Raw genomic sequence first — 254,557 nt, forward strand, 5'->3', positions numbered from 1 at the left:
TGGTCCGTTATTAGGGCCTCTTTACAGATTATACGTGTCATACTTCGATAAGCGTGGGCGAAACATCGTTCTGGATGGAACTCTTTTAATGCGGATCAACGTATCGTGTGCAACGAGGAGAGATCCACCGATACCCATGAGATCCATTTTGACAGTTGGCCTTTTGTTTTACCCGATGGATGGATGGACGATGATGACGACCGAGAAGGTTTTTCAGTCCACCGTCTCACCATCCCTTGTTAGAATATAATATGAGAGAAGTTCGTCTAGATCTGGTGGGCGTCCAGAGTAGGTGGTGTTAGTGGCGCCAAAGATAATCCTCGCGATAGTTACCCCTCTTCTTTCCCTCACGTCAATCAGGATTGGACTCGGTTTAGAACTCTCTATAGCTGAACCCGTCGTATCAGAGGTGCTCAAATGGAATCCGATAACCGTACACGTCGTGAAATATCGTGAAGATTTTACTTGTATCGCGTTAAAAAATTCACCGCCGGCCCGTCGTTTATCATCGTTATCATCCCCCTTTTATTCGAAAAGAAAAAGAAAAGAAGGAATAAAAAATCTACACCACAAGCTTCCAAATTACGTATGCATACTTAATTTTCACCCCCCCCCCCCGAATTCACAAGTTGCATCGTTAAACAAACATTACCGATAACTCTGAGAAAATTGTAGCACGGCCCCAACTTCGCCCCCAGGTGCACATCGAACTCACTTCCGCTCATAAAACTCCTCTGTACGGTAACACGTTCCATCCGTGGAAGAAGCGTCTATGCGTCCGTAGCTAGGGGTACTTAATGGCTATTTAATTCCTAATCCAACCCGCGCACCAGCTTCGCCGACGGCGCTACTTTCGCAATAATCTGCGCCCGCCCGTCTTCCTTGAAAACAGAAATACGGCAAAGACGGTCTAATCCACCGCATCTGGGATTCATGAATCCCTCTGACTCTTCCACGCGTCGCACTTCTGCCGCCCTCCACCACCTTCGCCACCTCTTTCGCTGCCTCCTCATTCACGGGGCGACGCCGTGTGCCGCCACGGCTCCCTACCCGCTTACCCGCTCCACCCAATCGGCCGGCGGGGCTCCCACTCTTCCACTTTGTAGAGAGCTACTTCCATATTTACATGGGAGGTAGTCGCAAAAGCGAAGTTAGCGCGGCTAAGCTGATTTAAGCATTCGTTATTATAATTCTTGGAGAAGGAACGGCGCCGCTTTCCAGTTTCAGCCGCGCTCAACTTCCAGCCAACGCCAACCACCGGAGGCGGGATCCCCGCTAAAAGGATGCCGCGCTTCGGCCGCCCGCGCTCTTTGCCACCTCATCAGCCTAGAATTCTAATTTATCCTATGAATTATCCGCCAGAAATAAACTTCAACGTTCCCGTGATTACGTTCATTGTGACTGCTTGATTTCCCTTGTTTGCCCCCTCCCTCTGCGGTTTCTTGACGTCGCGTCCGATGATATTGCGGTGTGTCGTTAATTATCGCGCGATCATTTTTATTTTTTATTTTTATTTTTTTTCGCCCGTTCGAGTCTTCTTTCACGGTACGATTGAACAAATCGAAAAAGTTTCCCTTTTCTTTCAATTTCGAATTTTTACAAAAGTTTCGAATTCGCTTTCGAAAAGCTTTTTTAACGGAAGAAGAGAGTCAGGAGGAGGAACTCAGATTCACGAAGGTAGCCACGTCAAGTTTGTCTAGTGATGATTCCTTGATGAATTTCGTCATTAGACGCTTTCGTATTAATTAACAGCTGTGAAGCATTCTTCTTTTTTTTTCTCTCCTCTCTCTCTCTCTCTCTCTCTCTCCATCGCGAGGTCGCTTCTGAGGACCTCGACACCGCGCGTTCGACGGTAATTAAGTTCGGTGTTGCTAGCGCGCGTAGTAGTTGCTAGCCTAGAGGTATCCATATCTCGGCCGGGTCGGGTCTCCTAAGTTCAGAATCCATCGCGCACGATTAATTTCCCGGGATCCCCTGGGCAAATTTCAGGCTGTACGATCGCTTGGCCCGTTCGTCTGTCCGTATTCTTAATTAATAACCGAGGCAGCTGGCCTCAACGCTGACGTCATTACCAAAGGCCTTTTTGCCTTTCTTCCTCTTACTCGTACTCCTCGTTTTTTAATCCCCCCGTTCCCGCTTATGAGATATCGCTAATATACATCACTAGCGCCACCAACGGTGTACCGTGGAAAGCCTTAATGAAGCCGTACACCCGTGCGCCCGCCATATTAAACCTAACCTCCCTAAGCCGACAATGAAAACCGACCTGACGAGATGATCGTGCGGCGGGGCACGAGATGAATGCGACACGGCACCGTGAAATTTGCTAAACAAATGTCGCTCGTTTACGACAAGCCTCGAACGCTATCGACGTAGGCTGCTCTCATCATAAGAAAGAGCACCGAAAGAAACGCAAACTCTCTTTTCACCGGCTGCCTAGCGGTGCCAACGCGTGCCTCTCTCGAATCCGACCGACGACTGTTAGCGGATGCACGCCGGTAATGGCGATAATGATGATGGTGATAGAGGCTTTACGGGTGTTCAGAAAAACTGACTGCGTGTGGAACATGTGCGGAAACGGACGAGGCGGATATGGACGAGTACCTGTACCTTCGTTAAACCGTGCGTCTTGCTCGAATCGAACCAATCGATCGATTCCACTTTCGTCCATCGTTCGTAATCTATTCTCTAATTTATGTTATTCCCAACGAAAAATTCTCGGCGAAAGGACGATCCTTATCGAAGCCGCGTCGATCTCCAATGATTTCGTCTCCCAACGTCCAAAATTTCGAGCGCTAGTAGCTAAGAAGAAACGTCGGCAGGAATCCGGGGAGGGGGGAGGCATCAAAGAGGCTGCGAGATTGGTATCTACGACCCTTCCGTCGAGAATTCCTTTGGTGTCGCGGTGTTCCCCGCACAGAGGTTAGGGTTGGCCGGGCCGACTCGATAACGAATGGCCGGTCGTTACGGTAAATGTCTTACTCGAGGCCCCGAACGACCGATGGAGACCACTGGGATAATGATATTATTACGGCCATCTTGATTCTCCTGGGCCACACTATCATCATACGTCACCCGTTGCGTTGAATCCACGCCGTATTACGGGCATATATTTCCTGGCGTGTCCTGGCCCGAGCAGTTGCTTTTTGCCGCGCGGTTACAAAGTATGATGATCCCGCGGAGACGGGCCTGATGAAATCATCAGGACGCGCCAGATCGTCCGTGGCTCGAGTTAATATCGACTAGAGACGCCTGCCAGGACAAAACGTTCCGTTTCTTCGTGCGGAATGAGGCAATTTGCTCTGCCGGACGGGCGGAGGGGGGAGAGAGAGAGAGAGAGAGAGAGAGAGTCTCACGGTGAGAAGGACCTGCTGCAACTTCCGCAATCATGAATCCTTTCGCTCCTCGAGAATCGTTTGGATTCGTTTCACCGGTTCGGGAAGAGAGTTATAATTGATTACAGGATAACCAAGCCATCCTGTAGCACCAGTTTATCGGGAAAGTTTATTCCTCGAGTGGATTTGCGTGTATAGGAAATCGAGTGGTTGCCCGTTGGATCGCCGAAGATTTGAGATTTATTCGCTTCGACGGTGAAAAAAAAAAAAGAAAAAGTGAAAAAGAAAGGAAAGAAGGAGGGGGGGAAAAAGAAGAAGAAGGAAAATCAACGCCCCCCTCCCCATGGACCGTGGTGGTTCTCGGAATCCATTAGAGAAATCGTTCGCTGCTGGACCATTTTAAAAGCCGGGAGTATTGCTTTAGTTGGACTCGGTATCGATAAAGAGATATATATATATATACACTTTCTTTCGATAAGTGCGAGGATTGCGCGTTTAATCATCGTTTTAACAAGCATTCGTGGCTCGCCCGTTTCTGGTTCACGCGACCGAGTAATTTGAGCGGGGAAGGGCGGCCATTTTCCGAGAACAATTTCTTGCTTTTTGTCCAACCCCCTTGGAATTCACGAATTAAGCGGAGCACGTGCCGGCTACCGCTTCCTCGAACGCTCGCTATATAATTATCCGCACGAAATGTATCTTTTAAGGACTCGGTTATAAACGCGTTGCAGCTCGCGTTCGTTCGCAAATGTGGGTCAGCCTGTTTGTCAATCAATCCTTAATATAGCCTGCCTCCCCACTTTGTCGTTTAGGCCACAGTCGCGACTTGGTCGTGCCTCGCGTGCACGGTTACACGCTGATGAGCGCGAGCTTTATATTCTGTCTTCGTTCAATTCCTCTCTTAACTTGAACCGTCTCGTTGGAAGGAGAGGGGAAATAGGTTCCAAATATATCTGGTCGAATTTTCCACGAATTTTATTTCTCTCTCCACTCGGAGATGCGGATTCATTCATCTATTTATCGATCCAACTGTTCTTCGCGTTCGTCGGGGAACATCGATTTCGTTTTATAGAAACGATCGGTACGAGATGACCAACGACGACGACGACGACGACGACGACGTTTAGCGCCAGGACAAGAGCGAAAGAAGGGACAAATTAACCACAAGCTGCGGCTTGACCTCATTGGCCGCCGTGGAGTTAGAATAGAACGGGAGGAGGGGGGGCGAGGGGAGGAGGGATACACAAGGGGAGAAACAAGGAGAGAAAATGAGAAACGACAGAAAACTTGGAAGAAGAGAGAAGGGAGGTCCACCAGTCCCAGCATCCTCTCTGATGAATTACTCTCTGGTGATCAGTAGTTCCCAACTCCTGTACCTCCCCATCGATCGCGTAGGAAATCGCGCGGAGGAAATATTCGGCCCCACCTTATTTTGGGAACCACTGGCAAATACTGATCCGGATAATAGGAGTCCTGAATCCTTCGAGGCAATGTTCCGCAGAACTTTCTTCCGGGCGTCACAATGTACAGAGCTACAAAATGAAGAATGTATATTTTACTCTGGAAATATTTACTTCGAAACTTCTGGTTTTATTCTCTCTCTCTCTCTCTCTCTCTCTCTCTCTCTCTCTCTCTCTCTCTCTCTCGATGCATCAGTCGAAAAAATCAGAATCGTCTCTATCGAAATTTTATTAAATATTTTTAAATATAGCTTTTTAGAAAAATTAAAATTTTCTTAAATCTTCTTCTTTCTAAATCGTTCGATCGATATGCTTTTCAAGATACTCAAATCAATGATTAAGATATCGCTATTTTCTTAGGATCTCATCATCGAGTCCTTTTTTTCCCCCCGATTACGTACATCCTCTTGGATGCATCGTTTTTTCCAACGCTATATAGAGTTCGTCGTGTAAAAAAAAAAAACGACGAACATCGTCGACGGCGACATCGTCAACGGCCTCGACCAACGATGCCTCACAATGAAACATGAAACGTCGACTCCGACCCCTCTGCCCTACCGGGGAGGAACTTACCGATTAACTCATCTATCAGAGGCATTGTTGCCCTCAATGAGAGGATACCGGTCGCGTTTATTATGGATATCGCGTTATTATACTAACTATACTACTCGCTTTTGTGCGGCGATATAAGTTTTCCGCTCGGTCGTTCGTCGATTACCGTAGGGACAGCATCGATGAACGAGATCAGCGAGATCACGTTTTGTACAAATATTGTACACATCGATTTGACGACAAAATTTTCTTTCATTTGTTACATATTTAAAAAATTCACTAATTTCTTTAATTAAAATGTCTTGTTTAACATTTCAATCACATATTTTTACCTCTTTTATCTTTTTCCCAAAATTTGACTGTTTCCAGATATCTATAAAGTTCACATAAGATTTCTAATATTGATAAAATTTCAAATATTTCCATAAAAAAGTCTTTGGACAGAATTAAAAAGGACAGTATATGTATATATATATATATATATGATGAATTTATATTCTCACTAATGTGTAGAAATGGATATAATTGCCAGATCACGCATACCTTCTGACGAAAAATATTTTTAGCCCAACTAGCATTATTGAAACTGCGAATACTGTTTGAGTATCGCAAGCAATCGCGTGAGCCAATCTGCAATATAACACGATGAAAGTCTCGCTATTATTAAAAAGATTTTAATCGCCCGCCTATTAATGTCGCATTAAGAAATCAAGATTGATCATCTGCCTGTGCTCGTTTATCCTTCCGTATATAACTCTTTTTTCATACCACATGTATTAGTATTAATATCGTGGTCTGGATTCATCCGCAAGACGATACAACCGTCTTTCTTCCACGAGGATGAAGCGCGAGGAGTGTTTGCACCAGGGATAACAGTTCGAGGAGTAATCGTCATTAACCCACAAATGGTCTCGCTCAAGATTAATATAAACGACCGCGCGATACAATAGTAATCGTGTAATAAAAGAATACTCGATCACTTTCACGGCAACCTTTCAGCCTTATACCAATAGAAATTAATTTCGATAATTTATCGCGAATCCATCAACCACAGAGATACGTCTTCCTTCTGTTCTCTCGCGCGAGATTAAAGATTCGATCCTTCCCCTTCCTCCCCACCTCCTCCTGTTCGATCGTTCTCTCGAATTCGAGTGAAAAAAAAAAAAAAAGAAAAGAAAAGAAAAATAGAAGAGAGAAAAAAAAAATATGATTCGCGAACTGAACGATCAATGGACACAAAGGGGAAAGATTCGCGAATACTTTACCTTCTGCCATTGGGATCTTGTCGCGTCGTTCCCCGTGGTGGCTGGGGATACCAACACCTCCTCAACAACGGCGAGAGATCAGATGTACATACACGGTTGCCGGATAAGTATCAAGTATACAGGTCGAGCAGATATAGTCGGCCAGTATCGACCGGGTAGCCAAGTTCAACAGCCAATCCTCGGCTGCGCGTTAAAACCACGCCCTTTATTTCGCGGTTGCATTAACCACATCTCGCTGTCTGTATTTAAGTCAAGCCGGGGATACTTAAACTTTTTCTCCGCCTAGAGAGAGAGAGGGAGAGAGAGAGAGAGAGAGAGAGGGGAGGGGAAGGGAGGAATGGAGGGGTGGTAAAGGAAGAAAAAAAGGGTTAAAAAGCGGTCGACGCAGAAGCACAAGTCACGTACGTCGAATTAGGAATCCTTGGCTCGTCACGTTTCTTTCGCCTGCTGATTTCTGTGGATCGGAAAGAGGGTAGGGGAGGGGGGGGAGGGATAAGATCGTACCGGTATCTTCGAATCTCCTCCTCCTCCTCCTTCTCCTCCTCTTCCTCCTCCACTATCTCCATCATCGCGAGAATCCTCTTCGAAGAATCCTCTTCTCTCTTGAGAAGAGAAGAAAATTCTGATTCCGTGGAAGGAGAGTGGTGGTGTATTTTCGCTTCGAATCAGAGGGAGGAATTAATGGGGAGGGAACCGGGAGGGGGATTGTAATTGTTCGTGGAAACATACGTGTCGTTAACGAAGCACGTTGCACGAGTACTAATACAGGAGGGAGGGGGCGTATGTCGGGCAGAAAGAGAGAGAGAGAGAGACTTTACCGTTTAATTGAATTCATTCGATCGTAACGAGGAGGAATAATTACGTTTCGACGCGCCCGTATACTACTATTACAAATCACCGAAGAAAGTGTCATTAAAAGCGACAGTAATCACGGATACCCGGGATTCTGTTCCGTTCCTTTGTTGGGGATTGATTGCTTTTATTGCCGCGAGATCGGGAATTCGAAGAAATCGATGGAACCCGATCCGTACGACGGTTTGATACGCGAGACACGTTTGATCTTGTTAAACGGGAGAGCTGTAAATTATCAGAAAGAGAGAGAGAGAGAGAGTCGATATTTCTATCGTTGAGAGATGCATTGCTCTTCGAGACAAATGTAATTATAAAACGTTTCGAATATATATCCATAGGACTTACGTACGATCGAAAAGCAACTACGAAAGAGTCGAAGCTGAAGCACTGAGAGAAATTCGTTCACGGTTCTCGCGGCGAGGTAAATTTACCGCAATTCACGGCCATTAAAGTTCTCGTATTTATGTAAATAAGAAATTCGGCTCGTCTTAGAGAAAAGCAGGAGAAAGGGTAAGGGAGAAACTGGTCTCACTACTAGTACCCCCCCTTCCCCGTTAAGGATATCGGATGCTGGATGGAAGAAAGTGCGTGAAAGACTGAGAGAGAGAGAGAACAGAAGGAACAGAAAGCTCTCGTTAATGAGCTTCCTCACCCTCAAAGCTTTGAAAGCCGGTTACACTCGTCTCGCCCGGCCCCGCGAAGCGAGAGAGTTGTTCAATTCAAAGCTTCCAGGAAATTATACGTCTGTTACCGTTCTATCTTGAAGTAAAGGCTCAAACTCGCCTCTAATAGCGGCAATAGCGTATTTTAATCTCGGTACGAGGAAGTGCATTTGTCATTTTCCTGTCGTACAAAAGGCTTCTCGCCTTAGAAGCTGCAATTTGTAAGATTATTCGTTCAACGCGATTTAACGGTGACGCGTTGGGATACAGTGTTGGGTGAACTTTCTTCCGTCAGGAAGCGAATGTTTCGCCGTTTCCATGTTTGTACATTTCCGTAATTGAAAGCGTGAGATTATTATCATTTCACCTGGACGGTGAAAATCATCATGTCGTGTAGATGACCTCCTCTTGACAGGATGGGATGAGCATTGACAAGGCGAAGGGAGGGAAGAGAAAAGGAAGGGAGGAAAAGGGAGAGATGGTTTTGGCGTGCGATCGTTGACGGACGACTTTAAAAGTTTGCCCGATAGTTGGGACGTGTATCGTTGACGGGAACGTCTCGATATTCCCGTGGTCGGTTCCCTAAAAACGGGGGCATTAGAAGGAGCCATCTGGAGGCAAGGCACTTCGGTGTTAAAGTATTTCACGGAACGGGGAGTCTCGACTTGGCTGCGATGCCGTCACGGCAATTTCTCTTGGGGGATGGTTACTTACAGTGTTGGCTTAAACAACATACTTAACCGGGCTACTTAGTACTCACGGCCGCAGACGTACCCCTTGCAATAATAACATTTCACCCCCTTTAATCCGTAGCCTGCTGTTAGTCCTCGGCTAAGTATCTGCCCTCCTCTTACCCTCCATTCTCGTTCCATCGCTTTTCGAGCGAAATCAAAACACGGAAAAGCCGATACAGTTTTGCGTAATACCCTCGTCAGAAACTTCCTCGAAATGTTGTCGGTCCTGTTGCTTAAAGGGAGAGGATCGTGAAGGGAGAGAGAGCGAGAGAGAGAGAGAGAGAGAGAGAGAGAAAGAAAAAAAAGGAAAGCAGAGTGATGTAGAGGGATGTTGTTTCGTGTATAAATTGCAACGACAATGAAAGTCCAATTAATCGAGGTTACTCAGGATCGTTCATCGATATCGAACGAATGAAATTTTTTTCCAATTTTTATTCAATTTTGTCTCGGCTCGAGAAAACGAACAGGCTTGCTTTAAATACATTTAAAAAAAAAAAAAAAAAAAAAAAAAAGAAAGGAAAAATAATTGTTCATTATCGATCCACGTGGAATTCAATTGGATTTCGAAAAACATCAGATCGATACGATCTACGTTATGGTCGAAGGATAAGATAACGGTAAGCGGGGTACGGATTCCCATAATATAAGTTCTGCAGAGTTAGAAGATACCCCATCGAACATAATACAGCATAAACCCCATAGTGCTAAGCAGCTTAGTACCTCGCAAGGGCAGTGACGCCTGACATATCCACATATACCGGGTCCAGATACGTGACAGCTCGGACATAGATGTACGATGAATTTTCTCCTTCTAGAAAATGTGTTTATTTATGTGTTCGTCTATATTTTGCAAAAATTTTAACATTTTCGTATCTCGATTTTTATTTTTATTTTTATTTTTATTTTTCGCTTAAATTTCTTTTATCCGATCATTCCCTCGAATTCGTCGATTATAATTCATCATTGTCCGATCCGATAACGGAACAATCTATTGTCGATGTAATAATCTGTCGAGAAACGAAAATGTTTTTCACCCAGTTATTCCAGTTACTCAAATATTATGTTTTTCTCATGGAGTTGACGCAGCCCGTTCTCGAAGGGAGCAGGGGTGACGCGTGACACACCCCCATTGAAATCCTATGCACGGGATATACTTAAATTAAACGGACGCCGGTGTCGCATTATGGTCCAAAATGGCAAGTTATATCTAACCTCTCATTAACCCCCGTGTGAACTCGGATACGAGACCCCTCGATGAAAGCCGACACGCCGATTTTCGAATTCGTAATTTGCAATGGGGAGAGGGAGGGGGGGGGGGAGAATAGTTTATTACGGGTTGCAGCAGGTCATGCGAGACTTTTCAATGGATCGTGGATACATACTCGTCCGCCATCAGATGGTCTAAAAAATTCGTGAAGAAGAATTCGTAAAAAAAAAAAATTCTTAATTATAGACTTATCGTATATATATATGTATATATATATATAGGGTGGGAATAAAGTTCAGTCGGTTTCTAATTTTCACGCGTGAGAAATCGTTTATACATACATATATATATATATATATATATATTTTTTTTCAAATCAAAATGCGATTTATCGCACGTACGATCATAGGCCATTCTCAATCTGTCACGAATGCCGATTTCGTGGCTTTCTTTATCCCCCCTCCCCTCCTCTTCCTGAGGTCTGCTCGCACCCTTAAGCAGCCAAGAGCCCATGATCTGGTCGACAAGGAAGAGGCCGGAAGAGGAGATCGAAAATATAGAACGTGTGCACGAGCGAGCAGGGGGTTGTACGAACGGGAGAAGGGGGGGGGGGGAGGAGGATGGAGTGAGAAAGATCCGTAAAGCCTGAAAAACTTCTTACCGCAACAATGGCGAGTAGCGATTTTAAAAAGATCCTACGAAGATTTACCATCACTTTCACACCTCTCCATGGCACCCCAGCGCCTGTCTAAGACCTACAACAAATACCTGGTGGGCATCGTAATCTCGCTAAGGCCTCCCATAGTGGGGGTCCCTTGTGGGCCCCCATTATGATTTTCGCGGCATTGTCACGGTGTCGAATCTGTCTACAAATAACCACTAGAGAAATGGTTATTCACTGTCGATACTCTTCTACGATCCGCTCTCACCCTCCTTCTTCCACTCTCGCTCTTCCAACTCCGTTTCTCTTTTCCCTCTGTCGACAGCCCCGCTTTCCCTCTCGCCCGCGCTCATTCCGGATTCTCCCCCCATTCAGAGTGGACTACATTATTTTGTTGTAAAGCCTCGACCACACCGTATTATCCTAACATCTAAATCCGGACAGCTGGATGTCTATCAGAGTCTCTCAACCAGACCGCCTCGTATTTCTAATAGGAACGCCTAGCTTTTCGGTTTATTTATTACTCGACACTGTTCGTTGCTCGATCATTCGATAACAAGACTGTGAAATTTTTCCACGAAACTACAAGAATTTCTTTAAATCAACCGAACGATTTTTGTTCGAACGATTAACGATTCGAGTAGAAAAATCGAAATACGGAGCAACAGTATCGAGATAACAAGTTATTAAAATTTTTCTAACGTTAATGTAAATTTATTCGATAAATTTTAATATTGTAAAGATATTTCATCGAACAACTACGATGGAATATCCGTTGTATTGAAATCCAGTTTCATTTCTCACCTTCGGCTGAGAACCATTTTCTAATGAATGTGGCAGAGGTGTTAGAGCAGCAACTGTCAAAACACGAGCGGCAAGACGGCCGTGGCATCCAGTGTGCGATAAGGACACGAAACTGGGGTAGACGGAACGATCCTTTTTCACGCCATATTGGGTATATGTGCCTTGAAAACGGTACACGGAACCGATGCGTATCGATAATCGCGATATTCATCCTTTCATTTCCCCGCTACGAAATTCTTGCCGCGCGTGTACGATACGATACGATACGATACGATACGATACGATACGATACGCGACGTTGAAACGAGGCATTGTTCACGTTGGCCGTGTTTGTTGCACAACGGTTATCCGGCCTTCCGCTCATTGAATTGCAGACGATGGTTATCAAGAAGGCCAGGACGGATGTTTTTTTAAAGGAACGAGCAGAAACCAGAAATTAATAACTCGTTTAACGCTTGGCTCGTTCTATCATCCGACCAACAACTCGCTCATATTTACCAACGTGATATTTATTCACCTATGATACGGGTAATTTCATCTTCGGATCGAATCAATCCGATCTTTCCACAAACGATAAAACGAATTACTTCCACGTTATTCCATATATATATATATATAATACTTTGATTCAATTATGCAACGAGATTCAATCGTTATCTCGAAGGCCAAGCTTTCGAGCTCGTATCGATTATTGGCCGTTGATCAGGCGTTACGCGGCGATTAGCTCTCTCGAAGCTCGCCTCTAAACAACATTTCGCACAATGACCAGTTTCAATTACGCCAACTTCATCGAAGTAATTTAACAACTAGCCGGGGAAACGCGCCGAGGGATCCATTCCCTCTCTCCATTCCTCTCCAGTAGCCTCTAACGACTCCATCTTCCAGCGAAGAATCCACCCAGCTGTCGAGAACTTTCGCCAACCAACCGAGGAGGAGAGAGAGAGAGAGAGAGAGAGAGAGAGAGATGTTATACGCATTACCGTACGAGAGAGACCGGGTGAAAGAAGACGGGGTGAGCGAGAGAGAAAGGGTGATACGTGATATCGGTATAGGCGAAGGGAAGGCGACGGTAGACAGGCACAGAGAGTGGAAGGGTGAGAGGAAATGTATAGAGAGAGGAAAAGAGGAAGTGGTCGCATGTGGAGCAGGCAGGGTGGAGTCGACGACGAGGACGGTTAGGCGTGCGCTCTGGGCATATCGGCTTTTTGGAGAGTTCTTGGTCGATGTTCCTGGTTCCTGGTTAACCCGCGGGATCGGTTACAAGCCAACCCGGCCACCCGATTGGTCCATTTTGTCAGCGACACCCGCCCACGCCACGTTATCGCGCAACTACCTCTCGCTTCCTATATCCTTCTCCCTTTCTCTCCATCCTATCTCCATATTTCCCTCGCTCTCCTCCTCCGCGCCGTGCCCGTGTCGATAACCTCTCCTACGCTTGATCTCTCTCCTCTATCTCTCCCTCTTTTCGCACACGCTTTTAACCTTCCACTGTCTCCGCGACGAGTCTCTCTCTCTCTCTCTCTCTCTCTCTCTCTCTCTCTCTCTCTCTCTTTCCCTCACTCCATCTTTCTCACCCCTCGTGCCTCTCTCGCCTTCTCCACCTTGCCACGCTCCTTGTCCCTTCACGAATCGTCGACGCGCACCCATTGACCTTCGAGTGAAAAAGATTCGTGTGTTTCGAACGAACCGCGACCTCTTCTTCGTATTCCTCCTCCTCTTCCTTTTTTTTCTTTTTTTTTTTCTTTCAGCTTCGTCTTCGTCTCTTTTGGGTTCGTTAACAGAGAGTCGGGTGACTGTGCGAATTCGCTGGTTATACAGCGTATTCCGTGGGGAAGAAGGAGGAGGGGGAGGGGGAGGAGGAGGAGGAGGAGGCCCCTTGCCAGCAGCCAGTTTAAATTGTAGGAAGGACGCGGCCACCTGAATTGCCTCGGCTCTTTCTCGCCTCGGCGAGAAGTTATTTTAATTGTTTCCCCGCGCGGTAACGCGCTCGCGCAACACCTAAAAAACGCGTCTCTCGCTCTCTACGACGGAGAAGTGATCGAAGGTTGGGTGGGCCGCGAATTCACCTGGCCCGCAACGATATTAATAGACGAACGATACAATCGACGCGGCGATGAAACGGCGAACGGGGCTTCGATAATCGTCGTGGATAAATCGTATGCAACGGATTTTAACCGGTTAACCCGGTTAAATTTGACGAATATCGCTGTTATAATCTCGAATTTTGTGGATATTGTGGGACGGGTTGTTGAGTTGAGATCTATTCGGGGATAATTAACGATAATTGAAGACTCACTCGGTGATAGTTTTTGTTGTAATATCATAATAATAATCTGTTAATATATTTTCGCGTGAATGTATTTACAGGCGCAAATAATATTAATAATAATTATTAATAATATTAATAATAATAATGCTTCATCTTCCTCTCGTATATTTATATATGTATAATTCCGTGTTAATAGTCTTTACGTAAGGTAGCTATGTATACATGGGCTGTGGTAGTATGTTCATATTTATAAGGTGGTAAGGGCCGATTATACAAGAAATTCTGCTAACGTGTTGTGTATTCTCGTGTGTATCTACAAAGACAGAAGGGGGGAGGGGAAACCACCGTGTTCGCACGGTTTCTTCTTGCATCTTCTTCTTCTTCTTCTTCTTCTTCTTTTTCTTCTTCTCCTTCTCCTTCTTCTTCTTCTTCTTCTTCTTCCTCCTCCTCCTCCTCCTCTTCTTCCTCTTCTCTTCCAACCAGGCTCGAGTGGGTCGATCGATCGATCGTGTTCCTTGACAATCGAGTTCCCTCGAACCGCGTGCAACTCCACGGAGAATAAACGATTACTTCGTTCGTGGCGACCGTGTCGAGAGATTAAGGAAATTTACAAATTGCTAATCCCTATTTAAGCTAGAGGGGGGGGAAGGTTTCGCCAAGTATCTTAAATTAATACGACCGATGCTCCGTCTCTCGTTCCATCTCTCGTCGATTATTTTTAACTCGCGTTTCTACACGTTCGCGTCGACTCGACACCGTACAACGATTGTGCGATTTCAATTTGGGAAAAGATGTTTAGACGATATTCAATATTACAACAGATAGGTTCGTTTCGTTCGTTGGATCGAGTTACAAAGTGGTTGTCAGCCCGATTTGTTCGACGAGTATCCGCGCATCTCTCGGTGTATCCGTTGATATCTCTCGACGTTCTAACGAGATTAGAAGGCTCACTTATACGATACGATATTTTATCGGCTGAACAACGTTATAGTTTTTCTTTTTTTCTTCTTTTCTTTTTCGAAACTCGACCTCGATCTACGTTCAAGGCTTACGTTTCGAACTTGTACGTCCTCGAATCATTTTTTACCATTTTTTTCATTTTCATCCGAATCGATAGATTTTAAACAGATCACGTTGACCGACGATAGATCATGTAAGCACGTACGTTTGAAATGACGACGAACAACAGTTTCAGGCAACGATTACACCGAACAACATCTTTTTTTTTTTTTTTTATCGAAAGCATCGCTATGTACAGACTACAGAAAAAGAAGAGAGAGAAAGAGAGAGAGAGAGAGAGAGAGAGAGAGAGAGAGAGAAAGAGAGAAAGAGAAAAAACCGAAAAGAAAACACCACTACCACTGAGTTCGTTAGCCTCGAAGCGGATCGATCTCGTGTTCGGGTTTTTCGTTCAACGAAAAATGTACCCATCCTCGCGTGGCCGTCGTTTCCTCGATGATTTAAGGCTATTTACACGTGACGATCACTCACTCTCTCGCATCATATTCATCTAATTGCACACGTCCGCTCCCGCGATCCATCTACGCACAATCGGCTAGAAAAATTCTAGTCATTGTTTGTATCGCGTAACGATATTAATTATCGAATCCTTTCCTGTCCATTTTTTTTTTCCCCTCTCTCTATCACTTGAACAACGCGAATGAAATTGATTGTTAATCTTTCTTTTTTCCCCTCTCGAGGGAAAAAAAAATTTCTTTTATTATTTTATTACTATCATCCAAGAAATTCTTCTCCCCGCCGAATTTCATCCAAAGTTTCTTCTTCGAGAATCTTCGACGAATCTTTGAAATCGACGACTCGAATTCGAATCTTCTCGTTTCTTCTTTTTCCCTCTCTTTTTCTTTTTTCACAAAACCTCGAACCGTTTCTCGAAAAACTGATGCTCGTCACTGGTGGCCATCGTCGTCGGTTTCCCCGACGCACCGACGGCCCGTCGATGATCGTCCTCCCCCGTTTCCCTCGAAATCGCGTGTTCCTTAGGCTCGTCGTCCTTAGTGTCGTATCACGCGGGCGAGAACGGTCTGTGGATCTGGGGCGGTTTCGGGTTCGGCGGGGGAGGCGTTGCGACCCTTATCAATCCCTGGCCTTGAGACTGACCCTGGGGTGTCTGTTGACTGTTGGCCGGTGGCGGTGGGCTGCCTCGCGAGGAGGGCGTGTGAGGGCTGGGCACCGCAACCCTTAGAGGGCCCGTCACGGACAGGTTCGTGGCCATTAATGGCGGGCTGTGCGCTTCCGACAGGCTGTCCGACAGACGCGAGATTCCACCATCCGAGAGCCGCGAGCCATCCGATATTCGTTCAGGCAGCTGGTGCTGTACGTGGGGATGGTGGAGCAGGCCCTCGTGCGGATGCAACCTCGGGGGTGGTAGCCCCAGAGGATCGGGTAATCTGGAATTGGAAAGTATTTTGCAATTTTCAGATTGGTATTTCCTTCGGAACGATCGATTCTTCGACCTCGATTCTTCGCTTTGCTCGTTAACAAGGTTACGTAACACACGTTTCACGGTTGAAGTTAATGAATAAAGCTGCTTCGAATGTAATTTATCGTTCAGAAATATAAGTATAACGGATAATTGTTGGAACGCCAAGATTATGTGAAAAACGAATCAATTGTAATAGCCACGAATAAATGAATAATGTTTTTTTTTAATTATTTTAATCAGTAATTAGTTGAAGTAAATTTATTCGAGATTTTTAACTAGTTACTTTTTCAACGAGTTAATGTTCAACTCTTCAAAAAAGTATTTAATAAAAACAACACATGAATCAACACACCGTATCAAGCGGTACTAAATACCGTGACAAATATAACGATGCTTTTCATAACCAATGTATTCAGACTAGAATTAAGATGACGTAACAAAGATAAATGTAGAAATATCAAACTTTTATAATTGAAAACTTTCGTTCGATAAATTTCGTTAATTCTTATTTTTTAAATAGATGAAAAAGATATTCGATAATATATAAACGAAATACTCTTTGAATATCTATTTCGAGTTAACCCCGAATGATCTTACGCGATGAAGGATAAAGTTTTTTAAAACGTGAGGACTCACCTGGAACCGAGATCACCCCTAGGCCCCACAGCTTGGAACGGGCTCGTTTCCGTCAGCCTGAAGATTCCACCGCCCGAGATGTTGGGATGATTGTGTTGCGGGCTGTGCGGTCCAAACCGGAAGCCCGTCGGCGGGAATTTGAAGGCCGTCGCGTGGTTGAATCGAAACTGCGATTGCGAAGGATCGAAACGGAAATTTAAGGATGGCGGAGGCAGGGGACCAAGGGGCCCGAGAGGAACAGGAGATGGTTGATGAGTTGGCGGAGGTGAGGAACTCGGCGACGCGGGCGATGTGCCGCCGAGCGAGATATCCGAGTCCTCCGAATCGCTGCCACCCGGCCCTGGGCTCAACGCGCGTCGCGTATTCCCGTTTCCTGTCCCAGATTGCTGTTGCATTCTGAAACATAACGTCGAGGCATTTATTTTTACTTCTCCCAAACCTTTTCCTTATTTCTTTATCTTTCGAGATCTCCCGCGCAAATCTTTTCTTTATTCTCTTTCCTAACCCTTTGAGAATATCGAAATCGATATTCCAATTTTCCACCCAAATGTTTCTTTATTTCGTCGTTGACAAAGCCGAGAAAATTCGAATCTCCCGCGTAAATCTTTCTTGCTCTCGTATCGCTTTCGTTCCGAGATCAAGTTAATTCGAACTTTCCACCATTTCATAATCGACATCCGTTTTCGTTGCGAGAACGAAGTCAAGAAAATTCGAATCTTTCTTTCTTTATTTCTTTTGTTAACAATTTTAACTTTCACTTTCGATGTCTCGAGCAAAACTCAATTCGAATCATACTTAATTCATTTGTTAGAAAAATTCTCGAAACCTTCGAGGATTTATTTTGGCGGAAAAAAAAAAAAAAAAAGAAGAATTCGAATCGTTGGCCGCGCAATATTTTCCACCACGTCCGTCTTTCGTTACTCGTTCGAGGATCGCTTACTCGAGCATGCATCTCCCGTCGAAGGGTTAACAAGAGAGGTCACCGATTATTGGTAGCAAGTCGGTCAGCCCCATCTCTGGAGCAGCTAAGGCTCGCGTAGGCGCGTTGAAGACGAGAGCGATGAGAATTTCAATTCGTTGGCCGACCTAGGGTAAAGCTAATCCAGCCTGTTACCCGGCACTGGAAAAACACTTTGTTTCCAGTCATCGCCGCGGAGCGACTATAATTAATGAGCGGGCCCATCCTTCCCAGGTGAGCAGAAGGATTCACGGGAGAGTGAACGACGATTCTCGGGCGACGGGCACGTACAAAAGAAGGATTCACCTCATTACTCGAGAGATTACGGATAGATATAGAAACGGCTCGCACGAAAACTTCTCACACGACTCATCCTTCGTGGTCAGGGAGATAAATGGCGAACGTGGTCGTGGCACGATCGGAACGGATGTCCCGACTTGTCGACAGGAAAGTATTACTCACCCACGTCACCCACGAGCGAGTTTTAAACGCTTTAGGCCGCCATTATCGAGGAAATCCATATTATAATTCGTATTTACCGACTGACGTCAATTCTCTTTTCTTTCTCTTTTTCTTTTTTTGTTCTTACCCTCGAAGATGGATAGAAGAAGAAGAAGAAATTTTCAAGCGAGATGAAAACTGCAAACACCTCGAACTTACGTGAAAATAATTTTTCCTCTCGATCGTGTAATCGTGTAACGCGGAAAAGGAAAACACGGTGAAGGGAATTTACTTTGAGCGTGGAAAACGCCACCTCCCGATCCTGATATTAAGAGAAAGGAGAATCATTCGCAAGTCTGCCAGAGACAATGAGATGTTGTGGTCGCCTTAAAAGCCTCTTCGCTCCAGATCGATTCAACTCCTGGGCTCCTGAGATACTCCCGTATTTTCTTTGCTAATCGAGTTTCCAGCCCGCGCTGTTACCACGGTAACACCTCGAGTGATTTCGAACAGGTTCGCTGCTCGAAACGAGAATCGTCGGATCGTCCGGATGGAGGCTTCCTCACGCTCCGAAAAGAGGAGAAGCGCCAACTCTCGAGCTGATTCGCCTTTTTAACGTGGCACGCTTGTCTAAGTACGCCTAAACTAGCTAAGATCCTCTCCATTACGAGTCTATTTTTATATATAAATTTTTCATATTTTTGTCGATCAATGCAAAAAAACGCATGCACCATTTATCCAATTAGTTGAGCGATCTATCAATTTTCAAATTGAGAAGAAACGTTCGATAAATTCATTTTTCCGTTTTCTTCGTGTTTTACTTTCTTCGACAATTGATCTTTCGTGAACGTAGACTGGAATATTATGTATATATATATATATATTATTTCTCGAAAATTGTATTATTGAACATTGTTACTTAATTTTATTTAATCGTGGCACTCGTTCGTAAAAGATGGGGAAAAAAGTATCATTTGATATCTCGGATTAAAAAAAAAAGATGAAAAATTTTCACAGCTGCTATTGCAGTACTCATCACGAAGGGGTTGAATCAGTTTCCCTTGTAAATCTGACGTTTCCTTCGCACTTTCTCCATACAGAAATATATAACGAGACGTCAATTTCCCTGACGAAGGTATGAAAGCGATTTATTCGATTCCGGGGACACAGAGGAGGAGGGTATAAAGGCGGTAGAAACGCGATTCGTGTAGAGGCCACTCTCACGTGGACTTTTGAAACGCGTTGGACACGGTAATCGAACCCGTATCCCCTTCCTCTTCCCTCTCCCTCCCTCCTATTTCCCTCCCCCCTTTCTTCTTTTTCTTCAACGTGTCTCGCATCAACGGGACACTCGACGCGTTTTAATTATGCCCCCAAGACCGCTCCCCTTTGTCTTGGCCCTTTCACGAGACACCCGCACGAGCGGCCGCGACTTATTATGTGTGCCAGCCTCTTTCCGTTTTGTTCCGCGTAGTGCTTCGTCCACCGATCGTCGTGTCCCTATTCAACGCTTCTTAATGTCGTGGCATTAAAGTGCGGAGGCTCGAGCTTGCGGTGTCAATTTTTTTCCCTTCCCTCGAATGAATCTTGAATCACGAAGAACCGGTATCGATTCGTCCAACGATCAAAAATCTCTCTCTCTCTCTCTCTCTCTCTCTGCATTTTCTGTTGCACATCACTCCAGTAGTGAAAATTACGAATTCGCGACTGGTTTTCTTTCCCAAAGAGAAAAAACTCTCGACTCATCATCTTCCTCCCTTTCTAATAAATTGTTGTTATCGGCGTTCGCATCAATTTCAAAACGCGAATAATTAAAATTAAAATTATAATTAGAATTGAGCATCGCATCGTTCGTATCATCAAACCGTGTTGCCGCTACTATATTGTTTCCGCGGTTAACGAGGGATACAGAGGTTCACGGTTCGGTCGCTCGTTAAAACTCAACGAGCTCTCCACGAAAAAGGGCCACGGTTCGACGAATTTTGCAGCGAGCTTCCCTCTTCTCTTTTTCTTTTCTCTCTCTCTCTCTCTCTCTCTCTCTTTCTCTCCTCACGTCGTGTAAAACGTACGTATATAATGTATTCGCGGCCTCGGGTCCACCTCGGCCGCACGCGTTCGCCAAATTCGAGGCGTATTCGCGTGGCGAATCGAGGGCCCGCGTCGAACGAGGCGCGCACAGGTGACGAGGTAAGTTTTCGGCGGTGGCGAATGATTAAAAAAGAAATTGATCAAAACCAGCGCCCGCGGGGAAAGTATCAGGTGCAACGTGAGGAACGGCGGCGTGAGGAGGATGCCGCTCCGCCGTTAAGTATTTATGCCGCATGACGAGTCACTTTTGTAATCCCTCCTGTATGCGTTATACGTTGTAAAGTATTATGCACGGAGGACGGGGCGGCAGGGCGCTCGAACCGTGACGGAAGCTACTGTAATTACGCGCAAGATGGTCGTCCTTGTGGAACCCACCCGATTGATCCCCGATCGAAGAAACTTACGGTGAAAGGATCCCCCGCTTTTCGCCCCGCTCAGGCCCCTGACAGGCCTCTTTAAAGAGTGATTCGATCTTTTTCGAGTTTAAACGTGGTTAACATCGATACCGTGTCCGTAATTTATGCGTCATTTTTCCACGCCAATTCTCGAATATGAATTTCTTTATTTCGAAAAATGTTATATTCGAGTAGAAGAAAGAATTTTTGGAAGAATTAATAATATTAATATCTTATTAGTTTTAAGCTTTTTATTAGTTTTTTTCATTCAGATTTTCAGATAGCTATTTATAATAAATGGTAATCTCGTGATATTTAATATCGGGAATGCTTTATAATTTTAGCAAACTTTAATAAAAAATGCGAGGGCATTCCGTTCAATCGGATAAAAATTGCATTTTTCAAATGATTCCCAAGCTAATCGTTCTTTTCTCTCTCTCTCTCTCTCTTTCTCTCTTTCCTCTCTTTGTATTTTCGATAAAAGACGATTTCTTTGGTAAAAAAAAAAAAATAAATCTATAAAACGAATAAAATTAAAAATACAACGGAAAAATATGCAAAAAAAATTTCATTCGCTTTGATAAAATTACATCTTTAGAAAGATTTCCAAGCCAATAGTTTCTCTCTCTTCGATAAAAAAAAATGATTTCTTTCTTTATAAAAATAAAGGCTAACTGCAAAAACGAACAAAATGCAAAGAAATTTCGTTCAATAAAAATTGCACCTTTCAAAAGAATACCCGAGCCAATCGTCCTTCTCTCTCTCTCTCTCTCTCCTCTCGAAACTAGTTTCTACGACTCTTCCCAGGTAACAACAAAAAAAAAAAAAAAGAGAACACTTGGAGAACGATCAATTTCAACCTCGATATCAGAATCGGATCTATCCTCAACTCCAGTAGAGTGACGGGGGATATCATTTTAACAGAATCTACCCCCGTGTCGAACACAGAGAGAAAGAGAGAGAGAGAGAGAGAGCGTAAATTTTTCGTGTCGTCGTGGTACGAGCCGATCTCGGACTAGCCTCTTCCCCCCTCTCTCTATCCCTCCTCACCCTGGCGAACCCTCGATTTAGACCAACCCCGTGCCATGCTAAATACTCGGCGAGCACAATGGAGAACATATCATTCGAAAATCTGAGCTATACGAGGGCCTCCACAAAAGGTAACTGGATACCGGTACGAGGAGGAGACGGCATGTGAACAGAGGGCCCGCGATTTCAAGCGAACCTGGACCCCTCCCCACCCCCTCCTACCACCCCTTACCCTCGTTCCACAGCTTTTTTTCGTCTCTAGCTCATTTTTAATAGCCGCTAATAGAGACGTTAAAACGATACGGGCCCTCTCGGTCGACTCGGTTCCGATGCTCATATTCTTTCTTTGCTCCCTGTTTCTCTTTCTTCCTCCATTCCTTGTATATGATATATATATGTACATTCCTTAAAATATAGTTTTCTTGATATATATATATATATATATATATGTTTCGCTTCCTTCGTGTGTTAGAAATCGATCAGGGAACGAGATATTTCAAGGGAGCACAGAGTGGAAAGCGTGGCGTTGATTTCCTCGCGAAGTGAATCATCGAAGCGATTTGTTTGCTCGCACAATGTTACGCTGTTATATACGCGCGAAAGGAAATGAAGAACGCGAAGTTGTTCGAGGAAGAAGCGGCGAGACGAATCGTGGCATCCGCGCTTTCGCGAAAATTTCATCCTCCACGAGTTTCTTCTTTGCGGTATCGGCGTTTGGCGGGCTCGAAACGAGGCAATGAAAAGCGTGAGGCTCGTTCACAGGTAGCCCGTGATTTGCAGTATTTTTAATCCGGGCCAAGGATCGGGTGGAAGCATTCGTCGTTTTCGTCGTCGTCGTCGTCGTTGTTCCAACATGGCCGTCTAAAAGCGAACGAGAGAGTGGCCTCGTTTGCGGCCTCGATCGTTTTCGTCTTCCTGTCGTCGCCGGGAGACGACTCCTGAGAAACTGCTGGCAAATGTTTGTCCCCGAACAAAGAGAGTATCTCCACCGTCTCTGTCTCTCTCTTTCTCTCTCTCTCTCGTCCGTTCCGCCTGTTCCGCCCTTCGAAATCACGATCTGTTTAAAGAGATTTTTAAGCGAGCAGAAAAACGATCCTCTCCCTTTCTCATCTCCTCGATTCCCTCCCCTCCCGTTTTCCATGGAAAAAACGTTTCGCGTCCGTGTTTTTGTTATGGTTTGTTTACGAGAGTTTCTTTTTCGATGATAATTTTAGAATTTACCAAAGATAATCTGGAATACTCCTATTATATATTCGTACACGAGGAAACGAAAATTTTTAATGGGTCTATCGGATTATCGCCGACCGTTTCGTTTAGAATGTCGAAATATTAAAGAGAAATTAAGGACGAAAGCGCAGCGGTCTCTCGAAAAAATTTCTCGAACGACCTCGAGGAGGACATTGTTTCGTGCCGAGCGATTCTTCTTCTACCAGAAGAACGACAAATAATTTCCTACAGAGGCATAGACATTTCGAGTGTTTGCCGAGGTCCTCCGCCGAGGCATCCGCCAACCTGGACCGTTCCGTGGGAAAATCCTCGGAAATTAAATCCTTGCCTCGGCCTCCACCAAAGAGGATGCTCCGGTCCTAGACTAATCCCGTTGTTTTAGGCTTTCCCGGGCTTGCTCCCGGGGAAAAATTACTCCCGGTTGGTTAGTCATCGCGGAACAATCCCGAAAGCGGAACGCGGCTACGGAAAATTCTCGTCCAACGAGTCGTAGAAAAAATATTTGCACTCGACCGAGATAAACGAGAGAAAGAGGATAATTTTCCGTTCAGACGACGACGGCGGCGGCGCCTCCTCCTCCTCTTATATATCGCCAGTTTCGAAACGGTTCTCGTTCGAACACAATTTACTTGGATCGGTCTAACGATCCAAGAGGCTAATTAACGAGATCATCTTTTCACGGACCATTATCGAATCTTTTCATTTTTACACGGTGTCCAGACGTTTCCTCCTTCCACTCGGTTATTTTCCGCTTGGACGAGACGGATCGAGCGAGAATGCCTATTTACAGGTTATTACGATATTAGTCGACCGTAAGTCTCTATTTTCTAATATTTTTCTCTCTCTCTCTCTCTCTCTCTCCTCCGAGAGAGGTACATTCGCAGAGGTTTAGAGGCACGCTCTCGATGGGAATCCGGCGTCTCATTTAATTTAATGACCCGTTTTCGAGAAACTTGGGTCGGCCCGTACACGAGAAATCACTTGGTAAATAATTAATGTGTAATCAGACTCGGTTTGTGTGCATGAGTGAAAGGGTCGACGACGAATGCGTCGGGACCGGGCGGAATGGCGGTAGCAAGGGCGCCATCGAGGCAACGCGAGAACGAAGGGTGTTTGCCAGCAAACACCATGGAGGACCTCTTAACGCATTCTAAACCTATGCGTGGGGCTCTTTTCGTTGTTCGGGCAAAGTGACGTGGAACGACGGGTATCAGGGAAGTGGCGGGAGCCTCGTGCTCGTCTTTTAATTCCTGTTCTGCATCTTCTCGAGAAATCCGACGGGCAATATTTGCCCGAGGAATTCTGTTCGAGCGTATTAACTCGGAACCTCTTCTTCCTTTTCTTTTTTTCGTCGCGTCCACCAATTTTCCCTCGAAAACTTGAAAAACCTTTTCCATCTTCCGCGTCGGAAATATTTCTTTTTCCTTTCAAAGAAGCCTCGTTACTTAAACGATAAGCAAAAAAGAGAGAGAGAAGTTTCCCGCGGGAGACGAGTGCACCACAATCGACGTCTCTCAATTATCTCGTGACGAGGAAAGAGAGGAAACGTTGAACGGCGTCCGATCGAGGCACGCGCCGTCGCTCAGAGGAGCCTCTCTCCGAGATTCGAGAGCCCTCGAATTGATTCGAGTCCCGTGGCACACTTCGGGGCAAATTAAGTTTCGCTTCTGAAATATGCTCCTTCTCCCTCCCTCTCCCCTTCCCTTTTCTTTCACCCGCCCTCCTCGGACCTCCCCGCCTTTCCACCGCCATTCATCTTTACTTGTCTTTTATCCCGCGAGGATCGCTTCAGCGGGCCGTGCCGCTCGAATCCGTGCCGTTGCGAATCGCATCGGGAGTGATTGTTTTGCTGGCAAAAAAGTCGACCACGATATTAGGGACGGCGGCAGAGATCGCGACACGCCGTGAACGTCCCTCTGAAGAAAGAAAGGAAAAAAAAAAAAAGAAGACGAAGAGGAGGAGGAGGAGGAGGAGGAGGAGGAGGAGGAGGAAAAAAAATCTCCCCCGCTTCTCCCTCCCCCTCCCCCCGCTCCTCATCCATCTCGATTTCTTCGACGCGTTATTCTTGGACGCGTGTGTATCTCGTGTGTATGCGTGGCTTCTAAAAGGGAGCAAAATATTCGACAATACGAGGGGGTGTATCGAATTCCAGAATAAAAATCGGTCTCGCCGGCCGGATGAATGAAGGGGATAGATGGGTGGATTTAATTCCTAATACACGGGCGGACCCCGTAGGAGCGGTAACTTAAGGAGGTCCGGCGTTAAGCGTTAGCGAAGCGAGAAGGAGGACGAGCCGCGGCCGGCTCGCAAAAAGAGGAAATAGCCCCCGGTAACCTCTCGTTTGCACCGGCGCACGCTCAATTAACCATTTCCAGGGAAAAAATTCGCCGGCCAAATTCTGCGCGACAGCCCGTGAAGTCCGCGGCTCGTGTTCACCGCGAGGCAACCGAGCTCAGGAGGAGACGAGAGGAGGACGGACGGAACAAGTAACGTAGAAGAATCGAGGAGGAGGAGGAGGAGGAGAAGGAGATCGAAAAGGGGGGCACGCACACGTATATCGAGAGGAGGAAAAAAAAAAACAAAAGAAAAGAAGAAAGAAAAATATGGAAAGGAGGAGAGAAAGAGAGGAAAAAAAAAAAAGGGAAGGAAAGGACGACCATTGAGGTAACCCTGTATCGTTTTTCAAAGAGGTGAATCTTACCTACTACCCCCTTTCGTTCGCCTCTCGCTTCGTTTCTTAACCTCGTCCTCGACTTTGCTTCCATCTCGTCCACCTCTGTTTTCTCGTCCTCTCTTGTCTTTTTGTCCTTTCTCTCTCTCTCTCTCTCTCTCTCCCTCTCTCTCTCTTTCTCTCCGTACATCGAGGATCGTACCGCACCGTTGGGTATAAGATTTCACGTGTACGCGGGGGATAGATCAGATTGGCCTGGCCTTAAGCCGTCGCAAATTACCCCGTAAGCCTTTTAGTCGCCGTGTGTGCGTGCGTGTGTTTTGCTAGCTGCACCCTAAACCTCCTCCATCCACCTTTCCTATCCTGTGCCGCGCCAACCACGCCGTTGCCCTCCCTTCGCTCCGCTACGCGTTATTATTTTGTTGCCCGGTAATATCCCCCGAAACCCCCATGGGGCTTTGCCCAGGCCACTCTAAAGGGAATCTAACCGGAGCTCGCGGTCTAGGGGGGAGGGAGGGAGGGGGTGCACGTTACAGAAATAGTTCTAAACTCGTCGGCGAATTATCGAAATCGGGCACCGCCTTTTATCCCTTCGAAGTTCGCGACAAGCGAACATGGACAACTTTAAATTGGATACGAACGCTTTTCACGCTTAATGACGTTCGATGAGGGAAGAGGCTCTTCTTCTGTAAAAATATTCTACGCGGTAGAATATTTTCTAACGTTGTTCTTGTAAAATATATATCGAGATCGGCGGAAACAAAGTGATAAAGATTTGTTTTTAATTAAGAAGAATTTCGTAATTTTAAATTTTAATAATTTAAGAGATTATTTACGTTAAACGATGCTCGCGCAACGAATCAAAGTGTTGCGAGCTCGTTAAAATTATGTTGAACATTTATGTTGTTGGATCGAGAAAACGTGTAATAAACGTGTATTTCGTGACTACCTGTTCAGTTGCTAGACCGATAACGTGATATGATACACGCTAGAGGATTTATTATGTGCGTTAATAATTCTGTGGTAATTACGTTTATTCAGTGTCCAAACTGGTTTACTTTCTCGATTTGTTCGCATTTCTATATCTTCAGATCGTTTATCCGACAAAATTATCCCGTAATCAGATCATACACGTTATGCGTTTCTCTAATTTTAAAATATAGCCATTTTAACTTATAATTACTTTCCTCTAGAGTTCCTTCAGATCTCATAATTTAGCGAACAGTTAAACGATATTAAATATTTAACGTTCTTTAAAATACCATTCTGTTTTCTTTCTTTCTTAAACACTTATCTTTGCAAATTGATACATCAACTGTTAAAATACAAAAAGCATATATATACACCAATCTCAATTTTGTCGAAAAAATTGATCGAGATTGCTTAGCAGCCAGCAAAGAGAGTGGAAATTTCAATTTGTCGAGTAAATCCAGTCCAAAGAGTATCGAGAGAAAACAGCTCTAACAGGATACGGATAGCTGGCTAAATCTATCTTCTTTAGCTTTCAATGCCAGCATCAAAAGGCGAAGACGCGAGGCCCTCGGGGCGGTGGAGTAAAAATTTAACGCAATTCCAAGTGATTACCACGGCCCTGTGATACACCCCTTATGTATCCACCCCTTGATTGGCTTACATTGTCGATGCTTAACTGTTTCATGCACCAGTGACCGACTAGGGGGATATCATTGCGCGCGATAGGGGTAACGTTTTCATAGCCCCCGGCGGGGGTGGGGTGGGATGGTCCCCATCACCGTCGTCGTCGTCGTTGTCGTCGTCATCGTGTCATTGTCAAGATTCAAATGTAAAAGTCGTAACGGGACGATAATTTCGGTAATTCCATGACCGAAAAGATTGCCACGTTTGAGACACCCCTTTTCACACCCCCCGCTCATCATTTGTCCCCATTATAACCCGAAAATAATTCACGAATCGCGTGACGCAAAAGTTAAATTCTCTTATCGATGCGACACACATTTCCGTAATCCCTTATTTTCTTTACTTACTTACACACGGCACAGTGTGGAAAATCTCGTTCGATTTCTCTTACGGGCTGTCGCCCGTAATTTTTCTTCTATCGCTCGGTTAAATCGGTTAATACCTAATAACGGCCGATCCATCAAACGTTCAAACTTCCTGAAATGTCAAACCTTTTATTCCGCGTTATCCGTGCGGTGGTGGTGTTACGCGCGTGTTCACGATGATGGTTATCTCGAGGAGGATGAAAATCGATATATACGTAGCGTACTTAAGAAAAATATTCCATAAAAAAAAAAAAAAAGGAAATCGAAATGGAAAAAGAAGAAAAGGGAGAAAAAACGAAGCTGTTCAACTCTCTACGTATCTACTTTCTTCTTACGTACGAATCAGAAGGATCATCGAGGCTTGATGCCTACTCGGATAGGAAATAACTCTTTCGCTGGCTCGTTCGAGCGACAAAGAATTTATGTACCGTGGGGGTTACTCGATACCTTGCCCTGGCATAATACGCGTATACGTGCGTGGAACGCGTTTGCGGCCAGGTACGTACGCGTTAAATGTACGCGTCCAGGAGATACCATCTCATTTAAGGATCAGGATCAGGAGTACAGTGTTGCGTTACATCACCGGTCACGGTTATCCCTTAATATACCGGGTGTTCCCTTAACGAGCCCGAGTAAACGAGAGAGTCGTGTTACTCGTAAGAGGAACGGACGGAAGGGATCGGTTCAGGCGAGAAAAGGAAAGAAGAAAGAAAGCAAAGAAGGAGAGGAAGAAACGAAATTCGAAATTCGAAAACGGAAAAGGAAAAGGACGAATTCGTTATTTCAATCTTCGAATTCGCCACGTTTAACGTTTACGTACAATTATTAAAATTAAATAAAATATCACGGGGGGAGGGGGGATGGAAGCCCAAATTATAAACCGCGCCTTGTCAATCGTTTGACATCTAATCGAGCGCATTTACGGCCTGTTATTACCGATTATTTCTGTTAAATATCATCCCAGTTCGGAGTGATCGGCCCCTGACAGTCGCGTGCCGCGTCCAATCGCGGCCCAAACGCGTCGCATTTTCGACGCTGCTTTCTCGAACGCTTTATTCGTGACGAACGAATGGCGTGTCCGTCGCACGTTCGTATCGCAAGATTTACTACGATTAAAACGATTCTCAACGATTCTCTCCAAGTTACAAATTTGACCGATGTTCGTTACGTGGAAGGTTGCCAAATTTCGAGTCTGTCCTTCCCGTCGTCCTGCGTTACTTATGCCAGCCAACGTCGAGGGGAGAAGAGGGAGGGAAGAATAAAAACTCGTAAGAAATACTCGTCACGGTGTAGCTCGCTGCTAATTGTCGCTATAATCTACGCGGCGGGACCGAAATTCCAAGTTGTTAGACGCTAACGATTGCGGGGACGTGCGAAGTGGGAGGGGGGGGGGGGGAAGGGGAGACGTTAATTATCCTGGCTAATAACGGCGAAGGCTCGCGCGGGGCCGAAAGAGTTTCCAAAGGCTTATTCGCCCGGGAAGTGTGCGTATTACGGGTTATATTAATGGAACGGAATGGAACGTCTCCGGAAAACGTCTTCGTGAAAAACGGCGGACATATTAATTTTCGAGCCGTGTACGATTATACGATGCCGGTGTGGGTATCGATTTTGCGCAAACTCGGGCCGAGTTAATCAAGGATTGATTTATGCGCGCGTTATTACGAAAGGCAGGAAAAGGGAGAGTAGGCGAGGAGAGGCGTCGGGGATTCGCCGGGCAATTATTTAACGGTGATTAGAAGCGATTTCGAATTAACGAACGAACGTGGAGAGTGTCGAGAGAGCGGAGTCACGTCTGAGAAAGAAGAATCCGTTTAGCTAATTTCTTGCCCGGCAGACATCGGGGCGAGGAGGCGCGGGAGGAGGCCCCCCACGGCGTTCTCTCTCTCTCTCTTTCTTTCTCTCTCTCACTCTCTGTTGATTCATTTTATTAATTTTTCTCATTCCCCACGATAACTCGATCCGGAGACGAAAGCAGAGGCGTCTTCGACGACTGGTGAATTAAAGACATTACGACGAGTCACCCCCGAAATCGGTCCGTTCGAGCGAGATCTTCTTCTGTTCTTTCTCGGTTGTTGCGCAGGGGGAGGAAAGAGGGAGAGAGAGAGAGAGAGAGAGAGAATATAAGCGAGGAAATTGCAAGCTCTGTGAAAAAAATTCGACGACACGGTTAGCTCGTCGGATTTATTATTATGCCATCTTTTCTCGAGGTCATTATCATTTCTAAATTGTTCGTAATTCGTATCGTAGAAATACTTTTGATCAACGTCCTTTTAAGTCGAGCGTGTATTTCTTTTTCTTTTTCTTTCTTTTTTTTTTTTTCTTTTATATATTCTGTTCTCTCTGTCATCTGACGCGGAGAATGGAAAGGACGGTCTACAGGGAATAAACGTAGCCGAGCAGAAAAATTAAACGCATTCAGTATCTCGTAGGGTGGGCCCAGCCAGAGAAGGGGGAGAGAGTGCGAATCAATTTCTGACGTGCCGTGGCCGTGCCCGTGTAAACCAATTTCAGGCAATTTCGCGTCAAGAATAGCCTCTTCAACAATGAATTGACCCCACGCGAGGACCTTTCCAATTTTAACCGATCTCGAGGATACTTCTTCGGGAACGGGCCGGCCTCCACTCCCCTTCAACGAGATCATCGGATGTCTCCGAGAAAGAGAGCGTCTCTTTCTCTCTCTCTCTTTCTTCCCCTCCGTCCGAAAAATCTTAACTTTCGACTTCGAGACGAAGTATATAATTCCAATGAAAAATCTTACTTTTTTTTTCCTTTCCCCCTCCCTCCCTTATTTTTTCAATTGCAAAGATACTTTCGACAAAGGATCCGGTTTTATATTATCCCGTTATAAGGAAAATTGGAAGAAAAGGAGGAGACGTTACGATAACTCAATAACGATGATAATAATTTTGATCGATCAAATCGGGACGCGTTTCTTCCACGCATCAACACCGATAAAAATCTCGATATCCGCCTTCGACTCTTTTCTCGATTCTAAAGAAACAATGAGAAAAAGAGAGAGAGAAGATTCCCTGGAATCTCTTCTCCCAAGGGAATTGAATCTCCCGCGCGCTGTTTTATCGCCGCAGTAGTATTTTCACGCAGCCCCGTGTCCTGAGCGAAATTAACGAATCCCTGCTCCCCCGAGGACACGTCCACGGTTTGGTCGTCGCGTTGTTAGACAACAACGCACGCGTCGCTTCATATTCTCCTCCTGACTCCCTCTCCCCCTCTCCCCTTTTCAATGTTCCGGCCTCTTCGAGTGTCAAATTTAATAAGCTCGCTATCTCGATTTTCCTCCGTCCTCTCCGCGGAAGCCGCGCGCCATCCTTTCGCCGTATTAAGAACGAGGCAACCTCAGGAATTGCGTGGTAAAATTCGTTCGTTCGATATCTCCATTCCGAGACCGAATATATTCTTACGGATAGAGGATACGACAACTTTTTCCATTTCAGTCAGACGCGTCATTAACCCTCTCTTCTCCTCCCCGTACGAAGCGTTAAATAGTAATACATCCAAGCCGCGTAATTTGCCTAGACGTCGTCGAGGAATTTATTACGCACCCCACAAAGGAGTCAACCTTGCGTTTCAGGGAAACTCGATTATCGAGGGGGAGGGGGGCGTAAATTGCCGATAGCTCTCTCTCTTTCTCTCTTTCTCGCCCTTCCGCTTTTCCTTCTCCTCCGTGATTCCATTTTGTCTCTCTCCCCTTCCTTTGCTTCCTCAACTTCGCAAGCTTCCTCAACGGATTATATTGTCGAACGACAATATTTCGTTCGCGCAAATTTTGTTATTAATATCTCGGTATATCGGTGTATATAAAATCGTTGGAAGACGAATATCAGAGGGGGATATCAGAGGGACGATTCTTTCCCCTTCCCGGAAATATAGATGTAAGTGGAATGATCGAGCATGATCGATCGAGGCAAAAATCTAAAAAAAAATCATCGCTGCTTTTTAGAAATACAGGTAAGGAGGTAACTGGAAGAAACTGGTATCAAGATTCGTGCACATTTTGTTAATGTTCTGAAATATAAAAAAAAAAAAAAAAAAAGAAAAAGAGAAAAGGAAAAGAACAGTGGTAGCACAGTCACGAATGTCGCGAATTATCGTTAAAAAGAAAGAATTCGAACGAATTTTTTCGCGTGGAAATATATGTAAATACATACATATGAGCAAGTGGTGTGTATCGTGGGAATGTAATAAACGTATCGGACGGAAAGATCGGAACGTTTGTGCCGTTTAACGTGTTACTACTGCACACTTCGGCCGGATAATTACGTCTACGCGCAACACGGCCCACCCCTTGTTAAGACGTTTGAGATCGACGTTGACAACGTTGCATGCGGATACAGTGTCATTAACACCACCGTTGTTTCATACCACCTTGCACCTTGACAAAACATTAAGGTCGCGCATTTGCATCGAGAGAGAAAGAGAGACCTTATTTTTATCGCTCGAATGCATTCGTAAACTTTTCATTCCACTTTGCACTCGTGGAAACGACATTACGCTTTATGTAGAAGCGCAAAGAAGCTTGATGGAGGAGAAGAGGGTTTCGATCCAACGATAACAGGCCATCTAAAGTATTATCTACTCGTCCCATCGATCCTACTGCCATGCATTCCCCGAAATACAACTCGCAGAGGATTTTACAGCATTCTCATTTTTTGGGCTCGCACATTTTCGTCGATGACTTTTAGACGAGTCAGGCCGCGGTTTTTTTAAACCTGACTCGCACACGTGGGAAACGGTGTTGCGCAGGAACTCGTATCCGATCGATTGGAACAAAAGATTGTGAAGAGCGTAGTACGATCGCGGGTCGCGAGCCAAGAACCAATTAAATCCGTTATTATCTCCACCACGATTAATTTCTCGCCCCGAGAGGAGGAGCTCCGTCGATCGTGTTCATCGCGCGTGTTTCGAGGCGTTAATCATTTGTTGGGCCCAACGAATAAGCTTCCTAACGGGACGAAAAATCAACGATCCGTGACGAGATCCTCCTCTTTTTTTTTTTTTTTCTTTTCCTTTTCTTTTAATTCATGGTTACGTCATTCATGGCTCTGTCATCGATCCTTTCCGCGCCGGAAACTCGTAATTATTCGCGCGAATAAAACGCGCGATATCGATCCTCGAGCAATTCACGATACGCGCGAATTCTTCGGGAACGCGTTTACCGCGCTACCGGCCAGATTGATTTTTAGATATTTTGCAATATAACCGGTTTCTCGATTACCTAGAAAGTCACCCGTTTTTTTCCCATTGTATCGATCGCGACCAACCGGCGAGATAATAATAATAATAATAATAATAATAATAATAATAATAATACGACCAGCGTGCTATTTCCAACAGATTTCCAACGTTCAAATTTCCAAATTTCCATTTTTATTCGCAAGATATTCTCCTTCACGTATCCTCTCCCCTATTAAATTTCTCTCCTCTGTCTACACGTAGAATATCGATCTCTCTTTCTCTCTCTCTCTCTCTCTCTCTCTCCAAAAATATTTTCCAAAAATCACGTTCGTGTCGTGATACGTATCGACTCTTCTCTCGGGTTAATTCACAGCCACGGCATAAATCCATCTGGTAACGGCGGATCGCATACACGGCTACCGTATCTAAAAACACGGGTGTAATTATCGCTACTTTGTCCGCCGGTAATTACACCGTGCTATTACACGAAAAATGCCCCCCGCGCGCTCCGCGGCAGGAAGTAGAGAAAGAGAGAGGCGAGCGGAGAGGAAATGGCGCTTTAAACGATACCCACGCGTTCGAGCGACCTGTTCGCTCGCGCTCGTACGTTTACTCTACGCAGCCCGCCCGTTTGATCGTTGCAATTATTACGCAACCTACATTTCGCGAAACTATTTTTTTCCATCCGAAAATATATCATATATATATATCGATATCGTGGTGGTGGTGAACGGTGAGAGCACACGTTGGTCGCTTTTCCATTTCCGGTGTAATTAGAACAGTCAGAGGTGAACCACGAGCTCGTATCTTGGCCGTCTCGTGGCGAAATTAGCGGTAGGCTTTTGCGTAACGCGAGAACGAAATTACTCCTCGGCCCCTATTGTTCGTGTATGCTTGTTTTTCTTCCTTGTTTTTTTTTTTTTTTTTTTTTTTTTTTCCCCCTCCACGTTGATGATTTTCCACTGTGGAACTGTACGAGCGATTTATCGCGATTTGCTATGGCGGTAGTACGGCTTGATGGTTAAGTTTGAGATGAGTGTCGCATTTGACACGTACCAGTCCTTCCATATAGAATATAGAATAAAGGGATTAACTTGATTTGAGAATCGAAATTAGCATTAGATTGTTTTCTTAAAGCGGTACGATTTGTTATATGTGTTTATTAACGTTACACGGGAGTCTAGTGACACGTGTTATCGATTAATAAATGGGATCGATCGATTATAAAAATGCGCGCTCGTGGTGTCGAGCAGGTTGGCGTGTCTGAAGATCGAATAAGATCGAATTTCTTCCATGTGCACATGTCTCTCTGACAAGTTATTAATGAGGTATAATTTAATACACCATATTGGTGGAGAATTTTTAAGAAGAGTTTAGAGTTCAAAAAGGGGAAAAGAAATAGAAATAAAAAAGAAAACAGTCGGTGTATGAAAATGTCGATTGAGCAATATTTGTTAAGTTATAGGCAATTTATGTTTACGTTAAACGAAGCGAGACGAGAGCGTTGAATATATTATATACTTAATTCTTGGAATTTCGTATCATTCTTGAGTCATCAAAATACGATATCTCGACGAACAAAAACTGGAAGGCTATTACCAGTTTATTCTCGAAAGTCATTCTCAAAAAACGAAACGTTTCCAAAATTATTCGATCAAAGGATGATCGAGACATATCCTATGATCCTGTATAACTTCATCGATATCCAATGAAAAGAAAAAAAAAAAAAAAAAAAAAAAACGTGATAAAAATACGTAATAATTTTCACGCTTGTTCCACATTCTTACAGAACAATCTCTCCTCTGCGCGAGGATACGTGTATGCTCCACAGAAATTTCGATTGGACAAAACGATAAAACCGGTTTTGAACGATCCCGATGGATTAATAACGCTTTTTAGTCGACTTTGAACGCGAGCGTGAGGATTTACATCGCCCCACTGTCTCTCCACCTTGCTCCCTTCGATCTCTACCTACTCGTATTACCGATCTCTAACCGATGGAAGAAACAAACCGTTCCCCCCGCGAGCGCGAGCGATTAAAAAATACTTGCCATGCCCGTACTACATACCCGTATTATTGCAGATACACAGTATAGATATTATAGAACGTGTAACGCAGGTATATATATATATATATAACGCGAGTCACGAAGCGTTCACGCATTCGTCGTATTCGGTGCAACAGGAGTGGTTTATCGCCGCGTGGAATCTTTTCCTCGGTCGAAAACCTCGCTTTTCTCCGTAAATTAGGGGCCCGTGGCTATTTTCGATGGCGGATGTGACGTTGCAGCCTTCGGAAGTGGCCCTTTTTGTTAGGAGCCGCGGACCATCCGCTTGCCTGCCCGCCGTTAATAGCGGTTTGCTGCCCTTTCTCCTCGTTTGCTGTTAACCATCGCGCTTTTTAGCGCTCTCTCTCTCTCTCTCTCCCCCTCCCTTTCTCTTTATCTCCGTTTTCGAGGGACCTCGTTCCCTCGATAAAAAATATTCACTTTGCCCCGGTCGAGAGAGGCTTGTTCCAGATAAAGAACTACACCGGTTACTTCGTTACACGTTACCCTCCGATAATCTATCTTCCATCTAAATGCGAATCTTTGGACACGAGTAGTAGTAACACGTGTAGCTCGAGATACGAGAGAGTATCTCGGGGTATCGGGGGCACGTTAAATTAATTACGCCAAGTTGCAAGTAAGTGGGTAAAAGTGTTCGAGAGTGTTGGCTAGCCTGGCTTGATCGATAGATAAGGGATTCGGATTCGATGGACGATGGAATGAAAGTATCCACCCTTCGTTATTCGCGTTATAAGCGAGAAAAACTGTCGAAACGATCCACGGATAATTTTGTGCGAGCGCAAGAAATGTCAGGAAGGTTGTAACGAAAGACGAGGCTTCCTTTATCCTCTTCGACGTCCTTTTTCCACGTCCCCTTTTTCATACATCTCGAACGAACGGGCCGCGATTTTCTTCCCGCCGTTCTTAACAGGCGTGCACGTCGTTCGCGTAAACGACGATGTTAGTAACGGGGGATTATCGAGATCTCGTTAAACGTTTTAGCGTCTGGATCGAAAGTGTCGAAGCGAACGAACGAACGATTCTTTTTCTTTTCTTTATTACGCTGCCCTCTTCTTTATTTTTTTAAAATTATTAAACGTGCTATTAGAATGTTAGAACAGATGAGAAAGAAATTTCTCTCTTTTGCGTTTTATCAAAATCTCGGTGATACCTTATCGTCGATAATCAATCGACAATCAATCGTCAAATTGAAATCGTTTCTTTTTTCTTTTCTTCTTTTTTCTTTCCATTATCGAGAATGCACATTCCGCTATACCGTAGTTAGGGAATAACGTTCCAAGTCTAATTGGCGGAGGAAAAAAACAGTTGGAATCTCGATGATTTCTTCCTTCTTCGATCGGTCGGCGTTTGATCGGCCAATGGATTTCACCGTGGTTGAAACGCGTGTTCGCAATTTCGCGGGATGAGAAGCAGGAAATTCACCGCGCGGAGCGGTACCACCTGTCGTTCCTTCCTAGTTACGCGGCTTTCCGCTTTGACGCCGCGTGTCATCCGCGATTTCGTGCGGACGCGCCGCTCCACCACCGCTCGCCCCCTCCGTTTGACAGATGGATCGCCAAGTATGCGAGAAATGCGAATCCATCCTCGACCCCGAGCTTGATCATCCAACGACGCAAGGTATTGAAGGGGAGACGAGGGGAAGAAAAAAAGAAGAAAGGAATATAGCGCTTCTTGGTTACGCTCGATCTACACAACTTCGTTCCGTGATGATGAGGCTAAGACGATATTTAGGATAAAACGTACAGTTCAATTTTGTCGTCAATCTTTTCTAATCTAATTAACGGCCAACGTCATACTTAATTCTTGTATAACTAGACAATTCTATTTTATATGTACTTCTTCTTCCTTCTTTTTGTACCTTTATAAAATATATATATATATATATATGTACTTTTCTTGCGAACGAGCAAAACAATTGCCAGTCAAATGACAACCGTGTCGCGTCTAATCGGTCGGGAATGGCGAGACATCCGGAAAAGTTGGAAGATTGGCTCGCGAGGCTGGGAGATATAGGGCACGCGAGTAATATCGCATGCCGTGTCTTCGTCACGAAACGAAAGGTGGATCGTGGTCGTGTCAGCTACGCGGTTAATTATCCCTTACTAATCAGCCAGAGGTGACTCGTCCATCTGGTCCTTCGGGGAAGGCCCAGAGGCAAGCGAGGCCGCGATGGCCACGACGATAATCGCAAATTGGATTATAATTTGCGAGAGATAAGTCACGCTCGTCACCTCGACTGCGAAATGGCCGAGGATCGGGCGCGAACGAGAGGGAATCAGGGCGGGGGAGGGGGAGAGGATGGAACGCGTGGTGGCGTTCCTCGAGAGCCCTTTCGACCCCCTCCCCGCCAATTATTCAGTAATTGAATGCGAGGAGGCCGGGAGTCATTATTCAAATTATCGTTTCTGGTAAGCCACCACCGACTTATTCGCGATACCGAAAAAAGAAAGGAAACGACGTGGCTAACAATGCACCCTTCTTCTCGCCCTATTCCTATCTCCCTTCTCCGTATTCCTGATATACTATTCTTCAAATTGCCTCTTCCAATTTTACGTAAAACGATAACTCGTTCGAATAATAATATTATACGTGTACAAAATTATACATGCGTATATAAATATCTAATACCTCTTCCTCTTGCCTGAGAAACTCCCTGAGACATTTTTCCAATATTTTTAACCTGCATCCTGGACAATGATAGGATAGACTCGTGGATCCGTACCCGTGGTTAAAAGGCTTCGTTTCCTGGACAGGATGTCGAACGTTTAATCGCAGAAAGGCGCGATGACCGAGGAGAGAAGCGAAAGAGAAGAATATAAGATCGCGGAAATGTTCGCTCTAAGTAAGAGCTGAATCCTGAAGAGATAACGAATCATCGACTTTCCATCCGGTTCCGTTTAGGATATCGAAGTTAGACGAGGGTTAGACAGGGAGGGAAGGGGAGGGAACGTTGGCGCGATCCCGAAGGGCTGGCGTGTTCGTCGCCAAGTCGAAAAGGCGGCTTTCCCTCTCTCGAGGCGGAATGGAGCGTTGGTTGGCGCGAACAACCTCGCCGGCCGATCCTTATCCGTCTAATAAATAGCCCGAGACGTGACTACAGCGTTTCGTGACAAGTTAATCACGCGGAGAAGGAGCGATCCCCGGGAGGAATCGGGGATTGCGCGCCGATGTGGTAGATGAATCCACAGAAACTGCACATATTTATGTAAATGGCCGGCCGCCGACCCCCTAGCCCCTCTTTGTTTTACAAATATGGCACTCGACGCCGCAGGAACCGGGCGGCCATCTTTGTTTCATGACTCGACAAGTAACGCGCGCCTGTGCGCGCTCCCGACTTCACCGATCATCGCCGACCGATTAATACGAATTCTTCGACTTTCTGTCCGTTTAATTAAATAAAGAGTTTTCTTCCCGTAAGAGAGAGAGAGAGAAAAATTGCGGATTTTCTAGATACGAGATCGTCGTGCGTCGGTGGCGAGAGGAGATATGAGAGAATGATCAACGTTTCAGGTAGGCAGGCGTAGGCAGTAGTCGCTTCGATTGTTGAGGAGGGTTGAGGAGAAAGAATGTGCTGATCCGTTGTATCCTTTCAGAAGTCGAGTCTGTTAGAAATCTTTTATAAGCAAATAGAAATCCGAACGATTGGATCGTTCGAATATGTACCTATTGGTTGTTAATTTTGATACGTGTATGTATATATATATATATTATCGACGAGCAGATGACGATTTCTCTTGGCCGAGGATTAAACCTATCCTCTTACTTCACCCTCCAACTTGGTCGTTTTCCATTTTACACGGTGTATGTTTGCGTTTCTTGACGCAAAGCGTAGAGTCGCGACGTGGAGGCGGGATTAGTCCAAATGGTAATCCCATAGGCAAAGCGTGGCATTACACACCGGGCCGGTAGCGGCGATGTTTTTCCAACGGGGACACACGTTAACGCCCCGTCACTTGTTTCGTGTTTGCCCGCTCGTTTGATCTTCAAGCACGCTTCATTTGACGCCTATTTGCCCTCCCCGTGTGCGCTTCGTCTCGCGAGGCTCGCAACATAAGGCTGAGATTTCACAGACAGCCTCGCGTTTTTTCCAATGGAAAAAGCAAATATCCTCCTTACTTACGCTTCACTCCACTTCCTCGCTCTCCTCTCGGTGGAGAAAAAGGAAAAAGAGGAACGTCTTCCACGACGCCTTAGACCGTTCTACCGCACTCGTCGAGCGCACGGTTGTTTCATCCCCGTACATCGCCGTGTTTCGACGTAGCTACGAATAAATTCCTCGACGCGCAATACTTGGATTGCAATGTAAACTGCGCGACTCACGCACCCGAGAGGTCGACGAGAGGCCACGTTTCACGGGGACGGAGTGGATCATAACGCGGTGAATTATCGGCGGGGAGGGATCGGTTTTAGGTATCGGGCACGAGCGAGCGAGCGACGATCAATTTTTCTTGAACGCGAGAGGGCGGGCGTGAGGAGCGCGGATATGAAAAATTTCGAGCAGCCGGTAATGAGGTGCGTTCACAAAAGGGCCGCGTTCACGTTTGGACAGCCACTGTCATTTGTTCTCGGATCCACGGTCATTTGTCTGCTCACGGGCCGGGCCTGTCTTTTGTTACACCGTCAAAACAGCATTGTGCCGCTCCTAACGACGTCCATCTCGCGCCACCCTCTTCCCACCGATACACAACCGGTCCATCGCCGTTTCATTCACGCGTCCCCCGTCTAATCGCGCGTTTATCAAACCCTCCACGATTCGCACCGATTCTTGAAAATCATCGGGACGAATTTCCAAAGTAGTTGCCGCGAACCAATTAACTTTGCTTTCGAAGAGAAAAGAAATAATCGTGACGAGTGGGGAAAAAATGTGTTGTTATTGGTTCACCAGGGAAGAAAATTCCTCGCGACGAGGTGTAATGATTTTCGATAATTGTTATTTTGAAAATAATAGAAAGAGCAATAAGTTGCAATGAGACAGCAATCGTAGAGATCATTTATAAAAATAACTGAAAGAAAAAGAAAAACAATTGAAACGAATGAAATTTTGATATTAATTGAAAGGAGATGTCAAAGTTCACGAGTAAATGGCTACGAAGCATAACAATTTCCAATAATTTCGAGTATCATGTAATCGAGTTAATAAAAATAAAAAAAGGAAGAAATACGAGTGTCGTTCGATAGAGAATTTTGATACGTGTTGAAGAGAGAGAGAGAGAGAGAGAGAGTTTTATACGGTAACAAGATACAATAATTTCCAATAATTACTTTTTAAAAAAAAATAGTATAATTGGGCTAGATTAGATCTACTCCAGTTGAAACTTTGGTAAATTTATTCCTAGGCCGAATCTTGTTCAATCCTCGGATCTAGGATTTCGCAATGTCCCGTGTATATTACGACAACTCACTTAACCGAGATACGCGAGATATTAAAAATGATTGGAAACCGCGCTGCAAAAGGTTCGGCGAGTCGGTTAATTAATGGCGCGTAATTCCTATCGGGTTTTAATAGATATCGCACGGTCGGGCACAACGTTTTAGACCTGTCGGCGATCGGCCAAACATTAATCAAACTAGTTCCATAGCGAAATTATAAGCCGCTCGTTTCTCAACCGTCCCTTCCTCTCGCGGTACTCCTTGCGGAATAGAAATTGCAGATATCATCTTGTGCGTAATTAGAGAAGCTCGACGATTTCCAGATATTCTCGTTCGCCTTCCCCTTCTTCCTTTTTTTTCCCAGGAAACTGGTTCATTGATCGGCTTATTTTTCTTTTTTCCACGTCGAAATTACTCGTTTATTTGATCGGATTGATGTCGAAAAATTTTCGACGATAATTGCTCGTTATCTACTATGATTTCGATATTCAAATATCCAACTATCGATTTTTTTTCTTTTTTCTTTTTCCGAATATTTCTTTATAGAATTATATATCGGGTACGTGTTAACACCTGGATAATGATACTAATTGTCATAACGAGGGGTATATATTCTAGTTTCCAATCAGATCAGATAATTTAATTCTTTCTGTTTTTTTTTTTTTTTCGAAATTCGTTATTGCGTCGTAGTTATAATGAACGAGTATTAAAATTTACCTCCATTTCTCCTCGCTTCCAAACATTTGGAATTAACGAGGTATTAAAAAATACGTTGAACGCGTTGAAAAAAAGAACTTTGCGCGATCTAAACGCGCGAGATTAAGTGATCAGAGTATAATCGAGAAAAAAATATATTTCCTATCATTGCGCCTTTAATATTAATAACAATCGTCTCTTTCGAAATATAACCGGAAAAATGATAACTTTTTGTCGGTATTTAATTCAAATATTCCACTTGTTGTTCTTCTATTACTAGGTCGGGCACAATACGGGATCCATTTCGTTGACAATCGGTGGCACCACCCACCGAGATGCTCGGCTATTAGCATTCGGGAAGAATCGAGCGCCGCGGGTCACGACGGGACGAGAAACCCTGTGAATTTATCGTAATTTTATGTATGGCACAATCAGCGGCCTCGGTGGCCGGTAAAAAGGAAGGCGAAACGCGTGATTTACTGCCTTTTAAGGAACGTGGCCGCGAGACAGTCAAACACAGTGGACCACAGTAGTAGATAGACGCGTGGAGAGATCGAGCAACGTTGAAAGTGATACTTTCCAAGTCTCTTTTCGAGTCATCATTTATAATTTCCGTCCAGATGCAAAGAGAAAGAATTACAGAGTTTGACGAGTATTTTCCTTGTATTTTATCTCAAACGAGACGTTAATTCGATTTCCACGCAAAATCTTTAAGACACTTTTTATTCTTATTCAAACAATCCTTTTCATTCCTTCTCTTTTTCTTTTCACCTTCCTTTCGTGACGCCTTCCAGGGAATAGCGAGCACCACGCTATTGAAATCTACTAGTCTGCCCCTGATCTGAAGTCATTAGTGTGCCACGGCATAATTATACAGCTAATGATATCCTGAGAATATTTCGAGACACCTCTGTGCGTTAAAATCATCAAGCGGATAGCACACGAAAAGATAGTGTTCCTCCTCCCTTCTCCCCGCATTAATCGTGTAAATAAACTCGCGATGATATCGTAAATTTTCATTGTGCCACTGGAAAAGGAATAAAATTACAAAAGTCCACGATCCGTGGCTATCTTTCATTATCATTTATCCCAACCAAACATTCCATTTGTTAATATGTAATATTAATATTCATTCCTTTTAATCAACTTATTTACTTCTTTTTCTTTTTTTCTACCTTTCTTCATCGAGTGATAAATTAAAACCCCTATTCTCTCGCCTTCTCGTTCATCAATCTTTTCGATTGATTCGATTCGATTCTTAACGATACGTCTCTCGACATCGAGAATTCTGGAAACGCGAGATCGATCGAGATCGAGGAGGAAGGCTAACAACTCGGTTAATCGGTTGTTGCGCACGAATAATTCGTGCAAGTGCATGGATCAGCGGGGACGAATCGAGCCGCGGCTCCGAAAAAAAGGAGCAGCTCGACCGAGATTTACCGCTCCGCACTGCTCGAAGCGTGGAAAGGGAGGAGGCTGAGTCGAAAATAAAGATGGAACCGGCTGAATTCGTCATTTGCATACCTCGATCCTTAACAAACAATGGCTCCCGGGCATCCCGTTCCCGAGGCGGACGACTCAATCTCGATTACGGGCCCATTGGAAACGCATGTAATAAACGCAACGGTACTATCGCGTTACCGTAACGACGCGCTTGTAACGATGAAATCCATCGGTTGGATCGATCCTCGAACGAGAGAGAGAGAGAGAGAGAGAGAGGGGAGGGGGAAATTTCGTGTTCGAATTTTCGTCTCGTCCCGATTTTTATCATGGAAATTCGAACCACGGTTGAAATTGTATATCCGTTTCCTTCCTCTTGGTGAACGGATCGTTAAGTGTAGCGAGTATAACGTAACGTTGTTGGTTATAACCGGAGCTCGGATCGGTTCTCCCGTCCGGTAAGACTTTTAACTAACGATCGGAAACGATGTCGTGGCTCGACGAGGCTGGTACGCGCGGTGCAAAGACCTGGCATACTTTGTAACCTCATATACCGTGTCTAATTGACACGCGAGGCGTAGGGTATCGCGTCGTGGCCGAGCGACGATAATCTGGGAAACATCGAGTCCGGTATTATACTTTATAATAGGGGTGGTGGACGACGACAGTCATGGAAAGAGGAGGGGGAGCCCATCCGCGAGCGGGAGGGAAAGAAACGAAGAAAACCATCGCCCCGAAAAAGACGATGTTTTATCTTTCTCGAGGTGGATCGATTAAATTATTATAAATCGTTATCGTTTCAAATTAACTTTTGAAAATATTTTTTAACGAGCGTCGAATTAAAAAAGAAAAGTTGGTTGGCAAGGAAAAAATTCTCTCGATGAGAACGCGACTTAATAATAATAGGAAAAAGTGTAAGCCTTGGTGGTTGATCGAAGGGGAAAAAAATCATCGTGGTGGGCTAGTAGCTCGAATGTTCGAAGGCTCTTTTATGCCACGCGACGACGTGCAACGAAGGCGTATCGTTTGATGCACGGGGGTCCCGCGATTCTGCGCGTCTCCCATTCCAGGTATCGTCGAGCCTGGTTTTTACGTCGTAATCGTCGAATTTATCAGCGTGGCCGTGTGAGTTTTCATCCAGAAAGAAAAAGAAAGAAAAAAAAAACACGCTCTCTCTAACGTTTCACGGCCGATTACCGTTCGATTTCGATGGGCGGTTCTTCGCCCATTGCGTGGCCGCGTTAAAGAGGATTAAAGATTCATCGACCCAAGCGACGTCCTATAATTCTACACGGTAACGTAATCGTTCCATGGCGGCTTATTTTATCGCGAGATTACGCTTCCTAAACGGCCTTTCCATTTTCGAATTAAAATGACGCACGATTATCGCAATAATGTATGCTCGATTATTTTATATATATATATATAAAATTCTCTCGTTTGCAAAATTGGCACGCAATATCTTTGTTCCCTCGTTTAAAATCTAAAAACGTATAGTATTTGGAAGAATTCTTAAGAGAGAGAGAGAGAGAGAGAGAGAGATATCGGTCGATCGGATACTATTTTTTTGCTCGAGATCGCATCGGTACACAACGAGGGTGGCGAGAAGCGGAGGAGCGGAACGGTTGAAGAGCGTGAAGAGAGACGAAACACACACCGGAGGACACACAGGGTCGAATCGAGTGTCACTTGTCTTCGAACATCCCCCCTGGGCACGCTCGTCGAGTGTGCGTTCGCCAAGGGGGAGAAGCGGTCAAATCGATACAATGTTTTTGTTTTAAGTGACGTTAAAAGGATCGGGCGAGACAAAACATCGGGGTGGGTGGGGAAGGGATGGAACGAACCATTTCACCCCGTTTCGCCCCGGAGTTGCGTTGCAATTTCTCCGATCTATGTTTCCCTCCTTTTCATCTAGGACCCATTGTCCTTCTTCGGTATCCTTAAAAATCTCCTCTCCTCCCTCTTCGTCGACCATTTCAACGTTCTCCACGACACGTTCCATCGATGAATGCGAGAGAAATTCGAACGAGAGAGCGCACGGGTCGGAGGAAAGGAAAATCCTGGACGTTTGCATCGCGGATGGAGGGGCTTTGTTTAATAAAACCGGGCAACGAAACATCGTTGATTCGATTCCCGGTCGGTGGTTGGGTTGGCTTTTTTCGCGCGCGTTTCGCCGCACAAACCGCGTTTCAACCGCGAATCGAATCGAATCGAATCGAAAAGAACCACGCAGGCATTAAGTACGAACGAGCTCGCCCGTATATAAAATATGCAGGCACGCGTGGAACGCGCAATTTCCCAACTCCCCTCCCCCTTCCCAAGCTTTTGTATCGGCATCGGCTCGTATAATACCGTTGATAATTTTTTCAATTTATGAAACGTTACGCAAAATAGCGGGTGGAGGGGCGTTCGGGCTCTCGTTTCTCGTTCGCGAGAATGGCGGAACGATGGTCGATCAAAGCGGGGAACGATGCGGTGTATGTACGATGGCATTGTGACGAGAAACACGAATTCCTGGTCTGGAAACGAGTGTTTTAACAACTCCCTCCCTCGCGGACCCCCCGCTGCCCGTGCTCTCTCAAAATTCTATTTTCATCGTCGGACAGATGTAACTTCGCTCTCTCGTGGCAGCGACGCGTGCATCGATCGTCAGATGTCTCTCCCGCGAGCCCTCTCTCCGAACCCCTCCTTCTCTCTCTTCAATCTGCAGTCAATTGTTTCCAGCTAAACTGTTTGCCTTTCAGTCGGCACCCTTTTGCCGCACGGCACCGTCTATTTGCTCCGTTTAATGTGGCGCGCTTTCGAGACTCGCCGAATTTTCCACCGGCGAGGAGAAAGAGAGCGAGAGCGCGAGAGGAAGGGAGAGGGGCCTTCGAGTCGTCTTCGTCCTCGTCGCGTTCCTCATCGAGGGGTGAACGCAGAAGAAAGTTTCCAACGAGGGGGAACGAGAGGAGAATTGCACGGCAAATTTCTCGCAGAATCGTGCGAAAGAATCTTCGCGAGAAACGAAAAGTATCCAATCAATCGTGCGGCGAATTCTGTAATAAAAAATATTCCGTTGAAATCGATCGATATCCATATACTATCCGAACATCCCAATATCTTCCGTGCGAATCGATCTCAACTCTGTCTTTCCAACTCTTCTTACCTTTTAAACGACTTAAAACCAATCGTTTAAAATGGAAAATGTAATTAAAAAAATCGAAAGATTATATTAACCCTCATTAAACGCTACAAACTCTGTGGAAGAACTCTCCATTATCGTGCAAAGTGATTCCATTGAAACGTACGCGTAAATTCGGCGTAAAATCATCCTTTTGTACGGAGGATCGGGCATAAAGAGTCGATAAGTTGAAAGTAACCGTGGTTTCCGTTTTTCTCTTTCTCTCTCTCTCTCTCCCCCCCTCCATCACCGTGTTTACGATGTATATAAAAGGATGCAGACTGGTTTCGCCGGTGTTTGTTATTCATTAGTTTTTTAACGTCGAAGAGGAGAGGGGAAGGGAGAGGAGAGAAGGGGAACCGGCCGAGTAATTACGCCTATATAAGTTCCACGTCTCGTACTCTAGGCCACGATGAAATTAAGACGGCACGGCGATAGGTTTTCAATTCGAAAACAATTAATCACGACCGCCTCCCGCGCGCGCTCGCGCTCGCCCGTGCCTTGTATCCAGTAACGGCTTAATTATAAAACAATCACGGTTTGGACGGGGCGCCGTTGGTGTACAGCGTAAAAGGCGATCGAGACGCGAACGAGCCTCTCTCGGCTCGGAATATGTGCTAAATCATCTGCTGGTCGTTTGTTGGCAGGTACACCGGGGCCGCCTCCTGGTGTAACTATCAGCCGTGGGGGCTGAAGAAACGAGAGACGACGCCTTCGATACTCCGAAAGATATAATCCGCTCTCGTTTCCTCCCTCTTCGATCCACCTCACCGTGAATCGGTGAATTCGCCCAGACCCGTTCGTCCTCTCTCCCTTCCCGTGAGGTAAGTGAATCTTCGGGACGAACAAGATTCTTTGTTTCTTCCCTCTCGAATACGCGTCGCGAATTCAACCATCACGTTTTCCTATCGTTTTCGCGATATTTCGAATTGTCATTATCTCGGGGATCTCTTTCCACCGTCGTTCAATTTCACGTGGAAATTTGACCAAAATGCTCTGGGAGAGGAAAAAAGAGAAATCGATCGTTCCCGATCATAGCCCGTTGCGCAGGGTTAAGTTTCAAATCCCCGAGTCAAGCGTCCGACACATTCGATCTATATATACTTGACAAAAGCGACCAACCATGGGGGCCACGCATCGATTCCCGTAAACCTACCTTCGCGTTTCGAAAAACCCTCGCCGAAACCTCGATTCCCTTCCATATATTCATCGATATATCCGATCTCTCTCTCTCCTCCTCCGGTAACCAAAGTCGCCGGCCCTTTATACGCGAGCGCAGCACCACCGATCCGGCAACGGGGAGAGGGACACACGACGAAACACTATTCGGTGGAAAGTTGTAAAAAAAAACGCTGCCGACGATCCCTACGTCGTGGATAGTTTCTCGATGGCGAGGTGGGCCCTCCTGGTAATCAGGATGATCGATATCTCGTGTGTTCGGTCCCTTGACCATCTCTCTCTCTCTCTCTCTCTCTCTCTCTCTCTTTCTATTCTCTCACTACCTTGCTTTTCCTTTTTTCTTCCTCTTCTCGTCTTCATTCATGCTCGAGGAATTCCTTCTGTTTACGAGTTCCTGAAGATCGCGGGCCCCCCTGGCCGCTAACCGTCTCGTGGTCAGATTGTCAGCCGCTTAATTAACCGTGAAACGAGCGAGGGGTAGTCGGACACCATAGACGAGACCGCACGATGGCAGGACATTCGATACACCCCCGAACTCTCTTTCTTTCTCTCTTACTCTCTTTTGCTAGAGCAACAACTCCTGCAAAGAGGAGAGAGAGAGAGAGAGAGGGAGATGAAGTAGACGAGATTCAACTCTCTATACAAGGTAGTCCTTGAAGAGCAACGTAGGTAGGTTGCTCCAACCAGGTAACCGGACACCCTGATCACGGACCGCTGGAACTCTATATCACAGGTGGTAGTGGCTGCGTACGAAGGTCCTCTGACTGTCAAAGATGCTCTTTTTTTCTCTCTTTTTTTTTTTCATTCCCTTCTAAGAAACGCTTCTCTCCTGGATCGTTACGGTAATAGAACGTATTAAGGCGGCTCGGAACAATTGTTGATGTTCTAGTAACTAGTGTCGCTTTATTGGGAGCAATCGTATTAGTCATTCGTTCCAATTTCAAGTGATCAGTAACCAGTTTATTTTCTTTCTTTCTTTCTTTCCTTCTTTCTTTCTTTCTTTCTCTTTTGCGTCGTGTATCACGAAATCATCGATCGTGTGTAACTTTCTCTAGAAATCGTAGCTATATAGTTTTTAGAAGATTTTAGAAAATTTGAGGAAAAAAGGGGAGAGAGAAACAAATCGATCCATTAGATTGACTAGATTGATTGGATTGAGCTCAACGTGTCTTTATATATATATATATATATATAAAACTTTTCAATCTTTCGATTTCAAGTTTCGCTTTCGATACCGTTAATTTTCTCGCGAGCTCGGTGAACGAGGTTTAAGGATCCTCGATGATCTCGAGTTCGGGCAACGACAACGGCAAGTTTCCCAGTTGTCGGCCGACTCCGTACCCTACTGGCGGTGACGTTAATTGATTCGTAGCTCTATCGATTAGCGTAATACCGACCTCGACTCGATTTGCCTCTCGTGGAACCGATCAACCAACCCCCCTCCCCTCCCAACGAAACACCGTCAGAGCAAACTCGGACGAAATCAAACAGAAACTCGAGACTGTAGAGAGAGAGTGTGAGAGAGAAATTTTCCAAACGACCTTGGCTCGTTTCTCGTCGTCTCGTGATATCGTTAATTACACGAGCAGGTTATGCACGGCGGCACGCTTGTAACGAGCAGTGTCAGGTGATCGAAGCTCGTTTCGATCGGATCGGTTGGCGTGGTTGAGGTCAGCCAACGACACGACGAGGTGGTATCTCCCCTCGTGCATCCCCTTTCCGAGTTACTTAATATCATGCGATACTACCGTGGCGGTGATTCATTGCTCGTTACGCGTTCTTCGACACCTGCCTAGAAGCAACCGGATTTCAAAAGGATCCGGGCGAAGCTGCATCTGAGAGGAGAGATTGTCTGAGAGGAGAGAAAGAAAGGGGGAGAGAGAGAGAGAGAGAGAGAGAGAAGTCGATGAACTGCGGCGCGGGGCCCTCGATGGGCGCAGAATACCCCGACGGCAGTGCCCTTCGTTCTGAATTCGATTCACGCGATAGAATTTTATATTTCATTTCCTCCGTCTGACGAGCGTCTTTCGAACGGATTACTATTTTACGATCCACCTTCTGTTATTTACGACGAGCGCGTTAAAGGGAGATGTTTAAGAAAGTTTGGGAATAATTTAATGGCGTCCATGTTGGTTTCGTCAATATGTGATATATAATTAATATCGATATTAATTCTTGAGATGATTTTATGAACGTTTTTTTTTCTCTCTCTCTCTCTCTCTTTTCGATGGTTGTTTTAGCCAAGAAATGAATACGTAAAGAGAGATTGAATCTACGTTTCTCCGTAGCTGCATTTATGATATTTCTTTTACCGATCCTACTCTTTATTAAAAATTCGATTAATTTAAATGTCAATTTCGATAGGATAGCAAAGAATACTTGCCTCTTTATCACCGATTATCTACGAAATCAATTTCCTCGTGGCGGAAACGACAACAACGGTATAATTAAAAATGTCCCGTTAAACGTTGCATCATGTTTTCGAGTAAACGTAAATCGAATTCCTCCTCGTAAATTCGAACGACAACAACGACTGTGGAAGCGGGGGCCGCGCGCCACTCCGAGGAGAGAGGATCCTCGGAAGGGAGGCTCTCCCGCGACTGCGTTTCATCGCTATATTTCATTTCCAGGTCCCGTGAACAAAGCGGTGTCGAGAGAAAGGGTATCGGTTACCTCATGAGCCCCCTTCGCGTACCTCGACCACTCTTTTCAACGCCTTCCACGGTTCCTCCCGCTCAAAATCTTTCTCTTTTCCTTTTTTTTTTTACATCTTTTTCCTCTACCTCTCTCTCTCTCTCTCTCTCTCCCCTTCTTTTCCTCTCGCTTATTATCGTGAACGCGATATCCCCTTTCTCCTTCTAAGGCTCCTTGCTCGACGGCTCGACGGTTCCTTCTTTTCAGCGCGCATAATACGCTCCTTTAGCCCCCTAATGAGCGGCAATTACGGTGTCTCTACGGCTAACGATCAGTGACGATCGATGATCCCTCTCGCGGAGGGAGAGCACGCCCTCCGCGTGAACCGGCGGTCATTTGTTCGCCAGGAACAAAACAAAGGAGGGAAGGAGCGTGTGCAACGCCGTTGTTGAATGAACCGATGAGGATAGCACGTGTGCGCCTGATCATCCTCGTTCGTCCGTGGAAAACGACGGAAAGAGACGGACGATCGAAGGCGTGACCGATGTGATGGGGGTACGACCGGTACAAATGGAAAACGGTGGAAAAGGAAAACGAAAGGAATCGCCACGATTCCTTTCCGTTTCAGCAATAATGATTTCGATGGAGAAAGGAACAAGGTTCGTTGCGTTGCGTTCTACCGTGCGAGGGGTAATCGAATTAGTTTCGCGGTTAGCGTACGAGGCATCCCTTATCTCCGTGTCGATCTCCGTGAATTAAAAGTCGGTCGGTTAGAAAAATACACACGTAGGGAAAGTTGGGGAAAAGGAAACGGGGGATTGATATTTATGGGAGTGTAATATTCGTGGAGGAAAGGCGGTCCTTGGAAAAATAATGCCTGAATGAGTAACCGAAGGTCGATCGACTCCATTAACGAAACATCGGTGGTTCAAGTAGAGTTAACCTTTGCATGAATGGCAATGCGCTCAATACGGCTTCGTTTGCGGTTTAATATTAGCCACGCGATTAAACGCTTCACGTGACCGAATTATTTATATCGTCTCGTTTCATCGATCGATAATTCCGAATTATTTCCGTCTCGATCGCACATGCGTGAGAATAGCAAATCCTTTTCTCTCGAATCCTTTCTCTCTCTCTCTCTTTTTTTCTCGCGCTCAACGATGTATAATATCACTATATACACCAGGCTGTATCGTAAAGTGGGACGAGGAGACGCAATAAAGATCGAATCGAACGATTTCCACTGTGGGGGTATAGGTATCCGTCACGAAACGGGATCTTCGATCAAATTCTCGCTTCGAATCTCGTGTCTAACGGGGACAAAGGTTCCGTCCAACCTTTGTCCGAGGCATTAACCGCAGGATACCTGGGGGTGGAAGAGGGAGGAGGGCGAATGCTACACGAAACGAGAGAAATTGCCGGATGCACGTCACCCGAACGATTCCGTGTCCGAATCGATATCATCCTACGAATTAGTAGGTTGCGGTCCAATATCTCACCCTAATATTTCGAGCCGAAATGCCGCCCTCCTGCGCGTTCACCCCTCTCCGTCTCACCTTCGCCTATATTTCTATATATCCGCACGGCGTGTGTGTGCGTTTATGTGTGTGTGTGTGTGTTCACGAAGGGGAACCCCCATGGCGATGGCGTGAAAACAGTCACCGGGGCTCGGGTGTTTCGCCTTGGTCCGCGGCGAAACAAAAAGCGATCGTCACGGAAACAAGTGACAGCGGAACACCACCTCGTCAATTACCACCACCTACTACGTTTCCTCCTCTCTCTGTCAGTGGTGTCATCTAATTACGCGTCAATTACGCGTCGTCGACCGGATTGCCGAACGAAGGGAAGAAAATGTTCCTTGGGTGAAGCGTGGAATAAGGAATAAGGCCTCTCGTGGTGTTTGAGTTTGAAGAATGTTCGAGAAGGTGCGATGCATCGACGATAAAGGTGGAAAGGAGTATCGGGATAACAACCTTCTACAACGTAATGCGAAACGGTAAAATAATTCTAACGTTAACGGTTAAATTAATTCTAATGTTTATTCGATATAGTGTTTCGAAGAAAGTGTTTTGATATTTCGAGTTACAAGAAGAAGTGGTGAAGTACCTCGGTTCAAGTAAATCTGAAATTTATTTGGAACAGTCTCAGAGAATTCGCGCAAATGAATCACGAAAAGCGGTTCAGCCAACTAAGTAAGATAGAATCGAGAAAACGTTAAGGATCGTTAATGCGAGGAAAGGGAAAGTGTGCGTTTAAGAGGGTGAAGGTGCATTGGAAGATGGAAAATGATTGGATAAGATAAGAAGGTTCGATCTTTCGAGCGAATCCTTTAACTAGCCGCTGTCGAAAGGGAACCGTGACAGTTAACATCGCCTCTAATGCGGTCGCGTTTTAACTGCCGTTTAATTACGACGGCCATCTCGCGCTTCTCTGCCTTATTAATTCACCGTTTTTCCCGGCGGTTTCGTTCACGTGGCGCGAGAACACGAATTTCTACGTGATTTCGACCGTGCCACCGTTGCACCATCAATCACGTTACATCGTGACAGGCTTTGACAAAAAGCTGCCACGCGAATTCCGTGGCCACCCCGAGAGGCCGCCTCGTAATACCCCGTTTTCTTCCCCGTGGCTTCCTGAATATCGCTCAGAATACGTCGAAATACGGAATCATTAGTAACCGGCGTGGACGATCCGGCCGCGAGATCATCTCTCCTTCTCTCCCCTCCTCCCTCCATCGCTGGCCATGGTAATCTATCACGAAGGGCTCGTGCGAGCAGGTGTCATGGCAGTCTGCCGCTAATGATCCTGGACATCCAACGTGGAATTAATCATTGCCTTTGTCTCTCCTCTGCTTTTTTTTCCTTTCCTTCTTCTTCCTTTTTTCTTTTCCCTTTTTTCGCCGCGTCGTACGCGATGCCTTTTCGGCTCTCTTGCCTTTCCAATTGCCCCTCTCTCCGCTTTATTATCGTTATTATCGTTAATTCGTCGACAGATTTCTGATGCTTCTTAAACGATCGACTCTCCCGTCTTTGGAGATTGCTCGTATTTTCGGAGACACGACAATCCTTCTTAGTTTATTTTTAAGGAATATTAGGAGGGGGGAATATTACGTGATTTGGCTAGAAACCCGATTAACCCGAGGAGTGAAGGAAGAAACGTCGGTGATACGACCGCGTGAGCAGTGGTCTGCGTGATTTTAAACCGGAATTCTGTCTGCTGTTTCGTCGAACAGCTGTCGTTCTATAGATCCAAAGACACATCGGCGACGTTTCTTCTCTCTTTCTCTTTTCATTTCTTCCCCCCCTCGTTCTTCTCTTCCTCGTATCGAGAGCCAAGATTGCGCAACGTACATACATATTCGCGATGACATTCGCGAGTCTCTTCTTGCAGTCTCCTTTCACGTTTAAGGTCATCAAGATAACGGAGGAGAAGATGCGTGTCTGACTGACGCGCACGGTCACGTGAGCGAACGAGCCAACAGGTATTCTCGCGATAATGATTGCCGCGGAGGCTCGGCTTCAGGAAGCGGTCATAAATCCTCCGCGGCCACTCTTTACGCTGCTTATTGAAAATTAAAGTGGAATTCTTTGGCGTTTAAGCGCCGCGGAATCGGCGACATTATCTCAATCGTCGGCTAATCGAAATCTCTGCCGGAACACGGCGACGACGACGACGACGACGACGACGAGAAAGGACCGATCAAAGGAGTTTTCATTAAGGAAAATAATCTCGGAGGTTGGAAATACACGCGTGCTTGTAACGACCAATTTCATTCGCACCCTCTTTCAGTCCAAGTAGAAGAGAAAAGAAATGGCATCTCGCGCCGCCGATGAATTGGTCGATCACAAAGAAAGAAAGGCAACAACAACCGGCACCCCGTGGATTCCTGATGGAACAGAAGCAGAAAGAAAGAAAGAAAGAAAGAAAGAAAGAAAGAGGGAGGGTGGAGCGAACGAGGTGGCAGCCAGACAGGATCCGCGTGGAAACGCAAACAGCGCCCCGGTCTCTAATACACCGGGGACTTTATCAAAATCTGATAACTTCAGAGGCGAAGGCAACAGCGAGAGAGGAGAGGTGAAACACGCTCGAGCTAAGCCACCCCCGAAAAGCCGCCAACGCGGAGGGTTGTTGAGGTGGTTATCCCCTCTACCCTTCACCGGCATCCCTATGAAAAGCCCTATGCCACTCCTGTAAGAGCTACATCTCTCCTTCGATCTAACGCGCGTGTATCGCGCCACCGAAATTTGCGTTCGAGGCAAGCTTTTTGTGCAGTTTGCGGGGAATGTCGAACTCGTCTATCCAGATATCTTAGAAAATTGAACGCCATTTTCTTTGACTCGGTATAACGTGAATTTTTTTTTTTTTTTTTTTTTGAAATAGATTTAAACTTCAACGATGATGTCTTTCTATAATATTCATTTTATAAATAGCTGATACTCCAAGTTCGATTGCTCTTAAACTCGATCGACGATATACTCTCCGAAATTTATCACATTTATGCATAGTTTATAACCTATTTTATAAATAACTGATATTTCAATTTCGATACGAATATCACTATTCTGTGTCCAGATTAAAATTAATCTCCAAACTTCTCTCTTATAAAATTCGCTACTCTGTTTCAAATCCCAGACAGAAAAAAGATGAGTGGAAACTAACGAACCCTCTTAGACTCGACCGACTCAATACCCTCCCCAAAATTTATCACATTTATCCCTATTCTGCATAGTTTATAACCTATTTTATAAATAGCTGATATTTCAATTTCGATACGAATATCTCTATTCCGTGATTAAAAGAAATTAATCTCCAAACTTCTCTCTTACAAAATCCCAGACATAAAAGAGATGAGTGGAAACTAACGAACCCCCTTAAACTCGGCCGACACAATATCCACCCCGAAATTTACCGCATTTATCCCCATTCTGCCCGGTTTATCAAAATTATTCGAGCGAAACACGCTTATGTACCCGATTCGAATGCGAACTTCTCCCGATCTGCAAGTTGCCGCAACGTAGCGCGGTTTAGAACGTGACCGATTGCGCGCTCATGTAGCGGGGAGTACCAGCAGACGGAGGAACGTACGTGTCCCAGCTTCGTCCCCGTAATGTATATAGCCCCTACATAGAGACGAGCATACGTCGTTGTCGTTTCTCGTCGTGTACACACACACACGCACAGAGGCAGGGTGAGACAAGATATATACATAGGTGTATATATATATATATATACATATATATATGCAAGTACGTGCGAGCACGGAGATTGCTCCGGGGCTTTCGGGGTTGAGCATATTGAATAACTCGCTCGCTGGACCGCGAAAATATACCGCGAGGCTGGTAGTATGCGGATCGACGTTCCTGAAAGGACCTTGCAGGATCCTCGGGGCGGGCACTGTATCCTGTCTACAGTGTCTACCACCTAACCCACCCCGAGCGAAATAACGACGACTATACACACGCGCACCAGCATTGAGGAAGAGAGAGAGAGAGAAAGAGAGAGAGAGACATTGCCGCGTGTATTACCTCTGTGCCGATGCTGAAAATGCATCGCTAAGGGAATTTCGCGTTGCGATAGCGTTCCACGGACTCGTGGAACGATCGTAACCTGTGTCCTCTACAATTTTATACATATACGTATACATATACGTATATATACACGTAATATAACGAGAGAGTGTATCGTCTTTTTCCTGTTTCCATCCTGTGCGTTACGGCAATACTGGTACTAGGTAATAACGTTTTAATCGTTTCTCCGATTCGAGGAACCAAAATCTAAAATCGATGATGGACACACTCTCTCTCTCTCTCTCTCTCTCTCGCGGTATTTCGCAAGAAAGGGATACAACGCGTTTCTCCTCTTCGGTTTATCGGTTTGTTCGAGGAGGGTTTATGGGTAATTCATGTGGTGGAAATGTGTTGCGTACGGGGAGTGGAGGGGAGGGAAGAAGAGGAATGTTTCCGCGCTCGCGTTCGATGACAAGTGGGAAGGCGAAAAAAAAAAAAAAAAGGGGAGCGAGAAAAGGGGGAGGGATAACGGCGATATAAATGTGTACGGGCGTCGAGTTCAATACCGGGGAATCGATGTTTTTTTAGAGAAGCCAGCCGATGCTTTTCCGCGTTCCGTTTTCCCGTTTTCCGTTTCCCCGTGTGCAGATACATGTATATATATATGTGTGTGTGTATATATATATATATATATATATATATAGGCAGGACGTACGTAAGGGAAGCGGAGGTGGATTCGTCCGGGGGGGATTCGCGGGATTACGTGCAGGAAAATGTGGCTCGGGGCCAGGAACGGAATGTCGTTACGCCGGGGGTAACGATAGGTACGGAGGGGGAGGGGGGAGGGCACGGCCATTGTCGGATAACCTGACTAGAATACACAGACGTCGTTCGTATCGGAGGAGGAGAGGTAAAGAGAATTGGTCATCCGAGCATCTAGAATTTCTTTGCAAATCCATAACGAATCGCGGAGAATCTCCCCCTCCGACATTTTTTTCCTTCCCCCTCCCTTATCCGTTAATTGGTCCGTTTTCTCTTCTTTGAACGAACTCTCCTTTTCAATTCAGGAACAGGGAGGAACCGAGTTGCGTGCTTTTGTCACGATCACTCGAAATATTCAAGTGTCCAATTGTGTTACTATGTGTACAACTGTGTTTTTTTATGTATATAGAGAGATACGTTGGGTAATTGCGGTCAATTTGCGGATTGAAAGTTCGAAAAAAAGGAACGTTGGAAAGTTGGAGGAGGGGAGGGGGAGATAAAAGGGGATAAGTTTGAAACGTTAATCGAAGAATTTGCAATCGGGCTCGTCTACTTTGAAATGCAGCGCGATAGCTCGATCACTAAGCAAAGCTAATTTCACTACCATCCACTAATTTGGCCTAAAATCATCGCTATTGAATACGGTGGGAGCAATTAGAAAACGGGTATCCGAATGCAAATTGCGAAATTACTAGAATTCCTAGGGTGTTTAAACCGTAAGAAAATGGATCTGGATGCGAGAGAGAGTAGAGACGGTGCAACGCTTGAAACGTGTAATCTTTTTCCCGTTGCGCGGCCTCATCAAGATCAATTAGACCAGTATAGTCGTACGATCCTTGACCGTTAACGATATATCAATTACAGCATAGACGTAGGTAATAACTATTAATGACTTCATTCAGGGCAGAGTAATTACAGATGTCCGCGCACGACCGAGAATCTGGGTCGGCACGATTTTAGAACCAGCGAATTTACTTTACAGCTTTCAAAATCGGCTTGAGAAGGAAAAGAAGAAATAAATCCGCCAATTCATTTGCAAATAAAATGATCCGTTATTTTAAAACGAATTTTCGTTCTCTAATAAAATAAAATTTCCAGGCACAAAAAAAATTGAACGCAGCAACAACCCTTGTTTCGTATCGACCTTTCGTATGAAAGTAAATTTGATTTACAAATTTTGGAAAAGGAAATCTTTTCTGCTTGAAGATATATCCATTAACAGAGAATGGACTTTCAATTTTGCAGATGACTTGTCAAGAAAATGGACAAAAAATATTTTCGTTTTTGAAAGAAATAAGAATGTAAAGATCTATTTAACGCATGTGCAAGTTATAAAGTTTGCTTACCATCGTTTCATATTCTAATTTCATTCGATTGGAATAATTTCATAAACGGATATATAGCAAACATGTTTTACGTGCATAATTTAGTGCATTAATTTGACGAATTAATAGAAAAATATTTGAAATGTCAATCAACGTTGTTATACGATCTCTTTATTTTGAAATTTAATTTCATTTACTCAATTCTAATCAAACGTAGAATGAAAGAGTCAGCCGATACAAAAGTCAACAGCGTATGAAAGAGAACGTAACATCATACGATGATGATGATGATGATACATAACGTATCAATGACACGAAACAAATCAGGATATCACCGTTATTTATAAACATCGATAGAAGCAGAAACAGAGAATTCACAAACTTATTTACGAGCTTAACAGTCAACACGTTTTGAAACGAAATCTTAAACGCGATGTTTCTCTCTTATTTTCGAACCGATCTTCGAAATCGAAACCTTTTCTTCGCGTCGCATAAAAATTTCCTCGCATAAAACGATCTCGTTACCGCGCAAACAAAAAAGATTCAATTGTCGAGGGTTCCAAACTCCCCTAACTTTAATACACGCATTCTCCAAACTCGCATATATGCCTTCGCAAAACGTTTTCGCACACGTGGAGCTGCGCAACATGCGCGTACACGAATGGAATATACAATCCTCGTAAAACTTACGGTCCTTCCCTCGTAAAGTCGTAAATCAAAGAAGAAATTCGGGACCGTACTTGGATATTTCACCAAGAAGAACGTAAGAGCAAGTGAAACTTGTCCGTTGGAGAAGGACAGAGTCATAAAGCTTGGGGAAAACCCAGTGTAAATTTCCTTATAAGGGAGACAATAGTGGCGCTATTCATTTACGGGGAACAATCCAACAGTACTGCCACCAGACGTTACCTGGAGGTGCTGTTTCGAGATGCTTCGAATCGAACCGACAGGTGGTGCAACCACTTCTTCTTCTTCTTCTTCTTCTTCTTCTTCTTCTTCTTCTTCTTCTACGATCCAGTCGCTCGAACGTCGACCTCTTAGCGACGATCAGTCGTGACTAATCGAGGTTGGGCCGGATTATTACTTTCCTTTCTTTTATTTTAATAGCGGTAGTCGAAAACACCTCGACAATTATGATAATCCTACACCCTAACTCTTTACATAATTTTTACGTATATTTGGGCTTGTCGTGTTTTCTTCTTCTTCTTCTTCTTCTTTTTCACGTAACACGTTAAATTAATTTTTATAATTTCTTCTAACAAAATTTTACCGCGTACAAAAATTAAATTAACGAACGAGTTTCAATTCGTTAAAAAATCTTGGATCGATTCGATTAAACGATAGATAGATAACGAAACGTAGTTAGAATTAATATTTGTCGAAGGTGGAAAAAGATAGAAACGGTTACATCATTCTGAGAACTCGTTTCGAATCCCGTTTTCAAACGTAAAGCGCTACGAAATTGACTGGGATGGTGTTCAGAGTCGATTTGGGAAGGACTCGCCTATGCAGAGGACGGTATCCACGGAACGAAAGGAGAGGAAAGCATCGACGAAATACAATTTGAAAGACGTAATTCGAAAATCGTTGTACGCCCGACGGCAGCGACCCTCCGTCGGACGTCAAAATGAAATTACGCGACCCTCCACGCGGGGACCTTGGGACACAAGGCACAAAGGCTCGTTTGCCGAGGATATGGCACAACAATCCGACTGAAGGGATCTAAACCACTAATCGTTTCGCGATTAACTTCCATTAAACGCTACTTAATGAACAAAACTTTCGTGTCCTCCCGCGATCAACCGCAATCGTTCGCGCTAAATCGAAACGTACAGGTAGAATTTCTCGTTAAATCACTTTTGATCTTTCGCAAAAATTGCGAAATCCCTTTTAAATTTCGAATTCTTCGAGTTTTATTTATATATATTTATATATATATATATATATAATACCATTTCACTTGTAATCGCATAATGTGACTAGTAATCTAAACGAATCATGGTCGTTTATTTCGTTATCTTTCTAAAAAATATAACTTTTATAAATTTCTAGAAAGTAATCTAGATTTCACTTTATTTTCAATTATTTTCAATTATGCTTTTCAATTATTTTTTTTTTTTTTTTTTTGCCGATAAACTTAATTAATCTCGCGATCACAGCGTTTCGATTCGATGCAATACAAGTGAAACGGCAAGTGAATGAAAATATCTTCGTAAGAGACGTACCTATTTTTTGCTGCAGCAGCGCGATCCCTTTGCCTCCTGTTCTTGAACCAATTACCAACCTGCGTCGGCGTGAGGCCCGTCGCCGCGGCGAGTTCCCTCTTCTTCCCGGGATTCGGATACGGATCCTGGAGGTACCACTCTCTCAACAACGATCTGGTTCTCTCCTTGAAGCAATGAGTCTTTTGTTCCCCATCCCAGATCGTCCTCGGTAATGGAAATTTCTTTCTAACCCTGTACTTATCCACTGGGCCTAGGGGCCTTCCTCGAAGCTTCTCTGCTTCCTGGTAATGCGCCTCCAGCCACATCGCTTGGAGTTTACCATGGGAGTCCTTGGTGAACTTGTGCCTCTCCAGTATGGCGTACAACTCTCTGTAATGTCCCGAGTGGAAAGCGACGATAGCTCTTGCCCTCAGCACAGCCTCGCTTTGATTCAATTCCTGGATGTTGGGATGCGCGACTGGAAGGCTCCAAAGGAACCTCGCCAGCCTCTCGATGTCCCCGCTCTCTTCCAGGGTTTCGCACACGGTGGCGACTTGGCCGACGGTGAACGATAACGTTGGCAGCGCAAAAACCGGAGCAGGTACGATTGGACCGTTGGCAGAGGGTGCCGTGGCACCGGTCCCCGCTGGTGCTACGGCTGACATCTCTTCCGTCTCGATTATCCAAGATCCTTCCCGCTCCAGGATCCACTTGTCCTCCGTGTCTGCGCCAACAGGATCCACTTCAAAGCATCGATGTCACCGTTCCCTCCTCCTCTCGATCGGGCTCAAGAAATTATCCGACTCGATTTGTGTTTGCTCTTCGCGCTTCTCATCGTGTCTTCCATCCGTCTCCGAGGATTGTCATTACTCCCCCGTGTTCCTCTTCTCGATCACTCGATCAATGTATCGACGTATGTCATCACTTCACGGCAATACCGAATACGACACTGAATACGATATATCGTTTCGAATATATCGGATCGGAGCACAGGATTCCAAGTTCCTCGAAGTCACTCGACCGAGTTTCCGTCGACGACGCGAGAAAGGAGCCCGTTTTTCCGGACGGGATCGCTTCGATCCTCGATCCTCGACGATCCCAATCGTCCCCCTAAGTTCGTTCCTAATCCCAATCTCGACGAAAATGTTGCCGCACTATCGATTATTCCAAGAGCTCGGATAAAACCTCGGAACGGGATTGACTTTTCGCAACGTGAGAGTGACCGATGGGCTGTTGTTCGCCGCTTCGCCTCTCGCCGACTGAATCTCACCCCCGAGCAGGTATCCGTCAGGTGAGCCCCGATGCCGAGTTCTCCAGCTAGATATCCTCCGGGGTCACATCGGGCGAAAAGCGCACGCTGACGTTCTCCTCGGCCGTGGGGATATCACGCGAGGCCGCTGTTGCCTGGATCGTATCGGATAGCAAACTGGTTTCGTTTACAAGCCGGCATCTCGGCACCGGCCCTACCCAGCATGATACGTTTGTACGCGCCCGTTGCAACCGGGTAGTCCCGCCGGCTCTTGCGACCTACCTCTACCTCGTCCTCTCTTTCACTCCCTCTCTCTCTCTCTCCCACTCCCTCGCCCGTGTCCTCGTCCTTTCTCCCTGCCCCCGGCACCGTCGCACCGCGGAGGGGTAGCTGGAGAAAAAGAGACGGGTGCACGGCACTCGGGGGGCCAATGTACAGGCCACGCCCACCAGCCATACCGGGATTGGCCGGATCCCATCCACGTCGCCATGGCAACCTTTCTTCGTCCTTCCGTACACCAGTGTCCGTGTTCACGTTCGTGTCCGTTTAATTATCCCTTCCACGTGCCACCACCGCGCCACCACCGTTCGCCACCACCACCCCACCACCAGCTCCGCCACCCTTCTCGCCCCCCCCCTCTCTCCCTCGCCCGTCCTACCCGTGCCACGGATCCGCGAATGCTCCCGCCAGAGACGTCTCTCACGCCCCCCCTCCCTCTCTCCTCCCTCCCTCTCGCTCGCGAACCGTGAACCGAGCGAGACGGGAACAAGGAGAGTGAGAACGATCGATGCCGGCGTGGAAGGGGAGTGGGGAGGAAGCGAGGAACGGGGAAACGCGAAGGCATGATCCCCACGTTCAACCGCTGCCGTTCCTGCTGCCGTTCCGTACCTTCTGTTGCTCCTGCTGCCGTGTGATCTCTCGACGAGCTGCTTTCGACCGAGGCTCACCGCTCTCGTTTTCGTGCACCACGGCCGTGCTAAGGTCCGCTTTCCGCCTCTCCGTTTGTCGCCACGTCGCCCCCGCGACGTGCCTTCCCTCCGTTTATTCCGGTTTCCACGATTCTCGCGATTCCATTTCCAAGGGATTCGATTTTTTGTTCTCTTTTTTCTTGATCTTCGAACGAATCGGGAACGCGAGACTCGTGGAAGAAGGAGATATCGCGTTTTCGAGTTGGAGTTCGTTTCTTTTTTTTTTTCAAATAAGAATTTTAACAGAGCCTTCCTTCAAAATGGAGCGCATCGAGGACGTTGAACCGCGAAGGGCGTCTCGCTCAATTTTCCATTCTTGGAACTTGGACGGAATTCTATCTCGATCGTATCGGGGCAATACGGATAGAAGCCCTTTATCGACACGCGACTAGATTTCATTTCTCGTCAAGACGACAGGTGCACGCGTATCGAGAAGCCGAGGACGCGCGACGGCGCCGAAGGCGTCTCCGTTTTATCGAGCGCACAGCCGCCGCAGGAGCTTCAGTCTCGTGATAAATATTCCGATTTGTAACTCTGACGTATCCAGGCCGACGTGTCTATTTCCCTACCTTCGCCAATATTGGTCGCCAGCCTTTTTCCCAACTTTTTCACCGCGCTTCCTCCTCGCTTATCCTCAAAGGAACTCGCGCGTTACGGTTCCAACAACCCTTAACACCGACTTACGTTAAAAGATTGATGAAACGATCCAAACGAAATCCTCAAACGTCTGCCTTCGACGAATTATCTCAAATATTAAGCAAATTCTCCTCGAGAATGGAGAAGCGAACAATCGCGAATATTCGTTCCTCGATAAGTTTCTTAGCATCCGAGGAAACGGAAGGAAGGAAATGTAATAATTCTCGATTCGTCGATTCGATCGTTCGCCGTTGTCGACGACGAGTGGTGGAGAAGGAACAGGACGACATTGGCCCTGGTTAAATCGGATTATAGCGAAAAGCTGGATAGTTTTTTATCGAAACGCACGAAACACACCGCCCTGTGCCTCCCTGGCTGCTACCTACGTTACGTTACGATCCGCCATCCATCCGTCTGCGCAACGTCGATTCGTATAACAGTCATTACTCGATAGCCTACCCCGGCGCGCATGACGAGGGGAGGGGGTTCGAAGAGGAGGGAGGAGGGGGAGGGTGGTTACCGGTGGTGCAAATTTTCAGAGTAACCGTGACACGAAATCGCCTCGTGTAATCTAGCTACGCGACAATACAGCTCTCATAGCATTAGAGCCGGATAATGACGCGACTTTGTTACCGGAGGAGTCTACGTAAATTTATGCCATTTTCCCCGGCCTATCACTTTGACCCCGATTCAAACCTGGCCGCGTTAAATCGCGTTTCCTCTTGTCGATCGTTTTTATCGCTCACAACCACTTTCACCAGCCAATTTACGTTTCTCGTTTGACGGAACGACGTAAGGATGTATCATCGGCCTCGTCGATAAATATGAAAAAATAATTATTCTTCGTCCTAGAGATCGATTGATAACCTCGGTCGGTGTGGGAACGCGTCAACTTCGTTAAATATTTAAATCTGTGCCTGTTACAAGTTATAATTGCAGTGTTCTGTAATTGAGAGCGAAGTTGAGGAAAATTTTCAATGACAATTAAAACGGTTAAAATAGGATAGGAGAGGATCTGCGCCTTTCTTCAGGTTCTTCATAGGTATGCGCGTAGGTATACGGGAGAGATATATTCGTATCTGATTCGAATATTTTTTTTTTTATATTTACGTATCTGTAACGGAAGAAGGATAATCAACGAAGGATATGAGATTTCGAAAAGAAAATTTACGACCGGGACGAATTCGAATTCTTCTCCGCTCATTCTGAAAGCGTTAAAAATCGGTCTGCAATGTTTCTAGAAAATGATTTATTCAAATCCAAAACACATGTTTCGCACCGGTGGCATCGTAGAATCCTTGAAAAGTGCGAACTCTGGGTTTTCCCCAAGAAAATTCTTAAGAATGTACAGTCAATTAAGTGGAGAGAAGACAATAAAGACCCCTGTCGAGGGTACTGACCGACCAGTAAATTCGAAAGTTGGTAAATACCTATAAGACTCGATTATCCTTCGACTGGTGGTTTTATTCTACTCCATTCGACCCACCATCCGTCCACGGGAATCAACGACGCGATCATATTATCTCATCTTTTTTGCTTTTCAAGATTTTTTTTTTTTTTTTTTTTTTTCTCTCCATTTGCGTTTCTTCCAATTCCAATTTATATCGTTTTATATCGTTCCTTACGAGTCACACCGTTCGAAGATACGAATTTCAAATTTCCATTCGTTTTAACCAGATTTGTAAATGGGAAATGGATGATTATCGAATTTTCGATACGACGATAGCCGCTTGTTTCGATTCTTTCTGATACCTGCCAATAAGCGATAATCGCTTTATTAACGGACAGACTATTGCAAATAGACTTGCGTTGCTATTAAATACTAATCATTGGTGTTTGTTTGAATCGAGTGGATTTCTATTTGATCGAACGTATATTGTTAGATATACTAATGATTAATAAATACGTTTGCGCTCGATGGTCCATGAATTAGCGTTTCGAATTGAGATAATATATATATATATATATATATATACATATATAAACAATATAATAAAATCGTAGTTAACATTCGATGATTTTTTATTCCAAATATAAAATATCGATTTTATTTCGAAAGGAAGGTACAAAAAGCACAAATAATAGGATTAATTAACGAGAGATACATCGCAGGTAATTTTGCAGATACATTTGCAGAAAATTTTTAATCTCGATTAATAGACGAGTGATTGTAAATATCTCTTTAAACGCGTTTAAAGAATCCTTCGTCGATCTCTGCAACCTTTGCCTTTAATTCTCGTGAATAGTAAACAATTAATCGTCCCGTCTAATGGATAAATTCCTCTGATTGCGTGCATTAGTAGGGAAAGCGACGAATGCGTATTCGTATAGTTGCATAGGCGACGGTAGACTACGCACATCGTATAATACGATAACGGATGCACGATTGTTTCGCAGGTAGCCCTTCCAAATCGTTTTCAATAAATACACGTAATCAACGAACGTGCGAACGCATTATTAAAATTAATTAATCCTATTAGTTAGCATCTCCTTTATAAACTCTTCAAAATTGGTTTTCTCGTTTCACAATATATTCCACACTCTGAAATAGAATATCGATCATTCGCCCGTACGTAATGTTACGAACAAATTCTGTCAATCCCGTTTCATTTATCAGTTAAAGCAATTACCGATTTCTCAATTCTCAGATTGAATTTGAAAAAAAAAAAAGAAAAGAAAAGAAAGAAAGAAAGAAAGAAAGAAAAAGTTAAAAAAATAATTACGTTCTCTTACGCGCAAGTAAAAATATCACCGCGATAAAAATTCAAAATTTGACGGACATTATTCACAATGTGTTTATACGCACACCCGATACACGTGAAATTTCATTCTTAATTGCCAAGGATAAACGCGTTTAACGATGCCAGTGCGCCATTGACGATGACGAATCACATTCACCGTCCGATATAATAGAATATCGGGCGAGGAATGTCTCGCAGATAAATGTCACGATAACGACAGGTTAGGCCTAGGTGGGCGCATTACATCGTTCCATCATCCAACCCCCGATTACGCGGATCGACCTATCTTGGAGGGAGGAGGGGGAAGGGCGGTTGGTGGTGTCCGTTTGTTTGCTGATCTTCCTGGACAAATGATTTCGTCGCACGACAACGCCATTTCGCCCTTTCTTCTTCTTTTCTTCACCTCTCCTTTCACCTCTCTTCTTCCACCACATGGATCGCGCACCGCATGGATCGTGTGTGACCACACACATACTCATATCTCTATCCCAATTCCAGTCCCAGTTTCCAGACCTCGTTCTCGCTCGTTCCTTTCCTTTCCTTTCCAACAACCTTTCTTTCATCCTTTCTTTCATCCTTTCTTTCATCCTTTCCTCAAATTCGACGTGGAAATCTCTCACGCGGCGGGCGAGAGACGAGAGAGAAAGAGAGAGAAAGAAAGAGATGTATCCTTTCTCCTTATCGCACACGTATTCCTCGTACGAGTAACGTAACAAGGCGCCATCTCTGTACGTACCGGTGCAAAGGTTCTTTCATTGAATTCCATCGGGCACAGCTATTACTTTCCGCGATGAGAAACTGTCAAGCTCGGACTCGTTACCGAGGGTAGATTAATCACGGTCTAGAAACCAAAGAAAGGAAAACGTCGGAGTGGCGTATCGCGCGGATATATATTGTATCCGTGCTAGCGACACGCATAATGAATTACGCATACGCGTGTCTCCACGGATTAGAATATCGAGCAAGCGAGCTCGTATATATATATCGATCAGGTGATCCGATAGTGGTTGGGTGAAAGAATAAATTTCTAGGATATAATTTCAACGTAGCGATGAATTTCGAGAATTTCGAAAACATTCGAGCGGAGAGAAAGATTTTTTCCACGTTATAATTAATAATATAAAAGATATCCCATCCCTCGTTCAAACTCTATAATCGAATACTGTGAAAGATTACACATTTGGCAACGTTTAAAAGCTAACAAGGCAACGCGTGAAAACGCACACGGATTATTCGGTATTACATCGTCGAATAAAACCTTCCTGTTTGTCGCCGGATTAAATCGTATAAATCACTCGTCGAAACGATTCCGTCGTGCTCTCGAACCCCGGCCCGGATCGAACGAGGAAGCCTTTCGTATCGAACTGGTGACGCCAACTTACGTTGGTGTTGCTGGTTGCTTGCACAGCGAAAGGGGGAGAGCGAGACATATCGTTGTGGGATAATCCTCTTCTGGTTGCACGGCCTACATGGGGTGCCCGTTTCTAATATGGAGGTTTTATTATTTAACGGTATCCTAATGGGGCGTTGCTTGCCCCGCTACGCGTATTATTGTGCAATCTCGCGTGCGAGTGCATTTCGGGATTGGGGTCGAATCAAGATTCGCCCCCTATTAAAATCTCCTTTACGGATTATCCAAACGTAACCTCGCTTCGTTTTCATATTTATTCTTCCATCGATTCTCTCCTTCGTTTTTTTCCCCCCCTTCTTTAAAATATCCCCTCTCCCTCTTCTCCCTTCATCACCATTTTTCCGACAAAGTATTCGGGAAGCTTAACTTCTTATCTACGGCGATCAGCTAACAGAAACGTTGCTAAGCATGGTAGAAGGTGGAGAGGTGGAGTAAGGAAAAAGTTGCCGGAGAAGTCGAGAAGTCGATTTTTGGAGGATAGGTCGTCGTTGTCGAGGGTCGCAAGTGGCGCCCGGGAATGTCCCTCCTCGTTGCACGGCATGTTTACAGAGGAACCTCGGAAACCGGGGATGAAATTTGAGGTTCGAAACGGGGCGAGGGGAGGAAAAGCTGACGCGGATCGGACCCACTCTGACAGGACTCATCTGCGCGATGGCGCCACGGCCATTTGTTTGTTTTACTTTTCTGGGCAGGCTACCTTCTAACCCGGCCCTCCATCGACTCTAAACCGGTGGGTTAATGAGGTCGTTAACGAGGCTCCCAACTAATTCCGCTATCTTGGCCGCTGAGGAGCTGTGCCGCGCCTTCTTTCCGTCCAGATAATATCGTATCCTCCGTTGGAACGATTGGTCCATGGTAGTTTTGTTTCATTTTCGTTCGAGCAGCAACGCCGTGCTAGACCTTGACTCGTCCGTTTCGTACCGTCCTTTTTTCTTTCGGCACTCCATCTCTCACGCGCCATTCTTTCTTTCTTTTTTTTTTTTTTTTTCTTTTCTTCTCTCTTCTTTTTTCTTTTTAAATCGTTAATTCGTTTAATAAAACAATCGAACGAACGCGGTATTTTTTTTCATTTCTCTTTTACGTCACCCGTAATAGACTTAAAATCGCGCATAATTGATCGCTTCCAAGGGTCCCCGCCTCCCGGATTAACAACGATTCATTTTTGAAATCGTTGCAACGTCCATCCTTGCTCGGTCGTCAAACTTTTAAACAGCGCACGTCGGAGAAAATGTATCCCGGTGCAAAGTGGATTTATTAAAAAATTGCTTTTCTGCGGAATCCTGTTTGCTGCGTTCATCTAGCCCGCGCTTTTTTAGCTTCGCGCCGGGGAAACCTCATCGTTCATATCCGTTCATATCCGAATCGCGAGAGACTGGCAGCGACAGGCTTTTTCAAGGCAAACCCTTTCCTCCTCGTTTTTTCCTCCTCAAACACACCTCGGCAGAGAAACGGAGGAAGAAGAGGAATAGAGGTTTGCCATGCGCCGATTAAACGTTCCACGCTTTTTTTCATTCCACATCTTCGACTCTTCCTCGCCCACCGATTCCCTCCTTTCGCCTTCGCGTTTCCCTTTTCTCTTTCTTTTTTCCCTTTTTTTAAACCCTCTCCCACTTCGCCAAAGATCGTCATTTTATATTCTTTACCAGTCTCTCTACTCTTCTCCCAACTCTTCTCCATCCCGCTCTTTTATTCTCTTTCTCGATTTTATCCCCTTATCGCGGTCCTCTCGATTCCTCTCCATCCCAGTCCCCTCCACTCCCGGCCCCTCTACCCTCGTGATTTTTATTCCCACACTCTTCCATTATCTTTTTGCCCCCCCCCGTCCACATCCCTATCCTTCTCTCCCTCTCTATTCCATTTCTCCACGTTTATCACCCTCCATCCCAACGTGCCCCTCTCTTTTCATCGTCCGCGCGCGTCCTCTCATTATCGCGCTTTTTCGTCCTCTCTCCGGCAACTCATTACTATTTTTCGCACGGTTCGCTACGCGTGCCGTTGCTCGAGCGACCGATAAATTTTGCCGCGATATTGCGTTTGGCATTATCGCAATCATGAGCGCCAAGTACCTTCCTTCCCGCCCTTCGCCGCTTCGCGCCTCTCCGTATCGTCCGTGTATCTCCGTGTACACACACATATATATATATATATATATATGTACATATACGTATACATATATATATATCGGCCACGTATATATGCGCGCTCCTCTACTCTGCTCGAGCTTCGTGTATATGGGAGGCGCGTGCATGCATCCACGTTGCCCCGAATTTACATCGCGCTTTTAACATCGGTCGCCTCCGCCATAATTTCCCCGCTGGTGGCCAAAGCTGGCCGACCGGAACGCGTGGCTCATTACGTTTTATCCCATGCACTGACACTCGAATTTCGGGCGAAATATGTACAAAGAACGCGGCCTGACGCGGCCATAATTCGCCGACGTGACGGTGATTTTACATTCGCCGGAAAATTGACGGCCCCGATGATTATCGCCGGCCAATCTCCCGTCCCTTCATTCCGCGAATGTGTTGTTGCTCCGCTGTTTTTTCCTCCCCCTTCCTCCTCCTCCTTCCCCTCCATCGTACGCCGTTCATCTTCTCTTTTTTTTTTTTTTTTTTTTCCCCACCTCTTTTTTCTTCCCTCTTTTTTTCTTTCTCTCTTTTTTTCGCTTTTTTTTCTTTCTTTCTTTTTTTTGCTTTTTCGTTTTCCGTTCTCCTGATTTTTCATTTCGACGAAAATCCTCCTCGTTTCCGCGAATATTAATGAGACTCGCGACCGAGGGATCCCCGCGTTTGGACGGAGGGGAGATTATCGTTTGTTACGCGTGCACGCGTTGTAATTAATGCAACTTGTCAGATCGATGGAGTGTAATTTTAATAATACGAATGTATCGGGCAAGGAAGGGTGGATAAAAACTTAAGAAACTTCGCAATATTGTTAAAAAAATGTATTCTCTCTCCTCGAGAGAATTCTCTCCCCCCTCAGAAAACCTTAAATCTCGCGCAACGAGATTTAAAAAATGTCGAAGAACCGACCGCTCTCGATTTCCCTCCTCCCCTATTCGCCCCCTCTCTATCTCACCCGCGATGCAGCTTTATTGCACTAACTTTGCGGGTTGCAAAAATTTCGTTGGCGTTAAGCGGGGTGGTTAGAAACGAAGGATAGGACGAGGACCGGGTGTAACGTTTAATTTCAGCTCCGCGTTTGTTATCCGTGGGATGATAATGGGAGGAGGGAAGAGGAGGAGAGAGGCGAACCGCGTGAAAGCTCGCGGATTTTTCGAGGATTAGACAGCGCCTTAGACCCCTTTGCCGCCCCTGTTTCCAAGGGAGACGAGCGGCACACCAAGTGACAACGAAGGCGTTTTAAAAGGCCACCCCGTTCGCCGAGCAAAGATGTAACATAACAAACAGCCCCAAACGTATTTGCCCGGCTCGAGATCGAGTTCCACTTCCTGCGCTTCTTCATCGTCTTCTCGCGCTCGTGGCGCCGTTGCACTCGCCGATCCCGTCCGGGACCCGTCTCTCGTCCCGGGTGACGAGTGCCACCCTTGCGCGCATCAGGAATAGACGGACCTTCTCACGAGTGCATTTAGTCGTAGAGTATATTTTTTTTTTCTCTTTCTTTCTCTCTCTGTTTCGTTTCGATCGAAAGAAAAAAAGGGAAAAAAAAGACGCAACGACGTACGAAAATATGCATTGGGTGGAAAATATTGGTGGAGGTGACAGGTTTCGCGCGGACAAATCTTTGGATTGGAATAACAAACGCTACGTTCTCGCGGACTGGTGATTTGTAACAGGGAAAAGATTCGTTTGGAGCTTTGCCGTCTGTTATAGAGAGAGAAAGAGAGAGAGTTTATAGTAAATTGCGAGTCATAAAAAGTATTTATGTTTTGAGGAAAATGAGGTCGTAAAAATTTGTATTTTACGATGCACACATTAAATACGCTCGAATAATCCTGTTCAAGTTATTTTCTAATTAAGAAGGTACAGACATTATCTATGGATATATTGAACGGTTATTGCACGATTAATAATTCCAATTGAGAAAGTTCTAAGTTATACGAATATATTATACATTATATATCATAGAATATGTATAATGAATAATACGAAAAGGTTATTATCAAAACATAGTGCACACTTCTCGTTCAACATTTGACGACAAAAAGAAGGTGGTAGTAAAGATGAAAAGATTGTTCGTCCCGTTAAAAATCGACTGTAACGAGTCGTTGGTGCTTAATAGCACGTATCCAAACTGTTGTTCAAACCTTTTTTACGAGTTTACAACTCGGGGATGATCAATAACGTTATCGATCTGAAGTGGGTCCCAAGGATTCTCGTGTATAAAGCGTGCACGCGACGAGGCCGATCCCGGACAGGTTCTTGGCGATATTGCCGAGTTTCGACAGGTCGTTCGAGGGAGGCGAAAACGGCATTGTATAGGAACGACAATAAAGCCGAAATCGACTTACACTCGCCGTTTCCCGAATATATTCCCTATAACCTGGCAAACGTCACATCTGGAAGTAATTACGAAGGATACAACAGGGGTCTCTTCTTTCTACGAAGGTTCAGGTGTAGAAGATCCTTCAAAAGTGGAAAACGAAAGGTGGAAAGGAGACGAGAGCAAGGTTCGTCGCGATGCCGAACGTGACGATTCCACGGGTATACGGATTAGTGACCGATGCTTTTCGCTTTTCCTCTCTCGCTTGCGGAAAAAGTCGCGATACGATCTCTCTTTATCTCTCTCCCTCTCTCTCTCTCTCTCTCTCTTTCTTTTTCTCTGCACGAGATTTCGAAACGGTGCACCGTTCGTGTAACTGTATACCGAGGTATATTACTCGTCTGGAAGAGATTATGTTGTTGTGTTTTACATCGACTTCGATCGTGGTGAACGAAATTCGAATAAAATTTCTCGAACTTCTTCGACAGCGTGTTTTTAATCTACCGATTACTCTCACGTACGCTCCTTAAACTAAATATTTCTAAATTCTAAAATACATCGAATTCGCGAAAGAGAATTTCAGAAACGGTTTGTTTAATAATATTACTTTTTGAATCTTTGAAAAATACGCACGAGTGGAAAATATATTCCGGATATATCCACGCGATGAAAAAAAACGAAGGATGGAGAGATGGAGGAGGAAGATTTGACGGATGCGGAAACGACGGGTCGCGTCTCGGCGAATTCGAATTCGATTCTCGTTGCGATATTATTTCGCGGGGCGGAACGTGCCTCGGCCTGAATTGCCGAAGCTTGAGGGAGCCTCTCATCCCCGAGAAGTGCCCGTTGGGTATTTAAGAAGCATATTCCGTCCATTTGGCATTGTGCGCCGTCGAATGGACACTTTCGGTCGTTGGGCGTTGAGAGAGGAGAGGCAGGCGAGGCGAGAGATCCAAGGATCGAGGTATTGATCGTAAGCGGCTTGCCCTGTGGGGACTTTACCTTTGTGCCACCACCATCGGCTATTCGCCTCGTAAGTTCACACCTTGGCATAATCGGAGTATCCGGGAAAGCAGGACGCGGCCGACCATTAGAGGCCGCGACATTTACACCGTAAACGGACACTCTCACAAAAGGGAACGTGTATTTAAATGCACCCCGATTCGTGTGAAAATAATTTTTCCTTTACACCGCGAACCGTTACTTTTAATCCAATGGAATTTCTACAGATTTAATTTCACTCGATCTTGAAGGGAACACAAGTTCTCCCAAATTCTATTCTAATTCAGAATTAGCAATCGTATGAATTTTCCATTTTCATTATCGGTGATCTCGAAGAAATTTCGCGTTAAACAAAGTTAAACAAAGTTAAACTTCGATAAAAGGATCGGCATATTTTTTTTCCTAAACGATGAAAACCTATTAGATATAATAATGCAATTTTCGTATTAATATCATTTCCTCCACTCGTGTCATTGTTCTAATATTGTAACGAAAAAGTGTAAGGATTTAAACTATGAATTAGTGCATAATTTCAAAAGCTGGTTAAAGCAACGCGTAACAATTATTATCGACAATACCACATACGTACATCTACTCTCCTCCATCTACGATTTCCCGAGTTAGAGAACTTGCACAAGGGAAAACTACCATTTGCAACAGCGCAAATAGGTAACCGCGGAATCCCTGATTTTTAAATCTCGGAGAAGGCAGGGGGGGGGGGGGAAATGTGTGTTTTCTTTGCCGGCGCGCGTAACGTACGCGCTTAAACGAGCGCGTGTGCACGCGTCTCTAAGTAGCCGCTGTACAGTACACCGAGAGTCTCGCTCTCTTCACGGGGGAGGGGAGGGGGCGGGGAGAGAGGGAGCTCCATAATGTGTAAGTAAGTTCATCGCGGGCGCGCTGATGCGTGTGTAATCCCGTGGTGCTTACCGATACCATCGTGGGTTTTATTTTCATTATTCATTTGTTCGCCCCGTTCCCCCATGGATGATGGCAAGGGAAGCTTACACGCGTAACCCCGTGTTTCTATGTTGGTTTAATCAGATAAAACCCCGGAACGCCAAAAATCGCCGCACGCTAAACCGAGCCGCGCCGTTCCGCTCTTTCTTCGTCAGAAAAAAAAAAAAAAAAAAAAAAAGAAAAGAAAAAAAAAAAAAGAGCGCGACCCCGATATTTTCGACACCCTTCGACACCATTCGAATTCTCGCTTTTGTCGATTCATGACAAAATTCGTCTCGTCCATAATGTTTCTTCTTCTTCTTCTTTTTTTTTTTTTTGAAGCGTAGGAAAATAGGTTGGAGGATAGAGCAGCGATAGGAGGAATGTGTTTGAAAAAAATTTCGAGTTCTGTGTGAATGTGTATGTTTGAATACTTATGCGGGTATTTTTGGAATATTTTGAAGAAATTTTTTGAAGAATATTTTGGAAGAAATTTTTCGTGGGTTTTATAGTAGCTCGGTTTCAATATTTCTTTTTTTATGCGTAAAATGCGAGTTAGTAGTGTGATTGGAGAATTGAAGAAAGTTTGAAGAATGTAGTTAGGAAGTTGTAACGTGTATAATGTGTATTATGGTATGTGTTGGTGTTATGCTGGTGTTTGTTTGGATTTTAATCAGATTGGTGAGGAGGATGTTAGAAAGGATGGGAAAATATTTAATTTCTTTAAAAACTGTACAAAGTGTGCTCCACAAACCGAAGATAATTAATCATCTCGCCCATAATTCTTCTTCTATTACCATAGATAAACGTATATCCTTTGGACTTACGAACAATCGCTTATCTTGTTTGTAATCCAATCAAATATGATTAATGAAAGAGAGGAAGGAGCGCGGATATGCGGAAAGAAAGAGAAAAAAGAAAGGGAGAAACGAACAATAATCATCATCGTATATCTGATGCGAAATCTTTTAAATCATCGCTATGGCTATTCGCTAAAAACGTGATCTTTCAAATCTTAGATTTAAAAAAATCTTCGAATAAACAAATCTCTTTTATCCTTTCGACGAAGTAGTACAACGGCACGAAGGAATGGAATGAAAAAAAAAAAAAAAAAAAAAGAAAAAGAAAAAAAANCGATCTCTCGTTGCGTCGAACCTCTTCTCTCTCTCTCTCTCTCTTTCTCTCTCTCTTTTTCTCTCGCTCTGCGCTCGGCTCGAAGCCGTCGCGGCAGTTCCTTTTTTTTTTTTTTCCGCGTTTCCGGCGGCCTCGGTCGTCGTTTCAAACAGTAGGCGGAATGTCGGAGGAAACGGGAGGGAAACGAGAGGAGAAAGGAAACGGGGCGAACTATCGGAGGTACGGTAATTAGCAGGTCAGCTTAGTTAATGCAAGAGCACCGGCTTAACGAATCGTAATGGAAAGTGTGATATTTCGAAAATACGTTTCACCGAGTGCTAAGTAAGCCGTGTACGCGTTTGATTAACCTTCTATACGTGTATATAGAACCGAGATTCGATGTCGAATAAAAAAGAAAAAAAAAAAGAACGAACGACACGGTTCCATCGAGCGAACCATCATCCCCCTTTTCCTTCGAATTTATCTTTCCTCTCGATTCCTCCAATCATTTCCGACCATCTTTGTACACCACTTTTCTCTCTCTCTCTCTCTCTCTCTCTCTCTCTCTCTCTTTTCTTTTTCTTCTTCTCTCCCCCCACCCTCCTCTTTCTTTTTCCTCGTCGAAAATATCGGCAGGGCTATCGAGGCGTCTTAAGGGAGGATCTCGTATTTACTTGGCCGGAAACACGATATCCCCGATATACTCAGGGCTGCCTGCCCACGTGTTTTACGTTGACCGTTAAAATTCGCCTCTCCGCGCACGGCCTCTTCCTCGCGACATCCCGTGCCTCGTCGACGCTGGTAGGCGGTGTATTATTTTTCCGTTGGCTCGCCAAATTGGCTCGCACGGATTCGATCTCGAATTACGGACACTCGATATCGCCGGAGTAAAACTTCCACCATCCTCTCCCGTTCCGTCCATGGACCGTGTCCGGAATATCGAAAAAAAGAGTTCCACAAATGTTCCATTGAGCGCGGATCGGTATAATCGGGACCAGGCCCCTGATTCTCGTCTTGTCTTTCGCGTGGAACCACCCGCAACTTGGTACCACGATTTTTCACGCGTCTGTTGTTGTTATTGTTGTTATGAACGGTGTACGTGTTCTGCGGGCAGATTAATACGGGATTCCAATTGTTCGAACAAATTTTAGTTAACGTTTTGATTATCATGGGATCGATTGATTTCTTCGAATTCGTGCTTTTTTTCTCTTTTAAACAGATATACACGCGTAGATAGATCTTCAATGGATTTCACAAGTGGAGTTCCAATTATAAGAAGGAGAGAGAAATGTGATCGAGTGTTACTTATCCACTACTCGTGGCAATTATTTTTACGAATAAACGTGTTTTAATATCGTCGTTAATTACCGATACCAATTATCATTTTTCCACTCGCAAAAATTGCAAATATAAATTACTATCTCTTGCGACTTCTTCGTATTTTATTCCTCGTATCTCTTCAAGATACTCAATTATATTCACGGTAAACACGAATATCAAATATATACATGTATACTTGATATTTTTAAATTTACTTACTTACTTACTTACTTACTTTCTTGCTTGTGAATGAAAATTATAATTTTGACAATGTTAACAATGTTGACAATGTTAAAATCGATGACACACGTCGATGGCGTGTAATGCGCTCCTTCCATATGGAAGGCTCTCGGTCCGAGGTCGTAACCCAATAGGCTTCCCGTAGGAAGATCATACTTCGGTACAAAAGCTGATCGCTACATCGCACGCGATCACGATGCACGTCATGGAAACTGACGATCTTCATAGCACCATTTGTTCGTTCGTCCTCTGCTTCGTCAATATTCGCACTCCCTTTAGGAACAAAGTGCACGTCTCGAACACAGGATTCGAGCCTCGTGTCGTCGAATCTTTATACGTAATTCGCGCAACAAACTGTATCGATCACAATCATTTTTTCTTCTCCTCAAAATTGATCTTCGAAAGATTTTCACATTGGATTTTGATGATTCGAATACAATATATCGTACAATCTCGATACATAGCGGAGATAATACATTAAATTATTAATTAAATGGAACGTTATAGTGGTAATAATTATCTGTAAATCAAAAGTTTCTTATACATTTCTTCGAAATTCTTTTTTCATCTTTGCTCCAATAATAATAATAATAATAATAATAATAATAATAACAACAAACAATTACTTTTCACCATTGACTCTTCTAACTTCGACCCACATCGATCTTTCCCAAAGCTATTCTCCGAGTGGTCGCAAAGAGCAGAGGTGGTCTCGTAACATTTCGATTAATTTCTTGATCGAATGAAGAAAAGAAGAAAAGGTGAAGAAAGAGGTCCACACCGCGAATTCGTCGGTGCGTGGAATCGGTGCTCCGCCATGCGGCGGATCTTTCAGAGGAAATGAGCCATCGACCGCTTTGTATCTATTCCCTTTTGTGGCGCGGACATTTCGTTTCGCAATCGATGAGAAGAGGTTAGTAAAGGGTTTCGAAAAATACACGTCGATACATGCCGACAAAAAGACGTTTTATTCGATTCAAAGAAAAGAGGCAGGCCCCCACATTGTGTTGGTTCGCGCACTCCAGGCGATGCCCGAGCACTCGAGAGGGTTGCTACGCTGTTTCGAGGTTCGAAGGGATGCACTAGAATCGGGTTGTAACGTTGCCTCCTCTATTTACGCCTCGTTTTTCCGCGTTTTCGACGCGTGGCGATTCGACACAAAGCCTATTGATGCTCACCCGCTGTACAATGTTACTCGTTAAATCTATTTATATATGAAGACATCGTTAATTCTCGTCATTTTGCTTGTTATACCGCGGTATAAAAAAAATAAGGTATTGAAAATTAACCGTACAGGATATTTCAAAATTTATTTCAAACATATGCAAATTTGTTTTAACGATCGATCGAAGTTTATTGGAGGGAGAGCGTTAATTGATAAAGGTTCGCGAACTTTCTTGCGAGATATCGATATCTGGAAAGTTCAAAATGTCAGTGACACGTGCGATTTCATACTTTGACGCCTCCCAATTAATATCTTCTCGTGGATTAGATTAACTTCTGAAAGAAATTCTTCTATGGTGGATTATGAATGTATTATTTTAATTTTTTTCAAAAAAATGTATCGTTCCTTGAAAGAATAATTTATACGTTTGATACTTTGCAATAATTCAATTGCAATATTCATTTGACTCGAAACAAGAGCTATGGCTTCTAATTTCGAAACACACTGTACGTTAATTTTTACGAAATTATAATTCGATGGAATATTTCGATTGATAATTATAAAATTAAATCTAATTCTTAAATATCAATTTGTTTCTCCATCGTGAAACTGTATCGCTTCTTTCTAACGTAATACATTTCTAATATTTCGCCTCTCTTATATTTGTTCACTCCTCATTTCGTTCGACCGTCTCACCGACCGCCAGAATTCTCACCAAATCGTTTGAGGATTCGTCGACATTCGTATAGGTGACAGTGTCCCGATTCTTCCTAATGCCCCAGTGCCCGAGCGGTCGTCTCAACACGAAGAAGCCGATCGCTAAGATAATTGCAACGATCAATATAAAAATACAAGCCCACAATACTGGATGAAATATCGATGACTCGTTCTCACATTCGAGTTCGTAACTTGGTATCGTGCTTAGTTGTTTGTTGGCGTGTTGAATAGGAGTAATGCACCTGATGAACGGAATTATTTAGAAATTTTTCAAACAACAAATTAAGTTCAAGCTCTTTGAATATTAAAAATTGCATAATAAATTGTTAAATATTATGTTAAAATTACTTAAAAAAAATTTTCAACTATATTAATATATTGAAACTTGATAATTGAAATAATTATTGTATTAGCAGTGACATCTGTGCTAAGTTCTTCGAAACATTTGGTTATTTAATATTATTGAATGAAAATTAATTCTCCATATTGAAGAAATTTTACTTACTTAATGTCACGACTTGTCGTGTTCAACATATTAAGCCACTGCATTTTACAATCGCAGTTCCAAAAATTATTCTCCAAATTCAAAATTGGTGTTCTCTTTATTATCGGCATGAGGTTATATTCCAACGTTTTCAAACTACAATCAGCCACCGAGAGGCGTTGCAGTCGCGGTAAAAGATGGTCGTTATATGGGAACATTTTTAAAAACATTAATTTTTTCGACCCATCTAAAGATAGTATTTCTAAACTCGTTAAGTTTTCAAAATCATTAAGAATTAATTCTTTTAGTTGTTTCATGTTATTCAATTTTAATTCTCGTAATCTCGGTAAATAAACACCTTGCAATCGTGATATTTGAGTGTTGGATAAATCGAGTTCTTCCAAATTGACTGGTAATAATGGGATTACACAGATAGGATTTTGCGATAAATCTAAACTGGATAAGTTATTTAGTGTTTTGAAAAAATCCCATGTAAAATGAAATGACGAGACATTTCTTAAATTCAAATATCGTAACGCTGTTAAATTCCAGAAAGCGTTTTCATGAATCCCATCATTGATTGGATTGTTCGCTAACGAAAGATATTCTAAAACCTGAAAAATATAAGTCGTTTGTAATATATTTTCTTTACTGATATATTATAGAAATACGAAATAGTTACTTTGAAATGTGCCAACATAGTTTCGTTAACGACTGACAATTTGTTCCATGAGAGATCGAGTATTTTGAGCTTCGGAATTCGGTCGTTCAAGGCGTTGTCGTCGATGTATTCGAGCCTGTTATGACTGACGTTTAACACTTGCAAATTATATTCATCTTTACAAAGAAAAAAGAATCGTTGAAGATGATTTTGAGACAAATCTAGTGTTCTTAAGTTCTCAAGATTAGTGGAACAATCAAGAAAACTGTCAAATTCATTATTTCGAAGAATAAGATCGGTGACATCTTGCAATCTGATCGTTGATTGAATGTTCATGAAAAACACTTCTTTCTTCAAGCCACGATTGGACAGATCCACCTAAAATAAGAAAAAAAAAAAGAAAAAATTAAAATTTGGAAAAGTGTTCTACATTTATTAAATCATTATGTGTTATTTCTTCCAACTATGAAAGGCGCGAAAAGACAAATCTCCGCCATGATATTATAGTAAGTGCCATTACAATTTAAAATTTCAAATCGCGATATATTACACGATGTATTATATTATGTATTATATGATAATATATTAAAAAAAAAATCATCCATTAATGATAAATTGTAATCTAAATTATTATAATTATTATCAAATAATTATTAAGTCGTTATTCGTGTCAGATACAAATATTATAAGTACAAAATTAAAAATATGCAAGACAATGCATACATAAATAAATGATAACGTGTCAAGGGATAATTTTTTTGTTACACGTTTAAAAAAAATTGTCACCAAACGATTATTAAACTGAAAATTAAAAAATTATATATATATATACCTACCGTTATCGCGTTTAAATAATTAATGAAGCAATTAAGAGTGAAAACAAATAAGAAAGTCGTAATAACTCCAAACCACATTGTGCAGGTAATTGATGATTATTTAATATACAAACAAGTGCGATGCGACTTCGATTTCGTTTGAATTGATCACGCTGAGGCCGGCTAGTTTCAACTATATCTCTCATACAATGATCCACTGGAATGGCAACGAATTCATTCGTGGCATACTCTGCTTACGATTACAATACCCAATTGAGGGGGGATCAGAAGGAGTTTCGCATTCTGATGCAGTTGCTTGACCGATTGCCTCTTTTCGCAATAGCCTGATTTTATAATTTTATGGAAATCTTCGCATTATTCACTTTTATATTTTCTTATACTTTGGAAAACATTAAATGTAAATTATTATACAATTTAAATGATTTAATGAAATTCGTATCTACCGTCTCTTCTTCTTCACACTATGCAGAAAGTAATCTTTGTTTGCGATAAATTTGATTGAAAATAAAAGAGTCACGTCATCGATATTTTTGAATTGTACAGTTTTTTAGATAGCCGATGATTTACTGATATTTTCTAAGTATATTATGAAAAATCCAATAGAAGTGGTTCATTAAATTCAATTTTTACAATATTATATATCCTTTGTTGAATGTCTTCCAATATTTTATAACGTTATTTCTTAATAAAAAATTCTTGACATCACACACCAATGATTCGCACAACACATTTGTTAATGAGAAAAATATTTTTTGTAGTTTAAATTGATTCGCGAGATGTGCACTGTATTAATCGGTTTTCGACCAATTTTTTAATAAAACGAGATTTTATTCTTGTTTGTCTTTTTTTCTCTTCTCTTAATCACTGTATATATTTTTTCAATTAATTTATATTCGCATTATGATATCGGCAGACATCCCGTCAGCGATACTCAGCGATGGAAGAATAGTAATGGATAAAAGAAAGACAAATATAGTTAGGATAATACAGTGATGCACCATTAATATCATTATACTCGAACGCGATGCACTAATTATTGGACAAGTCAACGGAAATGTCGAACCATATCTGACGAGTTTCCATATTCTACACGGTTATCTATATAACTACGATAATACATTGTGCTATATTTGTTTTATTGCAATTAATATAAAGTTCAATGTTTTTTCTTATTTTGTATTGATAATGTGAATTGTTTTTTTCATATTTTACCATTACTGATTTTTTTTCTTTATGAAATCGAAATCTTTTTATTTTCAAAGATCATGTCGGAATATTTTTTTTTTTTTCTAAAGCTATTACAAATTGTTATAATTATAGATGCATAAAAATGCCATTTAATAGATCTATCTTTTATCAGAAGTTTTATGCTTATATTACATTTCTTATATGATATTTTAAAAATGATATTTACGAGTAACAGATATTTACATATTATCCGTTTATCTTTGCATTTACATTTTATCTATTTAAAATATTAGTCAATGAAAAATTAATTTAATTTACTAAGAAGAATAGCATATTTGAACTTATTGTACAATAAATAGTATTGGTTTATCTGTTAATGAAAAATATCGCATGAATAATATGTATAATATAAATGAAACAATTCTTTAAAAGTCAGGCATTTATTCACGGGATCATATCTTGTTAGCGTTTGCGACGATTTATTGCCGCCATGATATGTGATATATAATAATAAATATTTCAATATTTTTGACGCGTGTACGATAACAATGACAAGAAGTTCATTCACTTTTTTGGAGTTTGAGGTGTGCTCGTTGCTTTAAACACCAATGGATTTGATACTCGGAATATGCTCGGTAACATTGTGGCTAGAGTACCGAATACTTCCTCTGACATACCCTAAAAAATATTAATATTTGTTTCAGGAAATCTTAATTAAACAGAGCGATAATTCTTTTTTTTTTTTTTTTTTTTTTAATATTTTTATAATTCATTTCACCTTAGGTACTAGAAATTGAAGATTCTTTAATTCAGCACCACCCCAAGATGCCATTTCTATCATAAATCCTTTCACACATTTAAATACAAGTTCTGCTCTTTTTGTACACCACGCAACAGTCATATCCTGAAATAATAAAATAAATCAATATATTTTTTAATAAAGAAAATATAAATAAAAAAATCTGATTCTTTATCAAAATATTAGACCTCCGACATTTCATGAACGAGGAGTATAGGGATAGTTAATGTAGTCACATCATTACAGCAAGCAGTTTTTAAAATATTTCGTAATCCTAAAATAGCCGGATGCCTCGAATTGATATCGCCTGTAAATTTACATAAATTAATAAGAATTATTATCAAATTAAAAAATCAATAACAGAAAAAATATACTTATTATTTACCAGATCGTAACGAATCGTTCACTACCATGTGAAAAATTACATGGACTTGTGCTAAATTTGAATGCCTTGTAATATAAACATCACCTGTTTGTAAACTCTTGCTACCTGTTGATCTTTTAGTCTATAAAAAATATATTGGTGGATTTAGTATAAAAAAAAAAAAAAAAAAAAAAAAATTGAAAAAAATATCGAATTATTTTAATTAATTTCTGTTTACTTGAGATTCGTTTGTTTCTTTATGATGAGCTTGTCTCCATGCAACTGCATCTTTCACATCCTCTCTTATTTTTTCCAGTTGTTCATCAATCGGTGGAAAATGAAATTCTGTCGTTAATTGACATATCGAACATAATTCTAGAAAAAAATTATTAATATTGTTAATTACATATAATCAAAAAATATTTTTAATAAGTATTTGTTATTTCAATACAAAGTAATTGCATTACCTTTCGTTATTCCCGAATAACTTCCTAAATGATTATCACTCAATAATACTAATCCACACAAATCATTAGAATATAATCCTAAAGCAGTCTGTAGCCTTTGAGGCGTTGGATCCATTCTATTTTAAAAAATTAAATTTAATTTAAATATAAAATAATCATAATATTTTTTATCATTTACTAACCCAGATTCACTCTTCTTTGTTCTACAAAAATCTAAAACATCACCAGTTAAAATTCTTATATTATGCATTTGTTTCATTTGAGAACCTAAATGTATGGTGAAACTTTCTTCCAATATAGGATATTCCGCCGTATTTTTTTCTTCGCTATGAACAAAATTGTCTAATGCCGGTCGTATTGGTGGCATCGATAGAATTGGAGAACCCCTAATAGTGACACGATCTATAATTATCAAATCCATGTCATCCGAGTATTTGTTCTATTTATATAAACGTACACTGGAGTCGGTAACATGTTAGTTTGCTGTTCTTCCAATAACCTCATGATCCAATTACGATATTGCCGTCTTTGTTCCAATTTCAATGCATCGACTCTTGATCCCCAATGACCTTGTAATAAACTTTGTTCTTCAAAATGTCGTCCTGCCATATCATTTATAGATTTTTCAGTAGAACCAGCCTCGAGAGCTTCAACAGCGACCCGCATTTCTTCGGTTTGTCTAAAATTCATTTTACTGATGTCTTTCTATTTCTTTGTATCATTTTTTCCTTACATATTTGTACAATAATGACAGGATGATTAATTGAGTTTCAAAAAAAATATTAAGACAATTATTTTTACAAAGTTGTAAATTAGATAATTTTTAATGCTTAAAAATATATTTGAGATTTTTCTATTATTTGCATCAGAGAAATATTATTTTTATGCAAATTTTTATATCTTTTAAATGATATTAAATAACATGCATGTTAATCATAGAATTGTGAAAAAAATTTGCAATAGTGATTAAATGATTGTATTATAAAAAAAAAAACAATTGCTTATATTAAGCTTGTCACTAATCTATATATAAATGTCATACATAATGCTAAAAATGATAAAATGATTTATATTACATATATGATTATATATATTACAAAACATTAATATCTGGATTTTAATATGATATATAAATAAAAAAAAAAAATAAGAAAAAAATATAAAAAGCATTTTTTATAATAAGATCAATATTAATACTGACTTTTGAGTGAGTTGTTCATAATGTGTATCTCTCATCTGAATAACTTCGGTTACATCTCTTCCAAATTTATGTTCTGCTTGAAGAATAGGTTCTAATGATGGAGAATGTACTAATCTGTGGTATGCAGCAGCAAATAATTCTTCATCTGTAGTTCCAATAGGATCAGCATATTCTACTGTCTTTTGTTTATAAGATTTTTCCCAATTTCTTATAATATCTTCAATATCTAATGTTCCTGATTTTGCATTTTCAAGATCTTTTTCTGCTTTTTCATCATAAAATTCTAATGTTAATGTTTTAATAGTGTTTTCCAATGATTTCAATAAATCTGATTCCACATAACATGGTAATTTAAAAGATGACATTATACGATGCATAAGTTCCTTGATAGAACCATGGTATGGTATTTTTAATGGTATTTCTAATACATATTCTTGATTTGTAGTACACGTTGGAAATTTATATATATATGTTTTCTCCACATATTCTTCCTCAGGCATATTCATATCTTTTGAAACAATTTTTCATTATATTATATAATTTATATATCTATTTTTTTAAATAAAATAAATTAGTGTTAAATTTATGTAACACTTAATAATAGGTATTTTTAAAATGTAAGTAATAATAATAAAGAAAAATAAATTAGACATATTTTATATGTGCTTGATTATTATGATAATAAGAAAGATCAATTTTATTTTTTTTTTTAGCCAATATTATTCAGAGGTCAATTTTCATAACATTCAGTTCATAAGATAAATGATAAACTGAGAAATATTTCTGATTGCACTTTTTATCTACATTCTATTAAAAACAATTATTTTCATATATTAATTGTAATAACTTTTGATTTGACTTTTAGATAAACTTTGCTATCAAACGCAAATTTAAAATTATTTTTATAAAAAGCCAATTAAAAACATGCAAAAAGATTTTGATATAATTAAAAAAATTTATATTCTACACTTATATATATTATTATATATATATATATATATATATATATTATTTACGCAAGAATAAGATATTCGTTTTATAATTTTTAATACGTATGAGAACGTACGAGAATACTGATAGAAAAATTATTGTTTTGTTTATATATATAAATAATTGTTTTAATATACGTTTTTTGTTGAATAAACGATTTAAGATTACAAGATAATAGTTTTAATAATTCTATTCAATATAAATATATTTGAAAATACACATATATAAATTAAATAAATATGAAAATAAATTAATATATCTTTTATATTTCTTTATTTATAACTTAACCTAAATTTTGAAAATTATACTTGCAAGATATCTTTATTTTCTTGTTTCTATTTGCCTTGTCGAATTATCTATTTTCATTTGGAAAACTCGCTTTTGCTTTGTTTTGAATAAAACATTTTAAAGAAACAGATGGAATTCGCACATAACACTTGCAGAAAATCTTTGACGCCCACATTTAATTAACAGTTTGTCCAACATGAATCTATATCATAGAATTTAAAAAATACATTTCTTGTTACATTATATTTCGAAAATATAAAATTAATAAAAAAAATCTTTGTAAAAAAATTCATTTTATAAAATACTATAATTTACTGTCTATTAAAAAATAATAAATATTGTGTAATAAACTTTCTACTATTTGAATTAATATATTATAATGTTGGCTATTATTTGCGAACTACACCGGTCGGCATAATTTTAGAACGTGATTTTGGCGGTAATAAAGTTTCAATATTAAATCGAATATTTTAACATGGTTGAAGATAAAAATCAAAGTGTAGAATTAACAGATCATGAAGCTGAGTTATATGATAGACAAATTCGATTGTGGGGTTTAGAATCACAAAAACGGCAAGTATAGTGTAATCTAACCTCTAAAAATTTTAAAGTCATAAAGTAATATATATTTCAATTTTATAAAATTAATTGAAAAAATATTAGTAATATTTCTTTATATGATTATTTTAGAGTAATCATTTAATCAGTTATATAAATATTTAACTTATATCTTTTGAAATTGATTTATAATATTAAATAATATTACAGATTACGAGCAGCAAAAATTTTATTAATAGGCTTAAATGGCTTTGGAGCAGAAATAGCAAAAAATATCATTTTAGCAGGTGTTAAATCAGTTACATTTTTAGATCATAGAAATGTCACAATTGAAGATCGATGTTCACAATTTTTAACACCCAAAGAATTAATAGAAAAGAATGTAAGTAAACAAAATTAAATATAGAAAGATATATTATTCACATTAAAGACATTATATTCTTAGAGAGCTGAGGCATCTATACAAAGGGCACAAAATTTAAATTCTATGGTTAACATCGAAGCAGACACATCTAATATTGATGATAAACCAGACACATATTTTAGTAACTTTGATGTTGTTTGTGCAACACAATGTACCATTACACAAATAAATAAAATTAATGAAGCATGTAGAAAGCATAATGTGAAGTTTTTTACTGGAGATGTATGGGGAACGTTAGGTTATACTTTTGCTGATTTAATGACTCATGAATATGTAGAGTAAGTAAATTTCTAAACATTGTCTAGAACATTATTTTATTAATTTAATTTATTAAATGAATTCATAATAAATTGAAACCATTTTATTTTCCAGAGATGTAGTACAAACTAAAAAAGTACAAATCTCAGAAAGTGGTGAACCTATGCAAAAGGAAAAATTTGAAAACATAACTGTAACCGAAAAACATGTAGATACCTTTGTACCTTTTAAATCAATTTTAAATGTTGCAAAATCTTCTCTTCCTAAAGACTCAGAAATATATTATATGTTACTAAGTAAGTGTTTCCTAATAATAAATTCTCTTCTAATAAGAAATTAAACTTCTTTTACATTATGTTTTTTTCTTTTTTTTTTTTTTTTTTTTTTTCATCTATAGTAATGCTCAATTATCGTGAAAAATATGGCAAAGATCCATCTCCTAGTGAAAGAGGTTCTGAAAAATTTAAAGTTGAAGCTTCTACAATTATTAAAAAATTTGATCTTGAGGATAAAATAAATCATTTAGTCGAGTACGTATTTATAAAAACGTTATATATAAAATATTAAATTTTCAATTTATTTAAAAATAAATTTAAAAATTTCAGAGGTGATATATATGCTCAAGTTAGTCCAGTTTGTGCTATTGTTGGAGGCATTATGGCTCAAGAGATAATTAAAACGGTTTCACAAAAAGGTGCTCCACATAATAATTTATTCCTTTTTAATCCAGATACTTTGTGTGGAAAAATTTTGAGATTGGGTCAATAATTTTTTTGCAGGATGGTATGTCGAAATACCTTTTTATATTAATTGTCAGGATTATTATTTTCATAATTATTCAGTCCATGTTTCTTACAAAAAAAAAAAAAAAAAAAAAAAAAAGAATAAATTAATTATCAAAAATAAAAAATACTACTGTGTTTACAACTATTTTCCTTTATGATTTATTCTTCAATGTAAAACCAATATTTATAAATAATTCCAAAAAGTATCTAAAATTTCTTTCATGTTTATCTCGGGAAAGAATATTTTCTGGGACTTTCCTGGCATTTAAATATCAATCTTTTGATTTACATTACATTTCAATATGTTCAGCTTCAAATCCGATAAAAATATATCGTCCGAGTTTTGAAGCTATAATTATTATTTGCATTGCCTATGTTCAATGTTCAACATATAACATATGTGTTATGTATTTTTCCTTTCAAAGCATACAAATGTTCTATTGGTAAATATACCGTTTTATCGCAATCTGCGCACACGTTCCAAGATATTTTCGTTTCCCGTGTACGGTCCTGGGATACGAAGAGGGTCCTCGCACACGTATGTGAAAATATGACTCACTTTCTCGGTTTCCGCCGGGGCAATTTGAGACCCGCTTTGCGGATTTTTTTCGTGTTCTCTCGCGCGGAAAACGCGAGTGGGAAACGTGAAATGGAAATTGAAAAATTGAAAAAAGGGGAGTCGAGTTGAAGCACGGCTCGTTATGCTTTATCGGCCCGTCGTATATTACCTTCGTACCACCGCGACAATCTCTTTTTTTATGCTTCGATATTATTTAAAACGTTGTACCCTTTCGTCCAATCTTCCTAATGAAATCCTCTCATTTTTCTTTCTTTCGTGTTTAATCGACTTTATCCTATGAAAATCCCAATGGCGCTTCAAATTTATACGTCGAATAAAAACAACGTCCGTTCCCGACACGAATATATATTTTTTCCTAACGAAACTTTCTCCTATCATCTTTTCACAAATTTATTCATCCGTCTCATAGACACTTTTTAACTCTTCATTAATTTTAACTTTCTCTCCTCTCCGTAATATAATCGTAATAACGAGTATTTTCATATATCCACGTTATTCCATACGTAAATCAACGAAACCATTACTTTCGTTCCTTTATCTTCGCGTGTAGGCGTTCGGAGAATTGATTCGATTTCCGCGAAGCAATCATGACTTATCGTCTTTCCCCGTGAAAACGATGTTACACATCCCAACCATCATCGTCGTGTAACGATCGTATGCAAATATCCTCCTCGGTTGCAGGTACTTAAACGTGTTCATGATCTCGTTCCTTAACGATGCGGCCACGTGCTTTCACGGGTGTCGAATTATATTTCACGACGGCGCTTTCACTCGTGTTCGAGGCTCGTTGAAAAACCATTAACAGAACGGAGACTCGTCGTATAGGAACGGTCACCCTTGCCCCTCTTAATTCGCGTTGGCACGCTCTTTCGCTTCCTCGCCGGGGTCCAGGGGAGGATGAACCTCTACGTGACTGATCTGCCGTCACGTATCCGCGAGCGCGACCAATTGTGTTGACTGGTGATTTATAAATTTAATAGTCCACCGTTATTCCGGCGGAAACGAGTATACGCCTCGGGAATTTTGCTTATGCGACAGATAAAAAGTTTCGTCGTTCCGAATGGAACGAGCAGGGAATTTGATTTATTAATTATAATACAATCTTCCTATCTATTGCATTCGAGTTCGATTAAACGAAATAATTATTGAATCCTTTTCTTGATAATTTTTAAACCTTCTAAATTATCGAATGAAAAGAATTTTATGTATCGTAGGATCTTGAGCGAAAAAATTATGGGATCGGTGCGTAATTGAAATAAATGAAATTGATAAGTTTGTTAAGACGGTAAAGAGGTTGTGGTTCGCGTTATCGATGCGGTGATACGGTTTTATCAGGAGAACGTTCGCTAAAGTTTCAAACAGTGGAAATGCACGCGGTCTCTCTAAAATATGATCGACCAGTGCAACAATTTATTCGCGATTATTATCTCACGGCAAATAGGCTAGAAGACGTATAGGTACTTCCCGTGACTCATTCAGGTAAGGAATTTACCCGAGACTACTGTCACGGTTCCCGCGCGTACATTCATTGAATCAATACGACACGTACTCCTCTAGGAATGTGAAATGACTGCGGAGGAGCAAACCGTGGAGGAAAACCGTGTTTCGATTCTAACTCGATATGCTCGTTTCCGCTGAATTGTTCGTCCCAGTGAAATTATCGTCACGCGAATGGCCCTCAATTTTTTCTTTTCTCGATCCATATGTAATTAATCTTGTGTGTATGTAGCAATTATTTTCTTAATTTTATTATTACTTTTCCATCGAAAAGATCTCACATTTCATACGTATCGCAATTGTTAGAAATATCATTAGAAAGGATCGAAATTTTCTTTGAAATAAATTCCAATTACGATCCAATTTGCCTTCAAATGCAAAGGTCGGGCTTTGAACTTGGTTCAGAGATTTGGTTCGAGAATGAACGAGAACTGGTTTGCGAACCCATTCTGGTTTCGAAAGTGCAGTTCGTAGGCGAAAGAGAAAAAATGGAGGGGGAAAGAAAAAAAAAAGAGAAAGAAAAGGGAGAAAAGAGAGGGTGCGCCCTTCACACATCACGGCTGCACACGGTGATTTATGGTGCGACGAAAATTATTGCCGCTGTTAAAATACCTCGAGGCGTATTTATTGACAGACACGCGTTGCCTCCGCGAGACTGTTCGTGAAACGAGGCGGCCCTCGAAACGACAAGACCGCGCTTAAGTCGGCTCTAAACGCCGGCTGTAAAGCCTCCCGGTAGAAACGACACGTAAGGGTGCCATTTTCGCCAGAAACGGGCCGCTCTCCTTCCAAATATGCAACTCCTTAATGGCTTTCGAATCAGGGCTTCCGGACGCTTCCTAGAAATAGAATTTTTAAATTCGGCAAAATATTTTTTCCGTACAGAAAAATTCGAGAGAGAGAGTTGAGTTCAATCGTTGTTGAATTCAATTTTTTTTCTATCGCGATAGAGATCGAACGAGAGTGAAAAGCAAAAATGGCACCTGGTATTTGCGTGTATCGTGAAGTTGGAAATAGATGTTCTCAGAAATGGACGAGTCAAAGAACGATTTTCGATTTTTTTGGAAGGCGAATGCTTGGCGCCTGGCGAATCGAAACGTCGCCGCCGGTGGTGGCCGACTAAAATTAACCTTTCCGGCAACAACCCTTGCGCGCAAACGTACACAGAGTATCGCCCGTGTTAAATCGCCCGTGCTTGTAATATTCGGAGAAGGATTCGGCACCGGCAAAAATTGCGTACGTGAGGCAACTGCTTACGACTTAGTTCGTTTCCTAGCCCCCTCTCCCTATTTATACCGGTCGCCGCGATTTCTCCTTCTTATCAGTGTCTTATTGTCGCTCCTTCGCTCCCTTTTATTAAGTTCCGCACCGCGGAATGAAACTGACCAGTTTTTCCGGTTTTCGTTTCACGATCGTAACCAGATTACCGATCTGTGTTGATGAACAATTTGAGGATGATACAATTTTACGATACGTACAATTCTTTTTTTTTTTTTTTAATTTTCAAAATACGATTTTTTACCGCTATATATTATCGTTGTTATATCGTTATTATTTGAAGATATCCCTGCACAATAAGCTCAAATTGTGAAAGGAAAAAAAAAAAAAAAAGTTGAAAATTTAAGGGTTAAGGGGTTAAAGGGCTTCGTTCGACGTTCGACTCGCAACGAAGAATGTATAGGTGAAATTCCGTGGAATGAAGATGGAAGGGCATAAAAGGGTTCTTTCATGGTCGGTTTTCTGACCGTAGGAACATAATATTTTTTCGTGGGACGTTAGAGGCGCGTGGATCACCGAGAACCGAGTGCATTAACAAAATAACGTAATAAAATCTGCCCTCGCGGTCGCTGCTCCCTGTCCCTTCCCCTCCCCCTCCCACCCCTTTTCAAGCCAACTCCTTCGCTCTCACTCTCCACCACTGTCACTCTGCTTCCTTTCGCTCATTTCTCTTTTTCTAGGTGGCCGCTCGTAAAATCTGATACATTGTGCGGCCAGTCGTGAAGTATTCATCATGCCCAGACACACCGAAGGCACGCAATCGAGGAAACGAAAGGATTGACCCCGTGGAACGTTCACCATTTAGCTTCTTCCTTTTCTTCCTTAACTCCGGAGCATCGATTTATGGGGTAAGTCATACCGATATTTCTCTCCATACCTTTTTTACGATGCGTGCACCGCCTTTCATACTTTATTCCATGATTTTCTTCGATCGCATCGAGATCTCACTCGCTCCTTGGAGACATTGCAATTTTTCGAGATTCGTTCGAGGAAATTTATTCGACTTTTCTTCGACTTTTTTCTGGTGTTGGTAAAATTTTATTTAATCGCGTGACTTAATTATACTTATACTTTATACAATCCGTACGTTCAATCAAAGTACGCTCAATCAAAGAGTTACAAAAGTTTACATTTTTCTCACCGAATCTCTCCATTTTCGAGGATATTTCTCCCGAGTCTTCCACTTATCATTAGCGAAAAGGTTTAAATCTTAAATCTCGGATCCTCCTCGGAGAGGAGGTGTTTCTCTCGAGGTAAAATCTTGCCTTCTAATCAGGGAATTCGGGACCCATCTCGATTCGAGTTTCAGATTTCCGAGCTACGATTCTCCGCGATATAGTCGGGAGGGGGGAGGTTTACGAGCAGCCAGTTCGGTGCAGTTCCGACAGTTTTTAGGGTCGAACAAATAGCTAATGCAAATACGGCTTCGTGGCCGGCATTATTTCACCTTCACGGCCGTTAGTCTGGGCCGAAGGAGGATCATCCTTCGCCTCGTTTGACCCATCGTCGTGCTTCCCATTGGCCCATTCCATCCCTCGTCTCGCTTTTGGGAGAGACATTAACAGAGCGAGAACTTAATGCTGTTCGTTATCAATTAAGACACGGTCGTTGCAATTAATTCCCGCGGCCGCTGTGGAGAGAACGAGAAACGGAAACGGCGTTGTCTTGAGAGGAGGGTACTTCCTTTGGATCCACTATCTTGGCACAATACTTGGGGACGAAGTTATTCTTGTAAGAGATTCCAATAATTCTTGTTGTAAATAACAGTGGGTTTTTGTCATTTGCACATAGTGGTCTCTATGGATGTGTTAATTTGGAGCTTAATTGTGGAACAATAAAATTATTTTTATGTAAACGAATTTATTGAGATTTGTGGTAAAATATGGTTATAAACTTTTAGAAAGTGATTCTTGTTGTAAACAACAATGATTTTTCTCATTATTTGTAGATAGTGATCTCTATGGGTCTATTAATTTGGAGAATTTGAATAGAATTATTTTTGTATAAAGTAATTGTCACAGTTGCGAATTTATTGAGATATGTGATAAAATGTGATTATAAACTTTTTAGAAGAGATTGAGGCAAGAAGAATTTATCCAATAATTTTTTATATTATAAAATTATTAAATATAACTTGTTCGCCTTGCCGCAGAGAGCGATAGATTTCACGTATCTATAATAGAATTCTAAAATTCAAAACACCGTATTACATATCAATTTTATCATCGATTATCGTGTTTCTTCGCTTTAAAAATCGAGAATAATTCCATACGTAGAAATTTTAAAATACAAGAAAATTCGAAACACGAATTGATGGAGAAATAAACGAACGAGGATGATACCCAAAGAAAAAGAAATAAAACGTCACGGTTTAGAGGATAGAGAAATGAATCGAGAGTTTGGGAAAATGACTCGGGGAGGGTTGAAATTGAATTAATATTCATAGCGGCGCGAGGTCCGGTTCGGAGAGCGACGGTGATGGAGCGACGAAATCTATCTTCGACGCGCGTCCCGTGGCCGGAGAACAAACCTGTAATTTGTCAGAGTGGCGATCTCTAAGCCCCGCCATTATAATTTACGCCTATGCACAGAGCAAACTAGAAAGGAGGAGGAGATAGATCGACTCGAGGTGTACTCTTGGCCCGATGTAACGCGAAATCGATCCCTCTCGATATGAAACAGAAGATACATCTCTAAGATACTCTGAAGAGAACGGGTAAAAAGTTAAGCGTCGCGTTCTTCGCGAGTTTCGTGAATTTAAATAGAAAATCTGTCAATTAGAAGATCTATTACCAGATGAAATCGGCGAAGAATGCTTGCTTTCCAATATCTGTCTCTTGAAATCTTCTCTTGAAATTTCATTACTTAACGATTTTATTTTAACTATGACATTGCTTTTGCAAAAAAAAAAATGGCCACTTTCCCTCGTAAATTTCTAAATATCGCAAATTATTCACCGAACCAATTCGCAACTTTCTCCATTCCCCCCAACATTCTTCCCGCGGTGACGATGATTTCCAATTTCATCGCTAAAACTCGACGAAAGAACCGTTCCCTTGTTAACCTCGTTACACCGCGCCGTTTCGTTTCTTGCCTTCCTCTCTAAAAATCGTTCGCAGAAAGCACTCGGATCCGCGACGAGTCGTTAAAATCTTTCCTTCCTCCGCTGGCCGGAGGATTTGTCATGTTTCTTCCCGTTGGTTGTCGGCGCTTTATGCCACTTCTTCTTAAACTCCGTTGAGAGGAGGAACTTCTCGACGAATCGGAGAGGAGGAGGAAGAAGAGGAGGGGGAGAAAAGAGGAAGCCTCGAGGGAAACAGGGAGAAAGAAAGGAAAAAAAAAAAAAAGGAAAAAAAGGATAAAAATCTGGCGAAAGGGGAACGCATCCGTTAAATTACAATGGGCAGATCGGTGGTCGCGTTACAATGTTTTCCTTCGAGCGTGCGTCGAAAGAGAGAGGAAGCGTATCATAAGTTACAGTGCGTGGCAGAGGGACTGGTGACGTCGGTTCAGTCCATATTTCATGCTTTTGTTCGATTCTGTCGGGCATTATTTTAGGTTACGTCGAGAAATGCTTTCTGGATCGCGGTTTACCCATTCTCCTTCCTCTCTCGCCGTTTCTTCCTCTTCCCCTCCTCCCCTGTGTGTCCTTTTCCTCTCCTTGTCCCCGTTCAACTATCCGCTTCCCTCTCCTCGCCTCTCATCCGCAACCGATAACCCGAAGAGGGAGAAATATGTCGAGTTTCCTGGCCGTATCTTGGCCAACCTCTCTAATGCAACCCCCGTGTTCGAGCCACGATTTCGATCCTCGTAACCATCGACACTCGACCCGTTGTTTGCCCTTTTCCTCTGCCTCTCTCTACTTCGACAAATAATATCCGAGAGAACTGCTTAATTCCAAAGTATACCCACCTTGTCGAGAAGATGGCTCGAACGAGGCAAGATCGATTCGTAATCCGATTTGAAAAATCACGATGGAATTTTCTTTTCTCTTGTTATTGATTCTTGTATATATATATATATATACATATAATATCCATCCATCCATATCTGTGAAAGACGCGCCATTGACTGTTTCGATCGAAAGAATTTTTATCTTCCTCTTCTTTTTTTTTTTTTTCTTCATTGACAATATACAATATTATACCCTTAATATCATTTAATCGAAACGACTCAATAGCTAACTCAATACCTAATACCAGGGCGGAGGGTAATTGACAACCGAGTTTAATCATCGCATACAACGCATACAATTTTCCCGCGTACGCGTAAGACCGCAGATTGGGCCGCGATTCGAGTGACACGATCCCCGCGGATCGTGGCATAAATCACGCAGGCCCGTTTATCCCGTTTGTCGACTGCGGTGATTCGGGGGAGGAGCAGTGGGGGGGGGGGTGGACAATAACGACCTAGTCCGTGGAATCGTGGCTAAGGTTCTTCTCGTCGGCCGTTTAACAGCCGCGATAAAACACGTCCTCCTCCATCCTTCTCCCACCCTTCCTCCCTCCTCTAGCGAACGGCTAAAACGGTTCTCTCGCCGTGGAGGAGGCTTATAAGAGCGCGCAACACCACTTTAAACCATTTTTCCCGATACAACAAGGGGTTGACTTATGGCTCGCGCGATCCTCCCCTCCCCTCCCCTCCCCTCCCTTCCTACGTTTCGAAAAAAAAAACGGGAAAGGAGACTCGCGGAGATTGCGGGGAGGACGAACGAGAAAGAGACGAGAGGAAGGCGAGAGGAGGGAGAGGGGAGAGACATACGCAGTGGCGTCTCGGCCGGGACGACCGAGGATATTGCATTGTGTTTTCTTTCGGGACAAATGATTTACCGTGTTTCCCCTTATATTGCCGCGAGCTACTACAACCCCGCAAAAACACGTAAGGGGTTGCGAGAGTCACCGTGAGTCGGCGACGGAGGGGAGGGGATGGCGTCGAGAAAGAGAAACGGGAGAGGGAGAGGGAGGGGGGGGGGTGAGAGTGGAGCGGAAAGGCGAGCCGTACGATATGGGAGGTATTACATATTTATGGGCTTCTGGTACGGGCACGGAAGCAAATTTCAGGCAAATCTTGGTAGGAAATAACGTTAGAGCCATTGGGACGTAAGGCCGTTTTCCTACACGACGAATATCGGGGAATTATTATTTTTTCCTCCCTGGGCGGTGGTTGGGGTGATTTGTACTTTCTTTTTTTTCTTTTCTTTTCTTTTTTCTTTTTTTTTTTTTTTTTTTTACGTACGTACGATCCTTCGACGGGTTGTTTATCGTTTATTAAAAACCGAATATTTGAATAATATTTCGCGAGGAAATTGGATATATTCTTCGCGTTCGTGTATTCTGGTCGCTTTAAAAAAGAGATTTTTTTTTAAGACGTGAGATTTAGGCTCGAGATATTTCGTCGTGTATATAATACAGAAACGTTGATACGTTTATTCTGTTCGCTGGGAAGGGAATTTTATATCAGGGTTTTGTAGTTTAATTCGCGAAAATAATATGTTATTTATTAGATTAGAATAGAAAAAGGTAAAGATCGATTCTTGATACCGGATATTATCGGTTATTAAGTTTCTACGAAAAGAACTACTAGAAGCAGTAAATTTCCAATATAAATACAATTCCAATATATAAAGAAGCATTAACCATTTATTTTGATCGCATTATACTCTATCCTCCCCCCCATGTAATTTATGTTCTCGGAAGCAAAGGAACGTATCGATATCTTTCATCACCGGTTTTCTTTCTCGACGAAACCATAACACGTCTCGTTTCTCACGCTTGGCGAGATTACAAATACGATAGAATTCCATAATCCAATGCAATGCATTATCCGAATGCAATCTTGCAATCATCGCCCCATTCCACATACGAGCATGCCATTATATTATTCATACGTTGCTACGATCGATATTTGCGATAATATTAATAATCACGATCAGCCAAACTCCTGCTATTTCCCGAATTGTCGGAATTCTACGCCATTATAAATATTCACGAAAACTGTTCGCCTAACCATCCAATGCGAGTTATTATCACTCGAGAAGGGGAGGGAAAACTCGTGGAAAAGAAGTTCGCGAATTAATCGCAAATTAACTCGTAGCAAATTCTACGGGGCGTTCCTGTCTGCCCTTAAAAAGAGAATTCTACGAGGGCAGGAAAATAACATTGGCAAGAACATCGGTAGCGATCATGCAAATTACCATCCGTCGATACGTTTATTCCCTTATTTCCCGCCATCCAAGTTTCCTCTCCAAAAGTTCGAGGAGGGATGAAAAAATTCTCATATTGCAATTATCAATTATTTTTTTGATAATTCCTCTCGGCCATTCGTCCCCCTTTCGTTGTCAAGATCGCGCCCCATTAACGTGAGATATCGGCGATGGGCGCACGAACGAAACCGGAAGGAATTAACCTCGATTCCGCGGCGGGCAGCGGAACGAGAGCCGACTTCCGATTTGTCTCGTCGATATTTTATACCGATGGCCGGGCGGGTCGGACGGGCGACCCTAGGGGAGCGGATGGGGCACGGATGACCGGCGAATTATTGAATATTGAGCAAGAGCCACTTCTTCGTGACCGTTTCGAGCTAGGAGGAGGGAAACAATGGTTGGCTCGTGATCGTAACTATCGTTTCGGGAAACAACCATCATCCCCTCGGACACGACGCGACTGTATATGTATATATATATATGTGTATGTCCATAGAAAACTCGTAAAACGATTCTACGCCACCCGCGGCGAGTCAAATTTTTATCGAGCGGATGCATGTTGGGCGTATTGTCGGTGATTAGAAGTTTCGACGAGGGGTTAGGTCGAGGGGAAGATGGAAGTTAATTAAGAATCTGTTGGAAAGGAGATTTGGATAGATGAATTTTAATTCGTAGTTGCAAATTGAAATTTCTACGAGATACGATACGAAAAGGGGGGGAACGAAGAAAAGGAATTGAATTATTTTCTATCGATCGATTGGAATCGATATAATTTGAAGAGATGCGAAATATTGAACCCTCTATATATCCTTAATACTAAAATCCTTATTATGACAAATCCTATTCGAATCTTCTTCTCCATCTAAACAACCTGTGACCTCTTTAATTCGTACGTAAACGTTTCGATCCTCGAAACATCCAAGCTAACCCACCCAATTCCTAAAGCGAATTGGATTCGCCTTTCTCGGGAAGCCAACCCCCGGAAACGGGTCCCGAGTTGTAAAAGCCTGTCAAGGATTTCGAGCCACGGCGACCGAGTAATTTTCGATTGCCAAGGCGAAACGACGGATGAATAAGTAAGAAGATATCGAGCCTGGAGCAGTTTGCGTTCACTTTGTAGTCTATGGACTCGACTGCCTATCCTCGTCTCGGACGCGTGTGGCTGCTGGCACACCGTCGAAAGGGGTTGTGCTCCGTCTCCGGATCCTTTCCACGGAATGCTCTGGCTCGTCGTGGATGGGGGTGGTTGGATACACCGAGACGGGATTTCGCGAGCAATTACGTGATTAAGACGCCTCCGGCTGCGCTTGGGGGTCCACTAAGTACGTACTTAGGTCTGATCCGTTACCGTGCTAACTGGCTGCCTCTTCTCCTCTAGCTCGGCTCGTGTTTCTCCACCGCCATCGGCTTCTATCTCCTTCCCCTTCCTATCCTTCCTTCCTCCCTTCGCGTGAACGGAGAACCACGGTTCGACTAAAACCAGCTTCTCCTCTATGGCGTTTCTCGAGTTTCGGTTTAACGGAAATTAAGCAAATAATTCAGACGACGTTTTCGTTGCGTTCTCGCGCTTTTCGATACGTACGACGAGTACCTGTTGTTGTCTTAGTTAACTTATTTAGCGGGGAGGATGAGCTTAAACTGAAATTGCATTCCAGAATCTTCTAGCTTCTTCGATTCTCCATTGTACATTCTCCGCGTGTATGTGTGCACTTTGTTTGGGGATGGGAAGAAACACACGGAGGAGAGGAATTAAAAAACGGGCGAATAGTCCATCCTGGCTTTTATCCCCGACATGTCGCGTGCGCTTTATGGCCTCGTGAAAGGAGTCCACGTCGCGTTAGATATTCATTAGGAACGACGGACAACGCACGCTCCCTCTCGTGTCGTTACGAAAAGACGAGAGAGAGAGAGAGAGAGAGAGAAAGAGAGAGTTGGTCGAGGGAGATGGTGGTGGGAAGGGGGGAAAAAGAGAAGAAGAAGAAGAAAAAGAAGAAGAAGAGAGAAAATAATTGGGCGGACGGAGTAACGTTGGTTGGTTTAAAAAACATTTTACGAGGGTCTTAATTAACCCGGAAATCAGAGCACGCGATGGTGCGGCGGTGTCATTGGTCGGTTGTTTGTCGGATACGAGAGGCCTCGATCACGACACGCGTTTTAATAAAATACCCTTCGTTAATTATTGCCGCGTCTCGTTTCGGTTGTTCCAGCCTCCAGCTTTTACGCCCGTTGTATACTTTGCTCTTGATGCACTTGTTACACAGCGGTGGATCCCTAAGCTTTCACGTTGATTCGCCTGTTTCCTCGGCAACGTCGTAAAGTAAGGATTAAAACTGCCCCTCTCTTTTTGTCTCTTTCTCTTCGTCTCGCGCGTATCGTTGAGCTTTGTAGAGTGACCGACACGATTATGGTAGCCGGATAAGTAAGGTGCAATTTCTTGAATTAAGTTGCAAAGGGGAAACGTTTATTTGGGGCATCTTGAATTCTTGAATTCGATGAATTTAGAAAAATATGTTTATAGAATATCTTTTTGATTAAATGATGATTATGTAATAATTGATTAATATCAAGAATTTATATTAATTATTAAATATTGAATACGAGTAATGACAAAATATGATACTAAAACTATGAATACTAAAACGTAGAATAAAATTTCATTTTCAAGATTACTGGGAAAATTAGTCTGAAAAGTTGAGACGTGATTATAAATTCTCGGAATAATAAAATAGAGATATTAGAATATTAAAAGCGAAACAGAGAGATTAAAGGATAAACTACTTGCTGGGAACGTTTAATAAAAAAATCCGAAGCGTGATCTCGATACGAAGGACAGATAGCTGTAAAGGATGGGATGTATCAAGGAAGGAATCGCCATTTCCATTCGCCTTTTCCACCGACCGATTTCGTCGCGTCGAACCACTCGAAGCGCCTAAGGGGTATACGACGCGTGGCATGGTGTGAACGAGGCCTCATTTGAATCCGAATGGAGACGATTTTCGCAGAAGAGGTTGTCGGTGAAATGGCAGGCCGCGAGGGGGAACAAAGAAGGCTAGCCGCGGCAGACAGAGAGGGGAACGGTTCACTCTATTTTCCGACGTAACAACGATGCCAGCAATATGTCACTGACAGATATTCCCGTTGGTATTTCCAAGAGAGCGCGAACTATCGACCGGAAGCTCATGTATTTCCGTTTCTATATTGCATCGGATTCACTCTTCCAATCTCACCCTCTGCTCTTTTTTTTCCCTCCCCCTCCTTTCTCTTTCGTCTTTGAACATATTCGATTTCAAGATACAATAGAGCGTCGATTATTCCAATTTCATCGATACATCATTACGAACCTATAATATAAATATTTATTATACAAAAGAATATATACTTGATAAGAAATAAATAAATTCAACAAAAAATAAATTAATCGTTATTAGATATATCCCCAATTTAATTTAAATAGAGGATCGATCGTTTGAATAACCGATTTCTATTGTATTACTTTTAAATAAAATTTCAATAATAGTTATTATTTCTAGAAAATTATTACAACCATTTTAATTAATCCTCAACCTATGAGACGACTCAATACAAACAATTCTCGTTCACTTAGCAAACAGTTCCAAAGTTCACAGTAGACCAAACGAGAGGGTACTTATATCCTCCCCCTTGAAACTTATCTCGGGAGGATCCGTTTCATTTCATCGGTCGCTTACATTATCGCCACTCGCGTTTTGGGGAGGTGCAAGGTGACGGATTAAGTCTCTCCAAGACTTTCTCGGAAAAGCAACAGCTCGAAGCTGTTGCCGAATGTCGCTCCGTTCGACTATTAGCACTTCCCTCCCTCCACCGTTCTCACCGTTTCGCCGCCAGGGTTATTATCCTCTCCTGCCGATTTCATAACATCCTTCGAAGTCGTCGCTTCCTTCGCCCCACCCCTCCCTCTCGTCGCTTCCATCCACCCTCCTCTTCCGGGACACCAACGCCGACACTCGCGCTCCATTAAAGTAATGAAGACACCGAGGACGTTCCAACCGAGTCGCGTGACGCTTCGGGCACCAAAGGGTTTTCCTTCCAAGGAATTTATTCCGCGTCGAGGGCTGTTAAACTCAAAACAAACCCAGGACCAACCCACCGACGACCACCCTCCCTACCCCCCTTTCTCGTTTTCCGTGGCCTCTCGCGTCTTATCCACCGTCGTATCGTCATCGTCTTCCTTGTAGTCGTCCTCGTAGTCGAGCAGAGAACGACTTTATCGTTTCGCCTGCTTTGCATCTCGGGCATTAAGCCGCGCTGACGACCGGGTATTATTCTTAAACTGCGACGCTCGCGGCTCTTCCACCGTCCCTCGATTACCCTCTAATTCTAATTTGACGTTTTCCAACCTACCAGCCATCCGCGTCCTTTCATAAAAACTTGAAACGCTCCTCGAGCTGCTCCTGCTTATTTCTTGCTTACCGTGGTAGAATAGGTAAGTGTCTTTCCACAATTGCTCGCCTGAAAATTCGCCGATTATATTTTTAAGAGAAATGTTGGAAATGTTGTACGGTGTTGCAAGGTGTTAGTTAATCAAGGATGTATCTTTATGTTTTGTCCAATATTCGAAGAGGTATTCATCGAAAGTTTTGTAAAAAAAAAATATACCTCACGGATTCTAGAGTTGGAAAAGAAAAATTAGAAAATTAATTAAAATAAAATCACTTTAGGTAATAATTTCATTTAGAATAATATATTCATTCATAGCAATTTTATAGGTTGTCATTTCTTCGTATATGATCTTCAATGCTACAATTATTTATTTCTTACTTAATGTTAATATTGAAATTATTAATCAAATACGAATTTCCAGACTTTAAATTAATCGAATAATTGACCCGGACGAAGGACAGCCCTGCACGATTTCGCGTCTCGAGATTCGGCATGTCAATAAAAAAAAAAAAAAAAAGCGTGGAGCAGATCGAAGGATCTCGCCGATGAATGTGGACTCCATCATATTAGTCGTTCGCCATATGTCGCGTGGGTCGCGTGCCTTCACGAGTGGCCATTCGGTGCCTCTGTAATTACGTGCTCGAGGAATAATGAACGACTAATATTGTCGTCCTACCACCATTCTCGTCTCCTTTCTTCGTCGGTCGCGACTTATCGACCTTTCGTTTTGTGTTGCCCTTTCAACCGGTTATGGCACACAGTCCTTTGATTCGCGCTACCTACGTACACTTTATACTATATATTTTTTTTCTCTCTCTCTCTATTACTCCCTTACTACTTCTTCCACCTTCTCTTCCACCTTCTCTCTCTCTCTCTCTCTCTCTCTCTTTTTTTTTTTTTGCTTTTCTTGTTTATTATTTCCTCTGCCCATTGTTGTCCCCGAAACAACATTTCGTCGTCGCGAGAGGGGAGGAACAATCGATCAATTCCTCTCCCCGCGTTGCATTTGCGCTGCACCCTGCACCCTCGCTTCCCTCTTCCCCTCCGAATGGAGATAAGGATCTCGATCGGACAGGTGAGGCGTGGGAAGCGGAGGCCAGCAGCCGAAGGGTTCGAATTCTCTCTCTCTCTCCACGTCCCTCAAACCTTCTGACAGCCTCCTACAAATAATTAAACTCTTTGTCGTTGCGGCGCAGCGCGCAACCCTGCGCGATCCACCCCCCTTTCCATTCGGCCGGCCGGGCCCTCTCGATTACTATGGATTCTTTCGACGACTCTGGATTGCGGAACAGCGAGTGAACCCCGAAACCGTCGAGCCTCGAATCGATAATATATATTTTTTCTGGCTGGGGTTAAATTCTCTCGCGTAGAATTTTTGAAGGTCTTTTTTCAAGAAAATTCTGAAAAGATAATTCCGTTAAATATTGAATCGTGAAAAGAAGAAGAAGAAGCAAAATTTGGAAACGATTCATCCGTTTCCACTTCTTTGTTAAATAAATCTTCTAAATCAAATCCAATCCCCTATTTTCGAGGCAAAACTTGCACCATCCCCTTCACGCGGAAGTAAGCCGCGTGATTAATTAAGCTCGCCGAAAGTTTGGAGTTGGCAAGTTACCTTGCCTTGGTGTCGTTTCACTCGAATACCTGATAGATTTTCAACCGCGATACATCTCGCGGGAAAGCCGCAGTTGCAGTCGTTCCTCTTCTTCGGGCTTCCGCCCGAATCCACGCGTCTCTCTTTCTTTCGCCGTTCAAGAGCCAGAGGATAAGAGTGCAGGGGAGGGTTCTAATTAATGGGCGGCACTGTGCTTGACATGTTTACTCTGGGCGCAACCCCTTTCTCTCTCTCTCTCTATTCTTTTCCAACGGGGAGGCAAGGGGAGGGGGCGATACAATCCTCGCCCCTCCGTCTTACCTACCTCCGCCTCTTTCACCTTCCAGTTTCTCTTCTCTTCTCTCCTCCCTTCTCACTCTCGCCTCCTGTTTCCTCTCTCTCTTCCTTTCTTTCTTTCTTTCTTTTTTTCCCTTATTTCCACGAGTTTAGTCAAAAGCGGCACGCAAATACTCGCGCGCTCGACGACCGACCAATTATGCTGACCGAAGAGGCGGCGGCGAGAAACTTTTAGAGTTCTGATTAAACACGGTGCCTCTAATGGATGGTGCTTCCAGTTGGAGGAGCTGGAAACACGTCATCCATCCGGCAGATCGATCAACGCGAGCTGCTACGAGTTAAGCACGAAATGTAGCACTTTCCTCGGCTTTTTATATTTACGAGCTCGAGGTGACTCGCGACGAGGTAAATCGTTGAAAAGGAGCTGCCTACTACGCTGTTGCTACCTTTTCACTTCGTTCCCGTCTCTTTCTCTCCCTTTTCGGCTCCCTTTGTGAATCCTGTGTGCGCGTTTCGCGATGAAATGCAATGTTCAGTGTATTCGTGATATCCGAACCGTTTTTCCTTTCTTTTTTCTTTTTTTTTATCTTTTAATCTTCTGTTGTAATCTTCTGCAATCGTAACGTTAAGTTCTTTGCTTCTTGGAAATTTTATAATTCGAAGAAATTATGTGCGCGATAAACGTGAAATGTAAATATTTTGGAAATGAATATTGCTTTCATAAATATTGTGTATCATAAAAATAAATGATAAATGCTTTATTGCATTCTTTTCGAATGAAATGATAAGTTAGATAAATAAAGTTTCGCTATATTCTATTTACAAAAAAAAAAAAAAGAAAAATTAATAAAAGGATAAATTAATATTCTTTCGATGAAAATTTTTATCTCTACTACTTTATCGTATCATCAGTGATATGATACACGTGAGAATAAAGTTATTATAAACGACAGATTTGTCGTTTCAAGATGTTACAATTTTGTGCACAGGTTCATACTCGTACGTATACGCAATATGATTAGATCATGGTGTAGGATGTTGAACATGGCCACTCGTGCAACCGGTTATCTCTGTACGCGGCGTGCATTTTAAGCGTTTCAATTACACGTGAATTAGTGGCGAGTAATACTTGCTGCCTTGTTGCTCGATCTCGAGATACGCGTGTACACGAAGGCAATACTCGATTGCGATCTTGTTGAAAATTTAATTACACACCGTGGTTTCTTTTCGTACGAGTATAATTAATTAACGGGGAAGGTTTCTTTCTACGTCCGTTGTTGGTATTTCTGTTTTAATTGTAGGTGATGGATCGAGAAAAGTTAGAGAAGAATTATCATAGATAGAAGGTAATAATTATCTTTCGATTATTCTTCAATCGTTTCACGAACAGTGATAGATTTACAATTAGCCGCATCTCGTTTTTTATTATTATTTTCTACTTCGATTAATTAGTGTAATTGAATTTTCATTGTTGATAAAATGTTGAACAAATTTCGCGATTGATTTTTAAATATGTCTTCCGTAAAACTGTTCTTCGACTGCGCACGCGTGATGTACGCAGTAAATGTGTTAAAAAGCCACCGCTCTAAGCGGTGTAAAACACGATAATGAAACATAAACGAAGGGAAACGCCGGTAAATCCTATTCCTATTTCACATACATATCTTAACGTTCACTGAAACGACGCTCAATTGCGTCGTAAAAGATTGGCGAGATTTTTCTTATAACTCTAAACTATTAAAATTGATTAAATCGTTGGGAATTAGAATTAAAATTAAACAAATTACTGAAATTTAAATAATTTCTCTCGAACGATCTTTTTTTCCCTTGCAATTATCGCGATTCTTCGAGCAGCTGACATAGAATCATTGGCTCGCGTCGTGCAATGATTGCACGCGGTGATTGCACGCGCGTGAACGCGTAATGAAGTGTCGATGAATATCACTCTTCGACGACGAATAAATAGAGGAAGGAAACGGGAATAAAGGAGGAAACGTGGAAACTCGAAACCTTGAGCAGCATCCGCGGAACGATTGCACGCAATTTTCTAGCTCAACGACGTTCGATCGATCCTTTCGATGATCATTATCGTTGTGGATGTTGCGCGTCGCATCCTTTTTACGCTAATGTATCGACGATAGATCTACATCTACCACGTGAAACGAATCTGTCGCTCTACATTATTTTATATTTTATATTATATTTAGACGCGCGTTTGTTTGAATTTCGCGCCTTTTACGTTTGGCGAATTGGAAACGAAGTTCAAATTTTCAATTTTCTTTGAATTATTGATTAGTTGGAAATTAAATTACTCTTTAACTTTTAACTTTGGCAAAAAATAATTTCACTTTGAGACACTTCCTTTGACTCACCTCAATCAGTGATTTTTTTTTTTTTTCTTTAAATAGATAGATAAATTTTCTACAATTTCTTCAAAGATGCGAGAATAAAAAAAAATACTTATAATCGAGGAGAATACAAAAAATCATTGATCATTTTCGAACGAACGATTCTGGGCGATCATCGTTGAAAGGAAATTCGAGATCGTCGATTAAGAAAAAAAATAAGGAAGAAATATGAGAGTTGTATCTTGGGAAGGAGGGGGGAGGGGGTTTGGACGCGATAGTGTCGCGGGTCACGCACGATCGATCGTGGTCACTTTGGACGATTATTCTCGTCTGTGGCGAGTAAATTGCTGCTTTGTGGTATCCTCTTACACCGTGTGCAACACGCGTGTTTCTGCGAATGTACACATTGTAGGGCGGCGAGCAGTCAACTATGGAGATTACACGCGCGATTCGATTCTGACATTATTGCGCTCGATCCAGTCACATGTGATTCCATGGTAATTGCGTCTGTGGTAATGCCACGCGTTTTAAGCGGATACGCACATCTCCGGGATCCGAACGGTTTCTGAACTCGTACTATGGGCACGACAGATTGGTTGTAACGATAAGGTCGAATAGCGCATACGAAATTTCATTGTTCCGATTGTTACACGGATTACGTAGATTCTTAATGGAAGTAGAATTTTAATTTTTTACATTTTTTTCTTTTGACAGAGTAGAAATATATATATATATAATTGTTGAATTGATTTTTAGTATAAATAACTAAAAATAAAATAAGTGATATATTGTAGAGATATATTGAAAGTATAGAATTGGCTACTTCTCTTGATTCATTTAGAATTATTTATCATTCCGCGTTTAATTCCAATTATTGAGCGATATCATAAGTTTCATTTAAGCTTTACGTGTACTTCGTTTTTCAACGCGATAAAATAATTTCCAGCCTTCATTGAACGTTGCTATCTATTTGCGGCTGTCCAAGACTTTGAAATTATCGTGTTCTCCTTTTTTTGCAATAATCGTATCTTCTTATAGCTGATTAGCACGCGTCAACATAACGTGAAATGTTGCAACTTTGTCGATATCTCGTGTTCTTGCTCCAAATCCATCTTAGAATCAGCGTTTAATAATTTCGTTGCAGATTATTTTTTAAAAAACCGTATTTTACTTCCCAACAAAAGCCTATTATTTTATTATACATTAATATATTCCCAATTCGTCTATTAGAAATTCTGCAAGATGTTATAGACTTACGTTATATACTCGTGTGCGATGCTGCGATTAGAGTTAATCTGATGTGATGCCATGAATTACGTTAATGCTAATCGCAACTGCCGATTGTATATTTGGTTATCGATCGCGAGATGAGGGTTGTTGTTGACATTGCATCGTATAAGACATTGTTCGTTAATCTCGAAGGTTCTTCGATATTCGAGGGTGAAATTGGAAGGGTGAAAAGGGAGTGAAATTTCGTGTCCACGGGTTTGAATGGGGATCGTTTTCGTTACGTTATGATGGGGTATAAATTTCCCGCTTGTGTTTAAGAAAATTATCGAAGCTATATTATTATTATTATTATTATTATTATTATTATTATTTCTCCATTTCACGAATTCAATCAATCCAAAGGAGGAAGCTTCATCAAGATTTCGAGCGAAAACGTTTTAAAACTTGTTTTCCGGTTGGAGTGAAACACGATACTTTGGTAAACACCCTCATTTGTCATTCCGTACCCGACTAAACGGTGATTTAAACCCTGTTACACGGTTAAAAGACACGAAGAAGGAGGGTGGAGGAAATAATCTCCGGCAAGATTCGGAGCAATCCTTCACGCGGTTCACGCCTTTAACCACCGTGTAATAGTTTTCATTACAGTCCATTCGACAGAGCGATTTTTAATTATCCCCGGGGAACGATTCATCATCCGTCGTTCTTAACCTGCCCGATTAATGATCCCGTTTCCCAACGTCTCCTGTTCCATATTTATCCCTTCGACCCCCTTCCTCCCGCTCCCCGGTAAAATAATAAATTTTTATACAACTTTCCTTTCGTTTCTTGGGACCAAGTTGCAGCCATTTCTCGGATCGACACCGACTCGGGCTCGCTGGCCCACCCTCCCTCGTGCATTATACAACTCCACACCCACGCACACCGGCAACTCGCGCACAGCGGAGCGTTCGACTGTAAATCAATTCCTCGAATCGGAGGTATTTCAGTTAAATGACACATGAGTGCCCCATGTATGGAAGAAGGGGCACTCTTGTTTTCCCTCCGCCATTCTCTTTTTTCGCCGATTCTCGCATGGGGTGGACGCGCAGATCCTCCATCCTCTTCCATTCTCACCCCGTTCCTCGCTCTCCTCGTTCTCCTCCCTTTCTCTCTTTTCCCGTGTCTTCCTGTCCCTTGTTCCTCCTCTCCTTCTCCACCAATCACCCTCCTTTTTTCACCCTCTTCCTCTCTCTGCACGTTGGTCATACAACCCCGGCAGCGTGTAGAATTCTATATATATATATATATATATATAAAGGTTCGGGTATAGAATTGAATGCGACGCATTGTCCGGCGTAGTCTGACCGTACGATATTGCGAGAGGGAGTGGAGAGAGAGAGAGAGAGGGAGAGGGAGAGGAAGATACTAGGGAGGGTCGAATAGGGTGAAGAGGAATAAGTGAGGAGGGCGCCAAGTCTCCCGAATGAAACGAGTGGAACGGTGTGGGTCGAGTTATGTACCGTCCACCCTTGGCCAATGGGCGCGTTAAATTATGCCTTGTCTCGACCGGGACGCTGCATCCAGACTCCCAAATACTCGTATCCTCGATGTACCAGAGGCGACTGCTCGTATCGCCTGGTATTTATATTTCTTTCCTCTCTCTATCTCTCTTTCTCTCTCTCTTTGCTTTACCTTCCTTTCTCCTCTCTTCTGCTCTTCTTTATTTTCCCCCTTTGTTGGCCGATTCCAAGCTTTTCGAATTGGCCTCACGTGACCCGAATCGTCCTCTCCCCCTCCCTGCCCGTGTAAATGCGTTTCTCGTACGCGCAAAACGAAAAAACGACCGCGAGGTTAAACAACGATTGCCGATTACAGAATCGGTAAAAAACGTGTGTGAAATCGTTGAACGCGCGCTTCGCTTCGAGCTCGCTAATTATTTTTCTACCTGCGCGGTAATTGCGGTCTGAGAAATGTACAATCGAGGGAGAATAAGTACGCGTACGGTGTGGAGAGAATGTTGGATTAACATAATTGGGATAAACCAGACGATTATTATAAATTATCCAATTTGGCATTTGTCCTCCGGACATGTGGCAACAGTTATATATACTGTAATTGCCACGTTCATACTATCCTGGGCATACGAATTAACAACCATTTCCTCTACGATTACCACGCGTGGCATTTATATAAAATGAAAGGGAGAAAAGGGAAGAGTAAGAAGAAGAAGAAGAAGAAGAAGAGGAGGAGGAGGAAGAGGGATATTCTTAAATCTTTTCCACTCTCTCCACGTTGTCGGAAGTGCAAACGACCGGACGATAGTCGATAAGGAATCTCGAGCGATTTGTCGAAAACGATCCGACCGCGCTTTTTTTTTTTTCTTTCTCTCTCCAGAGCGTCGCGTCTTCTGGCGTGGGCATTTTCGCGAGAATTCGTGTCCGTGTCCGGTAACGAGGCAAGGGGCAGGAAGAGGTCCGAGGTTTTATAGCCGGAGGACCGCGTTAAAAGCGAAAAGACAGTGGGCGAGGAGGAGGAGGAGGTTTGCGAAGGAGAGATGTCGGGCGAGAGGGGATTCGAGAAATAAGGGAACAGCTCGATTCAGGAATCGCGTAATGAGACTCTCGAAATATAGCTAACGACGATTGTCGAGGGTCAGTCTACCGTGCTTTAACCGTAACTGTCTATTTTTATTATTTTCCCCGGCTCACCGACCCTTCCACCCCCATCCGGGTGGATAGCTGAAGCTCCTTTATCCTCGACCGCCTCGACGCGTCGCGGCGTCGGAATAGTCGGGCGATAAATTTAAGACGCTTACCGCTTTTCGATGGCGGAGAAACTTTTCTTGCGCCTGAGAGATGAACTCTCTTGAAACGAGCAACTCGATTCCTCCAACTTTCCACGTTGGAAATTTCCTATCTTTTTTTTTTTTTTCTTTTTCTTTTTTTTTTTTTCTAGAAACAAACGGGATTCCATATATTTCATCTCTTTTTTAATTTCTTTTTTTTTTTTTTTGTTATCTTCCCGTAAAAATAGATAGAATAGAAGATTCGAAATAGAAAAATTAATCCGGAGTATATAGTAAGAGAATCGAGTCGAGTTGAATCAATACAGTTTTACGCGTTTATTATTTTCATCGGAAGGGAGGGGGGAAATATCTTTCGCGAAGCGTGCTACATTTTCGACATCGTTTCTCCCGGAATGGAATTTCGGACAGGCGTTAGCGAACGAGCCGCGAGAAATGAACGATTGAAAGAGAGAGAGAGAGAGAGAAAGAGAGACGAAACGGAGAAAGCGTTTTTAAAAAAATGGCCGCGTTTCGCAGCTCCGCAGTGAAAAACTGGGGCTGCCGGGGTTTCAAATAAAATTCGGGCCGACGCCCGTTCGCGCGTGATTGATATCGAAAATGTATCTCCCAGGGCAAACTCGTTGGCGTCGATTCGCCCGATAACTTTTCCCCCAACCCCCCTTTTTTGACATCTGTTTGTTATTGCCGCGTCACGAGACAGGATATCGACGCGCCGGGATACGCGCCTTTTATTAGACGGAATTTCTAACTGTAACGATTCATCCCCGACTGTCTGTTCCTCTTATTGTTTCCCCATCTCTGGGCCGAGACGAAATTGCGCTGATACGACGGGGAGAGGGAGAGGGAGGGGTCGACTGAAAGAAACACCCCTTCCACAGTGGAAGAGGAGAAGCATCGCGCCTCCTCATTGTCGTGATTGCTAACGTCGCCTGAATACTCTCTGGCAAGGGTGTTGTGGTACGATTCTTACGGGCGTAAAGGAAACATTTGCACTGTTGGGAAAGAAATCGGGATATTGCCATTACATCGGTCGAAATATTTGCCAACAATTTGTTCGATAATGTAAATTCGTAAAATGATGAAACATTACAAACAGTTCGTTAAAGTTTTGACAGAAAGAAAAAAAAAATGGATGATTTATCGATTGCTTTCGAGGCGTGGAACTTCCAACTCCAAGCATTTGTGAAGAATTGGTCACAATATTTTCGAATATTTGTTCGTTCGACGATGTAAATTCGATAGGAATCGAATGACGAAACGCTCGTCTAAGTTTCTTCAAATTTGACAATCCAAATTTTCGCTGAGAGTATCGAGTAAAAAGAATCTTTCGAATTGCTTCCCCTCCAATCATTTCTGAAGAAGATTGCCTAATAGATTGTTGCAATAAAATCATACGTCGATTCTAAAATCCTTTCGCTGTCGTCCCGTTTACCGAGGCCGTTGACCGATTCTTTCGAAAAAGGTGAAACGGAGCGCGAAATTCATCCATCCTCGAAACAAGAACAAGAGAAAAAAAGACACGAGGCAGTAGAACCTTTCGTGCAAAGCAAAGGGGACGAGGGGAGATAGAGAAAGAAGAATCCTCGATCGAGACGAGGAGAAGAGGGATGCGATCGGAGAGGGCACACACGGGGTGGCACTTTCGTACGCGTAAAACAAGCGAAATGGTTTTGACATGAAGTGGAGGAGGCCCACAACCGGAGGAGGGTAGGGCAGGCCACACCACCATTCCATAATCCATTGTGTCCAGTGCCAATTAAACGGTGCTGCCATGCGTATGGTCGGGAGCTAACCGGCCGTTCTCAACACGGTCACGGGCCTCCGGCTCGCGCTTACTCTCACGCATACGCGTGTCCAGCCGCGTAAGAGGAGCGCAGATAGGTGCAGGAGGAGGCGAAGCCTGGAGGTAGAGCGCGTGGTGGACCGCGTGGCTGATTGGGGAGCATCTGGACCTCTCCGGCAATTACCGGACCGGGTTACCTATAACCGTACACCCCCGCACACGTACACGTATACCACAACATTCGAGGAGACTGTTGCACAGGCTGTTTCATAAAATACCTTGCCTTGGTCAATGATAAGTTGATCTATGGGTGGATGGAGATAGAGATTTTTACGTTGACGAATTTTTCGAAAGTGAGGATTTTGAGGTATGGATGATAATGATTTTTTTGTCTCGATTCTCTTAACCAATTTTTAATTATAGTAGCTTATATAGCTTCGTCTACTTTGGCCAGTGAATTGATCGATCAATGGGTCCTTATGCTTTTATCGAAGGAGAAGATCTTGATCTTGATCTTGATCTTGAGACGTAGATGATAAAGTAAATCCGATCCGATCCGATGGATGACAGAAGTCGATAGGGATCTCGATGAATATTTCATCAACACTTCATTATCCAAATGTGATGATTTTGAAAGAAATTTATTTCAATTCTATTCTATATATCTACATAAGTGACTTTTCGAATCTATAGCTTGGCATTGAAAACGAAGTGCTGAAGCTCTGAAGCAAACTGTACACCTCGTCCAACACAGGTATCGGCTCACCGGCGTCCGTGAATATGGGTGCACGCGATGCGTTATAATCGCGATGGGTCGGCAGTCGTGCGCACCGGATCAGTAGAAATCCGTTGATTGGCCTCTCCGCCACTTGATCCGTGGCGGACCATCGTCTAGCCATGGTCGCTGGCTTTTCTTAGTCGCGACGCGACGTCTCGCTGCGGTTTCTCCTCGTGCACCTTCGTTCGGTTATCCGAGACTCTCCGATTTCCATGCTCGACGGGAACCGATTGTTTCTGCTACGTTTACCGCGCCACGTTCGAATCGAGATAGTGGGATAGTGGTATAACCCTCCCCCCCATATAACATCGCGGCTGTGAATTAAAATTCGTTTCCGTTTTTGCTCCCGTTCCGGGCATTAAATTCTCGTTTCAACGATCCCCCTGGTGGTTGGCGAGTAACTAAAACGAAGAAGTTCGAATGTTTGTTCCGGACCCGCTTTTGAACAAGTGGCTCGCTCGCTGTGTAGTTCGTTGTAAAATCGAGCGTTAAAAAAAGTGGTCCGGAGAGATTGTAGGGGAAATCGAAAGGTTATCGATCGGGAAGAAGGGGGATAGAATAGGATAGTTTGAACGAAAGGTTTTTTCCTTTCGAGGAGTTTGAAGAGAGCATGAATTTCAAGAAGGTTTTTTTATAATTTTAGAAAATATAATTTTTGCTCGATGAGGCGCATATTGATGGAATTATTGATATGTAGAAATTTCCATTTTGTATTTTATCTTCTTTCTTTCTTTTATATCGTCGATTTTATAGGGTAATATTGATAATATATAAAGAAGGGGTGAACGAACTCGTATACGATCCTCGTAAAAGGTGTCGAGACTTCTTCTACCAGTGAACACGAACGATCGTAAACAATTAGAACGATCGAGGAGGCGCTTTGGAAGACGAGTCGCGAATATAGAGTTGCTTTATAAATGCGACTAGGAACGCTTGGGATTTACACATAGCGAAAACACGCAGATGTCGAGATGACTATTATTTGCATATCGTGCGAACCTGTCGCAATATCTTCCGTATTGTTTCAAATATTTCAAATCTGGATATATTGTCTACAGGATTATAAATCCTAATGAAATAATATTAGAAAATGTATCGTAGGATCGATCTCGAGTAAAACCGAGAGTTACTTATATTCGAAAGAATATATCTCACCTCATCGCGGAACAGGTAACTTTATTTTATTTTCAATATTACGTTACCCTGAAAAGTATCTCGGACTCGCGTTTAACAGCTTATTTACTCCACGTAGGAAGGCGAGTATCGACACGCGATCGTGACAATTGAGCCAGATACCCGGCCACCAAATAGACAACCGTACGTACGACATCCGATCGTCGCTCACAAGACGATCGACCGCGCCGCTATTTACGAGCGTACGGGTGCCGCATAAATTCATTTATCCAGAAGTTATCGATAACGTTCGATAGCAATCGAAAGATTTACGACCACGAAACCCTCCTCCATTCGACTCGATCGTACATATATATATATATACGTGTACTATAACTCCCAACCCCTAATTCTTCGCCCCTTCCTGTTCCATTCCTCCGTACGTTTTCTTCGCGTTATTATCCCCGCCCCTAGGCCTCGAGATCGATGACGATAATTCGTGGCCAGAGAGAACAGGAACGATCAAAGCCTTCTCGTAATTATTTTCCAAGCATCGATCGAGCAAACGTTTGGCATTATAGCTCCAGATCCTGGTCTCAATCGAGGATTATACTTACTTTCCCGTTTCTTGCGCGAACATTAAATACACTTTAATGAGCCTAATGGCACTTTAGTCCCTTCCCTCCAAGGGAAAGCCTTTGAGGAGCGTCGTCGAAGAAAACTTTCGACGAGCTTCGAAACTGGGCCTCCTCCTTCGTCGATGAGGGGCGAAGTTTCGTAGAAAGTTTGCCGGTGTAACTAGGCGATTAACCGATGGATGTCTACTAGTTATATACTGGTATATGCAGCGAGGCGACCGGTTAAGACTGGACGAGCTTCGAGCGGAACTTAAATCGTTATATCGGATTACCGACTGTGGATTATGGAGAGTATGACGTGCACGGTTAAAGGATAATTTATCAGATGAGTTTTATCGTACTCGTTTTTAGAACAATTATTAATTTAAATGTAGTAAAGTCTTCTGCTTGTCGAGGAAGAAAAAGTGTAGAAGTGTTTTTGATGCTTGGATTATTTTTTCGTCGAGAGGGTAATAATTGAAATTGAACCGATGGCAATTAATTGGGAAATGGTCGTAATCGTTTTATCACGGGAAGTATAGGTTTAACCATTCGCTACCGTACTGCTTATTACAAAGCTTCATCGTGGTTATTATCCAATTAGTGTTGCGCGAGGTGTACAGCGCTTGGAAAACGGAAACGAAATATTAAAAACGTTCATAGAGAATACTGAACAATTAACTGCTGGTGATCGTAGTCTTTACATTATTTATAAACACTTGAAATTTTTTTTATTGTGTAGATGTTAAGAGTTTTCTTTTTTATAATTTTAATTTTATGATCTCTATGACAATACAAGAGGAAATAATCGCGCAGCGAATTTTAAGGATTTTGAAACGACGTAATTAAGAATTCAATCGTTGGTTCATCTTCAAAGAATACACGATCAACGGTGTATATCGCATAAATATAGATTCGATCATTATCGCAATAAAATCTGAAATCCTTTGAACTTTGCAGCGTTCTCCGGCCATCAACCGTGCCAATTATGGTAATTATTATTATCCAATTAGAAACAGTCACCGAGTGTATACCATTTGAAAAATCAAAGCGTCTCGAAGAACGAGCAGAGAAACGAAGAAAAACGATCATTGTGTATAAAATATAAAAAAGATGGGTGTATATAAAAACAAATAATAAAACGGAAGAAAAAGAAGGAAAATTATCAAACCGAGTGAAACAATAAGAAAGAGTAAAGGAACGTAGAGAAAGACAGAAGAGAGAGAGAGAGGCGGAAAAAGGTCACCAAGATGAAAAAAGAAGAGGAGAAAGAGAGACGGAACGGAGGAAAGGATTAAAAAAAACAAAAAGAAAGAGAAAGAGAGAGAAAGAGAGAAAGGTATGAAAGGAAAGCAGCGAGCGAGAAAGGAGAGAGCGGCGGGGGTAAGGTCAGTGCCGTGGACATAATATGGTTAGTGACCGCGTGACGTCACAACCGTACCACGTGACCGCGATAAAACAAGCTGCTCCCGAGCCGAGGAGTGGGGGTATCGTGCTGACCGATCCGCGGGGGCGATGGGAGGCGAGGGGGCATCGCGTAGTACTACGCCTCGTACTACACGTGCGTGCGTGTGTAAGACGATAACGAGGATACACGCATTTGCTCGTGGCGAACACGCAGTCCTCGCGTATACGCGACCTACCCACAGAGGGATAGAGCATCCGAGGGAAAGGGGGAGAGGGGAGATAGCTCGATGCACGAGGCGCAATAAGAGCGTACTACTCCAGCGATTAGAGACGACTTACGCGTCGCGACCGAGAACGCACGAGTCTCGTGTTTAGAGATTGGTTTAGCTGGCGGATTTGAGCGAATCGGTCCGATGCCAAGTTGTCTACGCGTGTATCTACGGAGGATATTGCTCGGCTCTAAGTCTCGCTTTCGGAGAGACTAGGAATAGGATTATATGCAATAAATGACATTCGGTTGGAGTTAATTTGTTATATAGAGTTTGTGAGAACGGGGGAATGATTTTTCTAGACTCGATTTTAGATCATGTTACTGTTTTCTGTAAGATTTCGGGATTCGGATTAAAATAGATTTTTCGTAATTCATTTTTCGTATTTCATTTTTTTTGTAATTTGAACCAGAGATAAATCTCATTGTTTAAATTTCATTCCCCATTTATTTAGGAAATTCAAGCATGATTCCGCTTTTAAACACGAACGTGCGTTTTTTTTTTTTTTTTTTTTCATTTTTTTTCTTTAATTCGCGGAATTTTCGCGGAGAGGACTCGGTTACAGATTAATCCCGCAAAAACGCGTTCTCGATTCCATTTCCATACATAGGTCTCTATGCCCGACATAAAATATTTCCAGCTGGTCGTTAACGTATAGAATAATTTACTCTTCCCTATACGCGCGTAATAATTGCGGCGTCGTGTGCACGTGTTACGGAAACACGGTATATTATTTTGTGTAATTTGACCGCCTATCCCCGCAAATAACACCGTGCACACCATCGAGACCACGGTTTCGATATTGACTCCCAAGTCCCTAATGAGTATCTGTCATATGATTTCACGCAATTTCAATCGACCTTTTAATCAAAATTCCCCCTATGCGTGTTACGTTTATCCGTTATTAAATCATTGCAAATTTTGCGGAAAAATAGGAAATCCAATATCCTCGTTATAATCCTCTTTCTTCTTTTTATGAAATCACGAATAAAATACGAATGTAATGTAATTTAATAATCGTGAAAGAGAGAGAGAGAGAGAGAGAGAGAGAGAGAGAGAGAGAGAGAGAGAGAGAGAGATGAAAAATGAGAGGAAAAATGGAGGAGGAAGGGACGACGAGTGAGGGCGGAAAAATATTGGATTGTGCAGGATGAGTGATAACTTCCGTATCGAGAGAGGATGTCGCGTGTATGCGTGGGTGGGCGCACCGAGGCCAGGGACACAGGGACTCTCTTTTATCTGCTCGATCCTGATGGAGAACGTGAACCAGGAAACGCGGTGATTTTCTTTTCCATCAAATTATCACGCTCGAAGAGGTTTCAACGTATAAAATAACGCTCGAATTTCGTCCCCGTGATAGCTCTCGTCGTTTGATTGCCAAACTTGACGCCGTTTTGGTAAGAAACTTATAGCGTTAAATTACCTTCTGAACGCTATATATATATATATATATATAGTGGCGCGATGAAGAGAGCCTCGCCCCGTTTTCCAGAGAAGTAGGTGCTTGAGAGTTTAATAGTACGCTTCGAGATTCCCCGTTTTAGTGTCGCAAGTTCGCGATAAGACGCGAATATGAATATATCGGAGCGGCGTTTCGGAAGCGAAATTTAAGGGTAATAATAATGCAATCGGGCCCGCTCGTACACGGCATAATGCATATATTTCCTGAATATTCCAACATCTCGCTCTAGCCTCTCGGTCGCCCACAATTTCCTCGATACACATCTGCAATTCAGATTCAGTCGTGTCGATCTGATCGCCGTGGATAGCAAGATATTCTCGTCTTTTCGAAAATGGGTTTCTTTTTAAAGCGATCTCTCTTTCTCTCTCTCTCTCTCAAAAGAGAGAGAGAAAGATTCAAACTCTCGAACAAACAGCGAGAAAGAAAGAAAGAAGATCGTCGATTTTAAAAATCATACGGAGATCGACGACGAGGATTTTTCGAGAAATTACATTTTTCAGAATTACACTCTTAAGAATCTTAAAACCTAGCATCGTCAAAAACTCTCCCGATTTATTTACACAGCCTAGTTTCCATCATTGTCTAATTAACGAAGAAACGATGCGTACAGACGGATCAATACCAACGTATTAATTAATGAAGCGACCTTAAGGAGGGAATAAAAGCATCTCGAGGCACGATAAAACGTCTTTGTCGACGAGTGTCGACGAGCGGCAAAGGGGAGGGAGCAGAGAAGGTGGATTGATAAAAGGGACGGGGGGGGGGGAGAGGCAACGGAGACAAAAAGGAGAGGGATGAGAGGGGGGGGAGGGGAGGGGAGAAAAAAAAAAGAACGGAGAAGAAGAACAGCTAATGGAAACGTCAAAATGTAACGGCGCTACGAGGCACGTATAAACGCTCGGTTGTTCTGTAATAATGCCGGTATTGTTGAGCTTATCAAGCGAGGCTAATTGGACGCGAACAGCTGGGCCGGCTAGTTGCTGTTCTACGACGCTCCCGAAGCGACCGCCGGCCTCTACTTTACACTGATAATGTAATGGGGACCTATCTGGAACACAAAAGCCGGCAATAGTTTAATGGATTTGTCTCAAATTGTCACCGAGCGTCAAAACAAATGGGCCGGGCGAAGAGAGGGTGAGCCCTAAATTGCTTCCCCGCCGCGACAATGCCTCCACGTATTTAAATGCATAATTATTGCGTGCTGGTACGGCGTTGCAGCTGCGTGCATCACGAGCGAGATTACTCGTGATTGGTAATCGAAGTTGCGTCGAAGGTTGCGATGTTGGATCGGCAATGGAATTGTATTTTTGTCGAAACAATTGAAAAACTTTGAAACAATTGAAAAACAATTGAATTTTTCTTTTTTTTCAGAAATATCCATTTTTTTCGTATCGGCAAATAATCATTTGTACATTCATATTAGAACAACGCGATCAATGAAAATAATTGGATGGATGAATATTTGCCAATATGTATGTATTCTTGTTGGAGTTTGATTTTTTTTTTTTTTTTTTTAAAAGAAATATCTCTTGGATGGAATGATTATTCCTCGTTTATATTCGTATTAAAACAGTGCGATGATACATAAATTTTTTTATCAAAGGAAATAATTGAATGGATGAATATTTGCCAATATGTATTCTTGTTGAAGTTTGAATTTTTTTTTCTCGAAAAGAAAGTACTCTTTGGAACGAATGATTATTCTTCGTATTAGAATAGAAAGTGTAAAGAAAATTTTTTTATCAGAGACAAAAGTAATTTTATCGTTATGTAAGGAGAATAATGGACACGGGGATATAACCAGTTTAAATGAATTATGATTTTACTCGTTTACTTCGAAACGACCGATCTCGCGTAAGCAAAACCATTTTGCATTCACGAGAAAAGTCATTTGCCCGTGCGGGAGAAACTTCGCTTCAGGAACTATCATTAAGGATCGTTCCCTATTAAGCTCACGAAGGGGACGCGAGTAACGTGGATATAGGATGCTATGTACTTCCTGTTAAAGAATATGTATGTTTATATACGGATATGGGCAATAAACGTTTGATAAAAATTGACGATAACGATACTCGTGTATTTTTTTTTTTTTTTTTTTTTTTTGTAAATCGGATCTTTATTCGCATCGTAACATCGTATTTCAACACTTTAAACTAACCACATGTTGCTCGTATTATAGAGTTTGCAAAAAGTTAAACTTTTTTTCCTTTTTATGAAAGCAATTAATTCCTACCAATAGCATCCAATGCCAATTCTTAATGATGCCTGGTTAACTTCCGTAAATCGGACGATATTCGATTCACGCATACGGTATACCAGTGATCGTGATCTTTCGATCGACGAGCCATTCGATTTTATATTCGTAGAAGCGAATAGAGATTATTACAAGATCGAATGACAAACCCAATAGAGATAAACTTTTAATACGATACATATTTGACGCGTAAGATAAATCTCAAAATTCAACTTCCGCTTTAGGATGCAAAAACTCGACTCGTTGTGTTTATCGTATCGAAGAATCGGGGTGAAATTAGATCATCGAATTGACGATCGAAGAAAGAAACTTACGCATCGATCGAAGAATTTAAATTGATTATTCTTAGAATCGAGAGAGAGAGAGAGAGAGAGAGAGAGAGAGAGAGAGAGAGAGAGAGAGAGAGAGCAATTTACCAATTTAGATTACTAGATTCCTCGATTTTAAGATAATTCGATCCAAGATATAGGATCCAATCAAGATCCTCCAATCGCGAAGTTAATAAGTTTAAGTGTTCCTCTTTGGAACACTGTAATTACGTAAAGACGTTTTAATCGAATTTGCTCGATTTCAAAGCGATCTGCGAAAAAATTTGAACGCCATTCAAGTGTTTTCTTCGAAACTCTCTCTGCCATTCATTTTTTCGCGATTCAAAAATTCGAAACTCCCGTTTCACTGTGTATTCATTCAACTTCTCCGACTTTCAGGCGATCCAACTCTGAATCTGGCAATCTAAACTCATTCGCTGTGCATTCACAACTGTCTGTAATGTGTCCAATGAATTCGGTGCCATTTATATCGTTGCCCATATCTTCATATCTCTATTAGTCCTCGTTCTTTTTCTTTTTCTTTTTTTCCTTTTCTTTTCTTTTCTTTTCTTTTCCTTTCTTCTCTTCTCTTTTTTTCCTCTTCTTGTTCGAGCGGCTTCAATATTGCTCGTTAAGCGGCGATACGTGTCAGAACGTTTGGTCACGTATCTTATTATAGTAGTGTCAGTGAATCTTAAGTAATGTATGTTGGACGTAGTAATAATAGACGGGACAATGCGATATAGACATCGCGCGTAAGCGGGACGTGGCGCGTGGAAGAAGTGGATGGGACGTTGATGTGTGCAACAAACGTGTTGGTGAAAGTTTTCGTGAAAAATAACACGCGTGTACACGCGCATGGCTTACACGTGGATACCCTTCCAACAACCATGTGCGACTTCTTGCAACTTCGTGACGCAATTTTAATGTTTTTCGTTCGTTGCGCCCATTCGAACTGTTCCCGTTTTGTTTGCGCGTTTCGCTTTTTGCGCGGCTTCTCCGTCCGAGACAATGCCTCGGTTGTCATTTCCCAGACTATGTAGAGATAAATGGAACATCTTCTTCTTCTTCTCCTTCTTCTCCTTCTTCTTCTTCTTCTTCTTCTTCTTCTTCTATATTTTATAATTCAAGTTAAAAGCGAAAAAAGGATTTTTATCTATTATTTTTCTTCTTTGTCGTTTTCGTACGGCGATATCAAGTGAATTTTTTCCCAACGATTGCGACGCGGAATGGAATTAGGTTTATTATTTACCAACAGCCTCGCAACGGAAGGAATGAAACGAGTTTTATCTCGCGCTTCCGAGATTTTTCTCGGGTGTATCGTAGGATGCGCAATTATACCCACTAGTGAGTCATTAACTCATGGGAAGCGGTTAAGAAATTTTGTGTAAAATAATTCCCTTTCCTGTTAATTTTACACAAACTTTTACGAATCGAAGAAACAAAATTACAAAAAAGGAAAAAAAAAATCGTTCGATCTTTATTGATCTTTCTCTTCGATTTCGCTTTCGTCAAAACTTTTCCCAGAAAATTCAAGTAAAATATATAATTCGATGCGGCTCTCCACTTTAATAGAATTAAACTCGGTCAGACTGTTGACTAAATCTGTCCACGCGGTTACGATCGGAATCGGAACGAAACTTCGCCACCGGTTCCCGAGTTTATCGAGTTCGAAACCAACCAACGGTCCAATCGGTCAATCGACAAAGTCTCCTGCCTCCAAGAGACAGACACTCTCTTTGCCACCGCTCAAATTGCTCGATAAACCCTCCCTCCCGAGTTAAAACTTCTTCTCCGAACTTCCGAACGATGATTCGATCGAGGCGAGGCGAGCGCGAATTCGCTCAATCCCCCCCAAACAGCGTGGGAGAAAAAGTAAAATAAAGGGCGAGGGGGAAAGGTTGGGGGAAGGGTTGATCGGCCACGATGGGAATTAAAGCGCGTGGAATGCTCGTGATTCGAATTAATCGGCCGTGCTGGACACCGGCTCGTTCGCAGCTCGATCAAAGTGGCTCGAGTAAGTGAATTGAAATTATTCGAATCGCTCCTTTCTTTCATCAACGCCACCACTTCAAACATATTTTTGTTGCTTCCTATTTCGTAATTCGGTCGGAAGCTTTCGTATATATATATTCATTAAAAAAAAAAAAAAAACTATTGTTCGAAGATCATATCGTATTCGTAACTTTTATCTGGATATAATTTCTAGAGATTAGCTTCTGAACTATGGGAAGGGGAGGAAAGAGGGAGGAGGAAAGATTAAAGTATAATCAAACACGGTAACCCCTTTCTTCCCTCCGTCCCTCGTACGAGATAGAATACGAGCGAGAATTCTCTCTTCTTCACCATTCATTGGTATCGCACCGATTCCGAGAAACGTTTGCCTCTTCCACATTACGAAACTCGTGCGAATCTCGTCGTTATCTCGTCAAAAAAAAAAAGTAATAATAATAATAATAATAATAATAATAATAATTCATTGGAACTCGCGTTGCATCCCGTTTCCCCTCGTTTCCTTGGAGAGATAAAACTGAGACGGGCAGCTGTGGAAGGATGCAACGGGGGACGCGTGATCGATCGATCGATCGACCGATCGACCGATCGATCGGATCGAACGAGGGCGATCGAATTTCATTAGCCGAGGCTATGTTTGGTCAACAACACGGTTACGTATTAATATAAAACAGCGTGCGTGTAAATATAAAATCCCGCGAACTGGTGGCTAGCGAAATGGTCGGAGCACGCGTAACTCCCTCTTAACCAGATAACCCTTATCGGCTCGAATTTTTTTCCTCGACTCGAATCGCCTTTTCCCTCGCCTCCCATTGGCCGCCACGGTGACTCATTTTGCCAGGGAGTAATAATAACTGCCTCTTCTCCTCGTACGCACCGTCGAGGCAAACGCCGCCTCCCCCTCCTTCCTTCTCTCCACTTTCTCCGATTCGTCCGTCTCTCCCTTTCGTTTCGCTCTCTCGCCTATTCGTATCTCTGCTCGCACCGCGTCTTTTGCGCTGCAGCAATCTGAGTGGGTCAGCCGGATAAAGAAACCTCGATGGTTTGTCGTCGTGAACGACGACGACGACTACGAAGACGACGACGACGACGACGACACGACACGACAACGACAACGACAACGACGACGGCGATGACACGAGGGAGGGGAGGGGAGGGACGGCGATGAACTTCCACGTTGGCAAATGGTCATTGAGTCAATTACGCGGATAAAGTGCACCATTGTGCGGCGTAGCGGCGATTTTTCTAACCCCGTTCGCCATCAAACGACGTTTACACGGTTAGCCGGATAACGCCGCGCGTGTTTAATCACGCGTGCCTCTTTTCGTTCTCGACGACTCGAGATATACGCAAGATATGTTCGATGCGCGAGATCGCTCCTAGCCGCATCACCAGGCTACCGTCGTCATTATTTATGCGCCGGAGAGGAATGCGGCGATGATGCTGCTCCAATTACGAATTCGTGTCGTGAGATTATTTCGCGAGACGCGTGTTCGAGTATCGAGAAGCACGCTTGCCGTTTCGAATATTTTAGGCTGGTTTATATATTTTTACGTATTTTTTTTTTTTTTCTTTTAAATTATCGATAGGTAAAATGATTAAATAGTCGGTTTGTAGTAATTCGATCGATTCAAAATATTTCTTTGCCGTTCGTTCTTGAAGTTGAATAAAGTTCGATTAAATTATCGAACAGGATTTAATGAAAGGATTTTTTGAACCGTGCAAATCAAATTTTCATTTGATTGATCTCTGAATCTCTGTATGTATTTTTGTTTGCGAAACAACGTGATTGACAAGAAAAATTTAATACTCGGAAAGAGACGAAACGTGTTTTAAATTAAACCAGCATTAAAATCCCATTTATTTTATTTTGAAAATTATCGCGTTGATTCGCTTTAATACCTAATAATTATCCCGTGTGGCGTGACAACGTGTTTCCAACCTAGCCATGCGTTTTACGAATTTATATCGAAACGTGAGAGAGGCACGGTCACGCCGCGTTTAATGACACATTATGCAAATTAAAAATCCGACGATTCGTGAAGCTCGGCTTTGCCCGCCGAGTTTCCTAATATTATTGGCCCCATTATCGTTTTTATATACCGTGGGACACTCTATCCGACATATTATCCGCGGAAAAGCAAATTACGATCACGCACTTCCCCATTGTATTCTCGCCTCTCTTTATTCCTCCGCGTGGAACCGCGTACGAACGTAATGGGTGGGTTAACATCGTGAGGCACGTGACCAGACAAAAGTTAACGATAGGCTTGAACCCGTTTTCACCCCCTCCCCACCCTCCCTTTCTTCTTCTTTCGCCGCTTGCGCCGCCCCGGATGTGCGTGCACGTCGATTTCATCGCGACCATTTTCCCTGCTTTCTTCGTTTAATGGGGCTAATAGGAGAGGCTCCTCGTGGAAAATCAATCAATGGAATAATGGTCGATCGAAAGTGAAATTGAATTAGTAATCTAATTAATAATCTAATATATATATATATAATTTGCAGAGAGATGACTTTCAGGTATTATTATTTGACGATATTTACTTATGTCTATGATGATTTCTTTACAATATCTATTATCGTGAATAGATCCCTAAGCTCTTCGCGTATTTAAGAATAACTACGTAAATCGATACGTAAAATATTATGAAATTGATCGGAAAATCATCTCGAGTTCGATCGACAATTTTGACCGATAATCGAATTTTTAACGCTTCTCCAAATTGGATCAAAAGTGTCACACTTTTTTTCCCTCGAATAATTCATCATTTCGCCACCTGAAAAACGAGAGAAACGATCAAGATAAGAGGAATCTCTCGCGTTTCACGCAAAATGGGTAGGAAATAAGGCGAGGCGTAAAAATAGCGATGGAACGCGTGTTTATTCGGGTTCGATTTGGCCCGCGTCAAAGTATAGTGTTCGTCGTAGATTACGCGAGAGGCATGCGAGTATCGCGTGCACGCGTAGCCTCTCATCAGCTAAGTGCACTTTCATCGCAGCCTCGCGGATAATCGGCGTACGATTTGTTTTAGCAAATGAAACGGAAACGCGCCTCGTCGAAGTCGTTTAATTTCGACCGTATTTATTCGCGCCGCGAGCCGATATTTCACCGCTGATACATCTCGCGATATGCGCTCTCCTCTCTATTCTTGCGTATGGTAAGCTCACGAATACGGGATAAAATAGATAAACGCGGAAAAAAGTGAATGCGAACGCGTTTGATTCGCTATCTCGATTTAATGATTAATCTTCTGGGATATAAGTCGTGGTTTACTGCGTCGTCGAATCGGCTTGCAAGAGAGAGATTTAATTAATTTATAATCCTCTCTCTTAATTCCACCATTAATCTTCTAATAATAATCGTTACTTATCGTGTTGTCGAGTAGGACTATTATCCAGTAAAAGATTCGATAGATTTGTAACGATCGTGGAAAGCCTCTTGAGAGAAAGAAAATTTTCATTCATATCAAAGTTTCATGTACGTGCATATATATATATATATATATTCAGAGAATGACTCGAGAAGTCAAGAATGAGATATCCAACTTCATCCAAGGTAAATTTGATCAGACTAAATATCCTTAAATAAAGATTCGCTTCATTCCTCAAATATCTAATGCTTACACCATATTTCGTATCTTTCTATCATGTACATTCCGTAAATTTAAATTTTGAATAAACATCCTATCCATAAATTAATCGCGAAATTTCCGGATTCATTATTGTTCAATAAAACAATCGATATTTCTTTATCATATCCCAAAATTCAAACACGAATATATCAACACCTGTACAACCACCACCCAAAGATCCATCGATCTCGAAGGACGATGCGGCGTTGGATTAACAACGAGGGTGGTCGACTAATGAATTCTTAGTGTCCGTGCCTCGCTTTCGAGCATTCCCGGACACGCGAACACGTACTCGTCCTGTGCGGGGTTAATTTAATACAGGTAGATTGCCCGCAGGTATCCACCCTAACTTTCTCCGCCCTCGTTCGACCGTATCGTCGTGTCACCCTCCACGTAATATACCACCCTTGGCTTTCCTCTCCTCGCGGTAACTAAAGAAGAGAGAGAGAGAGGGAGGGAGGGAGGAAGAGGGTTATCCCGCATTACTACAGTAATAGGAATGGAAGGACCGTTGAAATAATACGTCACGTTTAAGCGAGATACATCTTGGCGCGCGTATACTCGCCTCTTGCGTCGATCGAGAGAGGGAGGGTGAGCTGCGCCTCTTTCTTCGGAAAGGAACGAGAGGATTGCTCGAGGGTCGATGTTCTGTCAATGGGAGAGCGTGTCGTTTTCATTTCCTTTCTTTTCTCTTTCTCGCACGGATGATGGGGATGACTAGGTTTGATTGGAATAAGCGAAGTGATGTTTTAAAAAAAGTCAAACAAAAATACGGTGGTGAGTTTTTAGAGGAAACGAAAAGTTGCTTCAATTGGCCACAAAATTTTCCAGATTATTAGAATTCGTCAAATTTGCCGATCCATCGAATTTCAACCCGTTCAATTTGTCGGGTGTCGTCGTATTCATCCCTCAATTCTTCCTCACCTTCGAGCGGTTCGCAAAATCCTGGTTCAGAAATTTCTGGGAAAGAAATCGAGTTACGTGATCGAGGAGTCAAAAGAAATTGGTGATTCGACTTTAAACTCCTCCTCCTCCTTCTTCTCCACCTCGATATCTTCTCTCGTCGTCGAATGTTGACCGAGAGGGGAGGCGTTGAGAATCTCGTTAGATCGAGGGGCAGAGCGCCACGTCCAATTATCGTAACTCCCTTATCTTCGAGTTGCGGATAAAACGATGTTTGAATAAATCAGAGGCAAACTTCTCGATATCCCGGCTTCGTGATCGCGTGTACAACCGGGCTCCTTGCAGGGGCGGGGAGGACGCATAGGTCGAATTGGCATAAACTTCGGTCTGATTGTCTGTGACGAACTCATCGGGGCGACTTTATGGGATTGTAATGCGTATCTAGTTTTACTGCCGTAATTCTCCGTGTTCAACCGCCTCCCTACCCTCCTCCCCCCTGCCCTCCTCTTCGCCGATGGCGCGTCACGAAACTCGTTACCCGACGCGGTTCCCGGAAGATTTCTCCGTGCACCGATGTTTTTGGTACTTGGAATCGTGAATGAGCTTCTTCGGAATCGTATTTCCCACGGAGCGAATCGTTTTGGCCTGGTGATCGTGTCTGCGGTTTTGAAATTAGAAACCGCCATACGCCTTTTCTTCGTTTCTCTTTACTTGGAATCAAATTTTGTATACGAGAATTGGAATAATGTTTTTATTTAGCAATTTTGTTGGAAGTTAGAATATCGGAAGCGGAAAATCGATCGAGAAAAATCTGCAAATTTCGTTTCATTAATGACGAGTTTTCGTTCGCGAACATCTTGCCAATATTATCTTCGAATAAAGAGAAACGTGTATTCTGTTTTTTTTCTTCTCGAAACCTTTGAGTTAGGTAAAAAAACATCATAAAACAGGAGAGCGGAATATTCGACTGTTCGAATGTAAATATTTTTTTGCTTAATGAAAAATTCCACAGTTTTTGTTTTTACAATTAACAAAAAATGCAAAACGTCGACGAAATTAATATTAATTATAATACCATTGCTTACAGTATCGATATCAACTTCATTAATTCATATTTTATCGAGGAAAAAACTAGTCGCCACCGATCTTCAAACGATTAGAATCTCATCGAGCTCCGGTAGTTCAAAACAGAATCCCCTCGAAGAACGTTCTCAATCGTACGCACGTCTACTTAAGATAATTCCTCTGTCGCGTACATGTTTCGAATTCGAATGAAAGGGAGGCGAACGTGGAAACGGCGGGGGTGGCCGATATCGGGGGGAGGGAGAGGAAACGACAGATACAGAAGATGGGCGAAGGGTTGTAGGTACAGTAACCACCCTTGCATTCGTCCATCGTGTCCGTACTAATCTGTGGCCCAGTCGTAAACCGTTTAATTCCGTTTCGTGATAAACCGCGGCCGCCGTTTATTGCTCGACCGGTCGCCACCCCCCTCGACCGACCCTCGACCAACGCGTCGACGGCTCGTTACATCGATACGCGACAATTCCGCGTGGACAAACGTAATTAATAGATATTATTTATTCGCGCGATCCGGAAACGGAGGAATGCGTTCGACGTAGGATTGGAGGATTGGTAGTTGAATCAATGGAAGAAAAGAGTGAATACATAAATTTAAAAAAATGGATAAAAGTAGGTAAAAGTTGTGGACACGTTGAACTTGGAATAATGGAAATCTGTGAAATTTATAAAGGAATGAATTTTAGAAATGGAGGAAGTTTACATGGTATAAATTTAGAAATAATTTTTGGATAAATATAAGTAATAGATATTGGATAGATATTTAGAATTGGAGCTTATGGAAGTTTATGGAAATCCACGAAATTTAGAAATAATGCTTGGAATAATAGAAATCTATGAAATTTATAAGGACAGGAATGAATTTTAGAAATGGAGGAAGTTTACATGGTACAAATTTAGAAATAGTTTTTGGATAAATATAAGTAATAGATATTGGATAGATATTTAGAAGTGGAGCTTATGGAAGTTTATATAGTCCACGAAATGTAGAAATAATGCTTGGAATAATAAAAAAATCTATGAAATTTAAGGACAGGAATGAATTTTAGAAATGGAGGAAGTTTACATGGTCCAAACTATTTTAGAAATAGTTTTTGGACAAATATAAGTAATAGATATTGGATAGATATTTAGAAGTGGAGTTTATGGAAGTTTATATAGTCCACAAAATTTAGAACTAGTTCTTGGACAAACATAAGTAATAGATATTGGATAGATAATGGAGGAACGTTGGTAGGATTGGAAGATTGGTAGTTCTCGAAATCAATGTGCGAATAAATTTACAAATGATGGATGAGAATAGTGGAACTTGGAATAATGGAATCTATAAAATTTATAAAGGAATAGATTGAATTTTAGAAATGGAGAAAGTTTATATAGTCCACGAAATTTAGAACTAGTTCTTGGGCAAATATAAGTAATAGATATTGGATAGATAATGGAGGAACGTTGATAGGATTGGAGGATTGGTAGTTCTCGAAATCAATGTGTGAATAAATTTAAAAATGATGGACGAGAATGGTGGAACTTGGAATGGAAATCTATGAAATTTATAAAGGAATAGATTGAATTTTAGAAGTGGAGCTTATGGAAGTTTACATAGTCCACGAAATTTAGAACTAGTTCTTGGACAAATATAATATAATAGATAATGGAGGAACGTTGGTAGGATTGGAGGATTGGTAGTTCTCGAAATCAATGCGTGAATAAATTTAAAAATAATGGACGAGAATGGTGGAACTTGGAATAATGGAATCTATAAAATTTATAAAGGAATAAATTGAATTTTAGAAATGGAGAAAGTTTACATTAGAAATAGTTTTTGGAGTCCATGAAGAGAGCGAATGGATAAATTGAATATAGAATTAAAAAGCAAGGAAGAAATAATTCCTTGGTAAATGATAAATCCATGCAGAAAGATTGAAAGATAGAACTTGAATGATATAGTAATTTTGCGTGCAGAAATGCGGGGATGGAAAAGGAAAGGCCCGTCTCTTAATCCGCTTTGCGTTTCACGGTGACCGAAAGAGGTTTTTTTCCTCTCCCTCCCCCCTCCCTTTCCTCGATGAAAAGGGAGCATGAGAGCAGGTGAGGGGAGCGGTCGTGTTGTTGGATCGAAAGACGAGGGTCCGTGGACGCGCGAGATGTATTTAATTGCGCTTTATCAACGCCGCTGACCGCGGTGCGTTTATCGCGATCGGGCTGCCCTTTCATTTCGGAAGGGTGGCTCGTCGCTCTTCCATGCCTGCTACATTTTACGACGATCATCGAGGTGTACCTAATTCTGCGAATGTGTCGGCTGATTGCGAACGGGATAAGGGATTTCGTAACGATACGTAATTAATCGAAACTTTTTCTTTTTGTGTCTGCTCGAGGGCGGTGGTTTTTTGGTTATGGATCGTTAACATATTTCCCCAATAATTTCCCCTTTTATTATTATTTTATTTCCCCTCGATTTCGCAAAATCGTCCCTCGATCGAGCTGCAAAATATTTTGTAAATTGCATTCTAAAAAATCCGTTCGAAAGAATAAAACGTTTAGAAGAGTATACCACAAAAGTGACAAGTTCAGAAGATTTATTCGGATAAATTGAACCAGTCGACGAACGAATCTAAAATCTGAAAGGAAGAACCGGCTGCTATTAAAATCGAGCAACGCTTCTTTCCAGATTTTCTCCCAGCTCGAGATTTCGCCTTGCTCGAGAGAGGATCCATCAATTTAATTGGCCACTGTTACTCTTCCACCGACGATGGACCATAAACCGTGGGTGAATCGCTAACGAGGCAGCAGCTCTCGGGGTAATTCGGTTGCCTCCGCGATTGCATATATATATGTATATTGCATATCCCGTCTACCGTTAATCAGTTTAGAGTTTATATCCTCCCATAAACCTTGTCCCACCATCCCTCTGTCTCTGTCTAACTGTCATTAATAAAACTTTGATAACTCGAAAAGTCGCAAGATACAGCGGTGAATAGCCACGCCACGTTTCCCTCTTTTGTGTTGTTCCGCAGGAAGAAAGGAGAAGAAGAGGATTTCATTGGATTTAAGATTCGCATAGTTCTCGGCAGCATTTTTTTCGTCTCCACTCGTCGCCGCTCTTGATCCACCTTTGGACGATGGTGGATAATTAGCGGCCGCGTCGATGGCCTCCGCGACGTTTCTCCCCTCGAGCAAGGCAACTTCTCGGCCCCACCCGCTAATGAACCCCAAGCTTGTTTGCGCAAGGGCCGATATTATGCATTCGAAGGAAAGTTGTTTCGCAACAACCCATGGAACTCTCCTCGATTAAGGGGTTAAGGGGGTACCTCGATAAAGAGGGTTGTTATTACCTTTCCCATGATATTCTTAAGCTTATTCCATCGTTTGACGAATGAAATTTCTTCGAAAGGGGATAATGGCGATCGTTCAATAATAATACTTTGGCGCTCGTTGTTCGTTGAATAAAATTGATAAAAATATTCTTCCATTATCATTGTCCACCGTATAAAATTATTTCACTTCTCCCCTACGAGGAAAAGAAATATACACATATTTCAGACGGAATCGGATACAAAAGTGTTTCGAGTACAAAATATGTAGTTTCAGGCTCGTTGCTCGCGACGTCCATCACCTAGATTCAACGGATTGTAGGGACGAGGGTCGTAACGCACGAGCTATGACGCTCGTTAGGGGATTAAAATCGCGAATATACGCGGTTACCCCTGACTGATACGTTTCGAATTTTAACGATGATCCGGCCAATAACTTCGGATTTAACTCGTGGCGTGAGTTGTGGTCCATGCTCGATCACCAATCACGGGTTACGCCTCTGGTAATTAACTAATGTTCTTCTCTATGCAAATCATCCGGCTGTTTCGTGCCTCCGTTCGATTCATCATCCTTCGTTCGTGTTATTGTCCATTGTATTGTACACGATACTTGATGTTGGCGGGACAGAGGAACGATCGCGCGAAAGATATGAATCCATCGATTCGAAATACTGTAATAATAATGTAATTAATTCAAGTCGGTTCGCGTAATCGAGGGAAGGAAAATTGTTGATAAGAAAGGAAACGGTTTCTCGACAAGACGATTAATCATCGTGGAATTTAACCACGATTTACGATTTGCGTTCACTGGACGAAATCGTTCCTTTTTTTGAAACGAACGCGTCGTTTACTTTGGTTAATGCACGTATCTGAGATTTATACTCTTGGTCAAATTAGGATTATATGCAAGAATTTCATTACATCCTGGACTGGAATACTATATCATGCGCGAATTACGAGTCGCGCTTGGTTGCATAATAATTCGTTTCTTCGCTACGGTGTCTTCAAGCACCGAAGATGCTTGAGGACAAAATTTACTTCTTCGATTATGTAACAACTTGGTATATAATTTTTCAAATAGAAATTGTTAGAGAAGCGAAGGAAGGTATATAGGTTTGGTATAAAAATGAAAAGTTTACAATTTTTAGCTATAACATTAAATTTATGTGAGGTGAAGGGAGGATGGGGATGTTTTCTACGCTTCTCAGATCAGTTGTAATGGGTTGGATTTTCTGTCACCTGTGTATGCTCTGGATTGAGCGTAACGATATTTCCTACGACTGTTAAAGTGGGATATTTCAGGTGGTTCTAACAGCTGCAATAACGCGTCACCTTTCACACCTGTTGTAAATTATACCTGACATCTATATCTAGCATGTCACGTGGTTTTCGGTATTTACTCTGCCTGTTACAATGCGCCGCGTTCAGACTGATTAATCCATTGCGGTATTCTATCTGAATCAGTCTGTCTGTGTCTAATCTATCTTCTATGTGTCTTCTACGTATTACTCTATTGTCAATAAATCAGAGATTGTAGATAATCCATGATATTTCTGGATCGGCGACACGTTTAGATAGAATTTGTATTAGGTTATCGGTGCAGATGTTTTTTTTTATTCTTCCACTCTTAACTTTTCCAAGATTCAAGCTTAAATTTTTATCATCAATATTAAACGAATAATCCTATTAGATAGTAATATTTTGATTTAAAATAATTTTGATAATTTTTAATTTTCTTCAAATTTATCCATCAATCGCTTTTCTCTTTCACTTTTAGAAAATTTCCAACACGACCTATATTAAATTTTAAAATAATCTCTCATCTCTTTTCGGAAGATAAATTTTTCCAAAAATTTCCCGACATTATAGAATTCTTAATGTTTCAAAATTTCAATCCTTCATTTCAATAAGAAAACAATTTTCCTCGTTCACGAAGAACCACGTAAATAAATAAATCCATAAAATCGGATATCCTCTTGTCCTAATTTGCATCCAACTTTGCAGAGTCGTGGCGGTGCGTCAATATTTATCGCGTCCCAGCCTCGAAAGAGTATACTTGGGCCGTTGCGTATAAGCTGTGTAGATAAGATCGTTGGAGTGCGTGCGTTTGCCCCACGGGAACCCTGGGTTGCATCCCAGGCGTGCGTGACGCACGCGGAACCAGAGGCTGTCTCTGCTCTTGCACGCATACTGACCTTCGCCAATGACGCGTCACCGCTCTACTCATAGAAATTACAATATTTCAATTAAGTTCGAGGGCGAATCATCGCGATAAAGGGCCGTCATTCGCGTTGTCGGACGTCTCGGACACCGTCGATCGTACATCGTCTGATTTAATAACGAACGAAATTTTTAATTTTTGTAACGTTTTGATTTTATCTAGTTGTCGCTTTGCATCGAATTTTTTTTCAATTTGCGTGAAACTGCAGAAAGAAGTTTTTTAATTCTCGAAACTAAAATATGGTAAAAATTTCAATATTCACCAATTATCAAGCAACAAAATTACGAATATATCGAAAATTTTCCATATTATTTATCCAAAATTCTCAAAAAGCAAAGCTACAATATTTAATCAATCCTCGAAAAAAAGAAAGATCACAGAAACAACACTATTCCAAACGCTATTCTTCCAAAATCGAAACGTCGAAGATCACTGATCCATGAAATCGACTAAAAATTATTTATCCAAAATTCTCAAAAAGCAAAGCTACAATATTTAATCAACCCTCAAAAATAGAAAAAATCGCACAATTGGTGGAAACAACGCAATATTCTTTAAAATGTCTTGTTCTTAAACGCTATTCTTTAAAATGTCAAAGATCAATGATCCAAAATCGACTAAAAATTATTTATCCAAAATTCTCAAAAAGCAAAGCTACAATATTTAATCGACCCTCAAAAAAAAAAAAAAAAAATGATCGCAGAATTACTGGAAACAACACTATTCCAAATGCTATTCTTCGAAACGTCGAAGATCACTGATCCAAAATCGATTAAAAATTATTTATTTCCAAAATTCTCGAGAAGCAAAGCTACAATATTTAATCAATCCTCGAAAAAAAGAAAGATCACAAAAACAACACTATTCCAAACGCTATTCTTCCAAAATCGAAACGTCGAAGATCACTGATCCAAAATCGACTAAAAATTATTTATCCAAAATTCTCGAAAAGAAAAGCTACAATATTTAATCAACCCTCAAAAAAAAAAAAAAAAATGATCGCAGAATTGATGGAAACAACACTATTCCAAACGCTATTCTTTGAAACGTCGAAGATCACTGATCCAAAATCGATTAAAAATTATTTATTTCCAAAATTCTCGAGAATCAAAGCTACAATATTTAATCAACCCTCAAAAAAGAAAAAAAAGGATCGCAGAATTGATGGAAACAACACTATTCCAAACGCTATTCTTTGAAACGTCGAAGATCACTGATCCAAAATCTAAAAATTATTTATCCAAAATTCTCGAAAAGCAAAGCTACAATAATTAATCAACCCTCAAAAAAGAAAAAAAAGGATCGCAGAATTGATGGAAACAATACTATTCCAAACGCTATTCTTCGAAACGTTCAAGACCACTAATTGAACGAACGAAAATCGACCATCTTCTATTTCTATACGTTTCTATTTTTACTCTCGCCTACTGCCCATTTTTAATTGCGCGAGAGGGCTCGGTTAATCGCGCGCGTCAGCCATCGCGCACCGTTTTAATGAAAGCAAATAAAGTAGCTCGGGGATAAATTCGGGGTAGGGTCGATGCGAGGCGGGGCACGACGGAAGGGGAGAAAGAGGAGAGTATGGCGAAACGTTGATGTATATATTGACTCGTTGAACGGTTACATTGCGGAGGGGGACCTATATTGGACACTCTCGGGAATTAGGTTTCGCGGTTTCAATTAGGATCGCGGACGAGTTATCGCGATAACACGTGAAAAGCGAAACAGAGAGGGAGAGAGTTGAACGAGAAGAGAGAAGATTGGGATCGTTGGAACGAAATTGCACCAAGAGATCGACCCGATGCGATTTCATTTTGATCGAGCTGAATTCTGCTCGTCGATCCTCCACTTCTCGATTCATCTTTTTGCTGAGAATTTCTACTTATCTGATATTATTCGAGAGTGAACGCTTTGTCGCTTTTGAAACGGCACGGAAGGATTGTTCCCAAGAGAGATGGAAAGATTTTGGAAATCTTCTCGATATGTATTATCGATAGAAGTATGTATATTTGTTTATTGGATGTGATCGTTTTGTAACAAAAATTGGAACATTGAGGAATATTTTATTCTTGATATTTCGAATTCATCTTTATCAAGAATTATATAAATATTTGTTCCAAACAACGAATATACTAGGATATAATAGAAATCTTTTAGATTTTTTTCTTTTTAATTGCTTACGTGAAAAGGGTAGATAAGCACAGTTTAAATATCATTCGAAATAGATTTCGTTTAACTTTCTAAGCGCTTTCATCATGTTCGTCGAATACAGGTGCGAATTAAACGTATTTCACAAGTTTATTATCGCATTTTCGTGTCTTGAACGCGTATGACTACATAACGGAATGATCCATTAGTCGTGGAATACGGTAATGTGGCATTAACACGCGTGAAAGGGCGTGCTGACCTATCCCACTATCGTACGAAAGGGGAAAGGTAATGGGGAGGAGGCCATCCTTCCCGCCACGCTTAATTACTTTCAGATATGATTCTTTCCAACTAAAAAAAAAAAAAAAAGAAAAAAAAACCTCGAAGGGGACCTTTCGCGTAGACCTTTTTTCATGGTCGATCGATAAGTTTGCGTTGCTCGCGGGAACGAAGAAGCATCCATGTTGCGAAGAACGTCGAGAATTTTTTTTCCAACGTTTAAAGATTAAGAATAAGATAATAATAATATATATATTCCAAAGATTCTAATCTCGAAGAGTCGAAGAATCGAAGACGAAATTTTTCATATTTCGATATTCTCTATCGATCGGACAGCGATAATTAATCGATCAGAACTCGAGAGCAAAAGCGGCGGCTGGTGGGAGGGAGGGGGTGTTTTATTGTAACGGTAAGCGTTATTTCGAAACGGCGGATCTCATCTAGAAACGCCTACATAAGAGGCGAGGAAAAATGCAGACGGTCTGGCTGGCACCGTGGATGCAGTTTCGGTGCAGCAACCGCGAGAAATATAAAATCCTTACCCGCGACGACTTTGAATCGCGAAATTATTCAAAGTGTTTCACGCGGTTTCGGGCACTGGAGGCAGGGGGAGGAGGGGAGGAAGGGGGCCATTCCCAACCCCTTATTTCCCTCCGTTACTTATTCTCTTTCTTATTCCACCGTCACGCAGCGTGGCAGTTTCTGTTTCAACCCATTTGCAAATGAACTTTCCATAAAATTTTATCGCGCGACCGAGATAAAGGATGAGGAGAGAGGAAACGAGGAAACGTCGCGTTTCCTTAATTTATACGGTCGCCACTGTCTTACATCCTCGACTCTTCTCGTGATCGTGAATCCTGATAATATTGCAATTAAAAGCACAATCGAAGATTCTCTCGCTCTCGAGTTCGATTTGCATTCGTGAGGGCGAGCATTTAAAATCTCGACTCTCCCTCTTCGATCGAGATAAACATTCTTTCTCCTCCTCCTCCTCTTCTTCTTCTTCTTCTTCTTTTTCCTTTTCCTTTTTTCTTTGTCGTATCGTATCTTCGCTCTTAAGCTTGGAATTTTTTATAGCTATCCGGGATAATGATAAAGTCTGATCCATGGTTGAAAGGTGTTGCGCAAGAGGGCGAAGCTTGACGAATAAGGTCACGCGAAGAAGAAGTTTACGAGCTATCTTAAGGCGCGAACGATCATCGGAGCGAACATCTCTCTCTCTCCAAGTTGTCTCACAGACTGTTATTGCAATGTTATTGCAACGAAATCTGTAACTATTACAAATTGCTGTTCGCAATTCGTCTCCATGCACTTCGACACTACGATTTTCTCTTCGATGATTCTTAAATTCTTTCTTTGCTCGTTAGAAATGAAAATCTATTTCACTCTTCGAAATATCGTATAATAGACGTAATTAAATTTCCTCATAAATAAATTATATTCTTCTTCTTCTTAAAATTGTAAATAACGATCTTGTTCCGCGCAAGCGTCAATATTTTATTTACCTGCAAGTAACTTCGCAGAACCGCTAACTCCGCAAAACGAATCGTCTCTCGATCAGAATGCAGAATCGGGTCCGCGCGCCGCGAATCGAATACGAATAAAAAGGCGAGGTGCGAAACGTGGACGCGGAGAGGACGTATGGAAAATATTTTATACGGAGAGAGAGAGAGAGAGGGGGTTGGGTGTTCGGCTATTTTCCAAGAGAAGCCTCCGTTTTTCCCATGAAATCAACCTCGACCACCTCGGTATATGCCGATTTAATTTCCCAGAGGAGGGGGGAGGAGAGGCGGTTCGGTTATTTTTCGGAAGGATTCGCCGCGCGTTCGGGGTTATACCGAGCGTGTAAAAGAGGAAAAAGCTTGGTGGCCAAAAAGTTTTATGGGTTTTAATCAGCCGAACGAGCGGGCCGTGTGCCGTGACGCGGCTTCATTTGCGCTAATGAAATCACTGTTATCTCCTCGACTCCGTGTCTCATATTGCGCCAACTGGTGTTGTTCCGCGTTCGTTCTCCATCCGTGAACCGCTTGGCCCAGCCCGTAAGTCGACGACGGATATTTCCGCGATACGTGTGCTTCCTCCTCAATCCTTACTTCCTTTCGATTTTTCTCTTTTTGTCGGGGGAAATTTTCTCGAAGCGAAATGAATTTATTTATTGAATTTTTCAGAGAAGCAGAAGAATTCTTCGTGTCCAATGGAAACAATAAGATTCGATACGATCGATAACTTTCGAATAAATCTCACGATTTTTTTTCCTTCTTTAAAACTACTTACTTATCGAATCTTTCGAATCGATGGATCCTCGATTTATATAATTATTAGTAATGCCAAATTATCAATACTGGCTCCAAATATATTGGAAATAAATAACCGAATTCGAATTAGAAATTATCCAAAAACTTTCCACTTTCTCGAAAACCTCCGAAATCGGAGCTATCGTATCCTATCGTTCTCGAGATACTCATCTCGAAGACCTGGACAACCCTTTCGAGTCCTTTGCGTGGGTCGACGTCGAGTCTGCTCGCTCCGCCAATTCCGCGAATCTTGCCCCTTCCCCGTATTAATTCGCACTACGCACAAGTGCACGAATTAGCATTGGACCGTTCGGTTTCATTCCAACGTGCGCTGCACTCTCCGTAACGATCGAATCCTTGGAACCGTTTCCAAGTATTTGCCATTGCCGTCACATCGCCGAGCACCCGATTATCTAAATGCCGGACGAGCCGATTCTCGTTGCGCGCGGCTGTGCACAACAATAATGTTGTCGTTGGTCCAAGAAGAAGAAGAAGAAGAAGCCCATTTTCACGACGTACTTTACGACACAGGTTTAAGGCACTCACGCGTAGTACACGATCACTTTTCTTCACTGTTTAGTTTAGTTTCCGTGCTTCCTGTTGCCACGCCTCCGCAACAGAAACTTTATTGGTCCGTGGCTTAAGTTGAGGGAGATTGCGCTGTCTTTGCAAAGAATAGAATATTTTGAATATTTTTTTGATGAGATTTAAACGAAGTGCGAAGAGAGTGGTGCGACTTCAACAGAGTTCCAGTTATCTGAATGTTCCAGTTATAAATCGGAACCGATGCGATATCGAAAACGGTGAAAATGTGTTCCCGAAATGAAAAAATCTCGAAATGATTTTTCTGATCGAGATTATTAATTCGAAGTGTTATTTATCAGAGATAAATTTTCTTTCAATTCTTTTTCACTCGCTTTTGAATGCGTAAAAAGCGCAATTCTTCTCGAGAAACGACGTCGAATCCACGAATATTGCAAACAGATAATTAACGTATCCTCGATGAACAATTTCTCTTTTTTAAAGTTTCGATTTACTCACTTAGAAATAATTGGGATCTATTTCCATACTATCAATTCTTTACCAATTACAACCGAACTAACGATCGGTTTCGAGCGTGAGATAAGCTCATTATTGGAAACGAGTTATTATCGGCTCTAATAAAATCGTAATACATGCACACATATTAGAATAATTATAAACGTTATCATAAGTAGCGGAGGGAAGGATACACTCCTTGGTTCCTTGGAAGAAAATAATTTCTCGACTATCTAGAGATATCGCTCGCGTCCTCGTCGCGTGTTCCTCCGCTCTCGTTCGCGTCGATTTCGAGGGCCGGGGAGATAGAAGTCCGGCCGAAAAATATTTCTCGTGGCCCGTAAAAAGAAATTGGAGAAAGCATGGTGAATGGAGAGCCGGCGGATATTATTGTGCGTTGGTTTCTCGGTCGGTTCGCGAGCGTGGTCTAGATAAATCTTGCCGTCTCGCGGAGGCGTTTAGTCCGCTCCGAGGAAAAGAATTTCTGTCCGGGGAAGGGAGTTACGGTCGTAAAAGTGATTGCAGGAAGGAGAATTATGGCGCGTCTCGGTCGGTGCACGATGCTGGTCGATAATTAATTAGAGAGAGGAGAGCAATAAGTATCTCTCGTACGAAAGTGTATATATGTGGGTATACTGAATTATTGTTTCATTTTTTCCATCCACCCTCCCTCTCTCTCCGTTTCTTTCTTGTCTCGAAAATAACGGGGGAAAGGGGAGGGTTCATCGACTCGATTCGCGATTCTCTTCGAGAAACGGAGTGAGAGAGGAGGAGAGATTGGGAGGGGGAGGAGAGCGTGGAAAATTTGGAAAAGGGAGAAGAGGGTTCAGGTTCGAGGTATAATAAAGGTTGGATGTAAATCATTAGCGCTGTTTAATCGCGGAATCATCTGCTCTCGGTGGCCCGGGGGGAGGTTAATGATCAGTTTTCAGCCACCCATCGATTAGTCACCATCATAGCTGTAATCGCTTTTAATCCTGAGTTATTACGCACTCTAGATATATCGCTATTATCGCGTCGGGTAACATCGTGCTAACGAAACGAAAGCGAAATTACACGTATATATTCGAGCATCAAAATGTTGCTGAAAATCGATCTGTTTAACGTGCGTGTATATATATTACGTTAACGTTCGCAAACTTGCGCACTTAACATCTCCCAATTTGTCATTTCTAATTCGTATAATCTCTTTCAATTTTAATTCTCTTAATCAAACCATTTCGTCATTCGTTCTTCAAAACGATATCTCAATCCGATATTTCAATATTTCGGATAAACGAATTAGATGTCACTTTTTCGATCGAAATTTGTTCAACCAGTATACCAAAATAATATATATATATATATATATATTCGCGTTTCAAAACGTCAAAGTTTCAGAGGATAAACTTGTCCATCTCTGGTAAAAAAAAATCACAAAATCCTTTATCAACCGTGTTTAATCAAGGATCATTTACCTTTCGCATCGGGGAGGAATGGAACAGTATTTCGTATCGCGGTGTGTAAGCAGCGTGTATTATCGCGATGGCGGGCAGTGAATTAACGACGAGGCGATTTCGAGGCGCATTATATCGCGTCTGGGCTGACAAATAGAGACGCCGTTATATCTCGTGGCACGTGTTGCCTGGTAATCAACCGGAGTACCTGCCTCCACGGGGGAATATTTTAAGCTCAGATTTTACTATTTTCCCTTCGCGCTCGCCTACGTGCGCCAGGTATACAGTTGGCCCTGCCTGCAGAGGATGGCGTGCGACCCGGGTATTATCGTATCCGTTTTCGTCGTCGTTTACCTTTCGTGCACGCAGCAGAAAGACGACGACGATTCGGCCTTCCGCGCGGCGGCGGAATTCCCTTTCGTCGAATCGGTCGAGTTACTCGGAACCTGCTATCGCGACACAACGTTTTATTACCGCCGCGCTGATTATTGTTGTTGCGAACGGCAACTTTGTTTGCTTCGTTTGCAGTACTTCGCCTTTTTCCCCCCCTTCTCTCTTTCTTTCTTTTCTTTCCGACTTATATTTTTCAATGAGAGTGGATTTCTTTAAAACGGGTTGAAAAGATCAAACGTATTTTTGAAATATTACCGACTTGGAGACGGTCGTTTTTTTAATTATTTTTGGTAAACTCGAGATCTTTTAACTCTTTGTATTTTTTTTTTTTTTTCGATAATTCTAAGGGAAAATAGGAGGAAAAGTACGTCGCTTTTTCGCTTTTCTTTCCAAGGCGATTTGTATTTTGGATTTTTTTAAAACGAGTTGAAAAAATCAAAGGTATTTTTGAAATATTACTGACTTGGAGAGGGTCGTTTTTTAATTATTTTTGGTTAACTCGAGATCTTTTAACTTTTTGTATTTTTTTTTTTTCGATAATTCTAAGGAAAAGTAGGAGGAAAAGTACGTTGCTTTTTCTTTCCGAGGCGATTTGTATTTTTCAGCGAGAGTGGATTTCTTAAAAGGTTGAAAAGAATGTAAAAACGATGTTCATCTTATATCCTGAAACAGAAAAAGAAAATGTTGTATTTGTGTCCCTAATATGAAGGAAATAATATGACATTTACAATCGTTACGTTAGCACAATGAATACAATTTTTATCCTTTTAATTCTCGATGCATAGAATTAAATAGATTAAATCTATATTTTATTACGCTTCTCTCTCTTTGGTATTCAATCTCCAGTAGAATGGTTTATCAGCGTATAGTCAGTGCGCAATTATTAACAGGCATGCCGTTAATAAACGAGACGAAGGATTTTCCCCGACTGGCGTTCGGACTTTTAGCCGGTGATTAGCATTGAATTTCCACGGGAAAGCGTTTCAAATTAAGCGCCGCCGCACCTGAGCTTTCTCTTCTGTATTTCGAGAGCGTTGGGAGCCGTGTGTGAGCACGGAGAAAGAGGCGTCCTCATATTTCACTGTCGCTTCGGGGTGCGATGTTACGCTCGCAGGAACATTAGAGGATATTATGTATCGCGCGCATCACAAGTATCCTGGTTAAATGGCGCGGTAATTTATGCTGAACCTTCGTCTCTTGAAATAAAACGCTTAAAATTTCAACCGATCAACGCTTTTTTTTCCTTTTTTTTTTTTTTTAATTTTACGCATCGAAATGAATTTTTCCAAGTTTCGCTTCTTCCTTTGCATCCTTTGCACAAAATAAATAATATGATAATTATTTAATAATAACGATTTGAATAACGATCGAAAAAGATTATAATTTAAGAGGAGGGAAAATAATCCGACGAATTTTGACTTTTGTGAAAAAAAGTGTCTATTGAAAAAAAAGAGCAATTTAAAAGGGAAAGGAACGCGGGAAGAGAGAAGAATAAAAAAGGGAAGAAAATACAGGAAATTAGGTGGAGGAATTTACATTCACCTGCAACAAAACGGTCCAGTTTTCCGCCTGGTTGTTCCCTTTGTCCAACCACGGTAATTTCATTTCCCTCGAAAACGAGGTCGGAACACTCGAGTTCCCCGCCTTCCGTGTATTTAGGAAAATTTTTCCTACGTATTTTAAGAGAAAAAAAAAAAAGGAAAAAAAAAAAAAAAAAAAGAAAAATAAGGAAGACATTCCTCTCGTTTCGTTTTTCGATTCTTTTCCTTCCCTCCCTCCCTCCTCATTTTATTTCTCCTTTCTCTCGAACGAATTAAAGAACTCACCCCTCAGCCGTTTTCCCACAGAACCGATGTCGAATAAAGGAGAAAAAGATTCCGGTAATAATAGCGTCCTCGCGTCGAGGCAACGCTGCTCTAGCCGAGTCTATTCAACCTGTCATTCGCGTTTTGCGGTCACCATTGTGATTTGCAATGGTAACCCTTCGCACATCCTGCCTATTGTCGCGAAAACGCTCGTCCCTCTCTCTCTCTCTCTCTCTCCCTCCCTCCCTCTCTTGCATCCCTCTTGCAAAACCCACCTCGACCGTTTCTATTCCACTCTAGACCACCGTTCCTTCTTTTATCCCCATCCTTGTTCGCTTTCCTCGCGTGCGTGACCCACCCATGTTCCCGTTCCAATATGGGTTTTTTCTAGTTTTAACTCGTAGCCTCTCATAATTTATTCTGCCCCCCCGTTACGCACCTTTATTAAAACCCTTCCTTCCACCGATTTCCGGGATTCTTTCTAAATAATTTTTATTAATTTAACAATAAGTCTTTAGATTTCCATGCGATCATTGCTCCTGGGGATCTTAAACTCGTTCGTTCTTTCGATCCGATTTTGAGAGAGATTCAATTCTCCGTTTACTCTGTGCGTTACTTTAAGTTTTAAGAATCGAATTATTTTGTTTAGCGTTGAACGTTATTTAACGTTGTGTGTTATTTAACACGAATTCCGCTCTTTCTTTCCACGATTCCGCAATTCTTTCTTTTTCATTTTTCAAACTCGATTTCTCCTTTAATTTTAATCTCTCTTCTCCGTTTCTCCAATATTTTCATTCTCCACTCTCAATCATTTCACCCCTTTCTGTTTCTTTCTATTCTCGTTTCCCTCCCTCCGTCTCCGGGTCGCACTCGAAGCATATTGTAACGAGAAATTTAAATTTTCTCGCGTGCCCACGTACACGATATCGTAACGGCGCAAAAATCGACACCCTCCCGACACTTCGTCCTGCCACGGCATCGACGTAATTATCGAATCGAATTATATGTATATACATACACATATGTATATAATATATTGCATCAAAAAGCTGTTACTCCTGTCTGGTTTGTACTCATGCGATCAACCCTTCCATTTCCTTTTCCCCGTTTTCCTAACAGGGTATCACGGTTAGCGAAATTAAAGTGTTTGCAGGGGTGCGGTCATGCTGGTTATGCGAGCTCACGATACGTTGAAACGGTCGTTATTCACTTGATCGAGCTTAATTTGCTGCTCTGTGTGAAAATTTATATAAATTTCTTGGACTATATACATTTAAAAACGGTTTGAAAAAAAAAAAACGGTATCATCCGTTTATACAGGAATTTTTGTTACATTTTGCATATGAAAACAACGTACGTACTAGAGATCCAAGTAAAATTAATTAATAAAATCTTTGTTATATTCTAATTGGAATATTAAACTTGATACTTATGATTTATAATTTTTATCAGAAAAATGACGAACCAACTTTTATTCAAGGTGCAATCTTTATACTTTTTTTGCACGATCAATTTTATCTCCATTAATTTTCGACGTGGTAAAAATTTTTTAACATAAACGAAATCGATCGATAAAATATACAAAACGCGGGACAATGAAATGTGTTTTGAGAATGTTCGAAGCGCGAAGGGTTAAAGAAATAGCGGCTCGATCGATTGTCTCTGTTTGATAGGGTGCAGGGTTTGCGTAAGGCGGTGGAAAAGGGAACGAGGCGGCGGTTAGGCTAGGTCAGTTACCCAGTCGGAACGAATTGGGTCAAGACGGAGTAGCAGCTCTCTCTCTCTCTCTCTCTTTCTCTCTCTCGGGGACGGTTTTGTATTATGCGTGAGACGACATATGGTTGCCGTTCGGACCTACATTGTTATTCACGAGTGTTTGCTCCTTCTTGGAAGGAACGTTTGCGTTTCTTTGAAGAATGTATCTTTAGCTCCCGTTTTATCGAAACCTTTTATTTTTAAACCTTCGAGCTTGTTTAACAACAAGCTTGTTTTTATCTTTTTTTAAATTTCGATTATTTTCTTAAATAGATAGATAGATATTTACGATCTTTTAAAGAGTATAGTATAATTTATGATTGACGAATATTAGAAACTTCCAAATTATCAAATAAGAATTCTAAATAAAATTGGCATCAAATTGTTAAGGCCACGCAAGAATTTTTGAATATTTTGAATATCACGATTGGACAAAAATTTCCAATAATTGCAAAATAAAACGAAAGAAAAAACGCATAATCGAATACGTAAAAGATACGTATACGAAACGAAAAAAATCGTTTGAAAAAAAAAATAGGGTGCAACGTGGTCTGCCTTGCACAACCCCCCGTGCACGTCCCCTCCCGCTTCCTCTTCCCGTATTAATTTCTGATTACAGGTTTGCACCGGCGAAATTGTGTTTCGTGTTTCCCGCGTCGAATAAATTCCGGTTTCCGCTCCTCCCCCTCCCCCTGGAGTCAACCGATACGTTTGCGTCACCCGCCCCTCCCCCACTTCCGCGGTAATTACCATATTTCACCACCAGCTTCGAATTCGAACTTTCAATTTGTCCAATAAAATTCTCCGATCGAACCGAGGGGGCTATTATTCTCTCCTCGTCGGCGATATTTCTCCGCGAGGGATTTTCAAACCGGGGTACGGATGGCTCGTCCTGGCTGCTTCTTCCAACCCCGGCGCGTTAGGCGCTTCTAATTTTAAGCGAGGCGCACTCGTTTAAACGGGACGGGTTAAATTAAGCGGTGATGCATTACTCCATTCCAGTGCATTTCGATTAGATTATGCGTTCCCCAGAAACAACGGGGGCTCGGTTACAAACAATGCATCGGGGGCCAATTAATGACGCTCTCTAATGTTTTTCCGCGTTACGACATATGACACCGTGTCGGCTAACCGTGCGTGCGTTCTTATCGAGGAGTGATGATACACGCGAAGTTTGAAGTCGCCTTCCGTAGATTTTTGAATATTCACATTATTATCAATTTTCATTGGAGGAAATTTCGCGACACGATCGACAAAAATATATTATCAACAAATCTTTCCTTTGCTTCAAAGAAAATTAGGAGAGAAGCATCGATTGTATCGCGAGTCATTCACCATGGAAGAATTGCTCCAAACACTTTTGATACGCGATAGAGAAACTCTTTCCTCGTCGCGTTACGGTTTACAGTTCTCGATCAAAAGACGTATTTCGAAACAATTGCTCCTTGCCAAACAATCGACGACATCTTCGAGAACGGTTCTCCTGCATTCTACTTAGTCATCTCTGCCTGCATTGGCAAACTCAAAGACTGTGGGCCGCCATTAAGGGTCGAAATTCAGGATCCGGGAATTCAGGATGCGAAATTGGAACGGTGCAGGCGGTTCAGGCCTCCCAGTTCACGTCCAACGTCCGCCTCGAGGCAGCGAGAGGGTTCGAGATTCGAGCGGAGCCCGCCACGCAGGTTAGCCCCGCCGCGTTATACTCCGTCCCTAGAGTGCAACTATGCCTTTGGCTTTGATGTCGTAGCCCGCCGCGTGATGACCGCTCCACGTCGACTAATAGGTGAACGTACACATATACACACGCACACGCAGAAGGGATGGATGCATTATCCGAAAGGGGATGGTTGGAAGCTGGATGATGGCGCGAATCGAAGGCTGGCCGCCAGGAGGTGGCCGTGAGTGGAGGAGAGAGGATCGACAGCGTCCGGATGCTCCGTGGATGCCTTACGGCTAGCCGGACACGTATTCCACTGATTCGGCATATCGTGAAATGCAATTATCGTGGCGGATTGAGCGGACCTCGAATTACTGATCCGCCATGACGACGACCGGCCGCCATAGCAGATTGCTCGTGTTGTGTTTCGATAGCTGCTTTTTCGAAAGTGCGAGCACGAGAATTGAATTTCCTTCCTTCTTTTCATTATTTTGGAAGAGTAGGATTTCGGGGGTTGTTGATTCGAGAGAAACGTTTGATGATCGAAAATATAAATGATCGTTCGGAAATTTTAGAAATAGGCATTCTGTCCCATCATTTCCTTCTTTATAAAGAAAATTTCGATCAAGTTCTAGGTAAAGAATTATTTCTCGCAGAGAGTCAAATACGTAGAAATTATGGAGGGTATCGAGAGAGGCGTCAAAGATGTAAATCATTCGGTTCGAGCAACGTCTTTGGGCGATGTCGGTGGCGGGCGCGTACACGTACATAATTTTGGATTTACTGTCCGCCTTAAGGCTGTCGTCCGAGTTTGAGAATCGAGGCCGGATCCGGTGAGATACGGAGCGTGCATCGTGATTTGTAGACGTCAATACAGGGGTTACGCGTGACGTATCTCACCGATCATAATTACATCCTGTTACCGGAGATCCTGGCTCCTTCCTTCGTCCACCTATACGTCGTCTAATTCCACCCCCTCCTTCGTAGACGTCCTTCGAGGTCCTCCTGATTTACCGGCTTCTCGTCCAATGACTCCAACCCTCGTTTCCGGCCAGACGAATTAGAATTATCCCCCACTTTATCGTAATAACACCGACTTTCGTCCACGTAAAAATAAAAAATTTCAAATTATTTTAATGGAAAATAAAACGCAGGACCTTTTTTGAAAAAACGCGTCAATGAATTTTCATCATTCATTGTATTTAATTGTTGCAGATGAAACGACAATTGAAGTTTAATAAATAGATAAATAGATCTATTTTCTTTTTTTTTCTTTTTATGAGTTAACGCGATGATTGACGAGTTTTCAGATAGAAAATATTTTCAAGATGTATCTACGAGAATAAAATATCTCGTGTCACATTTGTTTCGTGTTCCACAATTGTACTATTGTGACAACGTACGCGACAATTGTCATTCCAAAGTATATTCACAAGGGGATTTTATTAAAGAGGGTAAATCTGGCTTGCCATCCGAAAGATCTGTTCGCTTCGTCTTGGTAGACGAAATTTTACGATCGACATTTTACGTCGTAAATTAAGGACACACCTCGAATTTTTTATATCCCTATTTTCTCTACCCCACTGCCTATCCACTAAATCATAATCGCCGGTAAAAACGTTGCTAAATATCAGGCGGTACTATTAGTATAAATACGGTTATAATGCAGACGTTGGGGTTAGAAAGGGTATAAACAGCCAGTAAATCAACAACCTTAACCCTTGCGCTGAAGGGACTCGATAAAAGGACACGAAACCAGAACGAACGTTTAGTACTCGATACATCCACTGATACCAAACATTAAATTTTTCCTTGCCAATTTTTCGAATTTCTAGTTCTAACAAAACTATGCATTAAATGTTGAGAAAAAGCAGAACCTTGTAATATTGTTATTATTAAAAATGCACGACTGTTTATTTTCATAATTTCATTTTAACTTCAGTCATCTGTATATAATGTATGAATATATCTGTGAATATATCCATAATTACTTCTAATGTTAAATATTATTCAAAAGCTTCACAATTTTGAGATTCGACCGAAAATTCGATCGAATCTCAAAAAAAAAAAAAAAAAAAAAAAAAGAAGCAAACCGTCCATACCTTTACAATTTTATTCATTCGAACAAATCCCCCTCCATATATACATATTCCCGATCAACAATCGTCTCGCCGTCATCCAACCCGATAAATCACAAAATTAACTTCGCTGAAAGAGATTCATTCGATCCCTTTGGATCCCTCCCTCCTCCAAGCTCCTCGACAACAGAAACGGGAATATATATATATATATATATATATATATAGGACGAAGTAAAAACGGGATTGCGAGGAACAAGTATCGAGAATGCGGGATCTCCTTCACAAGGAATCGTCGAATTAATCCGCCATTAATATCCACATCCTCATCCAGAGAGGAGAGAGCCGGTCGAGCGTGTAAACCTTCTCTAAACAAGCGGCCGCGTAACAAATGGCAGCCTCGGTTCTCATTCACGCTCCGTTTTAATGCCGCGGCCATGTATGCATACGCGGAGCGGAAGGTGATTAATGCCGGGGCAGGAGGGAGATCGAGATCCTCCACGATTAATCAAATTAAAGGGTGGAAGCGCGAGATAAAACTCGCGCCCGTGGAAAAGTCCGGTTCGACTGGCGGCGGTTGTCCTCGCATCATCCTCGAGATCGAGAGGCCGTTGAGAGGAGAGAGGGAGAGAGAGAGAGAGCATGAAAAATGACGAGCATGACTTATCTGTATCTCGGAGGAGCCACGAGTTGGACACCGCCTTTGGGGAGAGGCGTGACCGAAGCGGGGTTGCTCGGCAAGCTGACCGGCCGGAAAAGATACACGGGGTGCCTCTGTGAGTAATGACCGCTCGAATTTCGACGTTTAAACGGTGCTCGAGAGTTTCAAGGGGGAGGGAGAGGGTTGTTCGATTGACGACGATGAACGTTGAACTCGGAAATCGAACGAATTCGACGAATTTTCGATGGAGAGTTGGAATTAGAATTATTAAAATTGACGAGTCCTCAAATGGAGGAGGATATAATCGATGTATTTTTATCGATTCAAATGTCGATCTGTATATATGAATTGGATAGAATTTGTTCGATCGTATCGCACGGTATTACAGATTCAATTCAATTCTCGCACCATGTGTTTTGTTGTCGCGATAAAGTGGTCATGGGAAAATTTTACATTCACAGGGTCGGGGATAATATTTCTATCGAGCGGTTAACAACGATTCTATTCTAACGTCAAAAAATCGGTACGTGCCGAAGCTCCAAAGCCCGATCCCGTCATACACGAATCTCAAGCCGTGTGGCTGACATACCGGACAAGTCGTTGAATCGTGCGCACGGTGGAAACGTGGAAAAGAAGACCAACGCGGTGAGGACGGCATGTAAATGAGTAATTGTCCCGCGAGATTAGCGACACTGATGTCCGTTGAGAGGAGGGGGGCTTCGTCGTCTCCTTTCCGAAAGAATACGATAAAGGGAGAGAGAGAGAGGAGGCGAGCCATGACTTATCTGTATCGAGGACTCTGCAGCACGTTTCTCTCGAGAGGCGTGACAATCGTAATCCCGATTCGTTCGAGACGTTTGAATGGGAACGAAACTGGACACTGGTCAACGGGGAAGGTGCAGGGTGCGCGGATGAAGATCCTTCGTGGGTAGCCATTCAAGCCCTGGCCAACGGTGATCGAGGATTAATGATGGTGGTCCGCGACTCCCTACGGCCATTTGTTACGTCCAATATCTCGCTATTAAGGACACCGGTTCGGGGGGAGGGGGATATATATCTTCTCTTTCGCGAGGAGAAGTCGATTTGTTAAAAAAAAAAAGGAGAATCGTTTGCAAATTTTATTTGCTCACGTGTACGAGTTTGCAAATACGCGCATCTCTATAACGCATCTTAAATCAATTACGCCCCAATCGAGGAAACATTACACACGGCCAAAGATCTAATCTCCCCGTACGCGTCGTTTAATTCAATTCAATACGTTCCCTTCGCTTCTAAATATAAACCGCGCCAACGTTTTACCCCCGAGCGCATCGTGGTTCCGCGCGGAACCCACCCTTTTTCCGACCTCTCTCGACGTCGAGCTAGCTCAACCGAACTGAAAAGACGTGTCCAGCCACGGTGATCCCTCATCGCTCTGCGGGATCAGGTTCCTCTTCCACGAGGAGATCCGACCTCCTCCCCACATATCCGTATATATACATATATATATCGTGGGTTCATATATCGCGCATCGTTTGCCACGAACAACGACGAACCCTCGCCCTCGAAATACATGGATTCGTTTCGCGATTCAAAAACTGCACACCTGACGATTCGATCACCTTTGACGATTCGCACGTCACAAGGGGAAGAGGGGAAAGGCAGGAGGAGTAATCTCTTCGAAATAAACGAGAGACCACAAAAGACCTCGATGGCGAGCCTCGATAAGCGGGGAACAAAGTTAAGTGGGACGATGGAAAATTCGAGGAGGAGGAGGAGGAGGAGAGACGACGGGGATTTTTCGCGACGAGGGTGGCTAGACATAAGCGCGGAGGCTGAAATAAAGGGATACGGAGATACGCGGAGGGATGAGAGAGAGAGAGAGAGAGAGAGAAGGGGTGTGTGCGTGCGTGCGCGCGCGTGCGGAATATTCGCAAACACGCGAATTTCAAAAGGCACTCGACCACGCCGATGTGTCCCAACGCGTAAGCGACGCAGGGCCCTTTGACGACGTATGCAAATACAGATCGAGCATGATAAATTGCTCTTGTCAAGACACCCGGTATTTCGCACGAGCCTATAGAAACCCGGTTTCCACGGGGGAAACGGATTCCGCATATAATTTTCGTTCGTCGACGGTTGGAGAATTCTCTCCTCTTTCCTTCGCCCGCTCGTCCTTCGCGGTGGCCGCTGTCTCGATTCCCTGATGCGAAACTTTCGCGAGTTTCGGCTCTCTCTCCCCTTTATCACCACCCTTCCCTCTCCCCTCGTCCACGTTATCGCCGACGACGAATTTTGATGGAAACGTCGCGACACGTGCGGCTCCATTCTGCGAGCAATGATCGAAACGTCGCTGGAAACGTTTATTTCAATATTGAGGGAAAAAATATGGAAGGAAAAATTTTTTTTTTCTTTTTTCTTAAATTTCTTCTCTTTCGTAACTATCGAATCGAATCGAATACCGGTCAATACCGCTGGATACGTTGCTCGATATTAAAAAATAATGCGAATTTCGTTTGAAACGTGTATGCGATTCCTTCGAATTCGAGATCTCTATTCTCTTTTCTTTTCGATGGAGCGTTTTCGAGAGATCGAGAACGTCCCTCCAAGAATCGTTAAGATCTTACTTGATTCATCTTCGATAAATTACACGTATCGTGTAAGCTGGAAACTAGTTCGGCCGTGATCTCGTATGGAGGAGAGGCCATTGGACGGAAGATTTATGTAGCGTTTAACACGGCTGCGCCTTTTGTCGAGGCAGTGGCAACATCACGCCTTCACGACTCCGTCAGGAAGGGAGAAAGGGAGGGGGAGGGGGGAGGAGGGGGGGGGTTACATCTATCTCGCTGTCATATCGCGTTATAATGCAAGATCTCGACCGGTCGCGAGGCTGGTCCACGATTTCGTGGCTAAATCGTCTCATTAACGGGTCTCGTGGGGGGTCTCGGCCCATTTGCATCACACTCGTCCCCCCTCCCCCCTCCCCCCCTTGGAACCGGTCCAGCGACACCGTATTAACCCACTGAGACTGTTTTTACGAGGGACTATTTATTTGTCGTACGGTGAAAGATGCTCGCTGTCAGCCTGGGAATGATCTTTGTCTCTTGTTGCTTGGTTTAATATAATAATTCTTGGAACGATTTGCCTCATCTCGCCATCATTTCATTCGCGACGTGATAATCTTTCGTCTTGTTTTGATTATTTTTCAATGTTAATCGCGGAATTGTATATTGTAAAATTCAAGCTTACACATCGATTCTATGCGTACAATATTCGTTATCAAATTATATTAAAAGTTGAAATTCTATGTTAAAAATTTAAAACTTTTTTACTCGAGCTTGAGAATCATTCGAAAATTATATTTCTGTTCTTCGAAAACGTATATATAGATACGTGATCGATATCGTTATCTATATATACGTAGATTTTCTAGATTTTATATTTTTATAACGAGAAACGTTTCAGTAACGAATTTAAGAAAAAAAAAAAAAAAATATTCCAAAAGAATATTTTGAAACACTTTCGCATCCATTCCTTCAAAATAATCTCGAAATATCTCCACACGGATAAAATCTATATTGCGTTAGTAGTTTCACGTGTATGTAAATTTATTCATTTGATACATATCTTGGCGAATCTCCGCAGAGAACGATTCAATTACCATTTTCCACGAGCTTCTTCCTCCATTTAGAGACCCCCGTGCACTTAATCGTGGCGAAACGCGTTTCCGATACGGGGAGCGCTCGGCCCCCTTCCCCCTCCTTAATTTCGAGTCGGAGGCAGACGTGATGCGCTGATTTTCCCGACTCTCCAATTTAATCAGTGACCGTGGAAGGACCGATGCAACGAAACCGGATCTCGAACTCCTGATGGAAATGCAAATGTCATCAGTCCGTCTGTCCCATTTGAATTTAGGCTTCTCGGTCGTTGGAAAATTTTCGATACACTGATAAACGTATGCGAATCGTCAGAATTTGCTTAAACGAAATTTTGCATCCGATTCATTACTATCGATGTACGTTTGAAAACGATTTGTAAAAAAAAATAATAAATATTATCTCGATGAAATGGAATATCCAATTATAAAGGTTTAATTTATTTATAGAGGAAATTTATTTATAGAGAATAATGATTGAGTTGAATTTCTGAAAAATAACTGAAAAAGAAGTTAGTTTTTTTTAGAAGAATTGTTAACAGATATAAAGTAATAAAAATCTGAGAACTGGATCCACGAAGTTATTTGTGTCTATTTATTTTTCGAAAATAACAATTTGAGCATTTATTATACGAATACTAAGGACAAAATATTCAATGTATAATTTCGCGTTGGGAAAGGATTGAAATGATTATCATTTATTACAACACGAACGAAACATTGCAAACATTTGACTTGAGACTATTATAAATCAAATAATTAATATCCCTACGCAATACATTCGATCCTTTTTTTTTTGAAGTCAAGACCATCTTGATTCATCTCGAAAATCAAACCTCGATGATTTTAAAAAAAATCAGATCCAAATGCTTCTTGGAAGATCCTGAAGTACCAAAAGATTCTGAAAAAGAAACGAACAATTCGAAAATTAAATCTCTTCACAATTAAAATCAACAAAGTGAATCGTCCATCTTTACGAATCTCATTAATCTTTTCAACCACTCGTTAACCACGCATTAATCGGTCATTAATCGGATCGCAAATCGTTAATTTCGGTCGATTTGACGGTTTCAACAGTTGATCGACACGATCTCGATGATCGGTCTCGCGTCACCGAGGCGAGTCACGTCTCTCGTACTCGAGAGACGAGGTTCACCCATCCAGCAAAGGCGAGGCGATCGCTTGGAAATTGGAAGCCGCAGAAGGTGGTAGGCTCACTCGGAAACCGTGCACCACAGAGATTGGCTTCGCGGAAACGCGATCTCGCAGACGACCCCCTCCCCTCCCCCTTCCCCCCCGTTAACAGTCTAATTAAGATAGTAACTTGCTACTAGTGATAACGGCGCCCTGGCCAAACCTGGGATCGTGCACGTTGTGAAACAATTTCGACGGGTGAAACGGTAAACCGACGACGACGACGACGACGACGACGACGACCTCGCTCGCTTAAAACTCTAGAAACCCCGTCGTAGCACGGTCTACGATAGACCGTTTCCTTTTGGAAAACGATCCGAGCCGTTTCGCAGTGGTAGAGTTTCATTCGAGCTGGCTGAGAACGATTTTCGATCGTCTCCCGTTATTTTCTTGCTTAAAAACGTTTTTTAATTTTAACGACGAGAACGCGCGAACAAAGTCGAATTTTTCGATTTCGAACGAATTCCTTTCCACCACGAACTTTCACAAAATCTTCGATCTCCAGATTCAGAGGGGAGGGGGGAGAACTAATCACATTTCAATTTCTCTCAACTTCGTAACACTTGTCGCGTTTCGCAAAGAGGCACCAACTTCGAAAGGGGCACGAAATCATTAAATTCATTTTCGCAGCCTGTACCTTCTTCTTCTCACACGGGTGCACACATAACCACGGAATCTCACTTATACGCCGTAATTCTCCTCGGCATCGTTTTAAACGAATTTCCTAGAGCAACCTCCTCCATTCAGGCGAGCGAGGACGGGAGGGGGAGAGGTCGTGTTATTCGCGCGACGAAGGGATCCATGGAACGTCATTATCGGCTTCTCTAAACGACCCCTTCTCTCCCCCCTTTTCACCTGGAAAATCGGCTGAAGCGACGAGCTCGAGGAAACTCTCGAACGCGGAAACTTGCAGCGTGTAACGACGTTCTTCGGGGTGGAAAGGGGATAAAGAAAGGTTGAAAGGGTGAAATCCCTATTCAGAGACCGGATTCCGCAACACTTATATAAAAATTATAAGTAACGAGCGTCGAATAAATTGCGTATAACTCGCGTCGAACGATACGTCTTATCGCCACGACTTTCGAAAACAGAATGACGCCGTGTGTTGTCGTTTTTGCCTCGAGGCGACGAGCCCGATTCCAATTCCTGGAAATCCGAATTTCTACGAAATATTTTCGCAAATGTAAACACACACGCTCGAAACTATTTAAAGGAGAAATATGTAAACACGAAATGACTCAGTGTTATTAAATTTTAATGTTAACGCGACCGTATCCACGCGAACACGTGTTTTCGACTTACGGCACGTAAAATTTGTATAAAATATAATAAAATATTTCCATCAAATATTTATAAAATTAGTAGATAATTATATATTTATGTAATAAATATTATTTATATAATTATTTATATAATAAATATTTATAAAATTAATAGATACGAATAAAATTCAAAGCTCGAATCTTTTCTAATCGCTCGTGTTGCACTACCAATAGTGATTTGCATGTGAACGTGCTTGATATGTATATATATATCGAAAAAGCGGCTTTTATTCGCTTGATAAGCGAGATTAAGTGTCGGTGAAAAAGAAGAGAAGTGGAGAAAAAGTGAAAGTTAATTGGGTGTGCGCGAAGAATACGTGGTTTTAAGAGTGTTTGGAAGGATGTATAAAGCGAAGAAGTGTACTTGTAAAAGAACAATTGTAACAATTGTAAGAAAAAGAAGAATAATAAGAATTTTCGCGACGAAAATTTTATAAAAGATTACTCCATCCATATCGAATTCTATACACATTTTTATCATTTCATCTTTAAATCTTTCTAAAATAAAATAAATTATTAAAATATCATATATATATATATACTTATAATTTAAATTTAATTTTATATTAATAATTAAAAAATAAATTTATAAGTACAAACTTCCAAACCAAAAATCTTATTTATTTAATTAAAAAATAAATTTATTTAAATAAAACGCAAATTCCATAAAAATTCACGAATCTATCTTTTTCCCTCAAACGTGATCTTCAAATGTGATTAAAGAACAATTTCTTTTTTTTTTTTTATCTTTTCAGGAATAACAATTATCCAAATTCGACAACCAGACCCTGTCTCCCTGTCGATTGGCAATTTTTCACACGATTCCAATCCTCGGAGAGACGGGTGGGACAACGCGAGTCTGCACAAAGGCGCATCCTCGCGAGGAAATTTATCGCGACAGGACGACGACGACGGTGAAAAGCGGCGAAGAAAGAGGATAGAAAGGAGGGAGGGAGGGAAAAGTGCACGAAGGATCCGGCAATCTCGTGAATAGCCCGCGCCTTCCACAATCGTCGCGAATCAATTCCCAGATTGATCTTGCACCGGGTCACCGATTTCTCAGCTTTCTCCGGTCGCAAGACTCTCGCACCGAAGATTCTTCTATCCACGGAATATTTTCCCGTTTGTCGAATGAAAAATGGACCGACAGGAATGCAATATACGACGGATGGTAGGTAACAGTAGCGAAACTTGCTTGTGATCGCGATGTTGGTAATAAAAGTGATATTCCAAGAATTTTTTTACCTTTGAAGTTTCCCTTTGAAGTTGCGTTCGTACATACATATATATATATAGATCGTGAAAATTTATTTTCGAAAATTTTTTATTTTCGAAAATTCGATTATAGAAATGTTTTTATCTTTCGATTTTAATTTTGGATTGAAATTCAATTTAGCAAAATTCGAGTAAGAAAATCTTTTATACGTTCATCCATCCAATCCGCGTTCTTCGTTTCGGCTTCGGTTCAAAGGTATCCAAAGATCGAAGCTCGTGCAAAGGAAGAATTTAAGGACCGTTGTTTCGTGGGTCTCGTGGTTAATATAGGGTCAATGATCGAGCTGGTTTTTTTTTTTTTTTCGATGGACGAGCATTCGTATTAACGTCGAGACGAAGGCTCGTGCACGGATCGGGCGCGACAAATGAACGCGACAAAGGGAATCGTGCGGCGGGGATCGGGGCAAATTGGTTTGACAACAATGTGATTTATTGCCAGAGAGATGATTGATATTGTATCCGCTTTTTGACCGTTCATTACCGATCGGAGTACGTACGATGATTAAACCGATCGATGGGTGTACGGCACGCGAACGAGGAATGGGAACCAAGTATGGTGGCCGAATATTTTCGATGATTAGAAAATTAAGAAAAATTTTAATGATAATGAAATCTAATCAGAAGAAATTCTAATCCTTTAAAAATCCTTCTCTCCATTTATTCGTACAACGTAAAAGTAGTTTTCAATCAATTACGTTAAAATTAGGAAAATTTTGAACTGCTATAACTTCGAATATAATGAGTTTCGATCGAAACTTTACTCTTTAAAACGCTTTTTCGTTTATCCCGATACAATTTCCAGTTTCCAAGATATCGTGCTTCCCCCGTGACTGATCTATCCCAAAGATTTTAGACGATAGTCGTGATTCAGAATCTTCTTAAGTATGAGAACTTTGAATTCTTATATCTTTGCAATCTATCTATGATGAAACAAAAAAAAGCTTCAATAGCACGATTTCCATTATATTTTGTGTTGATTTTATCGATGAAATTCTCACTTTCTCACGTTTTTTTTTTTTTTTTTTTTTTTTGTAAGAAAAATCAAAGTTTTCCGTACGTTGATCAATAAAATTCGATATATCATTATTTCCACCTCTCTGAACGAAAAACTTCCGTATGAAAAAAATACCGAATACGAAACGTAGCAAAATTTTCTACCCTCGCCTTTCTACCAACCAGAGTGCGATTTAATATTCCCTGCTTATAAAACGTCCCCTTTGCGGCCAATGATCCAAAGATGGGAAGATGCACTCCCATTAGCGATGTCATTAAAAAAAAAAAAAAAAAAAAAAAAGAAAGAAAGAAAAAAAAGAAAAAAGATATAAAAGAGAGTTTGAACCGAAGCGCGATATATTTTTCAAACGGAAATGGGCACGCGCGAGCGCGGAAACTCGTCGCCGCGCGAATCGGGAAGCGAAAATTCCCGTGAAAGGGGTCTTTGACAGCGTCGCGAACGAGAAGGGAAGAGGAGATCTCTTGGTGGAATCAATTCGCGGATCGGCACTCGCTTTCATTCCCATCCGTGGCGTCAGCCTCATCCTGCTCGCGCGGCCTTTTGCCGTGTATGGGATTCCACGATTTCACGTCCCTCCTTTGAGGCTGAATGGTCGATCGAGCCGGGCAAATCGTTTTCATAAGCTGGATCGATTAAGCCCCGGGCGATTTCGATTGAACCGATCAACCTTTAAATCCTGTGTGCGCACGAGGATTTACCGTTCAGCGTTTGATTAATTGACCGTTAGGTAAGAGGAAATTGGTTTCGAGATTTCCCTCCTCCTCCTCCTCCTCCTCCCAGACTTTGATCCCTTCTCGCTGGTTAGATTTTTTTTTAATTAAATTACATTTCTACTACACTTTTCAAAATATGCAGATTATCATCAGTATTATTCATATGCATGTAATACAAGAACGACGGGGTTGTTGCATTATATTCCTTCATTTCTTCCTTCCCTTAATTTAATTAATCGATAACGCACGCAACTAACACTTCCTAAAAGTGATCTACTCGTCTTTCACATTCGCTCTGCGAACAGAATACAGCTGCAGAATGCACGCGTACGAAACGTTTTAACGAAGTGCGAAGAGCGACTTCGCACGTGGATTCGTAAAACGCGATCGCACCCCTTGCACGGATACAGTGCACGGATCTTCAAAGTTCACGAGTGCACCCTTTGCATCCGCCGGGGAAGAAATGCATTCATCCAGGGGGATGGTGGAGAGGGATAAAGGAAGGGGGGTGGAAGGGTATCAGAAGGATCGAGCCTCCTCCTCCTCCTCCTCCTCCTCTCTCTCTTCCACCCTTTCTTTCCTTCTCTCGGTCCCTTTTTACCGCCAGGGACAGGACGTTGACCTGACCTGGTGAAACACATACGGAGGTCCTTACACGGACTCTGAACCGCGTGGAACGCGGTGCACGCTCGAGAGAATGCACGATGCAATGCCCGAGGAGAGGGATTTTTACATCGAGTTCCGGTGTACAGAGAGAAAGAGAAAGAGAGGGGAGGGGGACAGTGGCAATGGTTGGCTGGTAATGGTGGTGTCGCGTTACGTTGGCATCGTCAAAGCTGATGAAACACCGCGGCTGGAAACCATGCAACAGAGATGAGAGGAAGGAGAGAGAGTCAAGATTCCCGTTGCGGGAGTTTTCTCTTCCTCTCTTCTTCCCTCTTCCTTCTTCCTTCCTTCCTTTCATTCTACCTACTTCTACCCTCCCCGTATAATCTCGCCTCTTGCCTCGCGCGATCGCGGCTTTCACGTCTTTCAAACAGCCGGTTTATTTGCAACGGGTGCAGGACGAGGCTATGCAAATTGTACGAGGCCCGTGCCCGACGAGAAACCTCCGTCCTTTGAACCTTATCGAACCGACTGGACCGAGTCGGGATCGTGAATTATTCACGGGGGTCGCTCGATGGAACGATTCGTCCTCAATCGGGGAGTGGGGGGAGGAGGGTCCCGGCTTGGACGTTTCTGAACAAATTATGAACGTTGTTTTCCATCTTTCCTGCTTTCGGTGCGTGCGATATTTATTTCGCATAATTATTTCTCCCTCTCCGTTATTCCTCCTTTTAAATTTATCCAGATATCTGCTTTCTTCTCGATCATTTAAACGTAAGTTAAAGAGGTTATCAGTAATTTTACTCGCACTTTCCACTCCTTAATTCGTCACTCTTCTACTATTCGTCGATATTGTCAATTATCTTGGTCGATATCTCATATACACGGCGTATTTTTGATCTGAGGGATGAGTGGCGACCGATCGACTCGGATGAAAGGGGATGGAAGTCGCGAGGGGTTGGAATTCCGGGTTATCGGGTTCGAATATAATCGGGGTATAGAGCGATCGAACGATAGAGAATTCGTAACGCGTCAACGATACTGCGCGCCGTGGTTATTCGGGTGCATTGATCCGGTCAAATGCAGGGCGGTGAATGCGTTAAGTGCAGTCTTATATGGGTGAAGTGGGGAAGGGTGCACCGTGTGGCCGGAATGGTGTGTAACGCGGCGAGGGAAAGGGGTTACACGGTCTTGGAGAGGGGCAGGGGTATCTTTGGATTGGATGGAGATGGAAGGAGAAAGTGAGGGAGAAAAGTATGCGGAGAGAGGGAGGGAATACCATACTTTATGAATACACCACCATTCACCCCGCTTATTACTTCCTATACAGGCTGATCCTCGGCTGTCGGTGTACAGGCTACAGCTGTTTTTTTGATGCGGATATCGTTATTTGGTGTTGGATGATTTTATTTGTTTGTTGGAAGGTGAAGTTTTTCTCGTTATTTTTCTCTAAGATTTATTTATTTTTTTTTTTTTTTAATTTAATCGAATTCAAATGAATCGATGAATAAAACTTAACCTCTCAACGAATGAATACATCTATTTGACAGATCGATATCGCATTAATGAAAAATCAAAACTGTTTACATTTAATTCAATAATTCAAAGAATAATATCAAAATATATTCTTAACATTTACAACAGACTTTTTCACAGAGTAAAAGAAATTACAATAATCTTCTTCTTTCATCTTTTCTCAAAGGTCTCCCCTGGCCAGACCTGTCCCAGTCACGGGAATCGGCCTGTACATCAACTTCTTTCTTTGGATTACGCATGTATATATATATATATATACGAACACGCTCGCGTGAAGATGAGAAAGAGATGGAAATACCATGCATGCATCGTCACCACTCGCGTATCGATAAACATTCTGCGTATGGAAATAACACACGTGCAACCCCCCTTTGATGCGTTGCGGTCGCGTACGCGTAAACACGTTCTTACTTCCCGGTTGCGGCCGTGCACCGTTTCGTTTCTTGATCAATGCCTACCCTCCTCGAGTGTTTTCGTTATTCAAAATCGTTGGCTGGAGGTTGTTAGCCTCTTGAGTAGTGAGTTGGCCTCTTTACCTGCGCCAATCTTTCGTTATTGTACGCGTTCGTGGTTTCGACGTTACTGTTCTTTAGTACCTTGGGACCAGGTGTTTAACGGAAGTTGGGAATAGTTGGGTTTTAGACATTCGAGAATTTCCGCGTATTTTATTGACAGTTTGGCCGAGCTTCTATCTGCGTTTAGGTTTCCTATCAATTTTCGCTCGCAGGTGGATCGACTCTTATTAAACATATTAAATTTATTTTTGAAAAGGAATAAGAAATATCCTTGAATCGAATTCCTCATCTCGATCCATTGAAAATCGAAGAATTGTAAAAGAGAGAGAGAGAGAGAGAGGGAGAAATAAAAATTGCGAAGGAACTTTTTATAAAAATCGGGATACGTCTGATAAAAGGATTGAAACGTATGAAATATTCGAGGCATTCTGGAATTTCTTATTCCACGAAAAGTAGGAAGGGCGGCTCGCGTGCGAAATCGTTGCTCCTTCGGTATTTCTTCGCTCGTCTAATCGTCTGACAGAACGATGAATATTTCAAGAAAATCCTCCCTTTCGACGAGACGTTGATCGCGGTCGATAAATAATGAAACATTTTCAGGACCCGGGTCAACCAACCCTGATCGCTTCGAAAACGTTTCTTTCTCATCCCCTCTCCCTCGATCCGATATTACTACTCTCCCTTATAAAATCAAGTCAACCGAAGGAAAAAATTACTTTAATCTCTCTTTCCGAACAAATAAAGTTTTTTGCAAGCTTCCATCGCTGTATGAATTCAATCATCAATCCGATCCCTGTAAATCCAAACCCTGCAATTCCTCCTCCAATTCCACTCTCTCTATCTCGCTTGCTCGCTCATTCACTCGTGCGCATAAACATTTTTTTCCATCTCTCGCTTACTCGGTCGCTCAATCACTCCCTTGTTTACCGATTCGCACAAAAGCGGTCTATTTTTTTTTCCTTCTATTTTTTTTTTTTTTTATCTCTCGCTCGCTCGTCATTCGTTCATTTGTCCACTCGCTCGCACTCCTCCCTTCTCCCCTTCCCCCTGTTTCTCCATCCGCCTCGAATATACCAACGCGATTTCCATCGATCCGTGGATCCAGCGTCCGCGCGAACCCGCGAAATTCGAGGCTGAATTTTATCGACGGCTCGCGGGGGCCGGTGGCGGAGGATCGCCCATGGCGTAGGATTAACAACCGGATAATGAAGTCAGTGTTTCATGCCCTGTGAAATTGCGCTCGGGCGCTCCGCCCGCCATTCGATTCTCGCTTTGATTGCGCCATGGGCGAGAGCGCAATGCCCATAAACCGGTCCACCGTTGAGCACCACGTCGCGAGAGAGAGAGAGAGAGAGAGAGAGAGTGGCCTTCCCCGTGAAAACCCACACTCTTCCCCCCTGGATTTTCCGAAATTTCCCAGCTTTTCCGCCCGAATCACGCGCTTCCAAACCGTGCGCGAGCTGCCATTTCGCTTTACGAACCTTTCACGCCGTATTACGCCCGGGCTTTCCGACGTGTTTTTTGAAAATTCCTAGCGCTAAAACCATTACCGCTGACGGATGTTTCGCGTTGGAACTGTGTTTTCTTTCTTTTTTTTTTTTTTTTTTTTTTTTTTTAGGGTCGTTGATCTCTTGGGATACTCGCCACGAGTATTTCTCCGTTCTTCGAATGTTTGTTCATTTGTTCGTTTCGCGTAGTGAATTGAAATTGGAATTTGTGGAGGATGATTAAAGATTCTTATTTGGTTAATTGATTTGTAATATTTTTTTAGAAGTATCGAGTAATTTGGTTGGTAAAGGTCTATCGATTCATCGATAATGAAATTTGATTCGTAATATTATTACTTCAATGGTCCATCCTATATTCGAACTACCCTCCCAATAATTCTCGATTACTGAACATTTGCATGGACGGTTCTCGTTCCTTTACCGCGAAAATCTAATAAATTGCCACGAATATTACCGCAACAACGCAAAAATTCCGCACAATGTAAGTTCAAAGCCGATACAAACGCGGCCCCGGTTAATTCAATATAACGGTGGCCATCGATCAACGTGTCCCGTTTCCCAATTAAAATAAGACCCGGTCGATTTTCATGTAAATTCGAGAAATCCATAATGGCGCGCCGCCGGTTTTACCCCGGCCGTTCAATAAATCGAGAGGAGTCGCAATCACCGTGGCTTTCAGTCCGCCCCCTCGTCAAGGGGTGCCCGTTGTCCATGGAGATGACGATGATGATGACGACGACCGATGATTATCATCATTGTGGCCCCCGAGTCCGATATCTCGCTGCAACCACGATCATATACCTCGATTTTGGGGCTGTACTCGACGCACCCCCCCTCTCTCTCTCTCTCTCTTTCTCTCTTTCTCTCTCTGCACTTTCTGTCTTTTCATTATATGAAGCATAATGAAGCAGCCCCGGGTAAAAGCAATTATCTGTACGAACCGACGTTTTCATTACGCGTTATTTGTCAGCCGTGCGGTCGCGCGATCGTTATTATTACAGAATTCATCGGAATTAGACGATTTCTGTGCTACGCCTAATGATGGATCGGGGGCCGAGGCGAGCCGAGAGGAAGTTGGCCAGCTGAAACAAATCCTTTCCAACGGTATGGTGAATCATCTCGATGATCTCTCGCGCGACAGAGGGTGTGATCCGAATGACAGTCTTCCACTTGCATTGCCCTATGTTTCATTTCTGCACATGCTTGAAAATTGTAAAGTACTTTTCTATCGTTCTCCATTCTGTAAACCGTATAGAAAGGAAAGGAGAGGAAAAATGAAAAAAAGAATCGCGAATATTTTCCGATAACAAGCTCTAAATTGCTCCAATTCGAAATATTCAAAAGATAGGAGGATAATTGCCCTATGTTTCTCAAAATTATAAAGTACTTTTTTACCATTTCTCTAAATCGTATAGAAAGGAAAGGAGAAGAAAAATAAAAAAGGAATATTTTCCGATAGCAAGCTCCAAATTGCTCCAATTCGAAACGTTCGAAAGATGGAAGAATGATTGCCCTTTGTTTCATTTCTGCCTGAAAATTATAAAGTATTTTTCTACCATTTTTGTTCATTCTTCAAATCGTATAGAAAGGAAAGGAAAAATAAAAAAAAATCGCGAATATTTCCCGATACTAGGTTTCAAATTGCTCCCGTTCGAAATATTCAAAAAATAGAAGGATAATTGCCCTATATTTCTCAAAATTATAAAATACTTTTTTACCATTTCTCCAAATCGTATAGAAAGGAAAGGAGAGGAAAAATAAAAAAAAAATCGCGAATATTTTCCGATAGCAAACTCCAAATTGTTCCAATTCGAAATATTCAAAAGATAGAAGGATAATTGCCCTATGTTTCATTTCTGTCTGAAAATTATAAAGTACCTTTCTACCATTTTTGTTCATTCTCCAAATCGTATAGAAAGGAAAGGAAAAATAAAAAAAGAATCGCGAATATTTCTCGATACCAGGCTCCAAATTGCTCCCATTCGAAATATTCAAAAAATAGAAGGATAATTGCCCTATGTTTCATTTCTCAAAATTATAAAATACTTTTTTACCATTTCTCCAAATCGTATAGAAAGGAAAGGAGAGGAAAAATAAAAAAAAAGNTAGAAGAATAATTGCTCTATGTTTCATTTCTGCCTGAAAATTATAAAATACTTTTTTACCATTTCTCCAAATCGTATAGAAAGGAAAGGAGAGGAAAAATAAAAAAAAATCGCGAATATTTTCCGATAGCAAGCTCCAAATTGTTCCAATTCGAAATATTCAAAAGATAGAAGGATAATTGCCCTATGTTTCATTTCTGTCTGAAAATTATAAAGTACCTTTCTACCATTTTTGTTCATTCTCCAAATCGTATAGAAAGGAAAGGAAAAATAAAAAAAGAATCGCGAATATTTCTCGATACCAGGCTCCAAATTGCTCCCATTCGAAATATTCAAAAAATAGAAGGATAATTGCCCTATGTTTCATTTCTCAAAATTATAAAATACTTTTTTACCATTTCTCCAAATCGTATAGAAAGGAAAGGAGAGGAAAAATAAAAAAAAAGAATCGCGAATATTTCCCGATACCAGGCTCCAAATTGCTCCCGTTCGAAAGAAGGATTACAGGCCCGCAATCCCCGGAAACGACCAAAACCCGATCCATCGAAATTAAAGCATCCGCGCGAAAATCCCAGATTTATACCCATCTGGGACCTCGCGCTCGATGATCTCGGTCACCGCGACTCCATGATTCCCGCTTTCGACTACGCCTTTCCTCTCTCTCTCTCTCTCTCTCTCTCTCTCTCTCTCTCTCTCTCTCTCTCTCTCTCTCTCGCTCTCTTCGGCTTTCGAACATTGGTTCCGGCCAATACGGGATGATGAACTACGTGGATTGAAAGCGATCACGGGTGTTAACAGCGTTATAACATCCTCTGGTGATATTGCAACGGTTACATGCGGTGTTTCGCGTGGCGGGAGGTCGCAGGGGGGTCACGAAAACCCGCGTGTTACGGAGAATCGATGGAAAATCGAGAGAGTGGCTCGAGAATCGAATTCGTCGTTGTCGAGAAAATTCAGTTATCACCGGTCAGAATTTTTTCGAATGGATCTCCTTCTCTCCGCGTTCCACGCCCCACTTTTTTCCACCTGTCCATCGGCAGGGCCGTGTTTCTTCGCGAGTTCAATCCTACCGCCCCTACCGACGTAGGGTAGTTTTCATCCCTCCATGAGACGCGTGCGATCGAGTTGATCTACGGGCTTGTTTACCAGGCCGATGGTATAAATCTCGGCCCTGAAATCTGCTGAAATTCGCGGGTTGGTGCTTTCACATTGCGCGAAATTGAGAAGAAATCAGTTTCATCCGCGATCCTTGCGTCTTTTGGGTAATCAATGGGATTAGAGATTGTTGAATGTTTCGTGGTTTAACAGTTTAACATTTGAAAAAAAGTAAATATTCTCCTTCTTTTTTGTAGTTTTATAAAAATCACTACGTCATAACTCCAAGAAGCTTTTAGAAATTAATTAAATTCTATATACGATGTTATTATATTACGAACTTTCAACTACTACAGAAACTCTCGAAGATTGGAAAGATCATAAAAATAATAAAAATATTCCTACATTACTACACTATTATATCACTGAAATCTAAGAATCAAAAAATCATGAAAAAAGCAGCGAAGAATTTATCATTAAAGCATATCGTCCAATTAACCATAATTCTATATTTAAATCCGAATAATTTCGCCGAGAATCAATCAGAGGATCATTGATCTCTCGTTAATTCATCTTCGACGCGATTTTCCTCGATGAAGAAACGGACAGAGGTTAACTAGATGATCGCCATGGAATCCAAAGAAATCCATTAGCGCGTTTGAAACGGAATACCGTTTGCCGCTCGACGTTTTCCGTTTCACCTGCCACGGGCAACAAGCGGCTGTGAAGCTGACAGCGGACGAAAGCAACGCTGATAGCTTTCTGGTTTTGAGTTTCCCCGTGGCGCGAAATGTGATCCCCGTGCGTCTCGTGATTCGCGCCGTTGTATACAAACATGTACACTCTCGCTCGAATTCACTCTCGGAATAATATTTCTCACGCGCGAAAAATTGAAAGAGAGCAGAAATATCGGTGGATTGATTGCGCGTCTTTCTAGAATAATTTTTTTATCCAAGGAACGTAAAAATAAGTTTCAGATTTTCAAATTTCCTAGAACGCTATTAACGCGTTCGTTCAATCGAAGCATTCGTCGACAATGGACGAAGTATCGTTACATTTGTAATTTAAAGAACTGATACTCTTCGATGTGTAGTTTGGTATCATTACGTATATTCTTTTCAAAAAAAGAGGATTCATGAAAGCAGGAATATATTAATAATTTATCATTACAAATCTAGAAATAGACAGCACCAGAACTAGCTACAAATCAGAGAAATATCCAATCACAAATTTATCAAATTATTCTCGTTAAAAATTATTCCTCGTCCTTATATTTTTTACTCTACAATAACAATTTAAGAATCCTGACGTACAAATAATTTGAACGATCGCACAATTGAAATTCGTGATTTATTAGAAATGAGTTCTAAGAAACTAGTATAGTATGTAGCTGTTCGTAGACAAAACGAAAGTCGCGTTCACGTGGAAAGCTCGATTCGAACTCGTCGGAGGAGAAGGCTAAAGAACGAGCGTTTCGCGCTGCTTTATTACGAATTAAGCGCAATCCCGCGGCTGGACCGGTGGAAAAGCGCGCGGTCGTAAACCGCGAATAATTTATGGTCACGGAGTGATGGCGTGCGCGGACGTAATTTTTCCGCGATGTCTGATGGCCGGACGGATAGTTTAAAGCCCGGTTGGATGATATCGAAAGAAGCGTTCATAATACGAACGGGAGGGGGGAAGGTTTGTAGAGCTAAACGATTTCGAAATTGGCTTCTGGGAGTAGTTCTCTTTTATGGGAGCTTTGGCTTTTAGAGATTCGTTTGGTGGAGTGGTTTCGAACACCATCTTCCTTCCATGGGATCCTCTTGCAGTAGTTGCTCATTTTTTGCTACGATATGATTTATTTATTGGCCACGATGAAATTTAATATCGAGAATGATGATGAAAATGACGATTTATAAATTCTAATAATTTTAAGAAAGTATTTAACTTTTTTAATTAAAATCGACGGTATACCGATTGAAAAGTAACAAATATTAATTCAATTTTCTAATTTATCTATAATTTATTTAGTACTATCACATAATATAATTGTTATATTTATTATAAATCTTTTAATTTCTCAACAATAGATCAGATCACTTTCGAAGACCAAAAAATCATTGTACATTGAATATCTGCATAATAGATTTTAACTTAATAAAGAATAATATATCTAGAAAAGTTAAAATAAACGAATTCACTCTTCGTGCTAATTACTAAAATTTCGCGAAAATCGATATCTATAATATCACTATAAATCAATAGATACACGAATATTAAACCATTAAAACCATTAAAAATATCTGCTTCCTTTAATCTTAACAATCTTAACAATTTCGCGATTCTCCAAAAGAAAACGAAAAAATACGCTCAATTTATCACTATCTATTATCAGTCTATTATTCTCCCAACGATGATCCCATCTTGCTCAACGATTCCTCCTCGTTTTTTCCGCCAAACAAAAGGCAGGGGTGGGCTTCACCCTCTTTGATCCTGTTCCTCCGCATTTGTGCGCGCGCTTGCACGAGTACACACGTACACACGTACGAGCAATAATGCGGCGATACAGTAGTCGGTGCTTAGTAGTCGTATTATCGTGATCCGTGTTTGACCACGGTTCGCAGCCGCGGCTGTTTGCGCGATACACATCCGCGCAGATTGCTACCAGTCGGATCACGGTATCGGGTCTGATGTATCGTTAAGATATCGAACGTGATATCAACCGTCGAATATGTCCGCAGCACGTGTACGTACCTGGTAACGATCATGGCCGGAACGTTTCACACAGGGAATCGCAGACATCGATTCCCAAGCGGTTGGAGGAACCGCTCTAAAGCTTCGCGGCGGGGCAACCGTTTCCACCTGATCATCTGAAATTATATCGACTTTCAATGCAGGCGTTCAACCATTCTTTAACGGATCGATTCTTCCTTTTTCTTCGAGGGTCCTCCTCGTCGCGTTCGAAACCATCGCTGTATAAAGTAAATTTTTAAACGATGAGATATAGCCTTTTGAAATATTGTTATTTCAATACAATTTCGATCTTTCTTTTTCTTCGAGAGTCCTCGTCATTGTTCGAAATCCTTTCTGTATACGTGAAAAGTAAATTTTTAAACGATGAGATATAGCCTTTTGAAATATTGTTATTTTAATACAATTTCGATCGATTCTTCCTTTTTCTTCGAGAGTCCTCGTCGTCGTTCGAAATCCTCTCTGTATACGTAAAAAGTAAATTTTTAAACGATGAGATATAGTTTTTTGAAATATTTTTATTTTAATACAATTTCGATCGATTCTTCCTTTTTCTTTGAGGGTCCTCCTCGTCGCGTTCGAAACCATCGCTGTATAAAGTAAATTTTTAAACGATGAGATATAGCCTTTTGAAATATTGTTATTTTAATACAATTTCGATCTTTCTTTTTCTTCGAGAGTCCTCGTCGTCGTTCGAAATCCTCTCTGTATATGTGAAAAGTAAATTTTTAAATGATGAGATATAGTTTTTTGAAATATTTTTATTTTAATACAATTTTGATCGATTCTTTCTTTTTCTTCGACAGTCCTCGCGTTCGAAATCGTCGCTGTATACGTGAAAAGTAAATTTTTAAACGATGAGATATAGATATAGGTATTTTTGAAATATTGTTGTTTTAATATAATTTCGATGAACTATACATCTGAAATTATATCGAACGATTTTCAATGCAGGCGTTCAACGATTCTTTAACGGATCGATTCTTTCTTTTTCAAAATCTTTGTAGTCTTCACTATATAAATGAAATTTTGAATGATGAAATATAGTTTTCTAATTTCAAAATATTTCTAATTTTATTATAAAATCTTCTCCAACTGTACGACGAAATATTTCTGAACGAAACACTCATTAAATTTCTCTTCGCGATCGATCGAAATTAAAGACAAAATTTTTTTAGAAAAAGAGTTAAATTTCGTACAAAAATTAAAGTACGCGATCTTCGTTTCAAAATATCGCAAAATTTAATTTGTCCTCCGATAAAACAAAAAATTCTCAACAAAAAAAAAAAAGTGTCTCTTCGAGAACAGTTCGACGATTTGCTTTTATACACCGCCTATCAAATCAGCCGGAAGGATAAAAACCGCGTTCAGAAGAGAGAGAGAGAGAGAAAAAGAGAGAAGAATCATTTCGCATCGGATAGCGAACGAGCTCTTCGTAGAAGAGTGTCCACGTATATAAATTGTCTGTCCAGAATCGTCGAGAATGGGAAAATTTTTACGTAGCTCGATCGTTCGTTTCGCGAAAACGCTTCAAAAGGGGGTGGCTCTCCCTCTCTCTGTCTCTCTCTCTCTCTCTCTCTCCCTCTTTCACGAAAAGAGAGGAGCTTCCGTTACGCGTACACGCGTGCATGCACGGCCGAGATACGAGGCCTCTTTACGAGCAATATCTAATGGATTGCATCGGCCGAGCGCAAACGTTAAATTTGACGTTCACGATTATTGCGGCCCTCCGGGGAGGCGCAGCGCGAATACGCGACACCGGAGGTTGGAGAAACACGAGGAGGAGGGAAAGAGGGTGGGACGACGTTAATTTTATAATCCTGGCGAAAAAGTTACGACCCTCCGAGTCGACCGAGTCCGGATCTCTCTTTCTCCTCGCTTCACCCTCCCCTCGCTTTTATACCCTTCAACCCCTTCTCCGCCATTCCGCCCGACGCTTTGTCACGTTCTATAGCTGGATCTCGTGGCAACGCCACGAATAATCTCGCGAATATATGCTTCTTCTGATAGGATTTTCCCCGATCTTTCCCTCGCCCCCTCCCTTCTTTTTTTCTTCTCGTCGGGAAATATTGGACGGTGATTGGGTTTCGTTGACGAGCGGCTTCGAAACGATGGCTTCGCAGTTGCCGAGTTTTTTTTTTTTTTTCAATCTCTGTCACCTCGAGAAATTTTGAATTAGTAGTAGCGTGAGATTTGTCAGATTATTGTCTAGAGAAAGTAATAAGTTCCTTCGATAACGTTTCCAGAATATTAAATTGACGCAATTATTATTACCCTTTGCCCACCAAAAAGACGCGGTTACGCGTAAAAATCTTTCCAAATTCAATCTCAATGAACGAAAGGTATAATGGCGAAAAGCCACCAAGCGTTTCTCTCAAAGACTTCCAAGTCCATTAAAATAACACGGGCGCGTCCCTTGAAACGAATCCCTTGCCACGAATCCTCCCTTCCAAAAAATATTTTCGCAATCACGCAAATTACCACATTGAGAACCTCTCAATTCCCTCGTCCTTCGTCCATCGCCTCACAGAGGTCGCGCACAGTTCTCACCCCTTGGCGGCGTAACCGGTAAGTCGAAAGGGTTATATGCAATATTTATAAGCAAGCCGCTTTACGCGCTCTCCGTCAAGTTTAACGGAATTACGCGTTAACGGCCGATGCTTAAGAAACTCGGCTTTGACGGTGGAAACACGGGCGAGGGGATGGTTTCTCCAGCATGGCGTGTCTCGTCGAGCCGCGGCTCTTTAACCTCTCCCCCCTCCCCTCCCCCTTCCGGTTTATTCCGCGACGTCGGGCCAGAGAGAGGAAATTCTCTCGCGAGCTATTCTTTCGTTTTATTGTTTATTCAGAAACTCGTTAGAATTTCATGGAGGCGGCCGTTTACGCCGCGCGCCATCTCTCTCTCTCTCTGTTTCTCTATGTCTCTCCCCACCGTTTACAAGGGGGTGTAAGCGGCTTTTTTTCGCGTCCACGGAGCACAAAGGGCTACACCGAAGCTGCTCGCTTTTTGACCGTGCTAGTCGTCGCCCGCTTAGCCTTCGCGGCGAATAATTAACGCGGTATCAAAAGGGATTATGAAAATTGCCGCGGAACGTTCAACGGGCCTCTTGAATCGTGCGAAATGAGGAAATCTTATTGCGCTAATGCGCGAGAGCTTCTCCGATGGATTTCTTGCGATGGATTTCCCCATTGCAATGTTATTATTTAGTTTAGTAACCGTGGAAGAAAAGGGTTTTTAGAAAAGGGATTGGAAAAGTTTGGGGATTTGAAATTTTTTTTTTTTTTTTGCGTTTCAAGCGTGTGTGAATGATCTGTGTCGAATATAAAAAGGATAGAAGAAGAATAAAGGAACCGGAATATATCTTCTTTAATCGGGTAATTAATTTGGAGTAATAAACATATCGTATACGGTTTTTGAATCATTCGAAATTTTCATTTGTTGAAAGAAATACGTAAAAACACGTATTCTTCTGCTATATATTAAATTTCATACATTTCCTTTAATAATCACAATCTTTCTAACTTCTAATCTTTATAAGCAAAACTATTAATATACATAAATTAATTGGGATGTACGATAATAATAAATTAAATAAATTTCATCTCCCCGAATCGCTCTTCCATATTTCTCGCAGCGAGCGCAGATCTTTTAATTGATTTCTCAACGCTTCTCTACTTAACCTCCATTTTCGCCCCTCCTCCTTCCTTAAAGGGAATACCGTAACCGCTTAGCAACCGAGTAAAAAGCCACCCTCCGAGCATTCCCCTTCGTTCCACTAAAGAAAGAAAGAAGGAAGGAAGGAAAGAAAGAAAGAAAGAAGGTATCCAAACTACACGCGAATCACGCGATAAACCAACCAGATATTCGTCAAAGAGGAGGAGGAGGAGCCCGTATTATTCCCAGACGAAAATTTCTGCCTCCTGCCTCCCTTACGACAAATGCTCTTCCTCTCGCATTCTCGATACGGAACACGGTTTCGAAAGCGGATCGTTGCCACGACGTCGCAGTAATGAGTGCATCATCCCCCATTATGCAGGGGAGGGGGGCGAGGGGAGGAGGATGGAAGGATGCTCCATCCACGAAATCGATGCGAGCTCATAATCACGGGGACAAAGCGGTGCGCGCTCCGGAAATGACGATCCTCGAGCAGCTTCCTTCTGCCTTCTGCGATGTCCTCGCGGAGGACGCACAATGGCGGCCGTAATACGGATCGGCAGGAAGCCGAGGACGGCGTTGTCGCGTCTCTCCGCGAGTCGCATCGGGCACAAAAGCTCGACAGCATCTAGGTAATAACTTGGGGTAATCATCGAACGACCAACCTCCCTCCCTCCCTCCCTCTCTCTCCTCCGTCTGGAAGGATGCGTGGCTGTTGTTCGTATATATGCGGGAATATATGTATGGGATGGTAATCACTCCTGAAATAATTCGTTTCCTTCTGGCTCTAAGGGGGAGAAAAGGGAGAAGATCGAGCGAACGAATCGAGGAGGAATGGACTTTTCTGGGGTGAGAAAAGCTTTCTCATCTCTCGATCTATTTATATGAATTTCGTACTGTTTATAAATTCAACGATTGGATGATTTGTTGTACGAAGAATGAAAACGTGATGCGCAGATAAATGTTTAATAATTGATACGGTTGTTTCGTATGAATATTCTCAATCTGTTGGGGAAATGGTAAATGAGAAGAATTAATATAAAAATTTCGAATGTTTATCTACAATAAATTATTCGTACTCGTTTCTTCGTCATCTGTATTAAATCCATTCACAATAAAAAGTCAATATCAGGTACATTTATCACGTCGATTTCCATAACCGTTATTATCTTTAGCAAGAAATGTTCTGACGTTAATACTTTCTTATAAAGAATATCAAGTAGTATCAATTGCTGCGTTTCCACTTAAAAAAAAAAAAATGGCTATTGACACATTTCACATTTTCTTTACGGATCTAAAGAAAACTAATAATATCGAAACATGCTCTCTCCTCTGAAACCATTCGACCTGCTATCAAAATTTTTTGCTATCAACGATAACAATGGCATGAAACGAGATGACATCTCATGAATCCATTTTGAAAATTATTTCCTTGTATTATACAAAGAATTCGAAAGAATAAGACGAGAAGAAAAGTTGAAGATGAAAAGTTTACAATAATTATTTTCACTTTGGACGCTGTGACAGCGTTGTCGAGGCCGATTTTACATGGTGAAGCGCGGAATAGGGGAAAAAACGCGATGTGAAACTCGCAAGCAGAAGGAGGAGAAGGAGGAGGAGGAGGAGGATCCTCTCTTGTGTGTCGTCGCGGCGTCATTACTCCTCCTCTCTGGTCGAAGGACGACGCCGTGATTTTAATTACGCGGATGAAAGTGCGTCCTTTCTCGCTCGCCTCTTTAAATGGAGCAGCGCGTGACACACATGTGCCCGAGATGCCTCTCCTCGTGGTGTGTGGAAAAAAACAGGCTGGTGGAAATGAAGATGAGCAAATAGCGGCGTTTATCGGACCCTGTCTTTCAACGGTGTTAAACAGGCTTTTTTATTCCGTTCGGTGAATAGAGTTGAAAGATGATAGGGCTGAATGCTTGGGATTTATTATTATTTTTCTTTTTTTTTTTTTTTTTTTGATTTTCTTTGATGCAGCGCGTAAAGTAAATTTTACGATCGAAAATTGGAATGGAAATGCGTAGAATTTTTATCTATAAGAAATGAGATTTTTTTTTTTAGAAGGGGACAAAATTCTAATTATCGTGGATATTGTTCTCACTTCGATATCGAAAATAAAACGAATTTGATTAATGGCTTCCACTTTTCGAATATTCGAGCACGATCATATTACCCGTAAACAAAATCCAATTATACGCAATTATAATTCGACGATGAATAATACGCGGCTCTATAATTCAAGACTACTTAATTCGAGACGGGATTTAATGGAATATTAATTAACAGAATTCAATCAACCTGAATATCCTCTCCCCCGGATCCGCACATCCCCTCCACACCCCATACGACGAAGCAAAGAGCATGATCGCAACGAGGTGAACGGGCTGACTTTTTCCCAACGCGATGTTCAACCCGACCAAGTTTAGATTGTAAAACTGCACAAGGATTATCGCCACTGGAACAACTCCCTTCGTTCCACAAAAACCGTTTTGCCCGCGATTAACCTATTAACCCCGTGCTCGCTTCTTACGGGATTCTTCCACGAACTACCCTTCTTTCCATAATAACACAATTCTCCAACAATCTCTTTAACTACCCTTAGAAGCAAGGAAGCACTTCCACTAATCAAACAACTCTCCCTCCCCCCTCTTCCCGTACCAAGCCCTAAAAGAAACGAAAGAATCTCGCAGTTTCTTTCGACCCAGTTCTACGCCCGGTCAACAATATATCGTACGGGGTGTTCCAAGTTTAAGACTAAGTCAAACTTTGTCAAGATTATTCCAATCTAAGAGTAAATCTAAAAGTAAACAAAAAAATGTTAGAAATAGAAATTCGAAGAGTTAAGCGATATTTACGTTTTATTTTACTAATTTTATTAATTTTTTTTTTTAATTATTAATTATTACATTCCAACGTCACGTAAATGCATCTTATTAATTTTTATTAGAGGAATATATTATAGCAACGACAAATTGTTATCACTGCCTTTATGCAATTGCAACATATTATTTTTACAATTACTTTAAAACCTTCTTCTCGATTAACAAAAGAGCGAATAGTTAAATATTGTTGATCTATATTTCACCCGTGTTATTTCCCGTAATAACCGTATCTCTCACTTTTTCCCTCGAATTTCATATTTCGTTCGCGAATAACATCGAACAAATAACGTAACGTTCTTTTGCTTATTTAAACTCACTGGAACGTATCGACGACAAAGTTTGATCCCATAAACATGAAACACTCTGTACACACCGGTATTCCCCCTACGAGCCACCCCCCTCCCTGTGTAAAACCATTCAACCCTCCCAACGAACGGTTCCTACCCCAAGTCGTTTACCAAAGAAGAAGCTTCCAGACTTCGCGAGAGAAGGAGAGAGAGAGAGAGAGAGAGAGAGAGTTTCGCGAAACTTTTCGATCCCTCGTCTTTAAAAGATAGGACATTGCCCCGGGGTGCTCGCGAAAGGGGTTTGGTACCACTGGCATAGATGCATAAACGAGCAGCAGGCACGCACACGGTTGCAGACAGCCGGTGAGGGACAGGCCGCGGGACACACGCGTGTTTACGTGCGTGTGGACGAAAGAGACGGGCACGTATCCACGTTACATGCAAATAAATATGCCATGCGGGGTGGTGGGAGGTGGCGAGGCAGGGCGCGTGCAACAATAGGTCCTCACCGGTTGCCATGGTGACACCATCAATCCCTTAGCAACAGCTTGAGATCTTAAAGCCGAGGATTCGCTGCGACTCGCGCGGATCATTTAATGACGCCACCACCATCAGGGACGAAAGGGTTAACCGATAGATTTTCGAATTACCTCCCTTGTTGCGATGCAACATTTTTGCATCGAGGGGATGGGAGGTCGGTTTGGGGAAGAAGGTCGATGAACTTGAGAAGGTGGCGAGTTCTTTTTTTGATTCTGTTAGCGGTGATATTTTTAATTATACTGTACGTGTCGGCTTCCCAAATTTTTAGAGATTTATTCCATCGCGGAAAAAGCGATGGAAAGTTTTTATCCGTCGGAAGACCAAATTCTTCGTATAAATCGGGACGCGGGCTTTAATCAGTGCGGCACGCATTATCAAATTTCCATGCTTCCGCTCTGCCTCTCCTCTTTTCGTTCTTTTTCCGCGGTTATCGCGTCGAGACGTGACGAAATAAAATCCCATTGCTTCCCAAGCTTGCATATACGTGACGAAGATAATTCATGAACGAGCAAAATAAAGAAAAAGAATAGAAAATATAAAAGGACGATCTCTTATTATAATGAATTTATAGAGTTTCATTTTACGTGCGTATTCATTTTCGCTGGAAACATCGATTCAATTATAATCTTGATGATATCTTGTCTTGGTGACAATTGAAAACAATTTTAAGAATCAACGAATATGATTTGATCACCTTTCTTCGCCATTTCCGCCCAATTTTACTTCCATCCGCGAGAAAACAATAAACGCGATTAAACTCGACTCGGAAGGAGAGAGAGGAAGTCGCCATTCCTCTCATCCCTCCTTTCTCCAAAAGCGTGCAGGTAATTCTCTCGATGAGCGACGTGACTCATCCACCGGCGTAATTACGTATTAATCGCGCGAAAATTTCGGCCAGCTTCCTCTCGCGCGAAAAGGAGAGTTGCCGACGGCTGACAACCGGATGCGCCGCTTTTATCAGATTCCAGGTTGACGGGTCGGCCTCCTCCTCGCCCCTTCTCCAAAGATTCCACGGTTAATTAGCCGTGACCGAGGAGGAGAAAGGGAAACGGAACCTGGGTCCGTCAACTTTTTTTCCTTCCGTCCCTTGGATTTATGTTAATTTAATTAACGCCGCCAGTTGAGTTTCGAGAGTGATGCCGGAACAGGCGCGTTATTATTATTTGCTCCTCTCGTTTTCTCAGAAGGAGTAGCTGTTCAAGAAAAAACGTCAATTTATTTATTTCAAAAAAATAATTTTCGTCCATTCTTGTATTTTATCCACGTTTAATATTCCTTCTTTGATAAAATCGCTTATTAGAGCATTCCCGTGTCGGAACACGGTGTTGAATATCCGTGACGCGAAGATAGGGAGCCGTAACCAGAAACCCGTAGCCTCTTAGTCAATGGGTCGATACTCCGAATGCGCCAGTGCACTCGGCGCCAGCCAATGCGCTACCGATAGCCCCCGAATTCAATTCAGCTAATACCGTCTTACTGTCCTCGTAACAGGTCCTCCACCAATCCACCGACCAACGTTCAATGAATCCGGATCAACCTCTTGCTCGCGGGAAAACGAGTGCTTTTGTTTCTCTGTTCACTCGAACATATCGGTTCTCGATCAATCGAAACGTTTTGAAACATTTCTACTCGCGTCCCTTCACACCGAAAAGTAAATATCACACCTTGAATTCCATCCAGTTTCATAACCTTTCGCAACGTCGCTCTTCATTTTCACCAGAAAACAGTAATACATTAAAAAAAGTATGTCACAAACTCTCCAACAACCTCCATCCCCAACCAAAAACCCCGCGACAATATACAACCCACTTAACCCCTACCCATAACCTCTCCTCTTAACCCGAGCTTTTGCCTCGGACTTGGAAATTGGCAGAACGTTTCGCGGCCCCGTGGATCGGGCATTGATTAATGGCGCGCCTGTTGCAGCCCCGGTTACAATGCAATTTGCTTTGCACCGGGACGCGGTATACGTATCCCGCGCTTGCATTTCGCGTGTTTGTATTTTGAGGGTGGCTGGGCAGAGAGAGAGAGAGGGAGGGAGAGGGAGAGAGCAGGGTTAAGGGAGAGGAGACGATGAAAACGGGAGGGTGGCGATCGGCGATCCGCCGGTATTTGCAGCCCAAGTGACAAAGCCGTGACAAGAGTGACACGGTGGCATGGAACGGACGACAACTAATTAATCATCCTGCGGAACTGGACATCGCGCACGTACGAGCCGATGCAATGAATGCACCGGCATGCACCTCGCGTCCTTTCCACTCATGGACATGTGTCCAACCGAAACGCGCACGCGCGCAATTCTGCCGATCATCTCCACTCCTCTCTTCCTTGCTTCTTGTTCGCCGTATTCTAGATCTATCCCTCGACGTCCATCCTCTCGTCCCTGTCTCGTCTCTTTCGTCGTCGATCGAATCCGTCCGTCTTTGTTTACCGGACACTCTCGATCCTCGCCCATTGGATTTGCCTATCGGCACAGTTGCAGCTACACCCTCCTCCCGTTCCACCCTCGAATGCACCCTCCATCCTCGGCTGATTGTGAGTCGACGTCACGCTATACGCGCGCGGTTCCGTCGATTGTTTCGATAGAAGGCGGACACGATGGGCATTAATTACAACGCGTAAATGGTGGAAATTAATGGAGGGGGATAAAATGGATGGACTCGGGTATGTTTCGAATTCTGTTCTGGCAACAGTCGGGGGAGATTTTTGTGGTTTTCGAGGTGAAATTTGAAAGGAAAAAAGAAACAAGGTAATCGTTTGTTAATTTTATTAATCTAAAATTTCGAATAAATTTTGATCCAACGTCAACTTCTTTCTCTTCACTACCCATTCCCTTAATGATTCTTGCCCTCGTCACTCTCGATTACCGAAAGATATCGGTTTATCCATAACTCGATTTCCTCGAATCGGGATAAAATAGAAAATACTCGTGAGAAGCTTGCAGCTCGAAATCAAGGAATCCAATTTCGTATAGGAGAAGATGTTCTTCGATCGGGCTCGATCGCTCGAGACGGCTCGAGCCGAATAAATATCGTAGCAGCAGCCCCTACGAATCAGAGGTCGACTCGAGAGAAATAGAAGCATCCATGTGTCTTCTGCAATTTCGTTAAACTATTGAAGCCAAGCACCCCCTCGAGTGCAACCCCTCTGATACGGTATTCCTCCACCACGTTCTATTCCCTCTTTCCAGAGACGTTTCAACGAGACGATAAGGTTTTCGAACGAACATGTGGGATAACAGTCAGTCAATCAGTCAGTCAATCAGTCAGTCAGTCAATCTTCGACAATTTACTCATACTCGTTATTATACTCTTCCTCTTCCGTAATCAGATAATCTCGTTTATTTCTTCTTTCCTCTTTTTCTTTTTTCCCTTTCTCTTCGTTCTTGTATCCTCGTTCATTTTCTCGGGCCATTAGTGACGAAGGAAGACATCAGCTTCCACTCAGTGATTACCAGTGGGGTGGTAGATTTGCATAACACACGAGTCGCGCTCGTACGAAGGCATTTACATTTTATTCGAATCGCGGTAATCGATCGGTTCGAGGCTCGAGCCGGGAATGAAATGAACGCGGCCGGAGGGTGATCCGGGGTGAGCATCGCCCTGTCGGGTTGCTGGGTTTGGCTGGTTTAAATAAAAATAAAGTGGCCGTGGATGCGGCTCGGATCGACGCATTACCGATTGGGGAAAGGCTACGAGTTAGTTTTAACGAGCTCGCTTTCGAAACTTCTCTATTATCCAAAACTTCTCTCCTTTCCTCCTCCTCCTCCTCCTTCTTCGCCGTTTCCATCCCCGAGTCGGCCCTGTTTTTCTACCTGCTCGCGACTGTCCCCTTTTTTTCTTCCCTTCTCGGCAGCCTTTTGAGAAGGGAAGGGAGGATTAATTAGAAATCGAGAAATGTTTGGGACTCGATACTGCGACACCTTTCGATCGTACTTTGTTCGATTAGCGTGATTTTAGAAAATTTTTCGCGATAAATTTTAAAAGAGGAAGGAGCGTTTCTTCAGTTTAGGAAATTTCAGTAAAACGTTATTTTTTCTCGTTCGAAAAATACATTTATTGTTAGAATTAGAGTTAAAAAATTAATTAGACTTCTATTTTTGTATTTTTCACTCTCAAATCGTTCAATTTTATTTTTAGATTTTTTTTTTTTGATCGCTCAACGTACGAGATATTTAATTATTACAATGATAATAGAATTAATAATAATGATGATCTTTATCAGTAAGAAAAATCCTTATATCGAAGCCTTATATGACAATAAAATTTTCATTATGTCATTGAAAGATTGAGAAAATTTTCTTACATATTTATCTAAAAATAAAATAAAATCCAAGAGAGAGAGAAACCAACAACACGATTGATTTCAAGCTCAAGCTTTCCAAATCTCCGACTCCAAATCAAAAACTTCCCCTGTCGCGTAAAATTTTGAAAACGGTGTTTCGAGCTGGGTCCGTGCATTTTCCGGATAATAATTTCGTCCGTCCAGTTTCTCCCTTCTTCTATTACCGACCACAAATTACCGCGGCCACGGTAGTTTTGATATACGGCCCGTACTCCTCCGCGATCAACCGCGATTTATACGGTGCAACAATAACGTTTACCCTCGATACTCGGTCCCCCGTGTATTTCAACCGGACGACAGTTTTACCATCGCAGAGGCGCAACCAGTGTGCGTATCCACAATCGCGTTTTATACACTTTATCTGCATTAGCAGTCGTGCCACCGTTCTCCGTTCCCATATATGTATGTATATATATATATATGTAATACGCGACACTTATTTCGTTCCGTGGACACTGTTTACGAGGGTTTAGATTCAGATTTGCTCACGATACGGGTAAGGGCTCATTCGAAGGCTCGTTTATGAGATTATGAGAAACAAGCGTGTAGGAAAGCGTTTTTTTTTTTTTTTTTTTTTTCTCGAATAATTTACAATCTCGGGACGATGTTTATGCTTCTATAAAAAGGTGGAATAAGAAGGGATACGAGCGTTATCGTTCGCGGCCAGAGTTGGAGATTATTGTTACTCTCGTTTGTAATTTCGTGGAAATGAATCGTAAAGCAGATACGAATGTAATTCCGTATTATTTTGTTTTGGGAAGTATTTAAAAGGGATTCTATTTTTTCCCTCATTTTCTTTTATTTTATTATTTGGTAGGATTAGAATTTTCCGAATTTCTTGTTATATTATACATATATATATTACTACATCGAACTTTCTAAATATATTTTCATGTATCTTTTTTTAGAAAAATATACGTATTTCCATGTATGTATATCTTTTGAACCATAAAGCTTGCAGAAGAATTTATATAAAATTTCCAACGATTAAGCGTTACTATTCAAAAAAATTTCTCGATCAATCCAAATCATCCACAAACAACCCTTGACATCCCAATTATCTCGAAACGAATAAAAAGAAAAAAAACAATCCTCCACTTAACTCTGGTGTACCAGAATTCCTTGCTACATTATTATCACTTAAAACTAAGCGTTACCGCTCAAAAAAATTCCTCGATCGATCCAAATCACCCACAACCCTCGACAATTACCTCGAAAAAAAAAAAAGAAAAAAAAAGGAACAACTCTCCACTCAACACTCGGTGATAAGAATCGCGTCGCACAGTATCTCGAGTAACGCGATACGAAGCAGCAATTCGTAATTCGTAATTCCGCGGCATTTCGATAATAATCGTAATTGAAGCATTTAATGCCCGGTGGCGTCGATATTCCAATAATTCACCGGCTCCCTGTCACGGCGCCCAACGGGGTGAGGTGTAAGGATCCCCTCCCCCGGCACGATTCCCGTGGGATCCGGTCCTTCTCGGGTCCACGGCAATGCATCACTCTGTCCGCAGCCCCGTAACTCACCGCTCCGCTCGCACACGCGTGCACGGCTCGCCCACACTCGGACACGTGTAAACGTGTCCACGCGTGGTGGTCAATAAACGCGCACGCAGACAGAGGGAGGGCGTGTGTGCACACACGGGATGGCGGCATAGCGATGGAAAGACGGGGTCGAACAGATATATGGCCCGAACTGAACGACGTATCTAATCTAACCCTTCTGGACAAGATACTCCGTGATGCTCGACGGGGGTTGCCCGGCCATGCGTTAACCGTGACCCCTCCCTCCCCTCTCTGGCCCAAGCGTAATCTAAAATTACAAGAATCCAACCGGACGGGACTGGCGGCCGGTCACAGGGGCCATTTGTCAACCTGGCCGACAATTGCTATCGACACTTTTCGAAATACGGAACGCGTGTACGGACTTTGGTGAAGTTGGAACCGGGATGTGTTTTTGGGTGGGAAGATTTAGGTAATCTCTTTGTCGTATGTTTCAGTACGGTGAATATTAATTTTTTGCTTGCAAAGGATACGACGAGTACTTTTTTTTTCTTTTTGGAAGCTTTTCTATGGGTTATTTAGTACGGTTGAAGATAAAGATAAAAGAAATTAGGTGATGAAAGATGGCTAATTTTGATTCCAAAGATTTGTGTGTTGTGATGATCTAGTTTTTTTTTTTCTTCTTGTACGAAGTGTAGTTAAAGAGAAAATAGTGGAAGATTTATTTAGCCGTGTACAGAGGTAATTGAAATGTTAATTTGGATAGCGGATTAATTCCTTCCTCCTAAATTATAGATACAATCGATACTGGCACAAGTATTACGCCCGTGTAATTTATCGATTATCGTTACACATGTCATTTCGTATCGATCCTTGATAATCCCATACGAAATAACTCATCCGAAAATCCAATTGTCAATCAGAATTCCCATTTAACCCCATCCATCCGGTCTATTATCTCGTATATATATATATATATATATACCACTTAACTTACTCATTATTATTTTTCCATCTCTCCTTCCGTATATTCTCCTTCTCTAATTCCATTACTCCGTAACTTTCAAACATGAACGGATCCGCGACAAAACCACCTATCCCGCCGAAACGTCACGAGCCACACCGCCGCTCCATTCATCAACCGGCGTAAACTTCGATCGGCTTGGGGCGCAAAAAGCGTCGCCTCGCTCGCGAAAGCTCCAAGCCCCTCTGATTGTCTGCCTCCCTCTGGCCAACGTTACATTCAATCCGAGATATTCATCTCCATCGGATGGAGGCTCGATGAACTTTGATAAAATAAGTTGATCGAGCGGAAAGAGGCCGACTTTCTCTCCGCCCTTTGAACCTCCTTTCCCGCCTCCACCCCCTTGTCACCCTCTCCTTCTTTTCCGCAACGCCACGTAGCCCTCCACCCAGGACCATTAAGGCCTGACCGACGCAATCGCACCACGGGTGGCCACCACTTCGAGGAACACCCGCGAAGAAGGGCCGCGCACTCGTCGTCGCGAAATTAGGGACGCAGGCCCTGTTTGGCCTCCGTTTAGAACTCGTGCAAGGATCACCGGTTAATCGGTGTAACGTGGACGAGGCGTGACGATCGAGATGGCATCGAGCGATAGAGCCCGCATCGCGGCATCTGCTTCTCGTCAACGCGTTGCTGATTTCTAATGATCGATAAAATTACGTACCATCGCCTCGCAAGGGGGGAACACGCTCGCACCGGTTGCGAAACGCGTGAAAACGGAGAATGCTTCGTTCTCTCGCAGCGAGTGGAAGGTAAGACGGGGATCTCCTGCCGTTTCGATTCTATTTTTGTAGATGGAACGATTTTGGAAGGATTTGGGGAGGATTCGTGTAAATAGGGCCGTTTTAAATTTCCAGTCGATCTTATCGTTATTCATTTTTGAATGATGAAACCTTTTGTCAAAGTTATTGATACAAGTTAGTAACTTTGAATGTTCAGATAATTGTTTACAAAAAAAGGTACCAGCTTGTGATTTTGATGATTTTATTTAAATACGTCATTATCGCTCTGAATTGCGAGCGTTACGAAGATTTTACTTGGTTATTAATTATTATGCTTGAAACTTAAACTTAAAGATATATATCAATTGAATTATTTCTTTAAATGATAGAGTTTCGTAATTTATTAATACCTGTTCTCAAGCTCTCCTCGATTTTTACGATCCCAACGATTATTCTATTTAAAATTCATCGATTCACGTAGATAAATCTCTCAACGTGGATCCTCGCTCGCAACGAATCCACGACGTCCCTTATTCTCGCTTTAATCCATCATCGGTCGAAATCGAAGCGATGCTCGGGCTCGGGGCGATAACGGGCCGGCAACGAATCCATCCATCGAGGGCATCGCGGATAGTTCATTAAAATATCCATGAATACGTAATCGAAATACGACAAATCGATGGGAATCTCGATCGCGAGATGGAACAGGATCCGCGCGATTAACCACCACCACCAGAAAATGGTGGTTGCAGAAAATATTCCGCTCCGCTCCCGGTCACCTCGCCGTTAAAATCCTCCTCGTGATGATCGCTTATCAATTTATTTTCCACGCGTTTCCCATTCTCCTCCTCCGCCCCCTTCTCGAATCGTTTTCAATTTTCACCAAATTGCGAATTGATCTTAACGATCCCTCCGGATTAATAAACCTCGATAGGCCAATATGGCGGACGATTTTCCATGTCCGTTCGTTGAAACGAAATCGAGTGACGGGCTCGAGGATAGGGGACGCGTTAGTCACGGGCCATTTTGCCACCAGCCGTGACCTCTACAACCGTGTCCGCCTTTCTTTTCCACCGTTAATTCAATCGTGCTGCAAAAGAGAGTAAGAGAGAAAAGAGAGAGAGAAAGAGAGAGAGAGAGAGAGAGAAAGCGGAAGTCGAATCCCCCCACGTGTCTTTTTTTTCTTCTTTTCCTTCTTCTTTTTCTTTCTTTTTCGCTCTCCCTCTCTCTGTCACTCTCGAGCGTTTTAAAATCCGGCCCGGTTCGCGGCGGCTCGGTCACGTGCCGTCACAGGGGGTGCATCATAATGCGAGCTCGCGCACCGTGCCGTTTCTCCGCTTGCTCGGTGGTTCCGTGCATCGAGATGCATACGTAATTAACGGGAAGCATTAACGGGAATTAACAGGCGGGTTAACGGCGCGGAAAAGTAACGTGGGAGCTGGGACTGTATGTTGTCGCAGGCAACATTTTGTTCCTTTTTTTCCCTTGTTTGCTCGCCTTGATTGCGGACCATTTTTTCGGGATTCGCTTTTGCGATACACGGTTTTGTGAAGAAGATTGTATTATTGGTACGATGAGTTTCAGAATTCACGATTCAAAAATATAGAGCCTATTTTATCTTCTATTTTACGATGATTCATGACGCACATGATAGCGCGATGAACTTGTTCGAACGTTAATCGAAAAGTCATCCTTTTTTTTAATTTCGTTGCGTTATTTCGCCATTTCGCGATTTTCTCGTGTTTATCGATAACCGCCACCAAGTATCCAAGCTTCTATTTTTAATGGTCTATTGATAATGTATATTTATCGAGGATGGCACGACAAGTTTCTGTATTTCATAAGAAACTTAATTTAATCTTTGGAAATAGAAGCAAAATATAAAATAATTAACCGATAATAATTTTTATATGTCTTTCTTTTTTTATTTTGTGAAGGATGATAATTATTAATTATTAACTTGCATCGTTTTTTATCAATCGTTTACCGTCGTAATTTATTGAAAATAAGTCTTTGTAGGAAGATCGTTTCGACGCAATTTCCTAGACGTTTAATAAAAATTTACACGGGTTACACGGGTATCGGTCACGGAATAGGCAATACACACATACGTACGCACAAATCGCTAATGCAAACTGCCGTCAGGCTGAAATTACCCAGGTAGAAATGATCGATCCAATTAAGCACACGATGTAACGGAAACGTATAATCGTATCTGGAGACGGTTAAAGACGATCGTGCGTATAATTGGTAACATATAGGCTGGTTCCCTGGCACGGTTAATACCGTGCAATGATAAAATCTTTAATAAACTGCCCGTTACACGGCAATGAATCCTTCAGGTAAGTAGCAATCAATTTAAGTTAGTAATATACATCTAGTGAAATATCGATGATAAATTTGTTTCCCTCTTCTCTGGATGAATTTGTTCCTGAGAGAGAGAGAGAGAGATAGAAAAAATTGAATTGTATTAATACGATAGAGATTTAGAGAAGATAAGGAATTACAGTTACAAGGCAAACGAAGGTCCTAAGATTATCTAGAGATCTCAATTAAATGAAAACAGTTATACGACGAAACTATTAATTACATTTCTCTTTTTAAAAAGATAATTTAGAAACTATTAATTTAATAATTAAAATGTTCTTTAGATTCTTCCAAGCTTCGTTTCAGTTTTTCCAAAATTCTTCCAAAAGTTACAACAAAGTTCAATTATTCTTCTTCCACTTCCTCCTCATCCTTTCCTCGTCATTACTACTTCGCTCATCCTTGACCAAGATTGTTTTAAACCTCTCTCTCCACTCCACAACGATAAACCATTCTAAAAACGAAAACCTAAATCCTTTGAAGAAAAAAAAAAATTCGTTTTAATTACGATCGTTCGCCCCTGAAAAGAGAGGAACGCGTTAGTTATCGTTAGTTCAAAGGCGTGAAACCAAAGCTATCGGCATGAAATGATCAAAATAATCGAACGTAGAGCCGAAGGAAGCATGGAGGACATACCGTAAAGTGAATCTCATTAGCGATGCCTTGATGCATAGCACGCCTGTGCGGGGGAAGGGGAGGGGGAGGAAGAGGGGCATCGCTTTGATGTCGAACGAGCCGTCTCCCTCGAGGGACGTAGCACGCGGCGTTATTGTTATCGCGAGACGAGGCTGTTTCTAATTATCGAGAAGGAACCGGAAGTCGCAGCCTGCGACGTCGTCCTCCTCCTCCTCCTCCTCCTCCTCCGACGACGACGACGACGACACGCGCTCAACGTCCCTCTCGCGTCCATGGAAACAAAGGGAAAGGACGAGGGCGTCGATGAGGTGACACGACGAGGTCCCCCTTTTGACCGAGGAAAGACAAAGCAGCGGGGGGGTCGATGGCCCACCTGTTCCTTCTTTCGGCTCCCTTTGATGAATCGCGGTACACGCATTCCCGCCCCACCTTCCTTTTCATTAATCGTATCTACGGTGGCTTGGATGATCGGTGTTAAGCGCGTTACTCGAGGCATCCCTCGATCGAAGATGTTCGCTTGGCTTTCCATTGATATTCGATTGCGATGGACGACGAATTCGTTCATTCATTGTCGATTGTGATTCCATCGATTCCAGAGAATGAAGTTTTATGATTTTTATGAATTTCCAGAAATTGGAGTATGATGGATAAACGTTTTCGTGGATTATTCATTTATTTATTTTTTTGCAATCTCTTTTCCACGTTCTTTTGCGCGTCCAAATGACGTCACCGAATTTTCTCGTTGAAAGGTAACCGAATAATGATAACGAAAACATGGCCGGCCGATCTCTGTTTAATCGCTCGTTCCGGGGGATCACTCCCTCCTCCCCTTCGTTCGAACGAAGCGACGCGAGGAAAATAAATTCGTGAAGGCCCGCCACGAGCACATGTCACACTGATTGCACATCCGCTTCCGCCGTCGCCGCCGCCGTTGCCGTTGCCGCTAGGCACCGAAACTTGTGCCTCGCCATTATAAAACCGGCCCCACGAAAGAAACATAATATTTATTGCCGGCTTCCGTTCAATTAGGGGTTGACACGCCGTCGCGACTACGGCGAGAGGGTTCGCGACACCGAACCCCCCTTTCATCCCCTTCCTCCAACCCCTCCCAACCCCCCTACCCTGTATGACCCGCCTTTCTCCGCCGCTTGTCGATGCTTTCGAAATCTATGTTCGCTCTCACCCCGTCCCACGTGGCCGGGTGTTCTGAATTTATATATTGTTCACCCTCTTCCGATTTGGGACGACACTCGCGAAATGGCTCAAGAGGCTTTCTTTTCTCCCCCTCTTTCACCCTCGAACGGGGTGGGACCTCGAGTGTCGTCGACAATGGGGGGATGGGGTTTGTAAATTACCGATATTCTCCTCCTCCTTTTTTTTTCCATCGTGTCTTCTTCTTCTTTTTTTTTTTTTTTTCTTATTGGAACGAATTTTCGAATGATCGGAGATTCGATCGAAGCGTAATTCGGTGAATTGAAACGGTGTAAATGGCGGAGGAGATCGTGCGTGTCTTCGTATCGATTAGATAAATGGTTGCGGTAGATTGTGCGTCTCTGATGTGCTCTCGAGATGTTGCGTGAACGAGATTGTAAATAGATGCGTGAAGAAGAAACAAAATTAGAATACAGTAGTGGTTGAATAGTATGAATAACATAGTATATTTAATTTATATATAATTATATATAATTATATATAATAATTGGATATGATAATTGAATTAATTAAAAATATAAATAAGAATTAATATAAAGTATATATTTACGCGTATACTTCGTATATTTCGTATACTTATCTTAATACGTAATTCCGTTTACGTAAACTATTCAGAATTGAACGAACCTGATTTTCTAATTCGATGTTTAACGATAAACGATAACAATGTATCAACGAACAATAAACAACGTTATTATTGATTTAATTTTATCGATCAGCCGCAAATGTTTGTCAATGAAGCAAAACGTAGCAAGAAGGTCCCATGGTGTAATGGTTAGCACTCTGGACTTTGAATCCAGCGATCCGAGTTCAAATCTCGGTGGGACCTGACCACTTTTTTTTTCCACCAACTTTTCATCAACCCTTCTCCACATCGATCCTCCATCGTTCCACGACCCCATCCCAATTTTTTTGTTCGAAATTCTCATTAAAAAAAAATCCCATTTTCGATCGTGAATCACCCTATCTCCCGTATAACCGCACGAAACGGGTCGGATAACGATCTATCCGCGCGCAATATCGTAATGCGTTTTCGTTGTCCGATCATTTTTAACCGAAACACCGACCGATCTCGCGTCTTCACGTGCCACCGCGCGATCGACACGTGACAACTCTCTACACCCGCGAAATCCTCGTGTCCGCCGCTTAATCAGTAATTATATAACGCGTATCCGGCGACAATTCATTTATTATACATGTAATTCGATAATCGTGGCTCAGGTTATCGGCATCGCGGCTTCCACGAAAGCGGAGCTCCTTTTTCACGACTCCTCCCTCCTCCCCGCTCTTATCTCGAATCACCGCGTTCCGGTCTTACCCGGCGCGCGAATCAAAAATGCATCGATCCTCCAATTAACCAGGGCTGAATTAAGCCTCGCCGAGGCGAGCGTTGTAAGTAATTCGCCTCCGATGACAGATTACCGCGCGGTCGGCAACGACGTGGCATTAAAGATTGATTAAAATTGTACTAATTATAGGCACGAGCACGACCCCTCGATGACGATCTATCCCCAGCACGATGCACGATTATTATTCTCGCTTACCAGCCGCCCGTTATCTTCGGCGTGCCTTTGAACGGAGTGAAAATGTCGCGATAAATTGACGTGGAAAATTGTTCGCTTTTATGGGTGTTATTAGACCGGCGGGTATATATGGGGAGTTTTTAACGGGCAGGTATGATGAAAGTAATTGTGCCGTAAGGTGGAAATTTAAATTTAGAATTTAATAAAGTGGCAATTTTTTGCGGGAAAAGTTTTTACCCAAGCTTCCATTTATAGCGAGATCTAATTTTAAAAAATTCCTTTCTTCTTTTTTCTTTCTTTTTTTTTTTCAAAAATTTTTCGAGATAAACGAATTTAGAATCGCGCGAGAAATCACAGAATCATTCCGATTAATCTAAAATTCGACAATTGAAAGGTGCGAATGAACGATTCACGATTCCAATTACGTTTGCTGTTCACGCGACACACGTAACGACAATAATACTATTCGTAGGACAAACATTTCTAACGTGGTGCTCATCAATCATAATTACAAAACGCCAACACGAATAGTAAAATCACACAAATTGCAGCCCGTCGCTTTCGTCGTTCGCTCGCACGCGAACGCATTATTATCGACCGTTCTCGGTATCAACATTAATCAACCGGCCTGTCAATTCCATATTTTCGTTCAGGTTGTCTGTCGTGCATTGATTTCGTTTCCTTTTTAAATTCAATCGTGGAAAAATGAATTTCTCGGTGCGAAGGTGAAAAGACGCGAAAATCTTTCAGATCTGTGCAATGAAAGTGGGATATTTCTAGAGAAAAATAACATTATTAGACTATCTGGTGAATGTCAAGGAACTTAAGATGGTGTCTTTTGTACTTGTTACTCTCGAAATTGGTTACAGCGTTTTATGGCTTCTGTATCTCAAGCCACAAGGATAATATCCTAGATCTTTTATACAATGTTGTAATTTTTAAACTTGAAGACGATTGAGAATACATCTCTGATCTCTGTGCTTTCATCAATCAAAAAAAAACTTCGATATTCGCTATAAATTAATTTAAAAAATTTCCCTCTAGCAATTTCCAGATAATTTTTGAAACAATAGTCGTAGGGATTGCATCTACGCGCGAAAGACAGAAATATATAAATTTTTCTTTGACTTTTTTATACTGTTTTTCTGGAAGATGATGGTATAGATGGATCGGATTAAGAAGCGGTTGATTGTTAAAATTGAATGGAAACAGGCAGCTTATCGTTTAAACAACTAAGTTTCTTTAAGAACGTCTAAGAACGTTCGAAAATTTCCTCTAAAGAAATAATCAGACTTTAACGGCACTCCTTTATTTCACGTCACGTTCTTGTTTATTGCACTTTTATTCCTCTAGATCCGATTCTAGATCCGACTCTTAAAACTACACGATATATCTATCTTTGAATTGAATCTCCTTTTTAATCTAATCTCGAAACCATTTCTCTCACTATCTATAGATTAAACTTGAAATCCAAGAGAGAATTTCTCAACAAAATACCAAACAAACCAACGACAGATCAAGTGAATCTCAAAAATAAAATCCAATAAAACAGGAAGAAAATCCACAGGTGTCGTCCACGAATTCATCTATTTTTTTTTTTCAAAAAACAACCGAAACTCTCTCTCTCCCTCTCTCTATCTGCCATAATAATCTCAATCGGCGATCGGCAATCGAGAATAAACGATCACCGTTCGTTAATCCCGACGAAATGGCCGATTTCTCGAACCCCCTCTTCTCCCTTCCTCGGAAACGAAACTCCACGGATAAGGAAAACGATAGACCGCTATCGTTCTCGGATACGAGATCGTTGCCGGAAGTTCATCAAGATGTGACAACGCCACCGTGAAACTGTCGCGCGGTCGTAAAATACTTTCCCAATTTAAATTTCACCGGGATCCCTTGCAAGTTTCCGGTTAACGAGCGGAACCCCGTAACTCAGCCGGCCGATAAAATACCCGTGCACCCGTAATCGACGAGAGGGCCCATCACTTTCCTGACACTTCACCCGCCATCGAATTCCCATAGAACATACGTGAGGGGGATCGAGAAACCACTTGGCGCACCTTCCATCCATCGATGGAAAGATCGTGGAGACTTTTATTTCCGCTTAAGTGCTTTCTTGTTCTTCCAATGTATAAGGTTTTCTTATTTCGCGCAATGATCTTTCGCTGTGATGAAACGTTTCGAGAATTTTATCGAAAGGAAGATTGTGGAAACAAGTGAGGTTATTCGATATGGATAACAATGGATAACAGTGGATCTTTTTTAAATATCGATATATATTAATAACAAAGTTGAAAAAGAAATTCAAATTCAATGATATCTATTTCACTCACTTTGGAATCTAAAGAAAAATCGTGAATATAATTCTATTCTCCATAGAAATATAAAGATCCATCGAGTGTATGTATACAACTCTCGATCATAACTGTAAACGATCATCAAGCTCGCATTGCCGAATACGCGGCGTCATTTACAATAAAAGAGGGGCGACTATGAATTAAGAAGGATTTAATAAACTTTATCAGGGGCCGAGTCAACCGATCGACATTTTCGACCGATCGTCCTTTCCCCGAAGGCCGACGCTGGAAGCGTCCTCCCGGCTGTAAAATACCGTCTTATCCGCCTTGAGAGATAGCGGAACAAGGGTGGAGACGTTGGAGGCGCGACACGATTGGAACAAGGAACGTTTTATCGCGTTTAATTTCGAGCAGGGGGCGTTAAACTTTAACAGCCTCGCCAATAAATAATATTATGCACGCGAGCCTCCCGCTTCTTGTGTTTCTTCACCGGGGTAAGAGCCGATGGGCAATTAAATAAAATGCGATATCGTTCGAGTTATGACTGGAATCTTTTACGGGGTTTATGGGCGAACCCCGTATTCCTTAAACCGGAATATAAAGTAACTTGAACCGATGGCGACTTGTGCCACCATCTTTTTCCCGCTTCGTTTGAAAATCGTTTTAAGGGAGAGATTGTTTATGCATTGACGTTCGATTGAAAAATGAAAGATTCATCCTAATCGATGATACATCGATAAAAAGAAAGCTAAACTGTTTTATCATCCATAATCTTAATCCATAAATTAATATTCTCACAAACGATATAATACAACCGCTCTCGAATAAGAAAGAAGAAGAAGAAAATCGCAAATAAAAATTCAACAAATAAAATTTTCATCCCCGTAAGCGAGACAGACATCGACGTCTCGGTTTAAGGAAACTTTGCATATTTTTAATAGGCATCCCCGGTCCAATTTTCCCGTTTCACCGTAAAACGGCCGAGATTTACGGTCGTCGCGTCAATTATAATCCGTTTCGTTCGAGAGTCTAACCCTTCGGCACACCCTCCAACTTACGTCGTAAAAAAAAAAAAAAAAAAAAAGAGGAAAAAAACGATATTAAACTCCCTTCTCTCTCCCCCCTCCCCCTCTAGTTCTTCACGGCTCTTAGGGTGAGAAGATACGGGAGGAAAGCGTTTAAATAAGACGCGAAATTTTTTATAACGACGACGAAAAGAGAACGCGCGCGCGTTCGTAAAATGTATCCCAACCCGGAAACTACCACGGTATCGAATGATTACCAAGGAGGATGGCACAATGTCGCGATTTAACTGCCCCTTAAAAATTGTTTGTCTACCAGCCGGTTTAACAACGCGGAGATCTAACCCCGTATACGATCTCTCGTTTCGTCGCTTCCCTTCGGCGTTGTACGTTGTAAAGGTGGATTTTAATGTATGCACGGGGAAACTGGATGGCGGATGCTCTTGATGAGCGAACGTTCGAAATGTGTATGTTTAGGAGATGGATGAGGGGAAATGGGGAAGTTGAGTTGTAAATGGTGCCTTTGGGGATGAGGGGAAGTGGATGAAGATAAAGATGGTTTGCTTTTTAATAGCAATTGTTGATAGTTGGTGAAAAAGAGTATAAAAGAAAGAAAAAGGGTGAGGAATGGATTAATTAATTTTTGGAGAGGGTTAAAGGGTTAATGAGGAAAATGTTTCTAAAAATGTTCTTTCTTTTATATCTTTTATTAATCTAGTAAAAATATCTCGTTCAAATATAACTTTTGAACTACTAGTTCCTCTAAAATTTTCCAGAATTTCATTCCAGTTTTATTTCTATATCCCTATATCTATTTGTTGCATTTTATTCAACACAAAACTCCATCTGACATCTCGATTCAAAAACTGGGTTAAGAGACTCTCTTTTTTAACAACGTAGGATCGTCGACGACGAAGAATGTAGAGTTGGAAATATCTGCAAATGCTGTCTGCGAGATAAGAGATTTTATTAAAGAGACATCGCTTTCGTTCGTTCCTCGATTGCGTGTCGTAAATTCGATAAACCCCGGGTCTCCTTCGCTCTCGTCAAAGCGAATAAAAATTCGCATACGTCCGCATTTTGTTTCGTTCCGAAATTTCCTCGATTCTGGGTCAACGTGGACATTCCTGGCCGGGAATCTAGAACGAGAAATCAACGAATCGGACGAAGGGACGAACGTCCGATACTTCGTAACTGACCATGACCTGGAAGAATCTACTTGGTTTCCGCTTGGCAGGGAAATGGGATTGCGGGGAAATTGGAAGCTTTAAAAGAAAAGAGGAATTTAAGATTTCTCGTATTTCGAAAACGTTGTGCTGATTCCAACTCGTTTTTCTTCTGTCGTTAACCTAAAAATTATTTCTCTTATTTCATATATGGAACTTTTATTATATTCGTTGTTGGAAATTCATTGTATTTTATCATTCTTATCTATTAGTATCTTTGAGTATTTATATTTATAAATAGAGAGCGATTATTAATTTTTAAAATTCTTAAATTCCAATTTTATCAATGTTCTTTATATTTTATTAGTACTTCTGAATATCTAATCCCTGCAAAGCAATCGCCAATTTCCAAATTTCCACTTATTTTACTCATTTTCATCGTATTTCGTTAATATCCTCGAATACTCAAATGTAATTGCTAAATTTCCAAAAATTCCAAATATATCTCTCATTTTCCTAATCAACCACAATCCCACAAATTGGGAAACAAATCAAATAAATTATCCAGATAAATAGATATAAAGAAAATAGAATTTCACGCAAGAACGAATCTAAACTTCTTCCCGCTCCTTCTTTTCCTCCTCTCAAACTGCCGGCTAATTGAATCCCAGCCACTCCACTCGCGAAAAGAAAATACGTTCCGCGTCCGATCTCCTTTTTACACCGTGAGAACTGTCCGAGAGGGATCGGCAAATACAGGGCCCTCAAGGGGATCGCTCATTAAACATTCGTCTCTCGTTAAAGCAGAGCGCGATCTAGGCTCCTTAATTCGACGATGAGGAGTAATTAAGCGACGCGACGAACATCGTCGCGGGGGAGTGGGAGGACGTGGAACACCGTCTAAGGCACTTTGTTTCGCAGTAAACCGGGTTTAATGACTTCATGTAAAAATATCCCATCTACTTTACGATACAGCCACACCTCTCCTCCATTCCTTCCCGTCTTCATCGTGTTCAACCGTTCCTGTTCCGCACGATCCTTCAACGATCCTCCTCCAACCAGGATTTTCGGCCGGGGCCATAATTTTATAGTTTTATGTAAAACTGTATCGGGCTATGAAACACGCGGCCGTGGTACGATGCTTTGATGGTGATTGGCGTGGTGTATGAGAGGGATAGAGAGAAAATTGCTATAAAATTTTCACGACACTCAGTCTCGGCCGGGTTTGACACGCAATTCTTTTTCGTCCGCCGCCTCGAGACGTCGTAAATAAATGATAACTGGATCGCTAGCGATCGTCAAGTGGCTTTCGAGTTTTTCGTTTTCTTGACGAGAGAAAGTTTCGTTTCGGTGATATTTAGGATCTAGATTCGTTGGATAATAATATCGATTGATCGATTATACTTATGCGAATTTTGTTCGATTCAATTTTATTTTTAAATGATGAATGATATCATAATATTATTAATAGGAAGAAAATTTTTCTTGGTAATTGATCGTTTATTTTTAAATATTATCGTTAATACGTAGTGGATGAATGTTTTACTGAAAATTATTTGAGAAAGGAGACTGTAGTATATATGGAGTAAGTAAGAAGCGAACTCTCAAGCCTTCGATAGCTCAGTTGGTAGAGCGGTGGACTGTAGTTGGAAAGTTAAAAATATACGGACATCCATAGGTCGCTGGTTCGAATCCGGCTCGAAGGAATTTTTTTTATTTTCTAATTCATGGTTTTTAATTAATTGTATTTAAATATAGATATTTATTTTCGTCCTTCCATACATATTTTTTTTTTAATGATTTGAGTAATTTATTATTCGATATTATATATATAACAATTCATTTAAATATCGTATAATATAAGTAATAATTAAATATAAAATCAATAGAAACATTGTATATGTATCTCATAATATGGAATCTTCATTATATAAATAAAAATAATAAATAAATTAAACAATAAATGGATTAAACAAAAATCTCTTTTAATAAATTGAATTAAATCTAAAGAAATGTATGTACGATGATTATACAACTTGCACGACTATTTTAAACAAAATTATTTTTAGTACTACGTGTTTATTTATTTTCACATTCTCGTTGCAAAATATCAAAAACTCAGCGTTTTAAATAACTACGATACGATATCTCTATATCTTTTCATAAAATTTATTTAAAAATTATGAAAAATATATATAAATAATTGTTTAATAATTGAACAAAGATTTTTTAATAAATGTTGAAAAAAAAATCAAAATAAAAAGAAACAAGGTCCCACCGAGATTTGAACTCGGATCGCTGGATTCAGAGTCCAGAGTGCTAACCATTACACCATGGGACCACTCGATAGGGGTAGTTTTTCTCACCCCTATTCACGAGCTTGCAATCTCTTATACGATTATAATAGATCGTTACAAGAAAAAAAGTTTCTCAGGTTCCACCGAGATTTGAACTCGGATCGCTGGATTCAAAGTCCAGAGTGCTAACCATTACACCATGGAACCTTTTGCTCGTTGATCGATTATACCAATTCTTCTTTTCTGAGGATAAGACACGAATTAATAATATTTCGATACGATTTAAAAAAAAAATCACCAGGTTCCACCGAGATTTGAACTCGGATCGCTGGATTCAAAGTCCAGAGTGCTTACCATTACACCATGGAACCTTACGTTCGATCGATTTTTTTATTATACATCATATTTATTTTTTTACTATTATATATATATGTATTTTTATAAATTTTAAATTGATATTTCTTATTAATATATATTTTCAAATATTTAATTTTAAAATGTAAAATAACGATTCGCGTAGTTTTCTAATTTAATATTAAAATAATTACGAAGGTTCAAGATGCAAATATATTTTTTTTCATTTTTAAATAAATTATTGCATTATAAATAATTTTACAGTTGCTATAATAGTTGAATAAAGTTATAATTTAATAAGAGAAACAAAAGTTATAATTTTATTACAGAAATTGTTACACGAACAAAATATAACTAATCGTTGGACTTTAAAATTAATAGTTTATCGTTTAAAATTTTTTTTATAAAAAAAGTAGTAGGTTCCACCGAGACTTGAACTCGGATCGCTGGATTCAGAGTCCAGAGTGCTGACCATTACACCATGGAACCTCTTTGTCCGATAATTATAAACCGATCCTTATATTTGTTCAAACATTTCTCAAACTTTAAAATGAAAATTTATATAAAATATAGGTTCCACCGAGATTTGAACTCGGATCGCTGGATTCAAAGTCCAGAGTGCTAACCATTACACCATGGAACCGCTTATTAAATTAATTTTTAATACTTAACAACATTATACAAACGTTTGAACGTTTTTTATAAGAAAATATTGGAATATTTAATTGCAAAAACGTAGGTTCCACCGAGACTTGAACTCGGATCGCTGGATTCAAAGTCCAGAGTGCTTACCATTACACCATGGAACCAACTCGTTTCATTATTAATTATCTTCGTTATTTAAATCTCGAATAATTTATCCGAGTTTAAAATATTTTTCAAACCAAAAATGTAGGTTCCACCGAGACTTGAACTCGGATCGCTGGATTCAAAGTCCAGAGTGCTTACCATTACACCATGGAACCATTTGTTTCCAATATTTTTATCGATCCTATACAATTATCGAGTCCGGATTCGATAACACGTAGAAGACCGCGCCTTAATCTTGCGCTTTATTCTTGCGATTAAACAGAAATCCGCGCGAGAATTATCTCAATCCCTCCTTTTAATTCTCCTTTCACTTATCTATCCGTGCAAAATAATCTTCTACTTTTTTTTTTCCCAATCGTTATCAATATACGTTTCTCCAACATCACGACAGAATTATAAATAAAAATTATAAATAACCACCAAGTGTATCTTCTCCTACGTAAACTTGCATAAACAATTCTATCCTACAATAATGTATCCTAAACAATTTAAATAATCCAAATCCTCCTCCAAATCACCCTTTAAATCGCATATTCCTCAACTTCCACCCGTCTTCCATCCCTCTCTCCGCCAATCAATTCCGCAGTGACATTTAACAATCCCGAACACCGAACGAACGATCCAACAATTCTCCCTACTTTCCGAGTCGTTCGCCTCGGCCCGGAAACCACTCGAATTAATTTCCAGTCAGAGCATATTCTCTCTTCTCGCGTCCTCCTGGCTGACGTCCAATCAGGCCACGTTTGACCCTCGATCGGGTCCCTCGATTCCATTTCTCTGTTATACTTTCTCTCACAATGGCCCTCCTTACGGTTCGCTGATCCTTGACTGACAGCATCCCAGACCCACCGGGCTGCACGCTCGCTAGGTGCGGCCCTGTCAACCGGGGATGACAGGGCCGACAGTGCAAGTGTTATTGTTCGCTCGGATTTTCGGGCCACGGGGATGATTCAGCCACCGTGCACGCGGACACGCTCGATGCATTTAATTAATTTGGTAATTGGGGGCCGCGTTTAAGCACGCGGCACCTGGGACGCGGGAGGGTTGGCTGGGATGCTGTGGGATTGTTTCCAAGGTTTGTGAGAATTTTTACGTCGATTACATCGATCTGTTTTTGGATAGTAACGTTGGAGGATGGAGTCAAAGGAAGGAGAAGAAATTTCTTGAATATTCGAATATTCTATTAGTTTCGATAGTGATTTTGTAGCTTGGTAGTTTCTTCGATAAATATTTTAATATTATTAATTTTGGTAACATGATGATAACTCGATTAAACTTTCCAATCGAAATTGAGAAAATATAAGTTGAAATTCTACATGACGAAGTTACCCTCGATACTTTTCTTTAATTAATTACCTTCACTTTAATATCTTGAATTATTATGTACGAGTTTCGAAATATTTCCTTGAATCTTGTTCCATCAAATGGCCAATCAATAATCGATTAACCGATATCGAGAACCAATTCTCTCTTCGATAAATCGTCTGCGAACGAGCATAAAAGATACGATTCAAATAACGTGCCGTTACTTATATATACGGAAATTCTGCCATTTTGTTTGCACTGTTGCGCAAAGTTGTAAATCCTGTTTGTGCACGGATCGCATATATTTCTTAATACCACTTCCTCTTTCTGCCACGGTCGCGATTACACCTTTATGGTTTTACAACGGGGGGACGGATTCTTTTTATCTGCGGATTCGATTCGTCGGGGTGGATCCCAGTTTCGAGAACGACCTGTGTCTTTTCCCTTCGAAATTCGCTTTATCGTCCCCTCCCTCCCCCGTGTGTACACTTATTTCATGCTCGGTGGAACATCGAGACTCGGAAGGAGAGCAGCTTGCTTGCTTGCTCGATAAGAGGAATTCTTGTAAAATCCCCCTCCTGTGGCCGAAGTCTCCTTACGTAATTTAGAGCTGGCATTGCACCGCAAACGTGGGATCTTCCGCGATAATCCTTTTTCCTAAAAAGAAAAAACGTTTATCGTCCTAAATTTCGATACCTAACCGGGATATTTCGATAAGGAAAAGGCTTTTATTAGATTACTTACGTGACCAGCTGCGAAATATCAAGGGTTGACACGGTTGTATCAGATACGGTTTACTTCCTTTTTGTATTTACGTTCCTGGAAAAATGCAGAGGAATTAGAGGAGAAAGGAGAAAATTTATTGAAAATTATTGAAGGTAAATATTGGATAATAATCGTCAAAGATTTTATTACCAGCTTACAGAATCGATCAATGGCAGTTTTTGTTTCTTCCATTCATTAACATTTTCTTTTAATGTTAAATAAAAAATAAAATAATTAAAAACTATCATTAATCGATACCGTAAAATACAGAATCTTTCAGAATTTTGCACGTTTCTTCCCTCGATTTCGTTGCAAATCGTGGCATCACTGGGTCATCAGACTCCGCAATAGCGAGAGCGCGTTTAACGAAATGCAGGATCAGAGATGGAAACACTTCCCCTCCAGCTTCTTTTCTAATTAACGCTCGACAAGCGTCAAGCATTGACCTCTCCATCCCCAACGCGAGGAATAAAATATTGGACCACGCGTCGTCTCACGATGCAGGAAGTGGTCGGGTACCGTGGCTTATATCCCGGTTGCACAAAAAGCCGGTGCGCGACCGGTGCAGTTGCTCTCTTCCCCCATTCCATCCCCTGCCGTTTCCCTCCTCGAGCGAAATAGAGAGAGATGCCGCGTTTCTCTCCGCTAATGAATTCCTCTTTATGCCACCGAGTAATTGGTACCTCGCATTATTCTCAATCAGCGACAGTCCTGTCCTTCGCGGCAGTGGAGGGAAGGATCGCGAGCGTGGGGGTCGCTAAAGAATCGGTCTAACGCGAGTAGGAGAGAGACAGAGAGAAAGAGAGAGAGAGAGAGAGAGAGAGAGGGTGAATGGACCGAGACACCGAGAGAACGACAAAGGGAATGACGCGCGTCAAAAAATGGGGTGGAAGGAAGAGAGAAAGGAAACGCGGAGGAACGAGGAGAAAAAGGTTGAAAAAGGGATGAACGCGAGGGAAAAAATGGAAGGATGCGGAGGAGTCAAGGAAAGGAGAAACGATGTGATGAGAATTAAGAGTGAAGGAAGAGACGGAGGAATGAGAAGTTGAGGGTAAAAGTGAAGAGAGAAGAAGCGAGTGAGAAGTAGAAGTGCCGAGGTGAAGAAAGGATAGGAGAAACGATGTAATAGGAATCGAGAGAGAGAGAGAGAGAGAGAGAGAGATATGCAAGACTTAAAAGAAAAAAAAGAAAAAAAAGAGAGGAAGGAGCGAAAAGCCAAGAGAGAAGGATGGAAGAGAAGGAACGCGCAGGAAAACCGCAGTGAAAAGTGCATCAGAGGAGGAAGAGGTTCTCGCTGATTTACGAGCGGCAGTTGCTGGGAGGGCATTAATATTCGTGACGGAATATTAAACCGCGAGCGTCAATGGGCAAAGGTTCAAAGAGATTTTCCAGCTGCGCAGGGAAAAGGGAGTTGGAGAGAGGGGGAGAGAAGGGGGAGGGAGGAGGTAGATCGACGTTCCTGCAAGATTATGAGATTCTCGTTAAGTGTCACGTGTAAAGAGTTCTTTCATAGAAGACCCTCGACCCTCCGCTCCGCTATTCGTCGCTTCTTCCTTCTCGTCGTCACGACACGACGATGACAACATTTTCGCTCTCGTAAAATGTAAATTGTCGCGTTAAAACGACGCGTGGAAAGATTTATCGGATGTTGTTGGATTTTTTTTTTTTTTTTTTTTTTTTTCTTCTTTTTCCTTCCCTTCCCGAGGTGAGTTTGAAATTTCGTTCGAGGGGTTGAGGAGGGAGGTAGGGGGATGGGTATGCGACCGACGAGGGTGGGTTTTTGCGCGATCCGTTTTGTATTTTCCAGAGAGACATATCGGGGACATTTATCCCGTAATTCGGTCGCTTCGACAGAAGGGAAATTAATTCGAGCATTTTTTCGATCCCGCTCACCTCTTGATAACGTTTTTTATTACGTGTCACGCGATATTGCGCTTTTTATTATTGTTTCCTTTCGCGGGTTTGAACGGAGATGGGGAAATAATTTCGCTCGGTGAAAATCCAATTCGAACGGCGAGATGATTGCGTACGAAATTAAAAAAAAAAAAAAAAAAAAAGAATGGATTTATTATAGATCATTGCCAAAATATATTTATCCCCCTATAAAAAAATAAAAACCGAAAAAAGGAAACAAGAAATAGAGAAAACTCCGGCTACAATTATTTATTAACTAATCTATTCTATTGACACATTATCCCACAACAGAACCGTTTTAAAATAGAGAGACGAAACCTTTTACCTTTAAACATCAATTTGTAGACAAACACGGGTCCCAATGTAAAACCGCCCGAAGCGTTGCAGCGTCCCGATTCGAGCAAAGAATTAACGAGATAAAGCCGTCAGAGAGGGGTAGTTCCGGTAATAATGAGGAGCATTTTTATAACGAGGATCACCGTCGCGAAATCATCTCCCAGGAGAGAGAGGGGAGAACACGGAAGAAGAGGTTGCAGCAAGACAATTTCACTAACCAGCTTCATCCTCCGCCATTCTCCCCATCCATCCATCCATCCATCGTCGTCGTAGTCGTTGTCCTCGTCGTCGTCGTCGTCGTCGTCGTCGTCGCGGGGAGACTTAATTATCTAATTAATTAACCTCAATCAGAACGATGAGTAATTTCTCGGTTCGATGGCGCCTTTGCCGGCGTCGAGACTTTCTTGTCACGCCGACTGTGGCCCCGAATTACGGATGAGTTCACGGCAAATCGATTATGTCCCGATGCTATTGCCCGCCTCTATTTAGGCGCACCATCCGCAGGATCCACACGATCCTCCGGCGTTATCCTGTTTTCCCTGGCCGACCAATTTGCTCCTGCCCTGGCCCAACCTTCCCCCTAATCCCGCCCCTCTATCCGTGCGCCTTTATCTTCGCCTCTTACGCGCCGATCGCGCGATAACTCGCTCGTGAAACGACCAGACGACGCGAGTTTGTTTTACCGGGGTTTGTTCCCTCGGCTGGAAATTGCGTTTCGTGCACCCCGTGCCTCGTGTCCGCCAAAGGAAACCGGAACCACTCTCTTTCGGGGAACGAAGTTTCGGGGAAAATTTAAAACGCGCTCTTCCCTTTCCACGGATTCTTCTTTGCCGCACAGAGAAAAACGTATTTTAGACTTTAATCATAAACATCTTCGTTCCGTATATGCTCAAGAGAGAAATATTATCAATTAAATATCACCATTGCGTGCATTTGCAGATGCTATTTCATTAAGCAAAAGCTTCGAGCTTCGATAATAGGAGCAACTCGATCCACCCCTATTTTCTAAATCGTTCATCCCAATCCGCCACCCTCCTCGAAACAACACCGCCATCACCCCACCCAAGAACCTCGAATTCCAACTGGCAAACGGAGTTCTCAGTCACGATCCCGCGCCGACAAAAGCGACCCACCCCCTCCATGTATCTCCACCCCCCTTGGTATCAATGTAACTGACGTTTTTGACGCGTCAAGTGGATCCAGAGTTTCGCGCGTGTGCACACGACGCACGCTCGAGTCGCAAAACTCGCCGTGATCCATATCGGCTACTGTTTTACATAAACATCTCGAGTCGTCAGCGGCAGGGGCGGAAATGGCGCGTGAGGGTTCGAAACGGTGATTCCTCTAAGTGATCTCAAGTGTTTTCGCAGTTGACTCGCGGCGTGTTTGCGCGGGGCTTTTTAAGCCTGGTTTAACCCTGGCCCCGGGCCCCATTTTCAGAGCTAACTTGGACTATTTAGTTAGTCAACCCCGCGAGGCGCGATGGGAAACGACAAGTGGCGTCCTCCCTCTCTACCTCCGACGACGACGACGATTCACGCCGCCTTTCATGTGCTAATTCCTGTTTATTTAATCGAATGCTGACGCTGATCGGCAGGATCGCCCGGGGATTAATTTCTAATATGCTTTAACCGTGGCCCGGGCTAGATTGTTTGGACATACGCGTTTGTACAGAGGTTGGAGAGATTCGAGCTTCGTCCTCTCGTGAGGATGAACGTTTAAACGTTAATGGATCGTTAGATACGTTAAATTATATACCCTCGTGTACTTTGTATTCACAACGGAATACCATTATATTCAGAATAATGTAAATCGATACTTGGAACTTTCGCATGGAAAATGCGAGAAGACATTAAAAAATTTAAATTATGTAAATTTGTATTAAAATATAGTAGGTCATCGTATTCGTGCAAAGTCACAAATGAAACTTTTATTTTCATATATACGTGAAAGAAAAATAGACGTTAAAAGAAATTAAAAAATTTGTCATCAAAATTTATTCAAAACGTAGAGGAAATTGCGCCATTGAAGCTCCTTTTTGTTTCATCCCGATATCTCAATTGGTTGCTGAGATATAAGGATTCAAAGTTTCCATATTTAAGATGGTGTGAAGATTATGAATGGATCCGCTACCTAGTAAGTTGTACTTTTCCTGGAAATGCGTAATATATTTTTCTAGGAATCGCGAGTTTGCGCGAGGTCAGTTGGAGAAGAGTGTGCAAGTAAGCGACAAGGATAGTTAATAGTAAACGATTAAAAATTACGCTCTTCTTTGTACGACGATATCTCGAGAACCGGAAGTCGTGTCGAGGTAAATAAAAAAGCGTTTTAAAGAGCAAAGTTTCGTGCTTCTAGTGATCCCTTACTCGTTGACCGGAAGTTATTATTTTCGGAGTTATAGCGATTCAAAGTTTTTCTAATTTTAATAGATTTCATTACAGTTTAGAATATATTAAAAATTACCTGTTCTTTTTACATTCATATCTCGCGAACCGGAAATCGTATCGGAATAAATGAAAAAATGTTCTAAAGGGCAAGGTTTCGCGTTTCTAACACTCGTACATTCATTGACCGAGGATCGTTATTTTTAAAGTTATTTTTAAAGTAGCGAATATAATTTTTTCCAATTTTAATAGAGTTTTAAAATAATAATAACTGAAGATTTGATTTATCTCATTACATTATTTCGTATTTTAAAATATACGTATATACTTCACGCAATAAATACTTTCTCTTCATCTTATAATTTCTTATCTCTCAAATTGATACGGGCCATTGGTAATGATATCAAATAAGAGAACATTTAACATGCTCGAAATTTCATTCAAAACAAAAATATATATTTTTCTCTTATTCTCATTTTTTTCTCTTCTTATTTCGTCTTTTATCTTCTCTTTCTCCATGATTGCGCAACATTTTTACTCGGGACGGATTTATCTGCGGAACGGAATCGATACTTGATGATCGATTCTTGTTTACGTTCGCGACATCGTCACCGAGACTGAATTTTTCACGACTCTCGTTCGACGACGACGACTGTCACACTCCCCTCCCCCGGTAAATTACGGTTTTGTTTGGCCCGCCTCGTTCGCCCGCGCGAAACTCCCCGTTGATTCCTGATCGAGCCGATTGTGAGACTTAATTGCGCGCGTTAATTCCGCGCACGCGGTATTTTCGCATTTCCGATTGACGGATCGCGAATTACGAGATCACGGTTTGGATTCCAGATTACAAAATTTCTCCGGGCAAAATATAAACGATATAATTACGAGCGAAAATTTACGAGGTTAAAATGAAATAATACCATACTCGAAGATTAAATTATAATTAATATTACAGACACTTTTCATCCCGTTCTTGGAATAAATCTAAAATATTTACGCGACGTCGTTTATTTAACGTGTGACGGGGCGATGAAAATTTCGCAGACAGAGTAACAGCGGCTGTTAAATAATTCAGAGAAGGAAAGGGTTAACCGGTCTCGTTCCATCAAATAAAGTACCATCGTGTTCCGGCATTGAACAAACCAATTAAACCAATTAAACCGCAAACTCGCGTATATTATAAATCAATGAACGTGTTTCGCAACTTTCGGCTCCCCGTCCAAAGTTACACGTTTCATTATCGATATTACGTACACGTTCTTTCTTCTTTCAACCATCGCGTACATTATAAAATTAACATTTCCCTCGTTTAAACGATCTGTTCCCGTTGATCACATCCTGTTCCTCCTCCATTTTCCATTAAATACCGCCTCGTATTTCGAGGATTCTTTCGTAGGGCGAAATTAAGATAAAAATTGGATGGGAAAGCAGTTGTAACGTTAACGCCTGGGATTCGACGATAATTTCGGTGGTTTCGAGATCGAATCCCCGTGAAATTACGAAGACTGACTCGCTAAAAGCACTTGGACGCCACCGGCCAATTAGCATCTCCGTAAATCAATGGCGAATTACTTTACGACCTGGCAGCGATAAAATCGCTCGACGCATCATCTCGTCCTATCGAATCCTGTCTATGCAATGCAATGATAATTCGCGAAATAATGTAATTAATTTAAAATAATAATTTTATCACACTTTTTTCATAATTATATCCATTCTGATAGATTTCGCGTCTCTTCTATTCACTTATTAAGTAAGTAATTATTGAAAGAGAGAAATGTTGAAAATTTTGATTAGAGAATTTCCTATTATAATTGAAGATATAAAAATAACTCGTTCTAAAAATTATTTAACGATATCCATATATTATATATTAACGAGATCCAGGTAGTTGAATGGAAGTCTAGAAGAAGAGTGTACGTTATAGAAATTTTTCGAAATGAACTTTTCCATGGAAGGTTTTTAGTGTTTTGAAGAAATATCAAAAGTTACGTAATTAACATCTTTTTTCTTCTAAATACTCGTTCAATCATATTTTTCTTTTCCATTTCTTCTCTTCCTTTTCAACTTTCTTCACCATCGTCCAAGCTTATCTATAACAATGCATCGCGAATCGATAACGCGTTGATCGCGAAATTAAGTCAGTCATCGTGGATGGGGTTTAATGATAAACGATTATCGATCACACCCCGTATATTATTACATAATTCTCATTTCTTTTCTTCGAAATCAATTTAAAAAGTAAGATCGAGTATTTGAGGATCGTCGTAACGTTTATAAAATTAAAGGATTAATTATTTAATACTTAATATTACGATCGATGAGAATTTTCTTTTCGAGTTCAACGTTGCGTCCTTGTTTCGATGGCGATAATTATAGCGGACGATCGATACCGTGCTATGTAGCTCTGAATTAATTGAATTCGAATCTTGATACTGGTATAAAAATTATAAAAAAAAAAGAAAAAAAAATAGCGTGACTCATCGATGGTACACGCTATCGCATATAATATAAAGCTATATCAACTACCGAGTGAGTCACGCTACACTTTTAAAGAGTTATTTTATACTTTCAAAATAGAGTTGTAATACTTGAAATATTTTATATCGAAATAGCACGTAGTGGAAAAATAATGGATATTAATATCATAACATATTCGTAAAGAATAATAAGCTAAACAATAATAGATAATAATTACACGTTTTAAGATAACACCACTCTTTATATTCTTCGTTACTTCATAATTTCAATTGTATCGTACTTTCAGTAAAATAATATTCTCGATATTATACGAATTACCAATATTAATAAATCTCTCTTAATAATCATTTTTTCAAATTATACGATTTTCTGAGATCAAAAGGAATTATCTCGCTAAACAATGAATGAATTTACAAAATTTCCACAACTTTCAAAAATTTCAATAACAAAATTCGATAGATCCCGCTTCCCCGAAGAAAGGGGGAAGAGGCAGATGAAATGAATATAGGAATGAATCGTGGAACGTTGCGAGTGAAACGATCATTCGACAGTCGATTATTCAACCGTAACCGAATTCAATATGACTGCGATGTAACATCTGACGGATTTTCGTCTCTCGTTTACAAGGGAGACGTGTCTCGCGTCCCGAGTTATTTACCTTATCGTCGATATTTTCCATCCTCCGCGAGGAGTTAACCAAATCTTGTACACACCGGCCAATGGATTACGTTGGCGAGGATGTTCTTGCAAAGGCAGACTTATTTTTCCCGGTTGGTCAAATCCTATCCGATTCTGAAGCTCGTCGATGTATACGACCGTCAGGTACCGTAAATAGGCGAATACGTGAGACATCACGAGACATCGCGTGATTACCATATGATTTCCATTTTTTTTCTTTCTTCTTTTTTTCTTTTTTTTTTTTTTTAACATCGATGCAGTCGTTCATACGGGCTTACGTGTTGGACAACGTGTATATCTGCGTGCTGATGCATATACTTTTCTACGTGGCTCTGTGGTACGCCACCACGGTGAGTACAAGTGATAAATTTTTTTGAGAAGAATTTATAACGATATTTCCTTTCCCGAGTATTTGTCGTTGAGAATAATTTTAATTTTTCTTTTTTTTTTTTTCTTTTCTATTTTGGAATTGAGTTTTGAAGTAACAAAAAATTTTATTTAAAAAAAGAAAAGAAAATATCACGTTTCAGGTGATTAAGAAAATGGAAAAGTCGAACAAGGAGATGTTAAAGATTATGGAGCAGAATAGAACGGTGCGTCTAGTTGATTGGATACCGATAGATATTCAATCATATCGATTTTTCGTTTAAACGATTGTTACAGAAATTGGACGACATAGGGGCGTTGAAGGATAAGAAAACAGAGTACGACAAGGTCGTGGTTAAAGTGGTACAGTACACGGAAAGAATATTTTTAATACTTCTTCAAACGCTATTACACTTGACACGCACACATTATTAAATTATCCTTTCAGAAAGAAACGCAAAAATTAACATCGAACGAGCTGGAAGACGAAGTAACTTAAAATCTTAACTCAATACCTCCTCGCGATATAATAATAATCGTGGCTATGGATTTACGATCCTTAAGGATAATTATTTCATATGAAAAGGAAAAGAAAAGAAAAGAAAAAAAAGACACAATATCCTTAACCATCCAAAATCCTTAGCCTCGTCAAAAAAAAAAACCAAAAAAAATCATCAATCCAATAATCGGAACGAAATGATAATTCAGATGCGAAAATTGAGCACGGAGTTGATCAACGCCGCGGACAAGCTGTCAGAGTTGGAGAAGATCGTTGAGAAAGTAGCGAAAATACACCTTCTATTTACGAATCCAAAAATACCTTCGTCCAACCACCGCTCAAATTCACCGATTTTCCGTTAATCCGTAGTTGATTTTCAGTACAAGTCCAGCGGGAAATCGTGCGAGAGTTCTGCGGGCGACGTCGCTGACCGAGAAAACGAGCACGCGGGCAAGAGTCTTACGGGCTCGCTCGAGAATCTCAAGGTGTGTGTTTCGATTAAACCGCCCGCAGAAAGGGCTACCCTCTCCCTACCCTACCCCTCCTCCTCTTCTCGCTCTGTAATTGTCACGAGAATCGAGAGCAGGCCGGTTTCGCTTGGTGAACGTCGTTGTAACAACTTGGGCAGAGGTCTCCCCGCAAAAGCGAGGAGGACAGGACGGATTGTCGGGGAAAATTGTGTTTCGGAGAGAGGCGCATCTCGCGGCAGGCGAGACGTGTAAAGTTATTTCGGTGTCTGGGAACGAAATTGGGGAAAACCATGGGACTCCCGTGGTTAGTTAAGACGCATTCAAACGGGATGAGATTTCGGGATGAGGGAAGGGTTTAATGCTGATGCTGATTATCGCTGTGTTATCGTTTGGGATTGTGCGCCGATGGATCTGGCCCATCGTGATTCTTAATTGATAATTGCAGCGATATTGTGGTACGTGTTGGTCAAAGATTTCACTTTTGGTATTTACAGCGTGCAATAAATATGAATAGGTAATTTCGAGAGAGATAATTTTATGGAATCTAATGATTATAAATTTTTGTATCTGTGTGTATATGTGTTAGTAAGTATCCATGGTGATTCTTAATCGATAATTGTGCCGATTATTGTATATTGTAGTATGCTGATCAAAGATTTCACTTTTGGTATTGGTAGTGTATAAATATGAATAGGTAATTTTATGGAATCTAATGATTATAAATTTTTGTATTTGTGTCTGTATATGTAAGTTGGTATCCATGGTGACTCTTAATTGTACCGATATTGTAGTATATTGATCAAAGATTTCACTTTTGGTATTTATAGTGTATAAATATGAATAAGTAATTTTATAGAATCTAATGATTATAAATTTGTGTGTGTGTGTGTGTGTGTGTGCGTATAAGTTTTGTAAATCATAATAAATACGTGGAAATGTTTGTGGTTTGCTTAGATACTCGAACCGTCATTTCCACCGCCCATGCCTCCGGAACCTCCGCCCAGGAAATATGGGATCTTTGTCACTCGACCTCCTGGCCAACGTCGTCCCGCAATTGCAGCTGCGTCTACACCACCAAAAATCGGATTCAAGTAACTATGCTTCTGTCGAGGCTTCCTCGGAATCAGCAATTTATCAACGTTGAGTATTTCTTTTTCATTTTTGGCTTCTCTCATCTTCCTTCTTTTCTTCGACTATATTTTTTGTTAAGAATTTTTCCAAATTTAATTACTAGAATTTTGGAATCCTTTTCACTCGTGGAAATCAATTTTTTTTTTTATGTATCTTATAAATTTTTATAAAAAGAATATAACGTAATGAAAATGTACAACAAGTTTTATTAAATAGAAATTATTTTTCGTAATTAGCGATGTTTTGTATTTATTGTTGAATTGAGAAGGATAAATGTCTGCGATAAATGCTAATTAGTTTATCTACTGGTTTTGCGGGGAGAGAGTAATGTGTTTCTAATTCGCTTTCTCTTTTCCCTGTCAGCAATACGAGTAATTGAAACATTAACTAGATATATAATTGAAGCTATTCATAACTTTCTGAAATACATGAATTAATAAGTGGAAGTTAGAGGTTATGCGCTTCAGAAAATCATCTCGCTCGAACTCCTTGGGATGCAACAACTTTCGAATTAATAAAAGTCGAGTTTGATTTTCAGAAACGGAAAAATTGATCTGGAGTGGTGGAGATCGCCGACACAATGAAAGAAGAAGGAAACGATACGATAAATTTTGGAACAATGCCACTTCGTCGCGATTGAATGTGAAGAAATTGAACAGTGAAACTCTGAAAAACGTGACGCCCCTTACTAAATCTTTGTTGGGTCTCGTCACTATTTTCACGAAGGAGAAATTTTAAATTTCTGTCGAAACGTCAAATTTGTGTCAAATTCGTATTTAAAACTGTGTGTCTATTTTTGTATTATTTTGTGCAATATAAACGAAAAAAAAAAAATAAATTTTTGCACTATTATTTTATACAAAAATTCATATTCGAATATATTTGGTATGTAAAACGATATAAAAATTATTACGTACAATACTTTTTTCAAGTTGTTGTCACATTTATGCTAAAATAAAAATAAAAATAAAAAAAATTTTATCAATTTCTCCATCTATAATATTATAAAACCATATAATATTCATATTAAAATTATATAATACTACGCATTATATGTAACATCAACCACGCAATAATATTATAAAAAAATTCAATCGATTCATCTTTTTATCCATTTACATATTTTATTTGAAATATTCGTTGAATATTTATCGCTATATATTATATATTTATTAAATATTTATATATTAATTTATTATATATCTATATATTAAAATCATTTGCATAAGCAATCTCCGTTTTTTTTTTTTTGCTGAAGATTACCAAACCAAAAAAACAATTAACAGATATCGTAAATTATAAATTATTCTCGTGTGAATTATCGGGAATCCCGGCAAATAGTGCGATACGAGAATACATGTTTGGGTAGATGAGGAAAATTAAAAAAAAAATAGAGCTTCATTTGGATGCACACCTCGTAGAAAAAAGAAAAAACTCTCAAGGTAAACGAGTAATTGCACTTGATTAACCGGACCTAAAAGATTTTATGAAAGTAAAACAGGAGTTATGTACGTATGTATGTGTGTGTATAGGAATACGTGATTCTGATCTGATCTGGAAATACTTGTGTCACTATCCTTGAAAAGACTGGTTATTATTGAAAAATCTGTTTTATCTTGGATAAAAATAAGGTGAAATTGGAAAATAATAATGAAATTTGATGAAGGAACATTTTTTATTATTATTAATTTATTATTATTAATTGTATAAAACAAAGAGTTTTTAGTCTATCTCGACCTCTTTAAAGATTGAATATTGTCATATTTAATCAATAATTTTCAACATTTATTTATTTTATTAGGTAACTTTATTACGTAAAGACAGTGTGGACATTTCACAATGATGAGATCATATTAATCTTTTTTAAAATTTTTCTCATCTTAGATGAGAAGAGGGATTTCAATTTTGCAAAAAGCAAAGTTGGAAGAAAAAAAAAAAAAAATTAAAAAACATCGATGTAGAGAATATTTTCAGAATATATTGAGAAATAAGATTTTTACGCGAAATTTTTGTAATTAATTTTGAAATTAACCTGGTGTTTTTTAATTCTTTACCTTAAAATTTATTGTTAATCATTTAACTCCGTAATCAGAGTTTGAAGAATCGAAAGTGAATATCTTGTTACAGATACAACATGCCTGTATCGAATTGAAATTATTAAACGGTGACACAATTGCGACGGGATGTTATAATTCGAGATGTTAATGAACAAAGCCTGTTTGACAAATCAATCCATGTTCAATATCTTCGCGGGAATTTACAATCTTTACTTTGGAAAATAAGAAATATGATAAATATTTACGTGTTGCTTGATACGCAGAAAAAAAAGAGAGAGAGAGAAAGAGAGAGACAGAAAAATAAAGTGAAATGAAAAAAAATGTATACCTCTTTAATTTCACAAATATATGTATAATATTTTACTTTCAAAAATTAATTATAGATATAGAATTGCAAATAAGTAAAAAATTGCAAATATTTCCTCGTGTACGAGAAATATAAAACTAACTAATATATAAATTACATATATACATATAATACATTAGAATTTTATATTAAGATAAAATAAGTACGTTGTTAAGTTCTTTATTCATTATTACATAAAATAAAATAAAATAATATTTGTTTAATTAATTATAAAAAACACTCACATTTGATGTATTCTAAAATATTATAAAAGTCTATATTAAACATATTCAATAAGGAAAAAAGAACGCAAGAGTGAATAATACTTTCACGAACTTTGTATAAAAATACATATTCTCGTACAAATTCATAATTCATATACAACAATGAATATATTTTATTTCTCGCCAATCCTCTTAACATTTCTAATATTTCTCTATATTACTTGACTTATTATATAATTAAAAATGGAATTTTTTTTAGCTTAAACTTTAAAAAAAAAATTGAAAAATCGAAGAATAAAATCGATAATTTCGTATATACCTGGTTCCATTCAACGAGGGGAAAAAACGACGCTCGCGCATCCGAAACAAAGGATACACTTCCTACGTGTTTGCCCCGATTGGCAAACAAACGAGCACAAGATCGGCCGATCCGATCGCTACGAGCTGCGGCCGGGTGTCCAACTTTCACTGACAACTCGTTAGGTCTGCCGCCATGGTTTCGAATCATTCACAGTCATTGCGCGACGTCGGTAGACTGCGGTAGCGACGCTCGAACACCTCCGTCGTTCGTCGTTAAACGCATTCTTTTCATTTCGCTGTACTTGACCCATTCGATCGTGTTACTTAACCGGAATAATTATTTTCACTCGTCGCGCGTCCGCGATCCGCGTTGTTTCTAATTAAAAAAATTAGAAAGCTTCATTATCGTTACAGTTTCAGAGTGTCGGTGGTTTCACTTCTGCACTAGAGTTGTATTTGTAATTTGCGTTTAAGGAAATTGGATTTTTTTACGTGTTAACAGAATTCGAAGAAATTTGGAGGAATTTTTTTTTTTTTCTTTTTTTTTTTCGTGCGATGGAAATATAGTTTTGCTTTGGAGTTGTCGAGTATTGCGACGATTTGAACGTATCGAAGAAAGTGGAAGTGAATAGAAAGCGAAAGTTCTGCTGTAACATCCTACAGTCTGAAAGTCGACGATCTCTGGACACGGGCGTGCGATGCGTCGTCCATGTTACTCACAGGTATGTATTTTTTTGTTAATTTGCATTTATACGCTGTAGAAAATCGGATTAAGGCGTTCCAATATGGCTGTTGCGTAACACGTACTTATGTTCTCCTTTCGAATTCTTAAGAAGTCGAGCGTATGTTTATCATTCTCTATAAGTTCTACGATTAATATTCTGCATTCGAATCTCAATTAATTATACAAGAAACTTAAAAAAAAAAAATTCAATTATATTTCTCTAATTTTACAATCGCAAAAGTTCATTATTTTTTCACCCTAAATAAAAATTTATATATCAAACGTAAATTAATTATCACATTTTTCGAAAGATCTTCAATTTCATAAAAAAAAAAATTACCCTTTCCAACCCAAATTAAAATTTACCTGTTCTCCACATACTATCAAATTCGAGCCATTCTCTATTTAATACAGTTTTTCTTTTTTTTTCACAAATACAATATCTTTTCTCATATGTTCAGCAAATCCAAATCTCAATTAATTTCACATACACACACACACAAAAAAAAAAAGAAAACAATATCTCTATTCTCACAATTCCAAAACTTCATTTATCTTTTCCAGACACCAATTAAACTCAAACTGATTGATCACGCCTTCTTTCGTTCCACAAAACGATATCTCCAGTTTCACAATTCCAAGGCTTCGTTATCCTTTCTCCTCGAATAATCGAATCCAATCGATTCCTTTTTCAAAACAATCTCTTCAACTCGCAACGAGAAACCGCATCATCGCATCATAAATTCCAATAACGCTCGATCGCTCTCTCGATCAGAATCAACATTCACGACGATCACGCGATCGAATCGAAATAATATATATATATATATATAAAAAAAAAAAAAAAAAAAGAACAAATGGTGGTGGCGCCTTTGAATCGCGCGGCGCCGTTTTAATCTATCGGACGCAGTAGGTGTAGCGGCACCGGGAATAAAGTTCAATCGGCAGATCCAGTCCCCTCGGCTCGGTTCTTCCTCGATCCGGTCCCTGAATCGGCGGAGGCCGCAGTGAATCGGGGATCGTCGATCGGTGCGGACGCGTCGTTTCACGGCGGCGATACAACGCCAAGGACGCGAGAGACTCGCCGGAGGCATGGTCATGGACACAAGCACCGTGCGGCTGGTCATATTCCTCGGCATGTTCCTCATGCTGGCGGGCGACTACACTTACCTGATCACCGCGATTTTCGGCCGGTCGGGCGGGCAAAACATCACGGAGCCGAGCAAAACTCCCGAGAGCCAAGGGAGGAGCAACGATCCCGAGGGCAGGATAGCCCTGTCCGTCACCAAGAAGATGGACGAGAAGGAGAACGGTAAGGGATAATAAATTGATCTCGTCGCAGGATGTTCGTAACGTGTTCCGTTCGTTCTAATTCGTGGGAATATTTATGACGAGGCGAGTCACGAAGCGGGCTCGCGTGCGTTTCGATGGTAGAATCGCATTCGCTTTGAAGATATTTTGAATTTGGTTTAGAAGGCTGGACGAGTGTCTGGAAAGGAAATTCTGACGTTTGTAATTTGATATATAACTTGAATTTTTGTTGAATTTTGTTTGCCACTTTTTCATGCTTGTAATTTCGAACGAAGCATAGTAATAATCTTTTTAATTAATAATGGTAATATTTTCTAGAGTAATGAATGTGAATAAGATTGGTGCACGTATGTATATTTTTCTCTCTGTCGAAATTTTTTATGATGTTTTTATATATCGTAATTTTGTTAAGTGCACGTGATATTTATCGTACCGTATGCGTGATTCATTCGAGACTTTCTTCTTTGATGTGATTAATGGTAATTGACAAGAGATAGTGTTTCTTCTCAATTACTCTTTTCTCCGTACAAGTCAATTGTTCGAGTTCGAGAAAAGATTTTTTAATCGTTTTCGCCACACTCTCTGCTTTTGTAAATTTAACGAAACACGCTCGAAGTGAAGTTTATAAGGAGGTCTTTTGCTGGTAAACATTCGTCCACTTAGCACATCCTTATTGGATATCTTATGTCATATTTAAGCGAATTATCGTGATCGTGACAATCGACTATTGAAAAATTTCATAGTCATTCGGCTTGATTAATTATATTTTTTTATCTCATTAACGGATTAATCGAGTTAATTAACGAGGATCAAGCAAGTTCCACTTCTATTTCAAGAGATCGAATTGTTTGATTATAAAATATACTTCGATACGTGTTATTCCCGCGATTTCTTTTTTCTTTTTTTTCTATTTATATTTCGATAATTTATTATCTTGCATCTTTCGAATATCTCTGTAATTGCCGACAAATTTCTCCACGTGTATTTAATCCTCGTTTTGCTACTTCGATGGTTTCTTTAATTAAATGAAACCGACGAGAAACTTGTAATTTGATTCAATTGGGGGCAAATTAAGGTGAATATTCACAGAACGAACGAAGATTGAGGAGAAAAGATCTGTTACTTTTAATTTAATTATTAAGTTAAATATCTTCGTGCGCAACTCGTGCGTTTTCTCTGAAAAGTAAAAGGATTATCCTTGATTCTTGACACGGTGCACGTTATAGGCGTACTATATGGATTCAGAGTCAGAATCAGATTCTGGAACGTGTGATATCGGATATTCATTGGATCAATAAGAGGTTTACACGTGTTCTAATAATATGGATTAATTTGCAGCAATTTCACGGCGTGCAAGAATGATGACGACGATCAAGACTGCTTGTTTGCCCAAGCTGATATGCGAACTGACCTCGTCCGTCAATCAGGATCAGCTAAGCGAAATGGAAAGGTCCCTGTTAAATTTAATCAGGTAAACGATAAATTGCGTTTATTTCTTTGTCCCTCGTGTTTGATAAGTTCAAGGCCTAAAAAAAAAAAAAAAAAAAGAACAAGTAGCTAACGAAACAGCGATACATTTGACAATTTTTTACTTTCCAAGTAAAACGATGATCCAAGCATTTCATTAGACTTGAGCGATTAATTTTGTTCGAAATTTTGATCGATGTTTACTTCCGTGGAATTTTTTTATCGAGTATTATGTATTCTTTCATTTTGAATACAGTGAAGTTACAAGTAGCATTCCACAGGAAGAAATATTCTAATTTTATTTTAATTTGTAAATACGATTGACACGATTTCTCAAATTCTTTTTTTAATTTACTTTCAAAATTTCATTCCATTTACAAAACTGTTCAACGTGAAAACTTTTTAGAAAACGATTTATTCATCAACGATTTATCCATCGGTGAATACTTAAAATTTTCTGGAATCCGTTTTCGAGCTTATTTTGCTTTAGTGAAAGAGGTGAAACAGAATATGAACAGAAAAATCAATAATTACACGTTGTTTAAAATTGTTTATTAATCGTTCGTAAAGAGTGATTTACGTTGAAATTTTATGGATGATCAAGCAATTCTGCGATGGAAACTCTTACAACGATTCATAGGGTGCTCGTATAACTTGTTTACTTTCCACTTTGCCACTTTCTCTTTCAACTTTCGATCGCCATTAACAGTAACATAACAACCGAACTAATCTCGCGCGAATCAACTCGCGGTTCATAAGATTCTCGAAATGTCAATAACGATAGCATAACAATTATCTCAGACTCGTGGTACGTGTATCCTATCGTGAGATGATATACAACTTATCAACTTTTTTTATTCCTCGATGATGCTCCTTATTTATGTGAAAAAAAATCGTATTTTATAATCTTCGTCCAACGAAAATAGAAATTTAGAGACGACATCGCATACTTTTTTTCTTTCGAACATCATTTTTTCCCCAATTGAATTTATCTCGATATCCTTCTAAAAATTTAAATCGATATCTTCGATTTAAAAAAAAGAAAAAAAAAAAAAGAAATTCCCATTCAATCCTTCTCATCCAAAAACCTCCGTTAAATCTGCAATATTTAACAAATTTCACAAAATTTCAGAAAAGACTCGCAACGTGAACATTAGATAGAAAAAAAGAAGAAAAAAAAAAAATAATCAGCCTAGTTTTCGAATCAGCCTATCCCACACCATCCAATCCGAAAACCCTCATTAAACCCTTCCCACGCTCAAAATCTCTCGCAACGTTCATAAACAACGATTCACACGCTCTCTCTCTCTCTCTCTGCCTCCCTCCCTCCGTAGAATTAAACGTCAGCTCGTCGGATTACCTTCCAATCTCCAGATTACACCGATGGAGCGACGCGCGCGCCGGATAGCTCGCTTCGATCCTCGCGAATATCGATCAACCGGCCGCGCTCCAACGCGGAACAACAACAACAACAACAACAACAACAACAACAACTCGCTGTTTGCAGCGAGGGGGGACAAGCACAAAACAAACGTCAGTTCGATATCTCGCTAAACATATGCACGGGTCGAGCAGTCAGCCTCGATATCGCGCAACAAGCGCGAGAATCCGCGTGTCATCGAAAATTGGATGGCCTGGCTAACTACCGGACGGAGGAGGGCCGCCATTTTCCCAATTTTCCTCGTCGCTTGTCGGCGAATCGTCGCGCCGATTCTCCGAACGAACGGACGAAAATTGGATGATACGCGCCCGTATCTCCGCAATTTTCGTTTACGATCCGAAAGGCGAACACGCGACGCGTTATTTGGATAATGCGAGCCATTTTGCCCGCTGATTAAAAGCAAAGTTATGTCGAACCGGTCAAATATTGACTCCGACAATGGCCACGGTTTGCTTCGCCTCGACCCTGTGCATTGCTGGGAATTGGTGGAGAGTTTTTTATTTTTCTGCTACCGAAAAATGGTTCGTTTCGGTAGCATTCGTGATTTTGGCAACTCTTTTTTCCTTTGGTCAATGGATTTTTACGAATCTTTCTCTCTCTTTTAAATTTTGTGGATATTATATGATCGAGAGATCAAGTTACTTAAGGAGTGTAAAATATATTTTCGAAATATTTTCGATTAATATTCCTTTTTTGGTTCGAGGTTTGTTCGAATTCGAGGAAATTGGAAATGGACGTTTCTTGTTTCGCGATGGTCGAGGAATTTTCAATTAAAGGGAAAGTTTCTTCCTTCAAATTGACGCGATAAATTTTAAGAACAAATTGAATTAATTCCTTTCCGGAACGATTTGTTCGCTTCTCCCTTTTCGAGATTATTCCTCGATATGAATTCTTGACAAATTTTAAATTGGAAACTGAGATAAAAATCATCTCTTCTCTATCTAATTTTAAATAATAAAATTCTCTCGATTATTTACAAAGAAAGCGCGACAAACATTGGGAATAGGAAAGAAGTTGCTACTATTTCCGGCCATTAAAGAGCGGACGGTTCTCCAACGAGCGAAAGAGGTCGGGGTACAACAAGTGAAAGTTTCCATCACTCTTACGTAAGTTCCACTTCAAAAAGGGAACGACCTGTGTACGTACATACTTACAAACACGATCAAGATTATCTTCGTTATAACGATCCATCACTTTCCTTTTCACGGCTTATTCAATCTTTCGACTTTCTACGACGGCTCTTCGAGCATCTCTCGATCTGAATTTCTTCTCTTGAATTTTTTCCTTTTTTTTTCCCCCTCCCGGATGTGGATAATCATGCGGAGAATCGATGATCTCGTGTCGTAATTCTCGAGAAGGAGGTATTTTTCTATATTTTTCTTTCTTCTTTTCTTTTCTTTTTTTTTTTCTTTTTTCTTTTTTTTTTTTTTCTTTTTTTTTTTAGAGGAAAAAAGGGGATACAGAATGATAGCTCGGCTTTAACGATTAATTCACCGTGGTTACCTGACTGCGATGCTTTATCTCGCGAAATTACACGTGGCGTTTCCACTCTTCCGCTCGAAGAAGTAAATTTCGCGTAGCCCGAGTTTAATTGACAGCAATTAAGGCTTTGAATCCCGCGTTCCTTTTCCTTCCTTTGCGATTAATTAACTATTTGATCTTGTGGAAGAGCAATTTTTTGCAAAAGGGTTGATGAGAATAAGATTGATTGCGCCGGATTCGCCCTTTCACGCGCACTTTAAACAAATTAAAATTTCTTTCAATTCGATAAAATTCAAATTGACAAAAATATATATATATATATATATATCAGTTGTCAAGATTCAATTATTCTTTCAACATCGTCGAACGGAGTTTTCAAATATATTTTACGCGCGTATTCTTCGTAGATCTTCGCCGAATCTTCTCTCTTTACAAATCGAAATCAATGAGAAATAGCATTTTCCTCCTCCCCCTCCATTCTCTCCCATTTCCCGCCCAACGAAGCGTTAAATTAAAATGTCCTCAAACGCGGTATAAAGGAAGCGGAAGAGGAAAAAAAAAAAGAAAGAAGAAAAAAAAACAGAGAAAGTAAACGAGGAAACGGAGGAACGATGTCGCGATGGATCGTGGTTAACGTCCCGGAAGCGACTCGCTTTATATTTACTTTTATGCGTGCGTAAACGCCGTTTTCCGCAGCGAGGCCGATTTTTATTGGATCGCTCGAGGTTTGGAACCGATCAAGATGGAAAAGCTAAGAAGCCGTTTTGCCTGTATCCTCGTTATGCTCGCCTCGAGGGCCAGGGATCGTAAAAGGCCAAACAGGGAGATTTCCCTTTTGCGGACGCGAGACGTCTTCCTCGTGCGAGCGATGCGTGACGAAACTGCTTCTTGCAAAATGCTCTCTTCATCCAGCTAGCCTTCTTCTTCTTCTTCTTCTTCCTCCTCCTCCTCCTCTTACTCTTCGAGATCGAGAGAGCTTCCTTATTTCCGCCGAGGAGTATTTTTCTCTTTTCTTCAGCCGGGTTGCGGTCCATGGATACGATCGACGATCGTTGTTCCTCCTCGAGATCGTGACTATCCTTTTCGAGTCAATTTATCGGCGAATGATTCGTGATCGAGTGATTTTTAAAGCGAACAAGTGTATAATTGGATCTGCGATTTTAATTTTAAATTTTGTTAGAGGCGATGTAAATTCTTTTTTTTTTTTTTTTTTTTTTTATAGGTTTTTGTTTTAGGTGGATGTTTTCCTTTTTTTCGATGATTTTCTAATTGTGAATAATCGTCGATTATTGTTTCTTCTCTCGAAATTTTGAATATCCGAGTTTTCGAGCGATCTCGAAACAGATGTGATTGGATCGTGATTTTACATTTTATATTTTGTTTTTTTCTCTTTTTAGAGACGATGCAAATTTTTTTCGTTTTTATAAGCGAGGAAGTGATGGATCTTTTTCAATGATCGTAATCGTTGGTTGTTATTTCTTTCTGAGCATTCTTTAAATCGTCTGTTTGGGTCGATTGGAACAGTATATAATTGGATCGTGATTTTAATTTTAAATTTTGTCACGATGACAAGGATGTTTTTCATTGATTATAGTTTTGTTGATTGTTGTTTTTTTTTAAGGTCACTTTTGAATTAAATTAAAAAGAAAGCAAATGTTTCTGTTTCTATAACAAATAAATAGAATGGCGAGAAAAAGAGGTGAAGCGTTCTTTCATATAATTTATCTATATCCGCATATTTTCCTTCGCAAAAAATTAATTAATTAATTATAAGTCATCAAGATCAATTACATCTTGCACGCACGGAATTAAAGATTATTCGATAAAATTTCAATAAGTATCGACAATAAGTATATCCCGTTTTCATTACGAGTGAAAATATCGAATTTCTCGAAAGAATAAAAAATTCCATCGAAATGCCATAAATTCAGCTGAAACCGATCGAATTCCAAAGTGGGACGAAATAGAACAGTGAAATTGGGACGGATCGAAAGTTAAAATTATAGTGGCGGGTGGGCGAGCGTGTGATTAGCCGGAAGTGGCTATTTTTCTTCATCCAACCTCTTTCGCAGTCGAGAGCGGGGAAAGACGGCTGGCTGGCTGGCTGGCTGGGTTGGAGGGATTTTCAGTCGATTTCGATCCGAGCGTAAACCGGATTTACAGACAGTCGTCGATATCGAAAGTAAAAGGCGACTCGCCTTGTGCCTGTTCTTATGTGCTTCGTGCCTCGACCAGTTTATCATGGTCAACCGTTACGAAAGTGGAGTTCGATTTCGTGCATGCCATTGGTGTCGACGCCTGTCCATTATTCTTTATTCACCGTTTCGAAACGTGGTTTTCGCGACTGTGGCTCTGGTTCTTGCGAAACACCACTTCTCGAATATACGACACCTGTTTCGTATTCATTCGCGCTGAATTGTGCGCGCAAAAGCGTAGGAAAAATTGATGATTTATCCGAATTATCGAACGAATGAATGAGTAAGTTTCTTAAGTGTAACGATTTTTTTTTTTTTTTTTTTTTTTTGATCACGTTGCGCATCGCTGGATGCTCCGTTTTTAGAAAATTTATAATGGTTGGATTTCACTGTGTGCAGAATGAGAGATTTCCACAACAACAAGGTATTCATCGGAGCATTAATGAGAATATGCTAATGATTCTGTGATATGGGGGAAAAAAGAGAAACTGTAGAAAATTAGAAAACAAATTTTTTTTTATTAATGGTACTTCGCGTAATGATCTAATAATCAAAATGGACTTTATTCCACTACGATTACACCATTTGATCGATTAATATTTTTTTCAACCATACGAAGAAATTTGTGCTTATTATATTTGCGTTTCTAAATTTTTGTCCAGTATCTCAGTCAATTTTATCGCTATGATTGATAAATGTAAATGTAATCTGAGCACGTCTTTGATCATCGTTTAACCCGATCTAACCTCGTCATCTTGCAAAATGAAACGAACGATAACATCACGATTAACGATGATTATTAAGTCTATTGGATATCAACATTGTAAGATCATTTTAAAAGTTCTTTTAAGAACAAATTTATTCGGCTAAATTTATTAATTTATTAAGGGAAGTTATCGAAGTTTCAACTCGTTATCGGAGTTTTCTCTGAAAATTTGAGAAGACTTTAATTTGCAATAATTAAAAGTTTCACCTTTCAATTCGAAATGGAAATTCGATAATAAATGTTTAATTAATTTTTTGCGCCACGAAATAATATTTTGATTACGCGGATAGGAGAGAAGATGAATATTTCATGGAAACTTTTTCAGGGACACGAGCTTGAGCACGCTGGCGGAAGTGCCCTCGAGGTACCACTTCGCCGCGCATATGGGTCAACTGATATCCGGCGTGGAAGGTCAAGGATGCCATAATTTCTATCCCACCTGTCCGCTGCCTGGATCCAGCGTTCTCAACATGATGAAGAAGATTCGATTGCGCTGACGCGATGGAATCGCGTAGAAATGAAAGAGAGAGAAAGAGAGAGAGAGAGAGAGAGAGAAAGAGAAAAGGAAAAAAAAATACGACGACTCAACCTGTGATATCGCAGACGATTCCTCTTCTAAATTTTCTGTAACCAAAATCTCGAACGAGCGATCGGATGGATTGTTCTGAAGGGAAATTTTGAACGAAAAGAATATCCCTGATATTATATTAAGTTACAGTGATAATATTTTGAAATTATCTTCAGCACGATTAGAGAAACTCGCGCGTAGATTAAGTATATTTAAGGAATGATTTTTATCAAGTTATCCAATAGTATTTCAATGTATATTCCAATGATCATTGGATTATATGGCGTTTTATCGATGTAACATAGCTTTAGATTAAGAAAAGTATGTAAGAAGTGGTAATCTATATTAGTAATAATTAATCTTTGTGAATCTCGTGTATAATCGAGAAGAAAGAAAAAAAAAAAATCTGATAATAATTATTTATTTCTTTCGCCGTTAATATTCTCGATAACTTTCGATTATGTTTTAACGCAATGTATAAAAAGATTATGAATTATATGTATAATGAAATATCGTATGTCTTATCTATTGATGCAAATAAAAATTCTTTCACACGTGAACCCTAACGTTTCTTCGAAGATTCTTCGTCTCGTGCTTTTCCTTTTTACACATATACTCTTCGAATGTATGATTATTAAAAAGATATTTCAAAAGTTTGGAAAGATTCTTTTTTCAAAATTTTCAAAGATCGTCGAATCGTTATTGACACACTGTTCAAACATTTTTATTAAAGAATGCCGATATCCGAGCACATTTTCGAGCATATCTTTGCTCGATTACGAAATATTTTCCACGTTTTCGAGAATAAGAGAGAGCAATGGTCGGTTTCCATCGTGATTTTACATAATATTCAGAGTGTAAAAGCTGTCGTAATGGCTCTTCACCAGGGAAACTCGTTCCTTATAATTATTTCTCGCGCGCACCACCGAAAAGCCAAAGTTTCTAATTTGCACCACGCCAATTTATGTTCTTTCTCGTTGCTCGTTATCGTCTCCCTCTCGCTTTTTTCCGGGATTAAGAGAAATAAGTACTCAAATATCGTCATCGATCGTGAACTGTACAGCTTCTTTAGAATTACATGAAAATTTATCGAGAAATAAGTCGAAACCTTAAAAACTCTTCTCTTTTCCTTTTTATCATGCGATTGAAAATAATTGCATCTAAATCTATCACGTGATCGATATTCGTTTTGAGCGATATTCGATATATCGTGTCGTTCCTTTCTTTTTTTTATTTTTATTTATTTTATGCAAAGTAATTACCCACCAGTTTCAATCCATTTAAATTTATATTCAATTACTGTCCATTATTAAACGATTTAAACCAGCAATGATTTAACCTTTATTCAAAATGCAGGTACGATTGCGCGAACGATGGACGGATAGAATAAGAAAAAAATATTGGAAAATAATTCCTAAACGTAGGTATTTACCTTCAAAAATTTTCCAAGTCTCCACGAATTCTCCATTCTCGCCGCTATCCTTTTAAAAAATAAAAGTCTTCCGCTTGGTCCAAAGGGGAGAGGGAGGGAAAAAAGCAATTCTTACGGGGGTGATTCCGCGTAAGAAAACAATCCGAACAATTTACAGGGGCGTCGGAAGCGGCGAAAAGTTATTGTAATAATCTCCGGCGCCTTTTATCGGCTTAAGCGCAACGCCAGGCGGGCTTCCTCCCCGTAACGATCGCGATGAGGATCGTGCCAAAAACGACGGCGACCGGTTACGATCCCGTGGCATCTCGTTCAGCAAAAATGATCGGAGGCGTTTTCGTTTATCGCGCGCCAACTCGCAAGAAATCGTGGATCCCCCGCTGCGTTCCGCTCGAAACAACGTCGCGACGCCTCGTCACGATCCACCACCGCCTTTGGAACGAGTTCCATATCGCGGATTTATTTGTATTTTAAACTTTGGAAAAAAAATTTTTTTTCCAAATCGTAATCGATTGTGAAAGTAATTGGAGAAATTGCAAAAAATATCGGAAATTTTGAAAGCTTTGTCCAGTATGTAAAATTTCTTTGGAAAGAAGTGAGAAAGTGGCGAAGTTAAAAATATATATATCGAAAACAGTATATTTTTTTAGAAGAATTAATTTATAATTGTGTATAATAGAGATGTGTAACGATGAATCGATTATTGAAATTACTCGTAAAATTTCTTATCTCCAATTACATCTTACTTTCCATTATATAATTGGATATCTAAACATCATCGTGAACGCAGGAAATCGATCATTGGTCTCTGCGGCCAGGTAAAAGCGCATCGACGACACACATTCGCGTTAACGTGAACGAGGACACGATAGGAAAAACAACGTTTCATTGAGCAACGATTCGTTTAAGCGTAATCGGTATCGTTCTCCAAGAAATCGATTATATTCTTACGGAGTAACAGCTACGTGATCGCACTTAAGCGTTTACTGACACCATTTTTATCTACCATTACGAGATAATGCTTCAAAAAAACACCACTCAAAAAAACTTCAACTTAATCGACGCTCTCCATAGCTAGATTTATCCTATAAAAATTTCTTTAAAAAAGTGAATAAATAAACACAACTCTCTATTACACTTGTACAAGTATTTTAAAACTGATAAAAATCTTACATTTCCATTACATTCATATAATTGAAATTGTCAAATCTCTCAATACATATATATTTAAAGATTCTATAAATCTTACGTTCTCGTTAAATTTATATAGCTTTAAAAATTTTTCCTCAAATCTCTTTCACTTTCACTTTCTTCCTCGAATTCGACACTTATTATCGATACACTCCGACTTTCAAATACAATGAAAAACTTTTGACTTTCACTCTCGCACCCTTCACCTTCCTCCGATCGAAAAGAGAGATCCATGGATCTTTTTTCGCTCGAATATTCGTTTCGTTCCCGAATCGAACTCGAAATGCCACTCGTTTCCGCTCGACGGTTCAACGGCCACTCCCAAAGCCCCGACGGTCAGCGCGCCTCGGACCCCTGTTAACCCTCTGTCACCACTTTCGATTTCCTTCGAGGCATCGGCCGACATTCCATACGGGAACTTTCCATCGTGGAAAGCGATCGAAAGCAAAGAGTCGGAACGGATTGGAAACCGTGACGACGACCTTGCCGAGGGTCGGCCACGGCTCTGCAAGAGGAGGATCGGCGGCGACGTCGCGTGCGGTTCCTGGTGGCGCACTAAATGTCGCAATCGGTCGCAGCCGATCGTTCGAACGGCTCGTTGAAGGAAGGGGTCGAACACTTTCTCTCGGACGCGGCGAACCAGCGTACGAGCCGACGAGAGGAACACTCGGCCACGAGTTTTTACCAAAGGAACAACTAGTCCGCCGTCACGTTTCCGTCACGGTGCTCCTCCGCCTGTAGAAACAGGTCTCTCAATTTCGAAATCGTTCTGGATTTCTAAATGAACAGTGTGTGCCGGGGTTGATTCAGCTTTTTTTTGACTGGTTTGTGCATCCAATGTGTTTCTATCTCAATTGATCTCTTAATTTTGGATTCGATTTGTTCGGATCGAAGATTTAAGGATTCTCTGTAATCGTTGAAATAGAATTTGTGTACATTTGATTGTATTTGAATCGATTTTTAGATCTCTATTGAGTATCGTGTAGAATTTCTGTGACGAAGTATGTTTTGATTGATCGAATATATATATATATATATCTCGTTATAGCATATAGAATTATTCTTTAATGTATATTAATTATTATATAAGAATTTTCATGTATGTTCAGAGATAAATGTGTCTTTTTTTTTTTTTTTTTTTTTTTGTTCTCTTCACAGGAATCGTGTCAAGGATTTCTTGTTGGAACGTATATTAAATCGAAACTCTCTAAGCAAACAAAGAATCCGAGAATAATTAACTGATTTGTCGTTATAGCGTTCCAAGATGCGATTGACGCAAGCCTCTTCCATTCTTGGGTGTTGGTTGTTGGCAGTGACGTTGGTGGACGCCGCGCCGAATCCAGAGGAACCATTGTTCAATCTTCCCGTGCAGCTGATCGGCTTCCCGGTGATCGTAGCCACTGTGAGGATCACCAACTTCGTAAAGAAACTCGCCTACTCGTTGAACCCAGGTAATTGCCTGTAAACTAATATACCATAACGAAACGAAAGAAATAATTCAAATAAAACATACTCCAAACGAACGAGATCAATTCTAATTCAAAGTTCTAATTCGAAGTACGCACGCTATTCTCAATTATCCGCGATGATCTCCATGATCCTGAAATCAAACGCGAGAGTAGAATCAATTTCGTCCAATTGTACGATGATCGAGGGATCCGTGGAGAAATCCGAAGTACTCGCGGCCAAGTTCAACGCTCTTCGCATTGATCGATCGCGAAAAGAGTTGAACTTCATCGTGTAGGTAATTCGTAGTATCGAGGCGTAGAATCGAGCGGCGAGAAAGCGAAAGTGTTCCACTTGTTGCGACTTCTCTAGTAGGAATAAACGAGTAAACGTTCTCGTGTGATGGCTCGTTGTTCTTCCTTGCCTTTTGAGACGAGGCTCGTTCTAATTAGGATTAATTCGTTCTCACTGAACGCGGAAAAATTTCTTTCTTTCCATTTGTTGGTCGAAAATAACGAACGGACCTGATATTACCTTGGGAATGAAATGAAATTTAATTAATTTAATTTAGATCTCGAGACGAAGGTGGATATTGAAATTTGTTATCGCTCGATGGATAATTATAATTTTGCAGCAAAGAAATTCGTTTAATTGTAATAAAATCGACAAGATTTTGTTTCATCCGGATAAAGAGATTTCGATAATCCGATAATTCGACAGAACGGGGAATTTGGCTGTCTGAAATTTGACGAGCAATGGCAGGCAAACACGCGACCGCGGATGGATAACGTCAATATTCGTTAAAGTGAACGTTGAAGAAGTCAGGATTGGTTGGATTGGTTGGATCAGTTGAGAGGGTAGTTATTTAATGGTTTTTGAACGATGGAAACGAGGATCGTCGCTTGGATTGATGACAATAACTCGTCTACGCGTTTGACAATCTGTATTTGGAACCTGCATAGTGCATTAGCTCGATTCGATGAAAATGATATCGAAGAAAAAAATAAAGGATTGAAAATAAAATTTGTAAAAAGTGAGTAAGAACGAAGGAATAAAAATTAACGTGTGGATCGACGAAGATAATTTAAAAAAAAAAAAAAAGAAAAATTATTATTTCATCGATTGCGAAACAATTTTGATATTTTTATCCTCTCTTTTCGTTTTTAAGAAACTTACGTCAGCCGAGTGAGACGAGATCTTCCTCTGGTCCACGACGAAGAGATCCTCAATGTCGATCAAGTGGAGAAGAAGTTGGTATCGGAATTGGGCAACAACGTTTGCGTTTATGAGAGAATTTGCGCGAAATATGCCACCCAAACTCTGCAGAAACGAAGCAGGGAACGAGCTCTTGATTGGGACATTATTTTCAGGTACGTTTTTTCTTTTCTTTTTTTAATCCAACAATTAATGAAATTGTATTAAATCATTATCTATTTATCGAATGAGATATCATATCTCTATTACAGCATACTACTCAAGCCATTCCATTTTTTCCCCACAAATTACGTATATGTACGTGCATCGCTCTATTTCTCAAACCTACCATCGCTCTACTACCATTCCTCCTCCCCACCAATTCTCCTTTTATTTTTTTTTTATAAATATCCTCTATATTACAATCAAATTTCGCCTCAAAATCTAACCCACTTTCTACTACCTCGCTACTTTACAGTACTACTACAACTAATGATTTCCCTTGCGACCCAATTTTTTTCTCTCCCATTCAACTTCAACTTCGCTTTACGTGCAAGCTGAAATTACGAAACAAAAGTTGAAAGAAAAAAAACGAATCGATCTTAACGCACGCTGCACACATATATTCTCTCTCATTCACCATCGACATCGTAAGTTCCGTGTTCCTGGAGATGGCTCGATCGACTCGACGTCCACTTTACATCCTATTAATAATATTACAAAACGTCGTCATGTTTCTCGTTCATCGCCAATGCTCGTTCAATTTGCATCGTATTTGTTATTCAAAAACGTTATCCACTTTGATTCGGTTATATCAGTCTGCGTCATCCACGAAGAACGATCTTTTTTTCAACGACCGATTTTTTTCAACGATCGATCGTTGCACAGCGAGCTTCGACGATGAGACAGAATAGGATGAAATAAGAGCATCTCGCGATCGATAACGAGATCATCTCGATTGCACGTAGTCGCTTGCGTGATCACGACCCCGAAGTTCATGGTTAAAGTGTGTGGAGGATCGAGGAGACTGGTTTTCCACCTTTGTTTCGCTCGATCGAGTTGCGAAACGAGTCGCGGATAGGAAGCTTAATAACGGGCTCGTTAATGCATCGTGGAAAATTATTGGCCCATTTGCTCGGCCAACCGTGAAACGTGTCACTTGCTCGTCTTCTTCTCGTGCTCTTTTTTTCCTCTTTTTTCTTTCTCTTCTCACGATGACGATGATGTCAATCTGCGAACAAAGTGTAAGCTTTTTTTCTCGTTTGTGTTTTTTTGTATATGTTCTCGTATGTTTTTTTTTTTTTTTTTGAGATGCAATCTATTTTACGATCTATTTTAATAATAACTTTTGATCCCTGGATTTGAGGGAAATAAGTAGGAAAAGTTTGGAATTGTTTGTGTTTTGGGATAGTTTTATCGAAAAGTGTTAAAAAATTGCGAAATTGTTTTTAACACGTAATAATATATACAACTTTGAAGAATGTGTAAAATTAAATTAAATGTTAGAGATCTGATTGATGAATGAAAAAAACTTTGGAAAGGTCATATCTTTTTACACGCTTTTTCCTTTTTATTACAGGAGTATTTTCACTTCGTTACACAATTCAAATTTATAGGCATAGAAATTTATTCATGGAAGAGAAATTTTTTAAATAGTTGCCAATCACGAAAATTCGTTAATATTCTGAGCTCGAACAGCTGATGAAACTTATGCAAGTGTATTGAAAAAAATCTCGAAATCGAATTGAATCACACTTTGCATCTATTACATGTATATTGAGAAGATTCAGATTCATCTCTAGAAATTGAAATGAAAACTGGACTGCGAAATCTTTCATCTTTTCATTCAATGATTTATTTACTCGTATTAATCCTTCCCAACTCGTATAAAATATAACATTTTATATATATATATATATAATAATTAAACAAAATTCATAGCAAAATTTATAAATTATCTAATTCTCTAATTTTATTAGACCACAAATAATCAACTTCCAATTACTCTTTCGCCGAAACGATTCTTCACCAATCCATTACAACAATGTATAACAAACCAATTTTGCATCCCTTCTTATGCTTCTTCTATACTATCTTTTTTCCTCTAACTTCCTCCTAGACGAACATCTACCTGCTTTTATTCCCGTGTATTTGAATCGCTTTGATTTCTTGGAATTCTTTTTGGAAATTGCGACCAGGAGTTCGCTAAGGATAGAGAAAAAAAAAAAAAACGTTGAAATCAAAGAGTCTCGCGAAACAATTCCTTCTCGTCGAGGATCGACCAAGAAGAATAGCAGAGAGCTAATAGAAATCCGTGCCACCGATTCTTGCCACGAGGTTGCACTAAATTCAGTTGTAAGTAAGACCGCCACCGGCAGATAGCCCTTAATGGCGGTCTCCACGAGCGACCTAATGCATCCTGATAACTCTGCCCCACCCCCTCCCCCGCCGTCTGTTCACGGTGCCTCCATTCGGCCTCGAATTCGAACGGCTTATCCGGCGATTTCACGGTGCCGAGATGGCCGGCGCGTGTCGTCGAAACGAACGGTTAATCGCTCCTGTCACCTGTGTGTGGACAAGACGTGGTCGAGGGAAGGGGAGGATGTATCGAGGATTGGAGCTCGGCGGAGAAAGGTTTCGAGAAAGGTTAACGGAGCATGCAAGAGGGATCCTTAGCGGGGATCGTCGAGGCTGAGGAATGAAGGTTTAAGGACGCTCTTCGGGAAGAGGTTCGTTTTTTAAAGAAGAAATTGGAAATTTGAGGATCCATTGATTAAAAGTTTGGTAATAATCAACGATTCGAAATATCATTATTTTTTTAGAAATTGAATACCAATACACGTAAAAACTCTAAGGATTCGTCGATTTGAGTTTTCGAGCGCGGCCAAATTCCAAGATTTTTTTAAAAAAGAGAAAGGATGGAAGGGGGATTTAATCGAGAAAGGAAATAGTTCTTAAACACTGAGAAGTAGAGAAATGAGATTTAAAGGCACGAGATCATAAATTTCCCGTTTAATCTCCCCATAAACACCAACGTTCCAACGATCCAATGATATACCCACGTTTTCCATCAGCGGAAAAAAAGGCACGATCCAGTTACTTTGCAACTTGCTCTCCGTGCGCGATTTATATATTTAGCTCGAGGGAGCCGATCGTAACGCTTTCACAATCGGGTTCATTAGATGGTAACGTTTGGTATTCGTCGTTTTACAGCGAGTACAAATCATCGCCGATCCCGATGAAGGAGAATTATTTATTGAGCGTGTTCCTGGGCGACATCATAGGCAGCCCGCGACTCTGTCACCAGTTGGCGAAACGAGGAAGACGCTGCGACGAGGCCACGCTCTCCGATTAACTGTAAAACATCACTGCGAACACCGCCATTTGCGAACACCGATTGTAAATAACCACGAATCGTGTATTTCCATTTGAATCGCCTTGATTCCTCGGTGAATCTTTTTGGAAATTGCGACCAGGAGTTCGTCAAGGACAGAGAAAGTTGGCGATGATTAGAGCGTCTAATTAATTGTTAGTCGTTTCCTTTATCCGCTTCTAATTAACACGATTTATTCATTTAACTGTACTTTATTGTTATGGTGAAATTTAAATGGAGTAAAACGTGACTGTGTGACGACGAGGAAGGCATAGTTTCAACAATTGTATCTAAATTTTTAATTTACAACTCATCAAGAACTAAAATTAATTATTAATTCTCTTTAAACGGATATTAATAATATAAATTAATTTATCCAATAGAATATTTTTTCCTAACTTTTTAAGAATTCAACGAATCGAATAAAAATAATATTCTTCGAGTAATTCTTTCCGAGCTGTAGAAAAATTTGTACAATCGTCCTCGAATCGTCCAGAACTTCCTCGAACACGCGTCACAGTCTTAGTTGTCTGTTAATTATTGAATTAATAAAATAATTTGATAAAAAAAAAAAAAAAAAAGAAAGACACGCGAGACTTATCTTTTTTCTTTCTCTGGTGAAGCGTGGAATGCGAGCATCCTCGGGCGCGCGCGAAAAACGGTCACGCGAAGTGAGAGTAGCCCACGATGACGTTTCTTCTTCTACCTACGCCTGTGCTGTGCTTGTGTACGATGTACGGAGGAACGAGGTTTCGAAGAAAGTTTCAGTTGCCGTGGAACTGTGACACGATCATCCGCGAAGCGAAACACCGGTTATATTTTACCGACATTTCAGCGACAAAGCAGCTAGCCGTTTCGAAAGAAATTACAATTCACGTTGTTTATTCTCCATTTATTCTTTTTCTGAAATCCATTGATTTGGTAAAAATCGTGAAAATTAAAATTGAACTCGGGATGGGGAGTAGATCGTTTTGAAATAGAGGTTTTTCTAAATCGACATAATAGATTGTAAAAAAAATAGAATAAAAGAAATTGAAAACAAGAATTTTGAAAGATGAAAAGTGACGAGCTCAAGTTCGGATCTATTTTTATATTCCTTCTTCTTTGTTCTGGAATCGTTGGTGAGGATCGTCGAAGGATTCGTCGGAAAACGGACGGATCTGTTTACTGCGACTTCGACGAAACGCGAAACAATCATAGCGCGTCGGATTTGTTGGAGTAAGTATTCGAAATAACGATAAATGAGAAAGAAGTGTGAGAGAGAGCATCGTTGGTCGCGTAGGTGTATCGATGAATTGGCAATCGATCTCGTGGACAAGGAAAGCGCGAGTGGTACGAATGGAAATGGTCAACGGAATGGGTCCACGGGCAGACGAATCTCTTTCGTCGACGTTTTCTCGAATATCTTCGATATACCTGCCACGGTACGTACGTCGCCAATTGAACTTCTTACTCCATATATATAAATATCCTTAATTCGAATTCGAATAATATCTCGAGTATAAAATCGTCGTGAGACGATTGTTTTATTAGTGAATCGAAAGATAAATAATGCGGCAATCGCGCGGGGATCGTAAAAGACATCGCGCGAGTTTATTAGTCGGCACGTTCTTAAATTATTAATAAATTACCCCCATGGAAATTTAATATCCAACCTATGCAAGGAATGGATCCACTCGTAAAGAATGTAACGTATTACCAATTATAATTTTTTTCACCAAAGGTTTTATGAAACACTACCAATTAACAATCCCAGACAAATCCAAATTTTCTATAGAACCATTTCGATAATTTTTTCGTTTAGAAACGAAAAAATTCCTTCGTTTAACTTGGATGGTTCGAATATTCACGCGTAAAACTATTACCAAAAAAAAAAAAGGAAAGAGAGGACTAACAGATAAAAATCTCCATCCACGCCGAAAATTCCGCAAACTTTTCTGCTTGCAGTCGCATCAGAGCGGCCCTCTTCCAACTCACTCGACTTCCGGCTATCAGCAATTGAATTATCCGAGCGCTCTTTCCGCGGGATTTCAACTGAATTTCCTGGCTGAAGCTCTGTCCACGATATCCCGCCACGACGACTACAAGTGCGTGGCAAGGATACTGTGCGAGATGGCGAGCGGAAAACTTCCTGGACGATCGTTAGGCAAACGGGGATCCGGTTTCCTCGAGTTCCTCGGCCGAATCTTCTTCACAGAGTACGTTTTCCTCGCGCGACTTTTAACGTCGAATTTTCTCCTCCCTTCGAAGGAAACAAATCCTGCTTCGACGTTTCTTTCTTTTCTTTTCTTTTCAGTTGGCTGGCGAAAATCGACGTCGGTGGTACGTCTCCATTGTTGAACTTTGGAAGAGCCATGATCCTTGGATACAGCAATCGAGGAAGTTCTGAACCGTGTTACCAAGCGTTCCCAAAGTGCCCGAGGGATATGAACGGGTTGGTTCATTACTTGAATAATTACAACGGAGGATTCTTCAGGCTTTTCAATAGGATTCGTGGTGGAAAATACAGGGAGTCGAATGGAATCGCCGGTCAGAGAGGTAAGAAGAGGAAAATTGTAATCGACCAGGTAAGTCGAAGTTTGGAAATGTGATTTAATTTCTTTTTTTTTTTTTTTTCATTAATTTATATACAGTCGACGATTACTCGAAGATGGACGTAAAGGGGAGAATAGTAGGAGGAAACTCGAGGAAGTACATTCCCATTGAAAGCGCGGAAGAACCGATAATCCGGGATACGGTTCAGTTTCCAGCTACGAGTTACCAAGAATACTTGAAAAAGAAGGGAATTCCGGGATACGATAAAATGAGTAGCGAGGTGATATTTCCGAACGAAAGAGATCCATCGTCGAACGTGGAGCCGTCGAACAGCGTGGAAAACGACGGGGCGAAATCTGAATTGAACGGAATTTGGCGGAAAGATAAGCTCGCATTCTTTCCCGAGGTAACTTTACAATTTTACGGGGGGGGAAACGCAAATCCGTTCGAGATATTAATTGCACGTATTTCAGGGAAATCGCGACAGAGGATTGTCCCGGTTCCGATTCCCCTCCGACTTTCCACTCGCATCGTCGTAACTCCGCCTATCAAACATTCAAACCACTCGAGCCCGACTAATAAATACCTCGTTAAACGTAATTCGAATAAAATATTATCTTCGTGAAAATTCGAAACGCTGGGATAAATTAAAATCGTTCCTTAAACGATAATTATCCAACGATCCAACATCGAATTTCAATTTGCCAACGGATGAAGGAGGAACGTATCCGGCGTATACGTCGAATTCTTCGCATCATCCGAAGGAATCTCTCTCTCTCTCTCTCTCTCCCCTTACGCGAAGGTGTACAGGTTTCCGACCAACGTCGTTTATTTCGTCACCGAATGCCCACCCCATCGGTATATTTTCTATCCACCTGTACGGGAGTATGCTCATAACAGGAAGTCGTGAGTCGAACGCCGATGTTTACTGGCGCAGACCGCCATTTGTGGAAACAGCATGGGGCGCCGTTAGGCCAACTTGTCCAATGAATCTGCGCACCGCTTGTACGAGCCGCTTTATGTCTCAGTTACGCGCCTCGATAAATTGTATTTTATCTCGTATTTCGATTTCCTGCTCCCCGCCACTCGAATGTACTACACGTATTACACACCCGTGAGACTCTTTTTCACGGGGAATGGAAGATTGGATGGTATCGAGTGTACGAAGTATATATAACAGCAACGTGGACACGAAGCTTTTAATAATAATAAAGAGGAATATTGTAACGATTTTGATGATAGTATCTTCGATATGAATTGTATTAATCAAATTGTGATCTGCGATATTGGAAAATTTATTATAATCGGAAAAGAAGAAGAATAATAATAATAATAATAATAAGATGGAGCATTGGAAAGATTTCTTTGAAAAAAGAAAAAATATTCGATCGAACGAAAGATAAATTATTTCTGGGATCTTTATCCCTTGAAAAGGAATATCAAGTTTTTATATATAAGCTATTACGTCACGACGCTTACGTAAATATTTCGGTAGCAATAAAGAGGGGTGGAGCTGTAAACGGATCGCGAATATATTCATGCGACACGCGAATATTCCTCCCCCTCCCCCTCCAAAAGAGTCATTTTCACGTTAAACCTACGTTTTCCTACAGGAGTCGTTCACTTTCACGCGTATCATTCATTGCACCCTTGTTGCGTACACCTGCGATTACTCCGCAGGAGAGGAACGCGATAATTATCGCGATAGGAGATAGGAGACAGGTAACAATCAATGGCCACGGTAAGGTATATATTTATCATCGGGTGGAGGAATTAAATTATGCAACGCGGCATAATAACGGCCCGTTATAGCCCGTCGACCCTTTTCTGAAGGGTGTTATCGTACGCTCCGCTAAAATAAAAGAGAAAAATATAATCTAAATGGCATTTTCGCGTTCACCCTAATCACGTCCCTTTAACCAATCTTAACCAATCTATACAATCTTCCTATTCCTTTTTCAAAAATCCTTCGTTTCTCTATACAATTCTATTCATCTCTCGATCAAACTCGATCGATCGAGACTTCTAAAATCATCCGTCCCCCCGATTCCATCCTATTCACCGCAATCAACCCTCTCCTCCCTCCCTCCTTCGACCGCATGCATAAACCGCAATTCCCTTCTCCGAACACCCGTTTCTCTCGCGAAACTTTCCAGCAACGTCCCCGACACGCGTCCCCCGAAACTTTCTTTTTTTTTTTTTCCACGAGATTCACGCGTACGGGATCCATTTGGAGAAGGAAGGAAGAAAGGAAAGAAAGGAAGAAAGGAGGCGGAGAGAAAAAGAAAGAGAGAGGGAGGGAGGGACGACGTGTAATTATTTTATCCTTTCCAGCGTGTAATTCGAGGCGGTGCTCGCGGCGATCGAGATGGCCGTTGCCCGGAGGGCCGTGTGCCTTGGACAAGGCCGAACTGGGGGATGCAACTGACAGCAACTGAAAGACAATTAGCCTTCTGATACATCCGATGTCGCGAGCCTCGAAAGGCGGCGGAGGCGCGACATCGGGGGAGGGGAGGGTGTGTCTGCGATTGTTGGCGGCGATCGAAAAACACGATTCGCCCTTCGACACGGGTTTTCGAGCCGTAATTGAAACGCGGTGATTTTTGTATCGCCATTATGGGGGAGATTTAATTTGGGAGATTGGGGATGATCGGGGGTTGGACGGGGTTCCTTCGAGTCGTGGTTTATCCGAGGCGTGATAGAATTAGCTTTCGCTTTCGAGAAGGATCTCCCGTTTTGTTTATTACATTGTGATAGAGTTTAACGAAATTATATATGAAATTATATATGGAAATTAAAAATAAGATGTATTTAAGATGTATCTATTGAAGTTAAAAATTCTGTTATATGAAACTAGTTTAGGACATAGAGGAAATTATGCTCTTTGAAGCTTCTTTTCCTTTTCCTTCGAGATGTAATGATTGAAAGTATTAAGATTATGAATGCGCCAGATTTATGCATTTTTTGAAAATAAAATACATTTTTCTAGAAATTCTGTCACTTGTCTGCACTTTGAAACGAGCGAGCGAAAGAGAGAAAGGAGATATTAAATCATTAAAAATTATCTTTTTATACGATGATATCTCGAAAAGAAAGAAGTCGTATCGGAATAAATAAAAAAGCGTTTTTAAAGAGCAAGATTACATACCTCTAATGATCGACCATTCCTTAATTGAAAGAATTATATTCGGAATTATAACAGTTTAAATTATTTCTAATTTTGATCAAGTTTTAGATTATCTTCTTCCATAATATTTATTTCTTAAAATATTGCTTACAACGATCTTGATAATAATGTATAATTCTAATTTGATCGAAAACAAATTATAAATCGTTACTTCATAATTTCTTTACAAAAATCAATAGAAACGAATTTTAAAAATTCCACACAATTCGTAAGCAGCTGTACGAAATTTTCCATTCTACTTACCACATACAATACAATTTTAAAATTCTCCTCCAAGACTAAAAAAAAGATTTCTTCCTTTTCACGAAAATTCTTTCACTTTTCCCCCTTCCCTCCCCGAAAACCAATTGGCGAACGTTGCCGGTCGAAATTGAACGCGCAAATCAGGGTTGGGGTAACCTGTTAACCAGACCCAGACCCGTTGCCGCAAAGGATCGTCGTGACGCCTCCAGTCGTCGTTGCTACGTAATCTCGCTCTATTAGGGCGGTATTATTTTCCGTGGTAGACATCAAAGAGGATTTCCCGCGGGCTCATTGTATCGCGGGCGATAATTCCTCGTTATTAGGAGAGCGGGAGAGAGCGTTGGTGTCTCGTGTCGGCTTACAACACCCCAAGTGGCGAAACAAATCCTCCCGAATTGGAGGCCGGATGCAAAGGAGGCTGTGCGCGTTGACAAAAGAGGGAGGGGGGGCTCGTCGATCGTCGCGACTAATCCCCGTGAAAAATGCGACTCAGGTGAACCCAGGTGAGGAGATTGCGGCGAGGGAAAATCGAATTTTCAACGGGCACCGTTGCCTACACGTGCTCGATCAAGTGTGTGTCCCTTGATCGGATAGAAATAATTAGATGGCTCAGGGGTGGATATAAGTGAGGGGATCGTGGTTCGTCGATTAATATAGAAGAGTATCTTTGTCGTTGATGACGAGAGAAATTTTGGAGGGGTTCGAGAAAAACGGTCGCCAATTCTTTGCAGATGTTTGGAAAGAAACTTTAATTTGTTATTAATTTGAGTATAGATCGAGATAGAGATAATTAGATAGCTCAGGGGTGGATATAAGTGGGGATCTTGCGGTGATTCGTTAATACAAGAAAAGTATTTTTGTTGTCGTTGATGAGGAGAGGAGGGCTTTGAGAAAAAGCAGTCGTGAGTTCTTTCCAGATGTTTGGAAAGGAAGTTTAATTTGGATTTGAGTATAGATTGAGATAGAGATAATTAGATATCTCGAGAGGAGATATTCGTTGGTTGATTTGAAGGAGTATTTTTATCGTAGATGAAGAGAGGAGTTTTGTTAGTTTTAATTTGATAGTTTGTTATAATAAGAAATACATAGAATAAAATAACTTATAAATTCTTCCAGATTTGCTGAAGTGAATCGATAGCAATTCGATCCACGTGTTTCATACCATGAAAGTTTTTACGAACGAAAGCAATCGTACGTGCCATTTTTCAATTCGAGGGACGGGAGATATTCGCGCATGTTGGGAGTCGGAGCAAATTAAAAGGATTCCAGGGACCGAGTTAATCAAGGATCAATAACACGGTAGACCGAGCTCGGAATAAGACATAAATTCCCCTTGGTATTTTTGCTCTCCGTTTAACCATAAAACGCGCCGTCCATCGTCCTATTTTAGCTATATATTTTTCTCCAACCAGCGTTCCATTATGGCCCCTAATATCATCCTTCAGTGATACGCTGGTAGTAATGAAGGGTGGAAAAAGTCGAAGCAGAAGCAAAATTTCGTTTTTTACATCTTTCTTTTCACCTAAAATAATAATAATTTATCTCGATCGGATGGGTATTAAAATTTCAACCAAAACCACAATTGAATTCTCAATCGAAAATTTTTAACAATCAAAACCCAGCATTTTTCAAAATTTCAATCGAATCGCTCAATCGAAACGATCTGGCGCAAATCAATCTTATTCAACGAGGCTGGCCAAGATCCAGGATATACGGAATGGATTTGTATGGTCGTCGGACAAGTGGTTTTCAGAATTCTATGCGGTGGTGTGATCTCTTCAACGCCGATCGCAGCCGAGGGACACCGCAACCCAACCAGAACTGTCCACCCGTTTCACGGATGGATTTTTCAATTTAGAGGCATCTTTGTCGCGAGGGTTGGCCAATTCGAGCGGACAAAGGAAGCCGTAGATCCCGGTGAAAACTGGCCCTCCCTATCGGTTCCCCCTATCGCACGAATAATTCGGGGGTGGAGGAGGGCGAGGATGAAAATTTCGCGACCCACGATCCACGCCACGGCCGATCCTCGTGGCCGGCACGGATAAGTGGATATCACGGAAATATCCCTCGTCCCCGTCCTCTCGTTGTCGTGGCTACTGAGATTTCTCCCTTCCCTTTTAAACCGTTCGAGGCAGGCCCTTTGTGTTCGAGTCGAGCGTCGAACCGTGGACGTGATCGATTGTCCCTTTATTGCTTGTTTTAAATGCTTTTAATGTCTGACGTCTCTGTCCTTCGTTTATCGGCCATGCTTTTATATAAAAGTATATCGTGTTCGAAGTGAATGATGTTTTAAAAATGATGTGTTTGTTTAAAGTTCACGGAGTTTTTTTTTTAGAATCGACGAAGTTTTCGATCAATTTTAACTTGTAACGTTCTCCAATTCAAAGCGAAATCGTTCAAATTCCAATATAATTTAATCTCGCAATAATTTCCCTTAGTTTTCCATTAAATTTCTACTCGTCTTCAAATAATTTGATATCGATATCGATACAAACTGACAACTACTATTCGAAATATATCCGGCTCGCATAAACACCTCCCCATCCGTTTATCATTCAAATTCGTCGGTTCAACTCATTAAAAAAAAAAAAAAAAAAAGGAATATCAGCGATGCCCTTTATCGGATCGTCAAACAGCGGATCCTCCCTTTAAAACGCCACGTACCGTCCTGATCCATATAGGATAGGCTTTCAAATCGTTCATAAATAAAGCATCGGGCTGCGGGTCTCGTCTCGTGCAACGTCACTCATCCACGTTGATTGCAGCATTGAGGGCACGTGTCGCGGATCAATCCTCGGCCGCGTGTCAGTATTTTCGTATCATCGCCCAAGGGTGCCTCCGACTTGTTCCCTTTTCTAACTCTCGTGCTTTCTCGCCCACCGTTTTATCCCTTCGACCGACCACTCTTTTGTGGCCGCTTTTATTTTCTGACCGTCTCTCTCTCTCTCTCTCTCTCTCTCTCTCTTTCTCTCTCTTTCGCTCTTCGATCTTCGCCTCGCGTTACGTAAAAGAGGAGGAGACGTGGCTTTCGATCGATTTCTTTCTTTATTTCTTTCTCTGTCTTTCTTCTTCTTTTTCTTCTTCTGTTTTATTTTTTAGTATTTGCTCCTCCTCCTTTCCCTTCTTCCCTTCTTTTCTTTTAAAAAGGACGAGCAGACGACGGTTTAACGCGAGAGGATTATGCAGCCGACCGAGAGCTCGGGATTTTCCTCGAGATTGTCACGGATAAAGAACTCGAGCAAACAGGGGGCAAAGGACACTCGTCGATCATCGACGCCTCCTCTCCTCCGCTGGCTGGTTTTTTAATTAAAGTATCAACAGCGAAACAGGCTTTCCTGCTTATTCGGATGATTGAAGAGAGCGAGAATGGGTGCGGTTATTTTATTCAGTCGTGGGGATTTAAAGGATTGGGGATCGTATAAAGGAATAAATTTCTTGTTTAAAAACGATTAATACGAGTTAACAGTATATTGCAATCTATAATTGCCAATATATCGTCAATTAAAAAATTTATGCTTTAAAACCGTGCATTTAAAATATAAAATCCAATGATAATATTTGTCCAAATTACTATTTCTCGTATCTAACGTACACCTTCTTTCATTCTTACATATTTTCACATTTTTCTGTCCACTTCTATCCTGATTCTTCCCCTCCTCCACCCATGGCAACGATTAAATTCGAATTAAAAGGAGAGAGAGTCGGCCTTGAGCGCGTAAAATCGCGCGACTCAAGGCACGAACAAACTCGAGCACAGGCGCCAACCAATTCTCGGAAGAACGAGACCACCATCTTTTATTTCCACGGTCGAGGAAAAGAAGCGCTCGTCCACCCCGCGCCCCACCACCCGTTCCAACCGATCCGACGACGTTATGGATCAGAAGCGGAGCTCTTCGTTCCGCATCGGCGAGGGCTAATTCGTCCTCGAGGACGCGGGTACAGCTACTTTCGTCGCTTTTCTTGCAACGCGTTATACGAGCCGCTCGTTTCAACAGCGGTTGCGGTGCCCCGCGAGCAAAAAGCGGAAACGCGCGCGGAAAACTGCTCTCTCTCTCTCTCTCTCTCTCTCTCTCTCTTTCTCTCTCTCTCTCTGTGTCTCTCGCTTCGGTTTTGCGCGCACCGTGAAACGCGGCGGGTTTCTTCGGGAATTACGCAATTATGTAAAGCGGGAGGGGTTCCACGCCATCTTCTTGCGACCGGTGATCCAGCGGGATTGAGTTGTAAAGCCCAGCTGCGTTCCTTCGATTATTTCATTTAGCGTTGCGGATTTTTTTTTCTTATTTTTTTTTTTCTGGTACGAAAGAAGTTTCTTCGCCGTTTAAAGGAAATTTTATGCGTTTTTGTGATCACGTATCTGGAAATAAAAGTTAGAATGGGTTAGGAGCGTAAAGTTAGTTACGTTAAAATTAGTGGAATCTTCCTAATCTCTACAAAATGGTTAATTATTAATCTCGATAGGTAAGATTGGAATCTAAGCAAGATTGTGATGTGTACGATATAAAATTTATGTAGTACCAACAAGCCAATTATCAAATTACTTCCTTTCCATTCCGGATCTTGATCTGATCCCAAATATCGCTCGATGGTATCTTTTCTCTCTTCTGTCTTTTTTTTATTACACAACCCGCGTCACGAAGAAACACGCGTGTCAAACTGTAAGTCGCGTGTAACGACGACTTTTTTACTCGTCGTTAAAAAAAAAAAAACACTTATGCCAAAAACCCTCCCCCATTCCCCAAGACGTCAAACTTCCTGTCGTCACGAATCCATCCACCCATTATATCCCGCCATTATTATTACGCCCTCTCCCTCCCCTGCGAAAGCCCGTAATTAACAAATTTACGGATGCGCTTACCACGGGGGTCGATACCACCGATGTTTGCCCCGGTTTCCCAGTATTTGATATTCGTAACGCGCGCGCCGTATGAATCATTGGACGGAAAGGTGGGATGTGATTATACGGTGTCGGTGGCGTGTATACGCGCAAGGAGTCCCCGCACTTTGCGCGTCGCCGTATTATTAACCCGACAATATGACCGGTTGGGGTTGCTTCTGCGGCTTCGCCCGGAGGGGGTCGAAATTCAGATCCCGTAATAGCGAGAGAGAGAGAGAGAAGGAGCGTGTGCGGGCCGCCGCTCTTTTAAAAAGGAAAAAGAAATGCGCCATAATTACACGGTCACCACCACCGCTGTCAATGGGCGCAAACACGAGGCCGATGTCAGCCTCCTCGTTTGCCTTTCGTGCATCGCCGCTTTTCAGTAGTTTCTATTTTTTTTTTTTTCTTTTCCTTCCTTCCTTCGTCCTTTTTTCCCGCCGTCTCATTTTGCCAGAGCTGTAATTGCAACGTTTGAACAGCGACACCTGGGCTGTCCGGCTATTGACTTTACGAGCCGGAACGTTTGAACGCTCGTTTCCGCGAGAGGAATGTTTCGGGCGAGGGGGAGGGGAGGAAGGGAGAGGGGGAGGGCCCTTTTCGAGTTTAACCCTTTGATGGCGTGTCCTCGCGGCGTTATCCATCCAAGGGGGTTAGATAGGCGAATAAGGCGCGAAACAGTGGAACGGATGAATCGCAAAATTTATTAGCATTTAATGGGCTAATAATTTGTAATTTCGGTTTTTAGATGAAATTTTTAGATACGAAATCTATGCAACTTGTATGCAACTTTATTTATATCGTGTTGGAATTTTATCGCGTTAAATAATATTGAATTAAATATATTTGTTGCTCAAGTTTTTCAAGCTTCGAAATCTTCGAAAGAAATTTTTATCGACGAGAGATTCTCGTCCTTGGAACTTTACTAGTCATCATCGGTCACCAAGAATTTTATCTTGAATCAACGATAAGATAAGTTTTTAGGAATCTTCGATGAATTTATCGTTTCTTTTTCCTTTCTTTTTTTTTTTTTTTTTAAAAATTGACAATCAAATTGACAATCAATCTACAATAAATAAATCATTGTTCGCGACTGACAATCGATATTGAAATAATAATTTCGCAACAGAAGCGTGTGTACACACATATATATTCGCATCTTGTTACGAAACGTTAAGAGGAAACAGTGGATACGGATATTAATATCTCTAAAAATCACAATATTACGATAGCCTGTGGAGAAACACGATTACTCGCGTGTCACTCGGCCACGATTCATAGCGGTTACTAATTAAGCGTCTCTATCGTCGGATAATGCATACAACATGAAGCGAAAAGGGACGGGGAGAGATTGAAAGACGGCTGCAACGAGCGCAACGAGCCACGAAGGATAATCGGCTTATTTGCTCGAGTCGAACGCGACTCGCGCGTTTGTCATTCGTGCCACGTGCTGTCCGTGCTTTTAGAATCGTGCTTTTATTTTGGTGCGCGCCGATTAAGCGGTCTGTGCGCGCTTGATTCGATCCGACTCGGGAGAATAATTTCAATCGACGTCGTAACTCGTCGGAGAAAAAATTGGCGCGAGAATTGATATTATCCGTAATATTGAATCTCGATTCGATTCGATCGATATCAACTATCGATTAATTTCTTTTCTCTCTTTTCTTCTTCTTCTTTTTTTTTTTTTTCCAATTATAGAATCGGATATATCGGATAGAAAAATTTATCGTCGCACGTAATATACTTGGGGATATTATACAACAGTATTTCTAATATAGAAATATTAATATTCAATGAACGAATGTCGTTAACATTATCGGAATATTCATGTGACGTATTTTTTAAACAGAAAAAAAAAATAAAAACAAAGAATGGCGAGAAATATTCATTTAAATTCTAAATTTATCACTCGTTATGAGATAATTCAACGAGAATAAATTTATTTTCATAAATTTCCGATAAAATTAATTCTAATTACGTTTCAATGGAAATAAATATGCAATATATTATAAATACGACTTTTATGAAAATACGTAAAGTAGCAGTCTTTTTTTTTTTTTTTTTTTTTAACAAAAATACATACCTCTCATTCGAGATATAAAATTCATTTTCGAAGGGGAACGTCTCGATGAACTTGCTGCCCCGTGTTACAGCATAAGGACGAATCACCGTGAAGCGAGCTCGTCTGCTCGACGTGACTTATGGCCAAAAGGGTTGAATTATGTACGGAATTATTCGAGCGTCGAATTTATGCGCCGTGGCCGCGACTTGGCCGGGATATCAAGTGATATTAATTGCCGTGATAAAAAGCGAAGCCGGCCGAGGGGGTCGCCAGCTAGTTGCCTCGAGCAATTATGCGTGACGATGTATCGTGTGCGTTAGACGCTTCACGGATTCTGCTCCGAGAGGAATTGTCACGAGCACCACGCTTTCTTAACGCAGGGGTTGAATCGAGTATTAACCCTTTCCCGCTCGACGTCGTCGAAAAGTCTAAAAGTCAATTTTTCACGGTTGAAGTGAACAGTCGAATCTTTGATATCTTGGAAATTCGAAAAATTTGGAACATTGAATATCAATCCTTTTCGTAATTTAAAACTTTAAGAAGTGTCGAATTTTTAATATATATACTTTGGAAATTTTAATAATGTATTAACTTTTCGTGGATTGACGTCGTCGAAAAGTTTAAAGGTCAATTTTTCGCGGTTGAAAAGTAAAAAAAAAAAAATCGAATGTTTGGTATTTATCTTGGAAATTTGGAAACTTTTGGAATATTAAATATTAATTCTTTTCACAATTTAAAATTTTTAAAAATATCGAATCTTTAATATTTCTTTAACACTTTGGAAATTTGAAAAACATAGGAATCGAGTATTAACTCTTTGAGGACTGTCATATCGAGAAATCTACTTTTAAATATCAATTTTTAAATAGTTTAAGATTAAAAGGATCTTTATGTAACTACATTGGAAATTATTCATGGGAATTAACTTTGAAAATTTAATTCCGATTTCATATGGAAAGATTCATAAAAGGGAAGCTCGATCGATTTTTCCATCGACCGGAAGATCACTCGACAACCTTGACCGATGAGCAAACACAGTGCAACGTATTATTCATGCTTGTTGGATCTCGCAGCTGTGCCAATGCTCGCTGATAGACCGTGAAGAGTTGTATTACCGCGTTATGCAACGATCATCGCGCGCGACACGATTATCGCACCTTATTCTCGTTTCCTCTCTCTCTTTCTCTCTCGTTCTTCCATCAAACGATTGTCTCTTTCCTTTTCGCTTTTAAACGAAAGAAGAAAAAAATCTCGATGCGAAACGACACTCGGATGCGTTTCACGCGAAATTTATGGTGTTATGAAAGTATGCTGCGATTTATGGAATATCTCTATGAAAAGAATTGTATTTTTTTTTTCTCGAACGCAATGAAACAAGCTTCAACCGAACTTTTATTTATCCGCGAGTTAATGCGTTTAAATGACGCGTAACGGGCGCGGGAAAAAGGTTTATCTCTAATGGAGGTAGATGATTAGTTTGGAACGAAACGAACGAATTTCTTTGAGACACGTCGATGCTTAATAACGGGTTTTGGCGAGGTTAAAAGATTGATGGAAAAACGTAGATAATGTTTACTGTGATGTTGTATCGCGATAAAGAGCATAGATGCTTGATATCTCACTTTATAAACTGATTTCCATGAATCACTATAGATTATGGCTTCGCATTTGATAAGAGAACGAGCTTATCTTTGCCTCTATATTACATTCTTTTTTCCCCCCTTTTTTTTTATCTTGAATAAAGATACGTCATAAAACGTATAATATAAATTGTCTCCTCGTCATTCGAGACTAGAAAAAAAAAATAACGCTTCCACGCTTTTAACTTAAAACCTCCGTCTGTTTAACTTTCTTTGCTTCATCGATCAAAATTATTTACCGATCAGGGGAAAAGAAAAAAAAAAAAGAAAACTCTCGATGCGATTTCAAAATCCAAATATTAAAAGCTGTAACCACTCATTTCAACCTTTGTGACGTGACCAAACCAAATCGTCGATGACGAACAAAAAAAGAAAAAAAAGGAAATTTCGTTTCAAAATTCGTTGGGAAAACACTTTTTTTCAAACATTTTCGACTCGCGTATCTCCAAATTTTTCCTATACATCGAATCAAAAGCAATCGGATGATGGAAACCCAGAAAAGCCAAAGTGTTTCGAGAGACGAAATTCCACCTCATGAATCAACATCATCTCCTCTCGACACCCCTCTCCGCCTGTCCCTCCATAAATCATCCGCGTTGGGCGCGATATTCGGCCCATTTCCTCGTCGATCGGAGTGGAAACGCCCCTCTCTCTCTCTCTCTCTTGAGAGAGAGAGAGGGAAAGAGGCTCGATACGCTTGTTTCGAGAGCACAGGTGTCTCACCGTCGTCGCGCTCGCTTGGTATCGGTGCTAGACTGCCTGTCGCCACGGCTTTATCACCTTTTTTTTCTCCGTGGCTGCCTCGCGACGACTATCGTCACCATTCGACCGATAATGTGATTCATTCCGCTTTGCTCGCGGTAAATCAGCCGGTTACGTTCCCGCGAAAAAGTTTCGAGCCTCGAAACTTTTTGGACACGGCCCTTGTCGCCCGATTCCTGCGATTCCTGTGAATTTTTTATTACTCGAGGCGAGGTGGATGGAGTTGTTTGATTATTCGATATTCGAGGGGTTGGGTTGGTAGAGAGGAGTTTGCAGGAATTTTTGATCGAGGAATATGATATGGGAGCATTACTTGATTTTCATATGTATTTTATTCGAATTAAATATCAATTTAGATTCTCTTGTTTCTTGAGTAGATTTAATTTTATTCTGCAATTTTTGTAAATGCATAATTTATACTAATATAAATGTAACTTAATGTTAATCCACGTAAATATACTTTTTCAAACAAAAAAATAGAATTTCTTGTTTAAATGTTTCTTTCCTTTAAAAAAGTTTTTAAATCATCAACTTAGATTCTCTTGTTCCAAGTAGATTTAATTTTTTTTTTATTTTGCAATTTTTGTAAATGCATAACTTATACTAACGATATAAATACAAGTTATAGTAAATAAATATACTTTTCCAAACAAAAATAGAATTTCTTGATTAAATGTTTCTTTACTTAAAAAAAAAATTCTTAAACACGAAAAAGAAGAATAAAATCTAACCATTTGAATCACTATATTTTATATTAATTCAATTTGATTAACTATTCGTAGCATGAAATGAAATTTATTTCGAATCCATGGTAAAAACATTTCCGATTGAACAACTTATAAACTTAACCGATATTCATAAAACTTTGGAATGAATAGTTTTAGAACGTGAGTTTCGAAAGTATCGATATATATTTTTATCAAAGGGATATTTGTCAACTGTCAACGCGTTCCTATTTCGATCGAGCGATGAAGATACGTAACGAAGCACGCGTGAAAAAAAAAATCTCATGACTCACGTAAACGAGTTTGTTATCTTGTTTACGGTAAATTATTCGTTGCATACGTGCTTTAACCGTGAATCAGCTCCCTCTTATCTGTCTTAATAACCCTAATACTTAATCGTCGTTTCTGTTTCCCTGTTTAAATGAAAAACTGTTGGTAAAAGTCGGCGTATAATCTTTGAGCGTGGCTCAATCAAGCGAGATTGACGCAACGAATCGCGCAGTTGTGGAGGAGATCAAAGGTGGATCCTTTTAGGTGTCTTTATCGAACGCCTCTTACTCACAATCGTGTTGCGGCACGTTCGCGGCCACCTTGAATCACTGCTCGCGCGTGACCGAGTTTTTCCGCTTCGGAAACCGCCTCCACCTGATGTTTGCGGACAGCACCAGACAATGGGACGACTTTTATGTAAACAATTCAGATAAAACAGGGATTTATCGCTCGGTGAAACACGTCATTTTTTATTCAGCATAAGAATATAATGCGTTTCTATGAAAAGCTATTTTTATATCCGTTGCAATTGTTCGAGAATAAATTTATATAATAGCAGACGTGATTCTCCGCTTTGGATTTAAATAACAAACGTGATTTTTCGATGAAAATTATTAATACAATAGAAATGGTGAGCTTGTCGAAACGATGAATTTTAAAAATTTTTTATTTTTTTTTCGAATGAACAAATTATCGAAACGCCTTCGCGGTGTTAATCAAATCGTTTCGTGACGTCGAGTTCGAATCCTAATGATTTATGAAACGATGTGCATGATTATATAGTGCAGACGTTTCGCGTCACGAGTTCGAAAAAAAAGAGAAAAAAGGGTAGAAAGAAAAAAAAGTTGGCGAAATGTTTCCAGAGGACGTGCAACTAATGGGCTAATTATCCGGAATACGAGAAATCGAGACGAAACGGGTTCCTTCAACTCGTTACCTCGAAAAAGTCTCTCGAGATAGGGCCAAAAAAATGACATGTTTCAACATGCGCCAACTTTCCTTCCAATTTATACTTTATACCTTTGTAAACCATACACGGCAGAAATAGAAGCACGTACGGGACGCGCTAAACTTTTCCAATTATCACCTGAGCAAATGCTCCTTTGAACACCACTACCGAATACTAACCATCTTTCTCCAATACTCCAATACTTCCCTTACCCACGATTATCCACGATTATCTAAAACCTTAAGACCTTAAGCTTCCAAGTAACGATAATTTAATCTACTTTTACATTGCGCTTCCAATTGAATCTCTACGCTTAAATCTCCAAGCTTAGCCTCTTAACTTTTTAAATCTTAGGATACAAAGAAATCTAACCCTATATATTTCTACTTACTGTTCCTTCGAAAATCATTAGAAATAAAATTAAATGAACGCAACTGCTAGGATTTCGCACAATCGAACTCGGAATCGAAGCGAGTCTCACGCGAGTCAACGAGCCGCGCGGCGAGGAGAGGAGACAATTAACGCGTTCAGCCCGCCCATTCTTAAATTCCGAACCGTCGAACCGAGCAGACATCATTTTCCAGTCGGCTCGTCACCGCAAATTCGCGACCGTTTAATATCCGCGGCGCGTCCGCCCGCGGACAATGAAAGCTCGCGTCCATACCAATTCCACGGGGCAGAGGGTCGCCGATAAAGGGCTAACCGGGGGCCTGCCGCTAACGCCTGCCACGCGCCCTCCCCCTCCTTTGTGCCACGCACGCACCCATTGTTTCTTTCCCCGTGGCCTGGCGAAGAAACCTTCTCCTCGCGAACGAGCAGCGACACGGATCCAAATCCTCCTTTTTCGTCGCGAAATTTCCGTCGCGGGGATAAAGAGAGAAGAACGCGAGGGAGGAGGGGGGTGAGAACGGGTACGACTCAACGATGCCCTCGATTTCATTTCTATTCGATCGTACTATTCCCCGGGATTGCGGATTACGCGTTATTGCGTGTCCCGTGTATATGCCCGCTATTATGTATTTTAAATATGACGTAGTTAATAAAGATGATCGGCGGTCGTCGAGGGGGCTCGATGGCTATTCGATTTGCGCTGCTGTTGTTTGGGTTTGAAGGCGGGGTTGTAGGGGGAGGAGGAGATTTTTGGAGATATTTTACAGGTGTATAAATAAAAGGTAATAAATAAAAAATTGTGATAAATTTATTGATTATATAAAAACTTGTATAATAGTGAATTTACAAATAAACGATTTATTCTATTATTATTTAAAGAAAAGTAAAATTGAACAAAAAATTGTCATGTGGTTAATATAATTAATCTATATGTGAATAATAATTAAATCTTCTATCAAAAATTAAAATTCAATTTAAATTAAATAATATTAATAAAACAATTAAATTTCTTAAAATTACACTTAAATTTTTTATAGACATTATTTATTATTAAAATAAATATATAATTAATATAAAATTACTATTATTACCATTTTAATAAATCAAATTAATTATCTTTAATTTCTGATTGATTATTAGAAAATACTAAGTAAATTAAAAACAATTATGAACTCGACTATATATAGAGTAAAATAGTAATAACAATATATTCTATTATAATTAAAAATAATAAATAATAAATATTATAATAAAACGTTAATAAAATAAAAAACACTATCGTTAAAAATATCAGTTTAATAAATTTGAAATATATTCTTATATTATAAATAATCAATCAAATTGCTTAGAATTGTATTTTTTATTAATAGAAATAAATTAGAATAATATTCTGACATATAATTGCCCAATATCCCAAAAAATTACAACAGAACATTAATTAATTAATTTTAACTAAACTTTTATTATCTGAACTCTCCAAAAAAGAACATTATCCTCGATTATTCACAACAAATTCTACTTTGTACTTACCTTCATACTCTCCATTATCCCTCAATCATCCACAATTGGAAACCGTTCACATTCCGTCACCCCTGTAGAAAACGATTCGCGTTTTTACACGACAAGACAATCGGTCTCCTGTCACCGATCGTGGAAATATCGTCGCCTCTGCTTACCGACGTTAAAAAATCACAGAGATGGGCGGGGAGGGATCAAACTGGTCCGCGAATGTATGCAAATAGAAATGTAATCTGGTGTCAGCGGCGCGACCAATAATGTCAATCAAACGCACTGGTGGCCGAAAGCCAACAATGGGGAATTGGCGAGCGAGTATATGGCCCAGAGCGAATATGCAGTATGTAAATGTTGTCATATCAATGGGGATCTGCATATGGATGCACGCCAGATATACCATGGCTGGCCGGTGACACGCGCGCTTTGGCGACATGTGCACTTGGTTTAACCCGTCCTCGGACCCTTCTCGCCCCTGCCAGTCATCCTACGCCCGCCAACCACCACCCACTCGCCCACCCCTCCGTATCTTCCATCCATACCTTTTTTTTTTTTTTTATCGTTCGCGCGTACATTGCATTTTCATCGTTTACCGCCACACTTCGTTGGAAATTTGCGCGCGATATTCGGTTTCATTTTCTCAGAAAGAGAGTTTCCATGGAAGTGATATTTTTTTTTTTAAACTTTTGCCTTTTGTTAACGATCAACGGTGACTCATTGTACTTGGGCTTATAATAATTTAATTGTATTTCGTATTATGGAATTGATACCACATATGTCAAAGTTTGCCCACGATTAACATCATTCGTCGTAATTTATTATTCTTATCGAATTCATTCTCTCGTTGCTCGCTCCAATGCATTTCGTTGGATTAAACAACTCGACTACTATTTCATCTAAATGTTACCAATAATACTTACCATAACTCTACTTCCCTCCAAACACCATCGTATCGCAAAATGACTTGTCCGATTCGTTGATCGAATCATTCATCAGAATTAGGAACTGTTCGAATCGACGCTTACCTGCGCATCCCATCCATCGATCTTGATCCGCGCATCGAATAGAACCAATTTGTTCTTATTAACGGGTCCCGTTTGCATTATGCGTGGCTCGTCTGCCAGCTTCTAATCTACGACAACGTCTTACAACCACGACGAGAGGCCGTGCAGGGGTTGATTGGTTTGCGGTCGCATCCCTTAGTAATGAGGTTCGCAGATGGCACGTCTCAGGAAACCCATTAGGCCGATTCTAAACACCGGAACTACTCGCCCAGCTGATCAATACGGATTAAACGGGCCGGCCACCCCTTCGAGACCGTCAAAGATTATCGAAATAAATTATCGATGGACGGATCGATCTTCGTGGTCGAATGACAAGAAGACGATCTTGTCGATATTCTCGATTCATCGTTTCCGATTCACGCTTGGAAAAAGATTGCCAAAACGGAATTGAATCCTTCTGAAATTCTTCTCGCATTGCGCAATCTTGCGTAACGTTATTATCATCTGATTTTGTTGGATAGTTTTAAATAATTAATTTGGACGATTTACTACAGACTTTGATAAGATCGATATTTATTCTTAACCGGTGATTCATTTTGGAAGGTAATCTATTTCTTCGTGAATCTTGAAAATTAAATTAGAGCGGAATACGAGATAAATTCTCTTATCATTCTCTTATCTGTTATCCGTTATTTATCAACGATATATAATACAAGCTTCCCTAATTTTTTTTAATAAACCTAATATTTTGTAGAAATTTTCGCAAATTGTTGTTTCAAAATCAAAAAGAATTAGAATTTTCTTATACGTTAAACAAAATTGTGTGACGAAGAAAAATGGACGAAGAAGGGAAACGGCGGAAACGGGGAGGGGGGGAGGTGACAAAAAAAAAAAAAAAAAGATCGAACTGCGCTCGAAGAATCACCCGAACGTCTCGATATACTTTCGGCGTGTTCACATTTATTCAATTAATAAAAAAAAAAAAAAGATGAATCAAGTACAATAATGGTACGGCGACACATAATGACACCGCCGCAATCGACGTTTCATAACGTTACGATATATCGATAACTATATAAAAGTGAAAAAATCTGTACAATGAAAGACATGCGGGTAGCGAAGAGATGCCCCCGTCCCTTTGCGAACTCCCAATGGTCGACGCTACGCCACGCGAAGACCGTCAGTCAATTCGTATGTAACTCGTGTGTTTGTTTCTCGTGTGTATATTCTCGTGTGTAACACCTCCAACGAGAAGAAGAAGAAGAAGAAGAAGAAGAAGAAGAAGAAGAAGAAGGGAAAAAAGGAAAAAAAAAAGAAACGAGAGAAAAAGGACAAAAGATGAGTGGGGGAAAAAACGCGCGAGAGGAAAAGGAAAGAGAAGAGAACGAGAGAAGGCGTCGCGACGTCTTCAAGGGCGATGCGTCGACCGGCGATCGGGCAGCGGACGCGAGAACAATTCGTAGAGAGAAAAATAATAATAATAATAATAATAATAATAATAATAATAATAATAATAATAATAATAAAAAGAATAATCGACCATGGGGAGTGATGATACAGAATGTTAAGATTATAGAATAATAATAATAATAATAATAATATTAATAATATTAAAATAATATAATAATAATATTCGGATAATAATTCAATCATGTAATAGATAATAATAGATAATAGATAATTAATAATTAATACATATTTCGCGGAGCGCTTAAAAATTGTATTCGAAATAAAATTAATAACATAAAAAAATTGTCATAAACTAAAATCAAAAGTAATCAATAACGTATGGTCTGTAGTGACTTAAATAACACAGCATCGTATGATTCGGGCTTCGTTTTGCGGGTTCCTCGTTGATTTCTCGATATTTGTTTCTCTGTTAAGATTTTTTTCTTTCTTTCTTTCTTTATTTTTTTTTTTTTTTTTTTTTTNTTTTTTTTTTTTTTTTTTTTTTTGAGGAAAAGATTCGAGAGATCAACGATCAACGGGCAAAGTCGTGGCCGTACATTCGTTTAAAGAGTAAAGAGAATCTCGACGGAAAGAAGGAAAGTGAGGAGCGAGAGAAACGCCTTCAGAAAGAGAAAGGAAAACAGAGAGTGAAAATCCAAGAAAGAAAGAATAAAAACGTCGCGGCGTTACGCATCCCTTTGGAGGGATGCTTCTTGTTCTCTTTTCTTTTCGAAAAATCAATTCTAATCCATAGACGTAGAATATTTAGAATTTAGAAAAAAAAAAAAAAAAAACAAAACGAACATTGGAATAGAAAGAAATTTAAAAAATGAAAACGAATAGGATAGAAGAGATAGAGATCAAAGAAAAGAGAGAAAAATGTGGAAATAACACAAAATAAATTAACGATACCGCTCTTTTCTCACTTATACGTGATCTAAGGGGGGCCTGTTACATAATACGGTATTTTACGCTTGTAAATAACATATCACGTGACCGCCGTACATCTTGCATCCAATCACTCGCATCGGGACAGTCGTCAAGCGAAAACGCAAAACTCTTAAAAAAAGGAAAGAGAGAAAGAAATCTCCTCTTACGCGCACGGAGTTTTTTTTGTAAGTTGTACATAGTAAAAAAATTGTGTGTTTGTCTTCTATTTTTTTTTCTTTTTTTTTTTTTTCTATTTCTTCTTTTCTTCAGCCATTCTTTTTTCTTTTTTATTTTCATCATTTTTCTTCTTCTTCTTCTTCTTCTTTTAAAGCACCTCAAGCGTTGTGCAACGGCTCGCATCGTTTTCCCTCTCCTTCGTTTATTTGGTCGCTTCTTTGGATTGGTCAGCTGGACGAAATTTCGTTTCAAAATATATATAGTATATGTATTTCTTTCTCCCACGTTTCGCAATAAAACGATTTCGCGCAAAACATTCTCTACTATACGCTTCTAAGCATATACAATATATATATTATATATATATTTATATCTCTCTCTTTGTTGTCTTTCGTTCGCTGTTTCGCTGCTTTCGTTTCTTATTTATTTATTTTTTTTTTTTTTTGTTTCTTCTCCCCACGTTTCCTTGTCTTTCTTTCCCTGCAACGGTGAAGAGAACGAGTCCATACCGAGATACGAGCTGAGCTACGGAACGATCGAAGAGCGACCATTTTCCTCACGTTTCTCGCTTCTTCGCCTCCCGAGCGGAAAGAAAAAGAAGGAAAGTAGCAAAGGTGAACAGGTTTTCTCCGAGTCCAGACTCTATCACAAGGTTGCTGCGAGCTTTACAAACGGCTTGAGAATCGCCACGCCTCTTTGTCCTCTCTTTCTCCTCTTTTTTCCCTTCTCTTCGTCCTTTTTGTTTTTTCCTCTCGCCTCTTTCTTTTCGGTTTCGTTTCGCCTCGACTTTTTTTCAACCTGGACGAGGCTTTTCGCGAAATATTTTCGCTCGCCTCGTTCTTTCGTTTTTTTTTTTTTTTTTTTTTTTTGTTTCTCTCCCTTTCACGCAAACGCGCTCTCTCATACGCACTCGCGAGCTGGAGGCCAAAGAAAAAAATTGGCCTCTCAACGCGTCTCGATCACACGCTTTCTAGCCCTTTCTCGCACATAGTGTTACGAACAGATCGCGGCGGTCTATAATGGTCCACGGGACATTTGGCTACAGGTAACGTTATTACTTTATTATTATTATTATTATTATTACTTTTTTTTCGTGTTTTCTTTTTTTTTCGTTTTAATCAGGCGTTGTTGAAACAGGGTACGAACAATTCGTCGTCTTAAAGTTTAAGTGGGGCACATTCAATTACGGTTACACACGGTCGAATATTATAGGCGGATAAGTATTAATTAATGGTCTCTTAGACGTGACTCTGTTAACGAATTAAACAAATTTTATTTTAGAAAAGAAAATTTGATCAAATATTTTTCGTCGTTTTCGTTTTCTTTGTCGTTTATTTCGTTAATGTGATGCGACACAGAACAGAATCTCTTTTTCATTTTTTCTTTTTTTTCTTTTTCTCCTTGGCTAAAGTGAAAATAATATCAGACGCTTTTGTGAGTCACTTCCAGAGAGAGAGAAAGAGAGAAAGAAAGAGAGAGAGAGAGAAAGGGAGAGAGAGAGAGAGAGAGAGAGAGAGATAGACAGACAGACAGACAAGATAATCAGCGGAATCGCGAAATGGGGGAAATATTGACGCGACAAAATGGCAATATGTTTCGGCTCTTGAGTTACAAAAATCCGCGTGGCTAATTTGCCGTGATTGGCACCTGAAAATACGCGCAACGGCTCCAAAATTAATCGCAGTTTTCCCTTAAGACACTATACGCAGCTCGCCAACATTTGTATTACAAAGATCGCCTCTTCGATTCTCTCTTTTCTCCTTTTTTTTTTTTATTTTTTCTTTTTATGGCAAACTTAAGGACAAATCTGAGCAAATGATTGAACAATTACTCTTCAAATTCTCTCTTATTTTTTTTTTTCTTCTTTTTCTTTCTCTTTTAACACCCGATCTCACGCGTGATTATACAGCACTTATATCATTGTTTCATTGTATATTCGTATATGTGTATGTATATTGTATATGTGTATATGTGTAAATGTCTCTTAAATTCATACGCAATTCTCTTTCCCCCCCCACCTCTTCTCTTCGTTATTAAATACATTCTCTTTCTTTTCTTTTTTCGATCGAGCGTTTTCTCGATGTGACTCGAGAAAACCTCGATTTAAATACTGGCGGGAAATTCAAATTTCACATCGTGTACTATATATGTATATCCATTCAAGAACGAGAAAGATAATAATCAGGCGGAAAAAATCTTCTTTCGAGGTCGAAGATCCTCGAAAATAGGAATGGACGATACTATATATATATAAAAAAAAAAAAAACGCGAGGAATAAAAAAACAAAGACACACGCGAGTCAAGAGTTGAAAGAACAAAAAAAAAAAAAAAAGAAAAGAAAAGAAAAGAAAAGAAAAGAAAAGAACAAAGAAGAAGAACAAGAGATCTTAGAGATCTTAGTTAAATTTCTTTTAATGAAAAAAAAAAAAAAAACGAAAAGGAAAAGAAGAACGAAACAAAAAAAAAAAGAAAAAAAAATATAAAAGTATCTCAACGATTGGTCCGATAAAGACTAGTCGATCACCTCTTTAAACAACGTAGTCTGTTGTAACCCCCATCCCCCATCCCTCCCCCCAAGAACTTACACGGATCACGATGCGACGGATGGCGGTTGTTGGGGATTAATTAACCATAATGAATGATCGATACAACGATAGAGGCTCGCG

General features: G+C 41.2%; 8 protein-coding genes and 9 non-coding genes across 19 annotated transcripts; 7 read left to right on the top strand and 10 right to left on the bottom strand.

Annotated features, from left to right (window-relative positions):
* Nucleotides 1-15,653: 15,653 nt before the first annotated feature.
* LOC122718226 (homeobox protein SIX3) lies at nucleotides 15,654-60,637 on the bottom strand. Its single transcript, XM_043943093.1, has 3 exons — nucleotides 59,277-60,637; nucleotides 16,881-17,276; nucleotides 15,654-16,209 (listed from the first exon to the last, which is right to left on the bottom strand). The coding sequence occupies exons 1-3, from the start codon at nucleotides 59,918-59,920 to the stop codon at nucleotides 15,825-15,827; spliced, it is 1,425 nt and encodes a 474-aa protein (XP_043799028.1). The 5' UTR covers nucleotides 59,921-60,637; the 3' UTR covers nucleotides 15,654-15,824.
* Nucleotides 60,638-76,266: 15,629 nt separating this feature from the next.
* LOC122718040 (toll-like receptor 4) lies at nucleotides 76,267-79,317 on the bottom strand. Of its 2 annotated transcripts, XM_043942717.1 has the most exons (5): nucleotides 79,181-79,317; nucleotides 78,366-78,722; nucleotides 77,705-78,297; nucleotides 77,198-77,441; nucleotides 76,267-76,521 (listed from the first exon to the last, which is right to left on the bottom strand). In XM_043942717.1, exons 1-5 carry the CDS (start codon nucleotides 79,256-79,258, stop codon nucleotides 76,516-76,518), a joined length of 1,278 nt encoding a protein of 425 aa, XP_043798652.1. In that variant the 5' UTR covers nucleotides 79,259-79,317; the 3' UTR covers nucleotides 76,267-76,515. The 2 variants fall into 2 exon arrangements, with proteins under 2 accessions (XP_043798652.1, XP_043798643.1); XM_043942708.1 differs by having other exon boundaries at nucleotides 76,267-77,441.
* A 1,345-nt stretch (nucleotides 79,318-80,662) lies between these two features.
* On the bottom strand, nucleotides 80,663-84,631 carry LOC122718034 (protein C12orf4 homolog). Its single transcript, XM_043942695.1, has 10 exons — nucleotides 84,502-84,631; nucleotides 83,200-83,748; nucleotides 82,456-82,677; nucleotides 82,181-82,384; nucleotides 81,999-82,114; nucleotides 81,770-81,906; nucleotides 81,553-81,673; nucleotides 81,356-81,474; nucleotides 81,147-81,272; nucleotides 80,663-81,046 (listed from the first exon to the last, which is right to left on the bottom strand). Exons 2-10 carry the CDS (start codon nucleotides 83,703-83,705, stop codon nucleotides 80,933-80,935), a joined length of 1,665 nt encoding a protein of 554 aa, XP_043798630.1. The 5' UTR covers nucleotides 83,706-83,748; nucleotides 84,502-84,631; the 3' UTR covers nucleotides 80,663-80,932.
* A 279-nt stretch (nucleotides 84,632-84,910) lies between these two features.
* Nucleotides 84,911-86,570, top strand: LOC122718053 (SUMO-activating enzyme subunit 1). The gene is made up of 6 exons (XM_043942730.1): nucleotides 84,911-85,050; nucleotides 85,246-85,417; nucleotides 85,481-85,737; nucleotides 85,832-86,013; nucleotides 86,115-86,247; nucleotides 86,323-86,570. The coding sequence occupies exons 1-6, from the start codon at nucleotides 84,953-84,955 to the stop codon at nucleotides 86,483-86,485; spliced, it is 1,005 nt and encodes a 334-aa protein (XP_043798665.1). The 5' UTR covers nucleotides 84,911-84,952; the 3' UTR covers nucleotides 86,486-86,570.
* A 3,985-nt stretch (nucleotides 86,571-90,555) lies between these two features.
* Nucleotides 90,556-208,407, top strand: LOC122718061. The gene is made up of 3 exons (XM_043942741.1): nucleotides 90,556-90,705; nucleotides 207,493-207,677; nucleotides 208,208-208,407. The coding sequence occupies exons 1-3, from the start codon at nucleotides 90,701-90,703 to the stop codon at nucleotides 208,405-208,407; spliced, it is 390 nt and encodes a 129-aa protein (XP_043798676.1). The 5' UTR covers nucleotides 90,556-90,700.
* On the top strand, nucleotides 186,626-186,697 carry Trnaq-uug. Its single transcript has one exon. It is a non-coding gene; the product is annotated as a tRNA-Gln (tRNA).
* Nucleotides 193,489-193,585, top strand: Trnay-gua. The gene is made up of 2 exons: nucleotides 193,489-193,525; nucleotides 193,550-193,585. It is a non-coding gene; the product is annotated as a tRNA-Tyr (tRNA).
* Nucleotides 194,149-194,220, bottom strand: Trnaq-cug. Its single transcript has one exon. It is a non-coding gene; the product is annotated as a tRNA-Gln (tRNA).
* Trnaq-uug lies at nucleotides 194,312-194,383 on the bottom strand. Its single transcript has one exon. It is a non-coding gene; the product is annotated as a tRNA-Gln (tRNA).
* Nucleotides 194,476-194,547, bottom strand: Trnaq-uug. Its single transcript has one exon. It is a non-coding gene; the product is annotated as a tRNA-Gln (tRNA).
* Nucleotides 194,948-195,019, bottom strand: Trnaq-cug. The gene has a single exon. It is a non-coding gene; the product is annotated as a tRNA-Gln (tRNA).
* Nucleotides 195,102-195,173, bottom strand: Trnaq-uug. The gene has a single exon. It is a non-coding gene; the product is annotated as a tRNA-Gln (tRNA).
* On the bottom strand, nucleotides 195,268-195,339 carry Trnaq-uug. The gene has a single exon. It is a non-coding gene; the product is annotated as a tRNA-Gln (tRNA).
* Nucleotides 195,424-195,495, bottom strand: Trnaq-uug. Its single transcript has one exon. It is a non-coding gene; the product is annotated as a tRNA-Gln (tRNA).
* A 2,446-nt stretch (nucleotides 208,408-210,853) lies between the features above and the next one.
* On the top strand, nucleotides 210,854-221,088 carry LOC122718972. 2 transcript variants are annotated; one of them, XM_043944436.1, is made up of 4 exons: nucleotides 210,854-211,318; nucleotides 212,231-212,632; nucleotides 213,970-214,102; nucleotides 220,308-221,088. In XM_043944436.1, exons 2-4 carry the CDS (start codon nucleotides 212,413-212,415, stop codon nucleotides 220,477-220,479), a joined length of 525 nt encoding a protein of 174 aa, XP_043800371.1. In that variant the 5' UTR covers nucleotides 210,854-211,318; nucleotides 212,231-212,412; the 3' UTR covers nucleotides 220,480-221,088. The 2 variants fall into 2 exon arrangements, with proteins under 2 accessions (XP_043800371.1, XP_043800381.1); XM_043944446.1 differs by having other exon boundaries at nucleotides 212,234-212,632.
* Nucleotides 221,089-224,434: 3,346 nt separating this feature from the next.
* Nucleotides 224,435-229,165, top strand: LOC122719441. The gene is made up of 3 exons (XM_043945230.1): nucleotides 224,435-224,621; nucleotides 225,785-225,986; nucleotides 229,024-229,165. The coding sequence occupies exons 1-3, from the start codon at nucleotides 224,435-224,437 to the stop codon at nucleotides 229,163-229,165; spliced, it is 531 nt and encodes a 176-aa protein (XP_043801165.1).
* A 1,072-nt stretch (nucleotides 229,166-230,237) lies between these two features.
* On the top strand, nucleotides 230,238-232,257 carry LOC122719495. The gene is made up of 6 exons (XM_043945374.1): nucleotides 230,238-230,401; nucleotides 230,466-230,607; nucleotides 231,131-231,381; nucleotides 231,480-231,721; nucleotides 231,817-232,124; nucleotides 232,192-232,257. Exons 1-6 carry the CDS (start codon nucleotides 230,238-230,240, stop codon nucleotides 232,255-232,257), a joined length of 1,173 nt encoding a protein of 390 aa, XP_043801309.1.
* The last annotated feature ends 22,300 nt before the right edge of the window (nucleotides 232,258-254,557 follow it).

Source organism: Apis laboriosa, unplaced genomic scaffold (genome assembly GCF_014066325.1).
Source record: "Apis laboriosa isolate Shangri-la unplaced genomic scaffold, ASM1406632v1 scaffold11_cov152, whole genome shotgun sequence".
NCBI classification, from domain to species: domain Eukaryota; kingdom Metazoa; phylum Arthropoda; class Insecta; order Hymenoptera; family Apidae; genus Apis; species Apis laboriosa.

What these genes read in the sequence shown, in the direction of transcription:
- LOC122718226 (XM_043943093.1), bottom strand. Translation starts at nt 59,920, where the DNA reads ATGTCAGCCGTAGCACCAGCGGGGACCGGTGCCACGGCACCCTCTGCC. An exon ending in GCTGCTGCAGCAAAAAATAG is followed by an intron (nt 17,277 to 59,276) that starts GTACGTCTCTTA and finishes GTTATGTTTCAG; the next exon opens with AATGCAACAGCAATCTGGGA. An exon ending in AGGGGTGATCTCGGTTCCAG is followed by an intron (nt 16,210 to 16,880) that starts GTGAGTCCTCAC and finishes TTCCAATTCCAG; the next exon opens with ATTACCCGATCCTCTGGGGC.
- LOC122718040 (XM_043942708.1), bottom strand. Translation starts at nt 79,258, where the DNA reads ATGTGGTTTGGAGTTATTACGACTTTCTTATTTGTTTTCACTCTTAAT. An exon ending in ATTATTTAAACGCGATAACG is followed by an intron (nt 78,723 to 79,180) that starts GTAGGTATATAT and finishes TTCTTATTTTAG; the next exon opens with GTGGATCTGTCCAATCGTGG. An exon ending in CTATGTTGGCACATTTCAAA is followed by an intron (nt 78,298 to 78,365) that starts GTAACTATTTCG and finishes TATATTTTTCAG; the next exon opens with GTTTTAGAATATCTTTCGTT.
- LOC122718034 (XM_043942695.1), bottom strand. Translation starts at nt 83,705, where the DNA reads ATGAATATGCCTGAGGAAGAATATGTGGAGAAAACATATATATATAAA. An exon ending in TTATTCGGGAATAACGAAAG is followed by an intron (nt 81,907 to 81,998) that starts GTAATGCAATTA and finishes ATTTTTTTCTAG; the next exon opens with AATTATGTTCGATATGTCAA. An exon ending in TCGTTCATGAAATGTCGGAG is followed by an intron (nt 81,273 to 81,355) that starts GTCTAATATTTT and finishes TTATTATTTCAG; the next exon opens with GATATGACTGTTGCGTGGTG.
- LOC122718053 (XM_043942730.1), top strand. Translation starts at nt 84,953, where the DNA reads ATGGTTGAAGATAAAAATCAAAGTGTAGAATTAACAGATCATGAAGCT. An exon ending in GGTTTAGAATCACAAAAACG is followed by an intron (nt 85,051 to 85,245) that starts GCAAGTATAGTG and finishes ATAATATTACAG; the next exon opens with ATTACGAGCAGCAAAAATTT. An exon ending in AATATATTATATGTTACTAA is followed by an intron (nt 86,014 to 86,114) that starts GTAAGTGTTTCC and finishes TTTCATCTATAG; the next exon opens with TAATGCTCAATTATCGTGAA.
- LOC122718061 (XM_043942741.1), top strand. An exon ending in GGAATCAGCAATTTATCAAC is followed by an intron (nt 207,678 to 208,207) that starts GTTGAGTATTTC and finishes TTTGATTTTCAG; the next exon opens with AAACGGAAAAATTGATCTGG.
- LOC122718972 (XM_043944436.1), top strand. Translation starts at nt 212,413, where the DNA reads ATGGTCATGGACACAAGCACCGTGCGGCTGGTCATATTCCTCGGCATG. An exon ending in GATGGACGAGAAGGAGAACG is followed by an intron (nt 212,633 to 213,969) that starts GTAAGGGATAAT and finishes ATTAATTTGCAG; the next exon opens with CAATTTCACGGCGTGCAAGA. An exon ending in TCCCTGTTAAATTTAATCAG is followed by an intron (nt 214,103 to 220,307) that starts GTAAACGATAAA and finishes AAACTTTTTCAG; the next exon opens with GGACACGAGCTTGAGCACGC.
- LOC122719441 (XM_043945230.1), top strand. Translation starts at nt 224,435, where the DNA reads ATGCGATTGACGCAAGCCTCTTCCATTCTTGGGTGTTGGTTGTTGGCA. An exon ending in CGCCTACTCGTTGAACCCAG is followed by an intron (nt 224,622 to 225,784) that starts GTAATTGCCTGT and finishes TTCGTTTTTAAG; the next exon opens with AAACTTACGTCAGCCGAGTG. An exon ending in GATTGGGACATTATTTTCAG is followed by an intron (nt 225,987 to 229,023) that starts GTACGTTTTTTC and finishes GTCGTTTTACAG; the next exon opens with CGAGTACAAATCATCGCCGA.
- LOC122719495 (XM_043945374.1), top strand. Translation starts at nt 230,238, where the DNA reads ATGAAAAGTGACGAGCTCAAGTTCGGATCTATTTTTATATTCCTTCTT. An exon ending in AGCGCGTCGGATTTGTTGGA is followed by an intron (nt 230,402 to 230,465) that starts GTAAGTATTCGA and finishes TTGGTCGCGTAG; the next exon opens with GTGTATCGATGAATTGGCAA. An exon ending in GGCCGAATCTTCTTCACAGA is followed by an intron (nt 231,382 to 231,479) that starts GTACGTTTTCCT and finishes TTTTCTTTTCAG; the next exon opens with TTGGCTGGCGAAAATCGACG.